Below are 288,358 nucleotides of genomic sequence, written 5' to 3'. Positions count from 1 at the left end.
AGAAAGTGGAATGATGGTTACCAGGGGCTAGAAAGAAAGGGATGTGAGGAGGTAGTATTTAATGTGTACAGAATTTCAGTGGGAGATGATGAGAAAGTGCCAGAGACGAATGGTGGGGATGATTGCACAAAAATGTAAATGTACTTAATGCCACAGATTTGTACACTTAAAAATGGTTAAAGTGACAAATTTTGTTATGTGTATTTTACCACAATAAAAAAATGGTAAAAAAAAAATTCAGAGGAAAAACAATAATACATTAATTCAAAAAGGTTGCTGATGTTATAAGTAAAAAAATAAAAATAATAGTTCCTGTATTGCATAAAATAGAAAACAAAAACAGCAAAAAGGATTTAAAGACAGAAAGTAAAACAATATGACAGAAGTGTGATGGAGAAAGGATATGGTATATCTGGATAATATAATTAAGAAACAGTTTAAAATTCTATCCTACTCTGTACCCTATGGAGTATCATATGAAAGACATATACTCTTTTTTAAGTGATTTTTTTTTTTTTTATATTTCAGGGCATTCTCTAAAATATTCTTGAATTTCTTATACAAAAACATTTTCACAGAATTGTTTGTTTTCCCTTTGGATTTCAACATGATTCTTGGTAGTTATGTGATTTTTTTTTTCCCTTAAATGGAATGGGTGCACAAGTCTGAGTCTTTCAGCCTACTCATACCCTTTGATCTGGACAAGGAGGATTCATGTGCATATCCCACAGCTTTTTTTTTTTTTTTTTTTGGTAAGCTTTTATGTAATGTAGTCTTCAGAACTGATTCTGGATTTTCCTCTATTTTACTCTGAAATCAGAAGGAAATCAAAGCTATTCTCCAAATGATGTAATATATAAAGAAGTATATATTCCTAGCACGCCCTGGTCCTACAATTTTTCTGCCTTCACCCTTGATATAGGTGTCAAGGGAATACCAGGTGATCAGGTATCCCAGAATACACCGCATCCTTGCTAAGTACCTATACATTTCTTCCAGAAAAATTTCTTTAAATAGATTTAGAGAGTAAAACACGTAGCTAGTAAAGGTAGTAAAGACATGGAGATAGTGTGACTAGTTTCACCTTTGCTTGGCTCCAAACATAATTCAAATGTATTGTTTGACAGCAATTACTTTTTCGGATCGGTGCCATTTTTTAGGGACCATTAAAAGTTGCTCTCATTAAGAGAGTGGTGCATAGGGTACGTGGCAGAAGTTTGTTTTACTCAACTCAACCCTATAAGGAGATATAGCATGTTAGGGGGATTACCCTGGGTAGAAAGAATGAGCATCAGGGGTCAGTGCACATTTCTATGTAATTCCTTAAAGTATTATTTATTAGGACTAGCCTTTCTTGCCTCACCTAATCAGTGGTGCTTCTGCAATCTCATAGCACTTTGTCAAAATCTTTATTATAGTGTTTTTATGGCAACTTATTTGTTTGCTTCTTTTCAGTTGATAAGTGTTATTAATTATTATTATTATTTTGTTTCTCTTTTAGCAATAACACTTAGTTGGGAACTCAATAAATGTTTTCTGTCTGAGTGAATTTTTTTTTTCCTTTAAGAGTGGAAATCAAAGAGGAGAAAGAATAATTGTAGAGAAACTTGGCTTTTTTAAATGACTCAACTTACCTATAACAAAGTTAGTTTGATGAAATTAAACCCTGCTTTATTAGTACTGTTGATTTGAAGGCAATAAATTAGATTAACAACTTTCCAACTTTTTTTGGACATGGATTCATCTAAGGAGCTTTGAAAAATCCCAATGTTCAGGTAGCTACTTAAAGTATGGCCTATACCCTAGCAGCATCAGAATTATCTGAGAACTTGTTAAGAAACAGTTCTCAAGTTCTTCCCCAGATCTACTTAATCAGAATGGCCATTTTAACAAAGTCCTCATGTGATTCATATGCATATTAGAATTTGAGAAGCACTGATTTAGAGCATTTGCTAATAAACACTTACCATATTATTTGAATAATTTTATAGCACTGGTGTAAAGCGTTTGCTGATGATCATTATATTATTTGAATAGTTTTAGCAATGTAAAACTTTTTTTGCCATTCTTCTCATCTTTCAAAATAAATATAATTTATCGATATTATAAACACAGCTTAAGAAGTGTCAGTTAATGGAATTAGATTTTTTTTGTCTCTAGTGACATGATTTCTCTATGTTGTTAGGCATCTGTTTAACAATAATATAATCCTTTCATTGTTACATAATGAAGGAATATCTATCTGTATTCTTGACCCTAAGTTTTTTTGCCTTTGGCAGTTGAGAAATTTATCTCTATTGGTTGGTTCATTTTTGCCTGAACCAGATCACTGATCACATATGGAATTCAGCCTTTCAAATGTTCAGCCTTAGGTCTGCTTTGTTGAATATGGTATGTTGAACTGATCGTTAGATTTTTCATTTGTTCTGCTTCTTTCTGAAGCCTAAAATGGTATTAAATGATTAAAAAATGGCAAAAATTAGGACGATCAGGAAAACATGTTTGGAAGTTTGAAAGCAGATTGATCGGTGGTAATCAACTTAGACTTGAGAAAGTTAAATCTTGAGACTACTATAGAGAAAGTCCAAAGCATGCTAACTCGTACTAGAGAAACCCAAAGTCTCAGAAATTGGCAATACCAATTACCTTTTAAGTATAGAGGTAAATATGATGAGTTTTTTGAAAATCAGATTAAGAATGAATGGACCCTCTTACTATGCTTAGTAAAATAAGTCGATCAGAGAAAGACAACTCTCATATGATCTCCCTGATAGGAGGAAGTCGAGAAGCAACATGGGGGTTTGGGGGGTAGGAAAAGAATAAATAAAACAAGATGGGATTGGGTAGGAGACCAACCATAAGAGACTCTTTATCTTACAAAACAAACTGAGGGTTGGGGGAGGGGGAGGTTGCCTAGGGAGAGGGGGTTTGGGTTATGGACATTGGGGAGGGTATGTGCTATGGTGAGCGCTGTGAAGTGTGTAAACCTGACGATTCACAGACCTACCCCTGGGGCTAATAATACATTATATGTTTATAAAAAAATAAAAAACAAATTAAAAAAAAAGAATGAATGGACCCTCTGATTTCATCTTCTAATCTGTACAATTCTACTCAGTCTCCCCAGAGACAACTGAAGCTTTATTCTTTATGAGGAGAACTAATTCCAGCTGGGAGGGGGAACTGTAGTGAAAATGTGGTTTAAGTGAAAGTTTATGTTATAAATATAGAGATTCCCCAGGCTTCTTCATGTATTCCTTCCACAGAATGCTAAGCAGCAGGGGTATTCTTTCTGGGAGGCAGATGTATGGTGCAGCTTCTGGGATTCTGAATAGCACATCAGAAAATATCTAAGAATAATGATGCTAAGGTTTTTGGTTTTTTTGGAGTTGTTTTTTTTTTTAATTAACATTACACAGTAAGTTGCCTTATAGTCAATAATTGACGACTCACTGTCATGCATACAGCTTTTTCAGGTTTCATATGTAAATAGGTATAAATAACAAAAGAACATTAGATATTTAAAGAAGCAGATGCCAAAGCAAACGTAACTTGGAAGAAACACATAATGAAGGTAGAAAGTATATATACTCTATCTGCTAAATACTAAGATGTTTAAAAAAAAAAAACCAACAAAATTATAAAACAAAGAAAGTTTCATGGAAATTATAAATATGACAGCAGAATTTAAAAATGTTTTAGAAGAAATGATAGATAAAATCCAGACACCTCCCAAGAAAGCAGAGCAAAATATTAGCTAGATAGAAAATAGGAAGGAAAAGTAAATTAGGTGACTAGTACAGAAAATCCAACTTTAAAGTCATAGGAATTTGAAAAGGTAGGATAGAATAAAATGGAAGAGGGGAATATAATCAAAGGCATAATTCAATAAAATTCTCTAGAACTGAAGGACATGATTTTTTTTTAATGTTAATGTGTGCTAGATATCTTTACCAAGCACTCTGCACAGTGCAAAAAAAAATTGCATCATCATGCAATTTCAGAACTGGTAGCACATAGCACAGCCTCAGTTTGTTGTTTGCCTTTCATTTTTTCATTTTTTAAATGTAATCAAACTTATCAATCATTTTTTATGCTTTCTGTCTTTGGTGCTATGTGTAGAAGTACCTATCCCACACAAATACTATTTTAAAAAATGCATCTATGCTTTCTTCCTCCTGGATTTACTGTTGTTTAAGATATAAAGTAAAATATAGATTTATTTTTCTTTTATTTTAATTTTTGCAAAATAAATAGAAGTATCCACATTATTTACTGATTAATCTATTTCTTATTAATTTTATAGTCTAAATTTACACAAAAAACTATGTATATGTAATATAATATAGAAATGCTATATATTTGGGTTTTGAATATTTCTTCTCTATTTATTGCTCTGTCTTTGAAGTAGTTTTCATAGATGGCTGGGCAACTTCTTAATTTATTATTAACTTTTTAGCTTTTTAAACTTTAACAATTATTTTTTAACTTTCTTTTTTCAGAAATTTCCTGGCTATGATCAAAGGTATTTTTTCAAAAGAATTCTAGAAATATTTTTTAGTATTAAAATAAATGTACAGAATTCTCATTGGGTTTTGATTATTATACATTAAATTTAAAGTTGAATTTAGGCAGAGTTGGTGTGTTCACAATGCTGAGTTTTCTCTTTCCTTATCGTAAAATCTCATTTGTTCTTCCAAGATTTCTTAAATATCCCAATTTAGAACTATGAATTATTTATTTATATAGTCACTTACATTCTTTTTATAATGCTACATATTTTACATTAATTTTTTGTTTTTATGCTTGGGATTTTTACTGTGTTAGCTAATTGTTAAGAGAATGCAGCAAAACCCTGTGTAGGTGTGAGCATATACATGTACATTCATGTATTTTCAAAGAATATATCTTACTTTATATTCATATACTCTAATGTTCTTTATGCATTCTTCTGGGGTTTTCGGGTATATGGTCATATCAGCAATAATAGTTTTGCTGCTTCTTATAACTCCCGTGCTTTGACCATTCTAAATTTGAAGATCCACTAGTAAGTTTCTTTCTCCTTCAGTGGTTGCCACATGCCATTTCTATTTCCTCAAAGTTCTTTCTTCTCTTTTATTTTATTCTTTAAAGATTTTATTTATTTATTTGAGAGAGAGAGAGAGAATGTGGAAGCAGTCAAGGGACAGAGGGAGAAGGAGAAGCAGACTCCCCACTGAATAAGGAGCCCTAGTGGAGTTGGATTCCAGGACCCTGGGATCATGACCTGAGAGGAAGGCAGACATTTAACTAACTGAACCCCCAAGGCACCTTTCTTCCTCTCTTTTAATTTCTACCAATTCCTTAGTTTATACATTAGCCATCAACCTTCAAGGTTTTTGAAGACATGGTCAGGTGTCTGCCTATATATTCCTATATGCCCATGCCAGCTGACGTACTTGCAACACACCGAAATTGTCTATTTACTTGCTTGTCCCTTCTATGCTGTCAACTACAAGGACTGTTTTATCCAGTGCTTTGCCAGGTTCGTGAAACATAGACTCCAAAGTATTGGGGTTTTGGGATTTTTTATTTTTTTTGGTAAATCAATAAAATCTATTGCAAATAGAGCTTTAACGAGTACTTTATTATAAACTAGGCATCATGTGCTTAATCTCTATTGCATATTACATTTCATAGTCAAAACAAAGCAGTAAGCAAGATCCAATATCTTTAATAGATAAAAAAATTGAGCTTCAGGTAGATAAGGTTAGTCAAGGTCACAGCTAATATGGTAAGGTATGTTTTGAATTCATGTCCAGAAGACAAAGAATGAGAAACCAAACTACAGGGTTATCAATAAGATAATAGGATAATAATGTATCAATAAGATAAAAGAATAGATTTGAGAGGGATTCATGACGTAGAATTGGCAAAACCTGATGACTAATTGGCTATAGAAGCTGCAGAAAAATTAGAAGTCAGGGATGATCAACACATTTCTTATTTTGGGATACTGGGTTTCCAGCAAGAGAGAAGATAGAAGTATCCGAGTTGATACCAAATCAAGGAATTCTGTTTTGATATCTTGAGTTTCAGGTATCTGTGGGATGTCTAACTAGATGTCTCCAAAAGGCAGTTAATATGTGGTTCTGTAGCTCAGTGGGGAAGATAGGTCAGAGGCTGGGGGTCTACACTGAAAGCAGTTTAAAATGCTCTTAGCACTGGAACAAAGTTATATAAAGTAATACTTAGAGACCAATAACATACATTTAATGGTAAAACATCTTAACTCTAAATAGTGTTGAAAAGAAAAATTTATTTTCAAAACATAAAGTTATACTATAATTCAATAATTCCCTGAATGCTGGTCAAGGGTTTAAAATTGAGATTGAATAGAACAGTATAATTCTAAAAGAATTAATAGGAGGCAGTTGAAATAACTATAAAACCACTGAATAGAGAAAATACATTTTGGACCATGAGAAGTTATCTACTATAAAGTGATAAAACGTTCACTGATTGGTGAACACTTCAAAGCTCAACCCAGAAAATGAGCTGAATAAGACAGGATGCTATGAAGTTAACCCATGACCAGGAACAAGTCTAGTCAGCTATGCTTGTTCTGGGGAACCTAGTGTAAAGCAGAGTTTTTCTATTGCCAGGTTTCCAGAGCGGTTTCCTCATGTCTTATGCATGTCTTATTGCAAATCCTGGGTAGAAATCTGTTTTACCTTTTAACAAGTTTCACTGGCTTGCTCTTTGTACATCTGCTTCTCATGCTGTAAAAGTAAATGAAATTGTCCATGACTGATATCTGTCCACCTCCTTTCCCTAGGAATTTTACCAAACTAAATCACATTTACCTACTAATTCACATAATTCTGAATACTCCCACCCTCTAATTATCTAGCTTCACTTTACAATGGAATTCTAGGGTTTCCTTTTCAAATTTTCATTTCTCAGTTGATCCATGCTTTAAGAATACACTTCCCTATACTAGGGTAACCATAGTAGATTAATACTTCCTTAAGGTGGTAAACACTTATGCAATACATATTATCACCCTCTAAGCATCTGTATCATAGGTTTGGATTTTATTACTGTGGTGTTTTGTTTTGTTTTTGACAGTGGAGTGCAATGATAAGGAGGTCAATAGGTAAGAAGGGGTGGCCAAAAAATAACTTCCTTAGGCTTATGTGTTAGAGATTTACTGTCCTTTTGGTTCCCAGGTTGTGAATTGCTAGGTTTACACTCCACAGCACTCACCATAGCACATACCTTCCCCAATGTCCATAATCCAACCACCCTCTCCCTACGCCCCTCCCCCGGCAACCCTCACAGTTTGTTTTGTGAGATTAAGAGTCCCATCTTGTTTCATTTTTTTCAGAAGAACAGTAGCTACACTTATGTAATGTCCAATACAAAGAGTGATGTAGTTAGAACAATAGGAGGAAATGTTGCAACCGAGTATTGGACTTCTCTCTTATGATAAATTATTGTTTTCAGTAGTTCACAAACTCCCCTCATCTCACTGATTATTCTTAGCTGTACCATTCTTCCCTTCAGAAATTATTATTATTATGTCATTACCCTTTTAAATATTGAAATATATTTTATTACTAGACCACACCCAAGATACACTTAATGGGATGTATTTTTACTTTTTTATGTGTTCCTAGATACTGTTTAGAAAAATTTAACTTGGGTGTTTTTTTTTTTTTTTTTCAATGAATTCAGCATATGGCTCTTCTAATATGCTTCTTTTTTTTTAAGTTTTTATTTAGATATATTTTTTGAATACCAGATCTACTGAATGATCAAAGTAATGAATTCCCTATCTTTCACTTTTTTTGGTATATGTGCTGCGAAAGTGAGCACATACATAAAGCCCAGCTCTTCATTGAGGGAATGTAACATAATATTATAATACCTAATATATAATACGTCACTTAATATATTATAATAATATATACATAATTCTGTTATAAAACAGCAATATTATGGCAAGTCACGGGGATCAAAGAACTTGAAACTCCCTCCCAACTCTTACTGGTTATGTGATTTTGGACAAAACATTTAACTTCTGGTAAACCTCAACTTCCTTGTCTATAACTGGGGTTTATAATATCTCTTAGTAACTTTGTTTATGTAAAGATTAAATGAGATAATGTATATGAGTTATCTTTTGTTAATACAGGATAGCTACATTATCAGAAATTTTATTTAATCAAGCCACACTGAAGAAAAAGTACATAGCACCAAATCAGTACAGTAACTGGGGATATTTGTCCAGATCTTGAAGAGTGACTTAACATTAACCTTGATAAAAATATTACATAGACATAAGTTGCAACAGTTTAGTTTCCCCTGAATAAATCTATGAGTAGTGTTTAGCAGAGAAAAAAAACTAAACTAAACTAAACTAAACAATATTCTGCCACAGTAATGCTTTTCTCTTCTAGCATTTATGTATGATATTGAAAGATCTTCTGCACCTATAAACTGTTAGCATATTTTGGAGATGTATTTGGAGATTTCTTTCAGATTAAGGTTCTGTGAATAATTACTTCTACAACAGATTTCTGAATGATCATTGGTGACTTCCTTTGCAAAATGTGCAGATTAAATTACTCTGAAGATCCCTTTGAGTTCATTCATGATTTTCTTCTCACACTGAGAATATCTCTTTAAATAGAACTTCGGAGGGACTTCTGGATGGCTAAGTCAGTAAAGCATCTGTCTTTGGCTCATGTCATGATCTCCACGTCCTGGGAAGCCCCACTCCCACATCAGGCTGTCCCTGCTCAGTGGGGAGTTTTTTTCTCCCTCTTCTCCTGGGTCTTACTCTCTCTTGCTATCTGTCTTTTTATCTTTTTTCTTATTTAAATTTTTTAATTAAAAAAATTTTTTTAAAGATTTTATTTAGTTATTTGACAGAGAAAGATCACAAGTAGGCAGAGAGGCAGGCAGAGAGAGTGGAGAAAGCAGGCTCCCTGCTGAGCAGAGAGCCTGATGTGGGGCTGGATCCCAGGACCCCAGATCATGACCTGAGCCCAAGGCAGAGGCTTTAACCCACTGAGCCACTCAGGCGCCCTCTGTCTTTTCATCTTAAAAAAAAAAAAAAAAAAAAAAGTAAAACATTGGAATTAGTAGAGAAAGAAGGAAAATGAAGAGTGGGCCTAATGGTTCCTTTGTCTGGCGTCTGCCCAAACGGCCCTTTGCAAGGATCGCTGTCAAAGATTCCCTTTAGCCATGGTAAAGACTACGCCCTGAATAATGACTCTTGTAATGGGCTTATGCACTAAGAACAGTGAAATACTTCAGCATTCACCAAAGCTAACTAAATGAAACTCATTTCTATTTAAAAGTTTTTAATACAGATTCAGTGATTTTCCAAAAGAGAACAAAAACCATCTTCTCAATGAGTCATATTTGTATGATGTTTTCAGTATGTGATGGTGAATAATCCAAAATGCTTAATACTGAAAGAGGAACCAAGGACCCAGGTGGTCAGAATGCATGGTCATTTCTCAAAATTGACAGTTACCAATTCTAAATAATTATCTTTCTGGTTACCAGCAGTCATCCAATATATGCAGCAAGATATTAAAAATAGTAACAGCTCTTGATCCATTCACTCATGTTATTTATTGTTATCTATCTCAATTCTACAGGCCATATTCTTGGAATTTTTGAGTTCATATTTAAGTGTCAGAAAATTATTAGGCAAAAATAAAATAAGAGATGTTATTATATATCTCAATGACTGTATATGATACTGAAAGTAGTTTTGACACTTTTGAAAAGTCTAGATATTTACATATTTATGTAAGTAAGTATATGGTCAGTTATATTCTATTTTTAGAATCTAATATTATTAAAGTTGCCTTGAAAACACAACTGTTTATAAATACCTTTCAATTTTCCTGTTCAGTAACAGCCAATTTCACATAGGAGGTAGATTAATTAAAAACACATCATATTAAAGTGTTTGATTACTGTGGATTAAGCTCTTTGGATCCCCATGCTTTCAATTAATTTGCTTCTTTTTAATCTTGAAAAACTATAAAGTTTAATCAAATGGGTTAGAATACAAAAAAATTAAAAGATTCAGTCTCTATTTCTTCATCCTGTTTTATTTTTCAACAATTATCATTTCACATTCATATATAGTATATATTTATATATATATAATATATGTATATATGCTTTTTTACTTCTTTACTGTCTCTATATGTGAAGATATAGAGAAGAGAGAAGGTAAGAGAGCTTACCTTACACATGAAGGTAAGCTCCATCTGTCCTTTATACCATTAGCCCTGGATTCTAGAACAGTGCCTGGTACGCTATGGGTACTCAATAAATAAACAATGAATGAAGTAAAGAGGTGATGACCTGGTTAGCCCATATTCTTTACCTGACTGGTAAAGTCAGAAGCTATAGTGCATCTTTATTTTGTTTTCAGAATGGAAGAGATGCCAAAAATAGACAAATGGCACTATACCAAACTACAAAGCATCTACACAGCAAAGAAAACAAATGAATGAAAAGGCAACATATAGAATGGGAAAAAATATTTGCAATCCATATATCTGCAAAGAGGTTAATTCCAAAATATGCAAGGAACTGCTACAACTCAATACCAAAAACACTAATAATCAATTTACAAATGGGCTAAAGACTTGAATAGACATTTTACCAAAGAAGACATACCAATGGCCAACAGGTCTCTCAAGAAAATGCTCAATGTCACTAATCCTCAGGGAAATGAATTGAAAACCACAATGAGATGTCACCTCACACCAGATAGGATGGTCATTATTTAAAAAAAAAAAAACAAACCCACAACTATTGGCAAGGTTGTGGAGACATTGAAACCCTGTATACTATTGGAAATGCAAAATGGTGCAACTGCTGCAGGAAACAATATGGAGTTTCCTCAAAAATTTAGAAATAGAACTACCATGACCCAGTAATCCCACTTCTGGGTACTCATTGAAAAGAACTGAAATCAGGATCTCAAAGAGATATTAGCACTCTCATGTTCATTGCAACACTATTCACTAAAGCCATTAAATTATTATCCTTAAAAAAGAAGGGAATCCTGCAATATGTGGCAACATGGATGAAACTTGAAGACATTATACTAAGAAAAATATGCCAGTCACAGAAGGACAAATACTGCTTGATTCTATGCATAAATAGTATCTGCAAGAGTCAAATTGAAGGAAACAAAGAATTGAATTGTGAATGTCAGGGGATGGAGGGAGAGGGCAAGGAAGAATTGCTAACAATAAGTATAAACCTTTAGTTAAAGGTGAGCAAATTCCAGAGACCTGCTGTACAGTTCCTGCTGTGTGTAGAGGTATCAATAATATATTATATGCTTAAAAATATCTTCAGAGCAGATCTCATGTCAAGTGTTCTTACCACAATAATATTGAAAAAAAAAATTGGAGGAGATGAGAGGAAGTAGCATATACAGGATAAAACTCTGATGGGAGTCTTTGAATTTTGAGAAGAGATAGCTTTGCGTAGCAACATGTATTTGAATTTACAATTTAGCACCAAGATGATCATAAGACAATAGCAGTGATGATACAGCTTGAACTTGCTGAATTTCAACCTATGTTCCTGGGTCTTGGTAAATTTTACTGCTGTCTGACTGACCTCAAGTGGATTAGTTCAAATAAACATAGGAAAGTTCTATTCTGTTCTGGCTGCTTAGTTTGAACAGGCTCCCATGAGATTCAGAAAGAATGAAAAGGAGAAAAACAATTAATTTTTCTCTGGAAAAGTAACAGATGTTTCTTATGCTATCAGATGATTGAAGAAGCAAAGTACATCTGGTCATTAAAACCCATAAAATAGTTAAATGATTTATTTAGAGGAGAGTTGACATTCTAATGATTTTGGAAGGGATGGGTACTTAGGTTTAACTTGCAGTAACTTAGGTTTAATTTTAGTTGTGATGATAAACCAAAGTTAAATTAGCAAGTGTTAGTAGGTGCATTTCTGGAAGTGAGGTGTCTTTTTGTGTGGGAGATGGGTGGAGGGGAGTGGAAGAGGGTTTTCCTCTAGTGAAATATACTGCTTTATGTTTTAGGATTTTAAATATCTTAAATTCCATATAGTTTCTTAATTACTATCCATAAATGTACGGTGGAAAAGTTTAACTTGAATTAATAAGGAGATCTCTTAATTAAATCTCATAATTAAAATTATAACACCAAAAATAAGCTTATTACTATGTTCATTATCCTGGTTCCCTTCTTTCCAATACAATCATGAATTGAATTTTGACAGGATAGTTGAGTTTAGAGCTTTAGGTATTTGAGTTCCTTGTTAGAATAGAAAGCTTGTTATTTTAGAATTACCCCTTTTTTGTTAATTATGTATCCTTAACATTTTTATATAACATTTTATAATTTTGTAGTGTTAGAATTCCCCCCACCCCCAGTCAGTTCTAAATTTAGAAACAAGAAATGGATTCATCTCATAAAATGTTCTTTTGGAAAACACATTCATTATGTAAATCTACTCCATCTTTGAAGATTTCTAAACAAGGGGAAATCTGAGTATCTAATCAGAAATGAAAAAGATTCCAGAATTTTTAGTTAGCATTTTTTTTTAAATCATTAGAATATTGGAACCTTCCAATTTAGGAGAAACTCATTTCTGTTTATTTACTTTTCTTGAGCAGGTACAAAAATAGATGTAGTGTTAGTTGAACTCACCTATGCCCTTTAATAATTTTTTTCCTGATATCTACTTCTTGAGTGTGATGATATTTCCCTTTTATCTTAATTTGGAGATTATGCTCCCCGATTTGAAGCCCTCTCCCATATGAATAGTTTATCTTAGTGTACTTTATTAACCACATCTTTTATTAAATGGAAGGGATGATAATAGTGGGACCCATTTCAAGATATAGGCAAAGGGAAAAATTGAACACTTAGATCTTTATCCTTCTTCATTGGCAGCTATCAGATCCTAGCACTGAGGTTGGTTTAGGCCCAGAATGTAATGAGGAACTAGAAGAAGCGAGAGTATGAGATGCTATAGTTGTCCAAGCTGAAGAGCCTTATGATTCTAAGAATTCAATTTTGTTCATAAGAAACTGTATTCAAAGTAATCTTTTTCTTCCAGAAGATACAGCCTGATTGAGGACACAGATACAAACACCGTATACAGAAAAGATGGCAAGGAATGCTATACTAGGGGTAAAATTGAAGTCTTGAAAGTCAAATTATGATGAACTGTGTTGTGAAGGTCTTATTGAGAAAACAGTATCTGAATTATGACCTGAAATGTGCCTAGGACTTTTCAGGCAGATATGGGTGGTAGAATGCTTTCAAAAGTATTGGGAGAATATTCTAGTGTCCAGAGTCTTGGTTGCTTCAGAGTTGGGTGATGTGTGGTTCCGAAGTCTACATTTTATCTGGTTAATGGAGTCACCCCTGATCTGTGGTCTAGACAATCCTAAGTTTTGGCTGACTCACCTGATAATGCTGCACATACTCAGAAACCTAAGTACAAGAGGTCTGGTAATACTTAGACTCTGATGTGTGCAAAACAAAGGTGACATGAGTTTAGAGGAGAAAACCAAAATTATTTTCCTAGTTGTATTTCCCTCTGCCTTTCCACAACTCTCATCTAAGGTTGGGTATGATGTGAGTAGGTAAATTTATTGGTTTTGGGGAAACGTGTAAGAATTGGGAAGGAACTTAGGAAATTATATAATTAATGGTTCTGTTAAGCTTCCTCTTTCAAATAAGGATTTGAGTGGATCATTGTTTGACTTCCCATGGTATGAGTTTTATCAAGTATTAATAAAATCTCCTAAGGTTTTGCCTTTGACTGTGATATAATATTTGCCATAGTTTCCTTTTCTGCACTGAGTCACCAGAAGCTTGCTGGAGAAAAGTTGCTAAACTCAAAATCATTCCACTGAGTTTATAACAAACTATTTTTCTTAGACCAATTTGGTGAGTGTTTACTTTATCTTCCTTTAGGAATATCTAATTTCTGTAAGGTTTGCCAGTTTCCAAGCAAAGCCTTCAGCTGTCTTATTCTACTAATCTATTTGACATGCTTCCGAATGTCTGAAATTTTATCACACTCAATTCAGGCTGACCTCTGGACCCCCCCCACCCCCATATTTAGTGATTTAAACTATACTCAAAAAAACCCTACTTAATTGACTCCCTCAGGGACCTAGAAAATCAGATAGTTCCTCTGCTTTTAATCCACTGGGGAACACTACATGTAGTCACTCACCTACTTGCAGAAAGCTGGAAAATTATTACCATGTGAGTAGAAAGAAGTAATAATTACATTTACTTGTTATGGCATGGGTGACTAATTTAAATGCTTTCAGGGACCATGCAGATGACAAAAAAGAAACACACACGCACAGACACACACACACACACACACACACACACTGAAGCTGGCAAGTGAAATTCAATAGGTGATTGTGGTAGGATGTTTCCTGAACTTCTTATAACTTTTCTAATTGCATTTAAAAAGTTTTAAAATGTATTGAATGGAACCCCAAAATATTTTTGTGGAACAAATGTGCTTCAAAAGAAGAGGTACTTAACCTTTCTGAAGACAAAAATAATATAAGTTCTTTGAGTGAATCTTAAGTGAGACTTAAAACAGTGCCTGGCAAAGGGTAAGCACTCTATTATGTTAATTATTATTATGTAAGAATCCTTCCTTTGCTCACGGGAAACATAATCTTTATATGCATTATATTTTTACATGAATATTTCATTAGTATACATCAATTCTTTTTTTTTTTAAAGATTTTATTTTTATTTATTTGACAGACAGAGATCACAAGTAGGCAGAAAGACAGGCAGAGAGAGGGGGAAACAGGCTCTCTGCTGAGCAGAGAGCCCGATGAGGGGCTCAATCCCAGGACCCTGGGATCACGACCTGAGCCGAAGGCAGAGGCTTTAACCCACTGAGCCACCCAGGCGCCACCAGTATACATCAATTCTTGAATAACTATTCATTCCTTCAGGAGTATTTCTGAGCAGCTACTACATGCCAGACATTGTCCAAGGAATTGAGAGTTCAGTAGTAAACAAGGTAAAATTCTTATACTCAATGGAGTTTAGTCTCATGGTAAAAATAGATCTTAACCATACTTATTATAAGGCATGACAAATGGTACAATATGGAAGCTACCAGTTGCTATAGGAACATATTTTGGAGTACTAATCTAAGGAAGGGTTTGTGGATGCATTTATTTTGCTGGTGATATTTGATGATATATCTTGAGAGCAGTTATGAATTACCTGTTTCAAGTTAATTATTTTCCATTTTTAACTTGGAAGGAAAACAAAAATTTGCCCTTGTTGGAGTGGAAGTGGGAATGGTTCTTATCACTGTTAAGTCTTTTGATAGATTTACAAATAACTTTGTAATCATTTCTGATACTCTTGATCTGATACTTTAGAATGTTAGGGATCTAGAGATTGAGTCCAGAAGTTTTTCTATCAGTATATCCTCAATAGACACTAGTTTTCATGTTTTTAAACCTCATCTAACAGGTATCATACCTTCTGCATCCTTAGGTAACATGTTTCTTCAGCTCAACATCACATTTTTTGGTATTTATCTATATGGGTAGAGGTAGGTTTAATAAATTCATTTTAATGAATTGCATAATATTCCATTGTATGAACATACCTTAATTTAGCTTTCTACTTTTGATGGACATTTAATCATTTCCAATTTTGTGTCTATACAGTTAATATTATCATGAACATTTTTGTATATGTCTTTGTATACATAGTTCTCTGCATACCTAGAAGTAGAATTTCTAGGTTTTAGGGGAAGTTTAGCTTTAGCTTTTTTAGTAGTATTAGTAGTTCTTTAATATCGTTGCATACATGTACAACACAAAAACAGTATACAAGCCTTAGTACTGTCAGACTTTTCTGATATGTACCAAACTATCTCAGTTCTGTTTTACCTTACACTTTCCTAATTACAAGTGGGATTGGTTATCTAGGTATATATTTATTGGGCATTCAGAGTTTCTTTTTTTCTGTATTGTGTCTTAAAATAGTTCTCTGTTCCCAGATTTAATTTTTCCTTTTTCTTTTTTAAATTAAAATTTTAAAATTGTATTTTTGTCATATAAACTAAATACAACCTTAATATTTTGCATCTATAATTAATTTTCAAGGACTTCATGATTTATGAAGAGATTTATGCAAATCAGACTATTCTGATTATTGTTAGGTGTTGTAGTCATCTCCAACACTTTCCTTCTGGTGTCATGCCCTGGACTCTTCCTCTATAGTTTTTTTTTTTTCACTTCTACTGAGATTATGGAGCCTGTTTTAACTGCAATGTCTTTCATGATGACTCTAACCTTGGGAAGACATCAACAAACTTGACTTTTACAGATACTGATACTACCTGTACAAATGTGTGTCACAACATTTGAGCAAAGAAGTTTTTTTGTTTTTGTTTTTGTTGTTGTTTTTAACCCTCTTTAAGGACAATGTTAAGGAAAAAATGAGGAGATATTTGTGAATGGTAGCAGCAAACTCCACTTTTTCCTTATTTCTTAAAGATAGAATTCTCTATGTATTTTGCCCAAGGATTCCTGGCATGTCAAATTCCTTTAGAGTGTCAATATTAAGTCCAGGTTTATTCAACATACTAAAAAGTTGAGGAACATATTAGGTGTTTCAGATGACAAGTTATAAATATATTTTCTTGTAAGTACTTCGAATTTAACAAGTTTAGACTAATCTTAATTTAACTTGGCCTTACTTGGTCATGTGCCCTCAAACTTCAAAATAACAGGTTTTGATGTATAGTCAGCAAATTCTTGCCATTCTTCTGGTTTGTTATTCTTCTCTACACAAATTTAATCCTACATATGATACCCTGGGGTATTCTGGAGTCTGGTTCTAGTTACTGGTGTAATAATGATGGACTAAGGCATGTGAGGAATTATTAACTACCTCTTCTTAAAGAGCTTCCCCGGGCAAGGAAATAACAGCTTTTTTTTAAGCCAGTGAGGAAGGGCAACTTCCAAAGAGTGGAAAGAACTCCCTTAGGCAATGGCAGTCAGTGGAGAGTGCTTCATAGAAGAAGAATGGGTGAGTCATTCCTTCCTTTCCATCTTTGTGATCATTGTCTTAGGGCCATAAATGAAAAGCAAACAAAGAATTAAGTTGCATGTTACTAAACTACAGAATCAGTTGAATTCTTAGTCTTTTATGAGCATCAGTTTACTCTTTAAGGTAGTAATTTGGGGTTTTAAGCTTGGCATTCTTTTGCATTGTCATGGAGATCAGCCACCCTACCATAAGGTGCTTGAATACCCCACGCCCCCCAAAATATTTTTTGGCACCAGTGACTTGCTCTCAGTGAGACTTTGTTCTAGGTGATATTAAGTTAATACTTTAATTGGCTATTTCTGAAAGGCCTCCAAATTTTCCATCCTAGGACACAATATATATGTGTGCCTGTATCTATAGCCAAAGGTATACCTACCTCTCTATTTGTATATGTATACGTGTGTACATCTGTGTAACATTATTTCTTTTTTACCCCATCGCAACAGCACAGTCCCACATACCCTATAATTCTCCAAGTGTCTATTATCAGTTCTTTTTCTTATATCATTATTTATACTAATTGGAGTCTTTCTTTGCAAACATACAAAACTGATTTTGACAAACTTAAGCAAGAAGCGGATTTGTTGAAACCATAAGGGAGTTTATAGAATGAAACACTGAGAGTTTATAGACTTGTAGGAAAAGGTGGGAGAACAAAGTGGGAAAATGGATTGAAACCATGGAATTCTGGAGATGGAAGAAGCACAAACTCCAGGAAGAGCTTTGTAGCAGTATAGACTGGGTGCTACCATTGAATTGTATGAACTACAGATTTGTCTTCTAGACTTAAATGATTTCGTTATTTAAATCAGAAGATAGTATCCAGTCGTACAAGGGTAAATCATTTACTGAGGAATAAGGAAGGAAATTGTGGCTCTATTTGAAAGGGGAAATGGACGCTGGATGACCCAAACTGGCAAGCACGTCCTACACGTGGATGAATTATGAGCCAACATCACTTTTGAAAATAGATGTAATATTTTGTTTTTGTGTTTTGAGCTATTTTGAAATATTTTAATACTGAGCTTTAGCCAATTTAAGATGGTCATAATTTAATAGATCTGTTTTACTTTTGTTGCATTATTTTATGCTCTCTGATATTTTTTTCCTTGTACTTCCTTCACTGAAAAGTTTTTAATTTTATAAGTCTATAATTTTAAAAGTTTAGGGAAGTCTGGGTGGCTCAGTCAGTTAAGTGTCCGACTCTTGGTTTCTGCTCAGGTCATGATCTCAGTCAGGGATGAGATCATGGAGCCCCACATCAAGGTATGGAGCCTGCCTGAGATTCTCTGTCTTCTTCTCCATCTGCCTCACCCCTCTTCCTCTCTTAAGAAAAGTAAAATAAATAGATAAATAAAAGTAAATATATAATATAAACTCAAGAAAGGGATCTATTCACAGTATATAAATATTCTTTATTTTTAGCAAACATCATTATGTACTATATACTGTATTTTACATAATTTATGAAGACCTGCAAACATTTATCTTAGAAATCAGCTACTGAATAATTTTTTACAAGAAATACTGTATTTCTTATCTTTTTTTCTCCACATCGATTATAATCTTAGATATGAAATGGTATAAAATGAGTTGTTCCTTTGACTCATTTCAGGAAAAACTGAAAATGTTAAGAATTTGTCTCAACTGACAGGGTGGTGATACACATTTGAGATTGATATACATTTCACATACTGTGAAGGTTTCTGTAATATTAATGTATATTACAATTTTACTGTTATTGAATGACATCAAATAGGAAATTATGCGTGTGTTTGCATGAATGTGGTGTATGTGATCGTTTCATACAAAACCCACATGAAGCAATGTTCTCCATAGAAATTGGTGGATTGCATTTCCCCAAAATACCAGCACCTCCGTCTGAATATATTATCTCAGGAGAGATGTGCAGTCACAGATGTGAGCCTGGAAGATGTGAGCTGGGACCAGGAGAGAACTGGCAACATTTAGGTAAGAACAAAGTTCAAAACGGCCTGCTAGAGCTAAATGCCAGGAAACTGGACATCTGGGCTGGGAAGGGGGCTTGAGCCAGATAGTTTATCTGGAGTTGAAGCATGAGCAGAAGGCTGAAACCAAAACCTAGCTGAGAGGAATCAGATTATTGCTGGCAGAGAGGAGAGCAATACAGGAAATTAAAGGTCAGTACAAAGTGGCGGACAGAACTCGTGCAGCAGGAAATATCTATTTAGGAGAAGCAAGTCACTTTTGCATTTCTCCTTGAGGAACTGGTTCCAGTAAATGATCCTGAGAGGTTAAATTTGTAGAAGAGGGATTGGTTGCTAAGATGGATCCTGACACGACAAGAAACAAAGATTAAAGACAAGCTGAGAGACAAATGGGAACTAGCAGTGTTTTGAGCAGTCTTTCAATGACAAAAGTCTGTGGAAAGAAACATGGGGGTGGGAGGGGTTCCTTTCCTGCAATATAATGTTGCAGAAGAAACTATTTTACATTCCTTCCATTCTTTTCATGTAGCTGTTAGGCTTTAAAGAATTCGTAAAGACTGTTTTTAAGCTTTGATCTAAGAATTAGCCAAGTTAATTAAAAAAAAAAAAAGCAAGCATATAGGAAAAAATTATGAAACAAACGCTTTAGTTGCATTTGAGTTTTATATATCTCACACTGACTTTTAGCTATGAAGCTAACTTTTTCTCATTATGGGAGAAGAAACATTTTTTAACTTTTTTCTTTTGGAATATTTAAAATCTGCACAAAAGTAGAAAAAGGGACACAATGGACAACCATTTATACTTCCACAATCACATGTTTCCTCCAGTTTTTTGTTCTGCCTATCACCCCCATTATGTGCTGTTCTTGTTTTCAACTATTTTACAGCAAATCCTAGATTCACATTATTCAAGTAGAAATGCTTCATTATGTGTATCTAATAGATTATGAATTTTTCCAAAATATTATATTACCAATAGCACACCTGATAAAATCTATAGTAACTCTTTAAGAACAGCATTTCTTTGTCTATAGGAAATAGAACTAGGACTATCTCTTTCTTAGATCTATGTAACACATAAAGGGATTCATCCTCCTAGTTTATAAAGATACAAGAGACACTTTGAGTCTCATTTGTAAACAGGCCACATATTACTATTTTCCTAAGAGTATAAGTATTTCTGAGAATACTGACAATGTCATGTTGTAGACACACTAGACACACAGTGTCATGTTGTCAGACAGTTCATCCATTTTATTTCCTAATACTCTGCTCCTGTCTTTGACATTTCAGAGAAAAGAGATTTGGGATGGTATCATCAACTATCATGGTTGAAAAGTAATATTTCTTTTCAGCATTGGAGGAACTAAACATCTGTCCAACTTTAGATTATCTTTGGTTAGAGACCTGTAATTACTGTCACAGCCCAGACAGAAACTAGGTGTGAGGGAGGTGTGTTAACTCTCTCTTAACCAGGAACTCTGCTATAGTGCTAATGTGAGAGACATTAGACATAGATTCCTCAGGAAGTTCGGAAAAAGTCTGGAAAAATAATTTTATCTACCTGTTTGCTTCTTGAAAAGTCCACAAAGTGTATCTGAGATACCAGAAAGAAATCATCACAGGAACTGCTTACCTAAAGTCTCTGTACATTCATACCAATTGCAATGGTCTTGCTTACATGGCAAAAGAATACTATAGAAATAATTTTTCACTTGGAAGAAGAGAAACGTTATATGATTAGTCTCTATCACTGATTATTTTTTGAGGGCTCATTTGCCCTAGGCTCTACATTTAATGTGAGTTTATTTTATACTCTCAAGGCAATTATGGTTCATGAGTATTGTGAAATAAGGAAATATTTTATGGTGATCCATTAATGCTGCAACATATGCATTTTAAAATCCTGGAGAAGAAATAGAGACTAATTTGACTAGAGACTGTATGAAATAGTAGAGGGCCAAATGGGAAGTAGGCACCAGATCTAATAAATACTAGGTACAAAGTGAACATCAATTAAATAATATAGTTTCTTTTCTGGTTTACATAATTTCTAGTGGGCCATGTGCTTTTTAAGAGAATGTAGTTACATTTAGCCAAGACAGATGTCATATAAAGAAAATGCTTAGTAGCAGGAAAATGTTGGCATTGGAGTCAGCAGGACCTAGGTGTAAATAATATTTCTTCCATTTAAATATTTTGTGTGACCTTTGACATCTTTTTTTTAATGTCAATAGACTTGTTTATATAATAGGGATAAAAATCTTAATACCAATAAAGATTAACAGTGATAAAACATAGAAACATTTATCACTCTATAAAGGTTGGTTCCATTTCCTCCATTAACCAGTTTAAAAGAAGAGCTGTGGAATAATTTTGAGATGGAATAGGCAGGAGGGCATTGTCACAAAGGTGGAAATAACAAATTTTATAGCAAAACTATATATTGAGGCTCCTAAATGAACCTAGAAGATTGTAAGATCCTACTGAAAGCATACACTTTATCTTACTCATTTTCTTATTTTACCAGGACCTGGATCAGATTTTGAACAAAGTAGGTGCCCAGTCAGCCAGTTGCTTAATGAATATAAAAACGATTTTGAAGATTGAAGTTTATATATTTCAGTACTGGCTTTTAGTTATGAAACTAACTTTATTTGTCATGGAAGGAGAAAATACTCACAGTTATCTGGCTCCATATCTTATACAAGCCAAAATTAATCTGGTTTCCCCAGCAAGCAGACATGAGTGAAGGGGATGGAGGAGATGCTTGCCTGTGAAGGTAAACCTGACACCAACCTCGGTGTACATGGAATGGCATGATCTTTGACCTTGAAGTACCACAGAAGGCAATTCAGAAACACACTGGAGCTTAGAGCTACATGGCCGCTAACCAACTTGACTCTTGTCAGCAGACATTGCTGTCATTATTGAAGAACTAGGTGAAAAAATCAACTCTACTGTTAGGGTCTGTAATCAAAGGAGCGAGACTGATACAAAGTGAAGGTCAAACAAAGCTTTATTTTGCACCAAGCATCGAGACTCAAACCGACTGGTCAGGGCCATCTCTTACAAAGAGGCAACCCCTCCCAGCCTCACAGACTAACTTTTATAGAGGTGGTTGAGGAGCCTGGCTATACACAGGTGGCCAATGAGATTGCAATACACAGAGAAAACTACACAGTCATGCTAGGTCAGCAACATATAGAGAAAACTGTACAGTCATGCTAGGTCACACATGAGTGGCCAACTGAATTTCAATTTACCCTAGTAGATATATGCATGCCCCACTGACTGGATGTCTCCACCTGGCCTGACCTGCCCTTGTATCTGGGCTTTGCAAGTAAGTTCCTCTGGGAGGGGCAGGGTCAATCTAAGTTCACTGCATAAACACAAAATGGCTCCCTCTGGGTAAGTAGGCCCTTACTTCTACCACATTCCTCATTATTACCGTTACCCCTTGAAGTGGGTGTAATCACTATAGTACTGTTTTTGAACCCTCAACCCTGAAAAACAGAGAGATGGAAATTGTCCTATAGTCAGAAAGAGAAAAACAAAGAGGAAGAAAACCAACTTGCTGTTCAACAAGCAGAAAAGTGCAACACATATAATTGATAAATAGAAAGAGCTATTTGCATCTGATTCTTGATTTCAACTCAGGTCATTATCTCAGGGTCCTGGGATTGAGCCCTGGGTCATTCTCCTCATTTAGCAGGGATTCTGCTTGTCCCTCTCCCTTAGCCTCTCCCCCTGATCACTCTCTCAAATAAATAAATTAATTAATTAAAAAAAAAAGCGGGGGGAGGTGACTTCTAGTACTGAGGTTTCCTAAGGGCGGAAAGAGTTAGTAAAAGAGGAAGAAAAAGACATTACCCTTTGTGTTCTACAGTCCCATAAAAAAGTGTTTCAGGCACCCATGTCCGTTGTATTCAATCCATCCACAAGCTCAACTCCCTTGAGTTCACTCTAGTCACTAGGAATTTCAGTCTCAGTGCTCCACTAGGGAGAAGGCCTCTTGTTCTTTGTTGGGTACTTACTCAGTGCACTCTTAAATTTGCAAAGAAAGATCCTGCCCATGCCTCATCATCTCCATTCCCACTGCCCTTTACTCCTAAACATTAGACTGAAGACAGAAATATCTCAGAAATGCAACTAATTTCTCATGGTTTCATGATCAAGTGGGAACCAATTTCTTAGTCCTGAAGCAAGACTTGAAGGGAGTGAGTAGCAAAGAAAGTGATAAGAAATAGAATGCTGTTCTTCTCTGCATATTCCCCTGCTTCCCTAAATTGGGATTCTGAAATGCCAGCTCCCAGAGCCAAGCTTGATGCCATTAAGGGTGAATGACTGGTGAGGTTTCAACTCAATAGCCATCTATTATGTGCCTTGGAGGAGTATAAAAATCCTAAGAAACTCCACACTGGGTCGGACAAGCAGCTTACCTTGCCCAGTGTTCTCCCTAAGATGGAAGTTAGAGTTCTTCCATCAAACTGACCTTGTAAATGAAAGGTTCTAAACATACCTGAATTTCTTTTCATATTCCATTATAGAGTAATCATTTGTGAACTCACTATTGACATACTTTTTTTTTTAACCTATGTAGATTCTTAGGGTAGAGTTCTAGTGTTTATTCTTTCTTTCCATAAAGAAGTATGTATGTTTATGTTCTGTAAATTATTTCCTTTAAGCTTCAGGAAGATTCTTCCAGTAACAATGTCCACCATATGATTTCATGATTCAGCTTCCTTCTCTGTTCTTTGGTAAGAGTCTATTCACCTTTAGAGAAGGTGAGGAGTCATAAGAACTGATCTTTTCTCCCAAATCAGTCATGTATGGGTCACTCAGGTGACTTAGTAAAGACAAAAGTGATTCTATGATAAACTGAAAAAAAGACATGATACTATATATAAAAATCCCTAAAGCTCTCACCAAAAAACTATTAGCTCTAATACATGAATTCAGTAAGAGAACAGGATACAAAATTAATATACAGAAATATCTTGTGTTTTGATACACAAACAGCAAACTACCAGAAAAAAAAAATTAAGAAAATGATCCCATTTACAATTGTAACAGGAATAGTAAAATGTCTAGGAATAAATTTAACAAAGGAGATGAAAGACATGTACTCTGAAAACTATAAGACTTTGATGAAAGAAATTGAATATGACACAATGTAAAGATATACTGTGCTCATGGACTGGAAGAATTAATATTGTTAAAGTGTCCATAACCACCCAAAGCAATCTGTAGATTCAGTACAATCCATATTAAAACACCAATGGAATTTTTCACATATTAAACAAAGAATTCTAAAATTTCTATGGAACCATGACAGACCCCAAAAAATCAAAGCAATTTTGAAAAAGAACAAAGCTGGAGGCATCATGTGTCAAGATTTCAAACTACACTGCAAAGCTCTAGTAATCAAAACAGTATGGTACTGGCACAAAAACAGATAGATCAATGGAACAGAATAGAGAGCCCAGAAATAGACCCATGCTTACATGGCTAACTAATCTGCAACAAAGGAGGCAAGATGCTTCAGTCAGGGAAAAAACTTTTTAATAAATGGTGCTGGGAAAACAGGGTGACAATATGCAAAAGAATGAAACTGAATCACTCTCCTGTAACATATAGAAAAATCAATTCAAACTGGCTTAAAACTTAAATGTAAGGGCTGAAACCATAAAACTCCTAGAAGAAAACATAGCCAGTATATTCTTTGATTTGTCTTAGAGATATTTATTTATTTATTTATTTATAGCTCTGCCTCCTAGGGCAATAGCAACAAAAGCAAAAACAAGCAATTGGGAGTTTCACATAAAGAGCTTTTGCAGAGCAAAGGAAACCATCAACAAAACAAAAAGGCAACCTATTGAATGGGAGAAGATATTTGCAAATAATATATCTAATAAAGCGTTAACATCCAAAATATATACAGAATTCACACAAATCAATATAAAAATAATCTCATTAGATTATGCTGAGTGAAATAAATCAAGCAGAGAGAGTCAATTATCATATGGTTTCACTTATTTGTGGAGCATAACAAATAGCATGGAGGACATGGGGAGTTGGAGAGGAGAAGGGAGTTGGGGGAAATTGAAAGGGGAGGTGAACCATGGAGACCATGGACTCTGAAAAACAACCAGAGGGGTTTGAAGCGGCGGGGGGTGAGAGGTTGGGGGAACCAGGTGGTGGGTATTGGAGTGGGCACGGATTGCATGGAGCACTGGGTGTGGTGCAAAAATAATGAATACTGTTATGCTGAAAACAAATTTAAAAAAAATCTTTAATAAAAAAAAAGCAAAGCAAAACAAAACAAAATCTCATTAAAAACAAGCAGATCACCTGAACAGACTTATTTTCAAAGACATACAGATACCCAATAGATACATGAGAAGATATTCAATATTACTAACCATCAGGGAAATGAAAACCAAAACCAAACTCAATATTATTTCACACCTGTCAGAATGTCTATTATCAAATAGACAAGAAATAACAAGTTTTGGGTAGGATGTGGAGAAAAGGGAACCCTGGTACACTGTTGGGAATGTAAACTGGGACAGCCACTGTGGAAGACGGTATGAAAGTTCCTCAAAAAGTTAAAAAATAGGTCAACCATATGATCCACGAATCTCACTTCTAGGTATTTATCTGAAGAAAACAAAAACATTAATTTGAAAAGATATATGAACTCTCATGTTTATAGTAACATCATTTACGATAGCCAAGACATGGAAACAACCTAAGAGTCTATTGATAGATGAATGGATAAAGATGTGATATATATACACACACAATGGAATATTACTGAGCTGTAAAAATGAATGAAATCTTGCCATTTGTGACAACATGGATGGGCCTTGAGGTCGTTGCTTGCAGGGAAATAAGTCAAAGAACAAGTACTACACAATCTGTCTTATGTGTAGAACCTAAAACAAACAAAACCACAAAAAAAGAGATCAGATTTTGCTTTTCATTATATCTATACAAGAAAATGAATGGATGTTAACTGAACCTATTAGAATCATTTCACAGCACAGTTGACCCTTGAACAATATGGGTTTGAACTGCAAAGGTCTACTTATATCTGAATCTTTACAATTTAGTACAATAAATGTATTTTCTCTTTTTTGTGTGATTTTCTTTATAACATTTATTTTTCTTTAATTTACTCTATTGTAAGAATATAGTGTATAATATGTATAACAAACAAAATATGTCTTAATATATGTTATCATTAAGGCTTCTAGTCAAAAGTAGGCTATGAGAAGATATCATGCTGAGTGAAGTAAGTCAAGCAGAGAGAGTCAATTATCATATGGTTTCACTTATTTGTGGAGCATAACAAATAGCATGGAGGACATGAGACGTTAGAGAGGAGAAGGGAGTTGGGGGAAATTGGAAGGGGAGGTGAACCATGGGAGACTATGGACTCTGAAAAACGATCTGAAGGGTTTGAAGTGGCAGGGGTGGGTGTGAGGTTGGGGTACCAGGTGGTGGGTATTGTAGAGGGCACGGATTGCATGGAGCACTGGGTGTGGTGCAAAAATAATGAATATAATGCTGAAAATAAATAAATAAATAAATAAATAATGAATTTAAAAAAAAGTTGGCTATGAGTAGTTATGTGGATTTTGACTATGGTGAATTGGCACCCTTAATGCATTTACGGTCAAATGTGTATGTGAATCAAACCACGGGCTGTATGACTTAAACTTATACATTGGAGCGCCTGGGTGGCTCAGTGGGTTAAGCCTCTGCCTTCGGCTCCGGTCATGATCCCAGGGTCCTGGGATCGAGCCCCGCATCGGGCTCTCTGCTCAACGGGGTGCCTGCTTCCCCACTCCCTGCCTGCCTCTCTGTGTACTTGTGATCTCTCTCTCTCTGTCAAATGTGAATAAATAAAATCTTTAAAAAAAAACCTTATACATTAATGTAGGTTAATTATTTCTTAGTAAAACTGAAAAAAAAAAAAAAAACCAGTAATCCTCCAAGTTCAGGGTTCTTTTTCTGTAATGCAAATTACTGGGTATACATCCATCATCCAGGGCTACCAGCTTTGTCCTTCCCTATGGAACTTGAAAGACATGGAGAACCAACACAAATGGAAATGAAGTTTTAGCAAAGAAGTCCTTTGTCTCTGACATAGCAATCTGGAATTTTCTGCCACTGTCTATGAAACAGTAATGAAAAGGGTAAAATCTCATCCCCTGTACAATTCTTGGTATCAGTAAGGTAGCTAAAAGTGAGAGGAAGCAAATAGAAGGAAAGAAGGACTAATATCATTAAGGAGGGCAAGTGTTGTGATGAGCCCTGGGTGTTATACAGAACTAATGAATCGTTGAATATTACATCAAAAACTAATGATGTATTATATGTTGGCTAACCGAACATAATAAAGTTAAAAAAATAAAATAGTTAATTTGAACTCCTCCAAAAAAAAAAAAAAAAAAGAAACAGACTATAGATACAGCTAGGATAAGGATGAAGTGATAAATAATACAATGAAAATTAAATAGCATACATGTAAAATATATGATAGAACCTTAAATTTTATGCATAGCACATCTAGAACACAAAATAAAAACTAGACATCTGTGAAGACAGGTACAGTCCAGTCAAAATAGTGAGTGTGTAAATTCACTTTTTGATAGTGTTTTAAAGAATTAGGTTAGAAAGAATCTGGGTACATAAGCCTTTAAGAAGATAAGGTTAATAATATCCTCATCTGGTCAGGACAAGAAGAAAAGGAAAATCTTTTTCCTTAAAAAAAAAAAAAAAAAGTATCTCTACCCTACCACCTACACCAAGAAAAATCTCTAACCAATTGGATCAATTCAGTCCATTTAAAAAGCATCTAGTGACTACTCTCCTCTCCATGGAATAGGATATCGGCTTTGGTGGGTGCTGTGAACTCAAAACTGGATTCTTTTGTTGTTTTGTTTTGTATTAATTAATTAATTTATTTTTTATTAACATATATAATTTATTATTTGCCCCAGGGGTACAGGTTCAAGACTGGATTCTGATGGAAGGCAGGAAAAGTAATTTGGAAGACATGCCATAGAAAATGGCCCTGAAAACAGCAAGTGGTGAATTCAGTCAGTACCTGTCAGGAAAGTTAACACATTCAATATTAGGTAGTTGAAGTTTGGGGTTCCATACAGAATTCACTAATGGAGATGGCCAAGGCATTTCCCCAGAGATGAGGTTAAGCTATGAGATATAAGGCGACATTCCAGCAAAGATTTGAGCATCTTTACCTATGAATAGTTGAGGATAAAAGCAAAATAAAACAAAACAGCTTGGGTAATATGTCCTCTCTAAGGAAGCAGATGTATAAATAGCAGCACAGAAAGTTCAAGGCATTTGATCCCAACTGCTGGATGTTGAGCTAAGAGAGTCATAGGCTGATGAAGGAGAAGAAGAAAATAAGTAGAATAGGATCAAGAGATTGTAGAGCAGCCATACCAAGATCGGTAAGGATGGAGATGAAGGTGATTAATCCCAGACATTACTGGGAGAAGTATGGTCCCACAAAAATATAATGTAAGCAGTACTTTAATTTAATAGGTCACTGTTATCATTTCAAAATGTAATCAATATAAAATTTTAATAAGATATTTTATATTATATTTTAGAGTAAGTGTTTGAAAGCTGATGTATATTTTACATGTATGGCACCTTGCTGCTGGACCAGGCATATTTCAAGTGCTGAATGCTGCTGATGCCTACCCTTTAGAAAGTGCAGCTCTAGATTAGGAGATACATAATTATTAAACTTGCTTGGGAGATTCAGGAAGAGGTTCTAAGAAATATGTAATTCTGTATAAAGTTCCAGATTAATAAAAGAACTTGCCTTTGGAAAATTAATTAGAAAAGGAGGAAGTAATGAAATGTGAATTCTCAGAATATGAGAATAGGGTCTCTAAGTAGAATGAGCTTAAAGGTTTCCTTGCAAGGGAGGATAGGTAGGAGGGTAAAGAAAGTAAAAATTAATTTTCATTCCTCATATTATAACTCCTATATTGTATGTTGGGGGCTGTAAACCCTCTGGGGAAAAAATGTAAGCAGGATGTTTAAAGGGACATATACTTAAGGATTAGTATGGACTTTGAGCAACGTAATGTATGAAGAAAGAATAAATCTCCTGAGCAAAGATTAACATAGAAATAGTGAACAATTAAGTGAATTAACAGAAAAAATGTCTACAGAATTTGGAAAAATAGATGGTAGATATTTGTTAAATGGCAACATCTTGTACATTTCTAAAAACTTCTAATTTAAGTAATGTTACACTTGTAAGAGTTACAGAGATAGTACAAAGTATTCTTATGGGCTCTTGCCTCAGCTTCTCCTAAGGTTCCATTTTACAGAACCTTGGTATCCTTAGACAAAACTGTCATTAATATTGGTGCAATACTCTTAAATTAACTACAGATTTCATTCAGATTTCTTCTGATAAATTTCTGTGTGTGTGTCCAGGGTTGTGTTTTCTCTTCCAAATTTATATGGAGAGATAAAGAGAAAACGGCCCATGGGAATGATGGGGGACTCAGTGGAGGAGTTGGTGAAATGCTGTGGAGATTCTCACGCATCCAGGTAGGAGATGCTGACTCTGAAGGTGAATCCAAAGATGTCAGCTGATCGGATGATAAGCAGTCATTGAAAATTGGGAGAGAAGTTAACATAACCAAAGGAAGCTGTGGTCAGAAAGGAGCTGAGAAGTGGATATAAGTGTGCCTAGAACCACCTTTGGGATACAATCCAAAGGCTTAACTGAGCAGTCAGAATAGTTGATGTGTGGATTTTGTACCTCTGGGGTCCAAGTCAACTGTTTCTCCGAACAAATAGAGGTAGAATAGGCCCTGGTTGTAGCAAGAAAATTACATTTTCTCTTTTATAGAAAGTTAAAGCAAAAAGCAATCCATTAAATTAATGTTACAGTCCTATTGATTTGATTATCTCTTTTTTACACATTTGTTTGATAGGGTTGAGAGTGCTTTGAAAATTAGAATATTTATCATGAAGAATTATCACAAAGTGCTCTTTTACTTCTAAAGTCAATACTCTACAGTGGGTACCCAGCAAAAGACAATTGTTCTGAAACACCCAGGACTCTGTCACATTCTCCTGAATATTCCTGAATAATAAATTCATATTTTTTTAAAGATTTTTTTATTAATTTATTTGACAGAGCGAGATCATAAGTAGGCAGTGAGGCAGGCAGAGAGAGAGAGTAGGAAGCAGGCTCCCTGCCAAGCAGAGAGCCCGATGCGGGACTCAATCCCAGGACCCTGAGATCATGACCCGAGCTGAAGGCAGAGGCTCAACCCACTGAGCCACACAGGCGCCCATAAATTCATATTTTTTATTAATGATCTCAGGCATCAAGCTCTATAGGTAAATTCTTGGAGATTCCAACCCTCTTCACAAATTTCTTATAAAGTTTTCCTTATAGGTCCATTTATCAAAAAGACTAACACATGGGAAAATTAGATAATCACATGCAGAAGAATGAACTGGACCATTTCCTTACACCACACACAAAAATAGACTCAAAATGGAAGAAAGACCTCGATGAGAGACAGGAATCCATCAACATCCTTGAAGAGAACACAGGCAGCAACCTCTTTGACGTCAGCCACAGCAACTTCTTCTGAGAAACATTGCCAAAGGCAAGGAAAGCAAGGGCAAAAATGAACTATTGGGACTCCATCAAGATCAAAAGCTTTTGCACAGCAAAGGAAACAGTCAACAAAACCAAAGACAACCAACAGAATGGGAGAAGATATTTGCAAATGACATATCAGATAAAGGCTAGTATCCACAATCTATAAAGAGCTTATCAAACTCAACACCCAAAGAACAAATAATCTAATCAAGAAAAGGGCAGAAGACATGAACAGACGTTTCTGCAAAGACATGCAAATGGCCAACAGAATGAAAAAGTGTTCAACATCACTTGGCATAAGGGAACTACAAATCAAAACCACAGTGAGATACCACCTCACACCAGTCAGAATGGCTAAAATTAACAAGTCAGAAAATGACAGATGTTGGCAAGGATGCAGAGAAAAGGGAACCTTCCTGCATTGTTGATGGAAATGCAAGCTGGTGCAACCACTCTGGAAAACAGTATGGAGATTTCCTCAACAAGTCGAAAATAGAGCTACCCTATGACCCAGCAATCGCACTACTGAGTATTTACCCTAAAGGTACAAACGTAGTGGTCCGAAGGGGCACGTGCACCCAAATGTTTATAGCAGCAATGTCCACAATAGCCAAACTATGGAAAGAACCTAGATGTCCATCAACAGAGGAATGCATAAAGAAGATGTCTCTCTCTCTCTCTCTCTCTCTCACACACACACACACACACACACAGGTATACTATGCAGTCATCAAAAAATGAAATCTTGCCATTTACAATGACATGGATAGAACTAGAAGGTATTATGCTGAGCAAAATAAGCCAATCAGAGAAAGACAATTATCACATGATCTCTCTGACATGAAGAATTTGAGCAGCAGGGTTGGGGGGTCATGGAGAGAAGGAAGGGAAAAATGAAACAAGATGATAGAGATCATCTTAGAGATAAACCTTAAGAGACTCTTAATCTCAGGAAACAAACTGAGGGTTGCTGGAAAGGAGTAGGGAGAAGGATAGGGTGGCTGGGTGATGGATATTGGGGAGGGTGTGTGCTATGGTGGGTGCTATGAATTGGGTAACATTGATGATGCACAGACCTGTACCCCTGAAAAAATAATACATTATATGTTAATAAAGATAAAATTTTAAAAAAGACTAACACAAAAAAGGGGGAAGGGGATAAGAAGAAAAACTCTTCAGCTTTCACTGTTCTTCTATATCAGAACATCTTATAAAGAGGCTCTTAGAATCAATTCTGAGAGGCTCCCCTAAAGTACTTAACATGGCATATCTGATTATTGCTGATGTCAGGATTCTTTCCTGTTATTCTTGGAGGCCAGCATCAGATGCTGCATTATAAATGGTTCTTTTCAAGTTTAACTTAGATTGTCAGGGAAAAATATAAACAAAAGTGAAATGTGGGCCAAAGTAAATATTAATTTAAAAACCATAAGCCTAGGTCCAAAATGAAGTAACTTTCTTGGCTAACATCTGCAGTTCACTAAACTGTCCTGCACTCGGAGTAAACAAGAAAGAAAAAGGAAGAAAAAGCTGAAGAGAGAAAATATTAGCACCAATAGGCACAAGAGTTTATGAGAGAAAGCAGACTGAGAATGAGATGTGTACTTTTCCCAATAACCCTGTGTTAATCTGGTCATGAACATTTCTTCCCCATTCCTGTTTGTTGGAGCATGTGGGAGTCTTGGTTCTTCCCTGGACCATGGTGCTGCTCTCCCCAGGACACCAGTGCAGGCTTTCCTTGAAAAGCCTGCTGTGCCATGCAGCCACTCACCACCCTTGAAATAGGTCAAATTTGGGTTCTGCATTTTCCCATAGAGTTCTTCTCAGTCTTCTGGAATTGAGCCAGAAGGGAGAGTCCTAGGGGAGAAATTTCATTGCCAAGGAAGATGTCACACTAGCTATTTATTTCTTTATGGGCTAAAGGCTTTCTCATGTAATTGAACAGATGCCAGATGCCGTCAAGTCTTCGGCTTAATGCACATCCCAGTTTGCCAAGCGCCTTCCTATTATATGGACACATTTGCCTTCACAGTAATAACCTAACCCTATGGGGAGACAGCAGATATGAGTATTCCTAATTTTATAAAATTAGGAAACTGAGGCTTAAAAAGTTGTATTGATTTGTTAGGTCTCTATATTATATTCCCCTTCCATATTCTTTCTGTTATATTACTCATGATCATTTTCTTTAATTTTATAATTTTATTAAAAATATATGCAATATCTTTGTAACATCTTTATAGTGCATGCATTAAAATGATGAGAGAAATAAGATTATGGACTATCCTCATGCAAATCAAATGTAGGAAGTGAAAATATGTATTTATCCTGAAACTCTGACATAGGAAAACTATAAATTCTGCATTATTTCAGCTGTTAGCCTGTCTTCTAGAACTTTCCATGAATTTTTGAAATATTTTATTTTGAGTCTTCTACAACTGTTTTCAATAAAAGATACTTTTTTATTTGGCATTTTCTTCAGTGGTTTAAAATCTGTTATGAAACGTAAATAGACATTAAACATTTAACCTTTTTTAAAGGACAGACAGCAAACATTAGACATTTGTCAATGTTAAACAAGTTATGGATCACATTTTCAAACTTGGACACCTGTCAAGCTAGAAAAATGTATATAAGTCCCAATGTTGGGAAACTTGCTGTCCTCTGTGGAAACCAGAATCTTAAAGCTGATGCATCTAGGTATGCTCACAAAGATAAATTATAGTAAATACAATCTTTATATCACAAAGTTTCTGACCATATAAGAAACAATTTTCAGGTATCAGTTGTTTGCAAATTTGTATTTTGACATAGAATTTGGAATAGTAAAAGGATGTAGTTAAAAAAATCAAGGATGCAAGCAGAACATCCTTGATTTTTCCAAGGCAGTATATGTACAGCATAAGACTAAAATTTAGGAATAAGCCCTTTATTGATTTATAAGATAAGTATTCAACCAAAGAAATACCATTGAAAGTTTTTCTACTCTACAGTTGGAAACAGCCTTGGTTTCTGTTTCAGTACTGTTAATACTGGGTCACCTGGGGTATAATGGATTCCATGGATTTAATATGTTACCTATAGTGTGTTTAACTACAATATATTTTCAATGAACTTTGAGTTCAACAATTCCATTTCAGATATGGAAAATGTCAACAGAAATTTTCAAGAGCCAGAAATTACTGCTGTTATAAAAGAAATATGTTCCAAATACTTTAAAGAAACTAATTTCACATTCTTAACATTTCTGCAGGGTTAAAAACAGAATGAAAACTAATATGGCCTCTGCAACACTTTCAATAAATACTTAACATGGATTATAAATACAAAATTCTCATAAGGCCCATGGATACTGAATAACAGAATGAAAACATATTGGAAAAATGAACTTGCCAATGTGAATACCTGATATTTACTTGGACACAGTACACATTTGATAGGAAAGTTGTTTGAAATTAAATCTGAAGTTTTCTGATAGGACAGGTATATTTTGTACACTGCTGCTATCTACCTGGAGAAGTGCTATGAAAAGGTGAACAAGCCAAAGTATTGGAAAATTCCATCACAATTTTTGGAAGAATCTTAGCTCCCTGATAGTTGTTGACTAGTCTTGGGTTTTTTTTGTTGTTGTTTGTTTTTGCTTTTTTTTTTTTTTTTTAAGATTTTACTTATTTGTTTGTCAGTTAAAGAGAGATCACAAGCAGGGTGAGCAGAAGGCAGAGGGAGAAGCAGACTCCCTGATGAACAAGGAGCCCAATGTGGGGCTTGATTTTGGGACCCTGGGATCATGACTGAAATCAAAGACAGACGCTTAACCATCTAAGCCACTCTGGGGTCCCATGACTGGTCTTATTATAAGACTTTGTATACCACCAGCTAGAGGAGTGGTGCATCTTGTAAAGTGACCAAAAAGTCTTTTAGAAGAATGACTGCCGTGTCCTTCAAAAAAGTGGCATACTGGTTTCTACATCATAGTGACCCAATAATATTTATTAAATGAAAGGATTCAGGACTTTAAAAGAATATTTTTAAAGGCTTAGATAAGTGTGGACCATCTACCTGACATGACTGTAATAATGACTTGATTGAAACTTTGTCTAAGCCTACAATAAAATTTACTTTTGCCATAGAGAGAAATCTTTAAAACTAAAGAGATAGTAATTTATATTTGAAAAAATGTTCAGTAATCTCTGGTAAATGCAACGTAGCTATTTGATCTTTTTAAAACAAAATTTAGAGATTGAACATTATTCCTGGTTTCTCTTTTTTGAAGAAAAAACCTACTTTTATTGGTTTTGGTAATTGGATAGATGTCCTCACTATAGCTGTGTGTCAGAGACATTTATTCCCAGGCACTATGACAAGGTGCGTTTGAATCTTACTTTAGAATGAGTTGTCCCTTATTAATAATTCATTCATTCATTCATTTAGTTTTCAACAGCCCATACCCAATGTGGTGATTTGTTATACAGAGAAATATAATCTTGGATAGGGTTCAGAGTACCACAGGGATATACCTGTTTTTGTTGTTGTTTTGTTTTCTTCACAGGGATTGAAACTTTATGTGAACTATGCAAAATAGAAGTTCATTGGCATTGACGTCTAAATGTTTGTTCCCACCACAGGTACGTTATAGTACATGCATGTTGAGAGGACCAGTGAGGAATAGATAAGAATAGTGCTCTAGATGTCAGGAGCATTGGATTCCTAATTGGAATGAACAAGTCAACATTAGTTATTAATTTATACTATCTAGATCTGTTGCCTCAATTATCTAATGGAAGGTTTAGACTAAGTGAGATCAAGTTCTATGACTCTCTGTGTTTTTATTTTGCTTTGTTTTGTAATTTCTTATTTTTCAGTTTAAGTTGTTTTAAGATCTTTTGTTTCCTTGAGATATATACATTCCATATTTATTATTCTAAAGTGAGTTATTGGTGACCAATGTAATCTTGTCACAAAATTTCATTCTGAAAAAAAGTTTACAAGTAACGTTAAATTCTGTGTTTCTCCAACGATTATTGTAATTAAGCCATTTGTGTCCAAAAACTAACTTTGGCTCTGCTAACTGAAGCAAAGACTTTGAAAAGTCTGACAGTGGAAATAATTTCACAACATATTACCATACAATTGGAAAAAGAACTCTCTTCCTGCCTTTCTCTGTCTCTTTCTCTCTCACACACAGGCACACACAAAAATGATAAAAAGAAAATTAAAATTTGAACTCTTTTTTTTCCTTTTAAAATTTGTACTGCACATTTAATAATAAATAGGTTTTAAGATAGCTCCAAGTCTCAATTTTAGGAGTATGTATACAACTTGCATAGTTGCATGGAATATTGTAAGAATAAGGTAAAAATAAATGTCTGTGCAAATGCTTTGAAACTGGAAAACCAATTAAGGTAGGCTTCATAACACCATTTTAAATAATTTTTTATTGAAGTATGATATTTATACAGAAAAGTACAGTTTCATAAGTGAGCAGCTTAGGAATTATCACTAAGTGAAAAAAGACATATAATTAGACTTAAGTTAAAAAAACAGAACATTAGGAACTAAGAAGTCCCCTTCATATTTTTCCCCATAATTACCTTCATTCTTCATCCCAAAGTTAATCAATATCTTAATTTGTAATGCCAAAGATTAGTTTTACTTGGTTTTGAGCTCTACAAAAATGAAATCAGCATAAATTATATATTCTTGTGTATCTATCTTCATTCATTAATAAGATTTATCTATGTTAATACATGTAGCATTTGTGAATGACATTACTCTGTTCATTTTCATAGCCATACAATGTCCTATTATATGAATATACCACAATTTATTTATCCATTCTATCACTGATAGATGTATGTGTTATTTCCAGTTTTAGTAATAGTACATCTATAAAAAATTTGCACATGTCTTGGCTACACTTAATACACATTTCTAGTGTTTTATATTGTAGCATGTTAAGATTAAGTCATGATTGTTTTAACATTTTATTACAGGCTTTGTTTTTGGATACATAATAGAAGTGTACAACTATATTTTTGTCACTATGTAAGTCAGCATATACAAGGCCTAGACTATAAAAATCACTTTGAAAAAGTTAATCTGAAGGAATTCTTGCTATCAAAGCCCAACCATATTCACACTTAAAAGTGAAATTCTTAGTTATAGGGTACATTTTGGTTCAATTTTAATTGATAGTGCCAACAATTTTTTCAAAATGATTGTGTTGAGTATATAATATCCTTTTTTCCCCCATATCCGTGCCAGAATATAGTATTTTATTTCTTTTTAATCTTAACCATAATACTTTGTGTATATGTGTCGAGGGGTATAATAGTATTTCATAGTGAAAAAAAAAAGTATTATTTCATAGTGGTTACTATGCATTTCTCAGATAAAGAAACTGAGCTTCTTTTAGATGTTTATTCATCATTTGATAAACTTTTTATTTGGGGGAAATGACCTTTCAAGATTAGTTTCCATTTTTTCTATTGTTTATTTGCTTTTGCTTTGTGTTTTTTGTTTTGTTTTTTTTTTTTTTTTTTTTTACTTTTTAAATTTCTTTATTTTTATTTTTGATACAAAACATTGGCTGGTGAAATGCATGACAAATATGCTTCTTCGAATCTGTGGGTCACCAGTTTTCTCTCTTAATGGCATCTTTTAACAAATAAAAAACTGTTCTCTTTAATGTGGTCATATTTTTGAAAAATTTTTATGGTCATTCTATTTTTATGTCCTATTAAATTTTTAACAACTCCACAGTCCTACAAAGATGTTTTTCTAGAAGCTTTATTGTTTTGCCTTTTAATTCTTAACTGTAAGTTTTCATTGAGAAATTTCAAAAGCATATTCCACAATGCCAAGGTGAAGTCAAAATAAAGAAGTAGAAAAAGAAAAATAAATTTAAAAAAAAGCAGAAAACATTTTCCCTGGCTAAGTATGTGCTTTTATGTGGCTATTAAAATATCTCTGTGTTGGATTGGAGGACTGAGATTAAAGACTGTTTCTTTCTAAATATTAACTTCTTTTTGGTTTAACAAGCTAAATGCATCAGAGAGATTCCCTAAGTGTTTAAAGTTCTGCAGTTTCTTATTGGCCACCGGAACTCATCCAAGAAGCTGTCAAGTATCTAATTTTTATTCAATCACAATGAAATAATTATCATATGTGATATTTTCAGAATTATTTGTTCCTTTTTTCACTGTTTGCTTTTGTTTCCCTGTGCCAGAATGAGAACTCACTTCAAGATTTTCAGACAAATAAAAGATTTAATGAGTTTATTTCAAGGATTATAAATCAGTCATTTATGATTTATTGCAATATTTATTATGAACATACATAAAGTAAACTGAAAGAAGAAAAATAAATCTGAAAAAATAACCAAACAAGAACGGAACAAATCAAAAGTAAAAAGAGTGAGGGCTTTACATGAAAATGTTTACTAAGGTCGCCTGTGGTTCTCAGGAAAATAGACATGCTCAAATTTCTTGTATGTATACATATACACATATACACATATCACACAAATGTACATACATACTTAATACTTTTTTCTTTAATAGTATTTATCAATCTCCTAAAAAAAAGGGTATATTATTTTATATTCAGAAATACACTGTTACTATTATATAGTTGTATGTTGGCCATAATATATACAAATATCCCCAGAACTACCACATTAGCAAATAGGTGTTTTATTTATTTATTTATTTTTTAAAGATTTTATTTATTTATTTATTTGACAGAGAGAGATCACAAGTAGGCAGACAGGCAGGCAGAGAGAGAGAGAGGAGGAAGCAGGATCCCCGCCGAGCAGAGAGCCCGATGTGGGACTCGATCCCAGGACTCTGAGATCATGACCCGAGCCGAAGGCAGCGGCTTAACCCACTGAGCCACCCAGGCGCCCAGGTGTTTTATTTTTAATGAAACTCTTTCACTTTGGTTTATTTACTTCACCATCATGCAGCCCTTTATAAATTGGTTATGATGTTGTAGAATCACAAAAAGAATTTAAAAGTCATTGCATCAAACGTGAAACCCAAATTATTACAAACTTTCTAAGTTCTTAATTGAGACCTTCCCTATGGAGCTGGGCCATAATTGATCATGACTGTTAAAAAGTTCATGCAGTTAAAGATATCCATGACTATGATATATTTCTTAGTGTGCCAATTTTAGATATATGCATAAAAATGGCTAATGTTTATTTAGAAAATCATAGTTTTGTGGATGGGCCCTATTTCATGCTAAACATAATTTGGTAGTCCCAGGAGAGTTAGCACAAAATATAATGCATCTATTATCTATTGATCGTGAATAACATGCTAAACTTCCATAGTATTTGTCCTCTCACATCTGTCTACCACCTACTGCTTTTAGGGTGTCTGAAACTAGGCCCTTGATTAGAGAAAATAGAATCTATTACATGACTTTGGTAGTTTGAACATGAACAAATTAAAAAAAAAAAGGCATGCTAAGGTACTAAAGTTAATAGAGACAACTAAGAGATAGTAGTAGTAGAAGTGAATCGGAGTTCATTTGGCTGCAAGCAACTATGACCTGACAACAGTGACTTAAACATGATAGTATTTTCTTCATTTTGAGCCAAGTTTTAATCGGTAAAAGGCCTTAATGACATTAGGGCATTTTTCTCACAGCTAGCACATGCCTGTTGCAGCACCAGTGACACTTCCAAATTTTAGGCCGGGAAAGGTGTGATGGAGAAAGCACAGCAGCAGACTTGCAATCGCATTGGAGAGAAAGTTAACACATGTCAAGGCATGGCCACCCAGGAATAATAAGGAGTCTAGGTGAGCAGCTAGTAAGGGTAAAGGAGAGAAACTGATAAGAAATGGATCCTGACCCAGCCAAGCTACAGTGTTTTCCACATTTGGTACAAATCATTGTTAGATTTTAAGCTATATAATTTTCAAATGAATTATTTTTGAAACAAGTGAAAAATAAGTAAATACATTATTAAAAAATAGTTTTAGATTTACAGAAAAGTAACAAAGATAGTGGTGTGGAGTTCCTGTATACCCTGCACCCAATCCCCCCCCAACCCTTGTTAATATTTTGCACTAATAGAATATATTCATTACAGCTAAGTAATACAACTAAACTTTGCCAATTCTTAGAATTCTACTTGCTCTTCCCTAATGTCTTTTTGTAGTACAGGATCTCGTCTAAGATACTATGTGACATTTAGTTGTCATGTCTGCTCAGCCTCTGATCTACAATGGTTTCACTGATTTTCCTTGTTTTTGTTAAACTTGATGGTTTTGAGTTCAGATCCAGTATTTTGTAGAATGTCTCTCAATTAGAGTTTTCCCAACTTTTCCTCAATTCAGTTAGACTGGGGTTATAAATTTAGGGGAGGAAAAACATACAAGTGAAGTGGCATTCCCATCAAGTTATACTGGGGTACATGCCTCAACTTGACTTATCACTGATAAAGTTAACCTTGGTCACCTGACTGTGGTAGTATTTACTAGGTTCCTTTACTGAAAGTTACTCTTCTCTCCTCCCTTTTCATACCATACTTTTTTTGGGAAATTATTAGGCACATCCCACCTATCAGGAGAGTTACGCTTCAACTGGTTAGGGGACAAAAAGTACCTAAAAGTATTTGGAATTCTGCATGGGAGATTTGCTTATTCTTCCCCATTTCTTTCTTTCTTCAATCATTTTTATAACGGTATGAACTCATGGATATGTATTTTATTCTTTGAGTTATAATCCAATATTACTCCATTATTTTGTAACTCAAATTGTCCTAGCTCTGACTTTGGGAGCTTTCTTTTTTCTTTTTTAAATTGAATGGACTTGATTTTTTTTTTAGATTTTATTTATTTATTTGACAGACAGAAATCACAAGTAGGCGGAGAAGCAGGCAGAGAGAGAGGAGGAAGCAGACTTCCTGCTGAGCAAAGAGCCTGATGCTGGGCTCGATCCCAGGACCCTGGGATCATGACCTGAGCCGAAGGCAGAGGCTTTAACCCACTGAGCCACCCAGGCGCCCCCTTTGGAGCTTCTTGATTTGGCTTCTTTGTTCCTTTGACTATGTATCCACCATGGTTTATTTTTTTAATGATAAAGGATTATTTTCCAAAAAGAATAACTTTGAAATAATGGTGATTTTTAAAGTTTTATTTTTTTTTTAATTTGACAGAGAGAGAGATCACAAGTAGGTAGAGAGGCAGGCAGAGAGAGAGGGGGAAGCAGGCTCCCTGCTGAGCAGAGAGCCTGATGTGGGGCTCGATCCCAGGACCCTGAGATCATGACCTGAGCCGAAGGTAGTGGCTTAACCCACTGAGCTACCCAGCAGCCCCTAATGAATATTTTTAAAATATGTCCTTTAATTATCCCAAAATATCCATTTAAACTAACAACAACACTAGTTTTTAGGATCAATAAACTTAAGAACAAAATGTAAATATAATGACAGAGGGAGAACCTGGCACAGTGGTTAAGAACATGGTAGAATATGCTTAGGTTTAAGTGTTAGCTTCATCATTTATTAAGTAAGCAACAGTGATCTATTAGTATATCATTTTCATCTGTAAAAAGGGAGTAGCAAAAATTCCTATTTCATTGGGTAATTGTGAAGATTAGATAGGTTAACACATGCAGTATTTGGAACAGAGCTTAGCACAAAAGAAGTGCTCAAAAATACAAACAATTATTATAATATTGCTATGAAGGGCAAAATTCCTGAAGAGGGAAAATTAGCCAAAAAGCATCAGTTGCTCAAGTGTTATTTCACAATTCCACTGAGCTCTTCAGGTTTCAGCAGTCTGATTACTAACCCTGGCTCAATAGTGATATTTGATGATTTAAAATAGAAAACGAGCTGCCTATACTTGCTATTGTGATCTCCTAGGTCAAAATGAATATAAATGCTCTAAAATGTAATCATTTTATTGAATAATATGTTAACTATGAATGATAAAGACTGAGGAAATTGATAAAATAATGGGTGACACAGAACTATTGGGACACCAGGGTGGCTCAGTTGGTTAAATTTAGACTCTTGATTTCTGCTCAGCTCATATCGCAGGTGGGATAGAGCCCTGAACCTTGCAGTAGGTTGGTTGAGCTCTGCGCAGTGGGGAGTCTGTTTCTCCCTTTGCCCCTCTCCTTGCTCATGTGTGCATGGTTTCTCTCTCTCTCTCTCAACTAAATAAAATCTTTAAAAAAAATTGGGTGATGTAGAGCTTTTTGAATTCCTAATAATTAAGAAAACATCATACCAAGTCAGTTACATTTTAGAATGTGGATCATTCTTCACTAAATGATTAATTTTTTCAACAAAATACAACTTTTTTTTTTTTTTTTAGATAAATAATAAGTAGGGAACTCAATGCAGGACTCGATCCCGGGACCATGGGATCATGACCTGAGCCTAAGGCAGACAATTAACCAATGGAGCCACTCAGGTATCCCTATGTTTAAATTTTTGAGGAACATCCATGTTTTCCACAGTGGTTGTAATAGTATACATTTCCACCAGCAATGTATGAGGATTCTAATTGATCCACACCCTCAAAAGAAAAAAGAAAAGAAAAGAAAAGAAACTCACTGTCATCCATCTCTAATACTAGTTATCCTAATGGGTGTGAAGTGGCATCTAATTGTGATTTTGAGTTGCATTTCCCTGGCGGCTAATGATGTTGGGCATTTTTTTCATATGCTTATTGATTATTTGTATATACTCTTTAGGGAAATATGTCTATTTAAATGCTTTGCCTATTTTTAAAGGCGGTTATTTGTCTTTTTATTGTTGCATTTTGAGAGTTCAGTATTGAATATCAGAGTATTTTAAATATTCTTTTTTAAAAGTTTATTTATTTAGTAATTTCTACACCCAATGTGGGGCTTGAACTCACAAGCTCAGAACTCACACTCCTCTGACTGGCACTCATAAGATATTATTTTTGTGTTAATTTATAGGTATTTACTAATTTAAATTTTCATTAGTAAATCAGTTCTATTCATTGCTGATACAGGGCTATCATTGTCAATAATCTATATTATTTTTATAGTGCCCAGTCCACTGGGCCAGTAAACACATGGGCATTTATCTTATTGATAAACTCCTTTAAGAGCAAAAGAAATGGGACAATTTTGATGAAACTCTGGATATGTACCCAAAGCTCTAACTTGTTGAAAAATATTTTTCCCCCCATTAAAGAACAATGTCAGCAGAATGGAGTGGAGAGAGTCAAGATTTAGTGGATAAAAAATACCTTTGAAATCTTTCTGTGTAGAAGTATAGCAAAGGAGGGGCCCCGAGGTGGCTCAGTCGGTTAAGCATTGATTTTGGCTCAGGTCCTGATCTCAGGGTTGGGCTCCATGCTGGGTGGGGAGCTTGCTTAATAGTATTCTCTCTCCTCCTCTCCCTCTGCCCCTTCCCCCACACTCACCCTCTCTGGCTCTTAAGAAAAAAAAAAAATGTATAGCAAAGGAAATTTTAGTCCTAAGTATCTTGTGACTAAATGTGTTAATGGGACATTCTTCAAATTCAAATTCATTAAGAAAGTGTTTTATGCCTGAAAACTTCAAAATATAAACGCATATTGAAAACTTTATTCATAGTATGGTTCTAAGGATTTTGGTGAAAGTATATATTTAGAAGCAGTGCTAGAAAGGAGGGATCGATCTGGAGAGCCACCACTGACCCCTTCTTCCCCTTTTGACCTCAGAAACCCTATTTAACCTCTCAGTGCTTCATGTATACAACAGGGACTAATAATAGTAAATATCCATAGGATTTTATAGAACTAAAATGTGAATATTTATAAATCTGAGCATGTAATAACTGCTCATTAAATTTTAACTACTATTACTCATAGGCTTGACAATATATCATGCCAAGTTTAACTGTCTATATAGCTATTTTTATGATCTGTATATATTTCAAAAATCTGTGCATGATGTCTTTCCTCCCTATTTGTCCTCATTCTATTTCTTTCTTTCTTTTTTTTTTTTTAAGATTTTCTTTATTCATTTGACTGACAGAGACACAGTGACAGAAGCAACACAAGCAGGGGTAGTGGGAGAGGGAGAAGCAGGCTTCCTGCTGAGCCGGGAGACCCATGCGGGGCTCAATCCCAGGACTCTGGGATCATGACCTGAGCTGAAGACAGATTCTTAACAACTGAGCTACCCAGGTGCCCCCTCATTCTGTTTCTTTTTTTAAACATTTGGTCTTTATAGTCTCTAATAAATTGTGAACAAAGATTTATGTATCAACAGCATTGTTTCACAATCACATAGATAATTATTTTAATAAAGTTATTAAAATAACATTGGCAGATTCTGGAAGAGAGAAATACAAAAGATTTTCTTTGTCAGGCATTCTTTGCAGTTATTCCTATATCCTAGGTGTGGGCAGGCATTAAAATGATTTTAATGAATACATTATGTAAAAAATTTGGAAAAGAGTACTTTATTCATAAATAAGTGTCTATAATATGTAGAAAAAAATCCTAATAAAGGAAGCAATGGAAGCAATTAAGACATTTGCATAAGTTGAAAATGTTCATATGGTTTTAACAAATCACATTTCCCACAGAGAGACTAAGAATGGGAATAGTATGGACGGAAATTACAAATTTTTGTCAATTGTTGAAAAGTTAATGTTCTGCTTTTTGTCTCTTTCTCACTCTTCAAATGAAAGCCTTTGGGCAAACATGAATGTGTCTAATGTACCTAAGAATCTATTTATTTTCAGTTGTAATTTCTGGTATGCAATTTTCTCTGGGAATGTTACCGAAACAAAAATTCTTTTTATTGGCTCACGCTATTTGAAGAAATCACTTAGTATAGCAAAAATAATGGTAGTTTTTGCATTTATCAGTCATCAGTGTTTCCCATACTGGAGCACAGGATCCAAGTGGGAGAAAGGGGAGTTCTAGTAATCAAGCAAGAACCATGTGGAATAAACGGAGGGTCAGGGGATAGAAAATTACTCATTGAATCTCAGCTGTTGACTTGGGTGACCAAGATTAGACATACACACGCACATACCCCATTCAGCCTTGACTTGTTAGTGAGTTATCTACATTTCTGTAAATTCACTAGCATAGAATATTGCTTCATCTTTTGCATGGCTTTGCCTGCACAGTTGTGACTATGGACACTTCAAGGTTCTGTGAGCTCTCCTATTAGTTTACAATCTTACAAGGGTGTTTTTCTACCAGCAGAACATTGGCCATAAATGTCTATTAGTCAAAATAACTGCGGCAGTTTTATAAGGCCTGTGAGTGCATATTTCCCAGTCTGCTTCTCTTTCAATTACTAAGAATGCAAAAATAACCAATAGTTTGACCTCTTAAATCACAAATTGGATATGCTTACTATTAAAGTATATTGCAAATGTGTTTCCCATTATTTAGCTCATTTAGCATGTTCAGCAGCAAGCATTCAAATATTTTGAGTTTTTTTTTCCTTACTTCACAGAAGGCATTATATGACTTCTTTTTCAAGCCATCAAGTGATGTTTAAAAGACTAGAGTACAATTGGAATATTGCTGATAGGTCGTCATTAACCATTTGCATTAAAGATAAAGAATATAAGAGATACAATATGCTAAGAAAATATTTAGTTTTGTGCTAATCATTTTGATGGTCTTCATTGTGGACAGTTAGCATTATTGTTCATTTTGGGAAATTATATGATTATGTCTTATAATATATGTATATATATTAAAAAGAAAGAACTAGAATTAAAGTGTATATGTAAAAATTATTACCCCATAGGTTGAAAAAATGACCAATAATAGAGAAGTGAACATTGTTTCAAATCCAATGTACAGGTCAAGTTTACCTATGTTTCATATTAATATTAAAATATTGCATGCTGGGGCACATAGATGGCTCATTTGTTAATCGTCTGCCTTCAGCTCAGGTCATGATACCAGAGTCCTAAGATGGAGCCCCACATTGGGCTTCCTTCTCAGCGAGAAGCCTGCTTCTCCCTCTCCCACTCCCTCTGCTTGTGTTCCCTCTATCGCTGTGTTTCTCTGTCAAATAAATCAGTAAAATCTTTAAAAAAAAAATTCAGAATATTTCATGCTGGGGCGCCTGGGTGGCTCAGTGGGTTAAGGCCTCTGCCTTGGGCTCAGGTCATGATCCCAGGGTCCTGGGATCGAGCTCCACGTTGGGCTCTCTGCTCTGCAGGGAGCCTGCTTTCTCCCCTCTCTCTCTCTGCCTGCCACTCTGCCTACTTGTGATTTCTCTCTCTCTGTCAAATAAATAAAATCTAAAAAAAAATTTCATGCTGATTAGTATAAATGGGTATATCCATTCATAGCCATGTTTCTTCCCTAAAGCAAGTTGATGACTTTTATCTATCTTCAATTTCATTTATCTGAAAAAAATCTGTAAAACCTAAGGAAATATGTACATTTAAAAAGAAATCTTCAGTGTTAATTTCAATGCATGCTTTGGATTTTCTCTGGTGTGGCTGAAAATACTAAAATGGTATAAAAAGTATAGAATAAAGTACCTGGTGTCTGACTTTCAAAATCTGGTTATCAAGTAGTGATGTCATGTCAGATATCTTTGACAAGATCACAAAATTAAAGTGAGCTATCACAATTAATTACTGTCAAGCAGGGTGTAAAGATATATTGACCAGCTGCAAGGATAAACACCCATTCAAATATCCTTGTCACACACAGCTGGGATCTGGTCTACATTCAGGTATTTCATTCAATATACTACAATGTGATTTTAAAGGGGGGGGTGGATTTTAAAGAGTAGGTCTGTTCAATCTTAGCCTGCAAAAAGTATAAAGACTGCTTGTATGAATGCTATAATCTATAATTCACTTATCCTGATTTATTTATTTATTTAAGATTTTATTTATTTATTCAACACAAAGAGAGAGATCACAAGTAGGCAGAGAGGCAGGCAGAGAGAGAGGAGGAAGCAGACTCCCCGCCCTGCAGAGAGCCCGATGCAGGGCTCGATCCTAAGACCCTGAGATCACTACCTGAGTCAAAGGCAGAGGCTTAACCCACTGAGCCACCCAGGTGCCCCAATCCCGATTTACTTTTAAAGAATTAACACATGAGGAGGATGTTCTTTTTATTACAATTTTCAAAGCAAGCAATGTTTTATGCAAAAGGCTATAAGCTTTTATATTGCTATTTCTGTATCATCATGGATTTCTGAAAGTATAATCTGATCTCTTTCCCTGGGTTTTTAAATACCCCTATGACGCTTCTCTCAGCGCAGGCTCCTCTGTGCAACAACACCCCGTCATTTCAACATTTTGTATATTGCCTGAAAAATAATGCTAGAGCAGGGAGAAGATCTAATTACTATGCAAGTAGGTTACGTTTGGGAGAAAAGCAATACATCGACATAGAACACTAGTATTAGAAGATTAAACCCTGAATTTAAAGTAAGGAAGTCCTTCCCCTTTTCCTTTCATCTTGGGAAGTGTGAAGGGGCTTATAATAAGCTTGAGGAAATGAAAACATGGAGGAGAGAGATAAGCTTGCAGGTAATTGATAAAGGCCAAGATGGCTTGCAGTTTATTGATGAGCCACACTGAGTGCTACAAACTGTATTTTATTTCAGAAAGCATGGCATAAAGGTAAAAATGTGTTCCATTAAAATCAGATTTCAAATGTGTTTCATTAAAACAAGATTTTGCGCGCTATCCAGATGATGTGTGTAGTAGGTCCGGGTAGATAGAAAATTGAAGCATGTAAAATGTTTCAATGAACAGGTAAAAGTTGTCTGCGTTTCTTAGAACTGGCTGTTTGCATTTGTATAGAGCTCCCCACCCCCTCCTTTTTTAAAAGATCATCCTGGGTAAAGACCTCAACAGTAAAATTATGGCAACAATTACTGTTTAAATAACCTAGGTCTATCAGCCAAAAGAAAGGCTTAAAGAGAAATCATGGAGAAATTAGACTAGAGAAATTAGCAGCTTTCAAATAAGCGGTCCCCATTCGTGTTATGTTAACAACAAAACTACTAGTATGGGCAAGAGCAGGACGGCATAGCAGTTAACACGATGGTATTCTTACAAAGACGAAGCACTGATTCTGTGTTTTAAAATAAATGTTCTGCTGCTCTTATATCAAAAGAACCCTGATACTGGTCTTTGTTTTTGAAGCAACTGTGATAAAAACATACACAACAACCCTTTCCAGTTTTTTTCTCTCTCTCTTTTATGTTGAATGTATGTTGTAATTGTGGTTGTGTAAGAACTACTTTTTGAGTTTCTTAGTACATTTAAAATGTATATTATTATTCCCTTGCTTTCCTCTGGATACACACACTTCCCTTCAATTAAGTGGATTTTAGTTAATGGGGTAAACAAATAGACCACTTGAGTTCTAAAGGGTTTCCTGATTCTTAATGTGTAGCTTGGTCAAGGTAAAATAAAAAATGAGTTGTAAAAAGATCCATATAGCTTCTCATTTGTATTATTAACTGTACAGAAATCTCTGATGAATCACTACCTGGCCAGCTATTTTGTGGTGCCAAAGCACTCATGAGATGAGAAGGTAGCAAATGGTTTAATCTTTTCATGAAGAATTTTAGTTTATTTCATTAACATTTTTGTTTTCTGGTCTTGGATTAAAAACCCTGTGTTTATTACACTTCAAAGTCAAAACCTTAACTAGAAGTTATCGTAACCACAAGGAAGTTTAATCCTAAGGTTCTTACTATATCTCCATTCCTGGCACTTTAAAATCATATTTGAAGATAAAAGATACTGATTGCGACTACGGCTTTGAACTGATGGTTTCATAAAACACAAGCAGGAGGACTGTGAAAGGTCATTTAATCCCTTTAAGACTCAGTTTTGTCCACTGTAAAATGGGAAATAATGCCTACTTCAAATCATTCTGATAAAAATTGAATGGTGTAATTCATAAACATTTATTGGAATAAGCTCTGTCTTGAGGAAAGATATGTGCAGCACTCAGTGTCACATGCAAACAATGAATCATGGAACATTGCATCAAAAACTAATGATGTGGGGTGCCTGGGTGGCTCAGTGGGTTAAGCCTCTGCCTTCAGCTCAGGTCATGATCCCAGGGTCCTGGCATGGAGCCCTGCTCAGCGGGGAGCCTGCTTCCCCCTTCTGTCTCTGCCTACTTGTGATCTCTCTCTCTCTCCCTCTGTCAAATAAGTAAATAAAATCTTTAAAAAATAACTAATGATATACTGTATGGTGGCAAACATTACATAATAATAATAATAATGAAAGATGTGTGGAGAAGAGAGGGACAGGTTTGTGAGCGGAAGAAGAAAGACTTACTCTAAGTCCATTCACTAGAACATATATCTGGGAAACTACTACACAGTCGCTTCATGTGCTTTCTCTGCTCAGACTAGTATAGTTAACAAATCATGTATTGAAATACGGGTCCCCTCTCTTGGACCACAGATTAACATCCATGCATGGAGGGGGTCAGTTTAGGGTAACCATGGAGGCTCATTTTGCTGTTACTGCATGCCTGAGTTGGCTCATTGCTTACACTGTTCTCTTTGTGAGTAGTGAGAGGATTGAGCTCCTGAAGGAGTATATCGAAGTGATCAACACATGAGCAGAGTAACTGTAATGAATGGCTATTTTATTATTGATGTAGTGCTTGTCCATCTTGGATGTTTCCAGGCCACTCCAGCTGAGAAGGATGGAAAGGGTAATCTTGGCAATTCCTACAGGCATCTCACATTTCCAGAGAGAGAAAATGAGTTAAACTTTCAAAAATGAATCCTTTTGTTGGGCCCACAAACAAAAACCAAAAAGCCAAAATATGTCCTAAATCAGGAAATATGTATTCTATCATCTAGCTGTACTGTAAAGTACCAGTGTACAATTCAATTTATATCTGAGGTTTAGCTTTTAATACATAAGCTCAAAATTATGGATTACTTTATCTCTCAGTGCCCATCTGGATCCAAAATTACAGCAAAACTTAGCTGTGGCACAGCTAGAAGTACCAGTGGCTGAGCCAGGTCCTTTTAATGGCTGACCAGCTCTTCTTCCAAAAGCACTTTGAGACATGACTGTTCTACCCATTAAGAGAAGAAACTAAGTTTAATGCAGATGGACCCAGCTCTCTAAACAGTACAGCATCTGGGCAATTGTTCCAGCAAAACCTGTGTTCTCAACCACGTTATGCGTTGGAGATAATTTTATCTGCTGGTTGGCTCTTTATCTGAAATTGTTAGATCATATTCAACTAATGACACTCGAAAACTCAGAGTTTAGTAGCAATGCCAGTGTTTACATATTTGACCAAACTTTTATCTGTAAAAAAATCTGGAAATCTCAGGAAAGAGGATCTTTCTCTTTGTTGGTTTTTCAAGTACATAAAACTGCAATAAAAGAAAGTCAATGGAAAACAGCCTTTGGCCTGAGACTTTTCTCTGCTCCCTAATTTTAGTCAGCTCAAAAACTTGTCTTACACAATTGTGGAAATAGTGAGTCTGGTGTTAGATTAATCAAGAACTGTAGAAAGACTAGAATGAATAAAATAAGTTAGTCATGAAGTGTTTTAGAACTTTCATGTAGGTTTGGGTTTCAGTTTGTCTTGGTGATGAAAACTCCAATATGTTTAGAATTTATGTAATCTAATTTATCAACCATGTTAGAATTCAAATTATCTGTCCCTGAAATGTAACTGTTCTCCTTTATGCCTTTTCTTCAAAATGTGAGGAATATGGAGAGTAAATTTCATATAGTTACATATATCAAAATTGACGTTGAAATTACTTAAAATTTTAAACTGCTTAAATTATTCCCATTGTTATAAAATTATATACTGGTGTAATCAAATATTTTTAGGAGACCGAAAAAAAACCAATGTTTTTCTCCTGGGAATTTGATAAAATACAGTGTAGTCACGTTAATATAAGCTCAATTCTTCCCTAAAAGAAAAAAACAAGGAAACAGGTGCTGGGCTAGGTAATAGTCTCTCGTGATTCTAGAAACAACAATGAAGGGTTTAAATAGGAGAAACTCTAAGTGCTGGAAGTGTTGGAAGAGCAGATTGAAGATTAGAATTAGAATCCACATGGGAAAGAAGGAGGTAAACTCTTTACCATAAATCATCTAGATACTTAATTTGAAATCAAACATGAACCTGAACATGTGTCATATAATCTCACTAAATACACCTGGGTTTTATTAAGATGGTGTGAGCCAAAGACCACAGTGTTTTAGACAAGCTGAGCAGATCCTCTGCTAAAGAGAAAAACAAACACATTCTTTGTCTTGCTTTTGGAAAATAAAACCCCAAAACCTCAACACACCAACTTCAAGTAATTCATGGACTGAACTTCCAAACACTCATAGAATATTTGAAGGTCCATGTAATGCAACGTTTAATAGCACATATTTTAGAACGATACAGACTCAGGTTCAAATTCTGACATTTCTCACTTACTCACTGTCTGATTTTAAGCAGCCGGCTTAACTTTCCATCACTTCAATTTCCTCATTTGTAAAATAGGCACCATTATAATCCACTGTTACAGAATTGTTGTATAAGATAAACACAATTTGTGTAAAATGCTTAGTACAACACTTGCAATGAATAGATCTTTATAAATAATGGTCATTTTAATTTTTATTATACATTGAGTGTTAATAGTGCTATTTAGACTCTTTAATTCAGGGAGCATGTCAGTTAAAAGAAACGTAAAACCATGTCCATCCTCAATTGCCATTTTGTACAACCTAACAAATACAACCCTACAACTTTTTAAGACGTTTTCATGATAAACTTTGGTAAATTTTATTTTATATTCTTTCATATTTATAAGAAGTTACAAGTAACTCAAGTATGGCCTTTGTTCAGATTTACCAGTTGTTTAGATTGGTTAACCTCATATGTTTTATTATATTCTCTCTCACCATTCACATGCACTTATGCACACATACCTATTTTCTGTTTATTCTAAAACATTTAAAAGTAAGTTGGTGAGAATATGTATTTTATCCTAAATATTTCAGTGTATATGTTCTAAAAATATGGCCATTCCCTTACATAACCTCCGTTTTTCCTCAAAATCAGGAAATTTAACATTGACCCAATCCTCTTATCCAATCCACAGTTAATATTCTAATTTGATTTATTGTTTCAGGTATACCTTTATAGCTATTTTTTCCCAGTCTAGGATCATGTACTATCTTTTGTTTTCATGTCCCTTTAATCTCTTTTAATCTGGAACAGTTCCTCAGTTTTTTTATGTTTTGTTTTGTTTTTAATCTTTCTTGCCGTGGCATCTTTGAAGAGTACAAGCCAGTTGTTTTATAGAATGCCCCACAGCTTATTTCTTTTTTCATTTCCCTGATTTCTCATGATTAGATTTAGCTTATGGATATTTTGACAGGAATGCTACTGAAGCAATATTACCTCCTTCTCAGTGCATCTTATTAAGAGCCACATGACAATCAGCTTATTATAGTTTTGATGATGTTAGGTTATTGATGATGATGAAGTTGGTTAAAAATGAGAATTCCAAGTTTCTTAATTGTGACTGATGGGAAGATACTTTGATACTAGAAGGAAATAATTGTTGTGAATATTCCAAATTTGATGAAAATTATATGACTCCATAGATAAAAGGATCTCAACACATTTAAAGTAGGCTTACTGCATAGAAATAATACCACGGCAAATTATAATCAAATATCTGAAAACAATCTTTGAAGAAAGAATCTTAAAAATGGAAGAGAAAAATGACATGTGATGCACAGAGGAGAAAAAAAAAAGTAAGATTGACTCTAGGATTTTCATCAGAAATCATCCAACCAGAAGACATTGGAATGACATTGTTATAACGCTGAAAAAAACAAATAGTCAACCAGGAATTCCCAGTGAAAGTAGCTAGGGAATGCCAAGTGAATATAACGTGCACAAATGAAGGCAAGCTATTTTTCATAAATATGGTAGTTGAGTGCAATTTCTTGAGGAATCTCCACACTGTTCTCCAAAGAGGCTGCACCAACTTGCATTCCCACCAACAGTGGAAGAGGGTTCCCCTTTCTCCACATCCCCTCCAACACATGTTGTTTCCTGTCTTGCTAATTTTGGCCAATCTAACTGGTGTAAGGTGATATCTCAATGTGGTTTTAATTTGAATCTCCCTGAGGGCTAGTGATGATGAACATTTTTTCATGTGTCTGATAGCCATTTGTATGTCTTCATTGGAGAAGTCTCTGTTCATATCTTCTGCCCATTTTTTTTATGATTGCCTGTTTTGTGTGTGTTGAGTTTGAGGAGTTCATTATAGATCCTGGATATCAACCTTTTGTCTGTACTGTCATTTGCAAATATCTTCTCCCATTCCGTGGGTTGCCTCTTTGTTTTTTTGACAGTTTCCTTTGCTGTGCAGAAACTTTTGATTTTGATGAAGTCCCAAAAGTTTATTTTTGCCTTTGTTTCCTTTGCCTTTGGAGACATGTCTTGAAAGAAGTTGCTGTGGCTGATATCGAAGAGATTACTGTCTATGTTCTCCTCTAGGATTCTGATGGATTCCTGTCTCACTTCCCTATGACCCTGCAATTGCACTCCTGGGTATTTACCCCAAAGATACAGATGTCGTGAAAAGAAGGGCCATCTGTACCCCAATGTTTATAGCAGCAATGGCCACGGTCGCCAAACTATGGAAAAACCAAGATGCCCTTCAACGGACGAATGGATAAGGAAGATGTGGTCCATATACACTATGGAGTATTATGCCTCCATCAGAAAGGATGAATACCCAACTTTTGTAGCAACATGGACAGGACTGGAAGAGATTACGCTGAGTGAAATCAGTCTAGCAGAGAGAGTCAATTATCATATGGTTTCACTTATTTGTGGAGCATAACAAATAGCATGGAGGACATGGGGAGTTAGAGAGGAGAAGGGAGTTGGGGGAAATTGGAAGGGGAGGTGAATCATGAGAGACTATGGACTCTGAAAAACAATCTGAGGGGTTTGAAGTGGCGGGGGGGTGGGAGGTTAGGGTACCCGGTGGTGGGTATTATTGAGGGCACGGATTGCATGGAGCACTGGGTGTGTTGAAAAAATAATGAATACTGTTATGCTGAAAATAAATAAATTTATTTAAAAAAATATAGTAGTTGAGAGGATTTGTTGTCAGCTGACCTGCACAAAAGGAAATACAAAAAAGTTCTTTAAGCTAAAGGAAAATGATACTAGGTAGAGACTTGGAGCCACAAAAATAAAAAAAAGAATGCTGGAAATCACTAGAAAATTTGGTAAATATAAATTGCCTTTTATTTCTCATTTTAAAATTTCTCAAAAGGCAGTTAACTGTTTAAGAAAGTGTCTGGGAGTTATTAAGTTATAGAAGTGTAAAGCATGAAAACAGAAGGAATAAGAGGGAAGGAATGGAATGCACTTTTGTAAGTTTCTTGCATTATATGTGACAAAGCATAATATAATTTCAAGATAGAGTGTGGTAGGTTAAATATGCATACTATAACCCCTACAGAAACCACTGAAAGTTTAAGAAGGTCTAATTAATACTAGAAAATAGTGGAATAATGAAATATACTCACCTTAATCTCAAGTAAATCATGTAAAGGAAGTATAGGAAATATGAAAAAACAGGCTAGAAATAGCAAGATAGTAGATGGAAACTCAGTTTATATTGGTAATTACATTAAATGTAAGTAGCAAACACTCCAATAAAAAGTCAGTGGGTCAAAATGGATAAAAGCAAGATCTAACCACATAGTGTCTATGAGAGACCCACTTTAACCCTAGAGGTAAATATGTTAAAAACTTGGAAAAATGTACACCATAAAAATGTTAATCATAAGAAAGCCCAAAGACCATAATACTACCATGTTTCAGAACAAGAGACAGTACCAAAGGTAAAGAAAAATATTTTATAAAAGTAAGTGTACCAATTAAACAAGAATACCAATCCTAGATGTCTATGCTTATGTTTCATAATATATGAATCAAAAACTTACAGATCTGAGAGGATAAAGAGAAAAAAATATGTTATTATGTTCATATTACTTTTTCAATAATTTGCAGAGTGAGTTGATAGTAAGTGAATAAGGATAAGAACTTTGGAGCTGCCTGGATGGCTCAGTTGTTTAAGTGGTTAGTTCTTGATTTTGGCTCAGGTCATGGGATCAAGCCTCCTGTCCAGCTCCACATTCAGCGGGGAGTCTGCTAGAGATTCTCTCTCCTCTCTTTCTGCCCCTCCCCCTGCTTGTGTGCTTGCTCTCTCTCTCTCTCTGTGTCTTAAATATATATATATATATATATATATATATATTTAAATAAATATATATATATATATATATATATTTATATATATTTATATATATATTTAAATATATATATTTAAATTTAAAATATATATATATATTTATTTATTTATTTATTTTAAAGGCTAAGAGCTTTGAACAAATTATATAAATTTGATCTAATTGATATTAATAGAACATTCACTCAACAACAGTGGATTGCACATTTTCTCAAGTGCCCATGAACATTCACCAAATATGCTACAAATTAAGCCATATGATGGTTTCCATAAATTGAGAAGAATGAAAAAACAGAGTATATTCTCTGACCACAAGGGAATTAAATTAAAAATGAAGAAAAGAAAGATAGGAAAGAAAAGAAAGATAGGAATTACCAAATATTAGGAACTTACATGATGTGTTGCTAAATAATTCATGAGTTAAAGAAGACATTATAAAGGAAATTATATCTCAAAGAAGCAATAAGAGGGAAGGAATGGAATTCACTTTTGTAAGTTTCTTGCATTATATGTGACAATAAAAACACAAGAAAGTGTATTAAAATACGTGAAATATAACTAAATCAATGCTTATATGAAAATATTTAACTTCAAATGCTCATATTAGAAAGACTAAATTACCTAATACATGTGATCCAAACTTCTAATTTAAGAAGTTAAAAATAGAATAAATTAAAGCCAAAGTAATTAGAATGGAAATAATTACATGTCATAAATTAATTCAATGGAAAATGGACAAAGATCACAGAAAATCAACTACCAGTAAAATTGTTAACCTGTAGCTGGGCTGGTGAAGAAAAAGGGGACAAACACACATTTTCAATACCAGAGATGAAACAGGAGACACCACGAAATTCCTACATCAAAAAGGAAAGTAAAATATTATTATTAGATAAAATGAACAAATTCCTTGGAAGATTGGAAAAATTGACTCAAGAAAAACTTTCTGAATATTACTATATCTACTACAGAAGTTTAAAATCAAAGTCCTTCCCACAAAACAAGTCCAAGGCCCAAATGACATTTTTGGTGAAGTCTAGTAAGCATTGAAGGGGAAATAATACCAAACTTACCCAAAGGAAAGAGAACACTTGCCAGTCTATTTCATGAAACTAGCACAAACCTGATACCAAATTATGAAAAGAAAACTAAAACAACAGACTGATATTCCTCATGAATAGAAATGGCAAAGATATCATTGAAAGAATATTAACAACTCAATTCATGACCAAATGATATTTATTCCCAGGATGCAAGTTTGGTTTAACAGTTGAAAACCAATCTATACATTTTAACAAATCAATAAAGTATGAAAATCCATATGATCACAGTAGATGGGAAAAAAAAAGGACTGGACAAAATTCAACACCCATTCATTATAATAACTAAGAATAGAGGGATTTTAATTTGACAGAAGGCATTTGCAAAACATCTACAGCTAGTAATAAGTGGCTTTGATTTCTTCAAAGGATGTTGCCATATTAAAAGAACAGCATTAGAATCTTTAGCTGGTAGGTTAGACACTGCTCAGTGACAATAGCTAAATCCCTTGATGAGGAGGAGCGCATGCTTTTGAACCCATTGAAATCATCCATCTCTGCTAGTACAGTTATGCTATGATCCCACGGCTAGAGCAGCGGGGTGGTTAAGGATAGAGTCTGGCTGACATCTACTGGTAGAGTCATTCTGTTGACTAGATAGTTCATTCACTTCTACAGTGGATGGTCCCTAGTGATTTTCAACTGCGGTACAAAGATCCCCCTATTTTGTTTTTTTGCACCTAGACTCAGCTTCATGCTTCTTTTGCAAGCATCTTCATCTCCGATTTCTTAGTCTTTCTTCTTGTCCCTTTCATGACCAGCCATCCGGTCCATTTGCCATTGCCTATTTGTCCTTGTAAAGACGGTACCCTAACAAAAATGTAAGCTGAAATGATGCAGTGTCATCCAAATGATCAGTAAGAAATACTATGACTGCTCAGTCACTTTGGAAAATACTTAAAAGATAGTAAAAATTATCTTACTGCCAGTTAAAATGATATAAGAAAGAGAAAAATAAGTGAATCTAATATTTATTTAGTACACTGTAATTTAAAACATTGAAAATATTGAGAATTCTTGGAGGTATTTTTACATTTAATTTTACCAGCTTTTCTGAGGTATGCTTAACAAATAAAATTATATATACTTAAGGTGCACCATGTAAGGATTTGATATACATATAACATTGTGAAATACTTACCAAATCAAGTTAATTAACACAACTATTATCTTACATATTTACCTTTTGTGTATGCATGTCATAGAAGTGCTTACAATCTACTCAGAAAATTCACATATACAGTGCAGTATTATCAACTATAGTTACTATGTCACATTAAATCCTCAGAATTTATTTACCTTATAATTGTGCTTCTTTTGGTGAAAATTATTAGAAGTAGTTTGAAGATTGCTTGCCTTCTTCTTATTATATAACTTAAAATACGGAGCAAGAAATTTTTCTATGCCTCAGCTTCCAATAGTTTGTTCTTTGATGTCATGAAATGTTTCCAGGGGTTCCTTTAATGGCAATTTTGTTTTGTTTTGCTTTGTTTTTTATTGGGATTGCTTCTTCAAGGAGGTCTTCATCTTTTCATCACAACTGCTTTCCTCATGTACACTCACAAATTTACCTTCGGTGAGTTTCTTTAACTGCATATCTAGAATCTGCCAATGGGCTATTTCCAGGGCTAATTGTTCCATCTCTAACTCAATATAAATTTGATTTGAAAAAAGAAATGAATGAAATAAATTTGACTTGACTCTTGCAGAGTGATTTCTAAGCATAGTATGAGTTTCTACTGTATTACACACAAAGTAACGGAGAAGTAAATGCCCTATTTCAACCATAAGGGTCTTTCTGTTGTGGACGAAACTTAAAATGAAAGACACTGAAAGAACTTCATCTTATTTGGTTATATCAGTTTGACTTTTTCTATAGGGTCCATATTGTAGTTTCATTCAGATTTATGTCTCAGTCTATCTTCCCTTCACTATTGCCATTCTTAAGCCTTCTGATCACATCCAGTTTCATTCTGAGTGTTAGCACATGTCATTCCTTCACTGCACTTCCATCTTGTTTGTGATGCCCTTTCTCAATGATCCAATTCAGTAAAATGTTGCATGGGTTTATCACTGGGAGACAAGGTGATAATACAACTGCCTCTTTGCTATCTGTGCGTGAACTGAATAACGGATGGCAGTGACCTGTCATAGTCATATTTTGAAAGAAGTCATGTGTTTGGTCGCTGATCACAATGCACATCTGTTATTTACAGAGTGACCTATGGTTTGGGGAGTTAGCAGCAAAGTTGGTACTTTATGGAATCACTCACAGTTAATACACCACGGCAACTAGGATTTGAGCCATGTTGTTAGAGCACTGGTGTTATTTAGCCAAACCATGGTAACTGAAATCTACATGTATTTGGAACCAGTGCACAGTGAGAACAGCCGGCATGTTTCTACATCAGGGTGTTACTCTCTCCTTAAAACGAGAATGATCAAGTTCACTTCCCAAAACTCTGCCCCTGGGAGGATTTCATTTCTACATGATATTTCCGATCTTTCTGGGAATGGGGCTACAATGCTACAGCTCATTTGCAGCTTGCCACTACATAACAAAGGGACTCATCCTTGAAAAAGCCTTGGACTTTTTCCTCCTCCTGCTGGTCATCAGGAACCTCATAAAGCCCTTGGTGTGAGATGAAGAAGTATGAATACAAACTTGTTGAAGGACATAGAGCTCGGGGTCACTTGCTCCAGCTTGAGCCTACTCCCTAAATTAACTCTTGATTCAGAGCCCTCAATTTAGAAATAGGTAAAGCTCATTGACACAATTTACAGAAAAGGAAACACAAATGTAAAATATAAATAAACCTAAGAAAAACTGAAAGGCAGCAAATCATGTAGTTTTGGAGTGCAGAGTTTAAAGCCTATCCTTACTGACTTCTTAACCCAGATTCTCCTATGTACTAGCTTTGTGACCTCTAACAAGGTCCACTCCTTTATTTGTAAATGGAATTAAAATGTTGTACTCTAATATCCCTTAGCCCTCTCTTCCATAGTAAGTGAATTTTTAGTTCGGCAAAGAACTGATACAGACAGTTTTTCCAGTATTGGTGATAGGTCATATCCACCAGCTTTCTGAGAAAAGTCCGTGGGCTATAAATGCTTAGAGATTTAGCGAAATAAAAATATTTGTTTTTTATTAGCAGATTTAACTTGTAGTCTAAAAGACTAGAATTCTAGGTTGGAAACCATTTATTGTGAGAATTTTGAAAGCATTTCAGCCTTGCTCCAGTGCAACTATTGAGATGTCTGATGCCATTTTCCTTTTTTTTTTTTTCTTTTAGTAGATTACTTTTTTTTTTCCTTATGGAAACTTTCAGAATTTTCCTTTTATCCTCATTTATTCTTTTAACTTTTTATTTCTTTTGCTGGGCACTCACTGGATCCATTCAGTCTGGAAACTCATGTTCTCTAGTTGAAGAAAAACTCTCTTGTGTATTTTCTACTTGTGTATAATCTACTTCTTTCCATTTGCTCCTAATCTTTCCTTAAAGACCTCCTGTTGGATATTGGACCTGTGGATTAATTAAAAAAAATATATATATATATATATATGTATATATATTCATTCATTCATTCATTCTTGAACCCTTTGTCTTTTTGTTCTAATTTCCAGGAATTTTCTTTAACTTTATTATTCAACCCTGTTATAGTTATCTACTATTGTATTATTAACCATCCTAAACTTAGTGCCTTACAGTAACTATTTTATTACATTTCATGACTTTGTGGACCAAGAATTTAAGTAGCACTTCGTTGTTCCAAGTAATGTTGATAGTTATTTGGTGATATTCAGCCGGTAGATGGACTGGTCTCAATGGTCTAAAATAGTTTTACTAACTTTTCTGGAGCAGTGGCAGGAAGCCAACTATTGACAAGTATGCCTACGTGTAGCCCCTTCAACATGACTGTATCAGGTAGTCAAATATTTTACGTGGCAATTGTGGATGCCCAAAGAGTATATGCAAAGAATCTTCAGTGAAAGCTGAAGAAATTGACTCTCATGACCTAACTGTAGGAGTCCAAATGTCGCTTTTATGTCATTTTATTGGTCCAGCAGGGCCAGCCCTTATACTTCTCAATGAAAGGAAAAACAAAGACTTTATAGGCATTTTTAATGTACCATGCCTTTGAGTATATACATATATGCTCACACATATACATTTAATATCTAAAAATTCTTTCCTGTTCTCTGATCTGATATTTTTTGAAAAAATCTTTTCAGGCAAACAGTACTTTATTTCCCCTTCTATGAGTATTTAACTTAAAAAATTTTATTTCCCTTTGTCTTGTTTTCCTTCTGTTTGTTTAGAGTCTTCCTCTATATTTGATTGCTTTACTCTTTTATTTTCACATGGAGGGTTTCCTAATATGCCTGGAGATCTTGGATGCCCCTTCATGTTTAAGAAGGAGGCCTTAAAAGGCTCACTAGAAACCATCTGTGGGTGGAAGAGTTTTGGTCGATTGGTTCACTTCATGTAGGATGATAGAGCCAAGTCCATCTGTTTGTGAGCTGTTCCAAAAATGTCAGTCCTCTCTCCTCAGCCAGTCAGTTTCTCCTGTGGATAATTCTACCTGGCAATGAGCACTGCTGCCTGAACTTGGGACCAAAAATAGGGAAAGGAGCTGTGTGTTGACTTTCCCATACTGGTATGTAGGATTTCCCCACGTGGTATCCCTGTTTCTCAGCCCAGTAGGCCGGTTTGTTCAATACGGTCATTTGCCTCTGCACACTGAGGCCCTTTTGTAGCTTTCTCCAGGGAGAAAATCTCACTTTCCTGCTGCAGTTACAGAAGGTTATGGGGGCATTATGAAGGCATTACAGGGTTATGGGTGGTGAAAGGTATCTGGGATGCAACTGCTCCTATACAGGCTTTGAACTCCTTCTTCTGTCACTTCTGTGTCCTCACTGTTACCTCCCTGACATCATAGTTTCCACAATCTTGAAACTTGCTTCTTGTCATTTCCCTCTGTGTACATTTAGATTTCGCCTTTCTGTACTCTGCCACTAGTTACCATTCTTAAATCCACGTTGCTGCTTCCAAAAATTTGGTTATTTTTCTCTGGTGGCTCTTCTCCATGCTCTTGTAGATTTATATGTTGAATATGTATTTTCTGTGATTTTAATGCCGTTTTCAGGGGTATTGGAGATAAACATATACTTTTAATCAGCCATGCTTCGTAGATAATATTTCAAACTTCTTTCATTTTTTTGTGCTAGAGCTGCTATTAAGAAGAAAATTTAACTGGTTTCTTATACTTCAGAATAACCAAAAAGAGGAAAAGACATTTTGATTTTCAATTTTAAATATATTTAGTGTTGGGGTGCATTGGTGGTTCAGTGGGTTAAGCCCCTGCCTTCGCCTCAGGTCATGATCTCAGGGTCCTGGGATTGAGCCCTGCATTGGGTTTTCTGCTTAGCAGAGAGCATGTTTCCTCCTCTCTCTCTGCCGGCCTCTCTGCCTACTTGTGATCTCTCTCTCTTTGTGTCAAATAAATAACTAAAATCTTTTAAAAAAAAACATGTTTAGTGTAGATATTACCATTAAAAATAGAGGACAGAGGATATTAGGTAATCATCACCCAAATACGCTTGGAATAATTATAGAGAATTTAACTCTTCCAGAAGTTTTTCTACTTGTTAATCATATTTCTTCTTAGAAAACATTCAATTAAATTTGTGTTGTGAAACTCTAAAGTACATTTTCCAGATTTTTCCAGCTACATTGGTAGGAAGAACAACACTGATGTTTCTGGACCAACACCGGATAAAAATGAAATAGATTGTAGCTACAACTGAAAAAACTAGTTTTTCCCCCACTTAGAACTATTCTCTTTTCTTTTTCTTTCAAGACGTTTGCCAGTGCATGAATTTGTAGTCATTTGCTTAGATTCCATTTCTATTCTTCTATTCCTTTCACCATCCTTACAATTCTTTTTTTTTTTTAAGATTTTATTTATTTATTTGACAGAGAGAGATCACAAGTAGGCAGAGAGGCAGGCAGAGACAGAGAGGGGAGCAGGCTCCCTGCTGAGCAGAGAGCCCGATGCTTGGCTCGATCCCAGGACACTGAGATCATAACCTGAGCCGAAGGCATCGGCTTAATCCACTGAGCCACCCAGGCGCCCACCATCCCTACAATTCTTACTTTGCTGAATTCTAGAAGGGCTATTTTAGGTCCTTCCCAAAAGACATGAGTAATGAGTTCCATTGCTGTTCTGCAAATGCATCTTAATCACCCCAAATATGTCTAGGCAAGCCACTTTAGACATATATGCAAGCACTTCAAGGGTAGTTAGAGGCAATGCAGGGTAAGGAAAAGCACTGGAGAAGAACACTTAGGAAAATCATTTTTAGGACTCAAAGTAAGTGAATGGGAGTTGGGTGGGTAGATTGTTGGGAGGTGACAGGGGACAGACAGTAGGTGGGGAGAGAGGTATGTGGGCCTCGGGCCAAACAAACTTTGAATTTTAACTGACAATGTTTGTTGTTGTTGTTGTTTCTATTTTAATAATGTGATTAGTTCATCTGCAACCTGAATGGAAACAGTTCAATTTCAGCTCAGTAAAAGCTCATTCTGTAATCCTATTTAACTTCAGATCTATATCTGAATATAGATCTATATCTATATAGATATAAATCTATATCTATAGATTTTGGTTGAAGAAGTTTGCAAGTACTTCTTGCAAGACATAAATGCCATTTATTTACTCTCCTTTAATAAGAAATTTCTGATTTTATTCAAGGTGGCCATGTGCCTAGCTAAAAGATTGTATTTCTCGGGGCTCCTGGGTGGCTCAGTCATTAAGCATCTGCCTTCAGTTCAGGTCATGATCCCAGCATCCTGGGATGGAGCCTCGCATTGGGCTCCTTACTGAATGGGAAGCCGGATTCTCCCTCCCTCTCTCTCCCTCTAAATGTATTCCCTCTCTCACTGTCTCTCTCTGTGTCAAATAAATAAATAAAGTCTTAAAAGATAATAAATAAATAAATATATTAAAAATATATAAAAAAATAAAAGATTGCATTTCTCATCCTCCCTCTACACACAGGTCAGGCGTATGATTATGCCCTGGCCAGTTAAATGGAATTGTTTTATGTTTTACATTCCACTTATTAGCAAAGAAACCCTATATGGCAGCTGGAGTCCCATGGAGGCAGGACATTATCCAAGGGATGTGGGGTGCAAATATGGAGGTAGATGGGTTCCTGACAGTCTCTGAGCCCCTGAGTCCTAGCTCTCAGTATGCCTACTTCTTGGCTTACTTTGTGTGAGGAAAGTCCTTTATTTAAACCATTCTATTCTGAATGATTAAACCCACTAAAGCCTAATTCTAATGGATAAAAAAAAAGAACCCAATAGCACTCTTTGAAATCTTGACTAAGGATTCAGAATCTTAAAAACATTTGTTTATACTCTATGAACTGTCAACTAAACTAAGATATAATTTTCTGCTGGAAAAAAAAATTAATAAGAATATTTTTGGCTTCTATCTAGAATCAGAGAGCCTAGCATAGAGTTGTCATTGCATAAATATTTAAGTGAGTGATCATATAATTTTAAAATTAACTCTTAAAACAAATTAATTCTTGAGGGCTTACATATACCTCTTCAGTACAAGTGTACAGGGGTAAATAAATACTGTCTCTAGCTCAATGAAGGTTCTAATCTTCTAAGGGTGATATAAACAACTAGCATTTATACTACATGGAAGGAATTAAGTCTCATAACAGAGACACATGCAGTGTATTGAATGGTGGAAGAAAAGTGACAGATTCATAATAGTGGGGTTGGGGTTTATAGATCTTGACTGAAACAGAGTGATAAAGCAACGAAAGTATATTGGCAAGATTGTAAAACCATGTTTAAGAATCTTGGTTTCATTGTCTAGTTAACTGAGAGACAGTTTATTTTTAGGATGATAGTCTGATGGTCGTGTGAAAAACTGATGGGCGAAGCAGAGACCGAAGGCCAGAATGGAGGCTAGCTGGAAGCCAGTCTCTGATTTTCCCATTCTCAGCAGGGAAGGGAGAAAACTAGTCTTACCTCTGTGAGTCCCACAGAACCAAAGTCAAGGCAAGAGGAAAGATTTTCAAAAAGATGAAAAGAGAGACAAAGTACTGAAAAAGGAAATACGGCTAGACACAGGAAGGTAGAGGAAACATTGTTCTGGACTAAATTGTGCCCAGGCACTCCCCTGTTCAGGTACTGAAGCTGTAAGTCCCAGTGTAACTGTATTTGGAGATGGAGCCTTTAAAGAGATAATTGAGGCTAAATGAGGCCATCAAGGTGGTTCCTAATGTGACAGGACTTTATAAGAAGAGGATGAGATACCAAGGATCTTTCTCTCTCTCTCTAAGCAAACAGAAAAAAGGGCATGTGTGGACACAGTGAGAAGGCTACAAGCCAAGAAGAGAACATCACCCAAAATCAACCCTAAATCTTTTGCTTTTAGCCTCCAGAATTATGATAAAATAAATCTCTTTTGTTTAAGCCATTCAGCCTGTGGTATGCCGTGATGGCCAACTGAGCAGATTAATACAGCCATATGGGTTGACCAAACAGAATAGGACCTGAGGGAGATATCAGCATTAATTCTAAGGGAATAGGGGAATGCTTCTATCCGTGCCTTCTACCAGCCTCCTTACTCCTCTGTAGCAAGGAGATGCTGGTCAGACTGAGCACAACAATTGGGCCACATTTATTAATTTTTTTCATCTATAAAACAGCAATAATAGCACTGACTTCAAAATTTTGTTACAAGAGGTAAACAAGTTAACAGTGAAGCAAAAAAAAGAAATTGCTTAATAATGTTAACTACTTTTATTTTTACAAACCATTTATACCAGTCCCCAATTTATAGTCTTCATTTTGCCAAATGAAAGGCCTGAATCTACAACTCATAAAAAGAAATTTGGGAATTATTGACCTGGTGGGTACGTGTATAGGCATAAAACAGTGTTCTGCTCAATTCTGTACCATAATAGACTAAATTACGGCAAGACTGAAGATGTTCAAAGCCAAAACACCCACCATCTGCCACCACTGTGCCCTTTTCTTCCCACAATGAGTGGCCTCAAAAGGTAGAATTGTCAAAACAGACTCACATGAATCATAGGTCTTGCCCAACACTGAACAACTAATGATTCAGAAGATACAAGCAAGAAGCAGGCACACATGTAGTACTCCTTTCCCGAGGGGTCTGAGACTTCAAAACCAGCTTCCTAATTGTCCTTTTTCCCACACTGAGGGTAACAAACAAGCACTAACAATGTGTGGTATGCATGTGAACTCAGCCACTTAGGTTTAGAGCTTCTTGGTTTTTATATGTTTAGTCACTCAGGGACAAAGATGTTACAAGACTAATTTAATTCTCCAACCAGCTATATCCCATGACTATATAAATTCCAGATTTATTTATAGTAATCAGTATAAACAGACAGGCACGTCCTGCTCAAATCATCTCTTATATAGAAACTCCACAGAATCTACCATTAGCATGTTTACAAGGATATGTGGTAGAGAGAAATCAAGATTTTCTCCAGTCTGCTATTAACTCTTGTCAGTCCCATGTAGTCTTATGCTGAAAAGTGGGGCAGAATAGGGTAGTATTTAAGAGCTTGTACCCCATACTCCTCACCTGGAAATCCTGGCTTTGTTGCATTAGCAAGTTACTTAATCAATCATTGCCTTATTTTTCGATCTGTACCATAGACTTGATAATAATAGTAATATTGTCATCAATAAAATTGCTGTGAGAATTTAATGAGCTGATAAATGCAAAGTACTTAGAGATACCGTGACTTCTCAATATTATAAGCTATCAAATAGAACTGTTACCATGATTCCTGAAAGAGGCTCTGTGAATTAGACCTGTTTTTGTTATATCCACCATCACTTACTTTCTCTTCTGCTTATAAATACGCTTTAAGCTGTTCATCTTAAAAGGCACCTCCTTGACTTTTTACAGGTCCCACTCAATGTTTCTCTTAACAGGATGAGGAGAAGAAATATTCCTGAAATAAAGCAGGATATCACTTGACTGGTTGAATAGATAATAGTTATATGTCCTTAGGGATTAGTCATTTCTCTGGTTTACCTCACAAAACCAGGCACAATTCTCAAAGAATTCTAGGATGAGTTGCACAAAACTCTAACAAGCTCAAGGTCACAGACAGACAAAGTTGTATGCTTGGTTGAAGCTTGCTGAAATGTTTCTTTCATGATGCTAATGTCTTTTATTCAGTTGTATTTTCATCATCTGCACTGGTCTAAGTTTAATAAAGGCTCTTGTCTATTCATATTTATAATTGCCTCTTAATTAGATTCTCTGTCTCACATTTTACTGTTTCTGTTCTTCCACACCATTAACTTGCTCCCTAGATCCCTCAAAATTAGCGAACTAAATTAATCTTCTGTTGAAGACACTCTCCTGCCTAAAAATGTCTCTGACTCCAAATTTCTTAAGAGATAAAGTCAAGTTCTTTTACATGTATTCAGAACTTCTTGAAATGTGATCTTGAACCCTCCAGCGCAATTTTTCTCCATTCCCTGTGGCCTCATCAGTTCCAGTGAACCTCAAACCTGGGATCATGCCGATTCCTGAAGACCTCACATGGTCTTTTGTATGTTTTGTTCTTCATTTCTTATCTCTGTGACCTTGATCCCTCTCTTCCCTCTACTCAGGTTGGTCCTCCCACTCTTTATCCCACCCCTCTTCCATCTACTCAGATTGAACTCTTATCTTTTAATTTATGGTTTAGGAAACTCCCCTGATCCTCCTAAGTAGTTTCTTTTTCCACAACTTCACTTGGCACAGCAAAATATGGAAGAGGTTGAAAATTTCTGGAGGGATTTCTTTAAAGTATACAACATTCCCAGCCTTCACTTCTCCCTGAGAATTAGTGATCAAGTCTTTTGGATGACACACTTCTTTATAGCAGTTAAAGTACACCATTGTTATTTATCCATGGGCCCATTTTCCCTTATAGACTGAGCTTCTCAAGGAAAAGAGCTGTGTCTTAGTCAACCACACTTCCCCATACATAATATAGTTGTGATTAAAAAAATATATTATTTTTTTGAGAGAGAGAAAGAGCATAGAGAGAGAGTGAGAGGGATAAAGAGACTCTTGTCTGAGCAGAGAGCCAGCATGGGGCTTCATCCCAGGACCCTGAGATTATGACCTGAGAGCTGAAGGCAGACGCTTAACCGACTGAGCCACCCAGTCACTCAGTGATAAAAATGTTTTTTTTAAGTATAAACTCAGTTTATCAATTTTCAGATTAAGGCTCTGTTTCCAAATGGTTGTTGGAAAAAGCTCTTCCATCATGATAGAGATTAATACCTGAAAGTAACCTTACATTTAATTTATTCTGGAGATTGTGCTCTCTAAATTTTAAAAGAACAGGTTTAATTTCCCTCTTGTTCAAATCACAATAGGTCACAAATCTCTTTTCATACAGAATTTTATAAAGAGATGTAGGAAACACTGTATGTGCTTATAAAATATGCTTTATTTGCACACTAATCATAATAAGTTTATTTTTAATGTACTATTCAGGAAGCATCTCTATATACACCCAGAAAATACATTTGATTTACTCAAAAGTGTATAGTCTACTAAGATATAATTTCTATTTTTCTGAACAGCAAAATAAAAGAAAAATGAGAGCCCTCTGGTGGGCAACACTTTAAGTTCCAAATATCAGAGGTAGTATTTTCCTGATATGATTTTCTAAAGATTAAGCAAACATTATATGTGTAAATAGATCAGTAACAAACAGTAAGATGCTATTTCAGCTCATTAAGTATAGTTTAAGTACATTAATTTTCCACAGAAAATGTCTCAGTCTAAATAACTCTAAAATAAAAACATTCAAATGCATAGGAAACCTCACAAAACAGGCAAGTGAGAATAAAAAATTAAAATAAACTTTTCTCTTTCTCCTCTCACACTGAGTTTTTTATTTTTTCTTTTAAGATTTTATTTATTTCTTTGACAGAGAGACAAGGAGAGAGGGAACACAAGCAGGGGAAGCAGGCTTCCCACAGAGCAGGGAGCTGGATGCAGGGCTCGATCCTAGAACCATGGGATCATGATCTGAGTGGAAGCCAGACGCTTAACGACTGAGCCACCCAGGTGCCCCTCACACTGAGTTTAAATAAAATAGATTCATCAAATTAAATGCCAGAAAAACTATAAAATTAAAAGTTTGGAAGTGTGAGTTATGCATGGAAAACATCTTTTTTTTTTCATTTATTCCTACTTGAGGTGAAATTCTCAAATCATAAAATTAAGCATTTTAAAGTAAAAAAATTCACTGGCATTTACCATTCAAAATCCTGTGTACCACCACTTCTGTCTTCTTCCAAAATATTTTTGTTACCCCCAAATAACAACCCATACCATTAAGCAGTTATTCCTCCAACCTTCTTTTCCCCAGTGCCTGGCAACCCCAATCTGTTTTTGTTTCTATGGACTTACATATTCTGAATATTTCATAAAAATGGAATCATACAACATGTGGCCTTTTGCACCTGGCTTCTTTCACTTAGCATAATGCTTTTGAGATTCATTCACATTGTAGCACATATCATCACTTCATTCCTTTTTATGACTGAAAAATGTTCCATTTTATGTGTATATCAACTTTTTATTCATTCATCTGTTGATGGACATTTGGCTTTTTGCTACTCTGAACATCCACATATGAATATTTGAGTACCTGTTTTCAATTTTCTGAGGCATGTATATAGGATAAGAATTGTTGGGTCATAAGGTAATGTTTTGTTTTGTGTTTTTTTAAATATTTTATTTATTTTTGTGAGAGAGAGAGCACACAAGCAGGGGGAGGGTCAGAGGGAGAAGCAGGATCCCTACTGAGTAGGGAGCCCGACGAGGGACAAGATCCCAGGACTCTGAGATCATGACCTAAGCTTACGGCAGATGCTTAACCAACTGAGCCACCCAGGCACCCTGGTAATTCTATGTTTAACCTTCTGAGAAACCACAAAAGTTTTCTACTGCAGTGGAACCATTTTCACATTCCTACCAGCAATGGATGAGGAATCTGATTTGTCCACATCCTAATACTTATTATTATCTGTTCTTTGGGTTATAAGCATCCCAGTTGGTGTTAAGTGATATCTCATTGTGGTTTTGATTTACTTTTTCTTGATAGCTAATGATACTGAGCATCCTTTTATGTTTACTTGCCATTTGTATACTTTCTTTGAAGAAATGTATATTCAAGGGCTTTGGTTATCTTTTGTTGTTGAGTTGCAAGGATCGTTACATGTGCTGGGAACCAGACTCTCATCAGATATATAATTTGCAAATACTTTCTCCCATTCTATAAGTTGTATTTCATTTTCTTTATAATGTATTTTGTTGTGCATAAGTTTTAAATTTTAGGGGCACCTGGGTGGCTCAGTGGGTTAAAGCCTCTGCCTTCGGCTTGGGTCATGATCATGGAGTCCTGGGATCGAGCCCCACATTGGGCTCTCTGCTCAGCAAGGAGCTTGCTTCACCCTCTCCCTCTCTCTGCCTGCCTCTTTGCCTACTTGTGATTTCTATCTGTCAAATAAACAAATAAAATCTTTTTAAAAAGTTTTTAATTTTAATTAAGCCCAATTTATTTTTTTTCTTTTGTTGTTCATGCTTTTGGTGTCATATCTAAGTATTAAAGGTCATAAAAATTTGCCCGTTTTTTTCTGAGAGTTTTATTGTTTTACCTCTTAATATTATATCTTTGCTTCATTTTGAGGTACATTTTGTGTGTGACATAAGGTAGAGATCCCATTTTATTCTTTTACATGTGGCAATACAGTTGTCTCAGCACCATTTGTTCAGACTATCCTCTCCCTTTGGATGGTCTTGACATTCTCATAAAAAGCAACTGACTATTTAAACAACAACAACAGCCATGCACTATAGACATCTGGGCTTATTTTGGACTCTCAGTTGTATTCCATTTGTATATATATTTATCCTTATACCAGTACCACACTATAGTTCTGTAGTAAGTTTTGAAATTAGGAAGTATGAACACTCTGAGTTTGTTTTTTCAAAATTGTTTTGCCAATTCATGATCATCTGCAGTCCATATGAATCAGAGAAACAGGTTCTCTATTTTGACAAATAAGGTCATTGGAATTTTTATAGAATCTATTGATCACTTTAGGCAGTATTGCCATCTTTCCATTTATTGAAGTCTTTCTTAATTTCTTCATAGTTTTAGGGATGTTTCATAGTTTTCAAAGTACAACTTTTTCACCTCCTTGGTTAAATTTATTTTTAGATATTTTGTTTTTTGGATTCTAATGAAAATAGAATTGTTTTCCTAATTTCCTTTTTGGGTTATTTATTGCTGGTGTATAGAAACAAAACTGACTTTGGTGTGTTAATTATATACCTTGCAACTTTACTGCATTTTTGAGCTTTACTATTCTTTTTTTAATAAATAATTTAATTCATGCATAAATGCTCTAAAATCTTTAAGGAAAAGTGGTATATAATTCTGGACATTTAACATTATATTTACTTCCCCATGAAGCAACATATTTCACATAATCATTCATTACTGTTATAATCAGAAAAAAAATACAGTTCTGTGATAATAATATTAACATCTCAGAAATCAGCTCTAATATGCAACTTGATATATTTCTTTTTGGCAAAGATAATTCACATTCACCACAAAGTCTTTCTGACAAAAACAAATTTAAGACTCAAGACAGATATTTTATTTCATCTATCTGGTTATTTATAAAAATATTAATATGTGCTATTTTCTTACCCTGCCTGAGAGTTATGACTAATCAAGCTATTTCATTGCCTATAATGGATTTTAGCATCATGGTATCTGTTGTCCAGAACCTTAATCATTGGCAACCTTAGTTATTTTTTACCTGTTTTATGCTTGCTATGTTTGTATGCCAGTAGCCATGCCCACATTTTTTTCTGAGAGACAATCTTCTATCTCTTTACTTTATTATTAGTTTAAGATTATCAGTCTTACCTGGGAGAATCAAACTCTTACTTTCTTTAACTTGTGCCATTTGTCCAACTGAGAGGATTTACTCAGTGCCGCTTAAAAGATACAAACGTTTTAATAAACAGTGTTGTCATCTTGGGCTGCTATCATAAAGTTGGTACTTAATCAATAACAGAAATTTACAGGCATACCTTGGACATATTTTGAGTTCAATTTCAGACCACTGCAATAAAGCAAATATTACAATAAAGTGAACCAAATAATTTTTTTGGTTTCCCAGGGCATACAAAAGTTATATTTGCTTTATATTATAGTGTATTAAGTGTACAATAGCATTATGTTTAAAAATACAACATACACACCTTAATTAAGAAGTACCTTATTGCTAAAATATGCTAACCATCATCTGAGCTTTCAGTGAGTTTCAGTATTTTTGCTGGTGGAGGGTCTGACCTTAATGTTGATGCCTGATGACTGATTAGTGTGGTGGTTGCTAAAGGTTGTGGGGGCTGTTACAATTTCTTAAAACAAGATAATAATGAAGTTGGGCACATTGATTGACTCTCTTTCATGAGATATTTCCCTGTAGAATGTAATGCTGTTTGATAGCATTTTACTCACAATAGAACTTGTTTCAAAATTGGAGTCAATCTTCTCAAGCCCTGCTGCTTTTATCAACTGACTTTATGTGAGAATCAAAATCCTTTGTTGTCATTTTAGCGATCTTCACAGCATCTTCACTAGGAGTAGATTCCATCTCATGAAATCACTTTCCTTATTCATCCATAAGAAGCAACTTATCTGTTAAAGTTTTATTATGAGATTTCAGCATTTAGTAACTCTTTCAAGCCCCACTTGTAATTTTTAGTTCTCTTGCTATTTCTACCACATTTAAAGCTACCTTCTCCACTGAAGTCTTGAACCCCTCAAAGTCATCCATAAACGTTGGAAGCAACTTCTTCCAAACTTCTGTTTGTGTCAATATTTTGTTCTGTTCCCATGAATCACAAATGTTCTTAATGGCATCTAGAATGGTGAATTCTTTTCAGAAGTTTTTCAATTTACTTTGCTCAGATCCATCAGAGGAATCACAATAGCCTTACAAAATTTATTTCTTAAATAATAAAACTTAAAAGTTGAAATTATTCTTTGATCCATGGGTTGCAGAATGGATGTCATGTTAGCAGGTGTGAAAACATTAATTTCATTATTCATCTCCATCAGAGTTTTTGGGTGACCAAGTACTTTGCCAATGAGCATTAACATTTTGAGAATAAAGCTATTTTGATCAACTTTAAGATTTTTTAAAAATTTGACAGAGAGAGAGAGAGAGAGATCACAAGTAGACAGAGAGGCAGGCAGAGGGGGAAGGGAAGCAGGTTCCCTGCTGAGCAGAGAACCTGATGCAGGGCTGATCCCAGGGCCCTGGGATCATGATCTGAGCTGAAAGCAGAGGCTTAACCCACTGAGTCACCTAGGCTTCCAGCATTAACATTTTGCAAGGAGATTTTTTTCTTTTCTTTTCTTTTCTTTTTTTCCTGAGCAGTAGGTCTTAATAGTCAGATTTAAATATTCAGAAAACCATGTTGTAAACAGATGTGCTGTCATCCAGGCTTTGTTCCATTTATAGAGCACAGACAGTCAGAGTAGAGTTAGCATAATTCCGAAGAGCCCTAAGATTTTCAGAGTGGTAAATGAGCATTGACTCCAACTGAAAGTCACGAGCTAAATTAGCCCCTAACAAGAGAGTCAGCCTGTCCTTTGATGCTTTGAAGCCAGGCTTAGACTTCTCCTCTCTAGCTATGAAAGTCCTAGATGGTATCTTCTTTTAATTGAAGGTTGTTTCATATACATTAAAAATCTATTGCTTAGTGTATCCACCTTTATTAGTTATCTTAGCTAGGTCTTCTGGAGAACCTGCTGCAGCTTCTACATCAGCACTTGGCTGCTTTCCTTGCACTTTGATGTTATGGAGATGACTTCTTTCCTTAAACTTTATGACCCAATCTCTCCTAGCTTCCAACAATTTTTTTTCTCAAACCTCCTCACCTCTCTCAGCCTTCATAGAATTAAAGAGACTTAGGTCTCTTCAATCAGGCTTTGGCTTAAGGAAGTGTATGTCTGGTTTGATCTTCTATTCAGACTGCTAAAACATTTTCCACATCAGCCTTAAATCTGTTTTGCTTTCTTATCTTTCACTGGAGTAGCATTTTTAACTTCCTTCAAGAATTTTTCCTTTTTATTTTTATTGAAGATAAAAAGCTTATATCCCTTACTTCAGTAAATATTGGACTATTTCAAGGATCTGATTTCCTTTAATTCCTGAAAACTGGCCAGTTCCTTTCTTCACTCATATCTTTCTTGTATCACTTATTTGTGTGCAACCAAGACACACTAATAATATTGCTTCCTAATCTCTTTATCTACAACCATAAACTAGGGGACCTGGCTGGTTTAATTGAAAGAGCATGTGACTCTAGATTTTGAGATCAAGATCTTGATCTTGGTCTTGAGTCATGAGTTCAAGCCCCACATTGGGCCTATACAGCTTACTTAAAACACACACAAACTAAATAAATACATTACATCCCTTCCAAGTTATTAGAGGTAACACTTTTACCTAATGTTTTGCACAGAATAATATGGATTGTCATCTTTCCAGATGCTTATAGAAATGTCTTTGGTATCTAATGCTAGGTACCAAATTGATGACATATTAATATTAATATTAATTTAACATTTTTTATTAGAACCCTATTTCTGACACCAATTTCTTTATCAGTCAGTGTAGCTGTTATGCTGTGATAACAAAGGATCCAAATATCTTAGTGATCTACTAAAAAATTTGTTTCTTGACATGTTACATATTTATTTTGGGTCAACTGCACATACTCTTCACTTCAGGACTCAAGCTGATAGAATCAACTCATTTCTGGGTCATGCTGATCTTACAGGAGAAAAATAAAAGAGAAGGTAATGGACAAGACTACAGATCTTACAACTTTGGTTTAGGGGTATGACAGGTTACTTCCATTCATGTTCAACAGACCAATGTAAGTCATCTGGTGAAACCTTATGCCATTGGGGCAAGAATGTACTATCTTCCTATTGAAGAGTGTTTTATGGGATAGACTCTGTAGTGAGCAAAAGCAAAAGTTTCAGAAGATAGCATGATATTCCCACAATTTTTTTTTTAAATAATGAAAACATCAGGGTGCCTGGTTGGTTCAGTCAGTTAAGCATCTAACTCTTGGATTCAGCTCAGTTCATGATCTCAGGGTCATGAGATTAAACCCCAGGTTGGGCTTCATGCTGGGCATGGGGCCTGCTTAGGATTCTCTCTCTTATTCCTTCTACCTCTTCCCCCTCTGCACCACCACACTCACACATGTGCTCTCTCTAAAATAAATACAAAATAAAAATAATGATAATACCTAACATTTGTTTAGCATTTACTATGTGCTAAGCATGTTCTGAGCACCTTATCTGCATTAAGTCAATCAACTTTTATAATGACACCATGTAGGACACAGTGCTATCCCCATTTAACAGATGGAGGAATTGAGGCACAGAGAGTTGAAAGGTTATTTATGTGAAAAGTCACATGACTTGCTACACTCATATTGGAACTAGGATATCTAGTGGTAGAGTCTGGTATCAAACATAGGATGTTTGCCTTCATTAAGCTCTTTATGTAAGTCATACACACATTTATAGATCTATTTTAATATAATTTTATAATAAAGATGCGATTTTCCAAATTTTTCATCAAGCATATTTTTCTTTATGAGTCTTCATATTTTACTTGTAGGTTAAAAGTGACTTATCTGGCCATAGAAATTATGTAGAAAAAAGTTCACCAAATTATCCTATCATTCACAAATAAATATGGCCCACTGATCTGTCAGTAAAGAATTCCAGAATTGTGTTGTAAACCTGAATTCAGTTTTGTTTTATATTTTTTGCCATCATAGTAAGGAACATGATATGAGCGGGAAGACAAAGAGGTTTCAAATACCTATTAAATCCCAGAACAGTGTGTTCATGCCCAATTTCTAATATATAGTTTCATTATGCTGTTATCTTATGATCTTAAAATATCAGGTTCTCTGCATGATATGAAAGGAGATTGATTAAGATGACTCTAAATAGCTGCATTTGTGAGATAGGTAGAAGAATTTATAGTAGGGAATACAGACATAGTTTAACATTGTCATTGAATTGGTTAGGAAAATTCTGTTTAATTTTTTTACTAAGTGACTTCATTAAGTCCAAATCTCTTAAAAACTAATTCCTTCTAAGAGATTCAACTAGTCAAACCCTTGCAACCAATAAGATTGTACATTCTTACATGTGTCTCTAGACAGCTGAATACATTTACACGAAATGGGGTGTGTGTGTGTGTGTGTGTGTGTGTCTGTGTGTGTAGAAGGAACGTTGCTTATTTATTCAGCAAAGTGCAAGTCTTCTTATTCAAAACAGACATGGATTGAATAGCTGCCAGTTAGACATTGTATTAATTTCTCATTTGTGAATTACAGTTTAATGGAATCACAGGAATGGAATAAACTGAAGGGCTTATTTGGAGATAATTAAATCATATTTTTATGAATATATTTACATATTCTAAAATTTATACAGCTGTTTATGTGTACAAACCTCAGGATATATGTGAAATATGAACCTGTTTTAAAGTGGCTGTTTCAAGAGGCACTAATTGATCTGAAATAAACTATGGTCACCAAGAAAACACATTATGCTAAAATTTTTGAGATGAGTATATCTAATCTATCTAATCTAGAATTACATTTAAATTTATGTCAATATGGCTACATTTTATATAGTAATTAGAATAATAATATTCTGTATTTCCTTGGGAAGTTTCTCATCACAAAAACCTAGCTTCCTCATGATTTATAGAAGCTTTGTTAATGATTTTAGACACTTTATTTTACAGAAAAATGCTCTTGAATTCTCTATAGTGATACATAGTATAACTTTTTTTTTCTCTCTCTGTAGCAAAATCATTCTAGTACTTTCCTGTTACATTTTCTCTTAATTTATAGTTATTTTTTGCATTTTACCTATGTTTTCAAATGAGATCTTATTTACTTTAATGGAATATAGAAAACATCAAAAGATTAATGATTAAAGGCAAGAAATATGGAGAATAGATCATAATTCAAACCACCTCATAGTGTTCTTTTAACACTTATAAGCATTGGAAAACACAAGTGTTTATGAGTCATAATCAAGATATAAGTCTACCTATGAGGTATATAATTTTTTAAAAAATATTTTATTTGTTTATTTGACAGAGAGTTAGAGAGAGAGCACAAGTAAGCAGCACATCAGGGAGAGGGGGAGAGAGAGAAGCAGGCTTGCTCCAGCAGGGAGACTGATGTGGGGCTCGATCCTAGGACCCTGGAATCATGACTCGAGCTGAAGGCAGCCACTTAACCAACTGAGCTACCCAGGCACCCCGAGCCATATAATTTTTGACAAGATAACTTCTACAGCTTTCTACATTAACTTGGAAGGAAGAATAAGTAGGAAAAAAATATATTAAATATATATAACTTTATGTCCAGAGAATATTAGATTTATAATAATAAATGTCAATTTTATTTCCTAAATCTGCTTGTCTAATTTTGCAGATTAAAAAACAAAACAAAAATGAAAACAAAAAAGCTGTTTTTGAAAATAAATGAAAACTTATGTGAACTACATATAAAACAGATATCAGCGCATGTGTTATGATCAAAGTGTCAGCAGAAGCAAAGAAACCTATCAGTTAACTGATCATTGCCCTTTCCTACTTTTATCTCCCTGGATTAAATACACACTAGCATGAGATAAATTAATCAATTTGCATAATATTTAAGTACGTATCAAACCAGTAGAATTGTAGAGATATTGAGATTTTACTTTATCCAACAAATATTCTTTTTTTTAAAGTTTTTTGAAGATTTAATTTATTTATTTGAGAGAGAGAGAGAGAGAGAGCATGAGTGAGGAGAAGGTCAGAGGGAGAAGCAGACCCCCCATGGAGCCGGGAGCCCGATGCAGGACTCCATCCCGGGACTCCGGGATCAGGACCTGAGCCGAAGGCAGTCGTCCAACCAACAGAGCCACCCAGGCGTCCCATATCCAACAAATATTCTTTTATATCCCATAGGATATATCACTAGCTTGGTGATTTCATTCAGTTTTGTGACTTTAAAACTATCTGGTAACCACTTAGAAATTTATATCTTCAATTGAAGCCATCCTTCTAAATTCTTGTCTCATTATGTAACTGCCTTTTTAATATATATATATTTAGATGCCCTTATATATCTCAAAATTATCCAAAAATGCCCTTCTTTATGTGAAATAATGACAGGAAACTTAATTTATATTTCCCCAAAAGCAAAACCTGACACGAGGATAAAGCAAAGGAATTACATTTGAGATATAATCATAGAGGAAGGAGAGAGGGAGTGAGAAGATTGAGTTAGGACAGGAAGAAAAGTCAATATAAATGTGTATTATTGAGATCACTTATGAGCAATAGGATTCAATTCTATGAGGATCTTCAGGGAAGCAAACACAATGCCTTCATTAGTACATCTCCTTTGGAGAAATGTCTTGTTCGTGTCTTCTGCCCATTTCTTGACTGGATCATTTTTTGTGTGTGGGGGGTGGTAATATTGAGTTTGGTAAGTTCTTTATAGATTTTGAATACTACCTCTTTAACTGATATTTGTAAATATCTTCTCCCATTTTGTAGGTTGCCTTCTAGCTTTGTTGACTGTTTCCTTTGCTGTGCAAAAGGTTTTTTGTTTTTGTTTTTTATTTTTTTGTTTATATTTGTTGTTTGTTTGTTTGTTTCATCTTGATGAAGTCCCAATAGTTCATTTTTGTTTTTGTTTTTCTTCCCTTTGGAGACATGTCTAGCAAGAAGTTCCTGTGGCTGAGGTCACAGAGGTTGCTGCCTGCATTGTCCTCTAGGATTTTGATCGATTCCTATCTCACATTTAGGTCTTTAATCTATTCTGAGTTTATTTTGGTGTATGGTATAAGAAACTAATCTAGTTTCATTCTTCTGCATGTTGCTGTCCAGTTTTCCTAACACCATTTGTTGAAGAGACTGTTTCTTTTCCATTGAATATTCTTTCCTGCTTTGTCAAAGATAAGTTGACCATAGGATTGGGGGTCCATTGGGTCCATTTCTGGATTCTCTATTCTATTCCATTGATTCCACTGATCTGTGTGTCAGTTTTTGTGCCAGCACCATACTGTATTGATGATTACAATGTTGTAATATAGCTTTAAGTCCAGAATTGTGATGCCTCCAACTATGGTTTTCTTTTTCAACATTCCTTTGTCTATTCAGTGTCTTTTCTGTTTCCACACAAATTTTAGGATAGTTTGTTCCAGCTCTGTGAAAAATGTTGATGGTATTTTGATAGGATTATAGCAAAGACATACAAAAGGCCAATAGACTCATGAAAAAATGTTCAGCATCACTTGGCACCAGGGAATCTATATCAAAACCACAATGAGATACCAGCTCACATCAGCCAGAATGGCTAAAATTAACAACTCAGGAAACAATAGATGTTGGCAAGGATGTGAAGAAAGGGGAACCCTCTTACACTGTTGTCGGGAATGCAAACTAGTGAAGTATCTCTCAAAATCAGTATGGAGGTTCCTCAAAAAGTTTAAAATATAGCTAACCTATGGCCCAGTAACTGCACTATTAGACATTTATCCAAAGGATATAAACATAGTGATTTGAATGGACACCTGCACCCCAATATTTATAGCAGCAGAGTCCACAGTAACCAAAATATGGAAAGAGCCCAGATGTCCATCAACAGATGAATAGATAAAGAAGTTATATATATATGGAATACTACTCAGTCATCAAAAAATGACATGGCTGGAAATAGAATGTATTTATTTTTTATTTACTTTATTTTTTTATAAATATATAATGTATTTTTATCCCCAGGGGTACAGGTCTGTGAATCTCCAGGTTTACACACTTCACAGCACTCACCATAGCACATACCCTCCCCAATGTCCATAACCCCACCCCCCTCTCCCTACCCCGCCTCCCACCAGCAACCCTTAGTTTGTTTTGTGAGATTAAGAGTCTCTTATGGTTTGTCTCCCTCCCAATCCCATCTTTTTTCATTTATTCTTTTCCTACCCCCCACACTCCCCACGTTGCATCTCCACTCCCTCATATCAGGGAGATCATATGATAGTTGTCTTTCTCTGACTGACTTATTTCACTAAGCATAATACCCTCTTGGAACTAGAATGTATTATGCTAAGCAAAGTGACAGTCAGAGAAAGACAAACACCATATGATTTCACTCATATGTGGAATTTAAGAAAGAAAACAGATGAACATAAAGGAAGGGGAGGAAAAATAAAATAAGGAAAACAGAGAGGGAGGCAAACCGTAAGAGACTGTTAACTATAGGAAACAAACTGAGGATTACTGAAGGGGAGGTGAGTGGTGGGTTGGGGTAACTGGGTGTTGGGCATTAGGGAAGGCACTTGATGTAGTGAACACTGGGTATTGTATGCAACTGATGATCACTGAATTCTACCTCTAAAACTAATATCACAGTATATATAATTTAAATTGAATTTAAATATTTTTTAAAGAAAAGAATGCTTCCAAGCACTGGGTGTGCTGCATAAACAATGAATCTTAGAACACTGAAAATATAAAATTAAAAAAAAATGCTTCTAGCAATTTTCCTTCTGAAGAATGAGACGATGAGAAGCATTTATATACTGGTCTCCTTCCTCCCATTAGGGAGGGTCATCCCAAAGGTATTAACTCCTCCACCCTTTCTGCATTTACAAACAGGTTTGGGGTCTTGTAGTTTCAGAGAAGACCTTAGGACAGAAACAGAAAGGTACATTGTGTACTGTTGAGGTAGAAGAGGTCACTTGTATGATACTGTCAACCACATATGTGGCTAAATCAGAGACTGGCCAAGGAGCTGCAATATGGGATATTAGAATCATTTGGAACATTCCACTTTGTTCTGCTCAGATCCATGTGCATCTGCATTAAATCCACCCTGCCACTGGATTGTCAAGGTGGTGGCCAGCATAACCTCTATGTACCCCCAACCCTGAAGACAGATAACAAATGACTGAAACCCCCCAGAGAGTCATCCCACCCACCTAGATTTTTAGTGTGTACTCTGTGGTGCATATTCTCTTGTGGTCATGGACATAAGACACAAATATCCACAGGCTTTCTATCCCAATTAGTCAAAGTAAGGGAAAAAGTCTGATTGATTTACAAATCAGTCAGAGTAAGGGTATTAGAAGAAGGTTTTATGCAGGAAGTGATACTTAGAATGGGTCTATTAAATAGGTTTAGAGGAAAAAAATAGATTTTGAGGGCATATGTTGAGTTTCCAAAAGAATGAAAGGTCTGAAATTGGCAAAATGTATTTGAGGCAGAGTAAGGAGACTTATCTTGACTAAAGAAGAAGGAAATCAACTTTGGCAATACCCCAGTCATAGAATTATACTCAAATACCTAAAATTTGGTTTTGTTCTTCTTATTTTAATCTTCTGCAGAGTAGTCTTTTCAAATATTTTAAATATATCGAATTTTTCCTCCCACATGTGTCCCCAATCTGCCTGGTACTTCTGCCTTTATTAGTAACCATATCTTAGTTTCTGGTCTATTCCTCCAGAATTTTTCACATTTCCTTTTTACACAAAAGATGAATACTAAACATAGTTTTGCATCTACCCATTTTTTTACTTAATAGTATCTTGAAGAACTTTTATATCCCTTCTTTCTCTACTTCTTGTGTGTGTGTGTGTGTGTGTATAGTTAATAGTGTTTTCTTTTTTATCTCTGTTGTATCATATGTGCTTATATTTCTACATGATTGACCAACTTTAAATGATAGCTTTTAATTCTCAGAAATCCAACTACCACCTTTTTCTCCCCTTTCCCAGTTTTTTTTTTAAATTTTTTTGTTAAGTTTTGGGTGATGTACTGCATAAACATTCATAATCTGTTCTGTTACACTAACCTCTTGGGTCTTGGTTCTATGGTTAAATACATTAAATTCTCATCCCAGTCCCTTGCATTATTTTTGCAATTATTTCTTGGTTAGCTGAAATTCATCCTCTAGAAGTTTCCTCAATAAGATACTGGGAAAAATATTTTCTGCTTTCTTCCATTTTCAAAACTGCTTGTAATCTTCTCCCTTGAAAATGAGCGTGGCTATATATAAAATCCTTAGATCATAATTTCTTTATTTCCTTATTGTGAAGGTGTGATACTCTAATATAACCTCTAATGTAATCTCCATTTTTCCCATAGCCTGATATTTTTGTCTGGCTGCCCAGTATTTTTTATTATTATTTTTATTGCTATATTTGTCTATTTCCTCTGGTGCAAAATATGCCTTTTCAGAATTCAAGTTCTTTTATTGTCAGTGACGTTTTCAAATTTTAATCTTCAAATGTGTCTTGTTCAGGGAATGGAGTAATGTATTAATCTTCTTTGCTTATTTTCTATGCTTGCTATTTCCCATAATTTCTCAAGGCGCCTGGGTGGCTCAGTCAGGTAAACATCTGTCTCTGATTTCAGCTCAGGTCTTGATCTCAGGGTTGTGAGTCCAAACCCTGTATTGCACTCTAGGTTGGATGTGAAGCCTACTTATAAAAAAAGAAAGAAAGAAAGAAAGAAAGAACGAAAGAAAGAAAGATTCATTTCTCTCATTCCCATAATTTCTGCCCTTTACAGTTTTCTTCTTTATTTTTTAAAGATTTATTTATGTGAGAGAGAGAGAAAGGAGTGTGAGTTGGGGGAGGAGTAGACAGAGAGAATCCTCAAGCAGACTCCCCACTGAGTGTGAAGCCTAACTTGGGGGCTCAATCTCACTACCCTGAGATCATGACCTAGCTAAAACCAAGAGCTGGACACTTAACTTACTAAGCCATCCAGTTCCCCTCCTTTACAGTGTTTTCAACTATCTATTCTAATTCATTCTCCTTGAAATATCACCACTATTTTTACAATTATTGTATTTCTTCTACTTCTTTCTTGAGTTCTACCTGTTTGCATCCTTTTTTTGACTGGTTCTCTTGACTGCTCATCTTTTCCCTGAGCCCTTCCAATTTTAGCTTTCCTTTTAGAGGAAGTTGAGTCATTTTGATTTTGAGTCTCAAAATGTAACATTTTCATCTCTTCTAATAGCAATATTTTTCTGTAAATGCTCTTCATCTGTTGGTAACTTCTGGAATATACTGAACCTCTCTGAGATTCTCCTCTATACCTCCTTTTGCACATTTTTGCCTGATTTCAGCTATTTTGACAGCCCTCCACAGAAAATAATATGTGTGTGTATGTGTATACACGTACATACATACATACAAACATATATATACCTATACTGTTAGTTTTGTTGAAAATGTAATTTGCAGATTTTCTTTCATTTTCTTGTTGATTTCTTATTCATTCCAGGAGTAGAAAAAGAAACAGTCTTAGGCTGCCATGTTCTTTTTTTTTTTTTAATTAACATATGATGTGTTATTTGCTTCAGGGGTACAGGTCTGTGATTCATCAGTCTTATACAGTTCAAGCACTCACCATAGCATGTACCTTCCCCAATGTCAATCTCCCTGCCACCCCATCCCCCTGCCCCCCTCCACTCCAGCAACCCTCAGTTTGTTTCCTGAGCTTAAGAGTCTCTTATGGTTTATCTCCCTTTCTGGTTTCATCAAGCTGCCATGTTCTTGCTGCATGTCTCAAATTTTGATTTCTCTTTTATTATCTCTGAATTCTGATATGAAAACATGACTGTCCCAATGAATTCAATTGAATGGTAATTAAATCATAAGAATACATAGAAATATAATGAAAAACTACTGTTCTGAGTGATCTGTTCATTATGGTAGGCAATCTTAGAGTAGGAGACTTAATATATAGGAAATTTTAAATGCTATTTTTCATATTTTAAGTAGTTAGCTATGCTGAGCACTAACAGAACAATGTCCATATCTTAGAAGTTCAAATTTTTAGTACATTTTTCTTAATGAGAATGGTAGAAATGATTAATTACTTGTTCTGATTCACAGAGAAGCCTAAAGGACCAAAATAGCCAATTTCCTTATTTCAATGATTGTTTACACTGATGAAGCCTCTGTGTGAATCCCAGTTGTTGACCATATGTGCAGTGATTTTTATAAACAAAATACTTTTCTTCACAACTACTTAAAAATATGTACAACATATGCTGCCAAGACTTTTTCTGTCAGTGTGAGAGGCTATCAACACCAGTTATGTTTAGTGTTTTTCTAAAAAAAAAAAAAATCAGATTATAACATTAAGTAGAGGGGGAGGCAAAAGCCATGAGATTTGCTATACCATGGAACTCTCAATTTGTTTCTTGTTTGTGCACAATAGTCATCTGCCACATGATTGGAATACCAGCCAACCACAAACATTATTTTTTAATTAACATGCGATCCAACTACTGGAGTTAGAAAAATATTTGGTGGAGTCAAGTATAATATTGTTCAAAGTTCAATGAGAAAGAGAAAGGGACTTGATAATTTCCTATGTGATCACTTTTCCTCTTGATTTTGTGCTGTCTTAATACCTGCCTTAATGTTGATATCCTTCTTACACATGGTTTTCGTTAAATTTAAATGAATTAACCAAAGTAGCCAAGATATTACATTCTTTTGTTTCCTTAGCCTCTCTCTGTTTAGTGAAAAAATAGTTAGATGCAAAGAGGATAGTTAAAAAGAACTTTTGACCAAAAGGGTAGTAGACATCATACATTTTCTAAAGCTATACAATTTTTTTCAATTGACTTCAATTAATTAATTTAATTTCCCAAGAGAAAATCTGCTAAATATCCTGAAATCAAGTGGAAACATGTGAGAAAGAGGTAAATTACATTAAATGACATGGGAAAAGAGAGTGGAATGTTCTCATTCAAAAACCTGGGAGATAATTTTAAAAATTGGAAAAATTTTTGCAAATCATTAAATATAAATTATTGCATAAATGCATGTTTATGAAGCAGGTTTTCCTGGAGAAAGAAATAGTTGTTTTTTTTTTTCTAAGATTTTATTTATTTATTTGATAGAGACCAAACACAAGCAGGAAGAGTAGCAGACAGAGGGAGAGGTAGAATTGGGCTTCCCACTGACAAGGAAGCCTAATGCAAGGCTGGATCCCAGTACCCCAGGATCATGAGCTCATGGCAGACGCTTAACCAACTGAACGACCCAGGGGTTCTGAAAGTATTAGTCTGAATCATAGGATATATGACTATGCTAGTTTGTGGCTCTTTTTCCTTATGTATTTAATGTTGTATGAAGTTGCATATAACATTTCTATATTCTTCAGCCAGCATTTTTTGTTTCATTACTGTTAAATTTTGAGGAATAAGCACAAAAGGGTGAACTTTTCTTCTTCTCAGTATAACAAATACATCATAGATAAACATCTGATCATTACATGTTTGTGATAAAGAGAAATGGTAGTGAACAAGGCATTGAAGGAAGAAAAATATTTATTTTATATGAAAGGCATGAAAGTAGACTTTGCATATAGTATCTCATTACATGAACAATATATAAAGTTTAAAATAGTATCAGCTGTGTAGCCTCAGATGTATTCTCGCTCATTTCCCTGTAAAATTCCTATGAAGTCACAAGAAAAAAGATATAAGTTTGCTAAGTGAAATAAGCCAGACACAGTAAGATATTGTATGATCTGGAATCTAAAAAAGTCAAATTCATAAAGGAGAAGAGGGTTGGATGGGGTTACCAAGATTAGCGGCATGGGTGAAATAGGGATTTATTAGTCAAAGTATATAAAATTGTAATTATGTAGGATGAATAAATTCTGGAAATATAATGCATAACATAGTTACTACAGTAAATAATATTATATAGTATATAGAAATTTATTAAGAGAGTAGACCTCAGGTACTTTCACCACAAAACAAAAACAAACTGATAAACACCAAGATGTTGAATGCCAGGAACTGGTTAACATATCCACTAATTATCAGGCAGATAGAACCAGGATAATAACAATTCATCCTGATCTTATGGTGGCACAGCTGGATGTTTCCTCATGCAGTAGAGACTCACAGAAGAGGGAGAGAGTCCATATTTCTAACACAGCCTTCCCCCAGCAGAATAAAACACTTAAGGGACCCCTATTATTATGAGGTAGGTGCTAGTTGTTGAGGAGACAAGAATCTGCCTTTAATCTGTATCTCCAGATCCTTCTATTTGTTTTCACATTCATATAGGAATGGCAACTCCAAGCAAGTAATTGGATGGAAAGGAGAAGAAATATCAATGGCATAGTATAAACTTGATAGTGAGAACATAAGAAAGATATTGGTTGCCAAATAATATTATTTTCTCACTTTTTTTTTCCCAAAAATTCAGTGCCAGATAGGGGGAGAGAAGTCTGTATGGCAGACTCTGGTGAAACAAAACAAAACAAAACAAAAAACAAAAAACTATGGCAGTAATCTGCTCTTTTGTTGATGTGAGGTCACCTTTCAACTAAGTCAAAATTGCTACCATTTCTATAGTGCTTAGTATATATGCAAGATATTGTTCTAAATCCTTTATGTAGGGTGCCCGGGTGGCTCAGTGAGTTAAAGCCTCTGTCTTCAGCTCAGGTCATGATCTCAGGGTCCTGGGGTGGGGCTCTGTCTGTATCAGACTCCCTGCTCAGTGGGGAGTCTGCTTCTCCCTCTCTCTCTGCCTGCCTGTGCTTGTGCTCTCTCTCTCTCTCTCTCAAATAAATAAATAAATACTAAATAAAGTCTTAGAAAAATAAATCCTTTAGGTATATTAACTTATTTAATTTTCCTAGAAACCTATGAGGGAGATGTCATATTACTTAAACTCTACAGATGAGAATTTGAAACATAGAAAAATAAAGTTCATAAAACTTTCATAAGGTTCATGAAAGTAAGTGGTGAAATCCAGATTTAAACCCAGGCAATCTGGATCTCGTATCTGGACTCCCAATCATGCAGTACAGCAAAAGAATCCTACCCCAGACCTACCTCAGAGATCCTCCATTTCAAAATCTGTAAAGAAATAAAATGTCATTGAAATCAATAAGAAATACGTGACAGAATATGAAAAAGAACTATCCTGGTGACCAGATGAATAGCCACCTCAGAAAATTAACTCCTGTGAAACCCAGATGAAAATGTTAAGAAATTATATTGAGTCTGAAGAGAGAAGAAAACCTAAAATCAATAAGTGAGGAAAAAAAAGAGAAAACACAAGAAGACAGGGTGACAAGGGCAGTGGGAGATTAAAAAGTATTTCAAGAAAATCTACACTAGGGATGCCTGGGTAGCTCAGTGGATTAAACCTCTGCCTTCGGCTCAGGTTATGATCTCAGGATCCTGGGATGGAGCCCCACGTTGGGCTCTCTGCTCAGTGGGGAGCCTGCTTTCCCCTCCCTCTGCCTGCCTCTCTGCCTACTTATGATCTCTGTCTGTCAAATAAATAAATAAAATCTTAAAAAAAAAAAGAAAAGAAAATCTACACTATATGGCATACTGATACTATACACAATTTTTTTTTTTTAAAGATTTTATTCATTTGTCAGAGACAGAGGGAGAGAGAGCAAGCGAGCACAGGCAGACAGGCAGGCAGAGGCAGAGGAAGAAGCAGGCTCCCTGCCGAGCAAGGAGCCCGATGTGGGACTCGATCCCAGGACCCTGGGATCATGACCCGAGCCGAAGGCAGCTGCTCAACCAACTGAGCCACCCAGGCGTCCCTACTATACACAATTTAATCAATAATTAATAGGATAAATTTGAAGGTTTTGCAAAAGACACCAGTTGAAAATTGGTGTGTCCGGAGAAAATATTAGGCCACATGAAAAAGAAGCAATAATCAGATATATATTAGAGATGAGGGGAAATAAAAAAAAATACTTGATGAATAATGAAATTGTTCTTCATGTCTTATGCAAAAAAAAAGTTAATTCTAGATTCTTAAAATAAATGTAAAATACATCTGCCTTTTCTATGAGCTCAAAGGGAAGCACTAAAAAGAATTATCAATTTTTCATCAGTTAAAACCCATTCCTCAAATCACATGGGCCTGGACCCAGGGCCAAGGCGATCATAGCTCTTTGACAATATTTTCCATTTATTTTATGTTTTGGGCAGCCTGTTTTTCCTTGCTCCACATTGGTCATTTATATAATCTAGAGAAACATAATGACAATCTAAATTATCAAAGTTTACAGCTGAGTTACTATACGTTTTAAAATATTTTTATAATACATTATTCTTATTTGTGGTAATGTACACTTACTCATCCCTAAAGTTATACTTTAGTTGTCTTTTCATCTGCTAGCTATTCCAGAGACTTGTTTATGTCACAGGTATTTTCAAACAACTAGTTTTGAAACAACTAGTTTTATTTTATTTAATTTTTTTAAGATTTTATTTATTTTTTGACTGAGAGACAGAGAGAGAGAGAGAACACAAGTAAGGGCGAGTGGGAGAGGGAGAAGCAGGCTCCCTGCTGAGCAGAGAGCCCTATGCAGGTCTTGATCCCAGTACCCTGGGATCATGACCTGAGCTGAAGGCAGATGCTTAACTGACCGAGCGACCCCGGTGCCCCAGAACTAGCTTTTAAATACAATTAGCGATTCCACTGTATTTCTGTTTTCTTGTCTTTTAGCTTCTGCTCTTATTTTTATTACTTCCTCATGGGTTTCATGAGCATGGCTTTGTGCGGTGGAGTGCTTTTACTAATTTCTGGAGTTGAATGTTGAATTTGTTTTCATTCTTTCTTGATTAATACGAAGAGCATTTAAGGCTACATTTTTTATTCTCTTGGGCTGAATCCCATTACTTGTAGTAGAGTTATGATATTTAACAAGTGTGCAATTGCAATTTTTATTTTGTCAAGGACACAGGACTTACAAAAGAGAGTGCTACTAAATTTCCAAATGGATAAATACTCTGGATGCTTCTTTTCCTTTTAATTCTTTCTATATTTTCCTAATTTTATTTCACTGTGGATAGAGAATGTAACTTGTACAATTTATTGAAAGATACCCTTTCTGACTTAATATATAAAAAAATTTAAAGTGTCATGGGAGTTAAAAAGGTGTATTCTTTGTAAGAATCAAAACATAACATATAAAGCATTATAATGGTTTTATTTATTATCCTATTAATCTTCTATACATTCTATGTAATGGATATCTCTTCTTACAGTTGAGCAAAATTAGCTTCTAATTTTCTGTTTTCTAATTCCTAGTATCTTTCCCACACCACTTGAGGCTGATCAAGTAACCAGTCCAGATATGCACATTCAAAAATCAAAATCTACCTACATGGTTTTCTCTATTGTTAATATCTTGCACTATCTTAAAGACTTTGCACTATTTTTACTCCAGATTAGAAAGTGATTTAAATTTTAAAACCACTACCAGAATTTTAAGTCTCCCATAATACTACTAAAAGAATATTTGGTATAACTGATTAATGAATATTGATACATCATAAATTAAAGTCCATACTTTACATTAGGGTTCACTTTTTGTTTTGTACAGTTATGGATTTTGATAAATGTATAGTCACATATTGAACATTACTCTACCATATGGAATCATTTCAGTGTGCTAAAAATTCTCTCTGCTCCACTTGTTTATTCCCTCACTTGCCACCAACCCCTGGCAACTACTGATCTTTTTACTGTCTTAATAGTGTTGCCCTTTCCCAAATGTTCTGTAGTTGGAATCATACAGTATCTAGCCTTTCCAAGCAGGACTCTTTGATGTAACAATATGCATTATAGGTTCCTCTGTGTCTTTTTATAGCTTGATTTTCATTGCTTTTTAGCAGTGAATAATATCCCATTACATGGATGTACCCAGTTCATTTAACCATTCATTTAATTGACAGTTTGTTTATCCATTCACCTAGTCCAAGCTTTCACAATTATAAATAAAGCTTCTATAAACATCTGTGTGCAGGTTTTTGTATGAATAAATTTCCAACTTCTTTGCATTTTAATTTTCAATTCCTTGATGACATATGATGTCGAGCAGCTTTGTATATGCTTATTTTCCATCTCTGTAGCTTATCTTCTTTGGTGAGGTATGCATTCAGGTCTTTTGACTATTTTTAAGTGGTTTTTAATTTTCTAACTTAAAACAAGTCGCTTAATCTTCCTAACCTGTTTCCTGGTCCCTAAAATTAGTATAAAACTAATATATATATTGGTGTAGTTATAAATACTAACTGGTCTAAAACATAGGAAATACATTTAAAATAATTCCTATCACAAGTCAAATACCTCAAAATAGTAGTATCATTCTGTAAGGGAGGTAGTATTTCCTTCAGTCTGTCAAGTAGCTACAATGTAAGGAAGGTTTTATAGTTCTAATGTTCAAACAAGCATACTTGACTTTTTGGTAGTTATATATTTTTTTAAGATTTTACTTATTTATTTGTCAGAGAGAGAGAGCCCAAGCAGTGGGAACAGCTGGCAAAAGGAGAAGTAGGCTCCCTGCTGAGCAAGGAGCCCAGCGAAACACCCCATCCAAGGACCCTAGGATCATGACCTGAGCTGAAGACAGATGCTTGACCAACTGAGGCACTCAGGCATCCAAGATTTTGGTAATTTCAAGATCTTAAAAAAAAAAAGGGGGGGGGACTAACGCTGTCTGATTGCATTTTTTTTTCTATTGAAACATATATGGCATAACTTTTATGAAAAGTGATTTATCTATGTGTTATACAGATGTGTATTTTTATTGCTAATACAACCATATCTTACATGCAATTAAGTATGACTGAATAGATTTAAAAATATATTTTAAAATAATCTATATGGAACTTTATTGTTTAGTTATTCTGGTTTTGAATCCATTATCTGTACTTTATACAAAAATATAGTTCAGTAAGTATGATATCATCGCTTTCCAGATGAGAAACATGAGGCACAGAAAAGTTAACGGCTTACCAAAAAATGCAGAATTTGACTCTGATGGTGTTGTAAATTGAACCCAACTCTTTGATTCCAAAGCCGCTTATCTTTCCACTGTATTGTTCATATCTCACGTATAAATATAAACTTTGTGTAAGAAGTTTATGTTCATGGAAGCAAAATGTACATTCTCTAGAAAAACTCCATTATGTAAAAATTTGCCAGGTAAGGAAAGTCTCCAATACATATCTCAGTCATTTGGCATCTTGCCTGTCTGTTTTCATTGCCATTGTTGTGAAATCAGACTGACATTGGGAAATTTCAAATATAAAATAAAATTGGATCAATATGCTGTAAAAAAAATCTTTTTCAACTGCTCCGACTTTATTTAAGAATTGATTCATTTGAAGAATATATTGGTTGCGTACACTTTGGCATTCAGCATTCTTTGCACTGTAGTGACAAATATAAATAGGGTACTGCCCTTCCATAATTCCAGTGTTTTCTGTATCTATATCCTACATATATTCTTTTGGAAATTAAGTTAAAATCCATTTTGTTTGGAGACTTTTGCCATTCCTCTTGAGATAATCAGCAATTCTTTGGCAAAGGTAAATAAGTGGTGTTGACAGGAGCAGGGATTACAAAATTTAAAAAAAGAGATTCAGCTACTTTGTAAATATTAAGATTGCTTATTTCACCTTATTTTCCAAAGATTTTTTTAAAATTTTTTAAAATAAACATATAATGTATTATTAGCTCCAGGGGTACAGGTGTGTGAATCGTCAAATTTACACACTTCGCAGCACTCACCATAGCACATACCCTCCCCAATGTCCATAATCCCACCACCCTCTCCTTACCCCCTACCCCCAGTCACCCTCGGTTTGTTTTGTGACAGTAAGAGTCTCTTATGGTTTGTCTCCCTCCCCATCCCACCTTGTTCCAAAAGCTTTTTATAGACTTTTCTATTGTCACTGATTAGGAACAGTAATCTAAGATATTCTTTTTTTTTTTTAAATGAATGGAAGAATTGTCATTTACTGACTTTATATTTCTATGCCTTGTTGTTTCAGGAAAGCTCACTTTCAAAGTGTAATTTTAAAGAGATTATTAGTTCTCTGACAATCAGATTCTTAAGGCTTCTTCCTCTTTTTTCCTTTCTTGCTTTTGTCCAAGAATGCAGCAGTTGAGTGAACAGAGGGATATGGCCCTTTCTGGGAGAAATATGGCATAGCATTCCTTAATTTTCAGAACTATAGATACAGAGTTTTTTAGCCTATCTGTCCAAATCTGAACTCCTACTTCATTATGGTATTTGATCTATTACCAGGAACCAGGGGCCAGGTTCAAAAACTTAAAAGGATTTCATTTTAACTCTGGAACATGATATTTTAAAAGCTGAAAATGCCATAGACTTTAAAGTAATTTCTCAATGCTTCTAATTCTTGGTATAAAGCTTAATTTACAGAGAATGCTGACTTGCCAAATGAGTCTAAAACTATTCATTCAATTCTTAGTCCTTAAAATCCAGCAACAAGGCATATGTGAAAGGAATCCCTCCAAACTATTCATTTCTAAGAAGAAAGATAATTTAGAGAATGTATGCCAAAAGTAATTTACCTCTCTAAGGAAATTTGATCAACAAATTAGAGGAGAATTAAAGCCTTTCGAAAAATAAGATGACTACAGTGATGTTATCAGAAAGTAACACTAAACGCAGCATGTCTTCCTTTGAATGGATCATAATGGAAAAAGATACCTGGGGAAGTAAGTAAGACTCAAGAAGCAGCTAGGGAACAGAGTAACGTTGGTTCCACAAACATAGCCTGCCTAAGGTTTTTAGTGATCTTAAAGCAACAGAGATCTATGTTGGTATGCTGGGGAGCAAGAAGAGCCCCCACAGGCTGCTGCAGAATGGGCTTGGTCAGCTCTTTCACTCAGTAGGGTAGCCAAATAGTCCTAAAGTCACATGCAGATGGAAGTTCTCCACCAATAGTACTCAAAGCCACTGCATACCCTCTTATGCCTGTTGCCAAGTGGTTTGTTGAGTTAAAAAAAACAAAAGTGTATAAGCTTGCCTTTAAGTCTTGGTTTATATGCTTATTAAATGTGTCATTCTTGGCAAGTCACATAAGCTCTCTAAGGTCCAATTTCCTGATCTATAAAGTGGGCATTAACACTTTACCACATAGGTTTTCATGATGACTATGGGAGTCCATACATTTTTGGAGGACAGGCCCTTGGGCCTCTTTTTGCAAGTCTATCTCTAACACCTCATCCAGAGCTTGACACAGAGTAGATGCTCAATGAATATTTGCTGAATGAGTGAAATGAAAAGATAGTAAACAAAACAAAGTATTTGAGCTGACTAAAAGAATTTAAAATCCTATACAAATGTTAATTATCATAAAAATTCTTCAAAATGAACACACAAAATCATATCATTATCCTTTTACCATGTTTAAACTGATTGCTGTAATTTCATATATGAAAGGGTTCTTTTGAAAAGTGGTGAAATATTTTCATTAAATTCCAGTCATTAGTCTACAAAAGACAAAATATGATGGCTGTCAATGCTCCTGATTTGAATGATGGTGTTGGTCAGTTGGGGGCAGGGAGACATTTTCTCTCATGACTTATTATATAATTAAATGTACTACAATGACTATCTGGTTTCCTCAGAAGGATATGACATTGGACTGACTCCAAATACTGAATAAACATTGTACACCAAATCTTGCAGGGCTAGAAATCTTCTCTGTTAATGACAGTCTTTGTTCTCAAAGCAGCATCACAGTGGAAGTTGTCTAAAGAGATCATCCGCTGGTCACAAAAATGTTTTTATCTTTGTTTCTTCTTTAAAGAGACAATTACCAGAGGTTCCTTTTCCTTTATTAAAAATCAAGGCTAAGAAAATCTCGGGTCTTTCATAGACAAGGTAAATTATTTTTTAAAAATTTAGTAATAATCTTTTTTTCTACTTTTCAATTTCATTTAAGAATCTTATGTAGCCAAAGTCTTTTCAGCACGAAATTAATACTTATGTACTGCTGGAAAAATTTGCAACATTTTAATGTTTTCCTCCAATTTAATGTTTTTCATACCCTATGCATTCCTTTTCCATTCATTCAACAATGTGGGTATCATCTGGTGGCCCAAATCAATGTTTTCAAGTTCCTACATTTTAACTTGATATTTCATCTTGTGTCTTTGCTTATTTTGTAAGACTTCCGATAACCCATTTTTGCTTACAAAAATCTTCATATTATTTAATTTTTACTTGTACCTTGCAAACTATTCACATGCTTTCATTTACATTAACATAATATTTTTTAGGAAGATTTTTACAGAAACTGTAAGATAAAAAAAGACATAAAGAGAAAATAACTAGATCTTGCTTTTTTTCATCTCTAAAACTATTTCTGCTCTAAGAAAATAAATTTAACAAATTCTTTTGGCCAACATAAAGTAATTCAAATATGAAATCAAAAAGTTAATACCTCTTCTAATATGTATATGTACATGACTGTATGTCTGATGTCTTCTCTTTTGTGTACAATGAGTTCTGTACCAGTAGGAGTTTTTGTTTTTGTTTCAATACAATCAGAACAGTGCTTTATAACCTATGGGTACATGGGGAACATTTAATTTATTTTATTTTTTTAAAAAGATTTTATTTATTTATTTGACAGAGAAAGAGATCACAAGCAGGGAGAGCAGCAGGCAGAGAGAGAGGGGGAAGCAGGCTCTCCACTAAGCAGAGAGCCTGATGCGATGCCGGGCTCAATCCCAGAACCCTGAGATCATGACCTGAGCCAAAAGCAGAGGCTTAAGCCACTGAGCCACCCAGGCACCCCTTAATTTATTCTACTTTAATTAATCCCTAATTTTTAGTGTTTATTCTGTTTATTCAGTGGTACATGAATTCTAAAGTATCTTCTCTTTTCTTGGCAAAATATGTAGAATATAATATTTTTCATCTGTTTATCCAAAAATTTTATACTAGCATGTTTTCTGATTAAATTTCTATGATCAAATACATCATACATATGGTACCTAATTAATAATTTGGACTTAAGAGGAAATTACACTTTCTTTGTCAGCCCACATTTTTTTCACTAACTATAAGTAACAGAAGGGGCTTTTTTTATTTATATAAAGTCAGCAATTTCATATTCAATTTTTAATTTTTACTTGAATTTTAATTATTTCTATGTAGTTCATAAAAGGCTCTATTTCTCTCATGACAGACTGTGGAAAGAAAGATAGATTTTATTTCACTTCAGCCAAGATGATAGTCAGACTAGTTATTTCCTGCATCTCATGCAAATATTTTCCTAGTCTAAATATAATATTTAAAAATAACTCTGGGGGGCGCCTGGGTGGCTCAGTGGGTTAAGCCACTGCCTTCGGCTCAGGTCATGGTCTCGGGGTCCTGGGATCGAGTCCCACATCAGGCTCTCTGCTCAGCAGGGAGCTGGCTTCCCTCTCTCTCTCTCTCTGCCTGCCTCTCTGTCTACTTGTGATCTCTCTCTGTCAAATAAATAAATTTTTAAAAATAATAATAATAAAAAATTAAAAAAATAAAAATAAACTCTGTGTACTTATAGGCAATGGCTGCTTTGTTTTAATTTTTTATTCTTTTGGAAATCTAAGAAGTAAATAGAGTCCTACTTCATGGATTTGAGATGTATACCTAAGGTATATACTAATCAGTTGACAGATTTTTCTAGTATAGGAACAGCATAGTTAGTTATCAAGAAAAAATAAACTGCCTTTGATCTTTTTCTTTAACTTTCTATAATATTCTTGAAGTGTAAACCAAAAGGAAAGAGAAAAGAAATTTTGACATATGAGAACTACATATTTATGCAAAATAGGAGCAGTCTTCTGGGAAAGTCTTCCAAAGAAAGAAAGAAAGAAAAAAAAAAAAAAGTGTGTCAAGAAGGAAGACAGTAAGAGTAGAATTAAGTAATCACAGAACAGTTAAGACAAGGTGAAGGAAAGAGCAATCAAGTGATCAAAGGAATGACCAGGAAGTTAAGAGTAAGAAAAAGAGAAATGCTATGGAGTGGTGGAGAACGTAGAAACAATACCAGAAATCAAGAGGCTCACAATCCAATCTTGGCACAAATTATTCCTGGCTAAAACCCTTATTCATTTATAGATTCAGCCTGTATTCTGATACCCCTAGAAACTGGGAGTTGAGTGAGATCAAGATTATTTTTGCCCAGAGAAAAAGACCTTGAGACCAAAGAAACGGAAGAGAAAAGGACTTTGTAGGGCCTGGGCTTCTACAAGGAGCCACATACTTGCAGATGAGCTTAATATTTGAGCTCTTCAGAAATGAAGACCTTGTATTTACAGTGATGCAACTGAAGACATGAATGCCTGGGGATTGAACGGGTTTCAGTAATGGAAGCTTTCCCTGACCAGTTGGCTTGGAACTGCACTAACCTTACAGCTAACCCAGGCTGTCATGGACCTATCCTTTTAGAATGAAAATGGCAGAATCACCCGAAATGAGGGAAGACTCAAAGTGTGCTTTCAGCTTTAAGTACTTCATGGCTCAAATGTTCAATTCCTCTAGTCTCACTATGGGTCCAAAGGAACTTTGTAATAAGCCAGTATGCCACGAGTCTCCACATCCATGAGTTTTATTCAACTTCATAGGCAGGGGAGACTATGAAGATCAGAACTAAAATTAATATGGAGTATGGATAAGCAAGACTCTGAGGGAGTCATTATCTGTCTTCCAGATGCAGGAGGGGGAGTGGAGAGGAAAGTATGGGAGTAACTGTGCATCTGAAAATATTCATATTTTTTTGGCCCCAATCCAGATCCTGACTAATAATTTCAAAATGCTGAGGACAGAAGTTAAACAGGCATCTAGATCCATGTCCACTAGGGAGCTCTTGATTGGCTAGCTGCAGGCCAGTAATGAGAAAAACTCTGAATCTTGAAACCAGGCCAACGAAATAAAACCTAGTGGGTCTGGGCCTATTGCAGGTACTATTGAAGGGATAGAGTCCAGGTTAAGAATAAAGGGCCAACTCTCAGAAGCAAGGATTGGTTGAGGAGCGAGGCAATTATTTGAGGTGAGTTATGTAAACGAAAGGAAGTTCCTTCTTTTTAGTGGTTCAGGAACTATAAAGACCAAGCGGCATAACTGGAGCCTTATGCATGTTTCTGGTTCTCCTGTCTAAATGTGGAAGAGCGAATGATGTTGAGAAGTAAGAGAGTAAAAACTGATGCATTAGGAATTACAGCTTATCTGGAGTTAATTTTCTAAGATTCTCACACATTCAAAAAAGATTATCAATATGTTATCATTTAATTAGCATTAAATTATAATGTGAACTAAAATCACCCTCTTGGGTTATCTAAACATTTCCTGAATGGTCTTTGATTATATTTGTTGTTTGTTTTCATAAAGAATTTTTTTGTTTTTTAACTCAATATCTGGAAATCCATCAAAAAAAGTATCTTTGTGTTTCTTTCTCTTAATGCTTCACCATTTTATCTGTTACAAGGAAATATTTGGGGAAGATAGGGCCATGAAAAATAGAGCTAGCTCTAATCTAAACCTAATATTAAGTAAAACTCATTGCATATTAAGAAGCAATATGTATATATTATACTAGAAATATTAGATAACAGTAATAAATTACTAACATTCATTGGAATGTTTACAGCTTGCCCCATGTATTAACTGTTTAACATATATTAATTCATTGATGGAATCAATGAAATAAATGGTGCTAAGAGGCCTGTTTGGAAAGATATTCCCTTCAGAAAAACAAACAAACAAACAAACTTTACTGTCAATAGATCCCTGAAAGTCCTTAAATGCCTGGTTATCAGAATTTGAGCCATGGGGTCCAATAGAAACCAATTAACTGGCTATCATCCACCAATTAGGTCTGTCAATCTAAACAGGAATGTTCTTACAGCCTCAGGAATAAATGATGCTCCAATTTTTCTTTTTTCCTCTTTCTTTTTCTCCTAAGTATCATACATTGAAAATATCTCCTCAAATTTCTTGTTCATTCAGGGAAGAATTGAAGGAACAACACTTTTATCTTTAGTTATGCCATTCACTCATCCATTTTGTTCTGGGCTTTATTCTGGGCTAACCCAAGAAATTTTACACAGTCTGAGGCAAGTAGAATCTTAAGAGATAACTTTTAGTGAAACTGGTTTAAGAGTCGTTGTCTCATTAACCATCAAGAGAAGTAATAATTTGGGAAAGCATTTTGCCCCTTATCTACATGACCATTGTCATCCTCAGCTTCACATTGCTAGAGGCCTTTACCTCTGGGACCAAATTTAATCATTCCTCTGGGTTAGCTGAGGAGAGGATATTGGGCGGTCATGATATCAGCTCTCTAATAACAAGGAAAGTGAAGGTGGCAAAGGAAGACCAAGCAGAAATGACTCAGCAGGAAGAGAAATAGAGGCTAAAATATATACAGAAATGAAAATGGAAGTCATAATATATGGAGAAAGAAAAAAAAAAGGAGAAAATTGAGCCTAATTTAGAAGATTTTTTTTTTTTTAAATATAAAAGATCCAGAGCGATGGAGGTTGTTTTACTTCATAAAGAAATTGCAGGCTCTGGATTTCCCACCCCCATTAAGATAATTTAGGTGAATTGAAAAAAGAAGTGGAAAGAGATATAATTTGTTGAGAGGAAAAAGGAAAAGGAGCAATTGAATGCGTGTAGTAGAGAAAATAAGAATTTTGTGCCAAAATCCACATGAAAAGTTGATGTGGATATATTTCGTGATTGTTTCTTACCTGCACTGTCTCAAACAAGATAAATGTTTGAGGAGTACCCCTTATTCCTGAACATTACAACAAGATGAAGCTTAAAATTTATTAGAAATGTTATTCACATCAATAAATTGGTGTTAATTTTTTGCTATTTAACTGTTAAAACTTCCATTAGTTATACACTTGTTAACCTTCAATAAATTTATCATTTTTTCATTATTGTAAAGGTTGAATTAATAAGTCAATTTTAATTGGAGTGTTCTTAAAATTGTAAACATCCGAAAGTAAACTAATACTTTTTAAAATGCAAGGAAATATATATATATATATATATATATATATATATATGGAAAAAGGATAAAAACAGAACAAAAATAAATGATTTTTAATACCCTGGAATATATATTTTTCAGTCTTCTTTCTATGCGTATGGATGTGATGCAGATTTTATAAAAATCAGATTACACTATAAATACTGTATAGCAACATACTTTTTTCACTTAATGTGTTTTGCACATTTGGCTATGCAAATATAAGTGATTCTATATTATCATTTTCAGAAGCTTAGTGGCATTCCATCCAATGGCTAAACATTTCTGCCAACCTATGTAAAAGTTTAGTTTTTCCAATTTTTGCTGTTATATGAAACAGAGAACATCTATTATATCTACATTTTTGCAAGCATCCCTAATTGTTGCCTTAATATTAGTTTCCCTGAACAGAAATTAATACAAAATGGGTCTACAGCCAAATTTCCCTCCAGAAAATTTTTTATGATTTATAATCCTTCTAATAACACATGAAAACACACAAGTGCATGAAGAAGGGAGTGAATCATTGGGAAACAGAGGGTAAACAGTGGTGATAAACCCTCAGGGAACTCCAATATCCCCTTGTTTTTGTTGTTTTGAATTAATACCCTATATAATCTCCTAACCTTGGGGATGGGTGGGCTCTATAGCTTGCTTCTTTCTCATTGGAAGAATGTGGCAAACACAATAGGATATCACTCCTATTATTGTTACATTTGTTGTAGAAGACTCCATCTTTCTAGCAGACCAGAGACTCGATCTCATGGCAGCTTGCTTCTTCCAAACCAGCAGCAAAGTGGCAATGCTGGAGAAGTTTATGTAGTAAGGGACTTAAAGTGACCTCTAAAAGCTAAGGATGACTTTCAGCAAGAAATCACAACCCTCAGTTCTTCAGCTACAAGGAAATTAATTCTGCCAACAACCTGAGGGACTTTGGAAGCCTTTATTTCCTTAGTTAAGCCTCTGATGAGACCATAACCCAGGGTGACGGCTGGGTTGTAGCCTGGCAAGGCCCTGAAAAAGAACCTAGCTAAGCAGTGGCCAAACTTCTAACCTACAAAAATTGTTCAAGGACAACTGTGTGCTGTTTAAAGCCACTAAGATTGTGGTAATTTCTTATATAGCAAGCAGCAGGAAGCTCATACATTGAGCAAACTGTCAATTTATCCATTTACTTATTTATATCAATATTGACTTATGGTCTCATACCCTTTACTGTCATTATTTATTTTGATATTCATATCATCCCAGATGTGGTCAATGTGAACCTCTCCAGTTGGGGTCTATATCCTTTTGATATTTGCCATCATTTTTTGATTACCTTTTTGTTTCTGGCACAATGAGATGTTCCTGGATGATCTGATACTTTCCTCTAACCTACTTTTGAAATTAGCTGTTTTCTTTAAGGACACTTGCTTCTTCTTGAGTGGAGAATAGTTTTCAGAAACCAAAATTTGAGCTCAGTGCGTGCTTATCACTGTTGGGATATCAAAATATCACTATATACATATTCATCTATCTCTAAACTGGAAATTCAGATCACATTGATGCCTCAGTACCTCCAGTTCCAATGTAATACTGTGAGGTTCATTCTAGCTGTATCTTTGTATATTTGTAACCCCTTCCAAAAATAAGAAACCCAGCCCTCATTATCCATAATATTTATATAGTGGATCAGTCTCCCTGTATATAACTAATCTCCTTTATCCACTATCCCTTCCTCTTTTCAGACACTGTCCTAATCTCACTCAGGTTCTTCTATGCTGTTCCAAAACTCTACTGCTGCCTCTCCTTCCTTCCTCCCCAAACTCTTCCTGCCAGCATGGACTTTCTCTTTACCCAGTTTGAGACAGGCTTCCCACCCACCTGCTCCCTTGTGGATACCCTACTCACCCCAGTTGGATTCTGTCACTCAAGTCAGATCATCCTTCCATATGATGCTGTCCTCACCCTACTTGACTTCTGGCATGCTATATCAGGCAGCTGGTATTCATGAAAACTTTCTCATCTCACTCAAGTTCTAATAATGCATGCCAGGCCTTCCTGCTTAAAACCCCTCTTCTCTGTCTTCAGATTCTGATGCCCTATAGTAGGACATTCCACTGGATGGACTATTTTCTAAGACAGTCTGGGCTATGACACCCAGCTCCGGACAGTCCTCCTAACCACATTTGGTCCTGACACACTGACTCTGTGGGGATGCTTGGACTCTAATACCATACAATAGTATGTTCTAATGCATAAATTAAATTAACACCCCCCCCCACTTTTCTTGGGTTTTAAGACCCAGGACTAACAGCTTTTCTATGTAGAAACTTTCCTCACCCTGTTCGGAAACCTACACCTCAATCTAGACCACTATGACTCCCCAGTGAAGACACCTAACCTGGCTCAGCCTTACCTAATGGCTTTGAACTTAGTTATTCAAAGAAAGGAAGGAAAGAAGGAAAGGCAAAGTAAGGGAAGAGAAGGATAATGAGAAGGGGAGTGAGAAAAAGAAAAGAAAGAATTATGTACCTTTGATTATTTAAATAAAACCTCAGAATAAATATCATATGTTAGTATGTGTCATGATGTTATATATTTCCAGACCTTATAAGCTTGCTCAATTCAAATACACACAAGATTGTTAAAACCTTTAGCCATTGTGACAGGTGTGAGGTAACATCTTGTAGTGGTTTTGATTTGCGTTTCCCTGATGATTACTGATGTAGAGCATCTTTTCATGTGCTGATCATCTGTATATCTTCTTTGCAGAAATATCTATTCAAGATTCTGACCATTTTAAATTGGGTTGTTTGAGGGGGGTTAAGTTCTTTATATATTTTGGATACTAACCTTTTATCAGATATGTCATTTGGAAATATTTTTTCACATTCAGCAGGTTGTCTTTTAGTTTTGTTGGTTCTCTCTTTTGCTATGCAAAAGCTTTTTATTTTGATGGAACACCCATAGCTTATTTTTTTGTTTGTTTCTCTTGACTAAGGAGCCATATCTAGAAAAGTATTACTATGGCCAATGTCAGAGAAATTCCTGCCTGTGCTCTTTTCTAAGACTTTTATGGTTTCAGGCCCCACATGTAGGTCTTTCATCCATTTTGAGTTCATTTTCGTGTATGATGTCAGAAATTGATCCAGTTTCATTATTTTGCATGTAGCTATCCAGTTTTCCCAACACCATTTGTTAAAAGGACTTTTTCTCATAACATATTCTTGCCTCCTTTGTTAAAGATTAATTGACCATATAATTGTGGGTTTATTTCCAGGCTCTCTATTGTGTTCTATTAATCTACGTATCTATTTTCTGTGTAACTGCCATACTGTTTTTATTACTACAACTTTATAGTATGTCTTCAAATCTGGGATTATGATGCTTCCAGGTTTTCTTTTTCAAGGTTGCTTTGGCTACTTAAGGTTTTTTGCGGCTCTGGGTGAAATTTTGCGTCATTTTTTTCTAGTTCTGTGAAAAATGTTGTTAGTAATTTGATAGGGATTGCATTAAATCTATAGATTGCTTTGGGCAATCTATAGTGTGGACATTTTAACAGCATGTGTTCTTCCACAAGCATGGAATATCTTTCCATTTGTTTGTGTCATCTTAAATTTCTTTCATCAATGTTTTATAGTTTTCAGGGTATAGGTTTTTCACCTTCTTGGTTAAGTTTACTCCTAAGTATCTTACTAGTTTTGGTGCAATTGTAAATGAGATTGATTTTTATTTTTAAATTTCTCTTTCTGCTACTTTATTATTGGTATATAGAAATGAAATGGATTTCTGCATATTTATTTTGTATCCCATGACATTATGGAATTTATCAGTTATAGTAGTTTTTTGGTGGAGTTATTAGGGTTTTCTATATTGAGTATCATGCCATTTACAAATAGGGAAAGTTTTACTTCTTCCCTACCAATTTGAATGACTTCTCATTCTTTTTCCGGTCAGATTGCTGTGACTAGGACTTCCAATACTGTGAGGAATAAAAGTGGTAAAGGTGGACATCATTGTCTTCTTCCTAATCTTAGGGAAAAGTTCTCAGTTTTCTCCCATTGAATATGATGTTAGTTGTGGGTGTTTCATAGATCGTCTTTATTATACTGAGGTATGTTCTTCAACTTTAAACCCACTATGTTGAGGGTTTTTATCATGAATGGGTGTTGTACTCTGTCAAATACTTTTTCTGCATCTATTGAAATGATCATATGGTTTTTATCTATTTTATTGTTCATATATCATGTTGATTGATTTGAGAATATTGAACCAAACTTGCATGCCAGGAATCAATCCCTCTTGGTTGTGGTGAATTATTTTTTTAAAAAAATATATTGCTGGATTTAATGTAAAATATATTCTGTTGAGGATTTTTGCATCTGTGTTCTTGAGAGATATCGGCCTATAGTTCCCTTTTCTTGTAGTGTCTTTATCTGGTTTGGTATCTGGTTTCTATGCTGGCCTCATAGAATGAATTTGGAAGCTTTCCTTCCTCATATTTTTTGGAATAGTTTGAGAAGAAGAAGTGTTAAGTTTTCTTTAAATGTTTGATAGAACTCAGCTGTGAAGGCACCTTGTCCTGGGCTTTTGATCACTGGGAGTTTTTGATTATTGATTCAATTTCATTGCCAGTAATCCATCTGTTCAAATTTTCTATTTCTTCCTGATTCAGTTTTGAGAGGTTACTTGTTTCTAGGAATTTATGCATTTTTTCTAGGTTGTCCAATTTGTTGGCATATAATTTTTTGCATTATCTTATAATCCTTTGTATTTCTGTGGTGACATTTGTTAATTCTCCTCTTTCACTTCTGATTCTGTTTATTTGAATCCTTTTTTTTTTTTTTTTCCCTTTTGCTGAATCTGGTTAAAGGTTTATCAAATTTGTTGATCTTTTCAAAGGGCCAGCTCCTGGTTTCATTGACTGTTCTGTTGTTCGTTCGTTTGTTTGTTTGTTTGCTTTTGGTTTTGTTTTTCTATTTTGTGTATTTCTGCTCTAATCTTTTCATTTTTCCTTCGTGTAGTTTTGGGGTTTTTTTGTTCTTTTTTTCCTAACTCCAAAGATTTTCTACCATTGTGTTCTCACTTTCATTTGTTTTCATGTATTTTTTATTTCCTCTTTGATTTCCTGGTTGACCCATTCATTGTTTAGTAGCATGTTATTTAACTTCCACGTATTTGTGTTCTTTTCAGACTTTTTCTTGTTCTTGATTTCTAGTTTCATAGCTTTGTGGTCAGAAAAGTTGCATGGTATGACTTCAATCTTTGTGAATTTGTTGAGGCCTGTTTTGTGGCCTAATATGTGATCTATCCTAGAGAATGTTCCGTGTTCACTTGAAAAGAATGTGTATTTTGCTGTTTTAGGATGGAATGTTCTGAATATAACTGTTAGATCCATCTGGTCCAATGTGTCATTCCAAGCCACTGTTTCCTTATTGATTTTCTGTTTGGGTGATCTATTCTTTGATGTCTGTGGAGTGTTAAAATCTTCTGCTGTTATATTATTATATCCATTATTTCCTATATGTTTGTTACTAGCTTTATATATTTGGTTGCTCCCATGAAGGGTGAATAAATATTTATAATTCTTATATCTTCTTCCTAGAATTGTCCCCTTTATAATTATATAATATCTTTCTTTGTCTTTTGTTACAGTCTTTATTTAAAGGTCTGTTTTGCCTGAAATAAACATTGCTACCCTGGCTTTCTTTTCACATCCATTTGCGAGATAGAAGATCCTCCATTTCTTCGCTTTCAATCTGCATGTATCTTTAAGTCTGAAATGAGTCGCTTATAGCCAGCATATAAATTGATCTTGCCTTTTTAATCCATTCTGTCACCTTATGTCTTTTGATTGGAGCATTTATTCCATTTACGTTGAAAGTAATTATTGATAGATATGTACTTACTGCCATTTTATTACTTGTTTTATTGCTTTTGTAGTTCTCTTCTATTTGTTTCTTCTCTTGTTCTTTTCCCTCACAGTTTGCTGGCTTTCTTTATTGATATACTTGGATTCCTTTCCCCTTATTTTTTGCATAGCTATTACTGATTTTTTATTGGTGGCTATCATTCTGCTTGTATATAACGTCTTATGCACATAGCAGTCTATAAAAAATTATTGGTCGCTTAAGTTTAAGCCTATTTTTTTTAACTCATTCCCACTTACCCACATTTTAGGTATATACTGTCATACTTTAATCTTTGTGTTTTGTAAATTCCTCAACTGATTTTTATAGATATACTTAATTTTAGTGCTTTTGTGTTTCCTACTTTTCTTATTTCTACTTATGGTCTTTCCTTTCCACTCTAAGAATCCCCTTTAACATTTCTTACAAAGTTGAGTTAGTGATGATGAATTACGTTAGCTTTTTTTGAAACTTTTATGTTTCTATTCTTAGCATAATTCTAGCTTTCTATTATCTAGCCTTGCTGGATAGAGTAATATAAGAACATTTTATAGCACATATAATGTTGTTATAATAATGTATAATAAAATAAAAGTTAGATTTATTTCTTCTAATAGAGTTAGTGAATTTCTTAGAACAACTTTCTTAATTTACTTTAAGACCAATTAAAATATACCATTTTTATTTTTTAAAGACTTTATTTATTTGAGAGAGAGAAGAAGCGAGAGAGAGAGAGCACTAGCAGGGCAAGGTCAGAGAGAGAGGGAGAGGGAGAAGCAGACAGCCCACTGAACAGGGAGCCCTACAAAGGGCTCCATCCTAGGACCCTGAGATTATGACCTGAGCCAAAGGCAGACACTTAACTGACTAAGCCCCTCAGGCCCCCCTAAAATTACCATTTTTAGTCCACAAAGCATGATGTATCAGTTGAAATGTAATATATGGATTCTAGCTTTTCAATAAATGATTTCAATCTACTCACATCTGTACTCTCAGAGCAGACTGTGCTCAATAAAATCTGTTTCCTAGAAGTAAAAGTATGGTAAGAATAAAGTAATGAAAAAAAAAACATTAAAGGGGGAAATAAACAAATTGTGCAAGGGCTGGAGTATAATGAAGTTTTTACTGGAATAAGTGGTGCTAACTGTAAATTGCATCTGGGTGGCCGAGCCACAAAGGAATGATGCAATCAATGATAAAACTATATATAATGTGACATAATTACTTTCTTACCCCTCTTTTATCTTGGTTTCTTCTTTTTCTAAGATCTTTGTGACATATATAGTGTAATTCATAGTAACCTTTATAATGATGAAATTTACTGAAATGTAGTTTATGGAACTTTTAGGTAAGGCTTAAAATATCCTGAAAATGTTTCATTATGAAAATCAGCTTTTATTTCCAGACTATTTTTTTAAATATTTTATTTATTTATTTGACAGACAGAGATCATAAGTAGGCAGAGAGGCAGGCAGAGAGGAGGGAGGGAGGGAAGCAGGCTCCCCACGAAGCAGAGAGCCCCATGCAGGGCTCGATCCCAGGACTCTGAGATCATGACCTGAGCCTAAAGCAGAGGCTTAACCCACTGAGCCGCTCAGATGCCCCTCCAGACTATTTATTATATCTTTAAATTTGTTTTTAGATTTTATTTATTTATTTGACAGAGAGTGAGCGATCACAAGTAGGCAGGCAGAGAGAGAGGGGGATGCAGGCTTCCTGCCGGGCACAGAGCCCAGTGCAGGGCTTGGTCCCAGGACCCTGAGATCATGACCTGAGCCGAAGACAGAGGCTTAACCATCTGAGCCACCAAGCTGCCCCAAATCTTTAAATTTTTTAGTAAGTATGAATTTTTAATGCTGAGATCTGAATTGATTTTAATTTTTTATTTTTTTATGGACATTATATTTAATTTTTATGAAAATTAGGACATTTATTTAGTGACAATTATACTATTATTTTTGCCTCCTTATTTATAACTAAAAATGTTTATCTTTTATTCAGTAAATTTCAGGCACCTGAATTCTTTCTTTATTTCATTTACCAAACCTTTGAAGTAGATGCCGTCATTCTCCTTCACATTTGCCAAAGAAGATGAATTTTAGAGAAGTAATAAATCCATGGTTACAAAGTCAGAAAGTGGTAAAGTCACAATTAAAATTCAGATTTGTCTTATTCCAAGGTCGATGATTAGCTACTGCCCTATACTGTCCTAGATGAAACCAATTTTGTTTTTAAATCTCCATAATTATGATTTTTCTACAGGCAAAATGGTAATAAGTGAATTTAAGGGCTTCTTCAATAATAAGAACTATTATTACAGGTTTTAGAAATAAGTGTTCTGGGGTATCGAGGTGGCTCAGACGGTTAAACGTCTGTCTTCTGCTCAGGTGGTGATCTTGGGGTCCTGGGATAGAGCCTCATGTCAGGCTCTCTGCTCAGCAGGGAGCCTGCTTCTCCCTCTCCCTCTCCCTCTGCCTGCCATTCTGCCTGCTTGTGCTCTCTCTCTGTCTCAAATAAGTAAATAAAATCTTTTAAAAAAAGAGAAAGAAAGAAGTTTTCTAAGTTCACTATACAGAACACACAAAAGCATGAATTTCTCATATGCTCCTTGGTTTGTTTACCTGAGAGTCCAACAATGCAAGTGAGGGATGGGGTTTTAGATGCAGCTGGACTGGACTACATGGTTTGTTGCATGAAATTCTCAGGGTGCAGCAAATCTGGAGAACATCCAGAAACAAAAGGCTTCTAATTGACTCAAACCCATTTCCCTCCCATACTAGCTTGCGTAATTGCACCACTTTCCATTTGAAGTTTCAGAAAGCATTCTTTAAATGAGGAGGGATGACTGATTTCTGACTTGTACTTACCATTACACTTATTAAATTTCTTTTCCTCATTGTTAGTGAAATGATTACAAATAACTGATTATTAACCTTCTGACACGTGTTTAGTAATAAATGTCTTTCTCAAAGTTCAAACTACATAACATTTGTCCAGTACCATATACTTCTCCATTGCCCCATCCCTACTTCTACTTAGCCTTCTGAGAGCATTGCAAATTAGAAATAAGGACTTTACAAAGTACATATTTAGAAATCTATCTTAAGTAATTGTCTATATCAGTACTGTCTATAAAAATACAAGCTACATCTAGAATTTTCAATATTTCAGTAACCATATTAATAATTTAAAAGATAAAGTTAGTTTAATAATACATTTTATTTAATCTAATATACAAAAATATAATTCTCAAAAACATGTATGCATGAAAAAAATTACTTGTAAGATATTTTATGTTCTATTTTTTTTACATTAAATCTTCAAACCCCAGTGTGTTTTTTATAGTTACAAAATACTTCAATTTGAACTTAGCCACATTTTTTTAAAAGATTTTATTTGTTTATTGGACAGAGATCACAAATAGGCAGAGAGGGAGGCAGAGAGGGGGAAACAGGCTCCCTGCTGAGCAGAGAGCCTAATGCGGGGCTCCATCCCAGGACCCTGGGATCATGACCTGAGCCAAAGGCAGAGGCTTTAGTCCACTGAGCCTGAGCCACCCAGGTGCCCCAACTTAGCCACATTTTAAGTGCTCAACAGCTACATGTGGCTAGTGGATGTCATATTGGAAAGAGTAGGTCTAGACATTTTTAACTAGGTTTCTGGCTTGCAAGTGACATAATTTAGGCAAAATAGGAGTTTATTGTTCAGTAAAATCAGGAAACCTTCAACAAACAAAGAAACAAACATGTAACTGAGGACTCAAGAACCAGTAGAACATGGAAATTGATGACTTTCATTAGCTTCCTTCTTTCACATTGCCCAGTGGCTTTCTCTACAAGGTCGGTAACATAGCCTTTGGCAGTTCTCAAAGTTCATATTCCACATAAGATTGTTTCCCAGCTTATACCTGCAGGACTAAATCTCCTCTTTATCTTCATCTCAGTAGTACCAAAACAGAGCTCTGAGATACATATCTATTGTTTGTCTACCTAGTAAATTCTGGTAAGAAGATACCCTTGTTCCATTCACTCTTTCCTTCTGGTGGGGATGGGGAATTTGTGGCAAAACTTCCTCATCACAGCAATCCAGGCTGCCCTAGTAGTATACTCCATCCCGCTAGAAGCAGTGATTTGTCTTAGGTAAATGTATAACCCAATTAGTACAAATCAGAATTATTTGGGGGAGGATTAATACAGATGATAGATGGGGGAATTGTATGCTATCTTCAACTGGGAAAATGAATTAAAAGAATATTATAAACTTATAGGTATTGGGATTCATCTTTGTTGCTATTAAGAAAATACCTGCCTGTGGGCACCTGGGTGGCTCAGTGGGTTAAGGCCTCTGCCTTCAGTTCAGGTCATGATCCCAGGTCCTGGAATCGAGCCCCGAGTCGGGCTCTCTACTCAGCGGGAAGCCTGCTTCCCTTCCTCTCTCTCTGCCTGCCTCTTTGCCTACTTGTGATCTCTGTCTGTCAAATGAAAAGAAAATCTTAAAAAAAAAAAAAAAGAAGAAAAGAAAAAATAAAACACCTGCCTGAAAATAAAGTCAATTTAGAGGAAAAGATGACAAGGAGATGAAGAGAAGTAGGTCATAATGACATTGTGGAAATCCCTGGATTCAATCATGTCAAGTAATCATGTCAAGTCCATTTTCACTCTATGCTGAATGCTTTAGTAAAGGTGGCTCAGACATGACAGGGAGTACTGCAGTCCTAAAATTGGTCCAACTTGGGTCAGAGTTCCAAGCCACAATATCACTATGTAGAAAGTAAAATTAAAAAAAAACACACAAATCAGATATGGTTAAAAATGCAGTTAATGGCTCGTTTTTATTGAACTAAGCCTTCTTTAGATGAGAACCATAAATGCTGGACAAAGTACGTAAAGGCATTGGAGAACAATCAACTCAGGAAAACTTAAGGGATGACAAAACTTTAGGGATGAAAAAGAGAAGCTCCCCATTAACCTCACTTATTCTCTGAAGACAATTTCCACATTGTGGGCAGAGGAACAAAGCCCAAGCCGAATGTCATCTCTTTGGCTGAAGAGATAGAGGTTGGCTGCTGTTTGAGGTACAACACTAGGGAAAAGAGGAAACAGCGGAGAGGAGACTAAAATTCTCTGTGGATATTCGCAGTAAGTCTTCTGCTATTTTCCAAGATCCACATGTGTAAGGCAGAGCTACAAAAAAAATGTAGTAGAAAATAACAACAGAGAGCATAAAGAGCTGATGGGAGAGATTACCTGTGTGGTGGTAACAAACAGAGATTGTAGTTCAAGTTCTACCCTTGTTCATGAGTGTTATGAACTTGCACACACATAACTGTATTTCAGTGGAGACATGGAAATGCTCTGCCCTGGAAGGAAGGGCTAAAACCTGGGAGTTAGAATCACACTATAGGACCAAAGGGCTATAACCTAGGTGTAGGGACACAAATAGCTACTTGATAGTAAAATTTAAGAAAAGGAGAACAATCTAAGAGCTTTCAAAGAATAAAAGCAGATCACTTAAATGGCACAATAGGTTGGGTGTCGAACTCTTGGATTCAGCTGAGGTCTTGATCTCAGGGTCCTGGGATCATCACCAGGTCAGGTCCCACTGTGCTCAGCACAAAGTCTTCTTGAAACTCTCTCTCCCTCTGAGTACCCCTACCACCACCACCCTACCCCACTCTTTCTCTCTAAAATAAATAAATAAATAAATACCCTTTTTAAAAAAAAGAGACTCAAAAGAAAATAAGAACTAAGTTGCCTTACCAACAGTGACTTAGGGCATACTAAAAAAATTAAGTAAAAATGTAAATAATGTTCAAAATATAAAAGGAAATGAATAAAAAAATCTAAAATTATATAACTGGTCATTACTCTTTTTAAAATTTTTAGTTTATTCAAGTATAACTAACAGTTTCATATGTTTCAGGTACACAATATATATAGAATATATAGAATATATATAGAATTCAACAATTCTATACATTTCTCAGTGCTCATCTGAGTGTTTTTTAATCCCCTTTATCTCTTTACCCCTCCCACCACCACTTCCTTCTAGCGATCACCAGTTTATTCACTCTGTTTAAGAGTCTGGGATTTTTTGGGGGGTGCCTGGGTGGCTCAGTGGTTTAGGCCGCTGCCTTCGGCTCAGGTCATGATCTCAGGGTCCTGGGATCGAGTCCCGCGTCGGGCTCTCTGCTCTGCAGGGAGCCTGCTTCCTCCTCTCTCTCTCTCTGCCTGCCTCTCTGCCTACTTTTAATCTCTCTCTGTCAAATAAATAAATAAGATCTTTAAAAAAAAAAAAGAGTCTGGGATTTTTTTTGTCTTTTTTTCTTTGTTTATTTGTTTTGTTTCTTAAATTACACATATGAGTGAAATCATATGGCATTTGTCTTTCTCTGACTTATTTCACTAAGCATTATACTCTCTAGGTCCAACCATGTTGTTGTAAATAATAGGATTTCACCCTTCTTTATAGCTGAATCATACTCCTCTGTGTGTGTGTATGTGTGCATGTGTTAGTGTGTGTGTGTATGTGTGTATCTCCATCTTTACACATTCATCTATTGATGGACGGTTGGGTTGCTTTCATTTCTTGACTATTTTAAGTAATGTGCAATAAACACAGAGGTGCATATACTTTTTCAAATTAATGTTTTCATTTTTTATGAGTAAATACCTATAATGGAACTACTGGATCATATGATAATTATATTTTTAAGTTTTTGAGGAAACTTTATACTGTTTTCCACAGTGACTGCACCAGTTTGCATTTCTACCAACAGTGTGTGAAGGTTCCTTTTTCTCCACATCCTTGCCAACACTTACTAGTTCTTTTTTTGTTGTTGTTTGTCTTGTTTTGTTTTTTCTTTGTTCTTTTGTTTTATAATAGCCATTCTGACAATATAAAGTAAAATCTTATTGTGGTTTTAATTTGCATTTCCCTGATGATTAGATGATGTCAAGCTTGGTTTGTTGTGAGTGTGTGTGTGTGTGTGTGTGTGTGGTTGTGGTTGTTGATTGTTTTTTAAGTTTGTGTGTGTGTGTGTGTGTGTGTCTGCTGGTCATCTGTATGTATTCTTTGGAAAAATGTCTATTCACATCCTCTGCCCACTTTAAATTGGAATTCTGGGGGCTTTTGGTGTTGAGTTGTATAAGATATTTCATATTTTGGATATTAGCTCTTTATTGGATTTATCATTTGCAAATATCTTCTCTTATTTAGTAGGTTGCCTAGCTGTTATCTTTTAAATAGAAGGCCAATATAAAAATATTCCCAGAATGTTATCATGCAAAGAACCACTTTAAAACTTTTGTTGTGGCCACTTTCTATTAGGAAGAGAAATAAACCCAGGAGGTCACTATGACATGCGTGAGAGGTATAGTGAGCATTAATCACACACACATATATCCAAAAGGAAAAAAAAAAAAAAGGAAGAAAAATAACTTATGTAACATAAAATATTTAAAAACCAGACAATTCTGTCTGATTAGCAGGGAGAGGGGTTGACAAAAAAAGATAGGAGCTTAGTTGTTTAGATGGAAGATATAAGTCATGAGAAGTTTAAATAATTGGTAAGAAAAAAATGGGTCTTACTAAGTTTGGGTAACTGATAGTGAAATTAAAAAAAAAAAACAAACACATGATTAATTTCATTACAAGGTTACAATGTATTATATATATTATTACAAAATGCAGTACAAGAAATCTAAATGAAACATCAAAATAAAAATCCAAGATTGTTCAATAGGATCTAGGAAAACAAGTTTAGCAATATCTTGTCAATCAAGATTGTCAATCTTGTCAATCTTATCAAAATATATATGTTTTAAAGATTTTATTTATATATTTGAAAGAGGGTGAGAGCTAAAGAGAAAGAGAGCACACACAGAGGGAGAGGGAGAAAAGGGAAGAGATTCCCCAATGAGCAAGTCTTATTCTCAGGACCCTGGGATCATGACCTAAGCTGAAGGCAGACGCTTAACTGACTGAGCCACCCAGGTGCCCCAGAGGATATACTTAAATCAGAAGAAAATATAAGCTAAAGAAAAGGAGAAATATGACTGAGCAAAAGAAATATGTGGCAGCAATTATGTCAGACAAAATGGAATTTAAAGTGAAAACCATTACTGTGGGAAAAGAAGTCTGTAATGGTAAAATAGTAATAATCCTAGTGATACTAATGCTAAAGAATACATATAAAATGATTATCATATATCAGGATGTTCTAAGCACTTCACATACACATTTAATTCTCATAACTACCCAACATTACAGGTACTCTTATTAACCAAATTTAATAGAGGAGAAAAGTGAGGCCCAGAGAGGTTCAGTAACTTGTTCACAGGCAGAAAGTATTAAAACCAGAATAAAACTCTGGCACCGTGGTTTCAGATTACATAATATTATCTATTAAATATACTAATCATGAACACATATGTAAGCAAAAACACAGAAGATTTAAGTAATAAGTAAAGCTATTGAATATATATATAGAGAGAACTTCACTTTCACCAATAAAATGTGTGTTCTTTAGTTTTCATACATTATTTAAAACCATCTCCCTCATTTTTTCTCCAGCTCTCACATTTCTTCTGACCTGTATATTTAGCTTATGAGTCAACATCTCAAACTTATTTTGTTGAAATTTATTATTACTCCCAATCCTACCTTACCCATCCTATATTTCTTTTTTCTCTCACACTTTGCATCTGATTAGCAGAAAATCCTGTTGCATTGCCTTAAAAGTATGTCCACAATCCAACTACATTTCACTACCTTTGCTGCAATATCCATGATGCAATTCATCTTGACTGATTACCTTGATTATTGCTATAGTCTCCAAATCTTCTCCTTCCTTCCATCCTTAACCCCACTAAATAGCCAGTGCTTAATATGAGAATCAAACTTTTAACTCTGTCAGAATTAAAGTTAAAGTATTTACAATGGTCTACAAGACTTATCATTTGGTCTCCACTACTACACATTCCTTGAAAAGTCTGGGTGCATTTCTACCACAGGACATTACATGGGCTCTTTCTCCCTGGAATGATATTTTTCCAGTTATCCCAATGATTAGTTCTCTCATCTCCTTTCATTTTCCACTCAGTGTCATCTTTTCATTGAAGCAAACCTTGATTATTCTATTTAAAATTGAAATCCAGAGTGCCTACCTGGCTCAGTTAATAGAACATAAGATTCTTGGCCTCCAGATTGTAAGTTCGAGCCCTACATTGGGTCTGGAGTTTACTTAAAAATAAAATCTTAAGAAAATAAACTTGAAATCCTACCCCACTTGTTATTCCCAATCTACTTTACCAAACTGTTTTTTTTTCTATAACATTTCTCTCTGTCTTTTATTTATTAGCTATTGTTAATTATTGTTCTCTTCCTGTTAGAATGTAAACTCCATGAAGAAAGAGATTTTGTCTGCTTTGTTTGCTAATTTTTCCCAACTACTTAAAAAGGCCAGACACAGAGTATTTATTAAATATTTGTTGCATGACTAAACATGAAGCCATCAAAAATTAAATTTTGGCAATGTCATATAGAAGCCTAGATATGTTTAAAAGAATGAATATTATACTGTATGTGTTCTCTGATCACAAAACAATAAAATTAGAAATTAATAATTCAAAGGAACTTTAAAAAAATCCCTAATGTCTGTAAAAAATTAAGTAATGTACTATGAAAAAAATCTTTGAGTTAAAGAACAAATCTTTAGGGAAACTATAAAATGGTAAGAATTGAACAAAAATGAAAAGACCCTGAAATTTATTATACACAGCTAAAGCAGAATTTGGAAAGACTATACTACATAAAGACTATACTATAATTAGTCATAAAGCAAGCAATATTGAAATATTGCTAATTTCATTTCAAAAAAGAGCAGCAAACAAGGTCAATGAAACAAGAAGAATACAATAAAATTAAAGTCAAAAATCATTTAAATAAATAGAGAAGAAGAAGAATACCAAAATGAAAGATTGATAAAAGATCAAAACTTTAGCAAAATTTATTTAAGATAAAAATGGAAGATGCAAAGTAAAAATACACCAGGAAAGGGGAAAGTAATCTCAGCTACAACAGAGATTTAAAGCTACAGAAAACTTCCCTTAACTGGCTGAGCCACCCAGGAACCCTGGAAAACTTTCCTAAAGGAAAAAATGAATTTAGGTGCATAAGATCAGAAATATGATATTGATGTCCATCATCACAATTACTTTTTAGCACAATATGAAAGATTCTCACCAACTGCTACGGTCTGAATGTTTGCAAAAAAAATTCAAATTTGAAATCTGAATGTCCAATGTGGTATTAGTGGTGGTATTAGTAGTAGTGATGGTATTAGTAAGGGGAACCTTTGGGAAGTGAAATAGGTCATAAGGGCAGAACCCTTCATGAATGACATTTAACGCCTTTAGGAAAGAGATCTCAGAGAGCTTCCTTCTGTTCTGTGAAGACACAGTGAGAATTCTGCAACCCGGAAGAGAACCCTTACTTGACCATGCTGGTGCCCTGATTTTGGACCTCCTCCCTCCATATGCAATAAATGTCTGCTGTTGATAAGTCACGCTGTTTGTGGTACTTTGTAATGGCAGCCCAAATGGACCAAAAGCATTTAAGAAACAAGGAGAGGGGTATGAAGATCATAAGCGAAGAGGAAAAAAAAAAATCTATGTAGCTAACTCAATAAATAATTTGTTAATAATAATTAGAAAGTTCACCTGATGAAAGTTAAACTTAGGAACTCAATGACATCAGCAATAAACAGCTAGAAAAGAAATTTAAAAATGGTCTTCCATTTATAAGAGATATTTAAAAGTGTATCACTTTTATTAAAAATAATAAAATAATACACAAAAGTTTTCAGAGCAAAACATTAAAAAATCTTAAAGAAATGAAATTTTTAAAATGTTTAAAATAATTAGTCATGAAGGAAATGCAAAAAACCACAAAGAGATACCAGTTCACATTCACTAGGATGGTTATAAGAAAGAAAATAGGAAATAACAAGTGTTGGAGAAGATATGGAAAAGTTGGACTCACCATACCTTGCTAGTGGGAACGTAAAATGGTACAGCTGTTATGTAAGAAATGTTGACAGTTCTTCAAACAGTTAAATATAGAATTACCATACGACCCATCAATTCTATTTCTCCAAGATAGAAAGTGAAAGAATTGAAAGCAGGTACTCAAATACTTGTACGTGACTATTCATAGCAGTGCTATGCGTAATAGCCAAAAGGTGGGGAGAAAATGTCCATCAACAGATGAGTAGATACACAAAATGTATATCCACACCACAGAATATCATTCAGCCATAAAAAGGAATGAAGTACTTATATATGCTATGACATAAACGAACTGTGAAAACATTATGCTAAGTGAGAGAAGACAGACACATAATATCACACACTGTGGCATTCTGTTTGTATGAGACATCCAGAATAAGTAGATCCATAGAGACGAGAGCAGGTTAGTGGTTGCTCAGAGTTGGGGACAGGCAAGAATAGAAAGTGACTGCTTGATGAGTGCGGGGTTTTGTTTTTGGGTGATAGAAATACTCGAAAATTGATAGAGGTGGTCCTTACACTACACTGTGGATGTATAATCATCACTGAAATGTGTGTTTCAGCATGAAATTTTACGTTAGGTGACTTACACCTCACTAAAACATTTTTTTAAAATAATATATAAGTAAAAAAATAAATATTAAAGGACTGAAATATTTCCAAATACATGGAAATATGAACCATGTTTATGAATGCAAAACTTTACCTTGAAAATGTCAATTATCTACAAATTGCCTGTAAGTTCTACTCCACAGCATAACCAATTAATATCTCAACAAACTTTTTTTTATGGAAGATGCAAATAACAAGGAAAGGAAAATTATTAACAGCTATTAAGACATATTATAAAGCCATAGTAATAATTTCCAGCTTCCACCCAGAATGCAGAAAGATGGAGAAAACTTCACTCCCACTCCGATAAGACAACCCCAGCATATCTACAAAATCATTATTGTCTTTTAACTCCTCAGTGAGCTGGGATTGCAGGGTGATCTATTGTCCCCGCCTCTAAAAAATGACAGGTGCCCTAACCCTTGTCTGAGCATATGAGAAAGATAGCACTGCCATACAAACAGCAGGAAGAATTCACAGTCTACAAATTGCTAAAGGCCAAATGTGGGCAAGTGTGAAGGTATAAGATCCTGGGGCTACTATGAAGGGCAAGTTGGAAGCTGCAGGTACAGCAGAGTGTGCGTGAATTTGTAGGCTCTTCTGCACAGACTTCAAGTGGACACTCCTAAGAAAGACTGAAAGCTGGTCTGGAAAGCAAGAAAGCTCCTGTCAGTAGTGCAGGCTTGAGGAAGAGTCATGGTTCTGCTATGAGAAAGACGCTAAATGTGCCAGAACTTTCTCATCCAAAGAGCCCAAGACACAATGTTGCCAAATGGTAATTCTCCCCAGTGTGATCTCTACAGTCATTGTAATCCTAATAAAAATTCCAGAAATTTTATAAATTGAAACTTTTTCTAAAATATAAGCAGAAAGGCAAAGCAGCTAGAAAATCCAAATACATTTTGAAAAAAGGAGGGAAGTGGACACACAATATGTGATTTCAAGACTTACTCTAAAACTACATTAATCAAGGCAGGGTAGTATCTGGAGAAGTAGAGTCATATAGAACTGTGGAACACAAAAAAGAATCCAGAAACAGACCCACCATATGTTCAATTGTTCAGAGGTACAGGGGAAATTTAATGAACAAGGACAGTCTCTTCAACCAATGGCACTGGAACACTTAGATTTCTCTGTATGCAGAAAAATAAGTCTTGATCCATACCTTACAACATATACAAAAATCAATTTAAAATAGACTGTGGTTCTCATTGTAAAACTCAAAACTATAAAACTTAAAAAAAAACTTTATGACTTTGAGATAGGCAAACATTTGTCATATACCTCTCCAAAAGCACTATCGATAAAAGCCAAATTTGATATTTCAGACTTCTTCAAAATTAAACATTTCTGCTTTTCTAAAAACCTTATGAGGAAAATAACTGTCAAGCTATCAACTGACTGAAAATACTTGTAAAACATGTATCTGAAAACCCACCTGTGTCCAGACTGTATGAATAACTCTCAAAACAGTAAGTAAACAAACAACCCAACAAAAAATAGAAGCAAATAGTTTCAACAGTCTTCACAAAGAAGATACAAGGATAACAAGGAAACACATGAGAAAATGCTCAATAACTTGAGTCATAATGGAAAAGTAAATTAAGATCACAATCAGTACCAGTATTTACCCACTGAAAGACAAGAACAAAGAAAAGACCCAAAGCCAAGAACAAAAAGATAAAGAAACACCAAAAAGAAAACTACTGGTATCAGTTGCTGGAGACAACACAGAGCCCCTGGAAGTTTCATATAGTGCTTGCTGAAGATGTATGTTATCAGGGCTCTAGAAAACAGTTCCACAGGTTATTATTCACTTAAACATATAACCCAACAATCCTGTTCATGCAAAAACCTGTATATAAATATTTATCATAGTTTATTCAATAGCACCAAAAATGAAAAATGGCCTAAACATTCTTTAACCAGTGAATGCATAAACGAAGTGTGGGATATCCAAAGGATGGCACGCTACTCAGCAGTGAAAATGAGCGAGCCACTGATACGCACAACTTGGATGATCTCAAATGAATTATGCTAACTGTAAGAAGCTATGCTCAAAAGGCTACATGATAGGGACGCCTGGGTGGCGCAGTTGGTTGGACGACTGCCTTCAGCTCAGGGCGTGATCCTAGAGTCCCGGGATCGAGTCCCACATCAGGCTCCCAGCTCCATGGGGAGTCTGCTTTGCTCTCTGACCTTCTCCTTGCTCGTGCTCTCTCTCACTGTCTCTCTCTCAAATAAATAAAATAAAATCTTTTTTAAAAAAAAAAAAGCTACATGATGTAGGATTCCATTTATGTGACATTCTGGAAAAGGCATCCTGGAGGGACACAAAATGGATCAGTGGTTGCCAGAGTCCACGTTGGGAGTATATATTGACTTCATAGGAATTACAAGGGTATTAGGGGTAGGGGAGTGAGAAAATTATTTTCTCTGTCTTGGCTGTGGTGGCAGTTACGTTGACTCATGTATTTATCAAAAACCATAGAACCCTACCTACGAGGATGAATTTCACTACTAGTAAATTATACCCTTATACACCTGACAAAACTGCAATGTAATAAAGCCACAGCACTGAAAATATAATGAAACTAGCATAAAAATAGAAAACACACACAGCCACTGGCAATGGAACTCTAGTGAGAGTTCGGAAAAAGATGTATGTGAGAACTTAGACAATGAGTTTTCACTACAGTACAACAGGAAATAGATGATGTTGGGAAAACTTTACCATATAGGAAAAAACATGGCTCAATCCCTACTACACACCAGACACAAAAGTGGATTTCATGTAGTTTATAGCCTAAATGGAAAAGGAAAGACCATAGGCTAAAAGAAGAAAATATTAGTTTGTGTCTTTGTGATTCAAGGTTAGGGAAGTCTTCTTGCATAAGATCTCAAAAGAGAAACCCTAAGGTGAAATCTGGATTTTACCGCATAGAATTCATTGTTTTGGAATGATACTTGGGAAATCCAGACAGCTAAAAGGTTCTTTAGAGAAAGAACACAACTCATTATCAGAGATCAAAAATGCAAATTAATAAACACTTGAAAAGTCCATGTTAAAATTTTAATGAGTGAGAATTCAGGAAGACAAGAATTCCCTCCATAAGCTGGTATAGCCGTTTTAGAATACAGTTGGCAGTTCTTTTGTGAAATTAAATATTGGTATATCGTAGACCAAGGAATCAGATGAGAATGGATGTTTCATAGTTTCGGACAGGTGGAAAATTTGAGTGGGTTTACTGCAGTAGAGGTTGGCACAGTGGGGAGATGGAGGCAATTTATGCCTCTGCGGTACAAAAATATGTAAGTAGAATGTGGTAGAGTAAATGCTCTTAAATACGATCCACCAGTGAGGAACTTTAGGACAGATGAACAAAAGCCACTTAACCTCAGTTTGTCCACATTTAAAAAGGAAGTAAGAATACATACACAACAGAGTTACTGAGAAGATAATGAGTTAATATGGTATCTTAGTCCATTTGGTCTGTTATACAACAAATGTATTTCTCACAGTTTGGAGGCTGAAAGTCTGAGATCAGATTGCTAGCATGGGAGGGTTCTGGTGAGGGCCTTTTTTAGGGTCTCAGACTACTAGCTCTCCTTGTAGCCAGCCCCTCAATGCAGAGAGCAGGGAGAGGAAACAAGCTCTCTTGTGACTCTTATATGGCTCTAGTCTCATTAGGGGGCTCTACCCTCATGACTTCACTTAATCCTGGTCACCACCTAAAAGCCTCATCTCCTAATACCATCACACTTCCCATACGAATTTTGCGAGGACATAAACATTCAGCCAATAGCATACAGTAGACATCCAGACTTTAAGACAGTACCTAACAAAATTATAAATACCCAATAAATATTAGCTACCACTATTTTTAATATTGCATACAACAGTATGACACAAACAATTTTTAAATTGTTAAGTGAAAAAAGTAAAAACAGAGTTAAAAAGGTTAAAAGAGAGAAAGCTGCACAATTCCTACCACTGTTAAGTCGGCGGATTCTGTAATTTGAGATAAAGCATTTCAAAGCTGATCCCCGCCCCCCCCAACCGGCCCCTTCTGGGATCTTTCTACCAACATCTCATTAAACCTTGAAGAATTGAAATGCCTTATTTCTCATCAGTAACAAAACCTTGATGACTTTTTTTAAAAATATCTTATTTATTTATTTAAGAGAAAGTGGAGAAAGAGAGAGAACACAAGCAGGTGAGGTGGCAGAGGGGGAGGGAGAAGCAGACATCCCCGAGCAGAGAGCCTGACATGCGGCTGATCCCAGGACCCTGGGATCATGGCCTGAGCTGAAGGCAGACACTTAATGACTGATCCACCCAGGCGCCCCCCAAACCATGAAGATTTTACAGTGAAATTTAACTGCATTGTCCTTTGCATGTTCACTGAACCACACTTTTCCTTCCTAGGCATTCCTCCCCTGTCCCTGTGCAGAGCTGAACTGTACACAAGCACCATTGCCCTCTGCTGGACGAACGTTTAGTGTCCCATGAAAAGTAGGGTCTAATTTTCCAGAGCTCTCAACTTAAGCTCATGTGTTATGATTAACTCATAAAATAGTATCAGCGTTACTTAATGTAGCCTCTAAATAGAACTGGGCACTGGATTACACTGCGACATTTTTTCCCCTTTATTTTAGTTCAGAAAGTGTTAAAGTATTTCAACGGAATACGTTCAAGGAGATAGTTTTCTGTTTCAGTTGTCCAGGCAATTACACAGTGAGTTTCACTTTGTTTGATGACTTCTTGGGATGTTGGTTTGTTTCTTTAATTTAGCAGAAAGTTTTGAGATTGCTTTTTCCAAAAATAATATCTGCATTAATTCCATCTTTGAAATCTGAATTCATGCTTCTCATTGCATATATATTAATATCCTATGCTCTTTATCCTCTCGTTAAATCAGTTTCTAACATTGAAACTCGACCAAAGATGGCAATTGGCTTCCTGGGAAAAAAATGAATTCCAGGGAATGATGTTTTCATTGTTCCAGAGCTACTTCAATCTTAAATTTTCTTTTGGTTAGTGTCAGCTCAGCTAAAGTTGCCAAATTCTCTCTTAATATAATCATATCTGTATCAAATAACAAATTAATAAACTACTTTAAAGGTAAAAAGTTATGATTTTTAAGGGTGGCTCAGTTGGTTAAGCAGCTGCCTTCGGCTCAGGTCATGATCCCAGCGTCCTGGGATCGAGTCCCACATCGGGCTCCTTGCTCGGCAGGGAGCCTGCTTCTCCCTCTGCCTCTGCCTGCCTCTCTGTCTGCCTGTGCTCGCTCTCTCCCCCTCTCTCTCTCACAAATAAATAAATAAAATCTTTAAAAAAAATGATAAATTTAGCAGTCTCATAAAGTTTAAATTTTCTTACTTTTTGTTTGTTTGTTTGTTTGTTGACAATGGACAATTCTTGTTTTTCCTAACTTTCAAGAAAATTGAAAGCCTGGAAATAGCTTCCAGAATTTAACCCCCTAAAATGTTTAATTTGAATTCACTATAAAATTTTCCATAGACATTGCTTGTTAGCTTGTTAACTTATTTTGTTGTATCTTTAAACAAATTTTAGGAGCTGTAGATCACGAGTTTTTTTAGTGTCCACATCACATATTAAGGTCAAGCACCCCTCTTCCACACACTTAACTGAACTGTCACGTGCCAATGACATTTCTCAACACAGTTGTTTTAGTTCTATTAAAAACTAATTGTAATTAAAATAGACAGTTCTAAGCCTCCAGCCTTGTGGATGAGTCAGAAGATGAGTAATGATCTGTGGTAGGGAAGGTTCCTTCTCCACCAAATCTTCTGCTCTGACTCCTATGCTCCTATATGCCTACGAAGAAACTCTTAACTAAGACAGAGACAGAAATGGTCAGACAGGCCCTGAAAAGGAATTAAATGACAGCAATAAAGCAAGCTGATTTGCAAGAGTAGAGTACGGAAAAAGAAGGGGACTATCCAGGGGTGAGATGTAGGGAAACAGTTGTGGGAATGACCCACATGAAACTTGAAACAACTTCCCACACTGGCTTTCAAAACCCATGGCCTTTCTTTGAATCTACTTGATAGATAGCTCTTAAAGGTAATTAATATGAAGTTCTATCTAGCAAAAGGAATAAGATTTTGGAGAATCTAGATTTCATCCCATTACGGGAATAACATTTAAAGTTTACCGTTGACCTGTTAGAGGGTTCTGAGACTACCTCAATAAACATGTAAAGATTTACTGACTGACAGGACACAATAGCTGTGCTAAAATTGCTGGAAACTGGCTTTGTATAGCTTTAAAGAGGGGCAGTAAAAGTCATATTTGATGAGATATTTTTGTTGCTGGTTTGGTGAACCTCTTAGCCATCTTGTTCGACATTGTTTGGGATTTGTAAGGCTAGGACACTAGGGACAGCATCTGAATACAAGTGCTTGAGGCTGGCATTTTAGACCTTCTAGTTCATAATTTGAAATCTTGCATCACTGTTGAAGGCATCATCTTTGTAGAGAGAGTATTCTGAGGTCAAATATTTCCCCAAAAACCTTCGGCAAAAAACTCTGAGACTAGGGGAGGGAGTTTGTGGGGGAAGAAATGGAGATGTTACTAGAAGTCAGACATAAGGCTCAAGAAGGCAGGTGGCCACAGAGAATTCAGTGTTATAACACACATCCTCAACATGAACAACAGACGCCTAATATTAAAATTTACTGACTCATATGACACATTCTATTGGATGTTAAATTTGCTTCTCAAGTGCATAAGACAAATACAAGGTTTCTAACTCATTACATTTTCCAACTATAATTGAAACCCAGTCTAAACATTTTTGTACTTTATTTCTTGGCAGCAAGTTTTCTATTTTTAAAACCATTATAATTAAGACTAGATCTCATTCTTTTTCCCATATGCCATGAATTTATTTGATTTTTGAGATTATTTGCCATTCATACTTAGGCTTTCTGGCATTTTCACCCATTCTTTTTCACTCCAGCTGCTCAGTGTGAAGTCTGAGTCAGGGTCACCCTGCTCTACAGGGCAACTAAATGTCTAAGTCTCTGCTTTTTGCCAGATTCAGATTGGGTGGGAAAATAAATCCACAAGTGTCACTGGCATCTAAACAAAGCCTCCAGCATTCAGTAGTTGATGCTGGTCACATTTGTTAAGCTGGGAAATATATTTTCCAGAATGTTTTCTCTGCATGGATCCAGGTTAAACTTTTGAATAAAATCTAGAAATAAATAAGAGATGAAGCAGATCTCTTTGAACTCAGATGTCTTTGTGGGGGCGGACTTAGGGATGCCCCTCAGAACTGGTTTATCCTTGCTGTCCTCTGCTGTATGTTCAGATCTTCTCTACATCAAGTCCTGCTGACCAGCAGTGGGCTCAGGACCACTACCAGGCACTTGGCCGGGATTCCGTAGAAGTGGAGCTACACCGAAAGAAGAGCTTCCCATAGGCTTTGCCATAAATTCCCCCCTTGCCTGGACTAGTGTGAGCAGCTGGGTACACCTGGCTTCTAGAGTACCTGGTCTATGTTCCAGAACTTCATTTTCCAACTCCTCCCACAACCAACTAAATATGATAATTATAATGAATTCTCTCTTTTTTTTAATTTAAAAAATTTTCTAAAAATTTTTATTAACATATAATGTATTATTAGCCCCAGGGGTACAGGTCTGTGAATTGCCAGGTTTACACTTCACAGCACTCACCATAGCACATACCTTCCCCAATGTCCATAATCCAACCACCCTCTCCCTACCCCACTACCCCCGCCCCCTACAACCCTCAGTTTGTTTTGTGAAATTAAAAGTCTCTTATGGTTTGTCTCCCTCCCGATCCCATCTTGTCTCATTATAATGAATTTTTTATAACACTCACTGTTTTTCTGCTACCTCCACTGAACTCTAACAAATGAAATGGGAACTTACCATCTTAATTTTTTTGAAAAATTGGCTCACACTGTCATAACACTTTTCTCATTCTCTCTTCTTTTTCTTCAGTGTTTCAGGTTAGTCTTTATGAGACCTTAATACTAAAAGGGCCACTGAAACTACCACCACCACAAAAAAACTTTTGTGAAGCTTATTCCTATTATGTGATGATTAAAATTTTCTTTACAAAAAGCTTTGTCAGAGTTTTATTCATAGGTCCAAATGAAGCCTTAACTGACTAGTATGAATGAGTTATTGATGGAGAAAACAGTGACCAAGACAAACATGATCACTACTCATGAAATTTGAAACCTAATGACTGATTACAAGTAAATAAATAGTCAATAAAATGCAATATAAAAGTGTTATGACAGGGAAGATATAGAGGTAAAGTAGCATCCTAGACCAGTAGAAGGAAGGGTCAAAAATACTTCCTAGGAGAAATGTGATCTATCTTGAAATATATATACTCCAGGGAAAAGAAACAGAATGTTCAGTAGCCCAAGATAAAAGGGAAATGGCACCTTTCTTAAGGAAGTGAAAATGTTTACTATGCTTAGAACACAGTCTGGGTGGCAAAAAGTAACAAAACAAGAAACAAGAGGTAAACAGGGAACTTTCAAGCTGTATTTTTCTAAGAGAATAGGGACTGACTAGAGGACATAAGTCAAGGAAGTCATATAACTGTATTTTGTTGTGGAAATATTGCTCTGTACATGAAGAAGTAAATTAGAATAAAGGACGGATTAACTAAGAATGAAAATAAATACCATAATCAGCCAGACAATAATCCTGTGAATGATTGCCCCAAACTAACAACTATTCTAACAGATAACTAATAGGTAGAGAATTTATGAGATTTTGTGATTCACTGAATATAGGGGGAAATAGCAGTGAATGATGGTTTCTTGCTTGGGCAAACAGAGGGATGGTGGTGCCACTCACTGTGGTAAGAAACATAAGAGATCATCAGGTGTTTGCAAAGGAGGTAGAAAGATAATGAGTAAAGTTTTCTTTAAATCAAGCTGGAGGTCCTGTGGAATATCCAAGCTATATTATCTTAAAGATAAAGGGCATAGAAAGAGATCTTGGTAGTAGATAGAGGCTTTGTGTTTGTGATGAACAAGTGCTGTTTGGGCATCCATTCTCCCCAGCAATGGGATCTCATTTCTCTGAGAAATCACCAGCACTCCACTCGTCATCTATGTTATTCAAAAAGACTGATAGCACTTACAGGTTCTGAGGGTGAACATGTGAACCATACCTGCATAATTATAATGACTGTTGTGGAATGGCCGAAGGCCTTAACTGATCTAACAAAAGTCAGTTCAGAAGTTCTAATAAAACTATGGACAAAGAACGTTTCATTTTCTACTTAACTGCTAATCCAGAAAGAGACATATATCTGAAGCTCCTGGTGAAGAATTTTTTTCTACCTATAGAAGAAATCAGAGCTTAAAAATAGAATCTTGATAGAAAGGACAAGTGATTTCTCCTCCTGCAACCTTCTCCTTCCAGGTTAATAGTAATTCCATCATTCTGGATTGTTCAGTTCAGAAACCGTTGTGTCAATCTCAACTCCCCTTTCTCTCAGATGCTACCTTTAGTTTTTCAGCAAGTTGTCATGGCTCTACCTTCAAAATGTAGAGGATCAAACTACCATTTTTAAAAATATGCTCTTGTGGATCGTTGGCCTCCCAGGCTACCCTTTGCAACATGATTTTACTACTTTTTCCATAAACTCATAGAATTATTTTCTGACTGGCCTTTGACTTGCTTTGGCCAAGAGAATGCAGCAGAGGTGACTGACAGGTCCATGGCCAGCTTTCACAGGTTTTGCACACTCATGCTCTGTCTCTGAAACCCTGCCACCACCACATGAACAAGCCCAGGTCAGCCTGGTGGAGGATAAAACAACATGAAGAGGGGAGGTCAGACATCCCAGCTGAGACCGTCAAAGGTCAACCAACAGCCAAAGGCCAACCAACAGTCAGCCAATCTTCCAAAATGTGGGATGCCAAGATCAACTAAGCTATCCAGCAGCTAACCACAGATGAGTGGGTAGGCTCAGTGGAGACCCCACCTAAAGATGAATAAGTGATCATTAATACTTGTGGTTTTGAGCCCAGAGTTTTGGGGTGATACATTCATCAACTGGTCTTCCTGATTCCAACTTTGCTTCCTTTATATTAACCACCAGAATAATTTTGTTAAAACATAAGTTAGATCATCATGCCATCCCCTCAAAACACAACAAGTCAGATTTCATTCAAATTAAAGATCTAAAATCTTTACAAAGGTCCAAAAGGTGCTACATGGTCTGCCCACTGGTTACGTCTCTACCTCTGACTGTCTTCATCATTCCCTTTTCTGTGGCTATCCTGTTACTCCCTGAAAGAATACTCTGAGTATTTGCATTTGCCATTCACTCTGCCTAGGATGTTCTTTCTCCTGCTTCACATGGCTCACTCCTTTAGCTCCTTCAGAAGATCTTGACTCAAATGTTACTTTCTCAGTGAGACTTTGCCCTGACCAACTACTGAAAATAGTAGCCTTACTCTATCCTAGCCCTCCCTGTCTCCCTCCATGCCTTATTTTTCTCCTTATCATTTACCAGCATCTAACATACAATATGTTTTGGATGCTTTTCAAATTACTATATTGTTAACCACACTGTGTCAGAGATTGCTGTCTATCTGTTCACTTTTCTATCCCTGATCCTTAAATTCTACGTGGCTTATAGTAGATCTTCAATAAAAACTTTTTAAGTGAATAGATACACTGAATACATTTACAGTAACTATGCCTAGGCTTTTTGGTTGTTTTGGTCAATAAATAACCTTTCTTTTGGAAATTCAATTGGTTTTATTCGAATTTCTGTCTCTAGTCTCTGAATGAGCCCTGATCAATCAGGAGTTACTGTCAAGAGGACAGAATCTTAAGCCAAAGAATAGGACAAGATTTCCTGGGAGAGTCTGTAAAATATGAAGGAAAGAGGATCTAGATTCCCAAAAAACATCAAGTTTTCCAAGCAGAAAGATAATAGAGTAGGAATCTGCACAGGAAATTAGTATGAAAATCAAGAAAAGAGAAAATTTCAATAAGAGGGCATACAAAACAGTGTCAGATGTTTTACCAATGGGCCAAATAAAATACAAATTGGAGAAGCTGACTGGATTGTCATCTTGTACTCTCTTGCTTAGTGTGTGATGTTTTTGTGTATGAATATTGTCTAGGAGCTCTTTTTCTTCTCTATGATAGAATTGCTTTTGTAATTTTTTTTTTCTGACTGCCTGCACTCTTCTCACACTGGGATTGAAACCCTCCAGAAATTTCTGAACTTTGCATTATTTGCTCATAGATAATCCATTTGGATTGGAACACCAATGGAATGGTATAATTATAGAGACTAGAATCATTTCACCATAACTGACCTTGCATTTCTTTTCCTATATTTTCGGAGCTTGATTCATGGAGAAAATTCATTCACCACCACCCCTCCCCCAGTCACATACAATGATTTTGGGAAGAGGGTTTTTTTTTTCCCCCTCTTTAGTAATTTTAGAAACCATGGAGAGCACATGAGGACTCTATAAATGAATACTACAAATTAAAACAAAGAAGAAAACCAGTGCAAAAAAAAAAAAAAAACCACCAAATCACTTTATAATGTAAAGTGTTCACTTTTAAAGATGAGCAGCTGGGATTTCCATATCAGGCAATCAGAGCTAAACCCCTGTGTATTAATGCACTAATGCATCCTAAAGATTTTTCAAAAGTGTTTTACAATGGGGTTGTGCATGTTCTCTCACTCTGTCTGGGAGCCTTCAGGTGCACAATTTCTAATAAAGATGACCGTGGTTCACTCTTTCTCCTACCCAAGGGAATAGTTCTGCTGAATAAAATTTCTCAGCTTATTCATCACTTCTCCTCGAGGACTCTGATATGAAGGCTGCACATGAAATCATTCCATCTTTCCAAGTGATAAATTTTATGTTTCTTTATGTTCCCCAAAGACAGCATTAGGTTTTGGGAAGCACTCCTTCCAAACCAAAGTGCCCTGGAATCACAGGTCAGACTAAGAATAGGGTCTTGGCCACTACTTCTCCAGAGGTGACCACCAGAGCTCCTTCCACTCATTCAGAGATGAAGCCTGTCAGTACGAAGGGAAAGATGTGTCCCAATAGCCCTGAGTCTTTTTGACACAACAAAGACGGCCAGTTGGACCAAAGCTGTCCATTAGTTACATACTGGGAACTATAGTTCTCTGGGAATAGTGCCAAGACCACCAGACTCATTAACTCACAACTTTTTACCATCACATCATCAGAATGAATTCCCATCCCTCTGGTCAATATTGGATTCCAACCAATGTGAGTCAGGTGAAAGGTTACTAACTTAAAAATTATTTTGATTTTTTTTCTCTCCCTCCGATCCCTTCCTTTCATTCCAGTAATTAACTTGTATTTATCACTTCTTAATGCACTTTTGTATATCACCATATATAATAGGATATTGACAAATATCTGCTTATCTTTATATGGTTATAATTATTTAAGTTGAGAAATTTTAAGCCCATTTTGGAGAAGCTAGTTTATAGAAAAACTTTACAAATAAAACTAAAAAGTAACTTTAAAATCTGAGTCTCATGCTTCAAGTTTATACATAAAAATTTCTGAATCCCCCTGTAGGATAACTAAAGGTCTTGCCATTCTGAAAAACTAAAACGTAAATAGAAACTGTGACTTTGTTGCCTTGGCTAATTAGAGAAATGCCAATAGAGAATAATTATGCAGGGTGAGAATGTAAAATCAAATTCAAGGACATATTAAATTCAATATAAGTCATCTATGCCTGCATGAGTAATAATATATCTCGAAGTATTTTTGCTGCAAAATACTGTCAAGTTATTCAGTAACCCACAAACTACCTCATTCTCCCTAAAAAATGTATCCTCTCCTCCATAAATTCAGCATAGAAAATGAGCATCTTTAATAGGCAACGGTTTTGATAGCAATTTTCATTATTATAGTCAATAAGTACTTACTGAGAACTTTTATTTTGTGTTGGAAATACAAATAGAAAACAACTTGTGTTTTCCTTTTAAATGAATGTCATTCCGCCCCCCACCCCCGGAATGTTGTTGAGCTCAACCCTGCTGGTGAATTGAAAGGAATAGAGAAGACATAATGGGGGAAAGTGTACTAATGCTTTCAGATTTTAAGGTCTGAATAAATTCAGAATATCCCATTTTTAATAGTACTACCTCCTAAAGTAGCTGCCCCAAATACCGAAATCAACCTACAGCAACAAAAATGTGTCAATTCACAAGAAAAGTGAATATGTATTTTTTGCCTGATGTTTATAGAGGTTCCCAATGGGTTTTTTGTTTGTTTGACTGTTTAGATTTGTCTTACAGATCAAGGAATGTGTTTGAGATTTTCCAGACAGTGCAGCACTTTTCCAGTCTTTGACCTCTCTTTTTTGAAGCAAGAAAATTGCCTCCACATTACTATCAAACATGGAGAAGGATTGTCTCTGTGCCAATAGAAATAGTTGCTCAGCAAAGGTCATACCCACCCACCTAAGAACCACTGTGACAGTATCTGGAAGGGTGCTCACTCAGGGCTGGGGAAGTACTGACCCATTCTCCCCTTAGCCAAATCTTTGGCCTATTCCCAGAGTATGCTTTCTTACCTGAAGAAGCAGGCCTGGTGTTTTCCAGGCAGAACACTTCACAGGGAGTTGGGACTTCTGGCTTCTATTCCTACCTACACCATTAGATGTTACATGGAGTAACCTCCATGTGAGCGTCTCTGTGATGATGTCTAGATGGTTACTCATGCTTGGGGAAGTGGTAGGATGCATGTTTAATGTTTGCTCCAAGCATCTGGCCTGAAAGGGGTTGTGTGCTCTTTGAGAGAGGAATGTTAGTACATGATGTCATTGCTTCCAACATATGCTCAGATGTTAAAAAAGAAAAAAAAAAGGGAGGATAACTAAAGCAATATTATTTCTTAAGTCAAGGATAGAAGGAAGGGTGCACAGTAAGTAGGTGGCAGGTTGTGTTCCTTCCATAAAGCACAACTTTTGCATCATATCACTCTGACAAGTGGAATTTAAGGGATATTTCCAGGAAGGTGTGATGCACACTGGAAATGTTTGATGAAAGAACACAGGGAAGTGATTGGGGACCTGGAAATATGGACTTGATTTGAACCCTTGGATGAAAATCCTCTTTTCTGGGTTGTTTCCATGACTTGTAACATTACAGTGATGACATTTGCATTCTCCAGCCCGGATTAGCTAGAGAGGAAGTAAGGGCTCAGTTCAGTTGTTTTAGTGAGCACATAAACCATGACATCTCCTGGAAGATAAATCTAATTAAAGGATACTAAACCCTAAGTCCATTTGCCTCTCAACATGGGTAACAGAATTATACACAATTGTGACATTTGCCTGGATAGAGAGGAAATTTTTCTTCATCGTCATCTGCATCCTGGTTTTTGAGTTGAAAGAAGTCATAATTTTCAGATGGCGATGTCAGATCCGTTCCCACAACAGAGATTAGACAATACCACAAACACAGATTTATGGTTTCATGGGAGAAATCTCCTGTTTTCAAACATTTATCTTTAACAATGGGCTACTGGCAGGAAGAGAGAGCCACCAGTTGCACGCGGAAGATACAATGTTTTGTTGCCAGTGATGAAAAATACACAGACACAGATCCTAGTTGCTTCTGTTGCACCTGACCCCACTCAGGAACTCCATCTCTTGGCCATATTGAACATTAGCCACTAAATGTTGAACACCCATGAGATAGATGGCATCACAGTCCATTTGTGTAAGAGAATTATCAAATATTCATAATAGGTAGCAACAAAAATATGTTACTTTGTATTTCTATCAAGGAAGTGTCTATATTCAAGGAATGAAGGACTTTTTACAATCCATATTTAAGTTATGGAAATGGAAGCAAAAACATTACTTCACTTTCTCCCCCCCATAAAGAAAGATGAGATTTGACTAAAACATTAAAGCCCCTTCAAGATTTAAATTATTCCATTCCATGATTTCTTTTAACTTGGTAAAAGTTACAGGTTTCCTTGTGTCATCACACCGAACTTAGTAATTTCAGAATAAATTACTTTAAAAAACTATTGTCCCCATTTCAGTCTTTTATGGTGAGTTAGTGCTTTTCTGTGTGTGTTTGTTTGTTTAGATACTATGCTATTCCAAAAGGACTTGAGGACATTTGTGAAAATGTACACAGTGAAGTAAGATGAATTAAATGTCTGATAAAAGTAAAGCAAAAAGGAAATAAGGGATGACATTAGAGTGAGGATAGCATTAACACTTTAATAAAAGTTCCCATGTTTCCTGAAGCTGATATATATGGATCTCATCTTTCCAAAAAGCCAAAAGGAAGTGGGAAAATGGTACCACTTGTAAGATTTTAGTTTCTCTAGAGCAGTAGTTCTCACAATAATGCTGAGTTTACCTGAGGATCCTTTAGATCCTCAGGGAGCTGTGAAGTGAGACTATTTTCATAATAAGACAAAAATATCATTTGCTTTTTCAACTTTGTTCTCTCAGGATTGCACAGTAGAGTTTTCCAGAGATTGCATGACCATGACTCTGATGGCTCCATTGCTCTAAAGGTTAAGGGAATGTGTGCTTGTGTGTGCTTAAAAAAGATGGCTTTACTTCCTAACATCGTTAGGTATGGATAGATGCAGCTCACATAAGCAAAAGCATTTGGAGGGTCCTCTTTCATTGTTCAGAGTATGAAAGTGTCCCGAAAACTGCTTTTCTAAAATACGAACAGGACTCTTTTTTTCCATTTTCCGTATATTAAAACCTGAAACTTTCTTTCATAGAAGATTGATGTTATTTATTCTTCTTGATTATGTACCAATGAACAACTTTCAGGTGATGTAGGATATATTATAGTCATCAGGAGAGCAGTAGATCTTACTGTTCAAAGCTCCTTTAGAGAACTGATAAACCGTGAGCCTTCTCAACCACACATAACAGACACACACAGCATTTTACCAAGAATTTTGTAATATTTTTGGACACCCTGAAGTCTGTCTTATTGATATCATGGGGGTCTAAGGAGTTCTGTACAAAGACAGAGAAAGAAACTCAGAGTGGTTTCCCATGATTGACTTCTTTAAATTGTTTTAATATATAGTTTTAAGGTTAATTTGGGTGATAAGACAAAGAGAAGCTTAATGAATAGCCGTTCCTTTCTCCCCGCTCTGTGTCTTGTCAGCTCTCTTTCCCCCACAGCATAAATTAAGTTGAAGTATTTCTAGTTATACTTGAACTCAGTCCACAGCAGAATATTGTTTCTAGTCACAGTAATGCATGGGAGGTTTTGCAGGCTTACCTTTTCTTCCTTAGGTCTTAAAAATGATAACCTTTATCATATAACATACATCCATTTCCTTCAAATATTCTTATGAAGTCAACACAGGAATGTTAAAGTCTCATAGATTTTAAAAACTTGGCTTCGTGCAGATAGGTAAGCTGACATAGAGACTGTCAGGAAGACCACTTGGTTAAAAATACAGTTTCTAAATTCACTAAGGTGTATTTATTGAGTGCCTTCTGTAAGACAGACCTGGGTACTGCAGGGGTTGTTTGAATACAGTATGACACTTGGCTGGGACTCAACTAATGTATAGGACATAATTCATAAATGGATAGGCATTATATATGTGGGAGATAGGGTAACATGAGCAAAAAGAATGGTTAAAAAGAATGTTCTAAATGCAGAAAACTTGGTGGTTATAGAATTTACGAGTTGTATTGCTTGTCCAAATACCTTCATCTGGTCCATTGGATTGTCATAAAGAATAGTACCTGATGCATAAGGTTATTATGAGAATTAAATTCAGTAATGCATACAAAGCACAGAGAAAAGTGTGCATCGTATAACAAGTGCTCAGTACATGTTATTACAAAAAGTGCTGTGGGATGTGATGCAATGAAAAATGCAATATGATTTTGGAGAAGGCTAGGATCACCAGGGGTCAGAAGGGTCTAAGGGAGAGTTCATGAAAGAGGTAAGACTTCAGCTGTGGGGCTACTAAGTGAAGTAGGGAGTTATAAAGTTCTTGATGCACAATAAATTTAAAATCTAATGGAGGGGAGAGGATCAGCCCCAATACATATAAGCACAAGTGTCAGAAACATGGAAAGAATGCTGGGGTCTCTAGAGATATACATAGAAGTGCTAAAACACAGACGAGTGAAAGGGATAAAGAGTGGGCGTGAGTTATTAAAATGATTGGAATGGAGCTAAGTATATTGCACTACTTATGGGACCAGATTGTTCCATTCATCCCTCCCAAATTAAATTTCACTTTTCTCCTAGGAATCTTTTGTGGTTAACGGTTCCAAAGGGAGGATTTGTCTTTTATTTATTTTTGACGAGAACACACCTTAGGCACACAGAAATACACACACGTACACACCTACACCCCCAAATGAAGCATGTTTATCTGCCCTTTAAGGTATTTGTGGTTTTGTCACTTCATTGAAGAGTTAAAAATAAATAAATAAATAAATAAAAGCTTAGGAAATAAATTTTGGAAAAGCCTCACAAATACATGTTAATGGAAACAGATATTTCTACACAAAAATTTCAAGGATATTCTAAAGTAATGACTTTGAAATTCTTTGTTGATTTGTTCAAATGGTCATGATGACATATCTGGCTTTGTTAGTGCAGTTTTCCTGATTAAGAACCCCCATTACTCTAATTAAGATAACACCACCCGGTTTTAATACTGCACAATAAGTCTTCTACCTCCTAATCTCAGGGCTGAAGCAGAATTCACAGTCTGACCCATGGAGAGGTCAAGTGATATTAGTTCACTTGCAGCTACAATTTATGGATTCACTGGTGGAGTCACCTGAAGGGTAGTGGTACTGGAGATTAAAAAAAAAAAAATAGGTAGAGGATCCAGAAGAAAGAATAAGATACTAGAGTTGTGGGCATACATGCTAGATCCTCTCAAAATGGAGACCTTCACGTTCTAAAGAGAAGACCTATTTGAAGAGATAGCATTTGATGGATCTCTTTGAATCCAGTGCTGGTGGGGGGTATATATGGGAACTATATACAAAATATATACTATATACAAAACTATATACAAAAGGACTGAAGAAAGGGTGACTTTGATGGGAACAGCCTTGGTGAGCTCAAGGAACAGAAAGAAAATAATCTCATCTAAAGTAGAGCGACAGAAGGGAGAAAGATAGGAGACTGGTCAAGAAGGTAAGCAGAGTCCAGATCACGTTGGATATAGAGGCTATTCTGGGAGACATAGTATAATGTAATGGGAGACGAGGTATTTGTAGCAGAGGAACATGTGACATTTCTCTTTTTTTCTAAAAATACAAGAAGAAAAGCCCAACTGCAATATATCTATACATATACCATATATCTATACATATAGCAATGGATGCTCAAAACACAAGAGAGAGGTGGGAACCAAAAAGAGCTAGAGGTCTGAGAACTCTAGCTCCCCTTAGCTCTAGGCAATCACTGATGCCAGAAATGCAGGCCCAGCATTTTCCTATAGTTCCTCGTATTTTATTTTGTTTTGTTTTGCTTTTTAGGAGAATCTAGAAATCCAGATTTTCATGTAAGAACTTTCCATTTTCTCAATGTTAGCAAATAGTACAAATTCGCCTAAAATTAGGATACAAGCCATCACACTAAATTCAAGTGTTTAGTAGATAGCACTAAACATATATGAAAGCTGGACGAAGGCCTGGACTTGATAATTTACCATCTTTTTTTTTTTAAAGATTTTATTTATTTATTTATTTGACAGACAGAGATCACAAGTAGGCAGAGAAGCAGGCAGAGAGAGAGAGAGGAGGAAGCAGGCTCCCTGATGAGCAGAGAGCCTGATGCGGGCTCCATCCCAGGACCCTGGGATCATGACCTGAGCCGAAGGCAGAGGCTTTAACCCACTGAGCCACCCAGGTGTCCTAATAATTTACCATCTTTATGATGTTACATCTCGACTTTCAAAGACTGTGAAGGAGAAGAGCGAAAAGGAAAAGCAGATTATACCTAGGTGAGGTATCAGTGAGGGTCCTGGCAGGAAACAGATGGCAGACAGAGATAGATCATTGAGGAGAGACTGATGAGGGTGAATTTATAATGGTTATAATTTTATAACCATTATAATTTATAATGCAGTGTTAGGGAAAAGCAACAAGGGACATTGATGTACTCAGGGCTAGGTTCAATAGGAGTTAGAATTTCAATGCAGGAAGGAGTCATCCATGAAACCTGGAGAGGAGTCAGAGAAAGGGTGCTCATCCCCATCTATGGCATTTGGTGAAGAATACAGCCACTACCAGACTATGCCATATCAGGGGAAGAGCCAAAAGCCCTGTATTCTCACTATCAGATCCTCTTCAAGTGTCTTCCTTAGCCAAACTCAGCAAGGAGTTACAGATTTAGGGAGACTTACTCATGCAGTTGATATCAGTCAATCTCCTGGGACACAAGAGGACAAAAGAAAATCATTTGTCAGGTATCATTTATTTTTAAAAGATTTATTTATTTATTTATTTATTTATTTATTTGACAAAGATCACAAGTAGGCAGAGAAGCAGGCAGAGAGAGGAGGAAGCAGGCTCCCCGAGGAGCAGAGAGCCCGATGCAGGGCTCGATCCCAGGACCCTGGGATCATGACCTGAGCCGAAGGCAGAGGCTTTAACCCACTGAGCCACCCAGGTGCCCCAGGTATCATTTATTTTTAGAGTGATTTAAAATATATTACAATTTAGTAATTATATCATTCTAATAAGCAACAAACATCTTTCTAACTAAGGACATTTTTATGGAAACCATTTACAAACTAAAAGTTGTGTGTGTTGAGGGGGTTAAGATGTATTTATTTATTTATTTGAGAGAGAGAGAGAGACATAGGGAAGGACAGAGGGAAAGAATCTTCAAGCTGACTCCCTATTGAGCATAGAGCCCAAGATAGGACTGGAACTCACGACCCTGAGATCACGACCTGAGCCAAAATCAAGGGTCAGATGCTTAACTGACTGAGTCACCCAGGTGCCCTTGTGGCTTTCTTTTTTAAACAGCAAATTATGGTCATTATACAAGGTCTTTTTTTTTTATCTCATTCTGATACAGTATTTATTTGTAAACTTTATAAACTGTTATATAGATAGATAGATAGATAGATAGATAGATAGATATACGCATATATATTCTTCTTGTTAGCAATGTCCAAAATACCAACTGGGCAAGTTTGTTCCCGGGGAAGAAATCAGTGAGAAGTATCTGCTGGGGAGACAGTGATGTATTGTTAGCCCTAATTCCAGCACCAACTACTCTTTTCAGGGAAACAGGAGAACGGCTTTAGGATGTACTCAGTATGTCTTAGAGTGAAGAAATGTTTACAAAAGCTAGCTTACCCTCAGTTCTGATGCTTATGAACGCTGTGTCAGTAGGCGAGCCACAGAATCCCCATAATCATAAGAGAGTTGGTTATTTCCAATGGAGCCAGCATATGCTAATCATAAGAGTACAGACTCCTGCCTCAGAGTCAGTCTCAAATCCTGAACCTAGCCCTCTTGGCTGTAAAGGGGTTGCTCTGAAGAATGACATGAGATGAACTGGAGGCACTGCTAAGCCAGTACCTGGTCCATAGTAAACATTCAAGAGAGACAAGAGTTACAAGCATACTATAAGGACAAAAAGTATCACACAGAATGGCATTCTGAGGCAATGTAAAAAATGCCAATTATTACCATGACTATTGTCTATACCCTATGGGAGAGTCCATATGAACATTCTTTGCCAATTATGATGAAATAAGAGCTGGGTTCTTGGTAGATGACCTGAAGAATACAAGAGGGATGTGAACTATCATAATACTCCATTTGGATAGTCCCTAAGTCATTGGCTTTTCTGTGAAGTTCCCATCCCTAACAGCCAGTTTTCGCCCAATGAATCCTTCTCTTTAAATGCTTCTCAAACATCAGAAAGGATGAAATCTTACCATTTACATTGACATGGATGGGACTGAAGGGTATTATGCTAAACAAAATGAGTCAATCAGAAAAAGACAATTATATGGTTTCACTCCTATGTGGAATATAAGAAACAACACAGAGGATCATATAGGAAGAGAGGGAAAACTGAATTGAAAGAAATCAGAGAGGGAGACAAACTGTGAGAGATTCTTAACTGTAGGAAACATACAGGGTTGCTGGAGGGAAAGTGATTGGGGAAATGGGGTAACTGGGTGATGGGCTTAAGAAGGACATGGGATGTTTTAATCTGAGAGGTTTGAAGTCGTGGGGGGGTGGGAGGTTGGGGTACCAGGTGGTGGGTATTATAGAGGGCACGGCTTGCATGGAGCACTGGGTGTGGTGAAAAAATAATGAATAATGTTTTTCTGAAAATAAATAAATTGGAAAAAAAAAGAAGGACATGGGATGGGATGAGCACTGGGTGTTATATACTACTGATGAATTATTGAACTCTATATCTGAAACTAATGATGTATTATATGTAGGCTAATTGAATTTAAATTAAAAAATAAAATAAAATAAAATAAAATAAAGAAATGTTTCCTTTGATTTATTTCAAGCCTACCAAAACAAAAGTATCTTCAAAGAAAGTTCACATTCCCCTACTCTCTGAATGTTTTCTTGAGTTGCCTCTGCCTCTCCTCCCAGATGGTCAACCTTTTCAGTCTATCCCACTCTTAACACTAGCAGGTTTTTCTTGAGATTGTTTTTCCCTGTTAAATAATAGATACCTATTCTGTTCTGAAGCCCTCAAACTGTTTTTAAGCAACTTTACACACATCAAAGAAAGAAATCCCAACCACCTTTGAGTTATATTTATTGTTTTTATATTAAGGAAAGTTCTGGCAGCCTCCTCACATTTCTCCATAGCTAAGAATGATTTTTAACAGTCCCAAACTGAAGTCAAATGGTATAGTGGGGAGTATACTCTCCATGGAGAATTCAAGGTCCCTTGATACATGTAAAAATGAGTTTTGCTGTGTATTCCTCTCAGGCATTGTAAAAGGTAGCATCGCTATATTTGCATCTTGGAAAGTTATAAGATCTGTATGTGTGTTAAATAGCTTGAAGGTTACTGTGAAATTTCCATAGACATTTCTTGGTTTTCCTGTTCTATAATAAGCTTTAAGTACGGCATACAATTGGAGAAAGAACAAATGGTCATTGCAGCAGACAAGAGCTCAGTGGTAAAGAGTGATAAGGTAGGAAAAGAAATGGAGGATAAAATTATCTCAATTTCATGGTCTGCCTGAAAAGCTTAAGTGGGACTTTGAGTATTTTATATGCATTAGTTGATCTGATGTTCTCCATCTGTTACTAGCCCCTGGAGGCTGACTGGCCATTAAACACAGAATGATGACTGGTGTAGCAGGTGCAGTGAAGTGGGAAGTTGTGGAACAAATAAAACAAGTCCATGGCATCTATAAGAAATGTTGACCCCCAGGAAATTTTAAAAGGTTCTGCATTGCGGTATTCATGACGTATGTGTGAGAGGTATGATGGCAAGTGTATTTCTCATGAAACTACTTCAATTACTTGCATATTGTTTTTTCTTTTGAATTCCCAGGTTCTACACTATACAATTACTTAAAACTCAAAGAGAACTATGACTTCCTTTGACAAATTGCCCTCTACTGCAACTCATTGGCTCAAAGTCAATGGGAGTGTTGCCTGGGCTACACCCTTTGCTTAAATAATTTTCTAAACCTACTGCTGTGATCAGCCATTCTCTTCCCGTAAGTTTTCCTTGACACTGTTTGACATCTGTATCAAATTGAAGTTTCTTATTAGCACCTTTCAGGATTTCTAGCATTCCACTTGATCATCTCTCTCCTACATTCTGTTTTAAAACTCTCTGCCCATTCTCCATGCTCTGGCCCCTATTTATTCCCTTTTCTATGTCTTCCTACCACCCTCTCATTCTTCTGTTTGTCTGCAACTGCTCTTCTTAGTGCATTCAACAACTTCTCTCTTTTTGTTGATTAAGTTTCTCCTTTATATAATTTATTTCTCAAGCTCTCAAGATGGCTGGTGAGAAATTTGCAAAGGGCAATTTTCTAAAGAGTTGTCAACATTCTATGAGGACAATTCTTCCTTTAGATACTAAATACAAAGGTGCTGTACAGGAAAGAGTTCTTTCACTTTTTTTTTTCTTTTCTTATCAACAATTTCTCAATGATCTTCATCCTCGGGCTAAGCTAGAAAGGCTCTGCTCTTCACGAAACCTGCATCCAGTCCAAAGGCAAATCCAGCTAGCTCTACCTCCAATATACCCTAAAAGAACTGTCTCTCATGACCTCCAACTTACCTCACAAATCTAAGCCACCAGTGGTTCTTGCCTGGATGCTGTCTTCTTTCCTCTACACAGTGGCCTCTGTGAACCTTTGCAAACCTGTTAGCCCATGCTACTCCTCTGCTCAAAATCCCTCACTAGCTCCATCTCTCTTTCAAAATAAAAGTAGTTATCAAGATCAATAAGGTTCTACACAATCTGACCCAACACTTCCTCTGACCTCATCTTCTCTCTCTCTCCCCCTTTACCCACCCCATCCAAGTCTTCCACTCAACTTCTTCCCAGTGTCAGATGTTTGCTCATGTCCTTCTTCCTGTGCTGCTGAATTTGAAGATATTCCCATTCCCAACCCCCCACTTTACTCAATTTCCTACTCAAATTTGCCTTCTCTAAGAGATCTCCCCTAACCACAGAATCTGTTTCTTTACCCGGCTTCAATTTTCTTCATAGGGCTCATCTTCTGTCTCTTATAGAATTTATATAATTTTTATTTATTTTCTCTCTCCTAGGTATTGCCCTAAAAAATAACTGAAATATAAAAACAATGAAAGGATGAACTTTTTTTTTTTAAAGATTTTATTTATTTATTTGACAGAGAGAGATCACAAGTAGGCAGAGAGGCAGGCAGAGAGAGAGAGGAGGAAGCAGGCTCCCCGTCGAGCAGAGAGCCCGATGCGTGACTCGATCCCAGGACCCTGAGATCATGACCCGAGCCGAAGGCAGCGGCCCAACCCACTGAGCCACCCAGGCGCCCAGGATGAACTTTTTTGTTTTGGTTTTCTCCTTCTATCCACCATGCCTACAAAGCTGCCTGGCACATAGAAGGCATTCTCAGTGAGTATGCGTTTATTGAAGGAATGTAAGTTGGGAGTGTCTTCTGTGCCTCAGGGCACCATTTTTTAAAATAAGACTATGGACTCTGAAAAACAATCTGAGGGGTTTGAAGTGGCGGGGGGGGTGGGAGGTTGGGGTACCAGGTGGTGGGTATTATAGAGGGCACGGATTACATGGAGCACTGGTTGTGGTGAAAAAATAATGAATACTGTCTTTCTGAAAATAAGTAAATTGAAAAAATTAAAAAATAATAATAATTTTCAGGAGCATTGATAGTTTTATTTCAAGGATGTGTTGATTTATGGAAACAAATGATAATGAAAATACAACGGTTCAAAATCTGTGGGACACAACAAAGGCAGTCCTGAGAGGAAAATATATAGCGGTACAAGCTTTTCTCAAGAAACAAGAAAGGTCTCGGGTACACAACCTAACCCTACACCTAAAGGAGCTGGAGAAAGAACAAGAAAGAAACCCTAAGTCCAGCAGGAGAAGAGAAATCATAAAGATCAGAGCAGAAATCAATGAAATAGAAACCAAAAAAACAATAGAACAAATCAACCAAACTAGGAGCTGGTTCTTTGAAAGAATTAATAAAATTGATAAACCCTCGGCCAGACTTATCAAAAAGAAAAGAGAAAGGACCCAAATAAATAAAATCATGAATGAAAGAGGAGAGATCACAACTAACACCAAAGAAATACAAACTATTATAAGAACATACTATGAGCAACTCTACGGCAACAAATTTGACAATGTGGAAGAAATGGATGCATTCCTAGAAACATATAAACTACCAAAATTGAACCAGGAAGAAATAGAAAGCCTGAACAGACCCATAACCAGTAAGAAGATTGAAACAGTCATTAAAAATCTCCAAACAAACAAAAGCCCAGGGCCAGACGGCTTCCCGGGGGAAATCTACCAAACATTTAAAGAAGAACTAATTCCTATTCTCCTGAAACTGTTCCAAAAAATAGAAATGGAAGGAAAACTCCCAAACTCATTTTATGAGGCCAGCATCACCTTGATCCCAAAACCAGACAAGGATCCCATCAAAAAAGAGAGCTATAGACCAATATCCTTGATGAACACAGGTGCAAAAATTCTCACCAAAATACTAGCCAATAGGATTCAACAGTACATTAAAAGGATTATTCACCACAACCAAGTGGGATTTATCCCAGGGCTGCGAGGTTGGTTCAACAACTGCAAATCAGTCAATGTGATACAACACATCAATAAAAGAAAGAACAAGAATCATATGATACTCTCAATAGATGCTGAAAAAGCATTTGACAAAGTACAGCATCCCTTCCTGATCAATACCCTTCAAAGTGTAGGGATAGAGGGCACATACTTCAATATCATCAAAGCCATCTATGAAAAACCCACCGCAAATATCATTCTCAATGGAGAAAAACTGAAATCTTTTCCACTAAGGTCAGGAACACGGCAGGGATGTCCATTATCACCACTGCTATTCAACATAGTACTAGAAGTCCTAGCCTCAGCAATCAGACAACAAAAGGAAATTAAAGGCATCCAAATCGGCAAAGAAGAAGTCAAATTATCACTCTTCGCAGATGATATGATACTCTATGTGGAAAACCCAAAAGACTCCACTCCAAAACTGCTAGAACTTATACAGGAATTCAGTAAAGTGTCAGGATATAAGATCAATGCACAGAAATCAGTTGCATTTCTCTACACCAACAACAAGACAAAAGAAAGAGAAATTAAGGAGTCAATCCCATTTACAATTGCACCCCAAACCATAAGATACCTAGGAATAAACCTAACCATAGAGGCACAGAATCTATACTCAGAAAACTATAAAGTACTCATGAAAGAAATTGAGGAAGACACAAAGAAATGGAAAAATGTTCCATGCTCCTGGATTGGAAGAATAAATATTGTGAAAATGTCTATGCTACCTAAAGCAATCTACACATTTAATGCAATTCCTATCAAAGTACCATCCATCTTTTTCAAAGAAACGGAACAAATAATTTTAAAATTTATATGGAACCAGAAAAGACCTCGAATAGCCAAAGGGATATTGAAAATCAAAGCCAAAGTTGGTGGCATCACAATTCCGGACTTCAAGCTTTATTACAAAGCTGTCATCATCAAGACAGCATGGTACTGGCACAAAACCAGACACATAGACCAAAGGAACAGAATAGAGAGCCCAGAAATAGACCCTCAACTCTACGGTCAACTAATCTTCGACAAAGCAGGAAAGAATGTCCAATGGAAAAAAGACAGCCTCTTCAATAAATGGTGTTGGGAAAATTGGACAGCCACGTGCAGAAAAATGAAATTGGACCATTTCCTTACACCACACACCAAAATAGATTTAAAATGGATTAAGGACCTCAATGTGAGAAAGGAATCCATCAAAATCCTTGAGGAGAACACAGGCAGCAACCTCTTCGACCTCAGCCGCAGCAACATCTTCCTAGGAACATCGCCAAAGGCAAGGGAAGCAAGGGCAAAAATGAACTTTTGGAATTTCATCAAAATCAAAAGCTTTTGCACAGCAAAGGAAACAGTTAACAAAACCAAAAGACAACTGACAGAATGGGAGAAGGTATTTGCAAACGACATATCAGATAAAGGACTAGTGTCCAAAATCTATAAAGAACTTAGCAAACTCAACACCCAAAGAACAAATAATCCAATCAAGAAATGGGCAGAGGACATGAACAGACGTTTCTGCAAAGAAGACATCCAGATGGCCAACAGACACATGAAAAAGTGCTCCATATCACTCGGCATCAGGGAAATACAAATCAAAACCACAATGAGATATCACCTCACACCAGTCAGAATGGCTAAAATCAACAAGTCAGGAAATGACAGATGCTGGCGAGGATGCGGAGAAAGGGGAAGCCTCCTACACTGTTGGTGGGAATGCAAGCTGGTGCAACCACTCTGGAAAACAGCATGGAGGTTCCTCAAAATGTTGAAAATAGAACTGCCCTATGACCCAGCAATTGCACTACTGGGAATTTACCCTAAAGATACAAACGTAGTGATCCAAAGGGGCACGTGCACCCGAATATTTATAGCAGCAATGTCCACAATAGCCAAACTATGGAAAGAACCTAGATGTCCATCAACAGATGAATGGATCAAGAAGATGTGGTATATATACACAATGGAATACTATGCAGCCATCAAAAGAAACGAAATCTTGCCATTTGCGACAACGTGGATGGAACTAGAGCGTATCATGCTTAGCGAAATAAGCCAAGCGGAGAAAGACAACTATCATATGATCTCCCTGATATGAGGAAGTGGTGATGCAACATGGGGGCTTAAGTGGGTAGGAGAAGAATCCATGAAACAAGATGGGATAGGGAGGGAGACAAACCATAAGTGACTCTTAATCTCATGAAACAAACTGTGGGTTGCTGGGGGGAGGGGGGTTGGGAAAAGGGGGTAGGGTTATGGACATTGGGGAGGGTATGTGCTTTTGGGTAAATTGGAAGGGGAGGTGAACCATGAGAGACTATGGACTCTGAAAAACAATCTGAGGGGTTTGAAGTGGCGGGGGGGTGGGAGGTTGGGGTACCAGGTGGTGGGTATTATAGAGGGCACAGCTTGCATGGAGCACTGGTTGTGGTGAAAAAATAATGAATATTGTTTTTCTGAAAATAAATAAATTGGGGAAAAAAAGAATGTGTTGATTTGCTTCTACAGCTTGAATAAATGCAGGGATGAGGAAATAAGTAATGCGTGAAGTAGTGGGAGCTGTCAGTATGGCACACCCCTAAAAAAGTTCAACTTACAAGATATTATGGAGGCCATACCACCAGACCAAACATATTCTCAAGCACTGGTGATTCTTTGAATAAGTTAGGTGGGTAAACAAAGAAGCCTCAATGAAGCTAATACCTAATGGTGAGTTTCTAATTTGACCAGTTTTACATAAAGGCAGTAATGCTTCAAATACCACTCACTCTCTAAAAGTAGATGAAATACACAGATCGAGTCTCCTGTCAGCCTACTTTATGGTAAAATATAGTGCTATATCTAATATCTTGGTGGATGTTTTTCCCAAGTAAGTTTAAGTACATAGGTCCTGGGTTCCAGAACTGATTTGGATTAGTTGACAATTTTTTTTTTTTGATTAGTTGACATTTTTTTAAATTTATTTTTTATTTTCAGCATAACAGTATTCATTATTTTTGCACCACACCCAGTGCCCCATGCAATCTGTGCCCTCTATAATACCCACCACCTGGTACCCTGACCTCCCAACCCCCGCCCCTTCAAAACCCTCAGATTGTTTTTCAGAGTCCATAGTCTCTCATGGTTCACCTCCCCTTCCAATTTCCCCCAACTCCTCTCTCCTCTCCAACTCCCCACGTCCTCCATGCTATTTGTTATGCTCCACAAATAAGTGAAACCATATGATAATTGACTCTCTCTGCTTGACTTATTTCACTCAGCATAATCTCTTCCAGTCCCGTCCATGTTGCTACAAAAGTTGGGTATTCATCCTTTCTGATGGAGGCATAATACTCCATAGTGTATATGGACTACATCTTCCTTATCCATTCGTCCGTTGAAGGGCATCTTGGTTCTTTCCACAGTTTGGCGACCGTGGCCATTGCTGCTATAAACATTGGGGTACAGATGGCCTTTCTTTTCACTACATCTGTATCTTAAATACCCAGGAGTGCAATGGCAGGTCATAGGGAAGTTCTATTTTTAATTTCTTGAGGAACAAAGCAAAAACAAAGAGTTTTTTTGTTCTTGTTGTTTTTCTTTTTTTCTGTCTATCTTCTTTCTCTCAGATTCCAACACCTTTGCTATGGTTTTTGACAACACCATGTCATAGATTTGTTAACAGTGTATTGCCTGGTATATCTGTTCTAAGAGCTAGAGATTACCTTATTTTCTCATTGTGGTGACATCTTTGACTTAATTATATGTATCCAAAAATTGGTTGCACAATATTAAAAATTAATTCTCTCAGTGGAGATGGCTTAGTCAGTTGACTCCTGATTCAGGTCATGATCTCAGGGGACTGGAATCTAGTCTGAGGTGGGTTCAGTGCTCAGGGAGAAGTCTGTTTCTTCTCTCACCTATCCCCCAACTCATGCTAGCACTCTTCTCTCTCCCTCTCTCTCACATAAATAAGTAAATAAAATATTTTTAAAAATTCAGGTCTCTCATTCCAGTGAGATACTGTCCTGGCCATAGCTGCTAAAAGAGTCCTACTCTACACTGTCATTAATAAACCCTCTGGCTAAGACAGAGCAGAATACATCGGGTTGAGGAAGAAAAACTTTAGCCATTAACTTGAAGATTTTGAATTTCAGTTTTTTTGGGCTCCTTATTCTAAAGAGAAAGATAACAAATATAGACTAAATTCTCTGGACTTCAACTTATTTTGACATTAGCATTCAAGAGGATTTAAATTTCATGCATTAATTTCTCCTAGATATTTCTTAATGGTACAGGATTTATATTCAAAAGTCTTTGAGTTGTTGGAATTTTATGATGCAGTACTTTTTACACATTTTATTATCAGATACCCAATATGTCATTTAATCTCATTGTAGAACCACTGATAGATTGGATAATATGATGGGCATAATTTGAGAAAGAAGAGTTATTTTCCAACCCTGAGTATAGTGTGGCCTTGGAGTCAATTGGATTAATGAATTTTCTTCATCCATCTTGCCATCTCCTGGGGATAAAAATCTAAACTTTCCACTTCTGGTCCTAAGAGTATCCATAAAGAAGTAACCAGCAGTGGAGGAATGACCTCATCAGGTGTTGCTTTAGTAGGTAGCTGATCTATGGTGGTATGTTCACCATGGACAAATGGCTATGTACAATGTGTTGAAAATATAAAGATCTGGGGAATGATGTGGGGGAGAGTTTTTTTCTTTTCTAGTTCTTAACATTAGTTGAATGTGGAGTGTATAATAATCTTTGTCTCTACCCTTCACTCACTCCTTTCATGTGCTGTGAATTATCCAGTTTTACAGCATTTCAAATGAGATTCTTAATGGAGAAATGCATAGTTCTCTTCTTTCCCCAACCTTCTTTGGTATAAATTGCCAGAAGAAAGTTTGTCACTCTGTTCTGCCCATCCATGCAGTAAATTTTACCAGGGCAGCTCCCACAGATAGAAATGGTGTTGTCTGGTGTTGTCTGAAAATAGGCAACTTTCTAGTATCTTGCTCTGGAACCTGGCCCTTTCTAGTATCCTCTGGCTTATGCTACACACCATACTCTCTGATAATTTTATCAGCCCAGGGAAATCCATCATCTGCCTTTCTTTCTTAACTTTTTTTTCCTCAAATGTCCTGAATTTGGGGGGTGGAGAAAAGTATAATTGATTGTTTCCCCCTCAAATCCTAGTGCTGTGATACGGCATTGTGTTTCTTGGCTAAAAGGAAGTCAAGACAATTTGTAAGTTTTCAGAGCATCTCTCTGAGCTCAGTGGAAAAGAAAAATATTACCCATATGACTGTTATAGGCTAAAAATACACTGTAGCTAGGAAATACAAATGTTCTCAATTTGAGGAAATGAATAACTATTTAAGAATAACTATTTAAGTGCCTAATTAGAATAATGTGGAAGTTATTTCAGCAATACTTGAGGTATCTTCAACTCTGACCTCCAGCTATGGGACCGTTTGAGCTTCATTATGCTGCCATAGCTACACTTAATCCATCCCACTGTCACAGAACGTTTATTTCCCACATTTCCAGCCCATTAACATCTCTAATACAACATGGGCTTCTACAACCACTCCCAGTCTTAAAATTGGTGAGTTTTGTTAATCAAAGACTCCTGACATCTCTGTATTTAGGAAGCAGAGAAAAGACTTTGCCAGGTAGTAACTGTGAGTTTACTTAGGGCCAGGTAACTCAGTCTGTATCCATGTAGAAGTAAAGATATTCTATGACTTCATTGTGCCATTGGGGAATGAACCAATATGCTAAGCATCTTGGCATCTCTGGGGAGATTTTAATCAGGCTAGAAGATTATAGGAAATAAGTTAGGTGGCTTCAAGTGTTTTGAAGAAGTTTGTGGAGAGTCCTTGTTCCATGATGTTCCAGAACACAAAGTAGGAATAAATGGGTAGAAAGCACAGCCCAGAATATTTTAGTTTAATGAAATAGTAACTTTCTAACATTATATCTGTCCTGCCTTGAATAAACTGCCTTTAGTGATAATAAACTGTTTTGGGTCATCTCATGGTGATGTCATCCAAAGGATTCCTACCCCAAATGTCAAATCAGATTATCCATTTGAACTCTGAGAATCTATGATTCTGTGAAAGTTTTTCTCAAAAGCAAACCACAAGGAAATTTGAATTCCATTTTTGAAGGAGAAAAATTTAATATATTTTATCTTATTATACATTTTACCTAAATTACAAAGTCAATAGCCGCAAATATATTCTGCTACAAAGCTTTCTGTAAGAAATATCTCTATAAGAAAATACATCTCATTAACATTTCCTGTAAATAAATTACTTCAAATAATAATTTTGGGATGTACATAGGGAACTAATGCAAAAAACAGATTGTAAATGTAATTGCTATATAGGAAATGTTTGACTGAAATGTTCCATTTTCATGTTGCCAAGCTTATAGAAACCTGTTTGCACAGACTTTGGTTCTTGGATAGATTAGCTTATAATTTTTGTTTTAGCAGACATGTGGAAAAATGTGAATCTTTATCACCCTTGTAAATGTGTATGGGAAGCTGAAATTCTTAATAGACATGCAGGCTCAGATTTAATCTCTACTGGGAAAACTTGAATTTGAAACTGCAGAAGGGGTTTAAGTAAGAGAAAATTAAGGAGTGACTTGCAGTCTATAAAAGAAAAGGTCACAAGTAATAACTATAAGATAACTTTTTGCTTTATGCTCTAGACATAGATATTTAGAACTGAGCAAACCAAAAAAAGGTAATAAAATGGTTTCAAAGAATTTGGAACTGTGGTTTCTACAGGTTAGCAATATGTAGATTTTACAAGTTATTCCATTTATATTCTTTACTTTCAATGGCTGCTGAAAACAGAAATGGTATGTTTGGCAAAAAACAAAAACAAAAACAAAAAAAGAAAAACCCAGATATTAAAGAGAGAGATTGGTACAGAAATTTCAGATGGTGCCATTGGCAAGTTAGAAGTTGATGCAGGACAATAGAACCTTAAGATACTACCTGCCCTGGGAGTCTATTTCATGAGACTTCCTCATACTACTTTAGGACCTCAAAAAATATAAAATAAATATTTTGAGGTCAACTAGTGACCTACACAGAACTCATCTGCATAGTAAATATTGTGGTAGCACATCCCATGGAAAACTTCCATTTAGGCTGTGCAGCCTTGGGATTCCAATATGAATAGTCAGTTTGTGCTTCAGATACATGATTGACATGTTGCCAAAACCTGGGCACTTGACCAAGTTTTGTCCATTTTCTTTGTCCTTCAGTGCAGCACAAATGTAGATCAGTTTCTGCTTTCAGCTTTTCCTGACTGTACTACATGTGTAAAGAATAAATGGGTTTACCAATCCAATTCTGTCAAACACATGGAATGCCAAAGCTTAAAAAAATAACAATCTGTTAGTGTTGATTCTGTATCTTGGACATCTTAAATTTTTTTGCAATCTGTGAAATTCAACTCTTTACTATTCACAATTAATTGGGATACTTTGGAAAATAAAATATACTCAAGGTTGGAATCACATACAATCAAGAAAATGTGCAATGCCATTCCTTTAGAATGGAAATGGACTGTTTTGTCTTATACTGGTTCTTGGGAATTACCAGTGAAAAACAACTTTTGAAAAATGTAAATAAACAGTTGAAAGCAAAATAAATTTGGTTTTTCCTAAAGGCATTCAAAAAAGCCTTGCAATTATTTTTGAGATTATTTGGAAAATACTGACTGCTTTTTTTCTTGTCTACCAAGGCCTTTCATTGAGCCATAGAAGTCGCATTCCAAACCAAAAGGTGATTCTGTGTTGCAAATTATCTATGTTCCATGCTTTCATTTCCTATTTAACAACACTTTTTATGTTAGAGCCTATTATATGCCAAGGGACTATTTTGTTAAACTATAACTTTGAATTAGAAATATGGCTTTTAGGTTATTTCTATAGGCAATCACCAATCTGAAGGAAACTGATCCTCCAGCACAACCTAAACTCCTGGAAAGTCATATCATATTCGTCAGTAATTTTCACTATGTGCTTTTTTTTTTCAGTAATAGCATTTTCACAAACGTGTACATTATTTACATGAACAAGCTGCATCATGGAAATGCATCAATTGTACTACATTTGTTACCCTTTCTTATCTGCTTCTTTTCTTTTCTTTTTTCTCTCTCTGTGATCTATATATTCTTATCACTTTCCTTATTTGAGCCATTCTTCTGAGATCCAAATCCTTTTTTCCACCATGCTATAATGCATTAAATACACAGATTCACAGTCTGCTAGGGATGATTTTCCTTAGAGGTGATCATATTTTCTGACACACGTGGAGTCTGGCTTTGGAAGAATATGTGGCATCTTTCCATACTTTACAGGACAGGCCCTTTGCACAGTCACACCGCTGGAAAATTTCCAGCCCATGAGAGCCCTTCTTGCGCTGTTTGGTACAGACTTCCCCCTGATGGAGCACTGGTTTGCAGATTTTGGTCCAGAAGTGGCGAGCGCAGCAAAACCCTTCGATGCAGTCTGATGATCGCAGGCAGGGGTCTCCTTCATGCCCTGCAGAGATGGTGACCAAAAGATATTGTTATGACACTAGGAAAAAATCCTACTTTGCAACCAGAGGTACATACAATACTTTTGCTTGTACTGTCTTCCATGAAGTTATCATTTATGATGGAAAGTCTCAGATTTCTATCACTTGACTCTCCCTCTAATCATGTCAATCCATTATTGTCTATTTTGATTAGTTGCCGTCTGAATATCAAGTTTCATGAAGAAACTTCATGAAGATGTGCTTCATCTTCTCTTTACTTTGGCATGGTCTGCTCTTAGATATTTCTCCGATCATTTTTGTTTACGAGGTGAATGAAAAATAAATAAAGAGAACTACTTTCAAGGAAATTAATGTGATACCTTCTTGGAAGGTGTAAATAAACTGTTTCAAGGAGAATGCTGAAATTCTCAGGGACGCCTAAAAGCCTGCATCAGTGTCTAGCCAGGAGAACAGAAACTTAAGATGGAAGATGTTTAATGCAGAGAAGTAGGCATGCAGGTGGTCACAGGGCTAAGAAGGACCAGAGGATGGTAAAGCAACAGAGCAGGAAGCCACTACCACATTCAGAATGGAGGCTCCAAAGGTGAAGGTCATGTCAGCATCTGGGGCCCGGAATCGCTAGCTGGGACTGGAATCCCAAAGGCCCTCCGGACAGGGGGTCTAGTACCGTTCAGTCTCTAAAAAGTTGTGAGTCAGAGTAGAGTAGAAAAAGGGCAGGCAGCTCCAGAGTCAACCAAGAACCCACCATTTAAACATGTGGAAGAACAAATCTGGATATTTAATTCAGAAAAAATGGCCAAGTCAGCAAAGAGCAAACACACATCACAGCTGGGTTGATGTGTCACCTATATAAAGAGATCAATAAACTTCTCTGTATTTTTGCCAGATTGTATATATTTAGGCTTTTTAGGCCATATGATCTGTCATTTCTCAATTCTGCTATCACAAAAGCAGACATAAGTAATGCCTACATGAATCAGCAAGTCTGTATTCCAGCAAAACATTGTTTTACAAAAACAGGCAGTAGGACAGACTTGGTACACAGGCCATAATGTGTCAATCCTGGTCTCAAGGATTATCTGTCATCCCAGAAGGAACCAGTCCCACTGTGGGAAACGGACATGACCCACTAGCCATTGTCATAAGAGTTCTTCCTAGTTGCCATCAGAAAATTACACATAAAACTATATAAAATTATTAGTAAATTTGAAACTGTACTGTGACATAGCCATCTATTGGAATAAGGAAGGATACTTGTGTAATGACAAATGCATGTGAATTTGGTGAAACAGAAATAGGAGACTGGGTAAAGACATAGGTCTTCAGGGAGCATAGACAAGGGATAATTGCAGAGGAGCTGTCAATCTTTTTAGCACTATCCATGTCAACATTACTATTCCAGATCTGACTAATAGGTCAGGTATTCTATAGTACGCTAGCTCTGCAGAACAGAAAAATGTGGGGAAATGTTTCTGTGGTCAAGAAATATGGGGACACACAGTGTTTAAAAACCTTATCCAGTTTTCCTCATTGCTGGGTTTCTCAGAGCCCTCAATATACCAATTATATAAAGTTCCCAAACGGGGAGATGCATTATTACAAAACTCTTGAACACAGCACACTTTTATTTGCAGAATGTCTTAAAGGAGTGATGTTCCACAGAATACACTTGAAAGAAGCCTCCTTTAAAGATAGATGTATTTCATGCCTTCAGTGTTTTACTATTAGTAGTAAAGTTCTATAATTTCATGCTTTCAAATTTTACTGTTAGTGATTAGGCTTCCCAAAGATTTTGATGCAAGTAAGGGGATTTTATGTCCATATAATCCTACTAGAAACCAATTATTTTTGATAATTTGGTCTATAAATAGTGTATTACATGGTTGTTTAGTGAAATACAATTTCTGTAAAGGTGAGAAAAAGATTCAAAAGCTTAGGGATGTAATCATATGACTGCAAACATTTAAAGGGAGGACTGTTTAGAAAATGGCATGACTGATCAGGGGTGCTGTAGTTTTCATAATATATATTTCGTAACAATTTCACAGCTCTTAGAAACCTCCAGCATCCTAAAAAATTAATAATTAACAAATTCAGTTAAAATCTTGCCAACAAAGTAACTTCCTTGTTTTTCTTCTCAAACCAATGCAATGAATTATCAATATTTTAATTCTACTTCTCTTCAAACAAGAAAAAGTAAGCATAGAGTTACAGATTTCCTACCTTTTATGTGTGACATCTTAGTGTGTGGTCTTCCTAGATTTTGCCATCCCAAGTCATGGTTTGAGTAATGACCATGGTTTCGATCTCTATGTCGGGAGCCATCCAGAGCTGGGATGTGAGGGGTTAAGATGCTCTCAGTGACAGGGATGCAGATGCCTGGAGATAGCGAATAAGTAGTTAGACTGATTCAATTCTATAAGTCCGATGCTTATACAGCCATTGTGCTGATGTGAGGTATGACGCTCTCTCTTATCCTTTTATCTATCTACCTGTCATCTATCTATCCTCTATTCATTCAGCTATTCTCTTATTTACATAAATAATATTGAATCATATTACATAACATGAAATAGAATTAAATCACTGAACCTAAGTCAGGCCTCCTTAATTTGAATCTCGTCTCTCTCAAGACCAAGTGACTGTGGACAAAAATAGGAATAAAAACACTTCATTAAGTTGTGAATACATGTGAAGTGTTTAAAATAATAACTTAGTATTCAATTAATATTAACTCTTTTTGTACTTTTAAAATGTCTGACCAGATATCCATCTGCAGGATTCAGTTTCCTTTGTTCATCAAAAATATAACCTTATTCTACATTATAAACATCTCTAATGGCATGAGGTCTTCTTCCCTTCACCTGTCCCAGGTACTTTCAATAGGACTCTGCCCAGAGGTCAGGAGCATGTATACAGCCAGAAGTCTGATTATCTTAGTTTATATGACTATGTTTATGTTTCTGATCACCTTCTGTAATTTTTTAATGGTTTTATCTTGTGTTGTCCTTGAGTCATTGATGGAATGATGATGTCATTTCACCATTATTGCTGAATTGTCTCCCTATAAATTCATTGAGACTGGGTGAAGTCATGCTTATGGAAAGGCTGAGGAACAGACTCCTGTGTCTCTGTTTGGAGGAACCACTCACTCCTTCACTCTGAGTGTGGTGCAGGGTAGGGCCTTTAAAAGAAGACACCCTAAATATAAGATCAAGGTATGGACCTTGAAGGACTCACCACTGTATTGCTAAATCACAGCAGGTTCTTTGCTCTTGTCACATGTATTCACTTAGATACTCACATAAAACACTTCAGCATGGCAAATCCTAGATTGCCATAGAATATAAAGTGTAGAAATAGAGATCAGAGCCCAGGAAAACTAGAATTGGGGAGGTAATCCAAGTAACTATACACCTATGTAAACCATGATCCAATCCCTGCTAGTTTGGAAAGGCTCCTTGCATTTCAGTGGTCTGGGTAAGGAGAAGGTAGTTGAATTAGCTAGACATGCCTCCTACATAAAAAGAAAGAGGCCTGTTGACACGGAACTAGATCTTTACCATTATTGCAGCGGGTCCCGGGACAACACATGCCATCTCTATGGCAGCGCTTCTTTTTCCTGCGACACACCATACAGGCCGAGGATCCTTGGTGGGGACTGTGGCAATATCTCCCAATTTCACATTCCTTATCACTGCTACAAGGGTAGGCCTGTCAGAAAGTGCAACAACAACACCAAACACAAAGTAGATTAGATTCTGTCACACTTATGAAAAGTCCGTGCAGGAAATCATGGTGGGAAATGCATCACAGTAGGTTTCTCGTCAAAAAAAATGTGCCATTGAGATCATGTCTGAGCACGGATCCTACATAGAGACATTTCCTTCATCGAGGACCCTGTAAATATTGATTGTTGGTGGGGACAAAGATAGAGTTGATGCCATTCCAGTATTTTTGAAGACACAACTTTGGAGCTGGGATTTATATTTTGTGTGAGTCCGTAGAGCTTTTAAGAGTAACTTTGGGGGCTCAGAAATAGTTGTGATTGTAACAATGACACTGATTTATGGTGTAAGTGAAACAGCTTCACTATTCCGTTTTTCCTCTACTAAACTGGATGAGAAGTTTAAATAAAACAACAAGGGACTGTGCTAGAAGCTAAAACACATCTCCTCCCTCATTAGGGAACAAATACATTAAGAGTGACTCTCCACAAATTCTACCCATGAGGATCATGGCAGAGAACCACTTCTAGAACTGTTTGAGGTAACTAGCTATTTGGCACAAAGAAATCAAAGAGCAGGATCCTTATTCCAAATGCAGGAGGTGAGCAGCAGTGGGGTTCTGAGTGGTAAGGGAAATGCTCAACTCCAACGGCATTGTGTTCTCAGGAAATGAAAAGGAAGGCTCTTTATATACAAAAAGAGCCCTATGGCCTACAGCGCCTTCAGTTTATACAGAAAGGACCCAGTGTCTCCATTTCTTACCAAGTGAGGCTACTTAAACAGTACCCTAGATGATCTCCCAAAATAAAAATGCCTGCTTCACTTATGTACTCCTTGCCTCTTGGAAGTGTTCAGGACACTCAAAATGCCCCTGTCTGCAGAGATGGAGTTGAGAAATTGAACTGCCATGCCACACATCAAACTTCCTCATATTTTGAAGCATGTTGACAGGGAGACTTATTTATAAGTTGTTTTTCTTTTCTTTTTGTAGTTATTTCCTGTTTTCTGAATAATGGATTTTTTTTTAATTGAAAAATACAAAAAGTAAAAAGAAGCTATGTAGTTGTTTTTAAGCCTGCATAAATGGTATGAATGCAAACCTATGGGCTAAAGTTCTTGTGACTCGCAAATAATTATTGGGATTTGAGTGCTTTGCTTATGAAATGAAGTCTGGTGACCTAGGCCTGCATGCATTGTCTATTTCTTTTCCCTTTTTTTCTCCTTCTCTTAACTCTCTTCCTCCTGCCTCCCACCCTTCTGCTATGTGTGGCTACATTCAGTGTCCCCATGTTTTTTGTTTCCATCAGATCTTCATCAGCTTAACAGAAGAAATAAATGTGAAGCTGATATGTAAGATTGAAGACTACATATTCTACGGGGAGGAAAATATACTTTCAGCTTGATTACAAGAGGAAAATCACAAATTTCGAGTTGCAAGCACTTTTGAAGGATTATATGGTGGTCATGTTTGATGCCTACATTATAACTGTAGCCAAATAAAGCTATAAAATGAATTTTCATATTATTGTCCCATTCTGGATCTCCATCATTAGGCTTAATGGAGAATCTGAATGAGGTTAAATTCAGAATATTGGTCCATTTTTCAAGATTCCAAGACTGATGAAAACAAAACAAATGTCACTTCCCGCCTTGCCACACTCTTTCCCCCAAGCACTTTACTCCCTTCATAGTTAAACCCATTAATTTTAAGTGAAATACAATTCACATGTTTCTGATTCATTTACATTTATTTCATCAAATTGTTTTGCAAGAAACATTTGATGTCTTACAAGTTTTTTTTCTTGCTTCCTTAAAAATAGGTCATGCTCTTTCAATGGAAATACATGTGTTACCTAAAACATCATGAGCAATTTGCAACACAAACAACAAATCTTCAAGGGATCCTGAATACAGAATAATACTTAATTCCATTCCTAAAAAAATAAAATAAAAACAGTAGTCTGTAAGGTAGCAAACACATTGTTTGCTAAAAATAGCAGTTCATTTTGCAGAAAATTATAGAAGATATACCATTAATGCCCCATTCTCAGTTTGTGGGAAATGGGAAATGCTTGAAATGGAAAATATTTGATGCATGGCACACCTGGGTGGCTCAGTTGGTTGAGCATCCAGCTCTCAGTTTCAGCTCAGGTCATGATCTTAGGGTCATGAAATTGAGCCCCACTATTTGTTCCACACTCAGCATGGAGTCTGCTTTAGATTCTCTGCCCCTCCCTCTTCCTCTGCCCCTCCCCCCACTCACTCTCTCTCTCTTTCTAAAATAAATAAATAAAATCTTTTTTTGTAAAAGTAAATATTCGATGCAGATGATATTGCAAAAAAGCAATATGTATGTATGTATGTCCTCTGTTTGAATGGGATCACAGTAAAAGTCTCACAAGTTTCTCAGAGGAAAGCTTAGTTGGTCTAAGAGAGAAAATATGTTAGAGGAAATACAGTGTTATTATGCTATTTTTGTAGTTTTGTTTAAAGCCAATTTAAATAGAAATGACACAGGCAGAAAAAAATGCAGAATTTTATGTGATAAAAGATTATGGTTAATGTGATCTTGCACTTGAAATGCAATCCCAGGACATAATATTGAGAGCAATTCTTTGACTATTGAAATAAAATTTTAATAATCAAAATGCAAGTTTATATTATATGGCTTCTAGTATGCTTATGAAACTCCTTGTTCCAATAAACAGCATTCAAATATGAATAAAGTAAATGATAAGACAAAATGATTGAAGCAGGTCTTTGGGAAAGCAAAGAAGACAGGAGCATTCACCTTCTGAAATCATTGTCTCCCAAACCAGATCTACTCAGCCATATAACTTCCTTTGGCATAACAATTAGCAACAAAACACAGAACATGGGAAAATATGGATCTAAACCATTAATAGCAGTTCTCATATTTTCAGCCTAATACATTATTTTTTAATAAAGAGCTTTAAATAAGACATTTTCATCTCAAGGATGAGTTCTCTGCAGCTTGCTAGTTTCTTCCCACATTTTCCCCTTAAAATGTCTGGAAATGCTATCATAGCAGGCAAGAGAAGAAGGGAGGTAGCATGGGAAGGAGGGAGAGAGAGAGAAAGAGAGAATGGAGAGGCAAGTACGTGGTTAAAGTAGTTATGGATGATTCTGAAATAGTGATGACCGTGGCATTAATAGGCCACTGAGGGGAATTATATACATGAACAAAAGTGCCATTCAGAAACTTTCCCATAGAAAAATCTTTATTTTCTGCTTATTTCAGCCTCAAAAGCTTGTTGCTTTTCCCATCTGATGATGGTTTTATGGCATACAAAAAATGAATTTGAGTATCTTAGTCTAACTTTCCATTTAACAAAAGCAATAATATGCTTCCCTATTACTTATTTGTATAAATTAATAAGACGACCAATTTTTTTACTTGCTATGGAAATTATTAATAGTGAATTTGCATGGTTCTCCATTGACTTGTCTAGATGAACAGTCTCAGGAAAGGTGACATTGGGCAGTATGAGCATCCAGAATACTTGCCTTGACGCAAAAATCATTCATGACTTAGCCTCAGTCACACTTAGGAGATGGGTTCATTTGAGACACCTAATAATAGCAGATGATGGGCTATGAATTAAGAATATATGAGAGCTGTCCATGATCAGGCCAAAAAACAAAGAAGTTTTGCCAACCCCTTTTCTAGGCTAAAAATAGAATGATTTCTGTAAATAGCAACACTAGTTAGACATGAAAAAAGAGTGAATGCATTGGACACAGCTTAAAAATAAAGTCCATCAAACATGAGCATTTCTTTTTAGTATAAAGGATTTTTTTTTATATCCATTCCTCTGTACTAATGTTGAATCATTATTTAAATTTCTAGCAATGAAATAAAGAAAGCACAAGTAACTTCTGCAGATAAGTACTATGTGCTCAGAAGCAGAGAACTTCAGAGTCCTGCCCTGGCTTTCTGGCCTCCCTACAAGGTATGGTGATGAAGAGAACTAACTCGTGACAGTCTGAACCACACATAGATAAGGGGCTTTCAGTGCTGACCTGTGTGCCAAATTCAGAGATGAGAAAAATAAACTTGGCCACTTCTCTCTCTAGAAGCCTCCAAATACCAACAACATGTCCTGGTGCAGCTGTTGGATACAGAGAATACTGGCGAACAACACGGGAAATACTGTAAACAACATTTTCTCATTTCATTTCTCGACAACAGTTTTGTGCCCCTTAAACTCAATGTAATCAGAATTACAAGTAAAGGCCCATCATGCAATTAGTGATAATTAAATAATATTCTAAAGAATGAAATAAAATGAAGTGTAACTCCATCTTTGAACTAATTGAGCCCCCCCGTTTTTTTTCAATTATTCTCAAAACTGCAGGGAGAAAAAGACCTGCCAATTTGAGATTAAGATTCGGGGTGAAATTTATTCTAATTTTTCAGGGCTGCCCATTGCTTTAAACATACAGATGTGATGATGCAGAATCAGACCCCTAAGAATAATGACACAGAAAAAAATTGTTTTAGGGATCTCAGCAGCACCAGCTCCTAAACAAAACTTTGGTCACAACACAAAACTTTGGTCACAACTAAAACCTTAGTGTAACTCCTGAGTTTTCAAAATAATGACCTTGTTCCTGTTTAATGATGGGGAGAAAAAAAGAGAGAGAGAGAGACATCACATAGTGTTCATGTGGGCTGGCCACCCATCCGGATTCTTGCAAGACCGTCCTAGTTTTGTTGTTATTGTTTTAATAGGGACAATCCTTTGTCCCCGCAAGCACTGTTTGTAACAATCGGAAGTTTTCTGGAGCCAGAAAAACATCATCAGCTGGGCAGGCAGAAGAAAGCCTGCAGGGGGACAACCCAGCTGTGGGAATGAAAAACATTCGGGGCAAGTGGATAGAAGGAGGTAGCAGCAAAGGGCTGAGGACTAGCATGTCTGGGGCCTCAAAGAAAACATAGCAGAAGGTTGACAATTATTGGGAAATTGACACCATCAGACTGGCTTCCCTTAGGTCCTTAAAGAAAAGATTAACTTCTCTTGCTCTGACGTTCCATATGATAGTTCTCTGTTTCAACTTATATGCAAGGTTTGCTATCCTTTAAGGTGGTGATTTCAAAGTCAAACCTTAAGACTTCTTCCGGAGGTGTGGGGGCATAGAACTCAATCTGGCTAATGTGTGGTTGTATACTACATTCAAAAGGCTGTGCCATGGGATCTTTCTCTTTGTTCACAATTACCTATAGGGGATAAGGGTGTATCTTTGAGGATTCCTGAACATAAGGCCAGGAGGATTGAGCTTCATTAAACTGGATGGAAGAAGTTCAGATAGTTCATGATGTTCCAGATATGTGCCATGGGTTCATTAAGGCGGTTGTTTGGGTATTCATTCAATATCCAATAATTGTTTATTTATTGGATTTATTTATTGAACATTTATTTATTTATTGAACACCAGCAGCAATCCAGACACAACCAGTTCTGTGATCTACAAACATTTTCCCTGAACCATCCCTAAAATAGTATATATCCTTTCACACATTTGACATGTAAAATTTTTCAGCATAATTTTTAGTTTGTTTTATGAATATGTTTATAAGGTGAAATTCACAGTAATTTGACATGATTAAAAAAATAGCTTTTACCTACCTGATTGATTAATGCATGCTGATTCTACAATAAGTCACAACACAGCCATGGATATTTTTCTTGGAAAAATTGGTTTTAGAAAACATCTAGTTAACTCTTAAAACATACACGTCATCACAACTCTATATCCAGAATTTTCCAGCCAGGACCAAGCTTCACTTTTAAAGAATTAATGACAAGACAAGGAAAGATGTATTTAGGATATCCTAATCAACCATTAAGAACATCTTTGTTAAAACCAAAACTGCAAATTTTACTTTAGTCTGTCATCTATAAAAGGTTTTATACTGCCGGTTAATGCAGTATATCAAGATTTGGAATGCATGACGATTTTGCCTTTCTTTCCACATAAAATGGCAAAAGACTTATTGTAAACACAGGCACATTCCCAGACAACTTTAAGAAAAAAAAAATCATGGGAGTTAAGGATATGGAAATTGATTTCCTGAAAACAATTCATGCTGTGCACACCATGGAAAACCTTTGAGTACCTTTTCCACATATTCATTTTAGGGCTGGGGTTGTTAGATATTTGGTTTTTGACATGGAAGTCCAGAGCTGAGAGAATTCTGCTCATGCTGCCTGGATCATAAGTTAGGAAAGATGGATCTCTGCCAGTGTTCCATTAACTTCCCCAGTGTATTCAGAGAGCCTCACTGAAATCCCAAGAAACAATAATTCTATGAAATCAAGGCAAGGTCCTCCCTAAATTGGGTTTTTCTGCCTTGTTCTCTGTATCTCATTAAGCTGCAAGGAGATTCCTGGGAATTCTCTACTTCGAACACAGAACACATTCTCAACTGTAACATGTACATTGTTGCTATTGATCATAGGGCAATGGGCAAAGCCAACCCTTTCCACACAGTCTCAGCATCTGGAGAAATCAACACCTTCTAGTTTGACTGATTTTTTTCCCCTTGTTTTTGACCCATTTTCCCCTCATTTGGAATAGACAGGACAAAAACACTTCTGTTCCATGTTCAAAAAGCAGCATCTTGGGAGTGTTTTTGCAGCAATTCTTGGAGCCCTTTATCCTCCACATATAATTATAAAGACTTTTGTAATTTGGCTATTGGTGGAGTATAATTGCTCTAACCAAAGCAGAGGAAGAAGCCACACAATTTCAAGTTTTTTTGTTTTTTTTTTTTTTTCCAAATCCAGGCTTGAATGTCCACGATATAAAATTTTCAGTGTAGCATTACACATTTTCCTGACCTCATGACCTTCAGAAAGGTAACGTGGTAGGAAGAATTTTGGAGTCATACTGCTGTTTGAATTATTCACTGTTTTAAGTTACTTAACAGAGTCTCAGTTTCCTCCTTAGTAGGACTGATATCATTCCTACCTTCCACAGCGTTTCCCTACTTACCTAATCTTTAAAATCTCACGGGGTTTCTTTAAAAACTACTTACTCCCAGACTTCTTCTCACAGAGACTCTAATTTTGTAGAACTGGATATGATCCAGGAGTCTGTATTATTAATAAAATACTGTCCTGGTGATCATAGATAAGGTAAGATAGGGAAACACTGCTCTATAGAATTGTTGCAAAGATTAAGGATGCCTCTTGTATATATCTCATACAGAAAATGTCTGGTCCATATGAGATATGGACTCAATATTATTTTTCAGAAAGACACGGTCTAAGTGGGAAATTGGTTCCCTGACACATGAATCTAAGTAAGAGATTCACTGACAACTATTTTCCGACAGCTTCATCTTTACTCCTACTACGTAGCCACTGTGCTTAGGGATAGGCTTGAGAATCTCTGAAACTATATGGAAAAATAAAGGAACAAATAACAAATACACCAGTGCACTTTGGGAGAAACACAGTGTAGCCTCAGAGCTGTCAACACACGCATTGTGGCTGGATTGTTTCGTATCCTCATGTGGTATACACCTGTGTCTTGTTGGCAATACACAGCTTTGCAGTTTTCTTTGCATCTTGTATCCTGTGGGTCTTTACAAAACAAGTATTTTTCCTCCCCATATCAAGTATGATAAATGGATGATGTGTGTTTTTATTTCCCATTTCTTGTAGAGCATCAAGTTCCCTTTCTCATGAAAAATCATATTCAAAATTCAAATACTGATGCCCGGGTAGTTATGAAAACTTAACATACTTCCAAATTGTTGTTTATGAAAGACATTCCTTACAATTACAGAATAGGTCTGTGTTAGTAACTATTTTGGAGCTCAAGTGTAAACACTTGGGAATTTTAGATGTTACATGAGTTTGAGCCATTTTTCACTTGTAATATCATGGTTTATAAATGAGAATAAAAATCCAGTGAAGATATAGGTTAATGAGTGTGTGAGTGCGTGTGTATATATGCACTTACATACATGTTTTTGTGTGTGTGTGTACAAAAGTTATCCAATGTATTACTTCAGAAAACCCAAGAAATGTATAGCAGAATTTACCCATGGAAAGGTAGGACAGAGAACTGAGAAAAGAGGAAATTTTAGTTTCCATGTGAAGTCCTTTAAACATTTTCTAATTTGCACTAGATGCCTATATTATCTATAAAAATTATAATTTTTAAAAGAACTAATCTCATGAGATTCAGGATAAAATTTCTTATTCCTTGCTAATTTATGTTTCATAGTTTTTGTAGTAGGAAGGTTTGGAAGAACTTGGTTTCCTAGAGGCAAAATTTCTTGCAAGAGTATCAAGAATCCAGACTGAAGTTTCTTTTTTTTTTTTTTTAAAGATTTTTATTTATTTATTTGACAGATAGAGATCACAAGTAGACAGAGAGGCAGGCAGAGAGAGAGGAGGAAGCAGGCTCCCTGCTGAGCAGAGAGCCCAATGCGGGGCTCGACCCCAGGACCCTGGGATCACGACCTGAACCGAAGGCAGAGGCTTTAACCCACTGAGCCACCCAGGTGCCCCAGACTGAAGTTTCTTAATTAAAAATTTTCTGTTTTGTTTTATTGACATCACCTTATTAGCAGAATCAGACTCTTAGTATGTTTAAATTATATATAAACAATCCATTGTTCCAACAATTACTTAATTGAAGTATATTCAATTATTTAATTGAAGTAAAGCTATTCATTTAATATAGAACATCAAACTATATACTTCTCCAATCTCATTTAATTCTCTTCCATCTCCACTAGGAATTAGGCTAGACTAATAATCAAATGGCCACTTGCCACATTGTATTCTGATTTTGAGGAAACAATTGATAGAAGCTAATAAAATTGAAAAGCTCATTCTTTTATGGTTGGGAAGATGAAAAAGTGACAACAAAATATAATCCTCAATATCCATTTGTGGTGAAAACACTCAGTTCTTAATTAAGAACTATTTTAAGCTCTGTATAAATATTGCTTGAAAATATAAAATGTTACCATTCAAATTTAGAGTCATGAACAAGAAGGCAGGCAGCATCATTTCCCTCAAGGTGTGCTGGGAAGAGAAGCAAGGACTTGAGAAGAAGCATGGCCCAACGTGATTCTCCAGAGGGTTGGAGCAAGAGCTTTACTAAATCATGACAGACATAAAGATCTTGACTAAAAATATTTTGATTAAAAAAGTGGGATCCAGGGGTGTCCAGGTGACTCAGTCAGTTAAGTATCTGCCTTCAGCTCAGATCATGATTCCAGAGTCCTGGGATTGCCCTGCATCAGACTCCTAGCTCAGCTGAAGTTTGCTTCTCTTTCTTCCTCTCTCTCTGCCCCCTTCCCCAATCCATGCACTTGCACATGCTCTCTCTCACTCACAAATAAATGAATAAAATCTTAAAAAAAATTATTGAAAAAGAAAGGGGGAAAAAGTAATGCAGAGGTGGTTCACAAATTTAACACGAATACTGCCTTAATAACTCATCTATTTCTGCCTCTGCCATGTGGAAGAAAATAAATAGTCAATGTATGAAGTCTCTTGGACTGGAGTCATTAGGACATGACACACTAGTGACATATGGAGGGACTAAATACAAGTTACATGTGCAGCCGGCGGAAGGACTTTAACTCCTGAGCTTTGGATAAGCCAACTTATCTGCTACTAAAAGAAAGGAATGGAAGTCATTTAATCCATTATTTTCCCATCCCCATTCTTTCCCATTTCCCAGCTTGAGTCCTTCTCTAGTTATCTCGAGCTAATATTTATATAGCCTATAAAACAGGTTAAGAATGTGTACCCCATGCCCAGGTTTCATTTTTAGTTTTATGGAGTGTTCAGTTAATGGGACAGGCCTCACATAGAAATTCACAAGAGGGGCGCCTGGGTGGCTCAGTTGGTTGGACGACTGCTTTCGGCTCAGGTCATGATCCTGGAGTCCCGGGATCGAGTCCCACATCGGACTCCCAGCTCCATGGGGAGTCTGCTTCTCCCTCTGACCTTCTCCTTGCTCATGCTCTCTCTCACTGTCTCTCTCTCAAATAAATAAATAAAATCTTTAAAAAAAAAATTCACAAGAGGAGCACACTAAATAGACTCATATCATCATTTCTGGGCTCCAAAGCTCAGGGCAAACTGTGTTGGAGAGAGTTGGAACCAGTCTCAGGTTCTCTAACATAACAGAAGGGTTAAAGCATCTGGGTAGAATAGTTGCCTGACTTCCTGATGGATGAAATTACAATAGCTAAGGCTACTCATTTATTTCAGACATTTGCAAGATGATTGGGTTCAAAAGCCCCAGCTTGGAGAGTATTTTTATTTTTAGGGTCTGATAATAGCAATTATGTGACCACATGTTGTTTATTAAAATAAAATGCTTTTCCAAAAAACAATCGATATCTCAATACACACGTGCTCTTACTTACCAGCCTTCCACCCCCATGAACTAATTTAAATTCTTATTGTGTGAAAGAAGGAAGAGAAGGTCAGCACAAAAGGACAAAGGAACTTATTCAAGCAAACAGTGTGGTATAAAGACATCACTCATTGGTGTATAATCTACTTCTATCGAAAAATTCTATTTAAATGCTTTGTTACAGGATTGGAAAGGGAGGAAATTATAAGCCAGATGACAGATTCTTTGGTTTGTGTGACCCTAGTGTTTAAATCTCAGCCTCAGAAATGTGGTACATCTTGTGATGACATATTCAATGTGTTAGTAATCCCAAAGAAAACATATTGAAGACGTTGGTCCCCCACGCCACCCACATCCCATACATCTGCTTTGCTGTGGTGACCAGCACATTCTCCACAGTGCAAGGGAGGTCAGATGATTTGTAACTAGATGGAAGAAAAAATGAAATCCTGTCTCCAGTTTTAAGTCCCTTCCCCTCCATCCCTCCGTCCTTCTAGCCTGTGCAACGAGTATGCTCCTCTGTATTTCTGCTGCTTCCTTTGTTGGCCCTTGTTCATTACTATGAATCCCCAGATGTACTGGCATTGGACCCTTTTTAACACCTCTGTGTCTGGCTCACATTCCATACTCTGTGGAAAATACCGGGCTTTAAAATGTGAGACAGGGGAGGGAGGGTGGGAAAGAGAAGTGGAGCACAACTAGGAAAGGGAGGAGCACCCCCGCAGCACACCTGGCCCCGAGGACTGAGGGGAGAACTCTACCACCTCAGTACAACCCCAGGGCTACTGGCTTGTCAGAAGTCTAGGTGAACAAATGGAATAGAAATCATTAGCCCAATGGCTAATAGAGTTTTTAGACAATTTTGCTAGGATTGATCTGTAATCCTATACTTTTCTTAAATTTTGTTTTCCCTCCCATACAATGCTAAAAAGTTTCCAGAACTATGTTTGGTATACTATCTGAAATCTGTCCTGTTTGTTTGTTTGTTTGAACTGAAGGAGGCAGCTGTGTCACAACAAAGATGAACAGAAAACATTTCTGTTCTTACCATGACATATGATCCCCATCTCCCTTCCCAGCACTTGCATTACACATGCCAGCTATATGGGGCTACTTGCACATCCGTTAGCCATACTCCCTGAGGACTAGGCATTTGCACACATTTCCTTTTTTTATGCCAAGAATACCTTTCCTCCATTTACTTCACATCCAAATAAAACCAGCTCACTGTTCAGAGACTATATCAAGTAACTTTACTTTAGGAAAACCTGGGCTGGCTCCTCACGTCCAGCTGATTTGGATGTTTCATTTTATCTGCTCCCTGTTAACACTTCATGCTTATCTATACCATGATATAGACTATGCTCTGTTCTTCCTCTGCCTTCTTTATATTCTTTGATTACAGAAATCATCTTTCACCTCTGTATTCTCAGTGGTCACACTGTGCCTGGAATAACAGCATTCCACATTTTGTCTAGTAATGAATTAATGAATGAGGTTTTGTTGTAAAACTGTTTGGAAATTTGTACCACAGATTGACAAAAATGCTCATATAAGTATGCATCCATCAAAAGATGGTAAAAAAACAAACAAACAAAAACTACAAAAACTTGGAAATTACATGGTGACTTTTTTGTATATATTTTGAAATGGATTTTTAAAAATCAGCGACATTCTACATAAACCATTTCTCATCTAGCACTTTATCCCTAAGGACATCATATGTGTTTCAGAAGAAAGGAGGGTGGTTGATAAATAATTTTCCAGCCAGCGACTTGGCTTTATATTTTATGTGAAGCCTCAGACTCACATTTTCAAGTACAATCAGACATCTTCTTTATATTACATTCCTGTAGATGATATTTTTCACATGTAAATTATCTAAAATGAAAAGTAGGCTCTTTCATTCCTAAGTGGTGTCAATGGTCTCTGCCAGAACCATGATGCTAACCTACTGGTCCTTCACAGCACTTACTCTGGATCTCACCTCTTTCCTAATTGTCCTCAAGCAATTGTTTAAGTCTATTGGTGGCTTGGAAACTATGACTCAGCACTTCTGAGGATCAGATAAAGCTGGTGACAATCCATCCTAGATGTTTCTTCCTAACTTTTCTTTGTCTTTCGCTCTTACTATTTATCTCATTGGTGGATCATATTTGATAGTTTGCGTCGTGAACCCCACCTTAATGACCTATTATTGCAAAGAAGCAAGAAGGTGAGAGAGTAGCTCATGACAGCTTCCTGTCAACATGTTGGAGGTACACAGGTGGAATGCTAAGTGGATTCCGTCTCGGTACACCTTAGTCACAGCAATATAGCAACCAGTATATAACAACAAAAGTAATTTTTCCAAGTGTGTGCCTCATGGAATGCCCCACCAAAGTATTTACTGGATTTCTGACTTGTTTATGATCTTAAACAAATTGAGGAAACAAGGTTCTCACCAGCCATGTTAAATTAAGTCTCATGAGCTTGTCAATTTTTACCAGAAATCATGGACAATGCTTCTAGACATTAACCAAATTCATTTCAAATCATGTCTATAGTTCTTATACAAACCCATCCAGCTCCCTTCATTGTGTCCCACACATTAGAATTTTAGAGACACCTGTACACTTTTCACACCCACTCCCAAGTTTAAAAACTAAAAGGAATTTATGAAGGCCTTTATTCAGCCTAAGCTAGGTGTGTATTTGGTATTCAAAAAACCATGAGATGGGCCTTTTCCCTGGACAAAGAGGTAAGAAATAAAAACTCTACTTTCTAGGTTAAATTTTCTAGATTAGATGTTTGCTACATGTTTTGAGTCTAGGTAGGGATGTCACTGTGTATTTTAAAAAGCTGAGTCTCTGTATGACTCCTGTACAGTTTAGCTTCCCAGTCTAGAGAATAGAGTGATTGGATTCCCTTATCCCATAGAAAGAGGAAAGACACAGCCACACCTGGGCACAGCAGGTATCAGACAGGATGGATTATGGGCTGACTATAACATTTCCTGGGTTTAAATGAGATCACCAGGACTTCATTCACACAAGCAAGTCAAGTTGTTTCCACATTAACATTGGATGAAGTGATTTTTATTACAAAACCCAGTGCACTTGCCAGGCTCTTTCTGAGGACAGATCAAAAGCCTAAGGATCTGGTCATGTGCTGCTTTTCCTTTCCTCTCCTTGAGCACAGCACTGTCTAATACACGCTGATCAAATTCTGCCTGGGATTTTAAAGAGGATGGTCTGGAAAAGTGAAGAATAAGCTCTTGAAGTAAGACTGCTCATCCCATAGTAACGAGGGTTGGAGCTATGGTTTTGTAAATGGTACATTGAAAACTGTTTACCACTTGCAAATGATGATTCCAAGAAACATTAACATGCCTTCCTTACAGAGACACATTAATAACTAACAGCAAATTTGCTAAAAAGTCCAGTTCTGCTTTCTGGAAACCTTCCAAAAAGAAATTACAGCTCTTTGAAATGCAGTTTCACAGAATGAATCAGTTAAAAGAGTAATCAGCCAGTTACTGATCATAGAATAATAATTAATATCAATATTTAACAATAATCATACATAGAGCTATTTGTCTTCAAAGTAGCAAACTCCTTAAGTATTAACAAATTAGTTCTCCCTCTCACAACTGCCAACATATGTTTGGAGAACTCTAGGGAGAATTTTATTTTACATTCATGTGTTCTGTTCTAGTACTATCTGCAGGGCGATCTTTCCACGGTTAGATAAACATGTTTGGACGTACAGAGATGGGGTAATAATGCACATCTATGTCCTGCTGTCTGGCTAGTTCACTGCTGAGTCCTCAACCAATACCCAATCAAAGGCAAAAATGTGTTTCCAGTGATAGAGCTGTATGGTTTTCATTGAGGACAGACTTTGCCGAAAATAAGACAAAAATTGTCTGGGAATTTGGGTGCATAACCTGGGTGTGGTGAGGATGAGCTTTTCGCATTTCTTACTAAAGTTCAGTAACTCTCCACATAACCTCAGCCCAGCCGTGGAACCTTAAATCCATCGTCTGACCAGCCAAAAACACTCTTCCTGCTAACAGATGCCACAGTGGCTAGAGCTACTCTACAAACTGCACATATTTTCGTGAGACCCTAAAAATAACAGGCTCCTGGAAACTACAAATATTTTGCAGATGTGCTTTCCACCCAAATGATTTCACAATTTGCCTAGGTACTTGATCGGTATGTCCCTTTATAAATGAATGAAGACCATTCTTCATTACAAATCACAGATTTTGATGGTAATCACCTCTGGATAAGTTCCAAAATTGTAAGCACTTGGGAATTCTATTTACTGGATATTTCATGATTATAAGGAAGTGTTGTTAATTTTTAGTTCTAATAATAGTATTGCATTTATTTTTTAAAAATTTTCTTTTCTCTTAGGGCGCCTGAGGGGCTCAGTCGGTTAAGTGACTGACTCTTGATTTTGGCTCAGGTAACGATCTCAGGGTCATGAAATCGAGTCCTGTGTTGGGCTCCACACTCAGCAGGGAGTCTGCTTGGGATTCTATCTCTCCTTTTCCTTCTACCCCTCCCCCTCCACCCCCGCGTTCTTTCTCTCTAAAGTAAATTTAAAAAAAAAAATAAAGTTCTTTTAAAGAAACAACTGAAATATTTGTGGATAAATAATATAATATATAGGATTTATTTTTAATGCCTTGCAGAAGGTGGAGATGAGTTGGACAGTGAGGAGGAAGTGAGATTATGCATGAGTTTAAAACGACTGGACTATAGGATAAGCACATGGGGAGAGTCATTCATACTATTCTCTCTACTTTTGTCGACATTTGAAATTTCTAGTAGGGAAAAAAACTAAGAATTCCTGTAAAGTAGGCAGAACTCTAAATCTAATCTTCACGGAGCAGCCAACTCCAGGCACCATCTGAAATCCCTTGGTTCCACACAGAGAGCACAGACAGCATCCTGACAACATGGAGTCAAAATTTTCTCCTCCCGCTTCCAACTTCACCTTGGAGAGGCTGAAAAGGCAACCTCTGATAGGCTGCATCAGGCTACCAAGATCCCCGATAGTGTGAATAAACTTCTGAGCTTCCCTGAACTGGACTATTCACAATTTACTAAGTGGAGGTGGCTCTGCATTCATCGTATTCATGAATGAGTGCTCCAGCTCTGAGGTTGCAGTCTCCAGAGTGAAAACTGACCCAGGAGCTCACAGGAAATCACCCATTCCAGGCCATTGCCATCCATTGAGTATTTACTACCAGGCTGCTAATGTAGGCACCTTAGGGGGTTAAAGATACATAAAATGTGGTTCCTGCCCCTAAGAGAATCACAGAGGGCAGACACAAGCCATTGCTCATGTGGCTGGTCACACCCAGGTGGAATAATACATTCTCAGGCCATCTTTTCAGGGAGCACACAGGAACCCCATTATCTTAGAAAAAAACGACAAAAGGAAAGACTCGGTGTCAGACTGAGGGGACATTTTCTAAGTATCTGGAGTGTCTTAATTGTTTGGTTTTGATTTTGGAAGAACTAGAATTCTATGTATAACCTGGAGCTGTAAATTGTATCTCTTGATACCAGCTACATGAGTTTCAGCTGGTATTTCCCCTCCACCCACCCCAAATTCATCCCATGACAGCTGCTTTGAGAAGTACTATAAAGATAAAATGTTTTCTTTAAAATGCCACATTATTTGGCAACCCTTGCTAAATGTCTAATTGAAATGACAGGGCTCTCTGTTTTTCAGGAAAAATAAAAGTAGCTAAGAATAGTTACTCTCTGAATAGCCTTCCCACAAACTCACATCTGTAGAGCACCTTCTGGTTGGCATGGAGCCTTCAGGCACATTTTCTCATCCGAGAAGGGAGGTGAGTTGGGTAGGCAGTTCTTAAGAAAAAAAATTACTAATGTGAAATTCACATATAATAATGTTCACCATTTTTAGATGAATAATTCAGTGCCCTTTAGTACATTCACAGTGTTGGGCAACCACTACCTCCATCTAGTTCCAAAACATTTCCATCACTTCAAAATACACCCCTTCCACCCCAAACCCAATAAGCAGTTTGGTTTGGCATCACTAACTTCTGCTTTACAAGGGAGGGGGGTTACTCAGGTGCTGTAAAGTGACCTCCAAAGAGTAAACGCCTGATCCAGATACAGAACCCTGATATTCTAATGCTGTGCTCCTTACCAGAAAAGTGGTTCTCAAACTTCAGCCTACGTCAGAATTGCCTGGAGGACACGTTAGACCACAGATTGTAGCACTCCAACCCCAGAGTTTCTGATTCACTGAAGTCCGGGGTAAGGGCTGAGTTTTCATTTCTACTAAGTTCCCAAGTGATGCTGATATTGCCGGTCCAGAGCCCACACTTTCAGAACGCTGTGCTACGCTGAGTTGCCTAGTGTCCTACTTTCTAATTTTAGATTTTGCTAATTTCAAACAGGGATGTTATAAGTTTAAACAAAATAGGCTAATAAGAGGTATCTGCTTTCTCTGCTTCACAGGCTGGATGAACATCAAAATTAAAACCTGTACTTGAAAGCACTCTGTCAGCTTAAAAATGACCACGTAGATTAGAATCTTATTGCTTGTGGAAAATCAGTCCTTTTTCTTAATTAGCAAAGCATATTATCTCTTCCAGCATGCCCGAGAAACTATGAAAACTGTGTGAAGTTTGTACTTCCAAAATGCCAGAAGGAGAGGTATCTCCCATCACGGGTCAGACACAGCATGCCTGGTATAGAGTAGCTGTTCATTGTTGAAGTAATTAGTTTCAAAGGTGTGAATCAGTATCAAAAGTAAGAGGACTTCCTTTGGGAAGACTTGAGGCGCTTCTAAATACAATACTGTATAGCGCCCAATGTTCTTGACACGTGGACAGAGATTTATGCATAGGTTAATTCCTGTAAAAGTCAAATTTCATGCCAATATCATAGTCTAACTGCACTGAAAGGTCTTACAGGCCCCGATTTGAGCACCCCCTCCTCTCCTGGGTCTCTGCATCATGAGTTGATGCCATAGTTTTAGCATCAACCCCAAACCACTTTCTTTGCCTGCCCCTCCCCCATGTGTGTACATGTGTACAGATGACAACTTGTAATACAGCCAACTTGTATTCCAACATCTGCCTACCAGATCTGTGCACGCTCTCCTGGTCACTTAGCTTGAGGTTGGGCGAGGGGGAGCATTGCAGGAGAGTAAACGGTAGAGCTGACAAGGTCTTGTTTCTAAAGTGCTGGGATCCTTTAATCTTCTTTCTTCCTTTGATGTCTGAGATTTCCTTCTTTATGCAGTGACACTGGGACTAAATGAAACACCAGGAAACCATTTACTAGTAAAGGGTGTGTGTTACAAACACCTGCAGAGCCCATGGTACCAGGTGACTTGAATTACCCACACATTTCTAGATCTCTGCTCTGTGGGTGGGTGGCTATTTTGACTCTTTTTAACTTTGGGCGAAAAGATGACAGCTCTGGTCACACTGCTATGACTTCTATTCATTTTCTGTCCGTACATCAAATAACAGTACAAACAATTGGGGGAGAGAGGGAGAAAGCCGCCTTTGTAGCTCCGATGAATAATAAGCAGTTGTACACGTAGAATCTCTGTACAAACAGTGTTTTGGCTCAAACAAAAGAGATAATATTGTGGTCCAAGTAGCTGAGGGCCAGGAAACTAAAATCTGGGTTCAAGTCCTCACCGTCATTGGTTAGTACATAGACTTTGCACATATCACTGTGCGCCCCTGGTTTGCCATCTGCAGGATGAAGGAAATCACCTTAAAATTTTTTTTCTTTGTTTTTTGTTTTTAATAAGCTAGCTGTTGCAACTAACAAAAAACTTACCCATTTCCCAGGGCAATTTGTCTTTAATCTCCTTTTTTTTTTTTTTTCATTACAGAAATAATATGAGACCTCCTTTTATGGTTTGTTTGCACCTAGTAAAACTAGATATCGAAATAGAACATTTGATAAATGCATAACAGCATCATTGTTAACACAGCCTGGCATTACAAAAAACTTCTAATCATAGATGATATTTACTGAGAATTTACTACACAGTGCTCTCTGTGCTAAGTGCTTTACAAACAACAACATCCACATGAGGATCCTGCAAAGCGTAAACCATGGCTTGGATTGCAAAAACTTTGACAAATGGATTCCAAATTGGAATGTCAATGAAGTCCCAGTCGATACATATGTTTTGTGAAAATCCACATAGGAAGGGATGACTGTCCAGATTTTCAAATAATGCTGCAAATGCTGCTCCATTTCTTCACAGCAGTCTTCCGCGTCTCAGTATGCAGCAAGTCTACAGCGCAGGGGTCAGGCTGAAAACCTTGGAGCCAGCTTGGATTCCTGTCTCTTACTCCTAACTTCAAATGTATCAGCAAATCCAGGCAGCTCTATCTTCAAAGAGTTTGTAGAACGCAGCCCCCTTCTCGCCATCTGCACTGCTGCACTCTGCTCTGAGCCTCCCCTCTTAGTCCTCCAAGCCAGAATTCCTTTACCCACCTCGTTTCCAACACAGCAGCCCTAGTGGATTTGTTGGAATGGGAGCTAGAGCCTGTCAAGTGCTGGGGAACACTGTCTGTAGGCTTTACATCTCATTGGGCACAACAGCCCAAGCTCATTCTGTTTGACGTGAGCTTGCCCTGCGCTTCTTTCTTGCTTCTCACCCCTTCCTTGGCTCACCCTGCTGCAGCTACACTGGTCTCCTTGCTATTATTCCCACACACCAGGCGTCTTCCAACTTGGGGCCCAGAACTAGCTCTTTTCTTTGCCTGGAAGGCTTCTCCCCAGAAGCCGCATGTCAGACACCTTCCCAACCTTCAATCTTTGCTCAAACATCACCTTATTATTGAAGCCTTCCTGACACCCCACTCTACTGGTCTCTTGCCTCCTTTACCACTTTATTTTCCCCTATGTATAGCACTTCCTACCTGCTGGCATGCTAGATAGCCTTAATGTTTACTTGTTTATCATTTCTCCCCTCACTGAAATAGAAGCATGATAAAGGCAGGGATATTTTTTTTATTTGTTTTGTTTATGACTGCATCTCCAAGATCTAAGAGTATATCTGGCATAGGATAGATGCTTAATAAATGAAGGAATGGATATATTTTCTAAACATAGTTTCATACATCTAGCATTAAAGAGGCCCTTTTCTCCTTCTCACTGTCTCTTTTAGGCCCCATAGACTCTCCCTCTCCCAGTTGCTTTTCCTTTCTCCTATAAATTGTGTTCCTGAGTTTGACTAGTGAGAGTTTTGTTAAAAAGACATCATGTCATTTTTATTTCTTCCCACCCACTAGCAAATTTTCTTTCCCTTGAGGAAAAAAAATCTATTAAAAACCGAATCTCTAACAACGTTCTTTCTTTCATTGGCTGATTTCTTGGAAGAATGCTTTACACTTGTAGTCTCCTCTTTCTGGCTTCTTGAATCATCATTTAATCTGAAATCTGATGTTACCAACATGCAGAAACTCATCAGTCCTGGGTATACTCACACCTTCTAACAGCTCAATTCAAGACAACGTTCTCTACTCTCTCTGGACCGGATCTGCCTTTATAAACTATCATTTTCTCCCGCGATTCAGTCACACACCACTCTGGTTCTTCACCTTGTCTTGCCTGAGTCCTGTTCATCCTCTCATCTAACACAGTAATTCTAAACAGTCCTGGCCTCCGACTTTAACTGTTTTTTTAGGATCTTGCACTACAGAGCCCTGCCCACGTCTACGGCTTCAGCTCTCTTGTGCAGATGGCATTCTATACCATAATGACTTGTGACTCCAGACATTTCCCATTCACTGCCTAACATACTCTGGATCTCTTCTGGCACCCTAACTGTTGCGAATTTACATTTGCATTCATTAATATTCAATCAATACCATTTCTTCCTCATGACAATCCCGTTTCTCCTTAAGCATCCTCCAAAAACTTAAAAGGAATGGTTCAAAATGCTTAAAAGAAAACCAGAAAAATGGAAAAACCTGTGACTAAGAGAGTATGAGATGAGATAAAAGTGGGAGAGAAGGAAAGGGAAGCAGTGTTCAGAGCATTCTTTTTTTTTTTTTAAGATTTTATTTATTTATCTGACAAACAGAGATCACAAGTAGGCAGAGAGGCAGGCAGGCAGAGAGGAGGAAGCAGGTTCCCTGCTGAGCAGAGAGCCAGATGCAGGGTTCGATCCCAGGACCCTGAGATCATGACCTGAACCAAAGGCAAAGGCTTAACACACTGAGCCACCCAGGCACTCCATGTTCAGAGCATTTCTTAACAATAAAGTTAAACATGTTAAACTCTAACATTTTATTTTTAATCAAATATAGAAAAAAAAATTTAAAAAGTTCCTAATTCTAGGTGATGAAAGTCAGGGATTTAATTATTCTTTAAATTTTTAGGGTTTTAAAATATTCTCCAAAAATATTGGCTCTTAAATAGGTGATATATCTACCATTTGGGAAAATATTTGCATTAAATGGAAAATAATGTGGTCAAATATTTGCTTGTTTTTTTCTAAATGTCATTAAACAAAAATGCAAGTTTGGCAATAGCTACATGTTTGGTGTGGCACTAAATAAACAAGGAAACTAAATCTTGGATTTGGATGTGAGCTTAGCAATTATTTTACTCACTATGACGCTTTTACTCAGCATCTTTGACAAGTGGCCATTCAACCTTGGCTCTAGTGAGGAAATTATGACCTTGAGGGGCTGTCCATTCCACTTTGGAAACAAATTCCAAAACTGTTCTTCCCTGTATCAAGTAAAACTCTAATTCCCTTTCTGTTTCTGCTCAGTTTTTCTTGTTCTGCCTATTAAATCTACTCACCGCAAGTTTTACACCCTGATTAGTCCAGTGGTCTTATTTAACTTTCTGTAATTGTAACTTAAATCACAAGAAAGCCTCTATTTGGCTTTGATCAATGCCCTTATAGACGAGGACCTATATCTATTTTAAATATTCTGAATGTCACCTCGTATGAGAGTACGTACAGCAGAAATCTAACCAAAGAAATTGGGAATTTAGTGAATTTTCCAACTTAAGAGATGAAGGTGAAGAACAATCATTATGACTCTGTTAACAACTTTTTGAAAACAATCAGATCCTGTGCCCTTATAAATGAAGAGTAATGATACCAGAACTCTTCATTTGTATTAAGGATATGACTTAAAATGGGCAATACTTCAATGTCAGTATGTTCTCAGTCCATAAAGTACACACAATCTTCTCAAAAATAAAAGAACCTCAAATCCTTCAAATATAATGATACCACGCTTAATTTCATGAATAAAAATAAGAAGTTAAAAGTTATTGGTCAACCACTTCTAGGGGAATTTTCGAGCATTTTCTAATCTTTGTATACCTTATTTGTATACCTCATTACCTTACAATGAGTTCTCAAAGGACTTAACTGAACTGATAATCATGGTTACCATTTCTGCTAGGATTCACAGAGACTCCAAAAAAATAGTCTGTTTCCGTTAGTCCAAATTCTCCAGATTTAATCAGGTCTTTCATCTTCCCAACATGTTGGTCAATTTGCTTATAAAAAGAATATAAAACTTAACTCACAATCTTCATCTTATTTAATTCTGGGGAGACAACATTATCTCTTATCCATTTTCTAAAATCTCCGATATGTTTCTCTCCGTCTTTTGCAAGTTGCATTTAATTTCCTGCTTCAGCTTAGTTATTTCTTGGTATTCCTCCTAGGTTACCACTTTTATTTTGTGGTATTCCCATTTGTGTTTCAACTCCTTATTCAAATTTTTCTGTAGACAACCAGCTGTTAGGCTTAAGAACACCAGATGTTAGTGTAAGATTTGAGATGCTGTTACCAGGGCAACCAGCACTGAGTGCTGGCCATCGCCATCACTGTATTCACTACTCCAAAGGGGGATTGGGCTTCACCTTTCTCTATGGAAATAAAACAGACAAAAACACATTTGTAGCACAAACTTAAAGAGGGGGCTAGAACATCCTTCTGGTATAGGCCCTATTCATACTTTCCCAGTGATTCTGCTCTACATGAAAAGAACAAAGTAACCAGTGTTTAACAAAGAAAAAGGGGAGACAAGGAAGGCTTTAACCATAACCAGTTAGATGATCAATTACATTTTGATGATTTTCAAGATTATAGATGAGTTGTCGCACTCAGGAGATGAAAAGGTCAAGTTTTTAAATATCCCATCCCACCTTCCACATCCTCAGATGCTCAGAGGCGACTGAATTTCTTTTCTGTGTCCACATGAGACAATTCCTTCCATAAAAAGAGAAATTCTACATTTAAGTCACAATATAGCCCAGCAAAGAGATAAGCAAGAATTCCCCTGTAGGAAGGGTAATACTTGAGCCACCTCTAACATTCTAGAATCACAGAATCATACGATATAGAATTTATATAATGTAACACAACCCTATCACTTTCAGGTAATGAAATCAAGTATTTTAGACCTCAAATCTGTACTAACTTTATGATTCTAGTCAACTTACCTATAAGCTCTAGACATGTAGTTTTCTTATGGCATAAAAATCCTGCTGTGCAGTATGGTGAAGAAAATCCAAGACACTGCTGGAGTGTAAGTATATCTCCTGCAAATTATCAGCCAAGCTGCAGTTTCTACAAATACACAGTGTGTATAATAGTAACTACGTTTCTGTTTACTACACCACTGAGTGGTCAAATGAGATAACATGTTATTTAAAGTACATTGCAAATGATGTAAAATTGTTCATATTCTCGACAATTTACATAAAACCCCTAAAACAGAAAAATCACCTCTGATGGAAAGTTGTCTCCTCTCCCATATGGAACCAAAGTCACCACTGTGTCAGCTAAAATTTCACAGACAGACTTAGGAATTCAGCTATTATCTAAAAGTGCTAGGGCTGTGCATAAGGATTTTGAAGTTTTGAAGAATTGTTTTGTCAGTTGATTCATTATCCCTGACATCATACTATCATCACTTTCTTATATTTTTCATTTAGAATGCCTAAAAGTTTATTTTTATCACAGAAAAATAGGAAAGGAAGAAGAGATGACTACTGCAATTGCATTTAATCAAGATGAAATACATTCTCTAATATACCACTTCATTATTTCAAAAGACAGCCTAAATTAAATTTGAGAAATGCCCATTTTTATGTGACAGAGAAAAGCAGGTCTTTGGCAGTTCATGGTATACAGAAACCACCATCATTGTTAAATAGAAGGCCATGTCTGTACAAACTGGAAAGGAAACATTTCCAAACAATGTTGAGGGGTTTCCCCATTGTGGAGTAAGACCTCACAGGTTCATAATTAATAATACTGTTTTGCTTCAACTGGAGAGCCCTGGGAAATCACATAGTGAGGCAACTTTGCATGTCTCCTCAAAAGAAAAATTTTTATTCATAAATCAAGTAATAATGAACAAGACAGAGTGTTACAGATCTTAATGTTAATTCTCCTTTTAAATAACAACTTACTGGGAATGGGTTTTATTTTCTCTTTCAATGTTGTACTGATGTCCTCCCAAATACTAAAGGTTGAGTGGCTTTGATGCCCCCCTTCCTTACCCATATTTTCCTTCTATCCTTCCAAAGTCAGAAAGGTAAAGTATCTGGGCACCTGGGTGGCTCAGTCAGTTAAGTGTCTGCCTTTGGCTAAGGTCATGATCCTGGGGTCCTGGGATTGAGTCCTGCATCTGGCTCCTTATGGAGAACCTGTTTCTCCCTCTTCGTCTCCCCCTGCTTATGTGTGCTCCCTCTGTGTCAAATAAAAAAATAAAATCTTAAAAAAAAAAAAAGTAAAGTATCCATATAGCTAAAACTCTTTCAAAGTAAATGTAAGGTGGATACATTTTAAAAATAGATTAATCTCTGACTCTACTTATTAGGTTAGAGCATGAAATTTGGGGAGTTTTTACAGGGTAGGCAAAGGAACCACTGCACCAGAGTGTGTGTATGGGATAATTGTTCTCCCTTCTGTGGAATCACACCCAATATAAATAATACATCATCCATGAAATCAGCACAATTCATTTTTTCACCCCTAACAATACCAAAGGAGAAGTCAGTTATTACTTTTTTTCTTCTAGTAAACATGAACAATTATCTGGTGTACCATGGAAACCTTTGGTGAAGTTCAGATAAACCTAGATATGCCAAAGAGATTTTATTTGTCAAAATCAGAAATACGAAGAGATTAAATGAAATACATTTCTTGGTGGTAAACCACTGCTATTAACACAGAACACTGATAAAGAGAGAAATCCTACGTTTAAGTTACAAAACAAGTTATGTTTAATTCAGTGAAGAGTTAAGTGGATATTGCCCCTCTGTGAAGCCCTCTTCCGTGTCCTCCTCTTGCAACCAGCCCCAGAAACAGAACTCCTACCCCTGCTCCCAGTTGAACTCAGTTGCCTTGATTGCATTTCCACATTCCACTGAGGTTGTTTGGAAGTGTGTCTTCAAAAAATGTAGCTGACCACTTCTATCAAAGTAAAAGAACTGAGAATTTATTCAGAATTGTCTGCATTGCAAACTGTTCATGCAGTTACTATGACCTAGGATAGAAATGATTTATAACATGATAATGTATATTAAAATGTATATTAAATATATAGATTATATATAGATGGTACTACAAGGTCTTTGGAGTGGATTGGTTTACTTTTTTCTTTGTTGGGAGCTTTATTAACAAAATACAATTATCCCAAGCTCAAGTATGAATAGTAATCACAATCCTTTTTTAAAGGATCAATCAAAAATACATGCAAATCTAAGATCTATGAGAATATGACTGCATTACACATTGCCTATAATTTACAATATATGCACATATATTCAAGAAATGAGTGTAATACTTGTGACTCTTAATCTCCCATCTATACTTCACCCAAACCACCCATACAAACTAAAAAAGATGAAGTCCTCTTATAATGACTATATATGTGGTAGGCACTTTGAAGGACATCTGAATTCACGGATGCATGCCTGGCATCATTTTTAAAGGTTATAGCTTGGTAAAATTTTAATTAATCCAAGGGCAAAAATTATGCCTTGGGCAGGTTTATGCTGCTTCTAATTTTTGGTAGCCAGTTCAACCAACTGTCCTCTTGTCCAATAGATTCAGTTTTCCTCATGTTCTTACCATTCCTTAAATAAAACAAAATGGCCAGAAAGGTTATTACTAAGAATTTAAGAGATGAAAAAGCCTGAAAACTGAAGGCTGGGTGGCTTTTATGTCCCCTTTCCTTACCCATATTTTCCTCCTATCCTTCCGAAGTCAGAAAGGTAAAGTATTTGGGCGCATGGATAGCTCAGTGGGTTAAGTATTTGCCTTCTGCTCAGGTCATGGCCCTGGGGTCCTGGGATCTAGCCCCACATTGGTCTCCCCGCTCAGCAGGGAGTCTTTCTTTCCCTCTCCCTCTGTACCTCCCCTCAACCCCACCCATGCTCTCTTTCTATCAAATAAATAAATAAAATTTCTAAAACAAAAATAAAGAGGAAAATAATGGCATTAGATGCAGATATATGTTTCCATTTCCCTTCTTAATAGTTGATCATATCAAGCAGACATTATTTTGGAAAGCCAAAAATATATGCCCAATTACTGTATTTGACTTTCTGAAATCACAAAACGTCTAAAAAAAGATTTTATTTGCCTGTGTGGGAAAATATTCCAAACATAAAAAAGGGCTTTTCTGGTGGATTAGGAATGAAATATCCTAAGTCTCTACATCACAAAAATTCATCACATTAAGCTGTTTTTATGAGTGCCCGATTGCCTCACATAAGTTTATGTTCTTGATTGATCTCATTCTTCTTTCTCAGGGACTTTAGAAAATTGGTCTTCCATGCTATTAAGAAATGATTGGCTTGCAGTATGCAATGCAAGGAAATTACTCCTTTCCCTTTCATGTAAATCTCTTCATCTATCTGGGAAGTCTACTTGATGCTTTATGCCTAGTTTTTTAAATGACTCTTAAGAGGATGCAGAGATTGAGACCTAGACCACAATTTATTAAAAGTTCCCATAAGTAACTTCATTCCTAGAACAGAATGGTTACATTTTAATGGGAATTTTAAAAATTTAATAAGGGATATACCTAATGAAAAATAAGGTAATTTTTTTTTTAAAAAATGAGCAAACCCATAGCAGTAGTAGTTTGCAAAAATGAAATATATTTTAAAAGTTATGGTTGGCAGGAAGTCACTCTTCTTTCTCTTATTCCTTCATTCACTCAGCAATTTCTTTTGCCCCTTATAAAACCAATTTGTCTTTCTACCTTAAAGTGTGTAGATATTCGATTAAGCTCAGACACAATGAAGCTCAAGTGATTTTTTAAAAATGTGATTTCTAAGTTTGCTCAACATGTCATCAATTTATGAAACAATTTGTTCACTAGCATGAAAACTGAACTGGAAGGGTTGCAACTTAAAACAAAAGGATAAAACAAGTTATGTGCAGAAAGAACTTGCATTCTAGATATCCATTATAAATTTATTTTTTAAACAGTGATTCATGTCTCATTAAATAAATAGCCAACTAGCCTTAAGTCACACTGCCTAAAATTTTAAAATGTTTCATATTGACATTCACATTGTTATAAGATGTGTAAACTTTCCTTCACAACAGTTATAATTTATAATTAGAAAAAATGCTTATAGATAATTAAATTCTCTTGCCTATGAATCTTAACAATAATAAATAATTAAATTGTAAAGGAACAATGAAATGGGTAGGTTTGTATTTTTCCTATTTTCTTCTTCCCTGCTGTTTTCTTCATTCTGTTGTCACTGGCCTGCTCTACATGAGGAAAAGGATTTAATACTATGGTCCCCGTACATTTATTTTTCATTATAATTATGCATATTTGTGGAATCTAAGCATTTTATTTTTTCTTCTTTTCATAGGAATTTTTCCCTTTTGGCCAGAATATGAAGAGAATATGAAGAATATGAAGAGGTTAATTCCATTTAAAGAATTCATCTATTTTGTTAGAAGTTTAACTAATATTTTGATAAAAGAGAATGTTTATATTAAGTACTAATTTTAGCTCGACACTACTTATGAGTCCTCATGTCATCTCACTTCCCCTTCTCCAGAAAATTAAGAGTTGACTAAATTTCTATGTGTTCTAAAACAATAAACCCAAACTCATTAAATCTTTCGGAAAAAAAAAAAAAGTATTTTGACTTTGTTGAAAAGTTGGTACATGTTGTGGGTTGTCTATTTTACAAAATTTTTAGAGTTGAAAAAATTTAATATTTAATTATAGTAGCTGTGTTTTAACACCATATTAGTTTTCCTTAATTTTTAATCCTATTAAAATTTCTAAGAGTTTAACATTTTTTTAATGAAGTGGTTCTAGAATTCCGACAGAGTCAAACAACCATACAACAATAAATTTTAAAATGTTTTAACCTTGTAAAGAAATTTTGAACTCTTACATTTGCAACCACTAACAGCTTGTACTAAAAGAAAAGAAGAAATTCTGCTAATAGTTAACAGTCACAGACTTTCTTTGTAAGCATGGGTTTTCTCTTTCTTGTGCTTCTGACATGAACAATTTAGTTACAATAATTTATAAATTAGACAACAGTAAACCCCTTATGCAAATTTATAGATATTCAAAATATAACTTTTTCTATTGAAAAAAATTTCTCACATAATTCTGTCCTTCCATTATTTACCATACAGCTCAAGAAAATACAAAGAAACAAGCTATGAATTACAGTAGTCCCTCTGTATCCACAGGGGATGCATTCCAAGACCCCCTGTGGATGCCTGAAATCATGGATAGTACAGAACCCTTATAGACTATGTTTTTCTTATACATATATACTATGATAAGGTTTCATTTATAAATTAGGCACAATAAGAAGTTAACAATAATAATAAAATAAAATAATTATAATACACTATAATAAAATTATGTTAATGTGTTCCCCTCCCCAAAATATTTGCTGTATTGTTCTCACACTTGGGAGATAATAAAATGCCTACATGATGAGATGAAGGGAGGTGAATGATGAAGGTGTGGTGACATAGTGTTAGGCTATTATTAACATTCTGATGATATGTCGGAAGGAGGATCATCTGTTGGTGAGCATAGCTGACTGCTGGCAACTGAAAACACAGAAAGCAAAACCATGGATAAAGGGAGACCACTAAATAGCACAATAGTTAAAAAGAACTTGATGGACCTGGACAAATCACCTAAAAAACTGTATGATTGTAGGCAAGTTCCTTCACCTCTCTGCGGATCTATAAAATCTTACCTTATGAAATTTTTTCTAAGAATGACATGATGTGATGTATATATAAAACACTTTAGACAATGTCTGGCACTTGATAAGTACCATAGGTGTTAGCTAGTGCTAGTATTATTCCTGTCATCCAGGCAAAACTTGAGAAATTAAATCCATAGATCATCTCCAAGTCTCAGTTGGTCAAACCATTATTTTTTTTCCTCATCAAACAAGGAACTAATTCTTTTTTTTTCCTTTTTTTTTTTTTTAAGATTTTATTTATTTATTTGACACAGAGAGAGAGAGAGAGAGAGATCACAAGTAGGCAGAGCAGCAGGCAGGGAGAAAAGGGTAAGCGGGCTCTCTGATGAGCAGAGAGCCAGATGTGGGGCTCTATCCCAGTACCCTGAGATCATGACCTGAGCTGAAGGCAGAGGCTTAATACACTGAGCCACTCAGGCGCCCCAAGGAACTAATTCTTAACCAGAGGTCTCTGAACTTGGTTGGGAAAATATGACATTTGTATTTTCACTAAACTTTAACTATATGTCCTTCAACTGTGAACGCACACAATGGATCACAGTGCTATTGGCAGTATCTGTGACTTTGTCAACAATAGAAATCATAGATACATTCATATCACATTACATTGGTTATTTCTAGATCTCAAAATACTGTTTCCATTCATCACCATTTTAAAATTATGGTAGCTATTAAAGGTAAAGCTAGATCTTGTGTTTCAATGTATAAATAAACACATCACAATATTGGTTAATTATATCTCAATATAAATGATGTTTCTCTTAGTTCTACTATTTTATTTAAACATTATTCTGAGAAGGGGTCCCTAAGTTTCATCAGCCTGCCAAAGGAGTCTTGGGTACTTGACCTACTGATGAAGTACACTATGGATAATGTGATCTTTATTTACTCTCTTCTCTATCCAGGTCTTAGATGAATGTACAGATACATAACAAAATAAATAAAAGGGCGAGCAACTAAAGGAAGAAAAGAAAATTAAAAACTGCTTTATTTTGAAATTTAAATTAAGAATATGAATTGATTTGCCAGCACGAAACAGAGAAAAGACTTGGAGACTAATAAAGCAACTTGGTGCTTGTGATGGTTTGTTTTGTGTTGACTTTGGTAGGTTAATATGCTCATTTAATCAAGCACTGATCTACCTAGGTGTTACTGTGCAGTATTTTGTAGATGTGATTAACACCTACAATCAGCTGTCTTTAAGAAAATTATCCAGAATAGTGGGAGTGGGCCTCACCCAATCAGTTAAAAGGCCTTAAGTGCAAAGCCTACATTTTCCCAGGGAAGAAGAAATTCTACCTGAAGGCTGCAGTATCACCTCTGAGTTTCCAGCCTATGGATTTCAGACTTAGTTCAACAATAATGCCAGCTGATTTTTTTCAAAATGTACATAGATATAGACATAGACATTTATAGGTTTCTGGTTAATATAGATTTATATGTTTATATTTATATCTAGATAGATACAGATATAGATACATACATAAGAATATAGATCTATATAGAATCTATACAAGGTCTATATGTCTGTATCTATATCTAAATCGATAAATATATACATCTTCTGTTAGTTCTGTTTCTTTGGAAAATCCTGAATGACTTATGTTTTTTACTACTCAATCTACTTGATTTAAGATAGACTAAAGCTAAAAGAAAGCTTTTTCTCTTCCATATTTTTCTTATATTCCTTTCTCCTTTTTACTTTGTTATAGAATTTTATTTCTTGACATTTAAATACCGCCAAAAAAGCAGTTTTAAAGACACAAAATAGAAATATACCTATATCATGTTTTGTTAATATTCAGATATTATATATATACTTACATATATATATATACATATATATGTGTATTTATGTATATATACATATATATGTATTTTTTGGAATAGCTAATATCAACCATTGTGTTAAAACTATAGCAACATATCTTTCTATGAACCTAATGAGTTATTTTTAAGTTTGGTAGGAATAGGTTTCCCAAGAACATCAAAGCCAAGAGTTATGCAAGTCTTCCCAATTAAAAAGCAATAAAAACTATTTGAAATATCCTACCAAAAATAAAATTTGATACATGCAAGATATTTTGCTTACTTTTGATCTTTATATCATTCTTTTAATTTTCTCCAAAGAATATTAACACCACTGAGAAGTCCTTGATTGCATTTGAAGTCCAGTGAAAAATCCAGTGATACATAAGTTACTTTAAGATTTAAAAATAACTTGGGAAAACATAAAGGCTTTTAAGTACATAGTTTCAAATGAACTTAGATTTAGAACTTTGTAATAAGACATGGCTAATTAATATAAGGTGATGTCAGGTGATTAAAATTATGAGATAGTGATCAAGCAGTCATTTAACACAATAATCCACCAAAAAGCAGTAGCTAATATACTAACTCTAGGAAAAAGTTGCCTTTTATGACATAATATTCCTTCACTAAAGAAAAACAGCAAATGTTAACCAAACTTTGGAATCAGACTCTGAGCTTAAAGAAGCATGCAGTCCATTCATTTTCTGCATACACAATGGAATTTACATGGGAATATGCATTATAGGCCAAAATGTACGTAGCCTTACTCACAAGTGCAGCAACTGAATGCAACCTCATCGATATCCTGGGGTTTTCTCAATAGTAGCTAACTCTCCATCCTGTCTACATTTTCACCCATTCTAATTTTCTCAAGAATGTACTTGTGTTTTTTATTTAAATCTCATCTGTTAGGAAGTAAATTAAATGTCTTGACCATTGTTCACAAATAGTCATGTTTGAAAGAGCATATTGTAAGCCTCTGGGTTCTTTCTTTCTTTAGACAATATGCATGTTAATGAACAGCTTGCAAGTCATAATTCTCTGGAGGCTGTCTCAGAACTACCAGGCTTTTCAGCCATAGGTTTCTAGTTAATAATGGATTACAAGTAGAAGAAAGGTCACAATAAGGAACTGTCTTCAAAGAATTATTTTCATTATTAGAGTCTGTTTGTGTAGTACAGAAGTCCACAATTTTTTTTTTTTAATTTTAAAAGCATACTGCCTTTTTTTTTTTTTTTTAAGCATTGCAAGAACTGGTAGGGACAAGAATTGATGACAGTCAAGTGTGTTGGAGGATCTACTCATTCATACATTCATTCACTCACTTAATTCAACTAATAAATATGGAGCACTTATCCTAAATCAGGCACTGTGGGAGACGCTGGCTTCACAAGGATGAAAGAAGACGATGTTTTCTTATAGAGCTTGCTGTTTGGTGGGGTAGAGATTAATAAATATGTTAAACTTAGATAAGTACTCTGAGTGAGTGGGGGCACAGTGCTATAAAAGCACAGAGCGAAAGAACCTCATCTAGATGAAGGGTTAGTGAAAGTTTTTCCAAAGAAGTGATTTTTGAGTTGAGATCTGAAGGGTGCCTAGCATTTAACTAGTTGAAGGGAGAGCCATGCTGAGGCTAGTTCCAGAAAATGGAAATGGTTTGTGTAAAGTCCCTGTGGCACAAGACTGCATGACCTAAAGAAGGATGAAGTATCCCAGGGGATGAGAACAAGGTGGTGACCCATGAGATGAGACTTACTCAGACACTGGTTTAATGTAGAAGAAACAGGAAGTAACAGAAGGATTTTGAGGAGAATGATGACATAATCCTAGGGCACACATCTGTCTTCCCTGCTGGGGTTTTTGCTAAATACCAGAAATGCAATGCCTGACACTTAATAAAGTTGATAAATGAAAGAAAGAAAGGAAGAATGGGAGAGGAGTGAAAGGGAAATAATAGAGAGTGAGACAGAGTAGGTGGTATAGATTTGAAGATATCTAGGTTAAATAGAATCCTCACCCACTGTTGTGGCTCCTCAGCTTTTTCCAGAGTTTGTCTCATTTTGGTTGCTGTCATCATTTTTATAGATGGTGTTAATAATGGCAGGATAGCTAAGTAACTTGCTTGCATATCAAGTTTCTATGATAACTTGGTATAACCAGTTACGTTATACCTAGTTATAACCAGGTATATATAACCTAGGTTATAACCAGTAAGGGTCTAAATACTGGGGCCATGATTTATATTCTTTTTTTTTTTAAAGATTTTATTTATTTATTTGACAGATCACAAGCAGGCAGAGAGGCAGGCAGAGAGAGAGGGGGAAGCAGGCTCCCTGATGAGCAGAGAGCCCAATGCGGGGCTTGATCCCACGACCCCGAGATCATATCATGACCTGAACCAAAGGCAGAGGCTTAACCCACTGAGATACCCAGGTGCCCCCATGATTTATATCTTAAAATTATTGCAAATGTATTTGCTGTTAATTCAAGTTGTTATGAAACACAGAGTGCCCAACAGATAGATATGCATAATGCATAAAATGGACTGCATAATGAGGTAATTTATTTTTCATTTTCCATATGGCTTTCTGGGCAGTTTGGCTCTGAATGTGTTGGCAAGATTCCTGAGCTGTGGTCACACTTGAGATTTATACAAAATGGAAGAGCTGGCTCTAGTTGTAGTTCTTTCAGGTTAAAAAGAAAGGAGTTAATATATTGACTCCCCCGCTGAAGAGAAGATAAAAAGACACTCCCTCAAGATATATGGTCATACTCTTCATCCCTTTCTCCCGTTGCCAATTTGGATTTCACAGAAGCGTAACTTGGTCAGCATAGAGACACTCCCAGAACAAAACAAAACTCCTCATGAAGAAATTTTAGCATTTGACCTAAAACAAATATCAGGTTCTTTCTGGAATTAAGTTCAGGGCTAGGTTCTTGGAGAAAAATTTTATATATAAAAATTTTTTATATAAAAAAAAAAAATATATATATATATATATATATATTCAATTGCCCCAAAGAAGCAGGTTCATGATCATTGCTTGGAATTCAGTCCTGGCTGGAATTCCATCCTGGTGTCCCTCACTCTGCCTCTGCTAAAACTTTCACCTCCAGTTTGGGATCTGCATCCTCTCTCTTGTTCCACGTTGCCAGGTCATCCCAGGTACTCCCACTTCTCCTTCTTTAGGACTATTTTCCTGGGCTCCTCACTCTTAGGACCTATTCTACCAGTACTGCCCATGACCCCTTTTCCTCACCTCTCCCTTCCCGTGTTTCCTAGCCCTCCCCGCAAGAAATTCAGTCCCATGTTGACTCCAGAATTTAAAAAGTTTTCCTCTGAAAATTATTTACATAACTTGTACCAAGTATAGCATTTAAGTGTGTGTGTCAAGGGGTAGGGTGGGGAGATAGATTAAAAAAAAAAGAAAGAAAGAAAAATAAAAGAAATAATATGTTTCCCCTGTTTTGTACTTCCACCGTCTCTGTTGTTTTCTGGTCCTTGGCGGATACCACCTCTGAAAGCTTTTGACATTTACTTTGAATGCTTGTTTCAGGTGTGAGAAATATTGATTGTACCACTCTCCCAACTCAAGAATGCAGGGAGGAAAAAAACAACTTGGAATGATTCATGGTGTCAATGGAAAGGAGCTGACAGGAAAGACCCAGACTCCTCAAGAGCACAGAAATGTATCAGGAGTTCAACTTGGTCAGAAACCTCCATCACCCTCATTCAAACCTTCCTGTCCGCTCTGCTGGGTGGACCAGACCCCAGGGACAGAAGCTCGGGGAACGTCCCGTGTCTACGACAGCTGGCTGCAGAACAAAGGAGGGAGATGCTTTTCATCCAGATTCAGAGATATTATGAGTTGGATAGAACTTTATGAAAACCCAGCCACTGTGATTATTCTCCTCAGGACACGTATTTTTGAGTTTGGGTCAAATGTTAATGTGCTTTAGCCAGGTGCTTGGATTTGAATCCCGGTTCTACACTTTTCAGAGGCGTGAATTTAGCCTCACTTTTCACATTTATAAAATAGGGACATTATTTCTACCTACTTCACATGGTTATAGTGAGAATTAAATGAATCAATTGACATAAAGAAATGAGAACGTTTTCTGGCACTCTGTGAAATTGCTCATTTAAGACTATAAATGAACAGAAATTTTGGAAATGTTCCGACTGTATGTAACTGCAAGCACAAAGCTGTAGGCCATTTAGAAATGAATAATGCTTCTCTATCTTTGCCGTTGTCCTTCTGAAGATCCAACAAGAGGATATATGTGAGAATCTCAACCAAACAACTCAACAGTTGCTTTTATCCTTATTACCATTATCATCACTATCATCAGCATGTATTAATTTTGTCATTACTAGTTTGTCACCTGCTGTATCTGAACGGGGCCTATTGTACCCATAGAATATTAAGGTTGTGGCAAAACTGGTGATGCCGATTGTTGGGAAAACCTTTAATCGAGACAGTGCGGTTCCAAAATTTCGAGTCAACTCCCAATACCCATATAACTAACTTGTATCTCAAGGGAGGAAACATGACCACAATTTTCATCTGACAGCATTTCTTAGGAAATCTTGCTGCTAAATGCAAATGACTACTTCTTTGAGAAGGACTAGAAAAGTCAAGTTTTTAAATGTTAACACAACTATTTAGAAACAGGAAGAAAAAAGAATCAAATAGCTGTTGTTGTTAGGTTTCAACCTTTTAAAATACCAAATTAGGTTTTGTTTTGCTTTGCTTTGTTTTGCTTTACAGAAGTAAACATTTGTTTGGGTGGTCATCTTAGAACCTATTCTAGCACTGACTTTTGTCATAGTGAGCAAACATTTTCTTGCTTTGTGTTTTCTCTGGGTAAACATATTGAGAATGTTATTTTCCATATGTACCCTGTCATTTGCATTGCACTGAGGGATTTGATTTGTCTGAGATATGCAAGATCCCTGAGTCAGGATAAACCCAGCCACTAAATTTCTAAGTGATATTGAGATATTCTCTCTGGATATCCAATTTCTTTGTATCTCAGATTTCTTTCTCCTAAGAGAAAACCATGTTATGTTAATCCTTTCTATATTATGAAAGCAAATGTAACTGCATGATTCAATTTATTTCAAAAATGATCATTAAAAAACTCCATCTCTCCTCTGTTGAGTGCTGGAGGTGGTAAAGACCAGAAGATTAGCAGCACACTGATGAAACGAGCAGAGAAACTCCTGCCTCCAAGTTCATCAAAACCAAAGACATGTACACAACTACCTATAATGTAGGCCAGACCACATAAATGTTAAAGCGATGCTTTAAAGTCTTCTGAAAAATAATGCCTTAACTAAATAAAATCACCCTAAATCCAGAGTATGGATGATGCTGTTATTACTTATTTCTACTGTCTTCCATCTATTTTATACTGTTCTTTGATCCATACTTTGCATTATTCTTGTCTGAAAGTAATATTCTTGATATGTGTAATAAGGAGACCCCTCCTTTGTTCCTAGATGCAGTGGCTGCTGATCCACAAAGCCATTGAAGGACTTAATCCCTTAAGCTTGGCACTACATCAGTCTGGAAATAGTTTACATGCAAGTCTTTTGGAGTAAATACTCATTAGAGGTTCTGTTGGCTCATTTGGTCACCCACATTTGCAGTGGGTGGCCCAGTTGGTATCCTCATTATTTTATTTTCCACCCTTGAAAAAAATCCAGCTGTAGCAACCTGAGACTACTTTCCTTGGTACTCTAAATCCATTGTAATGGAGCGTCCATTCATTTGTGATGCTAGTTAATAGGTACAAAGAAATAAGTGCCTCAGGCTGGTAATGCTATAATAATTTTTTTGCTAATATACCTTTTTCAGTGCAACCTCCTGAATGCAATCTGATCACTTCAAGGATAATTCACTGGGAGTTTCTCACACCTGACTGTTTAAAGAATTGTGTCATCTCCCTTTCTCCTTCTCGTTCTTCCCCTTTCCTTTCTACCCCATCTTTACATCACTGAACAAACCAGTTCACAGAAGCAAAATTTATCAGTTATTCACAAATTACAGAGCAAAATGATTGCTTTTTTACTTACTACCTAAATAGGTCTTTACTACCAAGAGCTTCTTTATTAATACTTGGATCAGAGAAGCAGAATTTCCATAATGCCATCTCTAGATTTAGCAATGAAGCTTTTCAAGAGAAAAAACAAAAAACCATCTAATATTTCTTGACTGCCTATGAAGTGCAAAACAAAGTGTTGTAAAAATACAAATAACATAAACATGTCTTCTTCTTAAGGAGCTTTCTTGTTATAAAGTCAATATAGGTAAGATGGTACATTTTTCCTCATAATTATTATGAGCTTCTGCAAAATACTTGTAATAATATCTACTGAATGGAGTATTTATCAAGGCATGTATTTAAATCTTAACACAAGTACAGCTCTGGGGCATCTGGATGGCTCAGTTGTTTAAGTGTCCAACTCTTGGTTTCTGTTCAGGTCTTATGGGTCATGAAGTAGGGTCTGTTGGGGTCCACACGCAGCAGTTAGTCTGCTTGAAGATTCTCTCCCTCTTCCCCTCCCCCCACTTGCTCTCTCTCTCTCTTTCTCAAATATATAAATAAATCTTTTAAAATAACATATATAAAGTTCTCAGAACAATAGCTTATTTTTATAGGTACAATATAAAAGAAGCTATTACATTCTTCTCAATAAATTAGCATCAATTTTCAATAAGAAAAGATTTAAATTTTTTAATTTTAGAATTTATTTTAAGAATTTTATTTATTTATTTGACAGAGAGAGTGAGAAAGCACAAGCCGGCAGAGCAGCAGAGGGAGAGGGAGAAGCCGGCTACCCACTGAGCAGGGAGCCCGATGTGGGGCTCAATCCCAGAACCCTGGGATCATGACCTGAGCTGAAGGCAGTCACTTAACCAACTGAGCCACCCAGGCACCCCTTTAATTTTAAATTTAATAAAAATAAGAGTCTTTGGTTAATTTCCCTGTGGATAATGGGAAATATAGTGGAGATACAGTATTGGACCATGAGAGGGTATGACCATGTAGTAGATGTTAGGCATTATATTATATATTTGTAACCATTATCTCACTTAGTACTCAAAATGACCATGCAAGTTATATACTGTTTTGTCTGTTGTGCAAAAAAACTAAAACATGGGCCAAAAAAATTAAATAAAGAGCCAGGATTTGAAGGCAACTTCAGCTGGCTGAAAAAGTCATATTTTTCTCATTCCTTAAGTTCTGACCAGACTACTTAATCTCATTTTCTTCAAAGACAGGAAGACTGTAGGAAGTATCCTGTTGCCTTGTGCAAAGTTTTACAGTATCTTGGACTGTAACTTCTCTAAGATTTAATAGCTGTAGAAAAAACAACCAGCAAGGTATCCTCCTGTGCACCATAAATAGACCACTCCAGGGTAAATTACATCCTTGTGACTTATCCTAGAAGGAGCCCCACATGGCTGTTGGACAGTGCTGCTGACCAAAACCATAAGGGCTCACATATGTTTAGGGTCTGCTCTGCTAAGTGTGTAACACACTCAGCTAATGCTGTGCTATTCCTAGCCTTAATGCCAACTCATTCACACTCACTGTACTTGTGCACAGATGCACTTCTGTCTTTTCTCACCCATCACAGTATCCAGACATTTGTTTGTTAAACCTTAACATTTAACCACATAAGACTTATATAAATGGTCAAAAAGATTCATAAGTGGAAAATTCATAAAACTAGTCACTTCAGTTTATTATCATGTCTTAAATTATTCATCCACATACTTACACATAAAATTTCATTTTGCTGTCTATATTATGGTATCTGGCACACCAGTCTATATTACAGAGAGCTCCTCCCATCTAGAATGCAGTAAGAACTCTGAAATGGTTTTCATTTTAATAAGGCAATTGTTGTAGAGCTACATGTTTGTTTTGTTTTAATGTGATTTGAAATTCAACACATTCTGAGGCACTAATACTGCTAATTTCAACTGAGACTAAATGGTTGTATACCTATAATGTCTATACATCTATATACTTACATATATAGATATATAACCAAAGATACATTTGTATGTACATATATGTACTTGCACATATCCTTATACCTGTCTATTTGGTATCAAAACTTAAGTTTAAATGTTTAGGTTTGAAACTTTGAAACTTAAACTTTTTAATTTTTCTGCATGTTATATACTGACATTATACATATTATATCATGTATATGTATATGTATATATATAATACATATTATATGTATACATATATACATATTATATGTATATGTATATACATATACATATATACATATTACATATATAATATATATTATATATATACATATATACATATATATCATGTATAATGTCTGCTTACACACAAAGTAAAACAAATGGAAGACATGTAATTTGATTTTTATTCAGCATGACACTATTGATAAATAGTCTATATCAGAAGTATAACAAGGAATAATTTAGGGTACAAGTAATATGTCTTTTAGTATAGATGCTTTCTATGATTAAATAAGATAATTACATGCTAAATTCTTTGTAAATAAGTTCATAGAACATTTATTCATCAACAAACTTACTAAACTTATTAAAAAGATTCTATGTGTAAAGACAAATAAATATACTGTGGTACTGTTGCTATTTTCAGTAATTCTGAAAAACAAACAAAAAAAAAAAACAAAAAAAAACCTAGGTGCTCTATACCAGGTAGTGCAGAAGGCACTTGGGAAATGCAGAGATAGTTGAGAGGTAGTCCAAGCCATCCTAAACTTTATTACCTAATAATATTAAGTTAGCACTCTACCAATTTTCTTTTAAAAAAAGAAACATGCATAATATTATTCTATCCTTATGACAACAATATGAAGTAAATGTTATTATTATCTCCCCAGCCAAAGATGACAAGTGACTTGAGCAAAGATTCAATATGGGTCAGGACTCACAATTCTTTTCTTTCTTTTTTTTTTTAATTTATTTTCAAAAAAACAGTATTCATTATTTTTGCACCACACCCAGTGCTCCATGCAATCCGTGCCCTCTATAATACCCACCACCTGGTACCCCGACCTCCCACCCACCCCTGCTACTTCAAACCCCTCAGATTGTTTTTCAGAGTCCATAGTCTCTCATGATTCACCTCCCTTCCAATTTACCCCAACTCCCTTCTCCTCTCTAACAATTCTTAAATATGTTGCTATTATCAGAAGTCAGCCTATATCGGGAAAATAGACTGAATCAGAGTAAAGCAAGATTTTGCCCTATGGATTCATGAAGGAGCAGTCTGAATTGTTTTTAGAGTGAACTGGAGCAACAATAAAATTATTGCTATTTCAGGGGTGCCTGGGTGGCTCAGTGGTTAAGCCTCTGCCTTTGGTTCCAGTCATGATCTCAGGGTCCTGGGGTCCAGCCCTGCATTGGGCTTTCCGCTCAGCAGGGAGCCTGCTTCCCCCTCTCTGCCTGCCTCTCTGCCTACTTGTGATCTCTCTCTGTGTCAAATAAATAGATAAAAATCTTTAAAAAAATTATTGCCATTTCATGTTGACACATTATGCAAACAAGTATTTTTAGCCTTTAATGGGAAAATATTTTTTCTTGTAAACCATTACATTATATCCATTATTCAGTCTAAACTCTTAAAAACAATTACACAAATGGAAACATTATTCCATCCTACTTAGACCCTAAATCTTTGAATTCTTTTTGAAGCTGTAGTGAGTATAGGGTCCAGGTACAAATAGGGATCTTCCCACAGCATTCAAAACGTGTTGCTGTGCATTTATTCCCTTCATATTTAAATCTCCTACTTTTTAAACTATAATGTCAAAAGTGGTATGTCATCCCTGAAACAGAAGATCTGTGTTTTCTCTGGACACTGAACCTCTCTTAAGGCAATCATCCTCACAGTCCTTTATCTCTTTTGCAGTCTTGAACTATTTGAAATCCTGCCTCCACTCTAAAGTTTGCTGCAAAGCCCCTCTTTGTTGCTCAGTATTGCCTTCCCACACTCACTCCCAACAAAAGGGACTTTGCCTTTTCACTGAGCTCTTTTTGTTTTTAACCTTTACTGTTCATTCTCTTCATACAACACTTATTTAATATATTTATATATTTTATGTTTATTCTTATCTCTTCAGGTAAATTATAGATTCTTAGGGATCAAAACATGCATTTTTTTCTCTAAGGTTGAATCAGCAACTAGGACAACTTTTTTTTTTTTTATTAAAAAATTTTTTTTTTAATTTATTTGAGAGAGAGAGCATGAGAGGCGGGAAGGTCAGAGGGAGAAGCAGACTCCCCATGGAGCTGGGAGCCTGATGCGGGACTCAATTCCGGGACTCCGGGACTGTGACCTGAGCCGAAGGCGGTTGCTTAACCAACTGAGCCACCCAGGTGTCCCTAGGACAACTTTGATATACTCAATAAATATTGGGCAAATCAATAAAATATTGTCAATAAATTCAACACGATATCGTTCTAATGACACATTTTGTAATTCTAATATTACATTCTACACAAAAAATATTCAAAGATTTGTAGTATCCCCATGTGTAACTGATAAAACCTTATGAAATGGCATTGATTCTGACCTGTAATTTTTTCATTTATGTACTTAATTTCTTCCTCCTTCATTAGAATAAGACCTCCATGAAAGCAAAGACCTTGCCTACTTTGTGCAGGTAAGGAGAGAGGCAAGGACAGAGGAAAGTACAGGCTCTGTTTGCCTAAGTTACTGTTCTCACCACTTTTGTTGACTGGAAAGTCTCCTGTGTCCCATTTCCTAGTTTCGAGGGCCTCCCAATACAGCAGAACAGGAATAAACTCAAAGGAATTGGTGTTGCTGACACTGGGTAGGTACTATAACTAAGAGAGGACTAAAATATTCTACCTGTTTCCATCTGTCTTTTGTTCATTAATTAACACAACTCTCGAAGTACGTAATTTTTGGACCAGGAAAATGCCAAAGTAGGTATTTTATAAACAAAAGAAAGATGTAAATTTGTGACTCCTGTAGACATGTTGAGCATCAAACTTCATAGCACAAAGTGCTGAAACCTTCATTTACACAAAGAAAAACCAGCCACAATGAGATTCTGTAGATTACGTAAAGCAGTAGCCAAAAAGAAAGAGAAAAAGGAAGGGAGGGAGGCAGGAAAGAGGATCATTTTAAAGTAATTAAAAAAGCTCAATGGAGTATGGATAGTGTTTTCAATAAGTGGTACACGATCAACTGAATATTCATGAGGAAAAAATATTAATTTTGATCAAAATCTCACACTTATATAAAAATTAACTCAAAATGAACCACAGATTTAAATTTAATTATAATATTATACAACTTCTGAGGAAAAAAAAATTCTCTTCTAAGGAGAAATTTTTGAGATCTAGGACTAGGCAAAGAGTTCTTCAACTTGACACCAAAGTATAATCCACAGAAAGAAAAAAAAGGTAAGTGGACTTCATCAAAATTTTAAAATTTTTGTTCTATGAAATTAAAACAGGTGACAAAGTAGGAGAAAATGTGCAAATTACATCTGCAACAAAGTCTAGTACAGAGAGTATATAAACAACTCTCAAAACCCAACAGTAAAAAGACAATTCAATTACAAAGTAGACAAAAGACATGAAGGGGTATTTCACTTAAGAAGATATACAGATGGCAAAATGCATCTGAAAATATATGCAAAATCATTAGTTCTCAGCAAAATGCAAATTAAAACCACAGTGAGATATCAGTATGCACCTATCAGAATGACTAAAATTTTAAAAAATTGAGTGACAGCACCAGATGTTGGTGAGATTGCAGAAAAACTAGATTGTTCATACATTGGTGATGGGAATGAAAATGGCTCAGTACTTGGGAAAACAGTTTAGCATTTTCTTTAAAAATTAAAAATGTAACTATCATATGACCCAGGAATTATAATTCTGGGCTTTTATTCCAGAGAAATGAAGACTTCTGTTCATACACAAACCTGTGCCCAAGTGTTTATATATTCCCTTTTCATTACTGTAGTAAAATATACATACCATAAATTTTACCATTTTATTTATATTTAAGTGCATAATTCAGTTACATGTAAATATATTTGCAATACTGTGCAACCATTACCACTACACATTTTCAGAACTTCTTTATAATCCCAAATGGAAACTCCATACCCATTAAGTAATAACTTCCATTTTCCTCTCCCCTTCAGCTCCTGGTAACCTCTACTCTCCTTTCTCTCTCTATGAATTTGCATATTTTAGATATCTCATATAAGTAGAATTATACAACAGGTGTCCTATTATATCTGGCTCATTTCACATAGAACAGTGGTTTTTAAGTTTCATCCATGATACAGCATGTATCAGAATTTCATTCCATTTTAAGGCTGAATAATATTTCATGCCACATAATACAACATTTTGTTTACCCATTTATATGTTGGTGTTTGTTCTTATTTATTTCCACTTTTTGTGTACTGGAAATAACACTGCTATATTGGGATGCAAGTATCTTAAACAGCTTTATTCTTAATGGACAAAAATGGGAAATAAACCCGCCTTTCGACAGGTCGATGGTTAAACAAACTGGTATTCCATACAATGAAATATTGCTCAGCAATAAAAAAAGAATAAACTATGGATACACACAACTGCCTGTTGTGAACCTCCAAAGAATTATGTTGAGTAAGAAAAGCTAAACCCCAAATATTATATAGTGTCTGAATCCATTTATGGAACATTCTTGAAGTGACAAAATTAGGGGAGAGAAGTATATATGACTTTAAAAGGCCACATGACAGATAACTGCAGAAGGGAAATGTTTCGTATCTTGACAAATGCAAAACCTGTGATACTGCACTATGCTTTTGCAAGATGTTACCACTGGGGGAACCCTGGCAAAGTTACCCCAGATCTCTCTATGCCAATTACTACACCTGCATAATTATCTATAATTATCAGACCAAAAAAAAAAAAAATGTTTAAAAGAAATGAAGAGAGAGGGGCGCCTGGGTGGCTCAGTGGGTTAAAGCCTCTGTCTTCAGCTCAGGTCATGATCCCAGGGTCCTGGGCTCTCTGCTCAGTGGGAAGCCTGCTTCCTCCTCTCTCTCTGCCTACCTCTCTGCCTGTTTGTGATCTCTGTCTGCCAAATAAATAAACAAAATATTTAAAAAAAATAGAAGGGAAGAGAGAAAGGGAGGGAGGAGGAGAAGGAAGAAAAAAATCTCACTCACATATACAAATATACATACAAATTCAACCTGAGTCTCTGAAGCGACACAGCTTAGATCGGTCTGCTAAGTCTCCCCTACCTCGCCCCCAATGGTGGCCCAGCAGCACTGTGTGAATTTTAAGATCTTTCCAGAATGGAAAGGGCCATGACTTAGATTTCAGTTTAATACCCACAGTGAACTGCACACAGTACAATTATAAAATGGCATTATTTTAAGTTTCTTTCAACTATATTTATTTACAGAGCTCCCTGAGAAGTTTTTGCAGGAGCTGTATCATCACACTAAACACCTACCCTCAGCAGAGGACTTTCTCTTCCTGGGTATGTGTTGTGGAAGCAGAGGACATACTCTGTTCCTCCTCATATTGTATACATATTTGTCTTTTACTGAAGATTTATGATGAGGGAAATAACTTTGAGTCTTATGTTAATTGTTTGAGGCCTTGCTTTGACAGCGCTAATTGTTTAGTTTTAATAGAAGACATTGTTGTGAAGTGAAAGCAGAAGTTTAAATAAAAAAAAAAAAAGAGAGAGAGAGACAGAGAGTTGGTTCCTTTTAAGTTCGTGTTGTCATGAAGTCCCTAAGCAATTTTAAGCCAAATGTAACTAGATTCTTTCTTAATGGTCTTTAAAAAGTTACAAATTTCAATGCGTACTGGCAATCTTAGCATGGCAAAGTGTCCCACAGAATATATTCCTCTCTAAACTACATCAGGAAACTGTGTTCTAGATTTTCTGTTTGCACATAACTGGAGAGACTTAGTCACACACACACACACACACACACACACACACACCATCAATGAACCCATGTCAAAAGAGTCTACAGTCTCTCTAATTTGAAGCAGCTGGTGTATTCTAAATATGGAGTCCAAGCTTCCAGCATCATCAGTACCATCATTAAGAATCAGAATCATTGACTTAAATGTTCTTTATTATTCTCTCTATTGAGGAATTTATATCACATAGCTGTTAGCTCTTCCCTATTGTTCCCAGACTGTCATGCACAAATGTCAACAAGAGTGTATTTAATTCATACTCTAAAATTAAATCCTTTATCCCACAATTAGCCATAATCATGACCACATACGACTATGATTTACCATAACTAAAATAGATGGCGCGGGATTTATTGTCAGCTTGTGTTTGAAATGCAAAGCCAGATTTTTGAATTAAATAATTGCATGCTAACTATTTGGGACATAATTGCTACTTACGTTGTTTTCCATGTATCTCCATCTAGTTAGATAGCAAATTGTTACAATGTCCCACTAGTAAATTTAAGGGACTGTTGTGTGTGTGTGTGTAAAATAATGCTCTTTGAGAACATGATCATTCCTAATAAAGAATAATATACTGGATTATGAACTGTTTCTTTTTTTTTTTTTAAGATTTTATTTATTTATTTGACAGAGATCACAAGTAGGGGGAGAGGCAGGCAGAGAGAGAGAGAGAGGAGGAAGCAGACTCCCTGCTGAGCAGAGAGCCCGATACAGAGTTCGATCCCAGGACCCTGGGATCATGACCTGAGCCGAAGGCAGAGGCCTCAACCCACTGAGCCACCTAGGCACCCCTGAACTGTTCCTTAATGACAATTTTTTAAATCATCTTTATTGACAACTTGCTGTCACTGTGTGTACCAGTACCAATGATCTCATTTCAATGGCATAATGATTCTATGCCAAGAGTCTGTAAAACATTTCATTTCTTTTATTTTTTCGATACCCATGTCCCTTTTCTTGATAAGAGCACCCTGATATTTTATTTAAGAACTCAGTCAGTTCTGCGTGGTTCAGTCGGTTAAGTGGCTGCCTTTGGTTCAGGTCATAATCCCAGGGCCCTAGGATTGAGCCATGAATTGGGTTCCCTGCTCAGGAGGGAGTCTGCATCTTCCTCTGCCCCTCTCTGTGCTCTCACTCACCTTCTCTCAAATAAATAAATAAAATCTTAAAAAATAAAAAATAACAGGAACTCAGTCTCTCTTAGTTATTGCTCCCTACATTCTCCTGCCCTCCCTTGGCCAAGGGAAGGAATGCAGGACCCCAACCAGGCCACAAATTCTTCCTGGGAATTTGCAGCTTGAGTAGAAAGGCCAAAGGATGAATTTGACCAGAGCTTTCTCATTCTGGTCCAAGTACTCTAATAACACCCACCAGCTTTATTTTCTAGAACCCAGGCACTCCATCAGTTTATACTCTTCTGAGACCCAATTCATTCTTTCCTTGGGTTCTTTCAGCTACCTTATATACATACAGTAAGTTCCCTTCAAAAAAATATTTATCATAAGTCACTTAAGAGTTGGTTTCTGTTACTTACATGTGAATAATCTAACTGATATGACGTTACCCTCTTTATGCTGATAAGGAAATTGGGGTGTCAAGAGTCAAAGGAAATCCTGCAGCATTTAGGTAACACAGCTGAATTGACATCTGCCTGATTTCAAGACCGGCTTTTAATCCCTCTGTTTTCGTCTTCAGAAGAGTTTAGATGACAGGATATCTAGTTGGTCACACAGTCATATTAGATCAGACCAAAGAATAAAATGGATATAAAAGGAAGCATCCTTTGTGTCATTATATTTAATCAAATAGCATTTATTATGCTTCCAAAGGATTCTTTGCTCTAAATAAGAAATACAAAATGATGACCAACTTTTCAGTGATCCTTTAGGTTCCTATCATTTCCTTCTTAGTGCATAATATCAAAAAGCTGTGCACAATTCCAGACTTAAGGTGGGTCCAAGTTCAGTCCCTACCTCCATTTAAAAATTATTTTTATTTCACACCCATTTTTTTTAAGATTTTATTTATTTATTTGACAGAGAGAAATCACAAGTAGACAGAGAGGCAGGCAGAGAGAGAGAGAGAGGGACATAGGCTCCCTGCTGAGCAGAAAGCCCAATGCGGGACTCGATCCCAGGACCCTGAGATCATGACCTGAGCCGAAGGCAGCGGCTTAACCCACTGAGGCACCCAGGCGCCCCTATTTCATACCCATTTAATAAAAGAGGATATGTGAAGTTCAGTGCAACAACTGCTAACATGTGTGTAAGTATCACTTTAAAACTCCCAAGAAGTTGTAAATTGAAGTCAATGCAGGGGGATCAAATTATACATAGATTGGAAATAAGAATGGGAGGCAGCACTTTAACATCGTCAACCCCAAGTCGAGGACCTTCATCTCTTTTGTGACTTGGATACAGTTTCCATTTCAAGAGCCTCTGTTTCACCTTTTCCCCGTGTCACTAAAGGGAAGCAAGACTGTCTAGGGTCCACATAGGATTCTGATTAAGGATCAAGAGTGGGGTAGGGGGGTGTAAGACAGTGGCTGGGCTCAGCACAATGCAGTCCACCCAAAATTGTCTGATTTACTTCACCACCTCTGGCTCTATATTCTTGCAAGTGGTGTGACAAGCCACCCCTAGAAGCAACTTTTCATGGAAGTATTGTAAGCTATGGTCTTTTCTAGGGCTGTTCAAAATTGATTACCCTTGGTGCCAAGGAAGAAGTGGAATGTGGCGTGAGAGTTTGAGGAGGGAAAAGGAGGCTTATGAGCATCTACATTGCAGGGAAAGCTTAAAAATCATTATCTAGTAAAATCAACAACTCTCCTCTCTAAATTTTGTTTAAGATGCCTTAGAGTAAGGAATATTTTTTGCTTGTTGTGTTAGAATGATCCTGGGGTATAAAGTCAAGTAAATCTGGGCTTCATTTTGGCCTCAATGCTTACCAGCTCTGTGACATTGAGCAAGTAAATTCTCCATGCCTCAATTTCCTGGTCTGTAAAATGAGGGTATCTCAAAATTCCTGTCTATCAGGATTATTGAGAGAGTTGAATTAGACAGTCTATCCAAAAATTATCTGGCATATGATAGCTACTTAACAATATTAATACTTCCTTCTAGCTTGGAAATATTTTCAAGGATTATTCCACTAGACCACATTGTAAAAATTGTTTAGGAAACATCGGAAGCTAAATGTCACCTAGTTAATAGTTCCCAGTAGATACATTCCTCCAAAATAAACCTGTTTCTTTTCTTTTTAAAAAAGAGAGTGGTACAATAGCCAAACTATGAAAAGAACCTAGATGTCCATCAACAGATGAATGGATAAAGAAGATGTGGTATATGTATACAACTGAATAATATGCAGCCATCAAAAGAAATGAAATCTTGCCATTCGCAATGACATGGATGGAACTAGAGGGTTTCACACTTAGAGAAATAAGTCAATTAGAGAAAGACAATTATCATATGATCTTTCTGATATGAGAAGTTGAGTGGCAACTTGTGGGGTTTGGGGGGTAGGAAAGGAATAAATGAAATAAGATGGAATTAGGAGGGAGACAAACCATAAGAGAGTCTTAATTTCACAAAACAAACTGAGGGTTGCTGGGGGGAGGGGGGTTTGGAGAAGGGGGGTGGGGTTATGGACATTGGGGAGGGTATGTTCTGTGGTGAGTGCTGTGAAGTGTGTAAACCTGGCAATTCACAGACCTGAACCCCTGGGGCCAATAATACAATATATGTTAACAAAAAATAAAAAATTATATTAAAACAAAGAGAGTGGCAATTTAGCTCATAAAGAAAAAAAATGAATTAATTTTTTAATAGATTTAAAATTAACAGATTTGTTGTTGTTGTTGTAGTGGTGGTGGTAGTATCAGTTGGGTTCCACCAGTATGGTATGTTTAAGCTGTGTATTTGAAAAGAATATAAGGGGCACCTGGGTGGCTCAGTGGGTTAAGCCTCTGCTTTCGGCTCAGGTCATGATCTCAGGGTCCTGGGATCGAGCCCCGCATCAGTCTCTCTGTTCGGCGAAGAGCCTCTTTCCTCCTCTCTATCTACCTCTCTGCCTACTTGTGATCCCTCTCTCTGTCAAATAAATAAATAAATCTTAAAAAAAAAATAAGAGTATAAAGAGGCTATTTACAGTAGTGTAGGCAAGGTTTATAAAAGGAAAGTCTGATAGTGGCAACCACTATTTAGAATTTTCTAGTAACCACATTAAAAAAGTGAACAGAAAGAGGTAAAATTACTTTTAATAGTGTATTTAGTTTAGCCCAACACAGCCAAAATATTATTTTAATATGAAATAAATGTAAGGAAGTCTTTAGTTAGATGCGCTTCTTTTATTTTTCATATCAAGTCTTTGAAATCTGGTGTGTATTTCATCTCAGTTCAAATAATGTCTCAAGTAAAATGAAGCCCTACCAAAACAATAAAGTTGTATTTAATGGAAAAATGTCTTATACTATTTCTGTTTCTAAAATTTTAAGTTTCATTTAATTTTGACCGAATAAAATTTTAAAAGTTCATCAGATACACTATTATGAGAGTCACACACCATCAGTTGGTCGATAGCCACATATAGCTAGTAGCTACCATATTGGATGGTGCAAGTTTTGAGAAAAAAAAGGAGATGGTGCAGAAGTCTAAGGTGAGCAAGGCAAGAAAGCATCATGTCTTTCAAGCCTGAAGAAGAAGCAGTGGCTACAGGACCTTGAACAGTGTTGTTATATGGAGAGAGTCCCCTCCATCCCTCCATCCACCCTCCATCCAACCTTTGGTTGAAGTACATAGCCAGCTTAGATGGCAAGGAAGCAGAGGGAATGAAAGGCATAAGTAGCTGGATACACACTCTCTTAGTGGTATGCTGGCAAACTGATTTTCCAAAAATGAAAATCCTGATTTATAATATGTGCTCGTTTCCATGGTATAAATTCTCTTATCATAGCTGATTGCAAGATAACAACATGATGCTGCTGAAAGCAGAGTTGGGAGAAAATGGGCAAAATTAGCTGTTTCCAACATACCGCTGAATCCCCTCCTATCATTCAGTCCCCTGCTGGTAGTGTCTTCTGATAGCCAAACTCAACTGGTAACCAGAGGCAAGGAACTCCAGATGCACTTCTTGCAGGTTAACCTCCTTGGGCACTGAACGGGTTATTGAAGGATGAGAAAGAAGTGGAAAATACACTCAATGCTTTAATAAAAGGGCCTATCTACATTTTTTTTTTCTTTTCTAAGTGGCTACCACTTGGGAAAAACAATATAGCCTTACAGATGATCAGAAAGCACTTTTTTTTTTGCAGTGATTAGGAAAATTCCTTTGTGAAAAGAATTTCAACAATTATTGAAATGTTACTATTGGGGTATGGAACAAGGACTTATTTATATTAATAGTAAAATTATTTAGTATCTTGAAAAAATTGATGGGCCACATAAAGTGAGGTTCAGTGTCAATTATTTCAGCCTCCACTGTAAGGAGGTACACCTCCTTCTCCTATGGCTCCTTCACCATTATACCCAGAAAACTTTCAAGCCCTTACTTTTAATTCCATTCCTCTGCAGTCGGAATCCATGTCTTCATCATGATGCACTAGTGCTTGTACCAGCTGCATGGCCCTCTGCCTTCTCTCTTTCCTTCCAGATAAGCCCACCTAGCCCCACTAGGGGAGTCCTCCCAAGATGATGCTTTTTAAGTCATCCCCACTGCTCAAGAACTTAAAGAGTTCTCTTTTGACTACTGAAGAAATTCCAATTCCAAATTCTTGGCCTGGCCTGCAAAGAATACCATAACTTGATTTTAACCTACTTTGCTGAAGTTTCAAGTGAGCCCTTCCATGCATCTGATCAAGTTATTGCAATTTCAGGAACACGGGTTCAATTTGTCACAGTGTTTCTGTTCCATACTGTCTCTTTTTGGCCTGGCCTCTAACAGGCACACACACACACACACACACACACACACACACATCCCAGAGTACTACTTTTCCTCATCTGTAACTTTTCAAATCCCACCCATCACCAAAGTTCATCACTGAGGCTCTTAACTGTTCAAAACCTTCATAATCATTCAACCGTTCTCCTCAGCCCCAAACCCGGACCTCCAGCGGCAGTTAATTCCCTCACTCACTTTGCAACTTGGATTCTCTCTCGATTGTTTCCATGCACCTTGCAACATTCCTTTTGTTTCCATCCTAATACTACATCCTAAAGTGATCCCATGGAGCTAGAAAGGTGAACAGATTTTTTTTTTTTTAAGATTTTATTTATTTATTTGACAGAGAAAGATCACAAGTAGGCAGAGAGGCAGGCAGAGAGAGAGAGAGGAGGAGGAAGCAGGCTCCCTGCTGAGCAGAGAGCCCGATGCGGGACTCGATCCCAGGACCCTGAGATCATGACCTGAGCCGAAGGCAGCGGCTTAACCCACTGAGCCACCCAGGTGAACAGATTTTTAATCTAAGTCACTTGTGGAACCTCTCCTCAGAGATAAGCAGCAAGCCTGAAATGACCAACAACAAAATAAAATGAAATGACCAACAATGAAAGACCAAGAACTCTTACCAGTAAGTGTAACAACATTACCACTGCTTGAACAAATTGATCCTTTTATCAGCAGCTACCTGATGCCAGCCTGCCCTAAATCCTGGAATCACCATATTATTCGATGAAAGATTTGCTTCAAAAGTGGCAGAAACGCTAAAGATTTGGGTTAAGTGCCCAGCTGTGGCGAAGTGCCAAACTTTTCATCAATTTATTTCGGCATTGGCAAACAACGTTTTGATTGACATGTCAAATGCAACTTTGGTCACCTGAGCCCAGTGTCTCTACTATGGTCTCTAGAATTGATGGAATAACATCCTTCCCCACCTCCTGCCTCTTCCCCACCTCCTAACCATTAAACATTTGCCCAGGGGTTTGCTTCTGAATTCAGCTATTATGAAAATCTGGAACCGTGATCTTCAATCTGTTCTCTATGAGATGTTAATACGTGTTACTGGAGATGGGAGCATACATTAGAATAAATTCAGAATGTGCTGGCTAAAACAAAACTGTTTCTTTACTGCAGAATTTCTCAGAGACTTTACTAGGCTGATATAAAATGTGAATCATTAAAAAGAGAATATAGTAGGTCACACTTAATTCATATATGGGAATGGGAAAATGCCCCCCACTACATCCTGCCCCCAGAACAGAGAATTTACCTCCTAGGCTTGTTGTGAAGATTGGGATGAGCTATTACATGGAGAGTAATTAGAACAGTGCCTGACAGAAGATGAAAACTCTAAGGGCTTATTGCTATCATTATGGTCACAAACATGTCTAACTGAGGCCTCACCAAGTGATCCTGTCCTTCTGAGAAAAAAACAGGATTGCATGTAAATTGAATGGGGATCTTTTCAGGAACTATGAAGATCCCATACAAATACTGCACAGAACCTGTATATACCTCTCTTTGGGAACCTTTGAATCTGAAACCAGTTCAAGTGCAAATGAAGTGTATTATTTTCCATTCTTCCCAAAACCTGGCTAACTGGGGTTCAATTAAATAGCACAGAGTAATGATTGAGAACACAGCCTTTGGTATTTCAAATCTTGGCTCTTTTATTGGTTACAGTATACTCTTGGGCAAATTGTTTAAAGGAGCTGTGCCTATAAATCTATAAAATTTGAAAAATAATATTCATCTCTCTGGCTTATTGTCAGTAACTCAAGAGATTATGCATTTGAGGTATTTGCCCCATGCCTGATACATGCTAAAATTTTTAATAAATGGAAGTTCCTAGGTTCCTAAGTTCCTAGTTGCTTCGATAGAAACAATAGACTCATTTCTTTAGTTTATTTCAACTATGAGATAGTAGCTAAGTTTACCCATGTAGTCACTGCCACAGTATCCACAAGGACCAATTTGCCTCACGTCCAATAGCAATTTAGGAAATATGTCAGCCACTTGGATTGTGGACTAATTGGACTGCTGGATTAGGCCTCTGCGGCCAGCGGGGTAACTTTTAGGAGCTGAATGGGGAAGCCATACAGCTTCCTCTGGGCAGCCAGAACGTGCACATTAGATTTCACAAGATCAAAAAGGAAATCTCAGGAGCAACTCCAGTATTCCTTTTTTAAAAAACAACAACACAAAAACAAAAACAAAAAACAAACAAACCAAAAAAAAACCTCCTATCTACAATTTCTAATATCATACATAAAGGTTTAGTTCCTAGTTAAAATAAAAAGTATTCCCAAGTCCACTGTTTTGATTAGGAAGGTAATGAATAATCCTGAAGTTATGTACAATTCAGTGGTCGGAAGCTGTGGGAAAAATAATTTTAATTTTAGATATTTCACGCAATGCTGGTAACGTTATCTATCCTGTTTGGGCAGAGAGAAAACTGGCAGGCCTTGTGAGATGGGGAATTTATGTGAGTTAATGGAAATGTTGTGGCTGACCAACAAAGGAACTTCCCCAGCCAAAATCAAAACAAAGATATTAACTTGTGGGGGGCGGGGAGCCTGAGGCATAATAATATCATGCATTGAAACCTTATCTAGTGGTTGAGGAAATTTGGTTTGAAGAACTTAAAGAGCATTTTGTGGTTTATGGAAACTGCCAGCAGACACTGCATTCAGCAGCCTCTCCACTATTAAGCTCACATGCCTTCCTCTCTTCTCACCAAGTGGGGCCATTTAACTTCCCTTATCTCTGGGTTGTTACTAACCCATCTGAGATCTCTTAAGGACAAAAGCCAAGCTTTCAGAGCTGGCAATGTAATGCCCATGCGTTGCTGGCTATTTCCAAACACCAGAGTGGCCCCAACGCATCTGAGAGTTTGCTTACATTTGCTGAAGATAATTTTTCAAAGTCCACTTACACAATTTCAGTCCGGGATTTTGACACATCCATCCCTCTTTCTTCCAGAAAGGAGTCTTTCAAAACAATCACACACACACACACACACACACACACACACCCCATACTGCAAGTTCACAATTAAACCTTCTAATAATTCTCAGTTAAATAACTCAAAGAGTGGGTTCTTCTGAGTGATCTAACTATTGCAGATAAATACTTTGAGGGTTAGAGACCAATTCTTTTCTTGCCTTTTATCACTCAGTATCATGGCTTTCTTTGTGTAAATAATAGGAGAGCAACCAGGGAAAAACAAGGAGACCTTGCTAAGGAACTTACCAAAATAGCACTCTCGTGACTACCACTGGCTCCATCTGGCCCCCAGCCGCTCCCCTTTGAAGTCCTGGTGCCCCTTCAAGGACTGTCCTGTGCCCCTGAACCTACAGCAAGTGCTACAAAGGCTCTCGTTTGACCCACACATAGGCACATGCAGTTAACTCTGTTCAGACAGCTGTAGGGAGACAGTAAATCTTATCCCCCCCCCATTCATTTTTGTAGTAGAATATGCTTATTCTGCCACCAACAATTTCTCAAGACTGGGATATTATTTTATTAAAAATTGATTTCATTTGTTATAGATAATTTTAATATCATTAACAATATTAGTTACATATAGTACTAGAACTACTGCCTAAAATATTAATGTCCTATAACCCAATTTGTTTCCTCTTCTATGTTTCAAGAATTTAACATTATTAAATGTTCTATTAAAATTAATTATAGTCCTAATTTTATTTTCTACACAATGTCCTTGAAAATTATTGATTCAGGAATTAAAATACATAGTATTTTTAATCTTTTTATTTCATTTTCCTTTAGTATGGAAGTTCTGAAAGTTCAGAAAGTCTTTTTCCTACTTAAACTATTTTATATAAGAATGTATAAGTTAAAGTTAAACTTCATCTCAGCAATTTCACCAACGTCCTATTGTTGTCTTGTTTTTTTCATTTCCATATTAAAATAAACATCTTGGTGGATGTTTGTTCTATTTTTTTCCATGAAATAAAATACAGAGAAATAATGTATTTTGCTCTTACTTACTTTTTGCTGAAGAAGCTTTTAAAAAATAAATTTGCCAATAAGAATTTTCATAAACTTACATAGTGTTGTAGGGAAAACAGACCATTCTCAGGTGTAGAATAAGGCTACCAAGGAATAAGACTCTATGTACCTATAAGTCCCCTTTTGCCATGAGAAATTTTAAAAAAAGTCATATATTTTACTTAGCCGTGTGAATATCTGTCCCAAACTTAATTCTGTGATACTGAGAGATCTTAAAGGGGGTCAGGGGAAGCATTATGTAACATTAAATGAATGCATTAAAACCCAGAAAGGTCTACTATAGAAATCTTTCACTTGAGAGTCAAATAGAATGTATAGAGAGAAAGTATATTTGTCATTCTGGATCTTCAAGTCACATAATCTCTTAAGTAACAAGTGTTCAGATACAAAGCTGGCCCCATCTACAATAATTTATAGGCTCTAAAAAGAGCCTATGCTTTGATTTAACAAAGACATTATATGCAATATAGGGGGGAAAGTATAAACTTAGAGATTTCTTATTTCAAGTGTTCTGATACAGATTCATTCTATTTCCAGGAAAGGTAACTGAATGCCTTTCAGACAGCAGATTATAAATTTAGTATGTTATGAAGAAAGGTTTTTGAATGAAGTTCTTTGGAGGCCAGAATTCTAAGATAAACTATGGAATCACGTGGGTGTTGAAGCTGACAGATCTTGGAGACCGTAACTACCTTCATACTCCAAACATCAAAGAAAGGGCAACGTCTGGTGTTTAACCTCACACACAAAATTACTGGGTCATGGGCTGGAGACAGGTTTTCATAGTTCCCTTGGTGACTTTTTTGCTAGTTTAAAAACTAGCAGGATGGGGAAAAACAGCTGCAGGACGTTGGCTCTCTCCTTTCTGAGAAAGGTGTGACAGCAATACAACTGGTAGGTTTGTTTCCTGCTTCTCTGAAGAGTGTCTGTTTGACACCTAGTTTAGTCTTTTCTTTAGGCCAGGTTTAACTCTGAAAAGCTCCTTTTAATTTGACTAATAATAAATTATACGTGATTTTAAAACTAAATCATTGAGTTGAGAGGAAGCATGGATGTTTTCACCAACTACCATGTATGAACAATTCCCTATAAATTGGCACACAATTACCTGTAGAACACGCCTACAGAGTTCTGTAACTTGAAATAGTCTATTATTTTATAAAGACTCTGATTTTAGAAATGCGCAAAATGCAAGCTTGAATCTCTGTAATGCCTCCCCATTATTCTCAGTTCTTTCTTCCAGTTACAAAATAACAATCCTCATCATACTAGCTGTAACACAAGAACTCTATCTCCTCAGCCTCTAGCACAGCCTTGACACACAGTAGGCTCTCAAGAAATGTTTGTTTGGGGCCCCTGGGTGGCCCAGTGGGTTAAGCCTCTGCCTTCAGCTCATGTCATGATCCCAGGGTCCTGGGATTGAGCCCTGCATTAGGCTCTCTGCTCAACAGGGACCCTGCTCCCCTTCCTCTCTCTCTGTCTGCCTCTCTGCCTACTTGTGATCTCTCTCTGTCAAGTAAATAAATAAAATCTTAAAAAAAAAAAAAAGAAATGTTTGTTAAATAAATGGTTGAATGAGTGATGAATGAATGAATGAATGAATGAATAAACAATCATCCCATGGCAATACTAAAAATATTGCTAAACATTCCTTCCGTATTAAAAAAGTTTCAATTATTTGTTCATCCTGTAAAATGGTTTTCAGATTTTTTTACCAGCCATGACTCTGAAGATCCAGAATAACAAACAGACTTTCTCTTTATAAGTTCTATTTGACCTTCAAGTGAAATATTTCAAGTGAATAGATTCAATTCCTCCTGAAATATAGGAAATTATTGAGGGTATCAACAAGGTTATCTGAGGCCAGTCAGCTGTCTAGAAACACTTGAGTTGTATTTATTAATTTCCTTAGAGTTCAATTTTTCCTTTACCATGCCAATGAAAAACCTTTCTTGTAATTTCATTCAAAAAAAGTTATTGGAAGTTGGGAACTCATTAGGTCAATGAACCAAAGCATCCTTGATAAAGGTCCAGGTAGCTTAAACACCGATTTTTCTTCTGAAAACATCTCTAAGACTCAGGTGTATTGAAATGAATATTCAGGTCTGCAATTATGCGTGCATGCATAATCAGTTACTCCGACACTTTTTAATAAGCTTTATACTTCCCCTTCTCATTTTAAATAGTTTCTTCTTTTTCTTTTTTTATGGTTTACCAAAATACATCTGACTAAAGGTACGTATTTAGTGAAAATGGATTTCATTAGAGCATAATCTTACCCAGCTATTGTTTTCTTCTGGAGGAAATAATGGAGAACATGTGCAGATACTTAATACCAGGCTTCTGTTTCTAGAATTACAGTCTTAAAGGCTGTCAGGACTGTTCAAGAACAAGAATGGTATGGAGCTCCTTCGGCATATGAAACACCATTTTTGTGAACATTTAAACAGGTGAGGCAGGAGAATGCAAACAACTGGCATGGTGAAATATCCAAGCCGGGAACGCTTTCTTTTCTTCTCAGTTGTCAAGACATCCTGTTTTCCCACAAAATAAAATGAATCATATTTTCTAATCTATTTTGAATGTACTGGGTTTTTCTAGTCCATTCTGTTTCAATCTCACAATGTGGTGGCCCTCCATCTGGCCACCAAACAAGATATTTTGCTTAAATTTCTTCTGGAAGAAGAGTACCTAAAGTATATCCATATTTTTCTGCCAAATTGTTATAATTACTTTGGGTATGCAAGGGCATAAAGGTATATTTTCATCCCTTTTTTTACTTCAGTAAGGACAATCAGTCAGTTTGTCTTCTAAAAGCAATCTCTGGAGTGGATGTCAGCAGCAGTTTATAGTAAATCTCATTTAATTCAGTAGCTCTAGTCAAAAAAGAGTAATGATTTTGAAATTATGATAATTTTTAAAATTATGGTAATGATTTTAAGATAATAACTATGATAGAATTTTAATTTTTTAAATTATGATAATAATAATCAATGGATTCTCCCATGAAAGGAACAGTTCTATAAAATATCTGTACTACTTCCTAACAACAAATTTGTTGTCAACTTTTCTTAAGTTGAGCCATATTGTGGTGAGTGCTAGGAATTGTGTAAACCTGGCAATTCACAGACCTGTACCCCTGGGGCTAACATTATATGTTAATAAAATATATAATATATATATAAATATATAATATAATATATATAATATATTTATATATGTTAATAAAATATATGTTAACAAAATATATAATTATGAATATATAATTCTATAAATATAAATTATATAAATATATATAATTGACATTATATGTTAATAAAAATTGATTGATTGATTTTATTTAATTAATTTTTTTTTCTTAAAGATTTTATTTATTTATTTGTGAGAGAGAGAGGGAGAGAGAGCGAGCACAGACAGACAGAGAGGCAGGCAGAGGCAGAGGGAGAAGCAGGCTCCCTGCCGAGCAAGGGGCCCGATGTGGGACTCGATCCCAGGACGCTGGGATCATGACCTGAGCTGAAGGCAGCTGCTTAACCAACTGAGCCACCCAGGCGTCCCTTATTTAATTAATTTTATAAGATGAGCCATATTGAATAACAATAGCTAATCAGAAAAATTACCCTATTTCCTGTTTAGAAAAAGAAATCAATTTATGCAAATTACAGAAAGCATTAGTCATTCATTTTGAGGACCATATTAAAAAGCTTATGTTTGAGACAATGAAATCCCAAGTAATTTTGTTGTGACATACATTGATCCTATTATAAGCATGTGACTTTGCAACTGGTAAAAATATCTTCCTGAATACTATATGAAAACTTTCAGAGGAACAAATGAAGCACTGAAAATGGAGATCATTGATTTAACCAATATGCAAGTAAAGTAACTCCTTAGAGTCGACCATTTCAAGTTTCTCTAGGGAAAATAAAAGGCAGAATTGGCTACAAGGAAACCACAAGGACTCTCTGGAATCAGAGTGTCTTGGATTAATATATGGACTTCAGTGCTTAGTTTTTGTGTTGTTAGGCAAATTACTTTACTTTCTTGATGATAACCCTATTTCTACCTTCTAGATTTGCTACAAGAATAACCACTGAAGTATATGAATCACCTCACACAAGACCTGGGTCACTGCAGATTATAGGGTTTAAGAATGCATTTGATGGGACCCTACTTCATGAAAAGTATTTAAATGCGTGTGGGGGCATGTGGAGTGTAGGTGGGTATGAACATACATATATATCCATATATCTTTTTTAAGGGGACTTCTTTTTCTGGTTCCATCTTCATTCCTTTACCTAGAAAGGATATGACTGCATGAAAGACAAATAGCTAATTAAAAAACCTAAGTTCAAATTTTTGTATTTTTGTATTTTTTTAACTTTAATATTCTATAGACAGATAGGTCATGGAAATTTAAGTATAAACTGGAGCATTTTCAGTTGGTAAGGTTTCAACTCTTTGAATAATTATGGTAGAAAAAATGGTGCCTGTGAACGGAAGGGGAATGTTTTGAAGCCTTATCACCAAGAAAATGAATAAGTGTGATGATGGAATACATAATGTAAGAAGAAATACATAAAGCAGTGATAAGAGCATATGTAACTGGAGAAAAGGAAAGTGTGTAAAGGGGTGATAAAATAGAAATCTAAAGATCAACAACCTAAAATACTTCAAACAATGTGCAGTTTTATAAATAAAGTTACATTGTTAGAGATCTCATAAATTCTTACTTATAAGAATAGTCTTCGACTTGAATGGGAAACTTGCTTTTATTATGGATTTTTCTTTGCTAGTGTTATAAACTGCAAAACTACAGTTCAAAAGGTTTGGATTGATGCTAATGACCAGAGATTAAATTACAGTGTTTCTGATTAAGTCGTCAAAGATATAGCACTTGTTTCAATTAGAATAAAGAATTTTGTTTACAACATTGGACAAATGATTATGGGCTTTTCAATATTTGTAAAATCTGCACCACCAGTTGTGTAGCACTGGACATTCCACCACTTTTAGCACCCAAAACATTGCTCATAACTGAAGCTTCTACCCAAGGAGCAGAAGGGCTCCTTGAACCCACATCCATTGATTTGTTATTCGGTAACAATCCAGGATCTTTCACTTGTATTATATGCCAATTGCAGTTCATTTTACCTCTTTCCTCTTTCTATATGCTAAGAGAGGCCTCCAGTATCAGATATCCTGCATTGTGACCCCTTTGAGATACAGTGTACCTATGGAAGCCAAAGGACAAAGAGAACAAACTTCTATGGCCTATTATGTGCCGGGAGTGATGCATGCCCTTTAAATGGATTGAAATTGAAATTTGAATTAAGTCTCCTGTCCATGTGACACAACTAGGAAGGTTAGATCTCACCACCTATAAAATCTGTGAGCTGATGTAAGTAGTTACTCTTAGTCCCCCAACTACCTGACCTGTAGTAACTGTAACCTGTTCTAAGATGGTAGACTTGAAGCTTCCTGGGAGGAAAAACCAGGTATGACTGCTCTGTGTATTGATTTCTCTTTACTTGTCCTGTATCATATAGATAGACTCTTTGCTCTGCTAAAAAGAAAACAAACAAAGAAGTAAAAATAAAAACGTACTCTCAGCTTAGAAACAGAAAGCCTCAGTGAGACCAGTGGTCATTTTAACTCTCCATCCCCAAACCTGAACAACATGCAAAGGTACTTACAAAACTAAAGAATGTCAAGAATTGCCAACAACTGTCAGAAGCTAAGAAGAGGTCCTTAGAGCCTTTGCAGGGAACATGGTTCTGCCAACACCTTGATTTCAGACTTCTTCCCTCCAGACATACTAGGGAATATGTATTGCTACAAGCCACCCAGTTTGTGGTACTTTGGTTCAGCAGTCCTAGGAAACTAATAGATAGATCTTAGTAATCCTAAAGGCTTTCATCTTCCAAGAATCTTCTAAATAAACATTTTAACTCTTACATGATGATATTTATATTTGCGAGACTAAATTAAGGAAATTGCCTTTTGAGGCAATGAACTGGCATTTAAATCAATTAGGACTGATTGCTGTGAGGATTAAACAATATATCTAAAGCTTTGAGCCAAAAATCTGGCAGGTGTCTTATGCTTGGTAAAGAATAGTGTGTTCATTTTCTTTTTCATTCCTCTTAACCCAGACTATTTGCAGGTTTTAGGGTCCTAGAGGGCAGAGAACATGGCTTGCCACCTCTCACACCATTCAGTGCCTTGTCATTCCTATGTGTACAAAAGAATGAAATATGTTTTTTTTTTAACTTAAAGGATGAAAATCTACTTGTCTTCCATAAGGTAAGACATATAGCAATACATAAAGACAATTTCTAGAATAATTAGGAAAAATAAAATTTCTAATTCACAACAGACAAAAATCATTGTCCTTTGGAATGAGAAAGTCTTATCGTTCTATTACTGTCACTGTACTACCACAGACCTCAGATCCAGAAAACCTACTGGTCTTTGCTGACAAGAAATATGCCCATCCAATCAAAGATAAGCAGGAAGTGAAATGTTACGTGCCATGAAAATCTTACTCGGAGCTTAATTTTTTGCACTTGGTCCATAATGACTTTTCCATCTTCCTTCAAAGAAAATAAATCTTCGATTTCAAAACCATGTGTTGGAGAGAGAAAAAAAAAAAATCTGTCCTGAATTATATCATTCTGAACTAGCTACAGGACACTGTTTCTTTGCAATGGCTGATTTCACAGTGCATAGATATGCAAATAAATTGTTCAAATCTCTTAAGTCTACATTTTTACATTCTGAAACTCTAAGTATCACTGTGTGGCTATACAGTTAGCAGACATACTGGTTCTCCCTGCCTTTTACTTGCTTTTTCCATAAGCAGAAGCTGGATCTAATTTCCAAATGAAAGACCTCTTCACCAAAAATTTATTTTTATGAAGGAATGGCTTTACAGTGTTTGCCATTTGGGTTCTTTTATTTGGCTTTTTTATTCCCTTCAAACTGTGAATGGAAAATGTTTATCTGCTGGAGGGCTTCACATGCTTCTGCTTTGCTGGCTCAATGATTTCTACTGCCAAAAAGAAAAAGAAGAAAAGAAGAAAGAAAGAAAAAGGAAGGGAAAACCACTAGTCATTGAACAAATGTTGAGCCAACAGCAAAGCTGGTATGTCCTAAAAATGGTATAAAGATTAAAAATCAATCTCATTCTAATACTCAAATATCAAATATACTCAAAATAGTTGGGGTTCTGGGTTAACTCCCTGTTGAAATGTTTACTATAGCATAGTGATTAAAATTCCAGATCCTAGAAGAGCATAGATGTATTTGAATTCAGCTGTGCCACTTAGAAATTGTGTGATCTTGGACAAATCATTGGATTTCCTCACCTTTTGTTTCCTTTTCCATAAAATGAGATAATGTCAATCTCTTGGCACCATTATAAGGATTAAATTAGATAGCATCTATTAAATGCTTAGTATAGGTCAGATAAGTTATCATATTCCACAAATGATTAGTAGTATATAATTCACACATCTACTATAGGATTATGGATGGATTGAAGGTAAGATCCCTCATAGCTTAAGTCCACCAAAATCTTGTTACTTAAAGGTGGTAACAGAGTTGGTTCCCTCCAAAGGTGATAATGGAGAATTTGCTTCTTGCCTCTCCCATAGCTTCTCATGGCTTTTGGCAATTTTAGCAGTCCTTGGTTGTAGATCTCTGCCTTCCTTTTCAAACGGAGTTCTCCACGGTACCTACTATCCTGAGGAAAACTTTGAATGAAACCAGCTGCTTGATGACTCAGTCTTTCTCCCCTTTATCTTGGTCAGGTGAGGGATCTGCATAGGACTTGCTCTAGACCTCTACCAGACTTTCCTCTGGCTTCATTCTGCTCAGGCATCATTTGCAATCATTACAGTCTGAACAGAAGTGCTCCCGCTTCAGTCCCTCACCCTGCCACTCCCCCAGACCACCCATATACCCTTGACCAACTGGAGAGGCTTTGGGATTGAACCCATCTCAGCAAGCAATCCCATCAGCTTTCATTATCATTGAGCCAAGGGCTATACAAGGCTTGGTGACACTGCCCTAAAGTTTTGACTCGAGGGAGTCGAGGCATTCATTCATAATTCCATAGGTGGCAGTTTTGCTCCTCTCGTTCCTCAGCCAAGCACAAACACCAAGTGCCTGTACCTGCAGCTTCCTTTACTACAGAGTTGGGTTACTGTAGCAACAACACATCATTAACAAGGTACAACTAATATATCTCAAACTGTGTCCATCATCAACACATCACCTGGGACCTTGTTGAAATAAAAAATATTAGGCTCTATCCCAGATCTGCTGAATAAGGATCTGTATTCTAATAAGATCCCCAGGTAATTTGTATGCACATAATAATTTGAGAAACACAGCTCTAGATGTTGTAAAAGTCTTGCATTCCAAACTGAACTATGGGATGGGGGAAAAACTCATGGGGATGGAATTCATACTTCCTATTTGTTTTACTTATCTTTTTCCTTAAGAGCGATGGTCAAAATTCAAGTTGATGAAGCAACATGGTTCAATATAACTCATATTTATATAAGAGTTATATAAATACTGTGTGTATTGAGAGAGAGAGAGCAAGAATCTATAAAATAGAATGCAAGAAAGAGAACAATTTAAATTAAGTCCAGCCCTCCAGACCATATGATCAGAGTGAGTAAAGGATTGGGTGTATGAATATGCTATTGAATTACTCACTCAGTTCCAACATGCCTCTGAGTTTTAATATTACGGTGTCTCATTTCACTGTGATTCAAATGTTTAGAAACATACAGTTTTCATCTACTAACTACCTAGTGTTTAGGCAGAGCACAGTGCTGGTTATCTATTCCAATAGTGAAAGAAAAGCACATATATATATATATATAAATTATAAATATAAAATATACATTTTTATATTTATAATTTATACATAATATATACATATTTTATATAATAAATATACATATAAATATATAATATTTATATATTATATATGTTATAAATATATATAAAATATATATGTTATAAATATATAACATATTTTATATAATAAATATAAATATATAATAAATATAATAAATATGTATAATAAAATATGTATAAATATACATATATAACATATATATATTTTTAATATTGTGAATCCTAAGCTAGGTCTATCAGTAATAACCTATATAACATATAGGTTATTATTGATTAGATATTGATTATTAATATAGGTTATTATTGATAGACCTAGCTTAGGATTCATAATAATGTCTTCCTAAGAAATTTTCAAGGGTGATTTAGACCAAAGCCCCAATTAAGAATCTATTAACATCTATTTGACCACTAGCCACAAGTCATCTGCTGTTGACAAAATACACTTCTAATAAAGTTCTTAAATTTACTTCCCTATGTAATTCTTTTAATTCTTAATATTATAATATAATATAAATATAATTTATATTATTCATCATAATTAATTTATATTATATTATAAGTAATATAACATAAATCCCTGTTATAATTCTTATAACAATAAAATTATAGAAGATGTGGTATACAAATTACTGCCTAAAGATCATGCATGCTGTAGTAAGCAGAATTAAGGCCCATAACTGTGTCTACATCCTAATCCCTGGAATTTGTGAATACATTACCTCACATGACAGAAGGAGCTTTGCAGACATTAAGGAATCTAGGATGGGAAGATTATTCAAGAATATCTGGCAGACCCAATCCAATCACATAGGCCTTTAAAACTGGAAGAGCTTTCCAGGCTAGAGTTGGAAAGACTATAAAACTTGGAGAAGTTTGTTACTAAGGAAGAATGATCAGAGAGATGCAATATGAAAAGAAGACCTTCTGTTACTGGCACTGAAGATGGAAGAAAGGGGTCCCAGGAGTCAAGGAACAAGGGCAGTCTACAGAAATCAGGAAAGTCCAGGAAATGAATTCTCCTCAGAGCTTTAGAAAGGAACTCAGCCCTATTGACACCTCGATTTTAGCCCAACGAGACCGGTGCCAAAATTCCCGATCTGTAAGAAAATTAATACGTTGATTTAAGCCACTAAGTTTGTGGTCATTTATTACGGCAGTAGGATAAAATAAAAATAATAAATAGAAAATTTAAAAATGTGAAACAGCAGAAAAACCTAGAAGATCTGTTTCTTCCATCTCAATGCCTTTAATACGGTTCTCCCAAAATATGTTTAGATATTTTGGTGATGCTCTATCATTTCATTCTTTCTTCCTTATATAGTATTTGGTGTGCATCTGCTCTTAACTTGCCTGTACACCCCAAGCATCCCATTTGCATTATTATTTTGAACTTGCAATTAAATAGGCATAGGGTATTTTCAAAGATTTTTATAAGTGGGGAGATAAAATGCAGAGGTTTTTAGTTAATTTTGGTTTTAGTTTCTAATGGACGCATAGCTCCTTGTTAAACAAATTATAGTAATGATCATACATTATCGGTGGAATTCTATGAAGTGTCTTCTTCCACTGATTAAGGTAGATTCCTTACAAGAAGAACTTCTTCCATCTCATTTAAAAAACACTTTGGTTTCTAGAGCAGTGACTCCCAAATCTGGCAGCATACTAGAATGCCTGAAGAAACTCCTCAGCGCAGACCTTAGTCTGCTGTTTTAAGACAGCACAACGATACAGAAACCAGAGTCACAGTGGCAATGGGAATTTAAAATAAATAGCACTCTTCTGTGTTAAAAAAAAAAAAAAAAAAAAAAAAACCAGTGTGGCTTCAAAGAGCAATTCCAACACTTAAGAAAATGTTGGAAATAAAAACTAAATCGCTACGGAGGTAATCCAAGAACTAGAATGTCCCTATTGAGTTAGAAGATAAATGTCAGAAATAAAAATTAAAGGGCTAGAAGGTAATGGTTTAAGGGCTCCCATTAAAATGATTTGAAAAAAAAACAAGCAGTTTTCTTCTGTTATTAATGATAATCATGTTTGAATACATAACTTCGGTGATGTGGGTAGTGTGTTACTGCATGATTCAGAAGGAGAAATTTCAACATCTCAGTAATTTCAAAGCAGCCGATTTTTCAATATACCTAACTAAACCCCAGCAGGAAGTTGTCCCTGATTTCAGAGCCTCTTTCCACGCTTAGCAGCACCTGGTTGTGGGAAAAAGAATACTTTCCACAGTTTCTTGGTAACCAAGAAGGTTTGTTTATCTGAGCCAAATTTTGGGGATCTGGCTAAAATTTTTAGTGACTCCCAGATCATGTTAAGTGTACAGTATTAGTCAAGTATTATATTCTATATAATTCATTTGATGGCTGAATTGGGTACAAGTAGTTTCCACTTCTCTTTTTACTCTCTGCTTATCCCCTCCCCCACACCCATACTGTGTACCTGTCAGTTTGACCCCAGAGAGAGAAGTGAAAGGGCAGGCGACAATCTCTGCCTTGTGCTCTGCTTTTGTACAAAGCAAAGCCAAATGAAAATCAAAGAAACATGTATCTGTTAAATAAGAACCTTTTGGCAAGAATATTGTTCTGAAGTTTGATTGAGAAGTACAGTATTTTAAGAGTGAATTGAAATGAAATCTTAACCTTCTTCCTTGTAATTATTTTAAAGGAGAAATTGAAGGGAAATGAGTGTTAGCAGGACAAATACATCAAACATTGATAGACTGTAAAGACTTTTCAAAGGGACAGTGTTTTAAATGTTGTAAAGTGAAAAAAATTCTTTAAAATAAAGCTTCACTCATATGTTCAGAGCTAATGGATAAAATAAATAGGTGTGCTTTCCTATAGCAATGACTATCAGAATAACTTTGCTTTTTTAAGGTTAATGATTTTTCACCAGTGCAATAATCCTGAATTCATTTTTAAAAATAGATAGTTGCATGGATTTTTAAGTTTGTCCTTAAATTGAAGCTCCTGCATTGGACCTTAAATATCCCCCCTGGGTCAGCAGACTCCAGAGTAATGGAGATTCTATTTCCTCTTTATATAATCCCCAAAATTTGAGGGTTTTTTTCAGTATGGACTTAAGGAAGGTGGCAGTAAGGAAGCAAATTATTTTTTCATATGTATTGCCTTTCCTTGCCGAAGTAGTCATTTATTTCAGCACTACTGAATGTAATTAGACTGATTTCATTTGCAGTTCCATTAGTATTTTAAAATAAACATAATTTTAAATTATACCAAAACAAAAAAGAAATGTTTTGTAAGAAATCAAATACCTTCATGTGGTGGTGCTATAGTTCACCACTAGAGGTGGTTTTCTAATCCAACAATGCCTTTCCTTGAACATGCTCCTGGAGTTTACCGTGATTCCAGATGAACACGTCTATTGTCATCTTCAAGTGCAGTGGATCTCAAATTGGCAGCACATTGAAATTTATTGAAGAGGTTTAAAAACTAAGAATGTTTGGATTTTACACCAGATTTGATTTAATTGGTCTGAAGGGGAGCCCGGGCATCTGCTGATTCTAGTATGTAGTGAAGTTTAGGAACTGGTGTGTGAGTGGATGGAAGTCATGCCATATGTCAAGTGTGGACATACAAGGGCATACTTGATATTGTTAAGAATTGAGGAAAACAACAGGAGGCAACTGCATGTCACTATACAGGTTTGTTAATTCCTTGGAAACAGAAGGTTTCAAAGTGAGAAACTTCCCAAACTAGACCCCCATATCATCTCTTGTTCTTTTCCTTTTATGGTTGCACCTTTCTGATTCAACTCCAAAGCACTCCTCTAATTATGTCCTTATCCATGTTTCAGCCTTTGATAAAACAGGGTCAAAAGGAAATAAGTATTTTCTAATCACCACCATGAAACACTAAATGGACTCCATAAAAAACAATGTAGAATCATCCTGCATATGACTGAGAGGGACTTCAAAGAATTTATAATTCAACATGTACTCACTTATTCAAGTAATATTTGCTACATATCCACTTTGTGTCTGTTCTTGTGCTAGACCCTGGATGTACAAAGGGTGGAAAAGATAGAATCTTTTGGTCTGGGTGGGAATGAGTAGTTAAGAATAATATTGACCCAACATATTCAGAAGAGCAACAGTTATAGTTAAGAAAAAATACAGGCTACTATTGGAACTTAACAGCATTGTCTTGTCTTACGTTCAGTAAGGCAGGCAGGTTGAATTAATTATCCAACTAAAACATGGAATAGGAAAAAGAAGCAGCACTATGTACTAGGTAAAGATAAGTGCTCCTGTAAATCATAGACCTGGGTCCCATTAGAACTTTATCTTCAAGGGGAGAGGCACCATCAAATTTGTAGTTTGGAAAGCTCACTCCAGTCACAAAGTGGAAAAACAAAGGGAGAAAGTCAAAGCTCCTTTAATGTTTCATACACACAATACCTTACACACACACACACACACACACACACACACAGAGACTGAACCTTCTCCAGTATTTGAATGATTTATTTAATGTCTAATTAGGCTTCAGTTTATTTCCAAGTGTTTAGGGCTTACTAGTCTAAGAAAATTATAAGTCAAATAAAAATAATAGTTCAACTGGTCCTTGAACGTCATGGAGGTTGGGGTGCCAACACCTGCACAGTCAGAAATCTACCTATAACTTTTGACTCCTCCAACACTTAACTGCTAATAACTACTTAACAACTAACTTAACTGTTGACCAGAAGCCTTACTGAGAAAATAGTCATTTAACACATATTTTGTCCATTATGTGTATTATAACTGTATTCTTATGATAAAGTAAGCTACAGAAAAGAATATGTTAGTAAGACAAGCATAAGGAATAGAAAATGTATTTACAGTACTTTACTGCATTTATTTTTTTAAAGATTGTATTTATTTATTTGACAGAGAGTTAGAGAGAGAGAGAGAATGAGAGCACAAGTAGGCAGAGAGGCAGGCAGAGGGAAAGGGAGAAACAGGCTCTCCGCTAAGCAGGAAGCCCGATGCAGGGCTCGAGCCCAGAATTCTGGAACCATGACCTGAGCCAAAGGCAGAGGCTTAACTACTGAGCCACCCAGGTTCCCCCACTGTATTTATTATTAAAAATCCACAGATAAGGGCTCCTGGGTGGCTCTGTTGGTTGGATGGCTGCCTTTAGCAGGTACCGTGGTCCTGGAGTCCTGTATCGGGCCGCTGGCTCCACGGGGAGTCTGCTTCCCCCTCAGACCTTCTCCCCTCTCATACTCTCTCTCACCGTCTCTCTCTCTCTCAAATAAATAATATCTAAAAAAGAAAAATCCACATATAAGTGGAGTCACGTAGTTGAAACCTGTGTTTTTCAATGGCCAACGATCGTAATAACATAGAAGGATTTCCTAGACTAGATATTTTACTAAGCAGAAATGTTTAAGACACTTAAAAGATGACCAATAAATACAATCAAAACCAGACTATATAAAAGAAATATCAATCCATTATTCTATGATTAAGAACATTTGATTATTTATAATGTCTTTTCATAAGCTGACCAGCAATAAAGAATCTGTTTGCAAATTTGACAAGTGAGGGGCGCCTGGGTGGCTCAGTGGGTTAAGCCTCTGCCTTCAGCTCAGGTCATGATCTCAGGGTCCTGGGATCGAGTCCCGCATCCGGCTCTCTGCTCAGCAGGGAGCCTGCTTCCCCCTCTCTCTCTCTCTGCCTGCCTCTCTGCCTACTTGTGATCTCTCTCTGTCTATCAAATAAATGAATAAAAATCTTAAAAAAAATATATATATACATCAAGTGTTACCAAAGTAGAACCAAGTGTGTCTTCTCAATAACTGAAACGCTTTCATATATTTACATTTTAATATGAAGGAATTATGAATTTTGTACCAAAGGATTAGTTCAAAAGTTAGGATGTCCATTGTCTTCAAGCACAAACAAAAATTTCCCCATAATTTCAAAATAGGGTATTATAACGGGCCCTTCGTGGCTAATGCTCATTTAGTAATGTTTTGAGCACAGAAAACCTCAAAAAAATTAAATAAAAAATAGTGGAATTTAAAAGTAATGTTGCAACTGAGGAAGAACCTGGGCTTCTACTCTCCACTGGCAAGATTCAGAACCACAGAGAGTCAGGACAATATGTGGGCTTGGAAAGAGGTACTGCAGAATCTGAACTTGTTCTGTATTTATGAAATATTACAACAAATAAAAAGCTGAAAACAACCACAAAAGGGCTAGAAATGTGCAGTTGGGAGAGTAGAGGGGTGAAGAAGAGTTATTATTCTAAACATATGTATTAATTATCTCAAAAAGCCAGGTAGCAGTTTGCAGCTGGAAGGGATAGAGCAAAGGAAAAATAAAATTTTGTTTCAGAATAAATTTATGAAATCATGCTTCAACAAGGGAACTTGCAGCTGGGGCAGGGCAAATGGACAGCAATATTTTTTAAGTAAGTCACTTTCATAAAATATGTAAGCCCTCACTTTGACATAGTATTGGAAGGGACATTCTTGAATCAGTATCAAAGTAGAATAAGGCATTTTGTTATGCAAAAAAACACTTGTAGGCTCCTTGGCTAACAGATATTTTTCTTTAAATGAGTACTTGCTAACCAGTCTAATTCTCTGTAATTCTGTGGGAACTCTTCTCGAATTACAGGGAATAAGAATTTGGCCCCAGGTGATGGTTCCTCAATTCCTCAAATTTATACTTCAAAAGGATTTATTTTCCCCTAAGGATCCCAAAGCATTTTGCCATCTGTGAAGTTTACCATCATTTTATAGACTTAAATGAGCTGCTTTTTTCACTCAAACAAAACAAAACAAAACAAAACAAACCTGTGTGTTTTTCCCTTCCATTTCAATGATTTACCTACAAGTAGGCTGTCTTCCTACAAGGATAGGAAAGGGGTAACTAAATGATGTCTATACTCAGTGTGTATGAGCACTGAGAGAGGACAGCCATGATTCTTGGTTAAAACCCCATCAACCTAAAACTATAAAATGTCTAACAAGTCCCTTTAGAACTATAGCTTAACTCTTTATTAACACATAGCAAAACATAAGAGTGGGTGGGCAGCAAAAAATGATAAATAATACTTCTACTCCTAGTTTCTAACAGAAATAATCTACCAAGTATACATCAATGTTTTCACACAATCTTTCAGTGTTATTAATTTAAGCTAAATCAAATATTTAATTTAATCTTTCACTTGTATCAATTTAAGCTAAATCCGATATTGAAGTTTACACATACTTTTTAGGGGAGTTCACAGATGTTTGTGTTTTTCTTTTCTGTATTTCTAGTTCTAGGACAATACTTAAGCCATAGAAATTTCAGTTTAAGAGAATAAATGTGGGATTCAACCTAACTAGAGGCACTAAGTCTCAGAAACTAGAATGTTAAATTGAAGAGAATAGATCAAGTTGCCTTCCTGGCTTTCCTTTAAGTTCTGATACTCCTGTAAATTTTCTGTTTACTTTGCTGCTAACCACTGGAGAAGAAAGACTGAGAATTTGCATAAGTTGTTCTCAAAGTTTTGAGTTTCAGGACCCTATTGGTGTCTTAAAAACTACTGAGGTTTTCAAAAAGCTTTTGTTTATGTTTGTTCTATCTATCCGTAATGACCATATTAGAAGTTAATTTTTTAAAATATTTATTAATTCACTTACAAATAATAATAATCTTATTATATAGTTTATGAGAAATAACTATTTTTAAACACAGAAGAAAAATATAGTGAGAAGCATGGCATCCTTTTACATTTTTTAAAATCTAACATCTGAGTAGAAGACAGCTGGATTCTCTTATCTGCTTCTGCAGCTAATTTCTTATGATATGTTGTTTTGGTTGAAATAGATTTTAAAAGACCTGGCTTCTCATAGATATGTAGTTTGAAAGAAGAGGAGTATTTTAATAGCTTTTTCATATGATTGTGACTCTTCCTTGATTACTACACCAGAACTTGACAGATGGTAGTTTCTAAAAAGGTTAGTTGCAGTATGGAATCTGAAACCATGTCAATGAACCTTTCATACTTTAACACATTAAAACTCTTTGATCTACTTTGCATTATGATTTTTGCAACATTATCCATTGATCACTTAGAAAATGTTGGTTAGGGTGCCTGGGTGGCTCAGTGGGTTAGCCCTCTTCCTTCAGCTCAGATAATGATCTCAGGGTTCTAGGATGGAGCCCCACATTGGGCTCTCTGCTCAGCAGGGAGCCTGCTTCCCCCTCTCTGCTTGCCTCTCTGCCTGCTTGTGATCTCTCTCTCTCTGTCAAATAAATAAGTAAAATCTTAAAAAAAAAAAAAAGAAAGAAAGAAAAGAAAAGAAAGAAAGAAAATGTTAGTACAGTTATGCAGACCTTGAAAGCTCTAATGTTATCATGGCAACAAATGTCATGAACTATTTTTCTTGAAGTAACAGGTTCACTTTGCTCATTTCCAAGAAAGTATTTGCCAAATACTTGCTAAATCTGAATAACCACAGCTTATTTTTCAGTCATTCTTTCAGGTAAAAAAAAAAAGACGTTCCAAAAAAAAAAAAAAAAGCAGCTAGTTCAACTTGCAACTCATATATTACAGTCATACTGTGGCATTCAGTAGCAAAAGTACTTTATGCATACTTCCTATTTCATCACACAGAATATTTAAAAGATGGCTTTTCAAGGATCAAGATGTAATAAAACGAATTAATTTTCACTGCTTCATCAAGGGCATTTTTAAGGGAAAAGACAAACATACATATGTGTGTATAATTTTATTATGAGCCTATTGATGCAGAACACAATAGCACCGAGTACAGTTTGGTGCTGCTACCATGATTCATGCCAAAGTAACAGCAGTTTTACCCACGATTTTTTTTTTGCACCATCAATAACAATTATCATCATAGTGAAGAAAGGAAAATAACATCTTAGTGTTATTATGAAAAAAGTTTTGATCTTTAGATTTCTTGAAGGGTCTTGGGACATACCCAGGAATCCATGGACCAAACCTGGAGAACCACCAGCATAAAGCAATTTTTTTAATGTCAATAAAATAGAAGAATTATTTTACCTTCCTATTTTGCTCTTAAAGAAAACAGGTATAGCACCCCCATCATCTTTAGAACAGAAAGTTGCTAACTAGATATAACTTACCATTTAAATAACAAAAATTGGGGCACCTGGGCGGCTTAATGGGTTAAAGCCTCTGCCTTCAGCTCAGGTCATGATCCCAGGGGAGCCCGGAATTGAGTTATCTGTTCAGTGGGGAGCCTGCTTCCCTTCCTCTCTCTGCCTGCCTCTCTGCCTACTTGTGATTTCTGTCTGTCAAATAAATAAATAAAATATTTTAAAAATGAATAAATAAATAAATAACAAAAATTATTTAAACTACTCTTTCTAATATGCAGAATTCATCAAAAGCCAAACCACTGAAAGATCTCATACCAATGCATATAACAGTGCTGAAGGGAAAGTTTACACAGACTTTAAAGTGATTTTAACCTGTTTTACTGCAGCTTAACAATTATTTCACTTACTTATGGAACATAAGGAGTAACATGGAGGACATTAGGAAAAGGAAAGGAAAAGTGAATTGAGGTAAATTGGAAGGGGAGATAAAACATGCAAGACTGTGGACTCTGAGCAACAAACTGAGGATTCTGGAGGGGAGAGGGTGGGGGAATGGGTGAGCCCGGTGATGGGTACTAAGGAGGGCACGTATTGCATGGAGCACTGGTGTGGTGCATAAACAATGAATCTTGGAACACTGAAAAAATAATAACATTTTTTAAAAAAGAATTACAACCTATTTCACAAGCAAGGTACGCAAGGAACAAGTAAGTTAACAACACTCCAAGTAGAATCATTCACCAACAACTTTTTGTAAAGGTGATTAAAATAAACATCATCCAATATTTATGTTAGTTTCAGTGTTGAAACTTTAAACTTCATTATTCTCCTCATTCATTATAAGTAATTTCATCTCTATTCACTATCCTAGGAAGTTAAGCAATAAGATAGAGATACATTTAGCAGAAGGGGGTGTTTATTGAAGCCATAAGTACTTCTCTTAAAAAAAAAAAAGTCTCTACTTTTCTGGGTTAGGTGGAAAATATCCAAAACCTTGATGTTTTCAAAGATGATGAGTAAGCAGGGAGATATCCAGGTTTATTTATTGGGAGAATATTCCAGAAGGTAGGGATATGACAGTGGGAAAGGGGTTCATCATTAGTTGAGAAAGAAATTCATAAAATCTTTATCTACATTCTCTAAGGTCAGTTATACTCTTAGACAACTTTCTCTAGTACTGTTTTTCATAGTGTTGCCAAAAAATGACCTCTGAAAGTTACTTTTAAAGTGACAATATTTTTCAGAGGACATGTTCAAAGATGTCAACCCCTCTCTTGAATTTCATCTGCAGATATCCCACCAGAATAGAAATCCTTAAATTATACTAAGATTCTCATTTTTCTTTTATGTTACTTTTTATTTTTTTATTTTTAAGTATTTTAAAATATATTTGACACATGCAAAATATATTTAAGTATTTGTAATTTATCAAACACAACTGTGAACCCATCTTTCAACCCAAGAGCTAGAACAATATCAATATCTCGCCTCTATTTAGTATAGCTTCTATATACCAATTACCTGACTCCCCCCAAAATGAGCTCTATTCTCAAATTATTTATATTGATTTTTCTGTCACTGTTATATATCAAAGCTTCATTCATGCTCACTTCTCACCTATAGTTCATTTATTTATTTTCATGGTTTTATAACACTCCACAATATTAATCTACCATGATTTATATATCCATTCTCTTGTTGAAAAACTGGATAATTGACTTTTTTAAAAATAATATAAGCAATGCTGCTTCATCCTTTTTATACATATCTTCCGGTGCACATGAAAAAAAGCATTTTTCTGGGTTATATTCTTAGGAGTGGAGTTGCTAAGTCATAGCATGTATGAATATTCAGAATTACAAGATATTGCCAAGTAGTTGTAGTAATTACACTCCCCATGAACCATGTAATAAAGTTCTGTATGTATTTCTGCACATTTTGTATTAGTAAGGTCTTAATTTTTGATCATCCAATATGTATGAAATGGAAGGTCAATATCTTAATTTGAATTCTCTTTGTTATTAATAAGATTGAGGTCTAATCAAATATTTCTTGGCCATTTTATTAACCTTCTGCCAATTGCCTGTTCATGTGTTTTTCCTATTTTTATTCAATTTTTTACCTTCCTTTTCTTTTCTTTTTAATTTATCTTCCAATATAGTTTACCTCTCTTTCAATTCTTTGTTGATTTATAGGGATTTGTTGAATATTCCAGACACCACTCCTTCCTTCCTCATATAAGATTTGTGCTGGCTGCATATGCTTAGACATCTTCTAGCCAGTGGTCTGTTTTCTACTTTGTTTATGGTGTTACTGGGTAGGCCAGTGTTCTTACTTTTAATACAGTCAAATTTTTCTTTTTTTTTTTTTTTTCCTTTTGGTTAGTGCATTTCTTTTAAAAAAAAAATCTCTTCTTACTTTGAAGATATTTACCATATTTTCTTCTAAAACTTTTTATATATTTTTTTCTTTTTATTTATAAACACTAACCCATTTGGAATTGATTTTTACATGAAGTAAGATAGTATTACAATATCAAGTTTTTCCCATATAAATACCCAATTTTCCCAGCATAGTTTTTAAATGGTCCCTCCACCTCTTAGTGGTTGATGTTCCAATCTATATCTAGCCTCTAGTGTCTGTTTCATTGGTTGATTTGTCAATATCATAATGTTAATTTTGTATTTTTCATCTCTCTTGAGACACAGATACTAACTCTTGTAAAGGAGATTACAGAATAACCTAAATTTTAGACAGAAGAGGATACTTTTAGTTACTGAAATGAAATACAATTTCCCTCCAATGTCTGTGCACCAATATGACAGATAAATCGTATTGGTATTATGACAGAATAAAGGAGAAAAATTTGATTTTTATGATAAAAATTGGCACTATGATAAATGGTGTGATAACAATATCATAACCTCTTGTGTGGTATCATTTCTCCTTTCCCTAAAGAATACTTAAGGTTTGTCCTCCCAGAGAGTCAAATTAAAGCAAAGTGATTTGAAAGTCTGAGTTTGGGAAACTAAGTCACATCTCAGTATAAGACTGCTAGAGAACATCATAGGCAATCCAAGAAATCATTCTCCTGTGTGTTTAGTGTCTACTGCTAACTATATGTGTATCATAACGTAGAGAAAAACTAAACAAACAAACAAAAACATTTGGAAAATGTCAAGAAAATATAGATGATATATGGGTTTTAGTTATCTAGTCACTGTAAAAAAATGATTGAAGAATCCTGTCTTACTAACAAAGAACAGGATTTACAAAGTGTTGTTGTTGTTGTTTTTTATAGAGTATGGCTAATGAACTCCACTTCAGTAATTTTTCCTGTACTGGCAAAGGCAGACTTGATAACTGAATTGATTTCCAAATTTTTTAAAGTTTTGAATTTATACAGATAAAACACCTCCTAGAATATAAACTAAATATATTTCCCCCATTTGTATGTATGATGTTATTTTTCTTGGAAGGTCTGCTCTGCCCCATGTGTATCTTATTCAGTCAAACTGAAATTCCAAGTCTCTTTCCTGTGAGCTACTATTAACTCATACCTTTGTTGAGATGCCTGTTTGATCTATGGATATGTTTTGAAGATACAACCAAGGTGATTTCCTGATAAATGAGGGAAAGAGATAAATTACAGAGGAATCCAGGCCTTTGGTTGAGGAATTAGAAAAAAAAATGAATTTACCATCAACTAAAATGAGGAATCAATGAGTGCAACAGATTAAAAAAAAGGAAAATATGGGATTTTGACATGGTCAGTATGAAATACGTGTTAATGGAAATATTAGTTTGGCATCTGGATATATTATTCTGAAGCTCAAGAGAGGTTTTGCCTAGAGATACAAATATGGGAGTCATTCGCATATATTGGTATTTAATGCCATAAAATCGTGAAGGAAATTACTGTAAATGGTAAGGATTAGACGTCATACTGAGACCAAACCGAAATTAAAAAACTAGTTTGTCATGATTTATCCTAAGTAGACTGTGTTATTTCTTTGGTATATCTATTTCACTAAATACTGAATTTCATAATCTACGTTGTAATGCAGTCTAGAATCAATATCAAGTCATTCTTATAGGATAAATCTTTACTTCTTGGAAATCAGAATATTTCTTCCATATTATATTATCAATGGGAATGGTTGAATTATCTTAACACAGTGGTATAAAATCACTTCTGTGTAATAAATTGTAGTTCCTCCTTGAGGTGAGTAATTATGTCTGCTTATCTAAAGGCAGAGCCAATGCATTATGTAGGGCACACCTGAGTAAAAATGAATAGCTTTTCACAAACAAGACATAATAATTTTCAAAATTATATTTTGTAAAAGAGAGAACACAAGAACACAATCTAAAGCTTGAAAATGTGATACCATCTAACTTCCCTCATTATTTCCCGGAATGTTTTTCCTACCTAGCCATATTCATTATAAGCAGTTGTTAGGGGCAGCTGTTACTAAGATGGAAAGAAATGGGAAAGTTCTTAAATATTATACTTTCTTTAAAACAAATAAACAAACAAACTTCAAAACATCTGGGCTCTGCACTGACAAAGAGTTTTGGAGAGACCGAAATAACTATGTAAGAGATTATGCAGAAGGAATATCAACTAAATTTCTTCTTTGTTGCTTACAGTTTTGAAATTGCCTTTTACTTTCACAGTAGTTTTTGTCAAATGCTATGAAAAGTTTAATGAATTTGTCTGGCTTTTCTCATTTTTAAACCCTGAAGATTACTTAACATTGGAATGTGGTTGCCTGATATTTGCCAGTGATTAGGAAAGCCACCCATTTGATGTAGAATGTTTAGCTTTGTTTGTTTATTACAACAGCATTTCCCCCTCCACGGGACTTTCCCACCCTTCTGAGAAGTACCCAAAATTCGAAGAGGTGAAGGGAGGAGGCATGAATGACAAAACACAATATAAAGGAGGAAATCAAAACCAAAAAGTTGGCTCAAACTCTTAGGACAAACCCCACGCCCTGGACCCCAGCTAAATATGCGTTAGAGGGTTGTGTTATCACCTTAGTCAGAGCTGTTCCTGTTAGGCCAGTATATCTGTGGTCACTAGAAAATAGCATAGCCAAGTCGTACTGCTCCCTAGAGGAAAGTGTGGTGTCAGAATTTCAAGAAAGTCCAAATCATGACACCTGTGTGCCAGATAGGCCCAGCTGCACATGTGGGCTGGGCAGTGCCGCAGGACGCCATCTGCTCAGCATATGGAATGCCAGTTCCTTTGCCGAAGATGGGTTTGAAGGATGGGATTCTTTAAAGAGGAAGCTCACAGCTCGACTGTGACATCCTTAGCCTTTCTCACATTTTAAAATAAACAATTTTAGGAAGAGGGGATTAAAGGCTTATGTCTGAGGGATGACAAGTTGGGTCTATGGCTAGCTCCAGAAGAAATGCTCAGAAGTTCTCCTTCAGATCGGCATTTGGCTTTTCATTCTGGTGACTGATGAAGTATGACTGTAAATCTCAGAAAATTCCAGGTGCTAAGCATGTGCACATTCCAAAAATGCTCTATGTTCTTATCCCTGGGTTTGCAACAATCAGACCAACAAGGGAATAGCTCTCTTCCCGAGTCTTTCTGAAACACAAGAAGATATTTGGCCCACACCTTGACTTCCTGATTGTTAATGAAAATCTGGACAGAGAAAACAGGGTGAACAATCCAGAATCTATTAAACAATTAGTATTAATTGCCTTTGCTTCCCCATCCCAATAAATCTAAGATTTAAAAGTGTATAAATTAACACTTCTTTGCAATTTGGGGGACTGGATTTCCCTCAAACTATCTATATTAAATACTTGTTTAGCAATCTATTACCATTTGCCAACCATTAGTAATGGATCAGGTATTTTAAAAGTTTATTTTTTTCTTTAATAGATATTTATAATCTCCTCCTCTTAAAGATTATGGAAATTTGGGTTTATTCTTCAGAGATGAGAAGATAAGCACTTTGGCAATGTTTCTAGGTTTACAGGCACAGTTGTATGAAGTTGTCAAGCTCCTAAAAACAAAACAAAATAAAATCTCAATATGGGGAAAATAAACTCATTCACTATTTCTTAAGACTGGTGGGAAAATGGAAAGGAAACTTAGATTTCAAAATATAGTTATAAAATATATAAAATAGATATAACATAGTGACAAATAAATTTGCAGTATCATCCTAAAAATGCAGTAACTATAACAAAGATTTCACAAAACCCATTCGATAGATTCTAATTTGACCAAGATCAGAGTATTCACCTTAATTTTCAGGCACAGGAATCAACAACTCATAATCTTAATTAAACCAATAATTAGACCGACTTGAGAAATTATTTTCAATTTAGATTTCATGCCACGGATCATTTTTCTTTCTTGGTTCATGTAAGGCCTGTTTTAGTAAAACATGCTAATCTGTTTCTGCATAATTAAAAAATATCTTGTATAAGAAATTAAGCACATAAAAAAATAATCAGATAAACTTGCTAAACTAATTGCATATGGAGTTGTGCCAGTTTCCAGCCTCAGTGATTGGATTATGTGTCTCCAGTTCTTTTTTAATTCTCCTACCCTGCCCCCCAGTAACCACCAATCTGTTCTCCATAGCTACAAGCTTGGTTTTTGTTTGTTTGTATGTTTGCTGGTTTCTATCTTTTTTAGATTCCATGTATAAGAGACATCATACAGTATTTGCATTTCTCTGACTTATTTCACTTAGCATAATGCCCTTGAGGTCTATCCATGTTGTCACAAATGACAGGATTCCATTCTTTTTATGGCTGAATAATATTCCATTATATCCAAATGTTCTATTTATGGCTGAATAATATTCTGTTTTATGTGGAATTTCATATAGCTCCCACTTCTATGAACAATTTCTTTATGCATTCATCCATCAGTGGACACTTAGGTTGTTTCCATATCTTGGCTATTGTAAATAATGCTGCCATGAACATAGAGGTGCATATGTCTTCTTGCGTTAGTGTTTTTGTTTTCTTTGGATAAATACCAGAAGTGAAATTGCTGAATTATATGATAGTTCAATTTTTATTTTTTGAGGAACCTCCACACTGTTTTCCATAATGGTTGCATCAATTTACATTCCCACCAAAAGTGCACAAGTGTTCCCTTTTCTCTACATTCTCATGTATACTTGTTATTTCTTGCCTTTTAAAAATAATAACTATCCTTGGGGCGCCTGGGTGGCTCAGTGGGTTAAGCCACTGCCTTCGGCTCAGGTCATGATCTCAGGATCCTGGGATTGAGTCCCACATCAGGCTCTCTGCTCAGTGGGGAGCCTGCTTCCCTCTCTCTCTCTGCCTGCCTCTCTGCCTACTTGTGATCTCTGTCTGTCAAATAAATAAATAAAATCCTTAAAAAAATAATAATAATAATAACTATCCTAACAGGTGTAAGGTGATATCTCCCTGTGGTTTGGATTTGCACTTCCCTGATGATTAATGACGTTGAGCATCTTTCATGTACTTTTTGACCATGTGTACAATGGCCTGATAACCCGATAGCCATCTAAATCTCATTCATTTAAAAAAAAAATTAAGTGGTCTCCCTACTAATTCAGCAAGGCAAAACCATTCTACATTAATACTGTAATCAAATTACTCTGAATTTTTTTTTAGAGAACACAAGTAAGCAGAGTGGCAGGCAGAGGGAGAGAGAGAAGCAGGCTCTCTGCTGATCAGGGACCCTCATGTGGGGCTTGATCCCAGGACCCTGGAATCATTACCCCAGCTGAAGGTAGAGGCTTTAACCCACTGAGCCACCCAGGTGCCCCCAAATAACTCTGAATTTTAAGCTAAACCATCTCAGGACCACAGACACCATATGCTGAGCTTGCTCATAATGTAACTGTTCACTTTTCCAGCATCTTCTTCTTGCCTGTCTTTCACAAACATTTACTGAGTGCTCTGCTCACGACAGAAGCTTATAAGGCATTGAGAAGATTAAGTGAGATACTATGAAGTTCTTGGCATGAAGTAGGTTCTCAACAAATATTAGTGGCCCTATTTTCTAGAAGCAAGATATCATGTATTGCTCAGCGATCTGACCTCACTAATGCTGGCTGGAGGATTTTGTTAAGAGTACACTAGAGATATGGTGAGTGCTGTGAAGTGTGTAACCTGGTGATTCACAGACCTGTACCCCTGGGGCTAATAATACGTTATATGTTTAAAAAAAAAAAAGAAAAGAAAAATTTAAAAAAAAGAGAGTACACTGGAGAAGTATAGTGATACCACACTTAATGTCAGACTGCATTATTCATGAAGAAGCAATGATGATGATTGAAAGGTCAGCCTATTTTTCCTGCTTGATTTTGTGAATGAGTCATAAGTAGCTCTGAATCATACTCTTCCTTTTCATGCATTTTAGCTGCAGATCACCACTCTTTCAAATCCTTATACTAAATCCCCTTATGATGGTTGCAATGAGCTCATCATTAAGCCTGAGAGATCTAAATCTGATAATATGCATCCAAAACCAATAATTTGTTCATTGCTTTGGTCACCCTGCCTTGATTCCCTAAGATATTTTAAATGGCCCTTGAAAATTCAGAATATCTTGGTCCCTACAATCAGAACATTCTCTCTAGTTAGTCTCCGACTCTCCCAGAAGTGGAGTTAAAAACAACAACAATAACAACAACAACAACAAAATTACTGGTGAGGTTGGGCTACATTCTTCTTCACTGATGTTTATTAAAACCAGAATTATGGTTTTTAGTCTAACCTAATTTTTTTAAGTCTCGAGACATCAAATATAGTTGCTATTTTGTGTTGAAAACTTTTATTTTTCACACACTCCAATTCAATTTGTAATCAATCACTAGGATGTCAGTGGCATAAGACCTGAGTGCCGGTCACTTGTGCTTTTAGCAATAAGAACCAACAGAGACTAAAATTCAGTTACAAAGTGTTGCAGGTGGTGTGGCCAGGACCTCACTGGAATCTAAGTTCAAGAAGATTTTTCTTGTTAGAAAGAAATTTTTTTCTCTGAAAAGTGTTGGGAAGATAGCAGCAGGGCAAATAAGCAAGCAAGGAAATTTATAAGGATTTCCAAAGAACATTTTGGAAGCATTGTATTAATTTGAATTGTTGCAAGAACATTTTCACTGAAGTTAAGCAGTTTATCTCTGAAATTTTAATAGAATGTTTGCATTAAAAAATAACTTTTGACAGACCTCTTTGTTTTTCAGACTTCAGTGTACATGATTTAACTAAGTGGCATATAAAGTCATGTGTATCGCCAGACAGACTCTAGGGAATTGCCCTGGGTTTGATTTGTTTCTGCCTCTTCTTTCAGGAAAAGAGTGGGTTTTGGGTGGGGAACATACTGCTAGCTTGCACTCATTAAATGCTTCCTGAACACCATGATCCTATGAGAAATAGTAACCATATTACATAAATTCTGACCAGGTTCTTCTAATAGAAAAGACCTAATTATAAGATAATATAACATATATATATATATTTTTTATTTTAAGACTATAAACCCAATTGATGGTTTTCCACCTTAAAGCAATCAACATTGAATGGTTTACAATTGAAACCACAATACTGATTCCATGACTCAGAATGTCTTTGGAACTTTTTGGAATAGCTTTCAGAAACTACACCACATTTCTTTGACATCCTTACCTTCTGTGGGGTTTTTGGTTTATGGAAATAACGTAAAGCCACTCAGAGCCAAGTATTTTAAATGTGGTATGTTAATCAATATGAATAACATTGTTTGTGGTCATAAAGTTATGACTTAAACATGTAAACTATTTCTGAAGTTAGTTCCAACAGAAAAATCTAAGTGGCAATATCAAAAGAATGAGTTCTCTGCAGAGACTAATTTGGAAAACCAATATTTCAGTGTGGTTGTTTAAAAAAATCTATGACATCATTTTAAACTTGTATCTTTAACAAGTTTCTTCGTTTGATGTATTTTAGCACACATTCCATCTCTCTTCCCTACCTGCAGTAAGATCTTGTCTACTTTACTGAACTCACCCTCTCTGCAATTCTATTTTTAGGTCACCAAACTCCTACCCTCCTACTAATGCAACTTTGTTATTTCTTGCCATTCTTCTAATTCCTCCTAAGCCTGCCTCTTCCCACTAATGTTTCTTTAGTACTTTATAAGTGATAAAATTAGGATCAGACCTCCTCAGGGAATAGTGAGGCATTTACAAAGAAAAAAAAAATCTAAATTTAATTCCTTGCAAAATATTTAGAAAATAAAAAGCAGACACCCCTCTTTACATTATCACCATAATGTCCAGCATGACCAGACTTTTTTCTTCACTGTTTATAGAGATGGTCTTACTCTTCCAGGTCAGCCTGACTGTTCATCAGGGAAACAGAGTATAATCTATGAAGAATGACTAAAATTATTTGATTACATTTTCCCTTAGTAAGGAAGGGATCTTACATAGAAATTGATATCCAGGTTTGTTTTATTCATGCTTCACTTAAAACAGAACTCGGGATGTTCCCATTTTTAACATAATTAAGGTTAAGATAATGAGATAACGAAGCCATGCAATGTAAGTGTTCATTCTCAGAAATCTTTATAAAAAGGAAAACACAGCAGGTTGTCCAACTTTCACACTGTATTGGAAATGAACTGGATCATTTCATTGGAATGAACTGGATCATTTCTGGATACCTCTTTCAATCTTAAAATTCCAACTGGATTCCACAAGAAGACTGCTTTTGTTTGTATGGCTACCTATTCCAAGGACCCAACATGGCATCTATGTCAAACGAATGTTTGTTTACTATAATTATAGCTTCTAATACACCTAAGAAGTAAGTAAGGAATTAGCAAGTTGATGGATCTAAAGAATTTAATCACATCTGAATTCTGAAATGTACCAATAAAAATTCTCTAGCTGATTTCTCTGGCTTCCAATTTATATGAAGCGGCAGCATGGCATAGTGATTGAGCAGACAGACATAAGAAATACTGCTTGAGTATAAATCCCAGCTCTTCCACTCAATAATTATGTGACCTCAGGGACAAAGTAGAGAGAAACAAGTAATTGATGATGTTGTATGCCGTGTCAAGAAGTTTGGACTTCTGGGGGCGCCTGGGTGGCTCAGTGGGTTGAGCTGCTGCCTTTGGCTCGGGTCATGGTCTCAGGGTCCTGGGATCGAGTCCCGCATCGGGCTCTCTGCTCGGCAGGGAGCCTGCTTCCTCCTCTCTCTCTCTGCCTACTTGTGGTCTCTCTCTGTCAAATGGATAAATAAAATCTTTGGAAAAAAAAAAAAAAAGAAGAAGTTTGGACTTCTGGGGCGCCTGGGTGGCTCAGTAGGTTAAAGCCTCTGCCTTTGGCTCAGGTCATGATCCCAGGGTCCTGGAAGAGAGCCCCGCATCATGGGGCTCTCTGCTCAGCAGGGAGCCTCCTTCCACCTCTCTCTCTCTGCCTACCACTCTGCCTACTTGTGATCTCTGTCTGTCAAATAAATAAATACAATCTTAAAAAAAAAAAAGCTCACCTTAGAAGTAGTATAGAGGAGAGTTTAGAGAAGTACAAAACTGTTATAATATTGTAATAGTCCGTCAGGAAACGGTTATGGTCTGAGTCAAAACAATGAATATTAGATGATAATAAAGCAGCAAAAGAGTTCAATATTATGGAAGAAGTAGAATCCTATAAATTAGAGAATAATTGCTTTAGAGCAGGGATAGAAATCCGGAAACCTAGACTATTTTTAGCTTAGACAAATGGCTGGGTGAGATTCCAACACTTGTAACTATGAATGATCAGAGTTATTACATTGTTCACTAGGAAATGCCTCCTTAGCAATACAATATGTTTCCAACAGTTCTGAAAATACCCACTTTCCTGTTTGAAGATTTTTGACAAAATGTTCTTTCCTCTGTCACAGTCCATGTGATTCACATCCATACAACTTGACTCAGTTAGCTATTTCCCTGAACTTTATCCATTCTGAATCCCATAACCTATAATGTGTCCAAAATATGACCCTCAAGTTTAATTTCAGAGCTTTAAAAATATTCTTACTTCTACTGTTAAGACCCTTATCAAGACTTTCTAAGGTAGAACATATAACTAGTAACACATCTCTGACATGATAGAGAAAAAAAAAAAAGGTATAGAGCTCTCCTTGAGTATCATGGACAGGATATTCTTTGTTTTTGTTTGTTTATTTGTGTGGTTTTTTTTAAGATTTTATTTATTTGATAGACAGAAAGAGATCACAAGTAGGCAGAGAGGCAGGCAGAGGGAGAGGGGAACCAGGCTCCCCACTGAGCAGAGAGCCGGATACAGGGCTCAAATCTAGGACCCTGACATCATGACCTGAACCAAAGCGGAGGTTTAGCCCACTGAGCTACACAAGTACCCCATGGACAGGATATTCTAACAGCAAACAAGAGAGCAGTTTATAGCATGCAAGAATAAAACAAAAACAGAAACAAAAACTAAGTTTTAATCAGAAAGGTGAAAGTATTACCGCTGGCACTGAAGTTTTTAAATAAATCCAAGAAAATGAAAACAGATAGAAAAAAAAAAAACACACGAAACAACAACAAAAACAAAACCCTTCCACTTTTAACTTCCTACTTACAAAAAGAAAATCTATCAAGACACAAACTGAATTTATGACTCCAGAATCACAAAATCCAATTAAATTAGCTCATTCTTGGGTCGATTTTAACTAATTCATGTTTGTCCTTCATAAACTCAGAATGGAAGGTTTTAATTTTGTTTTTTACAAAATAATCTCTAATGATATTAATAAGCAATATTTTATATTTTGCAAAAGCCAAGGAAAATACAGTGTTATTACTGTGAACTAACATTTTACTGATGAGATAACTAAGGTTTAAAGGTATCAGATGATTTCTTCAAGGGCAAGTATATAAAAAGATAAGCTAAGCAAGTCTTCCGAATCTATATCCCATGCTCTTTGAGGTGCACCTTCTATCCCACAGAGGCATTGTAAGTTTCTTCAACTGCATTTTCTCAGAAATAAAGTATGAAGGTGCACATGGCAAACACCCAAAAAGAACAATACTAATGTAGGATAACAGATTCTGAGTAAACATGTCTGAAATATCCAAGTATAGCATGCAGCATTGTTATTGGTCACCTATTCTTGGAAGTAGAGAGAGGCAGAGGTTAAGAAGGTCTCAGGTGGAGAGGTCCCCCACATATAGGCCATTGTGTCAGAGGCTGACACAATGTTGCAGAAGAGAAAGTTGGAGAGGTCTGAGACACTGCATACTTCTGTCCATGAAAACCTACCTGCTCTGCTTTCTACCTCCCCTTACTGGGGCTGACCGTAAAGTACTGCTGATCTCCAAGCAGAGTACCCTGAGTTCTCTGCAGGGTGAGTATCAAATGAGGCAGAGGTATTCAAACCACAGGTTTTGATCAATCAGTTCAATGAGTCATGACCAGCATTTTAGAGAGAAAGAGAGAGAGAAGAAAAAAGAACAGAAGACTAGCATAGAACGGAAGAGAAGGGCTAAAATTTTAAAAATGTCTCACTGCATTACCCATCATAAGAATATTTGTTTGAAGCTTTTGTTTCAGGGGTGTGTGTGTGTGTGTTTGTGTGCTGGATCACAACATAAAGTGTATCTCTTTTTGTGCACTGCCATCAGAAAAATTTTAAAGCCATTGACCTCTATCCTAGATGATGCTTGGACAAAGGTCAAGCAATCTGTGTTCCCAGAGCCCACCATTATTTTCTCCCCTTCTTTTGTGTGTTTCTGCTGTTCCTGCACAGACTCTCTCCAGCCAGGCTTTTTGCTAATCATGTCACTAAGTATCATGACTGAAAAAATGAGCAAGGACAATACATGCAAAGCCACTCTCCTTCATTAATTTTGTTTAAATCCTACTGACACAGTTGTCATTTTGACAATACATTTTGACATATAAAATTCAGAGCTGAAAAAGAGCTCTCTATATAATTTATCTCCCATTAGCTTTGAAACAACTGAATTTAATTCTTCTGTAGAGCTTTGCTATTACAGATTTAACAGAGAACATTGTTTTTGATTATTTGGAAGACTTGTGTTAGAAGTCAAATAATTGAAGTTCCAGGAGAAATTTTTTTGTCACAGGCACTGACTGTAGTACATTGGGGCAGATCAAGAAACATCTTCTAGGGCGCATGGGTGGCTCAGTGGGTTAAGCCGCTGCCTTCGGCTCAGGTCATGATCTCAGGGTCCTGGGATCGAGTCCTGCATCGGGCTCTCTGCTCAGCAGGGAGCCTGCTTCCCTCTCTCTCTCTGCCTGCCTCTCTGACTACTTGTGATTTCTCTCTGTCAAATAAATAAATAAAATCTTAAAAAAAAAAAAAAAGATACATCTTCTAGTGTGGTTCCCTCATACACAAAATGAGTTAAACTAGGTGATTTCTACTGTATCTGTCAGCTTCAACTATGCCCACTTTAGTCTGTGGTACAAAGTCTTGATATAATTTTTGATAAAGCTTCTCTTGGTTCTTTCCATAAAAAGTTCTCCATCTTCGATAATAATGAATAAGTACATTTGAAGAATCCTCTTACATAGTTATCAAAACACGTTTAAGTCTGTCAGGTTGAAAGTAAATGTTAAGGTTTTCCCACACTGAAAATTAACAATTATTTCTAAAATATCAAATAGCATAAAAATACTCTGTGGTCAGTAGTTCAAGCTACAAAAATAAACATTATATATTGTTTAAAATGTGCATGTACATATTATAATATGTAATGTTTAATAAGTATAAATTCTAGATTTGTGCACATTCTAATCAGACATGAGTTGTTTTAACAAACAGGTCTATCATAGAGAAAAACTGTGGAGGCTATTTAAATCCCAAGCACTCAAATATGTAGGGGGTTCATGGGAATCTACACAGCTTTCTTTCATCACCAGTGAGTGATGAACCTACCAGGGCATGAGAAGAATTTGGGCAATGAGACTTGATTCTTATGGCCTTCATTAGACTAACCTAGGGTACTTTTTACCAGGTTTTATTGATAGTCTGAAAAATCATGAAGACTTGGTTGTCTGACTCCTGACAATTCAAAGTTAGACATAAAATGTATTTTTTATATATGTTTGTTTCTTTCTGGAAAGACTTCCCAAACTGGTGAGCAGGTAAGGGGGCTCAGGAGTTCAAACGAAGGGTAGATTTCTGCCTATGTGACAGATGGTTCCAAAGAAGGAAATCGTATCAGCAAAGGAGAGAGAGTGGACCAGAAAAAGAAGAGGACTAAGGAAGGGACTTGAGGAAATATCCACATTTATGGGCAGAAGTTTGAGGAGGGATCAGTGAAAGAAGAAAGAAAGAAAGAAAGAAAGAGACGGAGGGAGGGAGGGAGGGAGGGAGGAAGGAAGGAAGAAGAAAGAAAGGAAGATAGGAGAGAGAAAGAAAAGAAGGAAGGAAAAAGAAAGAGAGAGAGAGAAAGAGGAACAACCCAAAAAGGAACATGGAACTATGTAGCCACAGAAGTAAGGGGATAAATAAAGTATGAAGGAAAGACCACAGAGTACAGAGGATGATTTTTGGAAAGAAGACCTTGGATTTCCAGAGATAAATTAACCCAATGCCTGCTGAGCCAAGTTTCAAAGGGTTAAGATGAAGTGAAGCTAGAATGAGCAAGTGAAGACCATTATTTGAATGTGAGCTGTCATTTCAGTTAGTTTTGAATGACAATTCCCCCACCCATCCTCCCATTTGAATGTAGTCTTCTAGCTCATTATCAAATAGAAACACCTATTGGCAAACAGCTCATTCCCGATACATTAAAAGAAATTGATCACATACTTCAATAAGATGACTTTCACTCTTCATTTAACATTGTGAAGTTATTTCCAAATTACGTACATCATGAAAGAAATAGCTCAAATAAAACAAAGAAAGTGAAGGGAATGGAATGGGAATAATGAGCTCCAAATTTCTGAGTCCTCCTGGTAGGACAGCCGACACTCAAAGAGGCTTGTAAACCTTCCAAATTCTCAGCAAGCTCTTTGGGCTCCAGACTGTGCAGAAAGTGTCAAAAAACCTGCCTTTGCAGAGGCTATCTTACTTTGGAGAATATCAAATTAATGCTGTTGGCAGCAGACTCTAACATGTTGTTCAATTATTTTGGTTCCTGTGGTTAAATAACTAATATTGCCATGCCCGTTAGGACCTTTACTTACTGCGATTGTATTTTAATGTCTGCTGTACCCTGGCTTCTGTGTAATTCCACCAATTACTCAATTACATGCTATTTTGCTTACTTCGTAATAGACAGCACTGACTTGCCATCCCTATGTTCACATTTGATACAAGAAACGTGATAACATACTTTTGTGTTTATTTATTTTGTCTTGTTTTATTTTAAATTCCAGGCCTTGGTGTAATTGAGTTCATTTGTTTCCCTTATGACATCACATGCATTTATTTAGTTAGCCCTGCCCAATTTGTTGGGAGGGCAGGGAAAACTGTACAGCCACTTTCTCTTTCGTGCCTGAGCCCTTGGCTTACCTACTTCTGTAATGGTAGTAGTAAGAATGACATTAGCACAGTAAATAAGTGTCCTTTCCTCTCCCTCTGGCTCAGTCACATAAGTGTTATTACTTATATGGTTGCTATTGTTATTGTATCCTACTTTACATATTAAAAAAAGAACCAGAGATTGAAGTGCCTTTTTCTTTTTCTTTTTTTTTTTTCCATTTTATTTCTTTTCAGTGTTCCAAAATTCATTGCGAAGTGCCTTTTTCAAACACATTAAGTTGGTCAGTGGGTCAAAAGTTAGAACCTATTTGGAAACTACAGTGCTGTGGTGCTGCTACAGGTCCTCTCACTCTCTGAAAGGCAGCTAGGAGGAGTCCAAAGTGAGAAAGATGCGACAGCAATAGTAGGCTCTCAACCTAGATAATTTTTCCCTATCTGAGCGGAGTATGAGGGATGCCAGCCAAACCAACTCAGAGAAGTCCCTGAGAGGGCCTCTACCTGTTGTCAGTGGGTACCAGGGGGCACTCAGATGCAGGAAGATGGATATTGGGGAGTGTGTTTTGCCTTTCTCTTTTTAATGCTGTGTGGCTTATGCAAACTGCATAACCTCTCTGTGCCTCAGGAAAATCATTGTTTTATCCTTTATAAAATATTTCATTATTTTTAAAATAAGGATGATAATAGGACTTGCTCCTTGAAGGGCTGTTAAGAGGTTCAAAAGAGTTAATTAAAATGAAACATCTGGAGCAATGCTCACTCACTTCCTTCAGTTCCTAGAAAAAAGAACCTTCTTAAAGCATAACATGGAGAATTAACATCTTTTAGGAAATGTTTGGATAGATCTACCATTTTAAGAAATCAGTCCTACTAATTGTGATGCTTTGGCTTGTTTTGCCACTTACTGTACTTATTCACTCATTGATTTTATGTATTTGTTTGTTTTAGACAGGGTGGGATAGTTAAAAATCATTTTGATTATGAAATATGTAACTATTCTCTATACCAAATTATAATATATAATGGAATCAATTAATTTAGCACTGTAATATATTTAAAAGGATATCTGATGCACATTTGTACCTGTTATTTGTGGAGGTAAGAGAAGTAATGGGCTTTTAAAAACACTACTTTTATGTTTTTTTCTGATTTCATTTCTACATTTATTATTTGGAGCACATAGGTAAATCTAGACTAGTATTAAGATCTCATAAATATAATCTGTTATACAGATCCAGTGGTTGTGGAATCAGTATCAAAATAATAATTCTGTTTTTTAGTGCCTACATAAGCTAATTACTTGAGTTAAAATACATCATTTTAGATCTGCTATTGAAATCCCTCTGCCTTAAAGTTTTCTCTGATTCAGTTTATAAGGATTTATGGGATGAGCTCTCCCTAAGGACATTTGATTAGAGGCTGGTATCATTCAAGTCATTGGTTTGAACCCAAAGAAGTGGGCAGTGACCCAAAGTCGCTAGCATGAGAGACTCGTTGGGAAACTACTACTTAAAATATTTGGGTGGAGACTTTTCTTCCTGTGGACAGATGTTCCTATCAAAAAAATCTCCCGTATTTTATATTAGTTGACCTCTTCATTTGGGAGAATGACTTAAATTTGTCCTGAAAAAAAAAAAAAAACAATAATTAGAGAAAAATATGTTGCTGTTCTCTAGTTCCTGGCAAGACCGGACAGAGGAAGAAGAGAAAATTAACCTCTGCTTACCTTACACGGTAATACTAAATTTTCATTATTCATTCCCTATTTAATCTTTCTGTGCTATCTTAAAGCAATTCTACACAACGCAAAAATTGATCCATTAGCTATTATTAATTTTGTTTCCTTTTGCATCCTGCCAAAAAACTAGGAGCAGTTTTATCTCCTTTGCGAATGAGTACAAGTAACTAGAGGTCTAGTGAAGTAAAATGACTTTAAAGAACTACCAGGGAATCATAGGTAGAAATAAGATTACAATTCATTTTGATGTTACATCAATATCAAAGAATGAATAGCCAGAAAAGAGTGAGTCTAAAATGTAAATATATTGAGTATTATAAAAGACCTCTGTAATTTAACAGATTATTTTAATATCTACTCAAATTGATCGTGCAGGAAAAAGAAGAGGAAGTGGCAATATTCTCCTAGAACAGAATATATCAATTCCCTTTCTATTACATTGTTTTCTCTACTTTAAAAACTATAAGATCTGAAACATCTTGGGAGGAGTTTGCTTTAGTGGGGAGTACCAAAGAAGATTCTGGTAGGGTCAAAGTCACAGCTGGAGTGAGTTTAAGTAAACTTGTCCCTTGCTCTCTCTCCTCTAGCACAAAAATAAAATGATAGATGCTCAAAGACTATCGTTAAAATACTTTTCTTGCTATTCACAGGGTCACCTTCCACTTGTACCAACGATCAATATTTCTCTATTATTCACAGTGAAGGAAGAGGAATCTTGCTGTGGATTGTTTCAAAACCTTTCTATTTTGGAAACTTTAAATTTTGAAAATGATTTGCATTCCCGACTATACTTAGCGTCAGTTGATGTCCAGAGGAAATCGCATATATTTACTCTCTAACAGGAGAAAGTTGGGCTGGGGTTTAAAAAAAAAAAAAAAAGTGACAGATAATTTCAAAAAGCGAAGTGATCACCTATAGAAAATAGACTATCTAGTTTATGTATAGTTGATTTCATAAGTGTTTACGCATACAAGTAGATGTGGCACTTTTATTAAAGAAAAGGCAATACACAAATATTAGTGCTTTCTAACAGACTCCCTCAAGCTTCTGTTCCGATGCATTTCAAGCATTCTTTTTTCACAACACAACTTCATCCAAACCTATCCAAATGTTACATGAGAAAATCATGGAATCTAAATTTTTTTCAAAGCAGTTTTCAGTTTCTTTTTAGAGACACATGCCAGAAAGCTTTATTTACATTTAAAACAATTATTTTCCACTGTTCTATTCAAAACTTTTAAAAATATTTTAAAATCCTATAGCATTACATTCAAAGTAATATGCTTATCTCGAAAAGGCAAAGCAAGAAGTAAAGAAGACTAAAAAAAGTAATTTCAAGCACAAATCCAAAAGGTATTTCCATTTACCAAAAAAAAAAAAAGTGAACTGCAAAGATAAACTGAGTTTTTAAATTGCTTGCTTTTTAATTTGTTCTTAACGGTGGCCGATAAAATTTGATTACCTCAAACTCCAGGGGTGATGTTGAGCAACAGTGTACTTATTCAGAATTCATGTATCCATGTATTGAAGGTTTTATTTAAAATTCTTTTTAATTTAGAACATTTTCAATAATCTCTTTAAAAACTGAAATATATTGACATGTATATACATTAGTTACAGTCCACAACTTAATTTATCCCATATACCTATACATATATACACTATCCTTTAAAACCCGTAAGCAATAGCTGAAAAAGAAAGTCAAATTAAAACATATGTGTGAATAATTCAGCAAAATCATTTTTGCTCTTTCTGTATCAATCACCTGAATACTGTCATATTCAATTTTCTATGTCATTTTCCATTGTAACTTATAACTGTCTTTGAAAGCAAACCTAAAAATGAGAACTGTAACACCTCTGGAGAGCAATCCATTGCCTTTCTGGGCTCTCTAAATCTTTCCTGAAATTCAAAGCCATCTTTTCCAGGAGCGATTTACAAATAATCCACCTTGCCTCCTGAACAAATTGAATTCCTATATTCTATATAGGAATATATTCTATATTCAATATTCCTAATTCCTAATGCCTATATCCTATATTCCTTAGAATGTTTACTTCATATGAAAACAGACTACATTGAATCAAGAAAACATTGGGGCCCATTTTTCTCATTTTCACTTTTATAGATTAATGAATTACTAAAGTCCTTCAATAATTTATTCTGCAATCACAATAAAATCTTTATTTTAATTATTCTGAAAGTAAGTCAGAAAAAATAGACAATTATTCAATTTTCACTTAAGGAAAAGAAAACCAAAGACTAAGTTTCTAAAGTGCCTACTTGAATTTGCATCCTACAGTTTCCTGTTCCTGTATCCTGTATCTCTGAAACACATATATTTCAGCATCAGTAATCAAGGATGGAGAGGAGGAGAAAAATTAAATGATCAGGCCTCAGGATGACACTACATAATTAGCTGGTTTGATCAGCTGATACTTTATTTCCGATCTTCTCAATCAATCATATTTTTCTATTTCTGATGGATAAAGATTCAGCTCAGCTACAATTCAATTCTAGGTTTTGTTTTGTTTTGTTTTCTCCAAAAAAGGATGTGGCATCTTCCTGTTTGAATAGACTTTCTAACTTCCATTCTATTACTGAAAATTAGAGTCCTAAGAATCTCAGAAACCACATAGCTAGTAGAATAAAGAAAGTAAAGAGACACATAAATATTCAAAGAATTCCTCTTTCTACTTCAAAGAAGATAGATTTTTTTGTTTGTTTCTTCATAATAATATATATTATAGATCACCCGCTAAGCACTCGAGAAGCCAGAAAATAACAAAAGATAATCCTATTTTCCATCTATTTTACTTCGATTCAACTCAGTGTTTTATGTTACAACTATCTCTCATAAATTACCATTTTCTCACAAACCCGACATCAAATCTTAAGGATATATACTTAAGGAAATATAATGATATATATTCCACGGAACTGCTAGGTTATGGAGAGTATACAAGAATTTTAACTTGAAAGACGAAAGAAAGAAAGAGAAAGAAAGGAAGGAAGGAAGGAAGAGAAGACTAAACTCATTTGTAAAACAAATAAATTTTCCATCTGAAGACATGCAAATAGAGTTGCAAACTCTTTAAGGAGCAGATATTTGGAGAGAGCAAAAGAGACATATCAAAACATAAGGCATAAGCTAGATTGTGGGTGGCAATCTTCAGTTTAGTCCATGTAACCCCACGGCTAATGACAGTTTTGACATAACTGATAATTTGATTCAGGAACATCAAGTGTTGGGGCCCAGTGGTGACAGAAGCAGAAAGCCTTTTACAGGATCTCACAAATGTACATGGATGAGAATCAAAAGGAACCTCAAAAGATCATTGGGTCCATCCCTCTGCTTGACTGAACTAAATAAACACCTAGCTCTCTTCAACAACTGATAAGATGAAATTTGAAGTCAGTAGCATTGGAGAAAAGGCTTATGATTTGGATCGACAGCATCCTTTCTTTCCAACCTTCGCCTCATCTCATGACAATAGATATCTAAGAGAACATTATGTCCATTACTATCGAAAGTATCAGGATGTTTAGGAGGGAAGAGTAAAAGGGAATGAAAATGGTCACATGAATGTGGAGGTAGGTGCACATGTGTGAGAATGTGCAAAGGATATGTATGCTTGTAGTAAGTATGTGTATATATAGTTTATTTCCCTTAAGGTCTTAAAAAAATTTTTTTGTGTGATTGTAGACTTTGTATTTCTTTGAAAAGATAGCTGAAATGGTTGCCATTTCAAAGCCTAAGCCAAAGAATTTCAAAACCATTTCAAAGCATTCTGGAACTGCAAAACTAGCAAACTTGTCCCCGTGAGAGGGCAGTAGGGGACCAAGCGCTGGGCAACTTTTCCTTCCCTGTCCATCCAGGACTGGCCCTTGCTCTCACCCCTCACCTGCCGTCTGCCATAGGGGCAGGGACAATGGAGGACACCGAGAGCTCACATAGGGGCTGCAGCAAGCTCCTCGGATAAAACAGGGAAACCCGGGCTCCCTGGAGGCAATGAGCCACTTCACGGGTTGACAGTTGTGCTGAGAGGGGCGAATGCTGTTTGGCAAAGGAGCTTTCACTTTTGGCTTCCTACAAAAGGAGCAGAAAGGGGGGGCTGTCCTGGTTCCCAGTGCCCACAAGGCCCCCCTCTCCTGGCCATAGCGCTCCCACCACAGCAGTGCGGAGGGTGCACGCTCGTTATACGGTGTGTATATGTTTGTGTAACATTTTGCAAGCGACTGTCAATGTATCTGTCTGTGTGACAGAGAGACTCCCTCTTGCAAAAATGCATCCGGGGTCCACCTTGCTATATCGCAGGCACCCCGGTCGCCCGCGTTAAGATGCTGTCACTGTCCCTTCGTCTGATAGCTCCCACCTGAATGATTTATTTATGAGGCTAGAGAAGTGAGAGATGGAGCGTCTATTCAAGTTTTCTGCCTGTGACCTCACTTCTTTGAAGGAAGAAAGTGGTTGGGAGGGGAACAGAACCTGAAAGGGGGTAAATTCCCCCTCTAGATTGGAAATGTAACGGTTGAGAGACCAAGATTTGGCCCCTGACTGTTCGGATTGGAAGCCCATTCTGCGACTTAGCATTAGCTTGTGCGCTTTGGGTAAATCTTTTAATCACTCCGTAACTCAATTTTTTTCATTGGCAGAAGGGGAAAAGTAACAGCGACTAGCTCATAGGGTCGGGAAGATTAAATAAAGGTAAGCGCTTAGAATGGTGCCTGACACAGAATCTTTGCTTTGTGTTAGCTGCTATTAACATTACCGTCAGCATTGCCGTGATAAATTTGGAGGACCATTCCCCACCGGTACACACTGGATCTGGATCTTGTACCTGCCCAAGTCCCCAAACAAAGGTGGGAGAACCCCAACCCGCCCGCTCCACGCCCCCCAGCACCAGCAGCCACTAGCCACCCGCACCCACGAAGATCTGCTTCTGGGAACCCCTCCCCAGCTGTGGTGCGCGCCCACACGTGGGGGCGCACTTGAAAGGTTGAGGGGTGCAAAGGCAAACTACACGCTCAAGAGCGCTGGTGCCTACCGCTGTTGGCTGTAGAGTGTATTTGGAGTGTTTTCCTACCTGCCCCAGGTTTTTGCCCTTCTTACTGCCGCCGAAAGCCAGTCCTTGGTATGTGCCCGCTGATCGATTGGCGGCCTGGGCAGGCGTCTCCCCGCCCAGAGAGGACTTGATGGAGTTGAGTTTGGCCCGCGAGCTGCCGAGCTGTGAGCTCTCCACCATCAGCACCGCGGCCAGTAGGAGCAGACAGCGGGACGAGTCCTTGCCCCGCATCAGCGCGGCCATTTCCCGGCGAGGGGTCCCCGGGGAGGCACAGAGCCCGGAGTGGTGCGGATGCAAGGGAAAAGAGGACCCCAACACCGGGCCCCCTCACTCGGGGTGCGGGGGCTCGCAGGCTCTGTTCCCCCGACCCCACTCGGCTTCGGGGGCCCAGCACTGTGTGAATTCAGTCTCACGCCTCTGACCAGGAGCGAGAGCGACCCAAGCAAGACCCGCTTCTCCACCAGGGCAGGAAGTTCTGCAGGAACTGGAAGCAATCAAAGGCGAGGCGCCTTCTCGCCAAGGAGGCGTGACCCGAGGTGCAAGAAGACCCAGCCCCACAGACCGCACCGCTTCAGTTGCTCCTTGCCCCGCACCACGGTGTTCCCGCCGGATCTCCGCCGTCCGGTTCTCTTAATTGGCTCTGGAGGGCCACACCAGTTCCTTCGGTCTCAGTTGCTTTTCTCTCCTCTTTTCCTTCCTGACCCTTTAGTCTCAACCTTTGCAGGACACAGTAATAGCGGGCGCTATTGGGGGGGGGGGGTCAAGAACGCCCCAGACCGGACTGTCGAGATCTGAGGACAGCCGAGGTCTCCCACGCGCGCTGGCACAGTCTTGACGAAGTGTCGCTCCCGGATTCACACCCGGCCGCCTACCGCAGGCAGAGGCGCGGCAATGCCCTGGGAGCGGTCGTGCGCGCCGCGCGTCTCGCTCTCTCCGTTTGCTCTTTCACAGCCGCCCCCTTTGCTTTTTATAGCTTCCCACAGTGGGTTTTTTTTTTTCTCCGCCCCCAATTCAAGAGTGACAAAGAGTGAAAACGTTTCTCTCACCCCCCACGATCCCGCCCCACTCCTCTGCTTCCCCCTGCGGCTCCCCCTCCTGCCTCTCCTTTTTGCCCCCCTCCCACACCCCTCTGCTCTCCACAACAACTGAGAAAATGGGATCCATTCCCAGGGGAACGTGAGGCCTCCTAATTCCTGACAACAGCTCTGGCGGGTGGAAAGACCTTTGGAAACAGACGGAGGGCAAAAGTGGAAGTGGAGAGGGGCAGGTTGCCACCGCCCTTGGGAACCGCCAGCGCCCTTCTTTAGGTTTCCCAACCCATCTCCGGTACTTGACTCCTACAGGAGCACTAGAAAAGCCCCATGGAAGGTTTGGAGAAGTGAGCATCTGGGTGTACAGAGCATGCGATGCGGTCTGTACGCGCAAGGGCCCAAGCTGGGTTTTAGTCTGTGCCTCCCATTGTGTATGTGAGGCTGCGCTATGTTGTGCCAGGGGGTGCCCAACTGACGTGGACGAGGACTTTGGAACTGGGGAGAAGAGGACCAGAAAAAAAGGGAACGATGTTCTTATGCTCACCCGGGAAACGTTTGGAATTTTCGAGTCTCCACCTTTTGTACCCCGCAACTTCACGACCCCACCACACACACGCAGCATACGTTTACGTCTCCGCGGGGTTGGGAGAAATGGGGTGCCTTGAGTAGTGTCGGAGGGTTTCAGTCTCAAAGCTTTACCCGGCATCTTTACTGCGCTAGAGGAAATCCCAAACGGGAATGATGGGAGGCAAGGAAGCCTTGGAGGTCCTGCTTTCCTCAGCTCCCTGCCTCTTAGCCTCTAAGAATTCCCCGGGAAGCCTTCCCTGCCAGCCCCCTAGGCTCCTCAGGTCCGGTCTGCCTCTGAGAAGGTGGAGGGAGGTGCAGAGAGGGGCTGGGACGCGCTGGCGCGCAGCGCTTGGGGGCGCCAGTGGCAGCGGCCCGCCGGGGTGCGGAAGCACTGGCAGGAGACAAGCTGTCCCAGGCAAGCACAGGGCTCGGGTTTGGAGCGGTTTGGTGGTTAAGCGCCAATGTTTCTACTGCAACGGGAAGGGTTGTTTGGGAATTGTTGCATTTATCCTTTTCATGGTCTAACGCCTGTGCGCAGAGAAATTGAGACAGTGCCACAAGTTGGCAGCTAACAACTAGAGAACGAAGCTGATCTCCTGAACCGCCTTATAGATGGACCTGATCTTCAGAGACGGGTTCCTCAGTTTTCATACCTGACGCAGTTGCACACGAGCATGTACAGGAGTATACATTGAACATATTGTCTCTAAGTGAGAACGATAGTGATTCTTTTCCCCAAAAAAGGGCTGAGTTCTAAAGTGTGAATTTATGGCTGGGTTCTCCCAGACAGCACCCGCTTTGCATATTTCCTGCCCTGATCTGTAAGTCTGTCTGGCCTGGAATGCTTCAGTTTCAATTTTTTTTTTTTTTTTTTTTAAACACCACAAGCAAAAGGGCATTAAAATTTAAGGAACCCTCTGGAATCTTTTCTTATCTTTGACTTGCTTTTGTGCTTTCTTAGGTTAGAGATTTCCACATTGATTTTTTTTCCCCACTTTTTAAAAATATCCCTAGGAGTGGATTTGTAAGGACAAATTCCAGGCACTAGTGGAAGGCAAGGAAACTATTAATAAGTACTCGTGATTCACTGTTTACACCTTAAAGAGGGTATTATCTTTTCCTGGGATATTCCAGTTGGAAAACATTTGAGTAAAGGAGAAAATTAAGTTAGAAGACTATTGGTTAGGAATTTTTCAAGAGTATTTTAGAGCAAAAGGAAAATTCAAAAGACAACTAAATATGTAGGGAAGAAGTCACTCTACACCCATTTGAAGGATGTAAATATCCACCATCAGCTAAAGAAGGAACAAATGAACCAAGAGAAAATCTGAAGATACTTTGCCTATTTCCATCAGTTCCCTCTTTCCTTACTTCCAACCAAAGCAAGATCCCATATAGTCATACTTAACTCTTGTCAATGCTCTGCTGAAAAGAAAAATGATATCAAGCTCAGCTTCTTTACTCTCATAAAAGTCTTCAGTTCTGAGTATCATGATAGAGATTATCTCAGAGGCTTACCCAACACCTTACAAGCTCCAAAAGCAAATTTTTACAAACCAGAGTTGAAAAGCAAAGTTCACTTTTATGTGCACAAATATTTTCCCCCATATTTAAAACTAAATCACACTATGGAATAAAATGCTACCACATACATGATTATACCCGAAAAAGAGGTAAAAACTAATGGCAGTCATGATCCAAATGTTCTCTGTAAAACTGTATAACAGAAACAGACACACATAACCCACATGTAGATAAATAGATATGCATACACAAAATCAACTAACTGTAAATAAACATAATACTTTGGATTACTGTCATAACCACACATGTGTTTTCTCATGTATGTTTTTATAAGTACGAAGATACAAACTTCATATTGTAGTTGGAAAAACATACTTTTATGCATTTTGCAATAACATCATTAGGGAGTAAACATATAAAAGCAACACTGTACAGAAGTAAGGATAGGGTTTTCCTATTCAGAAGAAAGTACCTCTATGAACACTTTTTCCTTTGGCCATATTTTCCTTCTTTGCTCCTCCAGTCAGCTTGGTTTCATCAAAAAAAAAAAAAAACCACAAGTATCTTAGTAGTTGTTTCTGGGTCCTGGTTCCCTTTTGACTACTTAGCCTCAAGATGAGCTAAGGGCATACACATCATTCCTTTATTCTTGTTTTCTACCCCATGTTCTCTCTCCCTTAATTGGTAACCACTTCCTACATAAGTCTGTTTAGCAGTTGTTCATCCGTTCACTTCATATGTATTAAGTTTATGGTCCTGAAGATGCAAAGGTGCATAAGTCAGGGCTTTGGCTATGGAGAGGCTTGTGGTCCACTGTCAAGGCCTTGCCTCACTGAAATCTGCCTCTTGCCCTTCTCAGGAGCCTTCCTCTGTTCTCATCTGCTACTGAATTCTGCCAACCTCGGTCTCTCACAGGGTATCAGGAACTTCTGCATTAGGTTGAATTCATGTGACTGTGGAAATAAAAGAAATTAGAGATGTCCCCCAGAGTTTTTCCTTTCCTTATAAATTGCATGTACACTTTTAGAGTGTACAAAGAGACAATATTCTTACATTTGTGGTTGAACCCAAAGAAATGACACTAGTGTGGTCATTTTAGGTTGGTAAGAACAGAAATATGGTATTATGGCAAATTTGGGAAGGGAGAGTATATTTTAGTAGCCCCTTTAGAACACCAAATCATCTTGTCCACACAGAATAGACATGACAGACCTTCTTCTTGTTGGATGTTACAAGATTTGAAAAATATGGTTATGTGGGTTTCCTCTCTCTGTAGTAAACAAGGCCACCTGGTTCTCTATTCTAATAATACTCAACTCTTTGGATCTTATCACATGAGAATTTCATATTTCTCACTCTGCCTATAAAATAATAGTACCATATGTTGCTGTCAATTACATTTTAATTAACCTTCAGTAAATGTAAGTTAGCCCTGGTATTGTGAACATTTTTTGTGTTTCTTGATAGGACTCATTTTCATACCAGATAGAAAATTTGCATTTCCTATTTGATCCCTGCCATATTTTCTGCTACTAACTCTTTTCTTCCTTGATTTCATGGACAACAAGACCAGCTAATGAGAAAAAAACCCATCACTCACAGTTTAGGTGCTAGCTATACTTGACACAAACACATACAAGTGAGATGGTTTAAGGGATTTCACAGTAAACCAGAAACATAATTCCTTAGTTAATGGCTTGGGTTTTGATCCTCAACATATTAATCATCTTCTCAATATGTTATCTGCCACTCAAATGAGAATTATTGAACAGATTCCCCCTAGCAGCTGAGCCCAGCTAATATGGGTGGCTCAGTGGGTTAGAGCCTCTGCTTTCGGCTCGGGTCATGATCCCAGGGTCCTGGGATCGAGCCCCACATCGGGCTCTCTGCTCAGCGGGGATCCTGCTTCCTCCTCTCTCTGCCTGCCTCTCTGCCTATTGTGATCTCTGTCTGTCAAATAAATAAATAAAATCTTTAAAAAAAAAAGTGAGCAAATATTATAGTCAAAAACTCAAGTGGATTAAACTCTACTGATTCTTGTGCATGTGAGAGACCTTTGGTGAAATGGAAACTAGAAACATTCTCCAAATGTTGAACACGAAGCCTTTCCTTTTGCAGTGTGCAAATTTCTGCTTGTTCTATATACTGCGAATCCTTCCTGGTGGTCCATTTACTCCCACTGTTGAACTCTGGCAGGCTGTTTCAAGATTCATCTTTGGAAACTACTACACTTGGCTGTGAAAGGAAAACATGTTTAATTCTTAAGAGAGGTTCATTGTAGAAATATCATCTTGGTGAGCAAGAAAACAAACAACTTCTCAATAATCTGGACCAGGGACTTCCAAACTCTGCTTCTTAGGTCTCCAGAGTTCTAGAGAATTTAAAGCTGCTGTATTTTTTTTTTTAATAGAAAGGGCTCCAGAAGCGTGACTTTTTAAATATCTGTTTTTGTTGTTGTATCTATTTGGGGGAGGAATGTATTAGTTGATTGGTTGGTTTTAATCAACTGTTAACTACTAAGATTTAGAAGCCACAGTGAGTTAGGCAAAATGTTCTATGAGCCCTCAACCTGCCAACAAGACGATGGATTGATTTCTAACCTGTTATTATTACAGATTATTTCTAAAACAAACATTAGTCAAATGGAGAAACTATTGAAAATCTGGCAATTTATCCAGTCAGAAATGATTTGGTCACTTGAAGTAGAGAGTCTTAAAAAATAGAAGGGCAGGGTAGCTAATCCAGTCATGGTACAGTGTGTTTTTTCCCGTCAGTTATCTGAACCTATGACTAATGACCAAGGAAAAACTCCAACTAGAAAATAAATTGTGGCATAGATTGAAAAATAATGTGATAACTATTTGCAAAAAATAAGAAAATAGGTTCCCAAGTGTTTGAAGCATAACTAGGGCTTGGTAACAGGGAATGTAAATTGTGTTTAGTTTATTTTTGATGATCAATTTGCAGTAGATCCTACTTCTTTATACTGTAGGAATAGGCTACAATGCTCACAACCAATCCAAGGTATGAAAAGTTAAGATATTAAACTACAGTTACCTTAAGGAATTTTATAGGTATCTGGCTTGGAATATATAGAAGTAATAAAACAACAATAATAAGCACAATATATTAAATGCTTACTATGTGCCAGCTTGTAAAGTACTCTACATGCATTGCATGTATTAGCTCTTTTTTTAAAAATAAAGATTTGTATTTATTTATTTGACAGAGATCACAAGTAGGCAGAGAGGCAGGCAGAGAGAGAGGAAGGGAAGCAGGCTCCCCCGCTCCAGGGTCCTGGGATTGAGCCCAATGTGGGGCTCAATCCCGGGACCCTGAGATCAGGACCTGAACCAAAGGCAGAGGCTTAACCCACTGAGCCACCCAGGCACCCCACATGTGTTATCTCTTATTTGGGTCCTTTAGTTCATGCCTTTAAAACAGTGTCCAGTGTTAAAACAATACTGAACAAAGAGTAACTGGCAGCAGAGCAGGCTCTCATTTTAGATGTAATGCCCAGTTATGGCAACAATGTGGAGCACAACTGAAAAAGGAGAAAATTCCATCACTGCAATAGAACTTAACACTGATTCCTCTGCAGGAGCTTAACTTGGTACATGACTACAAATAACATCAAGAATAGAAGTAGATGGGTACGTATATTACATCTTTGTCCAATGTAGTAAAGCCTCATGGAAACTGGGTGTTCATTTAACAGAGAACCAGAAAAGGCTCTCTGCTCTAAAGATGGTGTCTTAATTTGTTCTTAGTCTGCTACTATAACAAAATACCACAAACTGGGTGGCTAAAACAGCAGAAATTTATTTTCTCATCGTTCTGGAAGCATGAAGTCCAAGATCAAAGTTTTGGTAGGTTTGGTTTCTTCTCAGGCCACTCTCCTGGGCTTGCAGATGACCACCATTGCCCTGTGTCCTCACATGGCTGTCCCTTTCTGTATTTGGCCAAATTTTCTCTTCTTAAAAGGACACAAGTCATATTGCATTAGGGCCTACCCTAAAGACCTCAATTTAACCTAATCACCATTTTAAAGACCTTATCTCCAAATGCAATCACATTCTGAGGTACTGGGGGTTAGGGTTTCAACATATGAATTTGTGGGCGGAACATAATTCTGCCCCTATCAGATGGATTTATAAACATAGTGCATATTAAAACATTTGGACATTTGGGGAAGGAGTAAAATTTCTGGAACTCTACCAAAGTTCCTAAACTTAATGTGGGAGATGTGTCATACGTCCATTTAAAATGTTATTTAAATTTGTCCTATTACATTTTACCTCTGGCCTGTGTTAATGATATTGAGTTCCTCACCGTCCTTCTGTGTGTGAATTATGGCTGAGTATGAACCCAGCTGACTGGGTTTGAATATGATTGTCAAAGATTCCACTGGGGCCATGATAAAGAAAACAAAGAATACAAGCTATTTGCCAAGAAGATAAGGTCATTGTTACATTTAAAAACAGCACTTTGTTAATGAAAGATGGAAACAATAAAATACAGGAGTATATGATACGAAAATGAAATCATTGTAGATCAAAGAAAAAGGAAGTGGCAATCAAAAATAGAGTGATCTAGCAATCAGCAAGTTGTTCTGTTACTAACTTAATTTGTCCATTTATTTAATTTGATTTGTTCCATTTACTCAGTAAATTAATAGCCAGTTGGAATCACAGTACCTTTAATTAATTCAAGGCAGTGCTAAATATGTGGAAGCAAAGGGAATATCTAATTTCATTGAAACTGCTCTTGAAATCATATTTTAATATATGTGCACTTTGACCACTTAGTTTTTAAATAATCAAGAAATCTGAGAATAAGCTCAGATTTAGTTCCAATTTTGTTGTTGTTCTTTCTGAAATCCATAAAATGCTATTTTTGTTGTCAGTGTCAAGAATATATGTGCATATTTGTATATATCTAAGATCAAATAAGATGGAGAACATAACAACCGTTTCCATGTTCTAAAATTGGGTTAGCCTTGTTCTCCAATGCCAGTGTTCGATTGCAATTAATAAGAAAATGAAATTCTCAAGTCTCTTATCAATGGGCCTTTTAGGTATCAAAATGTATTCTTTATCTATATGATCTTAACATTTAATAGAAATGTTTTGAAAACTATCCTTTTGTTCTACAATACTGAATATATTTCTTTCCTCCACTTAACACCAGAGCTGGCACTGGGGCCCTTTCTAACATGAAAAGCCAAGACAAAATTCTAACCTCCTAAGTACTATTTTAAAATTCAAAGAATGGTCTGATTTTCCCTCTACATGTTTGCATAATTCCACAAGGTGGTTCATTTAAAAAGCCTACACTTGTAAGTTCTGATCAGAAGTTATGCCTATTAAAATCTGCCATATTTCATTCTCTTTAGTCAAGAGTAGATACAGTCTAAGACTGTTAATTATAAGTTAATTTGTATACTATCTGCCACTCATTTGTAAAGCAGTTTCTGAATATAGTAGACATGATCATCTGCTTTTCTTTTTCCGTGGCCATTTAATATGAAAATGCCTCTAAGGAAACCACTCTAAGTAATGCCTCTAGGTAAATCTATACATATCACGGATGCATATTCTCTGACATGAGACGAATTCCTATCGACTGTTAGAAATGGACTTAACTAAAAAACAAAAAAAAATCAATGATCCTACACAGTTATTATCAGTCTACAAAGACTAGGAGAGGTCCAAGTTCATGCAGCAGAGGGCAGTAATGCACAATTATCTGTAGTAAGAAAGACGAAGAATTGGAGATCATTACAAAGTAACTTTTTTGGAGAAAAGTATTTAGACCTTTCCTATGCCAGGGTTAATGGAAGGGAGAGTCCTGATGAAATAATTCATCTGTTTTTCCCTTGAAGATGTTTTAATACTTCTGAATCCTAGATTTTAAAAGATTTTTTTTTTTTAAAGAAAGATTTTCCTTACCCAGCTTACACATAAGGAGCCATCTTTCTTTAGCAAGGTCAGTGCAGTGGATGCCCATGTGGCACTAAAGTCTCCTGTAAAAATTCTTCCTAACAACTCAAACAAAAGCAGATAAACAATGTTTAAAATGGTCTAATGACTGTGCAGAATGCGTTAGAAATGAACCACACAATTTAATCTTACTACCACTTTATTTTCAAACTGTCTTTGGCTACTTGAAAAAAAAAATGCAACAAAACCCCAAGACCTCAGTTCTCACCCTTCTTTTAGCTTTTGTGACTGCCCACCACCAACACAATATTTGCATCTTTTTTTTTCCTGGCTCTTTACAATGCTACTTCAACAAGCTGCCTCCCTCCTCATTCACTCTGTCCTCACTTTGTCCCATGTTCTACTGCTTGCAATAAACATCAAATAAAGGGGCCCCCACACAAGGGTTAGTATTATTCAAAAAGCCTATAGGTAAAAATTTGAAGGTAGAATCTAGGAATACATTGTGGTGTGTTTTTCAAACTCCTGCTATATAAAACCAGGAAAAAAAGAAAAGACATTTAGGATAACAAAATCAAACAAACAAACACAATGACCACCACAACCACAAGAACAACAAATCCCACAGATGACATCTAGAATAAAATCAGGCAATAAGGTGAGTGAGCAAAATCACTCGTTGTTACAAGGTCCACATAATATCGATTTCTATGAAAAATGAAATTGAGGAAAGAAATGGGGCTCTAAAAACAGAGAATCCCGAAGTCTCTATCAGGTCCTCATTTGAAAGAACACAGCCAATCTGAGAACAGTAGATGTAACCAGGAGGGAAAGGGTTTTGTAGGCTTGAAATTAAAAAAAAAAAAAAAAAACAAAAAACAAACAAACAAACAAAAAAAAAAAACACGAAGTTCCTTAGTGGGGAAAAACAAAACAAAACAAAACAAACAAACTTAGGGAAATAAAATCCAAATTGAGAACACCAGTAACAATTGGACAAAAAGAGAAAGTCTAGATTAAAATTAGCAAAAGGAAGTAGTAGATATGAAGATATTTTTAAAACCTCTTTAAAAACACAATAGAAGGGGAGTGCTAGACCAATGCAGCTGGAAAAGTTATTCTGGCTCATTCCTCTCTTGAACAGCAAAGAAAAACTTATTTGACTTAAAAATGGGCAATAAAAAAAAAGACTGTGTCCAGTCCTAAGTAAATTTAATATATGAAAAGAAGAGAATAAGGACTAGAATAGCATCACTACAAGCAAACCAAAAAACAATTTCCAATGAACACATAAAACAGTAACCTAATCTTCTAAAACATGTTAAAGGAAATTTAAAAAATTGAATCTATGAAAGAACATCTTATATCAGAATAAGAAAAACTCTAATATATGTTTCAAGAAAATAAAGATCTGAAAAAAATTGTAACAAGAAAAATTATTTCAGAAACAACATTGAATTGGAAAGAACAAAAGAGCAACATTTAATGCTTTTGGAGAAATAGCAAATGAAAAAAAGAGACAGTCAATAAATTAATAAAAAAGGAAATGAATAAAAAGAATTCAAGAAAAATGATAAATATAGAAGATAGGAAAAGAAGATCCAACAAGCTTATAACAGCTTTCCTGAAATAAGAGCCCCAAGCAATGGAACAAAAACAAAAACAACAAATCTGCTAAATAAAATAACTTAATAAAATGTTCTAAAATAAAATGAGCAAAAACAAGAAGATTTTAAAATATAGGTCATAAAATTATACAGAAGAAAATCAACCCAGAATGGATAATACAATAACATGTTCTAAATAACTGAACTTGAAAAAAAAATATCCTTTGGCAGGAGGAAAAAGTTCATGTCAATTTCAACAATGCTGATTAATTTGAAGATACAATTAGGTAAAATACTTAAAATAGTCAAAGAAAGAAATCTGAACCAAGGATGTTGAATCCAGATGAATTAATCTTCATGTACAAAGTTTCCAGACAAAATATTTTGTGAATCCCAAAAGTCAGAGCATATTATTACATAAGCTTTCCTTTAGAAAATTACTGGAAAATAAGATTTAGACAACTCCAATGATTAGGGAGACATTGAAATAAGAACTGGTACTAAATATGCAATTACCTATGAAATTCAGACCACATGATGTTCTTCAGAGAGAGACAGTATTATATAAGGCTATATGCAGTAACAAGTTATATATCAGAGAGTTGGAGGAGAGAGAGAGATAACAGATGAATCTCCTTGTGAAAACTGGTGTAAAGAAATCTTAAAGTAGTAGTAAATAAAATCCAGTTGTCCATTTAAACAATACACTTTGACTAAATGGGGTTATTCAGAAATTAAAGTTTAGGAAATCCATTAATATGCTCTACCAGTATAATAAAACTAAGGAGAAAAATAATATGATCATCTCCACTGATGCAGAAAAAGCATTTAGCAACACTCAATCAATATCATTCACGTTAAAAATTACATAATAGAATAGGAATTTTATATATAAATATATACACATATATATGTATATACACACATATATACACACATGTAAAATTATATATTTTACATTATGTAATTTATATTATATTTATATATATTTCCATATATATCACAAAAGTATAGCTATATAGATATATAGATCTCTTTACTTAATGGCGAATCAATCACTTGATTCTTAAATAAGAAAGTCAGAAATAAGATAGGAGTGACTAAAATCTCCAGTTTTTGAGCACTGTGTCATTGCTAATAGTCATTCAATTGAGCAACAGAAATCAATTATACCTATAAGAATTTAAAAAGTTAAACAATTTCCATTTGCAGATAATGCAAGTATTTATCTGGAAAATCTCTGAAACAAAATTTACTAAAGAAGCAATTGTTAATCTTAATATCCAATAATCACTAGTCCTTATAATTAATAAAAAAGCAGTTAGAAGTTATACTGGAAGAGAAGACCCCTTGCCAATTGTCAAAAACAAACAATACAATTCTTAGGTATGATCATCGCCTGAAAAGTGCAAAATCTAAGTGAAAACAACTAAAACTACTCCTGAAAGATTCAGAAAAACTAGACTGAACCAAATGAAAATTTAGATAATATTCTTAGAAGACTCAACATTATATCAGTTATACCTGAATTAATAAATAAATTCAATATAATCTCCATAAAAATCTATCATGATTAATTTCCCCTGAAATTGGGAAAGTTAATTTAAAAATGCATTAGATTGAATCAAAAATATTTTGGAACATTAAACAAGAATGGTCAGTAAAACTCTGAAAAAAGAAAAAGTAGTAGTTGAAGACATGGAGATAAACCTACAATAAATTAAATCCTCTAAAACAGGCATTAATTTGTTATTGGTACATAAACAGACATACAGACCAGGTGACACAACAGAAAACTCAGCAGTATACTCAACTGCATAAGGACTATTTATCATAGTATATGATAAAAGCAGCACCCCAAATCTAAAAATTGTGGCTAAAAAATTGACTTTTTAATGGTTGGTTTAAACAAACAGTCATCTGAAAAAGAAGTAAAACTGGATCTATTCTTCACATTCTGACAGATAAAATTCTAAATGGATCCAAAATTTAATTGTAAAAATAAGTAAATAGAACAATGCAGGAGATTAAAAACATGTATAGATGAACTCTTCCTTCCCATAACTGGGGAAATACTCCTCTTATTTAAAATCAAGGACTAATCGAAAGATTGGAAAATTTGATTTCATTAAGATGATTTTTTTCCCATGGCAAAAATCACTATAGGGGCACCTAGGTGGCTCAGAGTGTTAAGCCTTTGCCTTCGGCTCGGGTCATGATCTCGGGTTCCTGGGATCAAGCCCCGCATCGGGCTCTCTGCTCAGCGAGGAGCCTGCTTCCCCCTCTCTCTCTGTCTGCCTCTCTGCCTACTTATAATCTGTCTGTCAAATAAATAAATAAAATCTTTAAAAAAAAATCACTATAAACAAAGCCAGAAGATTAATAATAAACAGGAAAAAAAGATTTATATTTCACATCAGAGGCAAATGGTGACTATCTCCAATATATAAAGAATTTGTAAAAATGGAAAAGAAAAAGTCTAATAACTCTATAAAGAAAATAGCCTAGAGATAAGAGAGAGTTTAGAGACAAAATTAAATGGCTCTTAAAAATGTGGAAAAAATGTTTACGTGTAATAAAAGAAATCCAAATTAAAAGTATGCCAATATATTATTTCTTATCTCTCAGAGGGCAAAAACCCAGATGTTTGACAATATCTCTACAACAACGCTGTCAGAAAAGAGGCACCATCACACATTGTTGATGAGAATACAAATGGCATTATTCTGTAGAGAGGGAAATTTGGCAGTCTAGCAAAATTACACACACATGTTACCTTTGACTTAGTGATTAATCCCACTTTTGGGAATCTATTCCAAAGGTATGCTAGTAAAAACAAGAAAAGACATAGACATAGGGGTATTTATTATGGCACTATTAATAATATCTAGGGTGTAGGAAGAATCTGAATATCCATCAGCGGGGCCCTGATTGAACAAACTCAGGGCATACCCACAATGGAGTTCTATGTATCTAAAAAAGGAATTTAAAAATATCTTCATATTACTATGGAGTGATCCCAAAGATATATCATTAGGTGAAAAAAAGCAAGATGGAAAACTGTGCTATCATTTAACTAAGAAAGGGTAGGATATAAATATATATCTGCAATTGCATCTCTAAGTCTTTGCTTAAGATTCTTAAAAAATAGACAAATCACAACAAAAACAAAGTAGAGAATAGGAATAGGGTGAAGGGGACCATGAATATAAACTAGTCTTATTTCATAAATTTGGCTAAGTAACCATACAAATATTTTACATAACTATGAATAATTATTTATTATTTTTGATAACCAGATTCTTAGTGTTAGGGTTGGTATCATTATCCTGAGACTGTGCTGTGGCTTCTATAGGACTGTAATTACTTTTGCATGGCAGGGGAACAGGCTTTTTGATATTGGAGGAAGGAGAAACAGATGTAAGATCCATGAGATTAAGTATAAATAAACTCTTAGACAATGGAATTTGAATTTGCAGTATCACTATTAACTTCCTACTAAAAAGATCCAGGACTCTTTGCAGAAAAGACTAATTGCCGTTCTAAAATAGTAAATACATGAAGTTGGCCTTATCAGCTTGAAAAATCAGGTAACAAGGAAATTATAAAAGATTGGGATATCCAAAGGATTTAGGAGACAAAAGAGTCTCCACTGGATAAATGTGCATCAATAAGGAAAATAACTGTAATATATTGAAACATAAAATAGATTAAGGTCCATCAATTCATAACGCTATTTTTTAAAAAGTCATTGGTCACCTCTGGATGATACAAAGTAACCAGGCCATTATTTTGAAAAATTATAAAAGAGAAAAAATAAGCATTTATTCTGTCTTTCCTATTCTTACTATACCTCAGGATAACCAAATAAATTGTCAAGAAATTATCTCCATATAGGTGTTAATATATGAAAGATAAATGATAGAATATCACCATTTGGCAATCCCTAAGAATTATGAAATCTAGGCTATCATGATCAGTGTTTGATAATGTTACATAAATTGAGACAACCAAACAAATGTGCTGCTTAATGAAAGTACATATTACCCCTTCTCAAGTTGTCTGGCCAAAAAATCAAACCTGAATCTGATCAAGCCTCCAGATCAAAGTAAGGATTTTCAAATATACAGGAAATGGTGGAACATGTTAAAAAGCACCAAAGAGATAAAATCAGTAAAATCCTTATCATGTACAAAACTACAGAATAAGTGACTCAGTTTCTATAAACAGTGGCAAAGACAAAAAAATGCAAGTAAAGAAAGCTGATGGAGGAAGAAGCCCAGTAAAAAGACAATGAAGACACATTAAATGATTATAATGCATGGATCATATTTGAATCTTATTTAAGCAGGCAAATCGAAAAACTTACATGACAAAATTTGATAAATTTTGAAATTGTTAATTTTTAAGGTGCAATCATGGGTCCTGTGAATGAGTTTTCTTAGAGAATTCTTGTCTTTCAAGGATATGTACTGGACTACTTAAAGGATGAGATGGCTTTATGTGTGGGATTTGCTACAAAACAATCTGGGGGAGGGGTGAGTATGTTGGGGTATAAGTTAAATCTGAGTGGTCGCGAGTTGGTAATTACTGAAACTGGGTGATGTGTATATGAGGATTTATTATATCCTTCTCATTTTTATACCTTTGAAAATGTCTATAAATAAAAGTAACAACAACACCTATAACAATAGCAATTTTAAGGCAAAACCTCCAATTATACCAACAGGTGGCCTTTGAAGCAAAGTGTCTTTATGAATACTGATTATAACATTTCATATTCATTTAAAGTCTTGAAAAGAGTTGAAAACAAGAAAACATTCGGTCTGTAGTGTCCTAAAGACCTCTTGAGGAATTAACCTCTTTGAAACTCTTCTGCAATAAGCTGGCTTCAGTGTCACTATCCGTATTTATTTCTTACTAGGAGATAGACCAAGCATAAATATGTTTTGACTTTTTTCAGGTGGCATTTGAAATTCTACCCTTTTGTTTCCATAGTAACACTTCAGACAGTATGCCCTGACTTATTTTTTTTGGAGGGGGGGTGGATAATGTACTTTTATTGACTCAGATCTCAAGGCCAAGCATTTTATAGTGTATAACAGATAATCGTAATGCAGGTCCAGAAACTGGAGAAAAATAAAGGAGGATGTCCCAGAAATAGTTGTATATGAAGATCATTTCTACACAAATGCCCAAAGTAATGCTATTAGTGTTAAAGCTGAACTGAATTTTTTAAGAGGAAGTTTACATATAAATGGGAATTTACTCAATTGGATGCCCAGACCCCCACCTCTTTCTCAAAGACCCCCTTTCTCTGAAAATCACCCATCATTCACAGCTCTCTTAGCTGCAGGGCAAGGTCTCCGGTGGTCATGTTGCTAAATCACCATCTGTCTCAGACTGTCCCAGACTACAGTAGATGGATTTGGTGTTACATCTGACCCAGTAAGGCCCTAGAGCCCCTTCCTTCCCTGTGAAACTTGGAATCAGCACTAGAAATCACGGTCTAACTCTACCTGTGTTCTTGATATAAGATGCACACTGAGAATCTATTGGTAGTGTTTTTTGTCCTGTGGACAGGAAAGAAAGAAAGTCAGTCCTTAGTGAGATAGATTTGATGCAGATAAGCAGAAAGAGATGGAGATGAATGATGGAGAGAGGAAACATTAGATCATGTTAGAAATGTTTGGATGGATGGATGGATGGATGGATGAATAGGCAAGTAAATACATAAAGAGGTATATATGGAGCAATAAAGATAAATCAGTAGTTATAAGATGCAAATATCTCCAAGTTATACAGTTAAGTGAGAAAAGCATAATGCAGGAAAATGTAGTATAGCCATGTAGTATAACTACATATGTACATAAACTGAATATTTAAATAAAATTTAAGCTCCTAATGCTGGCTTATCATAGACAGAGAAATAGGAGTGAATGCAGGAAAAGGGTTGGTGAATGGTAAATTTTTTATTATATATATTCAAATAGAATTTAATTTTTGTACAGCTTACTTGCATTTTTCTTTCATGTATGTAAATGTAAATATATATTCAAGTATTACATGAGAAAGTAGAAAAACTAAGTTTAAAAATATTAGTATCCAGGAAGCACTAAACAAGAAAATAAGAACTCATAGCCTAAAGGGGAAAAAAAACCGATTTTAAAAGTAATTAGTTGGGGCGCCTGGGTGGCTCAGTGTGTTAAGCCGCTGCCTTCGGCTCAGGTCATGATCTCAGGGTCCTGGGATCAAGTCCCGCATCGGGCTCTCTGCTCCGCGGGGAGCCTGCTTCCCTTCCTCTCTCTCTGCCTGCCTCTCTGCCTACTTGTGATCTCTCTCTGTCAAATAAATAAATAAAATCTTAAAAAAAAAAGTAATTAGTAAATTTAATCATTTAAAAAAATTCTAAAAACAGGGCACCTGGTTGGCTCAGTGGGTTAAAGCCTCTGCCTTCGGTTTGGGTCATGATCCCAGGGTCCTGGGATCGAGCCCCGTGTTGGGCACTCTGCTCAGCAGAGAGCCTACTTCCCCCTCTCTCTCTGCCTGAGTGTGATCTCTGTCTGTCAAATAAAAAATAAAAAATATTTTAAAAAATTAAAAAAATGTAAAAAAATTATATCAAGTCTCAATGTTACCACTAAAAAAGATAAGTAATAGCATAAGACCCATTTTCAGAATGTAATATTTTATTTCCTTTCATAGACTGCTTTCTTGTGTTTGCTTAAGATGACACTAAATGAATTGCTGTTCTCTTAGCATTCACATTCCCTGGAAGAAAGAAGCCATAAATTGTTTCACTTAGTGGCAGAAGCTGGACTGGGAATAAATACTAAGGACAGAAAATCTAAAATATATTATCATTATCAAGAGTAGGGACTCTGATTTTCTGTTTTTGTAATTTTTTCCCAAAAAATACCTTAGCTCCATCCACAGGGTTTGATGTTGACAAATGTTTACAAAATAAATGATCATACATATAATTACAATTGCCACTTGGCAAGCGCACTGAATAACACTGAAATCTAATAAATTTTATTAGCTACTAAGTTACTTCACGATGATGCAATCAAACCTTTTCATTTATTGAAGATTCATATCAATAACCCATTCTCAGTTGCCCAGAACATCAGCAGAAAGGCCCAAACTGAATTCCATCTTTGGATTTCACTTGAGCATTGTTTCCAACAAATTCCACTTGAAGAAGGTCTGCAGGTTTTCCTTCTTGGACGCTAGAGGGGGATTGTTTGCAGTTACCTGCTTTCAGGCTTATTTTTTAGCATAGCTATGTCCTTTTCATCATCACCCAGTCTGTGGCTTCATATGGTCACATGCTGTAACTTCATATCCTAAGGTCCTATCAGGAAAACGTATTTGTAAAAACACTCTTCTAATATGTGGCAGACACCAATTTAGAAAATAATTCACATTTATTTATGAGATTCTAAATTCAAATAAATTTAGATTTATCAGTAAAATGGGTAAATATAGCATCCAACAAAGTAGACCACAGCTCAGACCTTGTTAACTTAATCCTACTTACAGAGCAAAATACATTTCTAAAAAATAGAATAGCTAAACTTTTAGAACTTGAGGATATAACCAATTTGTACTAAAGCATTTTGGTTGAAAATAAATAACGATATCCTCTGTGTTCTCATTTCTGCTACTCTCCCCTTGTTCATTCATCTCAACACACCAATGTCATTGTTGTTGCTCAGCCCTTAAGACCCATTCTCACCTGGAAACTTCTCACTGGCTGGTCTCTGTGCCCTGCCAACAACCGTATGTCTCATGACCTCAGTGGTTTCAAGTCTGCCCAAATGTCATCTTCCTAGTCAAGTCTACTCTACTTAAAATTGCACCACAGAGCCCTCCTTGTCTCTGTTAACTTTTTCTGTATTTTATTTTCCTATGGCATTTATAAGGTTCTATTATTCTATGTATTTTACTTATATAGTATGTAGACTATCGTTGATGTCCCCTACTCACATGTAAGCACAGTGAGGGTGAGGATTTTAGTCTATTTTGTGGATCAGTGTTTCCCAAACACCTAGATCAATTCTTACACTTAGAAGGTACTAAATGTGGGACACCTGGGTGGCTCAGTTGGTTAAGTGGCTGCCTTCGGCTCAGGTCATGATCCCAACGTCCTGGGATCAAGTCCCACAGTGGGCTCCTTGCTCAGTGGGGAGCCTGCATCTCCCTTTGCCTCTGCCTGCCACTCTGTCTGCCTGTGCTTGCTTGCTCTCTAACAAATAAATAAAATCTTAAAGAAAAAAAAAAGAAGGTACTAAATGTCAAAAGATTTAATTAAATTGTCATCAATTCAATAAAACATTGTTTTATACTTGAATTTAATAATATTTCTGATTGCAGCATCTGTTATTGAAGTGAACTTTCCTTACCCAGAAAAACTTATAAAGATAATAACATTAACTCTCTTTGACACCGAGTCTTACTCCCCAAATGCTGATGGATAGCTATCATCTCTTATTTTCCATGTGGTTTGCAACTTGAAATACCTTTATTTTTTCAACACCCGTGAATAAGAAATCCTTTTGTCATTTTTTTCTCTCCTCTTATATCCATTATAATTTATCTGTGTTTTGTCATTGGAGTTGCAGAAGTATAAAAGACAGCTTAGAGCTGGAATAACCCTAAGTAAAATTGTGAAGTTAGACCAAGTAAATCTTTGATGCTGTGCCAACAAAAATCATCTAATATTCTATCTCCCTTTGACATTGCCCCTCAGAAAACTTTTTTATCACTAGCCATCAACTAATCCCCACCAGAGCACCAACTCTGAATAGCTTAAGGTACTACTGCTCTAAAGGGATATCTGTGTTTAAATATAACTGGAAAATTCCAAGACCCCTGGGATGCAAAAATATACATTTCTGTGTTAGGTAGTGGGAGGGAATATTTGGAGTAAAGAGAAAATCGTCAGGCACTCTGAATCATCTCACATAAATGCTGTCAGGTCTTAAGACTATCACTAGATGAATGATTTTTGAATTGGTGGATCCCATTTGAAAGACAATGATTATCAGTGCCCAAGAACTTACAGGTCAACAAAACGTAATTAACAACAAAACATAATAACTGAAGTAGGCAGGTGAAGTCAGAATAAAGACAGAAATGGATGAAGCACAGGTAGATTTAGGGGATATCTTTGCTTATGGCTTCCAGAACCATCTGTAAAAGCATCTTGGTTATCTTTAGGGAAACTCCCTTCCCCCACTGCCCGTTCTTTCTTCATGTGACCTCACTGGCAGACATGGGACCCAGACCTAGTTACTCAGAGCATTCTATCCCTGGTCACAGAAGTTGCTTCTTAGTAGTATGGTCAGATGTTTGCTAGAAACATTAAGAACAAGAAATTCTCCTTCTGCCAAGATTTATTAACTGGCAGGATATAAGAGAGGGGAATACCTACATTAGAAAAAAAGTTCTACAGGGGAAAGTAAAGTCAAGAGACAAGGGAGAAAGATTACTGTTTATTCTTTGAGCCAGACCAGAAGTCTAGATTAGGGAATCCTATTTATGAGAGCCAATAAATTTCCCTTTTTGTCTAAGCCATTTTGAGGTTGGGTTTTTTTTTTTTAATTTTCACTTACAATCAGCAGATTCCTAATACATAAAAATACATATACTGAATTTAGAATAAATAAGAACATAATTTGGAAAAAATCCCAGTCTAGAGACAAATAAGCATACTTTCCAGTAAGTTCAGGCTTAACATGCCAGAGTTCGGATCTGACTGGGGACAAGAAGATGTTTGAGAATTTATTAGAGAACATCTGACATGATCATTTTGCATGATAGGATATCATGTAGAGAAAAAGTGCTTATGGTTTTCTAATACGGAAATACACCTGAAGATTGAAAGTTTCTCTTCCAGCAGCATGGTCAGACATGCATATATTTTATTATTCATATACTTTGGTTCTGGTAATTTTACATGAAATGGAACTGTAAGAGAATCTCTTTTTCTCTTTTGACTTGTAATACCCCTCAGGTATTATTAAACTTATAAATACCTTTTGATTCTTAAATAGTTCTCAGGATTATCAGGTTGCGATTAAAAAACTTACTCAAGCTTGCACGGAAAATCTGAAGCAGGTAGGGAAAGAAATTTGCTGGTAAGAGCACAACAGGCAGTGTCCCCAGCATCTGGGGCTAAGCCACAAAGCCACTTCAGCTTGCCCAGACCACCCAACCCTAGAGCTGAGACCCAGACCACTCCTTCTGCTTTTCTTGGAGCTGTCTCCTTATTCTTGCCTAGTGTGGAGCTTCTGCTTCATGCTTCATAACTGCTTCTTTCTGAAAAGCCACCTGTTTTTTTTGTTTGTTTTTTTGTTTTTTGTTTTTTATAACTAACTTTCATTCATATCTCTCTGTGATCTTGGGACTCAGTTTTTCTTAGCTGGATGATTCACTCAGTTCGATCATTCTAAATTCTAAATTCCTGGCCAAAGAATCTGTTTGGATCCCTTCAGGGGGGCAGGGTCACCTGGTACAAAAGAGCTACCTAAGTTTGACATTCCCCATAGTGGAAGCTTTGAGTGGGAACAGGTACTCTTCAGAAAGGATGTGAGCAGGAAGGCGATGATCAGTTTTTCTCTGGCAAAAAGGTAATATAAAAACTATTGTGACGACTACAGGAATACTTACACTTTCTTTCTTACTAGAGAAACAGGATAAAATCATAAGAGATAGCATTAAGAAATAAATCATAATGATTTAAATCATAAATTCATACTTCAAGAGTATTATTGAATGATTTGCGTTCCATACAGAGGACTTTGGTTTGTATTAAGAATAAACTAAAACAAATATCTTAGAAGACTGATTACACATGTTTAAAATTATGCAGCCCATTATGTCTTACAACAGTATTACCTGTTTTGCATTCATTGGTATGTAGTATAAATATATGCAGAACTAGATAAAGATTTTAGAAACAAACCAGAGATTACATTCACTCTGATAATTGTTTAGAGATGTTGGTTTTACTGGAAAGCTCAGGACGGGGGGGAAGGGGAAAAAGGGAAATGGGAAAACATAAACGACTAACCCATAAGATCAATAGAAAAATTTGAAATTGTTTCTGATGTTACAATGGGCATAATTTCTCAAGACATCATAAAATAATTTAAAACATATTCATATTACTACAGATAATATTTATCTAAAGCAAAGAAATTATAACCATACAAAACTGAACGTGTCTGATTTAGTTTTAGGAAATCTTTATGACCTAATATACAAAACAATTTTGGAGGAAACTAAAGCAAAAAATTCAAACTCTCCAAGATCTGATTTTTTTTCTGAAGTGTGACATATTGAAATAATCTCTACTAAAATCAGTACTGATGAGGCAATTGAGTAAACGATATAAGTTCAGAAGATGAAAGAGGCAAATGACGTATTGAGGAATCAATCATATAAACCATGTAAAATAGACCATGTAATACTTTTTATAACTGGTTAGGGTCCCTATACTGCTTAGTATGTTAAACTTATAAAGGTATTTATGAAAACATTTTATTAATAACGAAAATGGGGTCTTCAATTTGAACATAAAAGGATTGTTTTTGTGTTTAAAGATAGATAAATTTTTGAGAAATATATTGATTGAAGTAGTTTCAAATTTTTTTTATTCCTTGAAGCACATACCATGCAGTCTTTGGTTTGCTTGATCTCTCCAGTGGCCCAAAGATCGATGTTTTCAGAGGCCACACTGAGAGATAGAAATCAATTCATCCCTCTAACGACAAGTCAGAAAATTAAGAAACCGCTAAAGTAAACTCTTACCAACCTTTTATTCCACATGGAGGTAAGTATGCACTTAATCTCTGTAAGAAAAAACCCACTATCTGTTTAAATGACAGCAATTCAATTTCTGAGGAAGAAGACATCTTTTTAATAATGAATGCCACATATCTTTTATAGGATGAAAAAATATTAGAAGTTATTGTTATTTAATTAGTAAAAAGCAGAATTGCAAGAAAACAAAGTAGATATTTCCAGACTTATAATAGTGATCACTTCAACAAGATAGAGCATTTCACATGGCTGCATAATAGCTTTTGGAGGGCCAAGAAATGCTTTCCAAGCAGAGACAACCTTTAAACTGAGGTTTAAGGAATGAATAATAATTCATTTATTATGAATTATTATGAATTATAATAATTCATTTATTATAAATTATTATGAATTATAATAATAATTCATAATTCACTGGAGGAAGGTGATAGGCCACAGGAACAGAAGAGACATTGATTGAGCTGCAATCATACAGGAGCTTAACAAACAGCAAGTCTCGATGAGCTGGCAGAACACAGAACCTCCTGGAGGTGACTGAGAGGTGGTTGTAAAAGCAACAAGAGTCGCTCGGGACTGGGCAAAAGAGGTTCACTGATCTCTTTCCCAGTTTCAGCTACATCCAGTTATGTCCTCTAAAAGCTGACCTTCTTTAACAGGGACAACACTAAGAATATATCTGTCCTTGCTCAAAAGTATTCTTCATCAAATATTAAAAGGACTTCTTGAGTTCAGAGTATATGCTCAGATAGCTGGTTCTTCTGCTGAAATCATGTCTTCCCAGGGCATGGGTGTGTCTCCGCCCAGTAGGTATTCTTAGCTCCTAATACCATGCAGAATGCTGAAGGTACTGAATAAAAGTGTTTAAAGAATAAAGAAGGAAACAAACACTAAGCAGTATCTTTTTGCATATTTATAGTAGGACTTGCATTGAAAATTAATAAAGTGTGGGACCAAAATATATCCATTATATAATTTTCATGGTTAATAAGGAAAGAAGGGAAACACATTGATCCGTCATGGTTTAATGTGTCTTCCTGATTTATATGGCTAGAAATAATGGGATTTTGGCCTACAAATCAGGGGCACTTGGCTATAACTAGGTATGTGACCCTGGACAAGTAAGTTAACCTCATCCTTAAAACAACAATTAACATTAATATGCCTTTAAGCTCTATACTACAACAGGGTCCAGAGCTCATTTTATTTTAAATATAATTTTAAGCACTTCAAAAACATTTGCTTATCTCACTTGTTTGCTATGATTCAGGATATAATTTAATTCTGGATAGAGAAAATAATTTCTGCCCTTTTTGCCCAAACCACATATAGAAAATTATTTGACTATTACTATTAATGTGTGGTCCGATTATTAATCATTTTGATATTACCTATAAATACATATATATATATACTTGATTATTCTCTCTTATGAGTATAGAAAAAATATTTTAATGAAGTTACATTCAAAGTTTATAAAGTAAAAAATTAAACTATAAAAGTCAAAAAGAAGGAAGAAATAAACAATTCAGCTATTTATTTATATAATCTCACCTTAATCTTTTCAAAAAAATTAATGTGGTTAAACAAAACATGGTACATAATAATATTCCAAAGAACAGTCTTTTTGTATTTGCTAGATTTATCAGAAGAACAACCAAGAGAAAATAAATCTTTAAAGTATCAGGCTAGTTCCTCAGGGGCAATTAAATCTGGGATATTTATATATGGAGAGGCACCATAGAGTTGGATAGAATGTGTCATTACAGGAAAAGTAAATAACTGAAACACACTCAACAGGAAAACATTCATCAGAAAAGGCAGAACAGGCAGGAAACTTTTCACCAAGAGCTTAACACTGCACATAAAACAGAAGTAATTCATTGCCAAGAGTTTAACGATTAAAAAACACAACAACACTAGCTTCTAAAAGTAGAAAATGTGACTATTCTACAAAGAAAACTTTTTCAAAATCGTGGCTCTGCTGAATAGTTATCATTGATCACTATTTTGGACACTGACAGGTAGACATGTTCTCCAAAGCTGTTCATCAAAAACAATAGTAATGATTCAAGTAATCAACAATTCAGTTCAATAAGTAATTGTCATGTATAATTCAAACAGCAGCTCTGAATACAAAGGTGTTTACAGCACGGTCTTTACCCCCAAGTAGCCAGTCTCAGAAGGGAGGCAGGTGTCCAAAGTAAGAAGTTACAGTATGGTATGGTGACGTGAAAGATTAACAATATGCGAGATAGCACAGAAAAATCACAATTAAGAGTAATTACTTCTACAGGGACTTGGGGGTGGGAAGGTATAGAAGGCGGCTTCCCAGAGGAGGGGAGTTCTGAGATGTAGAGTTCAACCAGAAGTTCACTTGCCCCTACTTCATGCTCTATATTTCTGAAAAGATCATGCTTGTTTGGAAGAATGAAAAAAGGATCATCACAGCGGGGACTGATTTTATTCCTTGGCAAGAAATCAAGGGGGAGTACAAGGGGCCAGAAATCATGGTAATTAGAGGAGGAGGGCCAGCTCTTAAACGGTCATAACAACGAAAAGGAAGACTTTTAAATCAATTTTAAATTGAATTTACAATCATTATGAAGCATTATTTTCCTCCTTATCTTCCAAAAGGATCTAAGGTTGCCAAATACAATCAAATAAATTTAGCCTGCACATTTGTTTCTAGTAGAGTGAAAATTGTTTATATAAGCTGTCTCACTTTTGATAAATGGTCAGGAGCATGACTGGTATGCTTTTAAATATTCAGAATTCATTTTCAGAATCAAAGACTTATCACATGCTCTCCCACTGTGTGCCTAAGATAGTCTCAGAGGATAAAGTAAAGGAAGTTGACTAATTATTTCCCAACCTAATTAAACTTATAACCACCTAGGAAAACATATTATATGATCACAGAACAAATTCAAGGTAACATCTTTTTACAGGTAATCTGTATGATCAGAGGAAGAAAAGTATACATAGTACTCATTAAAGTAAGGGAAAATCATTTTTTGGATAGTGTTGTTATGACAATAATCTAAAGATTATGGATGCAGGCTTTTATATCTTGGATTTAAAACTATCACGTTTTACATGCCAGACACTTCATTAAGGGCTGCATACACATTTTGTCATTCAATCTTTATCACATCCCTGCAAGCAACTGATACAATATCCAATTTACAGATGAGGGTGAAATTTGAACCTCAGACTGACTTACCTGTCTTCAGAAGCTTCACAAAAGCACAGGATTAAATTCATGAAGTTGGCAGAAAGAAAAAATAGGGAACTTCCCAATGTAGATTAAATAGTCTAAAGCAAGGTGACCAAGGAATTTGAAGTGTAAATTCTATCCTTTTTAGACCTAGGAAGATAGCAAGCACTCACAGAAAACTCCATGCCCTGCTCTCCTCCCCACTGTGTTTGACCTTTCTAATTTTTGGAGTCCATGTATGACCCAAGTCAGACATCAGTTTTTTGACTAAGGAAGCCCAAGGATCCTGGATACAGGGTGTATAAGCTGTGGGTACGGATCATACCCAAAGAGCTCAATATCCAGCATGGTGTGGAGCCTTCGAGTATCACCTATACAAGTGTAAATATTTGGCCTATTCAACCTGAAGGAATAATGCATCTCATTAATAATGGAAGTATTTCTCTTCTTGCTAATTTTAAGAATCTCCAGGAAATTCATAAAGCAGCTTGTTTTCTCTCAAGAAGAGAGGAAAGACACATATATTTTGAGAAACCATCTCTTCTCCAAATACCTGCTATAAATTAGTCACTGTTTCCCTAACACAACTCCAAATTCCCCAAACCAGAGAAGACAGTTTTCTTTCTTTCCCTCATGTACATTCATTGTCGGCATCAAGCCCCCCAGAGTGGTGGTGTTTAAGCATGCCTTCCATGACCACATTGTATTTCAATGAACCTCTTTAAATTGTTGTTCAAACTCCATAGTTTCATGGAATAGAATCGAAATTTGTTGGTTTGGAATCATTACATTCTTAACTTTATAGGAAGGTGAGTATGTTCACACAAGAGAAAGAATCTCACCATGGAAAGTAGATTCATTACTAAAACATTCAGTATTTGTCATTTCTATGTCTGCATTCTCTTCTAACAAGGTTTCTTTAAACATTTTATGAAATGATAACTCATTATATATAATATGCTGTGCCCTCCTCCCATCAATTTCCATGCTTTGCTATTTAAATGTTTACTTAGATTGTTTTCAATCAACATAAATTCTCAGTGTTGGAGCAGGTTTGAAAGGCTGGCAGGACCAGTTCCAAATCCCATGCGTTTTGTAAGAGGCTTCCTGTCTTGTAAATTCTTGTGGATGATTGCACTGGGCAGCCGTGGCACTTGGAATTCCATAATGGAACTTATTTAGGAGTAAGAAACCTGACAAATATCATTTGCACCATCTCCCACTCTCCACCTCATTGTACACTCAGACTTCTTCAATATTCTTTAAGCTTATATGTCTAACATTTTCATTAATCCAACTGAGGCTGTTCCAGTTTGGCTCCCAAGAAACTTATCAATTGGAAATACAGTTACCCTCAAAATGATCTTGATAGTTTGAATGAATGAGGCAGTCAATCTCAGAAACTTAGTATTTTAGTCAGTTTGGTCTGCTGGATGGTTTAACTCACAAACATTTACTTGCTGTGATTCTGGAGGCTGGAAGTTGGAGATCAGGGTGCCATTGTGGTCAAGTTCTTGATGAAGATCCCCTTCTTGGTTATGTCCTCATGTGGCCTTTCATGGGCATGTGCATATAAAGAAAGAGAGACTTCATGTCTCTTCCTCATTTTATAAAGGCACTAATCTTCGTGAAGTCCCTATCCTCTTAACCTAATTCGTTCCCAAGGGTCCCACCTCCAAACACCATCACATTGAGGATTAGGGTTTCATTATATAAATTTTGGGGACACACAAACATTTAGCTCATAGTGCTTAACAAATAGGCTTTTACATTTTCATTTTCTGGAGGTGGAGGGGACATGTAGTGAATATAAATGGAATTGGCACCGGTAATATCTAGTCTCAGTTTTCCTTTTCACTCTGCAGGTTCTATTCCAGGAATAGCTCTGGGGACCCCTCCTAAGAATAATTGTGACTTTTGACTTAAGTGATATTCCACTTCTTGGCTCTTTGCTCTTGCAAAGATGAATGGGGGAGCACTGCCTCGTAGGTTGTCACCCTAAGTCTATGACTCCGGAAGTCAATTGCGACTGCCCTAGTCGGTGACCAGGGCTCAGATACTCCACGGAGCCTCTTTCCAACATGACCATCCATGCATTCCAACTAATTCCAATAGAAGAAAGTATGCTCTCCTGACCTAGTTATGGCAGAAGTAGGGGCTTACCCTTCATTGCTTATTACTTACAAGATTAGTTCAGAGAAACAGGAACTATATTATTGTGGATTAGATGACTTTATTAAGGAAGGCAATATTTATTGATACTTAGCAGAGTTTTCTGTGAGCGAAGTGGGGAGGAGAGCTGCCTCTTAAGTTGCCACCCCACAGGATAGACCTAGAGTGCCAACTGCCTCATGTGAACTTTACATATTTCACTGTTATTATTTTTGAGACATTTGCCATAGAAAGATACTTACACTTTTTTTAGCCTCCAAGATTAAAAAAAATTGTAAAGATATTAAAAAGTGTCCTATATAAGGTTCATTGTCAGAAATGATAGCATAGAGCATAAAACCTTTTGAGAAGGGCTCTACCACAACTAGGAAGTACTAAAGAGTTTTTTTTAAATTAATTCAATATGAAAAGAATTCATATCACTTTTTATCAAGATCTTTTCATAATTTCTAATTTAAATGCTTAATTCCATTGAAATACACTTAAAAACTCAAATATATAAAAAAGTAATTTCATCAACCAATCCATCAACTTATGGATACATAAGATTTTAAAACATCTTAATTTTGCTAAGTTAATCCTTTAGCTTCTTCCATTTTCCTGTATTTCTAAGAAATAGAAATACTGTAGTATTATAATTGGTCTATTATTAATTCATTCTTAATTCATTTTTTCAAGAAACACACACTTCAAGCCTACTGTATACCAAACTCTTCTTGACCCTTCTCACGGAGCAGTTTGCTCTTTGGTTACTTACAATGGGTATCCTGGCAAGAAATACTCTGATTTATATATGTATCAAATACACACACACACACACACACGTATGCATGTATATATGTATATGCTTATATATACACATATATTTGCATATACATGTGTATGTATGTATGTATATGTATATATGTATATAAATATATACACACACATATATAGAAACAGACATCACATAGAGCTGCTATATCTGGTTCTAATATTAATAATAAGAATCATAAAGAACTTCTATCATTTATTGAGTACCTACTACATCCCAAGAATGCCTTTAAAGACTTTAGAGGATCAAACATATACTCACACTTAAATATGAGAGAATCGAGTCAAAGAAAGATTAATTAACTTGTCCAAGTTTTACCTACGAAGCACAGAATTATAACATGGCCACAAACAGTGCACCCAAAGTCATTTATTTTACATTTCAATTAAAAAATTATATAATCCCATTATTTTATCATAAAAGAATTCTGGAAGGGCAAGGAAATTGATTCACCATATCTGGATTTGAAATAACTAAATCTCCTACTCATTTTTTCTGGTGGTTACAGAGAGTTTAAAGCTGAGGCTAATGTCGAAACTCGGGCAAAACTGTGAAATTTGATAACTTAAAGAGAAGGGTGAAGGAACTTTCTACCATCAAAATGGCAACAGCATTTGTTCATTTAATTATCAAAAGCAACTGGCCAGTCATTTGTGCTTAAAATACAACAGTGAACAAGAAGACACAGTCTTAGACTGTGTTAAAGTTCTGGTTCAGTTAGTAAAGCACTGAACAAACAAATATTAAATCTGCAATTTAGATAACCATCATGGAAAACTTCAGGATTCCTTAGGGAGGGAAGAAAAATTTCAGGAAACTTTTAAGAGGAAGTAATGATCAAAAAGTTTGGGACAATTATCATATGGTTTCACTTATTTGTGGAGCTTAACAAATATCATGGAGGAAAAGGGGTGTTAGAGAGGAGAAGGGAGTTGGGGTAAATTGGAAGGGGAGGTGAATCATGAGAGACTATGGACTCTGAAAAACAATCTGAGGGATTGAAGTGGGGGGGTGAGTGGGAGATTGGGGTACCAGGTGGTGGGTATTATAGAGGGCACAGATTGCATGGAGCACTGGGTGTGGTGAAAAAAATAATGAATACTGTTTTTTTTTTTTTTTTATGAATACTGTTTTTTCTGAAAATAAATTAATTAATTAAAAATTTTTAAAAAAGTTTGGGATGTCAGAAGAGTTCTCATAAAGTAATTTTGAAGTTGGAATAAGATGGATTGCATCAAATCAGATTTTTAAAAAATGTTGGAGTAGTCAAGGACATTTCAAGCAAAGGGGACCACCAGGACAGAATGGGAAGGACTTACTCTGTTAGTGTGATGTCGAGAAGAGCTGGGTAACTGGAGGAACAAAGTAAAAGAGGTGGGGTGTGGTGGGAGTGTGGAAGAAGATGTAGGCAGAAGCCAGATCATGCAGGCCATTTCATGGAATTAGCACTTTATTCTAAGAACAAAGGGATACCATTGTAAGGATTTGCTTAGAAGAACAACTGGTACAAAAATAACTTGAAAAGTCCAGTCTGACTACATTGTACAGAATGCTTTGAAAGAGGAAGGAAATGAATACGGAAATTAGAATAGTCCAAGAGAACCATAAAGGTCTAAAGTAGTATAAAGAGAATTAAATTACCATTAATGGACAAAAGCTAGGATGAATTTAAGGATAGGGATGAGTTGGTCCATAGGAAGTGGGATGCTACAACTCAAAGCCTAGCAGATGAAAGTAACAAAGTTTGTATTTATAAATAAACTCATCAATAAGAGATAAGAAGTAGAGAGAGATGACACCCAAGGAATTCAATAATTTTGGTAAATTAGACACTGAGATTGTAAGTTAAGGATAAGACAAGACAAAGTTAATAAGAGATCTTAGGAGAGTGATGATACTTGAATTACGGTTAAACAAAAATGGTAATAGCTAATGATTATTGGGCACTAGAGATTGTTTCAAATGCCTTTTTTTTTTTTTTTTAATTCATAGAAGCTCTATAAGTCAGAGAATTTTACCAGGTCTACTTTGGGAATGAGGGTATTTAGAGACCAGAAAATGGAATAACTTTCCTAAAGTTCTACAGTTCATACTAGGTAGCTTCAAGATTAAAAAATCCAGGCAGTCTGGTGCTGGAATCTGCACGCTGAACTGCTGTGCATGGGCAGGACAGCTGATCAACCATGGCAACCCCACCAAGAGTCCACGTCTTAAGTGTTCGACAGGGCATATATGTCATGATAGTGCTAACATAGTCTGGGGTGACTCTTACACTTCCTTCCTGAGCATTTTTCTTTTCACACCGAGTTGAAACATTGAAATGGGTAACATTTTCTGAAGCTATATTCTCTTCTCACCCTTTTTGCTCTCCATTTCTTTATCCAGGATCTTTCCTGTTTTCATATGAAAGATATGCAAAAGTACTAGAGCATATTTTATTTTGTTTACCATTTAAATTTGTGATTTAAAATTACACACACACACACACACAAACACACATATGAAATCCTCTGTCTCTATCTCTATTGCTCTCTCTCCGTCTCTCCCTCCATGTCTCTTTGTTTCTCTGTCTCTCTCAAAATCTCCATGCTTTAAAAATCCACAAACAGCTGAAGATGTAAGTCAGTGATACCATAATCTCTTGGGTTGCTGAAAGAGGCCTTGAGCAAGACCAGAATTTCAAAACTTCTCTCTTCTGAAAATAAATAAATAAATAAATAAGATGCTAATTCAGAGAAGATTTTGTACATGACTTATTTGTACTTCACACTAAGTTCTTTGCAGTGTGTATGTAGTAGTTAATATAGCTTATTGTCACAAACTCATATATGCAAAAACTGAGCTTTTTAAAATTGACCTTTTTTTTTAAAGATTTAATTTACTTATCTGACAGAGACAGAGAGCTCACAAGTAGCAGAGAGGCAGGCAGAGAGAAAAGGGGAAGCAGGCTCCTCGCCTAGCAGAGAACCCAATGTGGGGCTTGATCCCAGGACCCACCATGACTTGAGCCGAAGACAAAGGCTTAACCCACTGAGCCACCCAGGTACTCCTAAATTGACCTCTGACCATGAATTTAACTCCTGCACCCCCATGTTCAGTGAAGGTGGAAAACTTAAGTCTTGTTCAAAACAAAGTAAACTAAATCCCTGCTAGATATTTCTCATCTAAAGAAGGGAGTGGTTTTAATACAGACAAGAAACAAGGCAGAGGATCACAAGGGAAGAGAGGAAAAAATGAAACAAGATAAAGTCACAGAGGGAGACAAACCATAAGAGACTCTTAATCTCACGAAAAAAACTGTGGGTTGCTGGGGGGAGGGGGGTTGGGAGAAGGGGGGTAGGGTTATGGACATTGGGGAGGGTATGTGCTTTTGGGTAAATTGGAAGGGGAGATGAACCATGAGAGACTATGGACTCTGAAAAACAGTCTGGGGGGTTTGAAGTGGTGGGGGGGTGGGAGCTTGGGGTACCAGGTGGTGGGTATTATGGAGGGCACGGCTTGCATGGAGCACTGGGTGTGGTGAAAAAATAATGAATACTGTTTTTCTGAAAATAAATAAATTGGAAAAAAAAAAAAAGAAAATACCAGCACCTACTCTACTTACACTATCATTAAAATATTTACATAGGTTTTGTTCAGTTATAAACATTTGACCTTTTACTAGTTTTTACTTTGTATGAATACATTATTCTCCTTATGTACATATTATACTTATATTATTTTGTCAATGTATTTGCAAAAATATTTTTAAATAAAGTATTTTTGGAACTTAAAAAAAAAAAGAGAGAGAGACTCTTAATCTCAGGAAACAAACTGAGGTTTGCTGGGGGATGGGGGTTGGGGTAACTGGGTGATGTACATTGGGGAGGGTATGTGTTATCATGAGCACTGGGTATTATAGAAGACTGATGAATCACAGACCTGTACCCCCGAACCAAATAATACATTATATGTTAGTTAATTGAATTTAAATTAAAAAAAGTTCTACTGCAGTGGGGCTGCTAAATTTGAGGTGATTTGTATTTTGTTCTTCACAATAGTGAGCTATACAGAACTGTAAGAACATATATTCTGACAGATGGTAGCCGTACCTGTGGTGAGCGCAGCTTAATGTAGAGACTTAGCAAATCCGTACATCATACACATGAAATTAATGTAACATTGTCTCAATGACACTTAAATAAAAAAAAAAATCAATCACTAAATTTAAAAATAATAATAATAACAACATGAGGAACTCACAAACTGTTTAAAAATTGAAAATTAAGTCACATGATTGTTTATTTTCTTCTAAACAAACTGATATCCCCCCCATCAAGACATGAATCCCAGGAAATGACTGACAACAAACTCATCAAAATACATTAATGAATGAATGTTCTAACCCCTGTGCCTAAACAGTGCTTAGAAGATACAGGTCATTCAACATATATTTAGCAGATTCATAAGTGGATGAATAAATAAAATAATTTTAAAGACAAGAGTTGATTAGTCTTTTAGGTAAAATATACATTCATTATCAAAAACATATTCCTGGGGCTCCTGGGTGGCTCAGTGGGTTAAAGCCTCTGCCTTCGGCTCAGGTCATGATCCCAGGGTCCTGGAATCGAGCCCCGCATAGGGCTCTCTGCTCAGCAGGGAGCCTGCTTCCTCCTCTCTCTCTGCCTGCCTCTCTGACTACTTGTGATCTCTGTCTGTCAAATAAATAAATAAAATCTTAAAAAAATAATAAAAAACAAATCATATTCCTGAAAGTGAATTTGTATGACCTGCTATCATTTAAATCATAAGAAAATACCACTTACTTCACTATAAATGATGCTTGGATACAAGTAAAAACATTGAAGTGTAAAACAACAATGAAAATGTGGAAGCCTGGTTCAGCAGTAGAGTACATGACCCTTGACCTCAGGGTTGTGGGTTCAAGTCCCATGTTGGGTGTAGAGATAACTTAAAAATAAAATATTTTTTAAAAACGTGCAAAGGGGAGTGCCTGGGTGGCTCAGTGGGTTAAGCCTCTGCCTTCCACTCGGGTCATGATCTCAGGGTCCTAAGATTGAGTCCCGCATCAGGCTCTCTGCTCGTCGGGGAACCTGCTTTCTTCTCTCTCTCTGCCTGCCTCTCTGCCTACTCGTGATTTCTCTGTCAAATAAATAAATAAAATCTTTAAAAATTAAGTTAATTAAAAAAATAAAAAACATACAAAGAATTCAGTGGTCATTAACAAAGTTGTTTCTGACTCCTACCCTAGTTTTTTGCAGCATGCCCCTGTGGTAGTATAATATAATACTGTTCTCTCCTGTCACAGTTAAATTTTTTTTTAATAAAGACTGTTCAGTATCTTTAGTTTTGCATGGTTTTTAATCAAGAAAATTATATGGAAAGAGGTATGCTTTACTTTCTTGAATATGCATAGTTCTAGAATCTCTCCACACTAAATATTCATTCCTGCTGGTAGTCACTATCATAAAAGAGACATACTTCTATCAAGATCTTTTGTTAAAGGTAATAAAGCTTAAAAATGATATCATATTTTAAATATCCCATCTCTCTTTGGAAGTATCTATAGGATAGGCAGTTCCTTTCCATGAAATTGTAGTGGAGAGTCATCAGAGTACATTATCTCCAGTGTTCTCTGGCCTCTCACACACCGGGGCTTCCATCAAGATCCAAGACCACCACCACCGCTTGGGGGACCCATTACTAAACTATAGTTTCTAGTTTTCCTACAGCTATGATGCATAGCTACAGTTTGCAGACCTTCTTTTTAACTTTTCTACTGATAGAAGTAAGGTCCTCTCTCACGCCACAGTTTTCTCTTTTTATTATCTTTTTGGTGTTTGTTAAAGAAAAACAACTTTGTTCTTTTTATTTTCCTCTGGAAACACTTCCAAAAAGATTGCCATGGAGTGCTTTATTTTGGTGTTGTAACCAAAAGAATTTTTTGTTTATCTGTAATATAGAGACATAAAAAAATTTCCACTAATCTTTGTTTTATTTATACAAAACAAAGATGTATAATCTTCAGACTTCTGTGAACATAAAAACGTGTGTCATTGATATAAAATGTCACATTCCATTTCTTCCCTTTTTCCAGCTAATCAATTAGTAGAAGGTCATCAATTAACCATCCAATTTAACATTTTGAAGTAGTCAAATAAAACTGGTAATGAAGGAAAAAGGGAAAATGTCACTGTAGTATGTGGTTTACATGAAATATTTTGACCATAGTGTTTGTAAGATAGCACAGGCATTAGTCAAGTGCAACCAATTAAACATGGTGTACCTCTTTCTTCAGATCCAGTTGTGTTTAAATCTTTGTATCATGTGCAATGGAGAGGGAGAATGCTCATAGGAGTTAGAAGATTAAGTTGCATAACTATTTCAATGGATTCACCCAAACATCCTCTCTCAATGAATCCCGAATACTTTTAAATACATATTGTTTTAGGGAAGGTGGTGAGAGAAATCATCATATATTCTTTTCTCCAAACTCCAAAAGCTGTTTAACAAAGATCCTGTCTACTTGATGGACCTCAAACTTCCCTGACAGTTGAATATACCCTGTAACAGAGTATCTGTAAAGCAGAAATATACATAACATGCTTTCTTCAAACCCACATGTAACAAATAAAGATATCAAATGAACTGACATTTCTGCATTACAGTGTAAAATAACATCCTGTGTGACTTCTATATGCTGTGTTGTTAGCTCCACTTCACATTTTCTAAACACTGGCTTTGCTTTCAAAGAATAACGTTCCAGTTCCTGTACTGAGTGTGTGGAAACTGGTTCGAAAGCTGGGGGGAAAGTTAAGAATGTGTGGGTTTTGGCTTCAGAATTAGCCATGCTTTAGTGATCTCCTGCATTAAACTGTTTCTTATTAATAGATCATGCAGCTACCCACCGTTCACCCTCCCCTCTTCCCCACACACATATCTAACACATTCTTATAATCAATAGCAAATGTTCATTCTGAAAGTTTCACTTTTTTTTTTTTTTCTTCCTTAAGCCCACCCGGACTTTCACTGTGGTGCAAAGAAACCATCAACTATCAAAATTTAGTGTTTGGAGGAAGGCATATAGAACAAGTGACCGTATAAGTGAAGTATAGTTGATACTTTTGAAATAATATAACACTTATTGGGTTTATTCTTCTCTCCAAAGACAATGAAGATTTACCCTGAACAAATAGAAGAGAAATATCTACTCAAAACCCCCATGTTACTATCTTTTTTAACATGGAAGGCGGTCTCAGCACTAAGTCATGCATTTTTAGCAATAATTTAAATGAGATCACGGGTATGAAGACAATAAAATTTGTATTTTATTACATTGCATTTGACACTGTAAACTTTTCTCAGATATAATTTAGTTTCATTTCAAACATGTTCTAGACAGCAAAGAGGCAGAAGAGCAAAAGGCCACTCCAAAACAGATGATCTTTTCTCCCTCCATCTGTCCCTCTCTCCTTCCCTGCCTTCCTTCCTTCTTCCCTCCCTCCCTCCCTTCCATTTTAAAGACAGAGAAGTTCTTCCCAGGACCTTCAGCAACTGAGTTCACTTAATTCTCACTAGCTAGAACTGCATCATATGGTCACTTTTAGCATCAAGGGAGGCTGGGAGTGGATATTTACTCTTCTATTTTCAACAGCATTTAGGTTCCCAAATCTTACTGTGCATCAAAATCACCTGGAATGCTTACTAAAACAGCGAGTGCTGGACCCCACTCCTAGAGTTCAGACTGGGCAGGTATGGGGAGTGGCCTGGGAAGTTGCAATTCTAACAAGTCTTCAGAAAAAGCAGCGGCTGCCTCTGCTCCCAGAGCCACACTTTGACAACCCCTGCTATACACTAAAGGAAGGCAAACATGAAGCCGTTTGGAAATGGTTTGTGGGTGAGCTAACTTACTGTTCCTGCCGCCCCCAACACTCAGCCTTTGTTATCTGATCAGAAAGTACACGTACATGAAGACCTGGGGAATCATAAGGGGAAAAGTTAGAAGAAAGTGTTGCATATTCACGGCGAGTGAACCCTTAGCATAGAGAAGAAGATGTGGAACATAAAGCATGATAGGCAAGAGGTAAGGAATGAGAGGACGATCCAGAAGCAGGGACCTCTGGAGTTACTGAAATCCCCAGGGTAAGAAACAGCCAGGATTTGGCTGCAGATGCCTGGCACAAGAATATGCTGACTCTCTACTGAAGAACCAGTGAGAAACTTTAGACAAAACTTTGCAGAATTTTTCACTGTTCAGGAAAAGATTTATCAACTTATTTATTATTATAATTTTCAAACAGTAAAACAAGACCAACTGGAGGGATAATGTATATGAAGATAAAATGGTTGATACACCTATTCAAAAGTCTGTTTCTATAAATCAACAAGAAAACCACAAACTCCCAAAGAAAATATGGTAAGTAATCAATACTGGAAGTAAAAATGGTCAGAAAATACGAACTATGCCTAATCAAAGAGATAGATCTTAGAACCTATTAGAAAAAGGTGGGGAAAGTCAAGCTTTTGTAGTTCCGGGGCAGCTCAAGCTCTGGGCTGTCTTTTTCCAGGTTGGGAGGGGAACATGTTCACCACCAGAAGTTCTTCAAGGAACAGCCTACTGCATGCATCAGCCCTGAGACCACCAGGGGAGCCTGGCTGATATTCATAGGGAGACAGACCATTTACAAAAAGAGAATCCATCCTTGATCTCAGACACAAATATTCAACACAGTATTGTTTATAGGAAAAAGAACTGAGATGGCTTAAAGTCTCAAAGTAAGAGATTGGTGGGCAGTTCAACTGTAAGTTAGAGAATAGAATCTGATCTAAAGAAGGTCCAGCCCACAGAGACTACTCAAGCAGTTAGTAGGTTTGTGTGATTTGGCTTCATTGTCTCACTGCACACACTGCAATTGAATGAAATCCTTCCCACAGCCCTAGAGCTTATAGCCAATCACAGAGTGATAGAGGGAGCCGAAGAAATATTATTCATTTATTGAAAGTGGTGTTTATGAAGATCTCTTAAAATTTGTAAAGCTGTTTACCTTTAAAGTTCAGCGTACCAAATCTGGATTCAAATTATCATGTATTAAGAACTTTGATATAAATATTTAAATTCATAAATAGCTACAAAAGAGAAATACCAAAATTTACATTTATATATAGTGGCAAACTTTGGGATTTTTTCCCCTTCTATTTTTTTTTAAATTTTTAAAGATTTTATTTATTTATTTGACAGAGAGAGATCACAAGTAGGCAGAGAGGCAGGCAGAGAGAGAGAGAGAGAGAGAGAGAGAGGAGGAAGCAGGCTCCCTGCTGAGCAGAGAGCCCGATGCGGGACTCGATCCCAGGACCCTGATATCATGACCTGAGCCAAAGGCAGCGGCTTAACCCACTGAGCCACCCAGGCGCCCGATTTTTTCCCCTTCTAATTGTATTTTTCAACATTTGTGCAATAAGCAGATGCTATAGTATAAGTATATAGTATAGTATTAAAACTGTTAATATTTATGAAAAGAAATCCCTATCAAAATGCTGGCAAATGTAACTACCTAATTTCAGCAAAAATAATTTATAGTTCTTAAAAAGGGAAAATATGAAAGTTTCTATTAACATATGTCCTTAAAACATAAATAATGTTATAAGGATATTTACTATAATGCTATTTTGAAATCAATGCCAGTTAATAAGAAATCAGTTATTGTAAGATAAAAATGCTAAATAACTGGTATAAATAATGAGAAAAGGAAATCAAAGTTATCATTTACAATTGATAAAATTTATACTTGACAATCCCATGAGCAAAAAATATTTTTGAAACAATAATACAATTCATAAATATGGCCATTTATAATAGTATATGATCAATTATTTAGAAAAGACAGCCATAAAAAATACATTAATAATAGTAACAAGAAAAAATGTTAAAATGACTAGAAAATTAGGAAAATGTTTATGGTAGTTGAAGCTGGATGGTGATTATATAGGACCAGTATCCTATAATCATTACTTTTTCATTTTTTAAAAAATTCCATCAGAAAACATGTTGTGAAATGACTCAAGTATTAAAAAGAGTCAAGTATTAAAAATTATGCAAAAGCCATATAATTAAAGGCTTAAAAAATACTGAAGGGTATAGAAGATGTCAATATTTAAAAATGCAGAACTCTTTTTGGAGTTAGGAAAAGGTAAATATGACAAAAATCATAATTATGCCAAATATCTTTTAAAATTCGATTTTACGGGGCACGTGGGTGGCTCAGTTGGTTAAGCATCTGCCTTGGGCTGAGGTCAAGATCCCAGGGTCCTGAGATGGGGTCCCACATTGGCGGGTTGGGGG

The 288,358-nt window shown here is 36.1% G+C and overlaps 1 protein-coding gene across 1 annotated transcript; it reads right to left on the bottom strand.

The window, feature by feature from the left end:
- Positions 1–147,535: 147,535 nt before the first annotated feature.
- Positions 147,536–249,556, bottom strand: DKK2 (dickkopf WNT signaling pathway inhibitor 2). Its single transcript, XM_044224341.1, has 4 exons — positions 249,335–249,556; positions 153,324–153,474; positions 151,984–152,139; positions 147,536–149,762 (listed from the first exon to the last, which is right to left on the bottom strand). Exons 1-4 carry the CDS (start codon positions 249,554–249,556, stop codon positions 149,512–149,514), a joined length of 780 nt encoding a protein of 259 aa, XP_044080276.1. The 3' UTR covers positions 147,536–149,511.
- Between the last annotated feature and the right edge of the window lie 38,802 nt (positions 249,557–288,358).

The sequence above is a fragment of the Neovison vison genome, chromosome 11 (genome assembly GCF_020171115.1).
Source record: "Neovison vison isolate M4711 chromosome 11, ASM_NN_V1, whole genome shotgun sequence".
Classification (NCBI taxonomy): domain Eukaryota; kingdom Metazoa; phylum Chordata; class Mammalia; order Carnivora; family Mustelidae; genus Neogale; species Neogale vison.
This window is presented reverse-complemented; position numbering and strand designations above follow the sequence as displayed.

Coding starts and splice junctions, on each gene's coding strand:
- DKK2 (XM_044224341.1), bottom strand. CDS start 249,556: ATGGCCGCGCTGATGCGGGGCAAGGACTCGTCCCGCTGTCTGCTCCTA. Junction 152,140..153,323: donor CGGGACCCGCTGCAATAATG/GTAAAGATCTAG, acceptor CGCTATCTCCAG/GCATCTGCATCCCTGTCACT. Junction 149,763..151,983: donor TAAGATGTCACACATAAAAG/GTAGGAAATCTG, acceptor CCATCTCTGCAG/GGCATGAAGGAGACCCCTGC.